Source organism: Cygnus atratus, chromosome 1 (genome assembly GCF_013377495.2).
Source record: "Cygnus atratus isolate AKBS03 ecotype Queensland, Australia chromosome 1, CAtr_DNAZoo_HiC_assembly, whole genome shotgun sequence".
NCBI classification, from domain to species: domain Eukaryota; kingdom Metazoa; phylum Chordata; class Aves; order Anseriformes; family Anatidae; genus Cygnus; species Cygnus atratus.
In genome coordinates, this window is record NC_066362.1 from 47013047 (window position 1) to 47299788 (window position 286742).

A 286742-nucleotide genomic window follows, 5' to 3' on the forward strand; every position below is an offset into this window, starting at 1 on the left:
ACTAGATGGTGCTACATCCCAAAGGGCTGATCTGCAAATTCACCGCTGATGCGAGATGTGCCCTTATAAAGCAGCAGTGCCTAGAAGCTTTAAAGGGTACTACTGGAGAGGCACTAAATGAGACTCTTGAGTAAAACTTTGTGTATCTCTAACATTTGGCTAGCAGATGGTGGACTGAATGTAATATTAGCCGTTTGAGTTAGTGTTTGCAGCCATAGAAACAATTTGAGTCAAAGAAAACAATAAGACAAATGGAGTATAGTCATTTCCCAAAGGGGAAGATTAGAGAGCTAAGTAAAGATAAAGTTTTAACCGCTGGGAAGTTAACCAGGGCGTAGCTGACCAGCCAGCTCGCAAAGAATGTTCAGTCTAAAATTCCTGCGTCAGAGCTCAGCAGGGTCCGAGTCTACACTCCCTTCTAGATGGAGGTTTAGTGCAGGGAAGACACTTCAGTCCCTCTCAGTACCAGGGGCAAAATCCCCTGCAGAGCCATAGCAAGGTACCACACTGCAGCAAACATCATAACATGTATGTTATTTCAACTTCGGATGCTTGCAATATTGATTCCTATTTTATTGTGTTGGAGAAGACTCAAATTTACACTTAAAATAGTCAGCATCTAACATTTAATCTCTATAATGTTCAGTGGGTCCAAAAGTCAAAAGGGCTTATAGTTAAATGAATAGAGCTTTTTAACTTCAGAAAGCTTATCAGTTCTTCAGAAGCCTTCAGTGTACATAATCTGATGTTTACAGAGAAAAGCTTGGTGTATGCAAAACAATAAGAAAGTAATGGCTATTGAAATTGAAACCATGATAGAAGAATTTCCTCAAATAAATGGAATATACATATCAGTACCTGTATGACTTCAAGAGTTTGTAGCAGGTTTTTGAATTATATATGTCCCTACGCCCTAAAAAAAAAAAAAAAAAAAAAGTTACTTATTAATTGAAAGACTAATGATTTTGTTGTCATTGATAGGTGAACATTTAGATTGTAATCTGAATTAAGGTAAAACCAGAGAGAAACTAGACAAGACTATGGCCTTGTATGGAGTATTGGCACAGACAGCATCCCAAGAAGTGGAATTTAGGTAAATCCATTGCCTCAAGCAGAAATGTCATAGCAACCTATGATTTAATATTACAAGGCCAGATATGAGGAGTCTGCCGTAGAAGGACCCAGAAAGAGTTAACTTAGTAAAAGTCTGTGTCAGAAATGTCTGCTGGCATGGCTGTAGGACCAAGAGCATGCCTGAGTCTGAAAGGGGAAAGACTTTGTTGCTAGCTCATCAGGCTCCCGGCTTACTTCTCTTGTGTCACTTCCACAGTGAAGTTATCAAGAGCAAACAAAAGGGGGAAAGCACTGTGTGACCACAATAAAGTCAGACAGGAAGAGTGTCCAGTGGTTTCAGGGTGCAGGGGCTGAGGTAACGTCTGTGGAGCCCTATTTACTACAATAATCAAAGTTTGTTCCCTATCAGTAATTCTGAGTTCTGAGGTGCACGTTCAGATCCGTTCCTAGGATGCTTGTGAATGTACCCCTTGAATTAGGGCACCTAGCAATTCTTCTGTTTGATATGCAGAGACAGAAGCAATGGTGAATGCTGTATTACCAGACTTCAGCAGGGTAAATTGACAGTCTCCAGAGATCAAAGATCTAAATTTATATATCTTTCTTATGCTTCCAGGGGAAAAAAAAAGTCTGAGCTGAGGTGATTCTGGGTCATTGCTTTAGCATCTTCAGGCTGATAGGGTAATGAAGGCATGGGACTTTAAAATAACGCTGAACATATATTGTGAAGTGTATCAGTGCTGTTCGTGTCACTGGGTAGTATACAAAATTTGTTAAACAGTGATATGGTCTCTGTACTCTAGAACATACACTAGCAAAGTGGCTGAAGCTTGTGAATCTTGACAAACAAACAATTGATGGTCTTTTCAGACACTCTGAGAGCAGATCTGAGACAATTTTAATGCAAGCGAACACTCAGAGAAGCAAAACACTCAGTTTTTACTTGAAAAGGGGCCCTGGCGTCCTTTCTGAGCTGGCACGTCAATGTAAGAGGAATGATCAGCAGAAGGAAGGATGGCAGCTACTGAGAACTGTGCAATTGCCAGGATCTTGTAAGGCTGCATTCGTGTTTGTGGTGAGAGTTCTCACTATGTTTCAGTTGTATCACATGAAAGGTTTCAGTGCCGAATTCTGAAGATTAAGTTTATCAAGGTCATGATACAGAAGTCTTCTTTTTTTTTAATTTCTTTTTAGTGTGAGTGTGAATGCTAGCAAAACCTTCTTTTCAGTTTCTTTGTATCTTTAGGGAAATATTCTTAGGCATATAGATGAATTTCAGTTGATTTCCAGAAAATGTGTTATATGGGAGAAGCGATCTTGTTCCACTGATTTATTCTTTTCAAAAGAAAATGTAGGAATGCGTAATATTTGTGTGAACAATCTATGAGATTTAACTCAACCCACTCAGGCTGTATTGTTATGCACTGAGTGGGTTAACCGGTCTTTGGGGAGGCAGATGCAGCGGGGTTGTTGTACAGCTGCCTGAGTTTGTAAGAGGTTTAAGTTGAAACACAACAGATTCTCAGATCTGCTTTACGGATTTAAGTACCTAAGACAGCAGTTGGACACAAAAATGTCTGTTAGGGACTTTCCGAAAAATGCAGCTATTGCTTCGATGAGAGTTTGTCTAAAATTTAAGATGTTTTCTATATTTGACTAAGATATGTTTTATGCCAGTTTACAAGTACATTCTATTGAGGCAAATATCAATTGAGAGAGCTTATTTTGGAAAGATTTTGAGGGGTCTGCAAATATTTGTTTTGGGGATGTACTAATTTTGGCTCCCTGGACAGACCATGGAGGTAAACTCTCACTCAAAGGTCGTCTCAAGTCTCGGGAAGCTGTAGGGGTCCCTCTAAGAAACCAAACTTAGCAGTGGTTTAAAGTGATAGTAAGGAAGCCTTGTACAAAAGCCCTGTACGTACTTTGCCAGCAGGAAAAGTTGAACGTATGAACAAGATCTTCAGTGATGTGCATGAAAGCACACTAAAATGTAGAACACTTAGCTGTATGCATAAAAACCTAGAGAGAGGCCCACAGTAAAGATGACATCTAATTTAGTGAGCAGAGAGATAAAGATGTTTATACTTTTCTATGGTTTGTGAGTAAAGAAAGAGAAGAGGTAGAACAGGGAAATTGATTCTTTTTTAGCTGCATTCAGCTTAAGCTGATTGCTAGGCATCTAATAGTTAAGATTTGAATTTGGGAAAAAGGCAGTGACATGTTTTGTTTAAACCATCATGCCTTTTCTTCACTTTATGAAGATTTTCAAGACAAACTTTAAATGAGAGGAAGTATAGTTTGCTCCAATAAACAAATCAGTCCTGAAGCCTTTCCCAAATGTCTCTTGAAGCCAAATGTGACAGTGCATTTTTGTTCATGTTCTCCTGATGCATGTTTGTTGTTATAATTCTGAGCTGCTACACATGCTGTACACAGAAATCATCTCGGGAAAATAACGTTGTTTGTGTATATAACTCCTGAATAGCCAAATACATCCTTATCATAACACTTCCTCTGTTGTGTGTTTGGTCAGGGAGTACGCACAAGATCAAAATAGACTCTTCTAGGAATTAACCATTGGCAACAAACAAAGAGAGAGCTAAAATAACCTGGTGATGACCTCCCATATTTTTAGATCAATGCATTTCAAGTTTGTCCATTTCTTATTGCATTATAGTATGAATTTTGACACTTTTTGGCATAATTACTTCTATTTTCCACTCATATTAGTTTCTTACTCACACACCAGAATATTTCACTCCAAGGTCAAAGTATCTGCTGATTGAGGTTTGTTCAAGCAGCTGACAGAAGTTGTTTTGGGTGATAGCCTGACCTTGGACTAGGAGATTTAGCAGCTTGAAAGTCAGCAGTAGAAAATTATGCAATGTGGAAGAGTAGGTTTTTTGTTTTGTTTTGTTTTGTTTTGTTTTGTTGTTTTTTTTGTTTTTTTTTTTTCTTAACAAGCCTTGCTTATTCAAGGAAGTAGAAAAAATATCCGTATCTTCCCATAATTGTTTGGACATTTCATATTTTTCAATAATACTTATTTATTATTCTACATAATTTTATTTTCTAGGTCATTATTTCTAATAATATATATCATTCTGAGCTTTTGGTATATGTTATTGTATTATCTTGGTATATATTACTCTTAATAAAATATACCATTATGACCAATGATACACATAATATATGTGATTGTAAGCCTTTATCTGATTACTTTAGAATTTTAGAAAATTAATGTTTAAGAAAAAGTAATTGTTTTTTGTTCTACATATGTGTGGGAAGGATATTTGGCTAGTTTCTAGAACAGTGGAGCTGGCGCATGTTGGCTTTATTTCAGTGTAAGTACAATTTACAATAATTTCTTTTTAGAGCAATTGGTGCTGTTGCCTGATTACATTCTATGAAATAAAAACTGTCCAGGAAGAGGATTATATGTTTATCATTATCTCTATAGAAGATACTGGATCTATAGCAGACACTCTATCATTAAATCCATAGTAGGATTTAATCTCTAGGAAAAGCTATAATATCCAAAAGTATGATGGCAATAAAGAAGACTAAATAGTTGATACAAGGAAGTTTAAAATCCCAGGCTTGCAATCTGCTGCTAACAGGAGCGGGTAGAAGTACAGGTGTTTCCTGCAGGAATTCTGACTTCTTTTGGTGATTAACCATTGATTGCCACTGATAGATAAGCCTGCAGAAATTGGCTGGACAGCAGAAGTAGACCTGTTATAGCTCATATGGTTAAACTTCCTTTAGCCTTTATCCTTAACACTTTAAAAAGCAGACCATTATTTTCAGTGTTGCTTTCAAAAGGAATAGTAGTATGCAAATGCTTAATGGGAATGGAGTGCCTTAATTAAATTAAAAATACCCTCTTCTTAGTGTTTGGTCCTGCACTTCATAGTCTGTGTGGCAAGCAGTTTCTACTTTCAACTGCAATAGTTTTGAAATAACAGATACTTTTATATATTAACCATTGGCAACAAACAAAGAGAGAGCTAAAATAACTTGCTGACGACCTCCCATATTTTTAGATCAATGCATTTCAGTTTTGGCCATTTCTTATCACATTACATTATGAATTTATATCTGTTTCTGAGCCACTTTATTTTTATTTATTTATTTATTTGCTATGCATTTTTATTTCTATTTTTATTTAACACCTAGAATTATATTTTTTGTATGTTTTGATTTTTTTCATATTATCTTTTATTCATATTGTCTTTTTAGTAGAAGTTTTATCTGGAGAAAAAAAATATTTTATAATTGTACAGTACTTGAAAACGCTGCTTTTTTAAACAGAATGAGATAATTTAATCCTTCTTCCTCAGACAGAAGGACCCTCCACACTATTGTAAACATACCTCTCTTAATAGGCAGACTAGGTGAAGTTTATTAGCCAGACATTTGAACTTTTCTCTAATACAGAGAGAACTAGGATGGAGTAGTATGTCAGGGTTGAGTGGGACTCCTCTGAAACTTTAAGCTGTGAACTTTCTTTTGAGATGAACAAAAGGGAATGCAAAGAAAGGGAAGCAGTAAAAGGTAACATACCTGTATAAAGTACCAAAACCAACAAAGGAATAAAAGTCTTGCTTATTTATAATACAATAAAGATTCAGTTGTGTGCCTCACATACACTTCCGTCTAGTGTTAAACTGTAACTAAGTAAAAAATGAAGAAAATAGTATCAGCAAACAATCTGTAATATATATAGTCTGTTAGGAATCACTAGTTAAGAAAAAAAATGTGATTTTTGGAAAGTTATGTGAGTGAAGAATCCTTTAGTCATCTCTGAATCAGATTCAGAGATCTCAGACATCTCACTGAGATCTTTATACGTGACATTTTGTTTCTGATATCCCTATTATAGGTTTATAGAGAAAAGGTAATAGATCCTAATTTTATCATTCTGTTAGCCCTAAGCTGCCAAGCCAACAACTCTTATTACAATACCTATTTTTTAATGAACAAGAGACCTTCCCATTGTCCAAAGATTACTCTGAATCCATGCAACAAATTTCTTATAAATATATCGACAGAACCATTCCTCTGGTATAACTTGTATTGAGATTTTATAGATATGATTATATACATTATACAACTACATACATGTCTGGTCAGCATACTGTCAATCTGTTCTTTACATTTTTTATTTTTATCCAAAATGTACTCTAAATAAAATTGTAATCTTTACCTTTTCACCATTTTCTCCCTCAGAATTTCAGTTTTAAAGATCAAACTATTGCCTTCTGTTTACATCATGGCACTCTGGGAAAAATAGAAATTCCTATCAGCACTTTGACTGTTTAATTGATGGAATAGTAAAAATCATGTAGACCTTGGCCACAAATATGTAGATGAAATGTTGGTAACAAATTTTGAAGATTTTGCTGAAATGCTTTCAAGTGGACATAGGGCTCTTCATCTATTAGGGGTGGATATATTCAAATGGCTATTTTTTACTCAGTGGATCTACTGTGTATACTCTCTTATGTCTATTAAATATAGAGACACCATAGTTTTTACCTTTGTAGAACCAAAATAAGTCTATTAGATTTTATTCTTTTTTCTGTGACGTTAGCAATAGAACTGCTTAACAAATTATCTTTACAGGAGCAAATTTTGTTCTGCTGTACCTGTGTAACCCCATTAGAAAAGACTGTCAGAATGATTGCTTAGAGTACGTAAGCACAACTTCATTGAAATCAAGCATTATACACCCATCTGAGTTTGCACAAATATAATTAAAATTTAGTAATCAGAAACATAATCACTATTATTATCAGACATGAATAATAATCCAAGCTAATTTGTAGATCTGAGATTATGAGTGCATCTACATTAGCAATTTAGTTCATTTTATGAGTGCACTTTTGAAGCATCCTCAGCTCCTGCATATGTTTCGTGTGATGGAGTGATCTTGAATGCATGGATTGAATTCCTTTAAATTGAGCTATGTTGAAATGTGTACTCCAAGAGCACACCTAACATCCTCCAACCAGTACTGGAGATTCAGTCTATAGGAGCAGACTAGAACTAGTTCAAAGTAAAACCCCCAAAACATGCATTATGTGAACATATGGTCCCTGGGAGTAACTGTTTCACTGTACAGATCTGCTCTGATTGCACTACTTTCTTTGTCAGTATAGCCATGGCCTACTTTGCTAGTTAGTAAACACGTTTTGAAGTAATCTGAAAAACAATTATGCCATTTCTGGAGAAATGCTTTTTTTAATATCAGCACTTGAAGAAAAAAAAAACTTTTAAGACATCAAGGCTACCTACATTTGTTTATTTATTTTGCAGAGAGGAGCAAAAGAAATTGCTTACAAACTTTTTGCAACAAGTTAGACACGATTTCTTAGTTGTGATAGAACTGCACCTTCTGTTTGTCTCAAGGAACTAAGTAGAAGATTTTGTGTGTTTCCTCAGTGCCAACAACACTGATGACAAAACTGCTGTAAGAAGGTAAGAAAACATGCCAGCCCATTCCCTGTGGTATTGCATCTGTTTTGAAGTTTACAAGCAGCCTATGCCCCGGGTTTGCAGTTTGTGTCATGATTTAGTTAAGAAAAAAAAAAAAGGTTCATATCATTAAATTCCACTACAAAAAGTGTTCTACTCTAGGACTACAAAATCCTTTTTTTAATTTAGATCTTTGGTTTATTTTCTTCAGATAACAAACTTAGTGCATCACATGCTTTCCTAGCAGCCTCCATTTTTTCCAGACTACTCTCCATGGGCCATCTACGTGTAAATGCTGTCCCCACCTCAGAGACCACTTGTCCATGCAGCTCGGTAGGCAGCAGGTCAGTCACAGGCTGGACTAGGGCTGTACGCCCATGGGAAGATTCAGCACAATGGCTCTGCTCACACTGGTTTACTACAATCACTTTCAAGGGCTGCGAGAATAGATGGCCTGCCCTTTTCTGTGCTGCAGATATGTGTGGTCCTTCCAGAGAACCCATAACAACGTCCTTAAAACACAAATGAAAGAGTGTGTCTGAGCATAATGCCTGTCCCAGTGTAACACTTCTACTGTTGTTTCAGACACCCCAGCAACACCCACCTGGCCCTCTTTCAGCAACATGCACACTCAGAAGAATGGGGTTCTCTTCTGTGACCCCGCAGCACCTGTATGATCTATGGTGTGCTGCAACCTGGCAGCTCAGGGAGAGCAAAAATTGGGGTGTTTCTAGGGAAGTGTAAGAAGAAGAGGAAATGAATTAACCAGTTCCATAATGCCAAATCCCAACTTCAGTCAGGGGTCAGATGACTCTGTTTCGAGTCCTGATCTGACGTCAGGTGCGGCATCTGAGCCAGCTCTGAACAGGCTTAGCCACTTGGCATGGTGCTGTACTGTGTGGAAATACCAAAACAATGTAATTACAGCAGAAGGATGTACCAGAACAAGCTGTCTCTGAAGTTAATATATCTGGGATCACGCTGTGTATTTCTGATAGGGTGCTACTTTGCATAGTGTGGGTGCATATTTAATGACCAGTGTTCGTAGTAGCACAGGTGCACAAAGCAAAGAAACTGGGGGCACAGAAATATGGAGATGACAAGACGGGAGAGCCTGTTGCTACCGGGATGCAGTGAGAGATTGCAATTTGCCTTTGAAAGTTCAAGGGCTGTAAGATGTGGTGTCTGGAATGAAGGGAGGAGAAACTAGTAGATATATAACCGTTGTAGTTAAACAGGATGGAAAAGGGCATACAAGTGGCATTTGATTTGGGGGAAGAAGATGAGGGAACAGAGAGGAAGAGAGTATTTCCACAGAAGACATTGGGGGAAGTGGTAAAGAGAGAACAAAGGGATAAAGGAGAGGACAAGGAAGAGCCAGAGGGTAACAAAGAAAAATGGACTGCAGTATCTTCAGTGCAGAGAGTTAAGAGTCAGGTCTCTATTTAAGAGTCAGGTCTCAAGAGAAGAGTCTTCTCTTAAGGGAAAAGTAATCCTGCCTTGAACGCTGATGGAAGGAGGTCTCTCCAGTTCAGCCCCAGAGGCTGCTCAGAGCAGACAGTCTGGACAGAAGAGGGAAACAAGTGAGAAAGCAAAAATAACTCCTTCTTCAGAATTCTTCTGAAAAGAGATACTTTCACTTTAGCGTGTATGTTTGTTGTGGTTTGGGTTTCAGGGCAAGGAACAAGATGCAGCTGTGGCAGACCCTAGGCCTTGATTTCTCAGATCTAAAATTAGGTAAACTTCCCTTTAATAACAGCAACCCTGACTAGTATCTAGCTCCAGCTCTCTGCGTGTCATTGATGCTGGCTGCCTTCACACATTAAAAGGGTGGTTCCAGGCTCATTTTCTAGGGAAAAAAAAAAGCCTTCATTTGTATTACAAAGAATATGGTATCACGACCATCCCGACCTGTTTCTTTTTTTGTCTTTGGAAACACTTCTGCACCATTTAGAAATAAAAACGAAGACTCTCAGCAGAGGTGGGGTGGGGGAGAATGTTACTGCTCCTACAATTTCCATTATCTGAAATGTTTTTAGGAAAATCAGTTGGAGTGGAAAAGAGGGGGAGTGCTGCATGGGAAGGTGAGGGGGTCGGGCTGATTCTCCAGGGGACGGCTGGGGCTCCCTCAAGCCTCTGACTTATGTTTTCTGAGTCACAGAATTCAGGGTTGATGGTGGCAATTATATATGCTGGGTCTGAGATAATGGTCTTCCTTAGGAGAAGAGAAAGGCACTAGCTGAGAGCAATAGAAGAAGAGAGCAAGAAGAAAGGAAAAACATGAAGTGGGCGTAGGTCAAGGCAAATGTTTTAGCGATGGTGCTGGAATTTCAGGTCTTCAAACCTCTTCAGCAGGTGATGCTTCCTCTCCAGGGCTCTGCAGCTATTAATATGAACGAGAGACATTAAAATGTAGAGAGACAGTCTGGCGCTTAGTCCCTGCGAAATTTGCAGATGGGAACGTGTGGGAAACTTCCTCAAGGAAAGTGTTTTACCCTGAGGGTGGAAATGGTGGAGCATTACTTCAGTGTTGTTCCTAAGCAAAGCGAGCTAGGGAGGATCAGGCCAAGATGATCTTCTCCTCATTAGTCAGCTACAAGAGGTCCCAGTGAGTTTTGGAAGCCTGGAAGAGATTGATGTTCACAAATAGCATGGGATGACTTTTCAGGTTCATCCTGTTGTATGAATGATTTGATAATGCCGTGTCTACAGTACTCTTCTGCTGCAGTCTAGGGATGTTGCTGTTCTTTATTTTTTTGTAATAAATTTGTAATTTGTAGCCCCACTTTAGTCTGGTAACTTCATTTAGTGTCCTTTTCTATTTCATTTATCTTACTTTTTTTTTTTTTAATTTTGTCATGTAATGTAAGGTGATTACTGCATTTTAGTAGCTGAAATTACCTCAGGGTTTTGGAATTAAACAATTGATCAATACCTAGGCTGAATCCAGTTCCCTCTAAAAGGCCAGTTATCCAATGACAGGTTGCACATGGGGTTAGAGTATCGACAGTAGCCTGAAACTATGCCACACTGAACTAGTCAATCTGTAGATAAATTTGTTAGATTTCAATACTAACAGCTTTTATTGAGCATCATTAATTATATATATTTTTTGTTTCTGTTTTATGCATTTTTGTAGCATTTCTGTTACCATAAATTAGTACATCTCCATAATTTCCTTCAACTATTTTTTTTCAATACAGAATACCTGAAAAGTGGACACAATTAAGGTACTCAATAATACAAACAACAAAAGAGATTTAAAGAGAAGGAAAAGAAAATATAAAGTCATGGATAGTTCACCCCTCATTAAATACAAAATGTAACATTTATTACAAGGTTTCTGAACTGCTCAAGAACCCTGTATTGCATATGGCCTTTGCTTCAACCCTAGAGCTGTGCAACCCCTCTGTTTAAAGCGTATAGTAACTGTTCAGAGTAAGGGAGATTTTTGCATTTGCAGGTATATGTGTATTCAGTAAAATTGAGTTTCCAGCTACTTGCTGAATAAAATTCCAATTCTCTGGATCACTCTTATCTCAGGGGGGACCTGCAAAGCTTAGAAACACATGGATTTCTCAATCCCTTCTAAAACTCACTCTCATGTCGGAGACAATTTTTTTTTATCTCAGCTCTATTTACCCTGGTCAGCACCTCAGCCCTCTATTTCTGCTTGTTATTTGACATCCACCGTTAGTGTATGCTGTCAGGATGTTCTAGTTCCTATTAGTCCAAAGCTCTAAATTCATTACTGTGGATGCTTGTATCACTCCAGAACACACTGTGATTTTAAAGACTGGACATATTACAAAATTTACATGTTGCTCCCTCATATGCAGAAAGAGAGTTTTATTAGTATGTGCAGAATCAAGCTGTGCAATCAAGCCATCTGCTGATATGTATCTCTTCGTAGTGCATATGACATGAGTATGTTTTAACAGGATAAATTAAAGCAAATAATATTCCCCTTCCACAAATCTCTTAATACTACTTCTCTGTTTTTAAGAGAAGCAGGAAATACAGAAGGAAATTAATACATCCAGCACTCTTGGACAATAATTACCATAGAAGTGTTAAGAACAGTCACACAGAGAAGAATATATGCAGAGTCAGAGACCACAGTGACCTCCCACACTGCATGGTTCTTTAGAATTACTGAAATCATAAACAAAGTAAAAGCTCTTCTTTCCCAAACAGCCGCCTCGATGTCACTTGTTTCCACATTCCGGCTTATGTCGCTGCATCCCACACTCTCTCTGTTGCTAAGTGCTTTAGGCTTCTGCAATATGTTCCAGCAGCTCCCTGTTTCTCTCAGATCTCCAAATGTGCTATCATCTGAGAGCAGAATGTCTAGGTTTATCTGCCCTGGTAAGAAAAAAGATTAAACTGTACAAATTACAGCTTCCTAAAGAACACTCGAATTTTCCATACCAAAAAATGTCTTTGTAATCTTACATGCCCTTTCATAACACTTTGTTAGAACATGCTTTCAGTTCACAGTAGGATATGTGAGGGATGGGGGCAGAGTATAGCTCCTGGGAGCAGCTACAACTAAACCTTGACTGTAAGTGACAATAGCAACACAGAGCACAGAGTGCTTGCAGAAGCTTAAATCAGTGCTCTCACTGTGCTATGCAAATAAAGGAGCTCACAAATGAATAGAAATCATAGGAAAAGTGAAAAAAGGAAAACAATACATCAGTTAAGAATGTATATCATTTTGTAATTGCATTGGTAAATATTGACTGTTACATCTATTCATCATTCTGGCTTAAACATTGTTTGATTTCTTCTACCCTTGTAGCAAGCATGTAGTAGCTTCTGTTCAGGAAAGAACGATATTATCACAGTTGTTCACCCAGCTATGCCTCTGTCTTTTTTCTTTTTTTTTTTTTTTTTTCCTGGGTGAGTAGGCATCTTACTGAGTGCACTTCTCGGGCTGTGTGCCTTTACCCACCTTGGGGTACAATTCCGTAGCAATCCCTGTATCTTTGGCTACGGTGCCAGCATACCTGCTACTGCAACTGATTTTTACCTGCAGGTTTTACCTTATCTCTTCCACTCAAGTTAAGATAAGCAACATTAGTAGCGATTAAAGAGCTTAAAGCTAACAGATAAATTTTATACACATGAAACATTCTAGGTACATATTCATCTTGGATTTACCATATCCCAAAGCCAACTCAAGGTGCAGCCAAAGTAGGCTGTTTACATGAGAAAGTAATTCAGCACATTAGGAATAGATCATCTACATCAGTAGATTGAAACAGTTGATAGTGAGGCACCTCATTTTTCCACTGTATGTGTTGGGGGGGGTGGGTATTCTGGATTATATTTAGCCTGGCCCCTGGAGCCAAACACATCTGCTACACACGTGGTACAAAGCCTTCTGAAGACAGAAAGTGTTAGGTATGTGCTAGAGGACCTCGCGATGATGCAGCTCACACACTATTTTGGAACCTACTGTCCCCATTAGCACCAGGGTGCATTTGGAGCACATTGGAAGCAGAGCTTCTGTTTTCAATTCCTCCTTAAAGAATTTACTTTGTATGCACCAAAACCCCTCTGAGAACTGAAACAACACATGGTAAATGGAGACAATGGCTGTATTTTCCTCCTAACTGCACCATTGCTTTGAAACAAATTGCTAATGTAGACACAGCCTTTTGACAGCTGCTGAGGGCAACAATCTGCCAGCTCTGCTAGGGCCTAGGAGAGGAGATCAGCTTTGGACTGAAACTCTTCCCTCTGAACAGACCACTTCTCTGTATCACTGCAGACCTTCCTGCCCTCCTGTCCGTGCTCTGTCTTCTTCCTTTTCCCACATCCATTCTCACCACCAGGTAAAGGTCCCTGATCTGCCCCATTCCCATCCATCTGGAAGATAAAGGAAGTGAACCGGGGCCTCTGAAAGGTGGCACATCCTGCAGGGTGAGGAGTGACATGCCTGAGGCCTGAGCATGGAGATGGCATAGCCAGAGAGACCTGAAGGAAGAGGAAGGGGTGGACATGGGTTGTGAGAGGAGTGGAAAAGCCCCCATGGCTTCTAAAACTCTGCTGCTTCTTCTGTCACCTCAGCTTCCTCTTCCACCGTCCTCACACAAACTTCTGAAGCATCCCTGACAGTTCATAGCACCCTAACATTCCCCTGGAACAAAAAAAGATCCTTCCCAGCAACCCTGTTTCTTATTCTGAAATAGCTTGCCTGCTATTGCTGCAAAATATGATTAACTGCACAAACATAGAATTTTTAAAACCATGTTTCAGCAGATGCTTTCTCTCCACCTCATTTTCCCCACACACAGGGAAAGAGAGTTTCTTTTCTGCCTGGTTTCTCCTGGTTCCTAGGCCTCTTCTTTGCCTCCAGACATGTTCTTTTAATAACTGTGTGCTGAGACAAGACATATCTTGTCTTCATTCCCTCAGTCTGGGCCTGCAACCAAGGCTGATAACCACTCTTCCCCTTAATCAAAATCTGGGATAGGATGTTCCATTGCCTGCCACCCTAAAAGCCTCTGTGGAGGGCCAGAGATAGAGCACAGTCTGCCCTACAATGGTTTTGAATGGCCTGGGTTATTCTGAAGCTGGGGAGGATACCAGCCAAGGCAGACATTAGTCTCAGCCAGGATGCAGCAATGAAAGGGGTTAAGCATCAGCCGGAAAGTGTGCCTCATCTCCTTCTAAGCAGACAAAATAATAGCATGGCTCCTGCCCAAATCAGGGGCCAAGCACACAAGGTGCACACAGCCCCCGAACCACTCCGTACTGCCGGCTTCTTTTCCCCGGCAGCACCAGTTAAACTAAGGAGGTTTTACAGTGTATGCATATGCTTAACTTACTAACGATCAGCTCAGTGTAAATATCGACACAGAGCTGCAGAGGAGCTCAAATGTCATCATAACCGTGCCCTTGGACCGCTTCGGAGAGAGCATGGCACACGTAAGGAGGAGAGGCAGGTACAGGTACAGGCGCTGTACCGCAGCCCGGGGAGAGCAAAAGGTGCAGAGGGAAGACCACGAGAGAGCCAGCAAATCCAGGGGCAGCGGGAGCCGTCTGGCCTGGCCGTGACACGGTGGGAAAGCAGTGCCCAGCAGAGCGGCTGGAACGAGGTGACACCGGTGATAACGTTTTCAAGATCTTTCCATGTAGAAAGACCGGAAAAAAAATATCAGGGGCAGTATCCAAAACAGTCCTGAATTCAATCGGCAGGGGCCAAGAGTCACCGCCAGCTGACAGCCCTATCTGTGACCTGTACGAAACAGGCAAAAAGTGCTCCTGGAGTTCATTGGCTCGTGTCCTATTTCAACAAAACCAAGCGCTGATACGCCCCTGCGAAGGCCAAGGAATAACGCAGGTAGAAGTGACCTGTGTCTCACACGTAAGGAGCCCAAGCTCGGAGGCACTGAGCTGTGTTGCAGCGCCGTGCCAGCTTGCTCTTACGGAAGGAGACCTCCCATATTCTCCCTAGCAGGGCGCCATACACCGATGCAGCGTATACACAGATCCAGCAGCTCTATTCTCGGTATGTTACTAAGAGACAACTGTTTCTATGGAGAGCTCATTGGTGGGCAAAATAAAATGTTTTGATGAATTATAAAAAAGGTAAATTAATTTTTAAAACAAAATATAGCGTGAGAATGCTAATGATATGAAATCCCGCCAATACAGAATTTCAAGAACGTACTTTCTTCCTCTTTTTTATTATTATTTTTTTAATTCCTAGCGGACATTTATCCTAAATTCTGTATTGTCTACAAACTGATATAAATGGACGTCTGTCCTGCAAAATACTTAACCAACGTGACAGCCACCTATGTAGTGGCTACAAAAGCTTCAATTGAACATTTGTTTGTTTTTAAAAGCTAAGTATGATTGTACAGCAGTTTATTGTGGATTATAAGTACCTACATGATCATGAATATGCCATGTTGTGAAGTGAACAAAAGAGCTTTGAAATAAGAATTGTAAAGGCAAAGAAGGAGAGAACAAATAAGTACATTAAATAAAGCCCAGCATTTAATTTTAACATGCTTCTGTGGTAACAGCTAGACTCTCCAGATGACAAGTAATAGATATGTGGGGGTTTGTGGCATTCCTGCTTCGTTCTTGTTTATAGCTCTAATTATTTTACACTGTGCTGAAACAGACCTTGAAAAATGCTGTGCTTGACTTGGAGAACAGCTTAGTTGATCAGTCAACAATTTGGCAAAGTAAATAACAAGAAGCTACACAAAAAGGAGTCAGTGAAGAATTCTGCAATTAAACCAATTGGAATTTATGTGAGTGACCTTTTCTTTCTTGGTCCCTATAAATGTAGAAATTATTCATCTCATTTGAAGATGTTCTGTGATGTTTTCTGTGTCAGGCTCAGAGATATTCCGTATGTTACATACAGTTTAATCAATTGTCTTTGCCACCTACAACACATCAAATTACTTCACTTTTTCCCCAGCTGGCTTTTAGCAAGGCTTCAGTCATGCTAACATTGAAAGGGAAGGAATACACGGCTAAGGCTGGATCTTGTGTAACTGAAAGGAGACACAAGGAAGGTAACCCAACAAAAGCATTAGCAGGACTTCTAAAAATCACAGTTAGGTTAAAACTCATGAGATTTCTTTTTAATTTACCTTCTGATTTTTGAGTCCTCATAATAAAACCAGTCTAGGATCAAAATTCAACTTTAAACACACATGCAAAAATGTAATGCTTCTCACTGGCACTGAAGAGGAAGCCTTTTTTTTTTTTTTTTTTTTTTCCCATGAGCAGACAGGAGCTGCCATCTATACCCTTCTTTTTTTATGCCACCTTTTTTCTCTTGTGCTTGCTTGCAGTCTTTCGAGTCCAGCACCAACATATGAATACGAATATACACACGGCTACCTAAGGCAGGAGGATTCACAGGACAGCAAAGGACAGGACAGCAGGAGGATTCACAGGATGAGTTAACAGGAGGCTGATCTGGCTGTGCTGATTTAAGAAATTACTGACTACACCTCTTTGTCCCTCCCATCTGCCAGAGGGTACTGTCCTTGGATGAGGAGTGGCAGAAGAAAATGCAGGCATCTGACTCACCTACCCCGCTGTCCTCACTAGTGGTTAGAGCTAATTGCCACGCTACCCACGGAAACAGGCAGGGCTCTCGTCTCCAATCCCTCAGGCTGTGACAACTTCCAGGAGAAGGGTAGAGCAACTAGCCGGAGCAGTGATGTATTAAACAGTAACGTCTTAATTCTACCTATCTACCCTGCATAGTTAGTTTTGCAAAGATTATAAGACAGTAAAATACATCAGCCTAGACTGCCAGACAAAGCCCTACATCTACTTAGCTCGTCATTTCCTGCATTCTTGTTCCTCTTACTTTCTCTTCCATCCATCCCCAGCTCTCTCCATCTACCCCTTGTCTTACCTTAGTGCCTGTTCTGAATGGACTATCTGCCACTCACGTCTCAAAAGCTACCATTATAAGTCTGAAAACAGTCCTGACAGCCAGCTGCCAGTGGATATATTTATATTCCACTATATCAGGAATTCTCTGCACATCAACAGTACATCTTATACATTTGACTTGCTGTGCACAGAACAGTGTGTGCATTACTCAGTCCTCCCAACAGGAGCCTACATTTCCATCAGCTCGGTTCATTCTGTCCCTAGATTTCCTTTACTTCATTTCATCTCCAACATTCACGGCATATTCTGGCTCCATTTTCATGTGCCCTTTCTCATACTTTTCGTACTCTTTACATTGGATATTAGCTCCAGTCCCACTTCTTTTATTCCCATGTCTCTTCACACCTCCCTGTCCATCCTTATAAATATAAATTTGAAAAATATCTGGTTTAATCTTCATGGGAACTGATACCATCTTTCCTAGAACAAACTTCATTTTTATATAACAGGATTACAAGAAAGTAACCAGCTTGTCATGGCTGAAAGCAATTCCACTTAAGTCGTAAAACTCTCTGGAGATAGCAACCATTAAAATAAGAAAGAAATCAGAAGTTTGACACCTATAATCTTGTAACTGCAGGAGTCTCCGTGTATTTTGTGCTTTATTTTCAAATCCGCTAAGTACTTTGAATTGGCAATGGCACAAATGTTCAGAGACTCACTGATGGCATTTCTAATCAATTCAGTGAGTAATGACTGCAAATTTCTATGAAGCAATTGACTTGCAAAGAAGAAGGGGAAAAAATGCTTGCTATTCTGTCTCAGATACTGAACCTGCATGAAAGAAACGGGAGAAGAATAGGAGCCCCTTCCCCTGCCATTTCACTTTCTGTTTCATAAAGGAGAGAAGTGTATCTCTGAATGTATACTTGAAAAGGAGAAGCAGCAGAGGTGCATATACCCAGGTGACCTGCTTTCATTACCTGCAGATCTTGACTGATTCACTCAAATTCTTTCCGCCAGTTTTAGTCTCCAACACAAAATTTACACAAAATATCAAAAAGATCTTTCTTTCAACAACCTTAGGCTTGAGTTTCATAGCAACCTATCTTCTACTGCAGAAACCTATCATTTTTAGACAATTTACAGAAAATACCTCACCATTTCCTACCTGAGTAGGATAATTGTGTGGGGTTAGGGTAGGCCTAATGTCTTTGGTTTTGAAAAGCAGGATGTCCTGCATTTCAGAGCAGGAGCAGAGAAATAAAGGAGTGTCTAGCCATTTGTTTGCTAATCAGGGCAGAAATGTGAAGAAAGAGTCTCTCCTTGCTGTTAACTTCCTTGTCAAACTACTAACCTCTTGTTGAGGTCAATGGAAAGGCTTCACTGATATTAGCTGGAGTTGGCTTATACAGGAAAAAACAAGGAATGAAACTAGATTTTGCTCCCTCCGCTACAACTGTGGCCTACATCCCAAAAATATCCATAACCATTACCCACCCTTTATGTCCAAGTCCCAGAAATGCTTGATATAAATAAAAACATCAACTCAGATGTTGTAAAGACATAACTGATTATCAACATGAATGATAAATAATCTTCAAAATTTGATACAAGTTATAAGGAAATTAGAAATAATATTTAAGTAGGATTTTGATAGGATGTTGAAAAATTACATATGGAAACTAAAAGGTTAAGGCAACATAAAGGAATAGGAAGAAGAAAAGAATGGACAATGGTATGCCACACACACATATATATGTCATATATTATATTTATACGCTGTGAAATGTCAAAATAATATAGAAGAGATATGGGTCAAGCACAGAAGACAGACTTTTCAATAATGGAAATTTCTCCAGCCGTCGATCAATTTCTAAACACCACTACAGCTACAAGAATGCAAATCTCAAGTGTAAATAACAAACACACCAATATTTGCACTTTGGGAACTCTCTCCTGCTTGCTGAACAAGTAAGGTTTACAAGAGCAAATAGTAGCTTTCCCTGTTACTGTCCGGAATATACAGTGCAGCTGTGTCAGTGTCCACTCATCAGTTATTCAAATCAAGGTAGAAATGGCTATATTTCTTGTTGACAGAAAGAGTATATAGCTTTTTGTTTCTTGAAAGGGTGACCTTCTTCTTGCTGCTATTTCCTGCTTCCATTCAGTCCAAGAGGAAGGGGTTTGGTCTGCCAGTGACGCTAACGATTTTTTTATTTTTTTTCAGCCTAGAGGTCTGCAAGTAGTACTTTGTACTAAATCCAAGTAACCTGGAAAATACTTTATGTGAATACCAGCTTGGTATAAGAAAGCAAGAAACGATCTTAATTTAATATTTTAAATGGATTGAAGTTTTGTGTAGGTGGAAGAAGATCATTACAGAAAGGAGTGCTACACAGACTAATATATAAATAGCTCTTGCTGAGAGCAGAACAATAGCTCTGTTTCTTCTCTCAGAGCACAGATACAATTAGTTAGAGGATATTGCATTCTTTAGAAATTTTTGGCATCCAATAGAAAAAAACAATTGCATTTCAAAACAAAATATTGTATTTGAAAATCATTTCCCCTTTTAATTACCTGCCAAGACTTTCAGTCTTTCCCCTGCAAATGAACACATCCCTTGTACTTGAGCACAATGCTTTCCCACACTGCTGGGTGGCTGTGAGGTCACCAATTCCTGCTGCTGCAACTCACGATCCTGAACTGGGGTCTTGGCAGGAAAGTAGCTGCTTTCCACATACATTGTTTTAAAAATACATATGGTTCTGTAATGTTTCCATCTACCAGTATGTGCACTTCACTGATCTAACTCCTATACTTTTACTGTCACAGAATAACTACATCCTTCTGCTCTATAAATGCTGAGACAAAGCCAGCATATTCATGTTCAAGGCAGGAAATCTCAGTCCCCTGACGGCACTGTATACCTATTGCTGTCTCTATAATCTAACGGCTGATGCAGATTTCATCAGGTCATCCAGTGGCGATAATTCATGCCGGGGAACTTGGGCGTACTCCATTCTCACTGTCTTTGAGAACAGACCTATCACACTTGCCAGCCAATCCATTTCAAAACTAGTTTAAAATATTAATAATCATGGTTAGCTAGAAGGAAATATGATTGATTGCTACTTATTCCACTAAAGAGTAATAATAAAAAATAATCAATAGCTATAGTTATAAAAACCAGACTTGTGGGATAAATTAATCAAAATCAGTTCCTACACTTCAGACTTATGTCTGTCACTGTCTTGGTTTTGTACTGTCTTTTGCACAGACATGAAAATCTTTCTCTGAGGGCACCAGATAGTGGTAGCATACAAAGACCAGATCATAGAATGACAGAATGACTTGGGTTGGAAGGGACCTCAAAGATCATCTAGTTCCAGATGGAGATCGGATATTAATTATATTGTTACAGACTCTTCCCCGTGCACAACTCATTATTCTCCCCAATACAAGTGGAAAACCTTAAGATATTCCTATTGCATTACAACTACTGTTCATGCCTCATTCTTTGGATGGTTCATCCTAACCACTCACTTCTTAGTTTCATGTCATAATTATTGTTTGTCATAACTGAAGTACCAATGGCAGACATTAATGTGTATAAGGTAATATAAGCACAGCAGAAGTACTGCTATCTTTCTAATATTTTTAGTACTTTAAAACAAAGCACAACTTCATAAAGTTCCAGCCCACCTTGTCCCCGGTACCTAATTTATGGAACATAATTTACTTGGGTGTGCTGCAATGAGTGCACTTGCTGCTATGCTGTCTCAAGAACTTGTTTTACTGTTCATGTATATACTAACAAACTTGCATACAATCATTTATAATGATATTACTTACCCAAAATAGCCTTCAAATTGAATAAGATAAAACAAACACAGATCATCTCGTTAGCATTCAAAGATGAGAAGAACTGGTAGGTCTAGCAAGAACTGGTAGGTCCTGAGCTTTAAAGGAGATCTGTAAGGGATATCTTTGCATTGCCAGGAAGTTCAAAGCTTGAATGTCTGCCTTCTCCATGCTATTAAAAATCCCACAAGTTTTGCAAAGGTAAGGCTGCTATCCTATGTCTTGAACAGAAAGAGCTCAGTAATCATGTTTTGTCTCTGTAAACTTCAAGTGTGTTTCTGAGTCATATTTACTGTTTTTTATCCTCAACTGATTCCACCAAAAGTGTACGTCACCATGAGCAAAGTGAGTTTGTATGCACGTAAGGAGTGGATTGATGCTTGCATTCCTTTTTAGGCCAGCTCGAGTTACTTCTGTTTACTGGGAAACATGTTCGTCAGTGTTCTGGTTCGTTTGTGCTGCTGGAAGGTTGCAACCGAGCTGGAAGCAGAGGAATTTCTAGCTGGCGCCGCTCCGGCAAGCACAGTTCCCACTTGGCCCTGCCGTGGAGAAGGACTGGCTAGAATAAGCTGCACATGTAGCTCCTCAAGATCAGCAGCTTGCTGCTGCAAATTAAGATACACTCCGGTCTCCACCTCGACACAGACCTGCCTGCAAAGCAAAAGAGCTGTAAGCCTCCCTCGGTGTGCACAAGGACATAGAAGTCCTGTCAGGTCTCCTTAAGGAGACCACAAGTTGGCCTTGCGATTTCAGTCAGTAGCTGAGGTCTGTGAGAGGACTGGCAGTCTGTTTGGACAGAAGGCCCCATGGTTGTGTCAATGAACTTTGGCCAACAAAATAAGAGAATAACCAAGCAGGCAGCAAGAATCAGAATACGACCAACAGGAAAAAAGAAACAAAAAAACACAGTCGGACAAATTGTGCCCTACGTGTACCCATGACCTGGTACTTGAAGTTCAAACACGCATCACTAAAATCACTGAAGATTTGGACATGCTGTTATGTTTTGTTCTTCGTGTGGTGGAAACATGGCAACAATAGATAGCTTGGAATAAACGCTTCATAGGGCTAGTTTTTCTCTCTTAGGTCTTGTTGGGTAGCACAGAAAGCTTAAGAAATTTAGGGACAGCAAGGGCTGAGAAGTGAGGAAATGCAAGGTGGATCATTTGAAGGGAAAAGGGTTGTAAATGGAAGAGCAAGAGGGAAGCGTGGTTGTCTGGAAGAGTGAGCACAGAGGTTCGTGGTGGTATGGGGACTGCGGATGCAGTAGACAAAGAAAAGAAAATGCCACGGGATAAACACTGAAAGGATGTTTTTGTAGCTCCTGAGTGAGAAATCAATCCGCAAAAGCTACATGGCTTCCCTTAACTTCAGTTATTGACTTGTCGGCCGGGGGGGAGCTGCTACCTCAGAGATGGGCTCAGTCGCCCCGCAAACCCAAGCCGAAACACTGCCAGCAGCCACAACACCTGAGGCGACCAAACGCCTCTCCCGCCCCGACGCCGCTCCGGAGACCCCTCGAGGCAGCCGGGGGAGCCCGTCCGGCGGGGGCGCCGCAGACCCGCTGCCTCCGCAGGCGGCGGCAGACCGGGAAAGCGGGAGCCCCTCTCGGCCGCCCGGGGCCGTTTCCCGTGCGAGGGGCCCCCGGCCGGCTCCCCGCGCGGCCCGAGCCGCTAGGTGTCGCCGGCGGCCGGGCCTCCCCCCCGGCCCCTCCTGCGCTCCGGCTGCCGGCGGGGCTGGCTCAGCGCGGGCGGGCGGAGGCGGCGGCAGCCCGCAGCGGAGAGGCGCAGCCCGGCTCAGCTCGGCTCGGCTCGGCGCCGCGCAGCTCTGTGTCCGGCCCGGCTCGGCTCGGCCGAGGCCGCCCGCTCCGCTCTCGGCACCGCTCGGCGGCCGGCTCCGGAGCACGGCCCGCGGCCGCTCGGCGGCGGGGAGCCGCGGCGAGGCGACGGCGGCGGGGGAAGCAGCCATGTTGGAGCGGGGAATTCAGTGACTGGCCTCGGGGAGGTGGCGCGGCCGGCGGCGAACGGGGGGGAGGCGGGAGGGGGGCTCGGCTCCCGGCAGCGGCGGCGGCGCCCGGACACCGCTCCAGGGCGGAGGAGGGGAAGGAGAAAGGGGCAGAGGAACCGGCCCCGGCCCCGCGGAGCCCCGGCGCTGCTGGTGAGTTGGGGCCGCGCATTGTCTGCCGTGCCCGGGCTGCCGGAGCGGGGCCTCGGCCTGCGTGTGCGCGGCGGGGACGGGGGGACAGCGGGGAACGGGGACGGGAGCGAGCGGCGGGAGGGGACGGAGCCCCCGGCAGGGCCGAGCGGGTGCTCGGGGAGCCCCCGGGGCCGGGGAGGGCTGCGGGGGATTTCCGCTGCCCGCCGGGGGCTGCGCCGCTCTCCGGGGCCGTCCCGGAAAGCGAGGCCCGGGGGGGCGGTGAGCGTCCCCGGATTTGATTGTATTGTATTTTATTTTATTTTTCTGTGGTCCTGAGCGTGCTCGTAACCTCCCTTTCCCCGCCGCCCCCTCCGCTCCAGGCGAGGCTGCTTTCTCCTGACAGCTCCCCGCCTCGCAGCCTCCGCACGGATGACACACTCGCGGCTTGCAGGGCTCCCCCCCCCCCCCCACAGACCCCAAATAACGCAGGTTTCTGCGCGGGGCGTTTTGTGCTCCGAGCTTGGAGTTCTTCAGTGACAGGATCCGTGAACATTTGCTGACCCTGAACTTCGGTGAACTCCTTTTCTCCCTCCCCTTCCTCTCTGAGAAATGTAATGGCATGAGGCCAGGAGGAGCAAAATGGTGCTTCCCTGGCAAGGGAGGTGGAAAGGGGTTGCCATTAGGTGTGTTGGACGTGTCAAGGAAACTTGCGCCGCTCGCTGCTTCTCCTTAGGTCTTCGCAGAAGTGGGTTATCCTTAAGAGAGGGCTGACCCCGATCCCCTTTGTCTCGTTTCTGCGTCAGTTTCGGGAATTGACCAGAGTTGTTTTAAACTCCGGACCTTCTGGGGTACTATTTTTAATGGTGGTTGCCAGTATTGTGGGTACTGTGAGGGAGACAGGGCTGAGGTGTATCATGGCCCCAAACAACTGAATTTCAGAGGCCTCTGTTTCCCTTATTTTATTTCATTTCAGTAAGGAACTTATGCGTCTGCTTTTTTTCCTTTTGTAATTTAGGAGATCGATAGCAACTTTCTTGTATCTATCGTGGCATAGATAGGAGCAGAGGAAGCCTACTTTGACATTATTCCATTCCCTCCCTTCCTTTTTAAATTATATTAATTGAACTGGAAACTAGGTATCCAAAGGTTAAATCCTTGGAAGATGTGGGACAGAAGAAAAGTTCTATGAAATTAGAATTAGTATGAAATTCAGGTTTGTTTTCATGTTATAATTGTGTAAAAGTAATGTAGGTGATCTGGTATTGTTTTTGCTTAAAGAAATTGCCATATTGCGGTGTTGTAGGAATTCTGTACGTTCACTACACTGCTCTTATTACTTACATCTGCAATTCAGTAAGCAACATGAGAAAGACCCGTTTTGAGTAATTAGCGCAGAAGTAACAGATACGAAAACATGAAGTCATGTTTGAAATGCATAGTGAAAAATTTCCTTAAAATTGTTTATACTTGAAAGACCGAACTGAATTTACTCCTCCAACACAGAGAAATCATTATAATGTTAACTTGGCGTTAAGAAGGCCGCTTAAATTTGAAAGATGAAAGCATCCTTTTTTGATGGCGTTATTTGAATGCTGCTTTGACAATAAAGAGCCTGGCTTACAGAACCTTTACTAAGGAGAGCGCAGTGAAGTTCATCCCTTGGTTTTGCATGCTGTTTGGTGCAGCCTTGTGTTTACCCAGGTTGGAATTCTGCACAAATCAGTAGGTGGGGTCTGCCTGCAGCCCTGCTGAAGAGCTTGCAAATTGGAGCCTGTGTTGTCTGAGCAAATTACAGTTTGAGAGCACAGGGTCGTTTGTTTTAAGCTCGACCAAGGATGTAGTGCATTAATTGATCTTCTTAATATATAAAACACCCCTAATGCGTAGCAAAATACTTAATATGTTGTTCCAAATACAATTAGGTTTAGAATAACTGAAAAACAGAACAGGGCTGTGTTTTTTCCCTGAATGGCTCTGGCTTCAATTTCTGCGTAACACTGCAGTGTAAAAAAATACGAGATTGCTTATGATATGGATGTTAAGATATCCTGTATGCCTGTGTTATTGTTACAATGCAGGGCTGTTGATACTGTGCAGTATTTTTCAGCTGGATTGTTAATGTATACGTTCTTCTAATTTCTTAGATAACTACCTGCTGCTGGAAGAATAGAAAATGTTTCACTAGTCTTAATAAGTTCTGGTTCAGTATGGTATATTTGAGTAAGCCAACCCTAAAAGTGCAATCAGGAAAGGCTTCGTTGGAGACTGAACGCTGTCTGCATTAAAACCTTTCCTGAAAGTTGCTCCTTCCACATTCAGTGGAAGCAGTGGATAATTTGCTCACTGATCAGCCTTTATTTATTAGCCAAGAAAACTAATCAGCTGTTTCTTTAAAAGGCGTATACTAGTTTTGTCATTACTGAGTCTGGTAGCCTGGTGTAATCTGGTGTGATGTGAAAATGGACATCATGACTAAAAGTCAAGCTCAGTAATAATAAAGCTTCTCTAGTGTAAATTCAGTGTTTGTAAACTTATTCGATGTTGCTTGTAATCCTTAAGTTACAGGTATCTTAAGTTCTTAGCTCTATGCTTTTTAACGCTCGCTTTGTTTTTTACAGCAAGCTCTTTGTATGTATCTAATGACTCAGCTGGACACTACTGTGATCAGTAACACTTCAGAATTTAATATAAATCACTACTCCACAACTTTAGCATTTTAAATTTTTTTTAAATGCCAAATGTTTGCTCAACAATTCTATGGTCTTCGTTCTGTTTGTGCTGTCAAATGCTGTACTTCACATCTAAAGAACCAGCTGAAACACTGTGTTGCTAGTGATCGTTGCCTTTTTTTGCAGTGCACCTAATTGTAGCAGACATCTTCATTCTGAGTGTAAGAACTGGAATTTTTTTGGTGCCAGTTCACATGCTGATAGAGAGAGTATTTTGCTGGGATGTTAGGGTTAAAAACATTTTATATTTAAATATTTTGATCACTGAGCAATAACTATTTTTTTATTAAAAAAACTTGAAGAAATTTAAGACTATGTTTTTATTTTATTTTTAATCTACTTACGAAGAGCTTTATATCCTGCTGTATGTAACTTTTGGGGCCTAGACACGTTTTTCTCCATTAAGTGAGGAAGAACAGATACTACTTTTTCCAGAAATACTGTGGAATGCTTGTTTAGTCAAATGGCTAGCTATAATTCTGTATCAAATACAACTCCATCCATGTGCGCTCTTAACTGACGTGGTGGATTGGTAATTCTCACGGGGTTATTGGTTTCCTGGCCTCGTTTTCATGGACATACCAACTCCAGAGTTCAGCTGAGCTTGCTAACTTGAATATCGACCAACAGCGGTTTAAACCTCAAGCCTTTAACCACTGATGCTGATAATCACGAGGAAGAAACAAAACTGAAACCTACTCTGTTTTTGCCAACTTGGAGCATAGAAACATGAAAAGAAAAAATTCTACTTCAGTTCTGTGATCCAGTTACGTGGAAACTGGTAACTTTAAAGAGTGCCTCCAATAGGTTGCACCTGGCTAGCTTTTGATTCATCGTTTAATTAATTATTATTTTTCCCACAATATAATATCCTCTCTATATTCAAAAAAGTGCTGGGTTTCAGTGGAAGAACCAGTGAATGTTATTTTTGTAATTAAAAATGACAGTTTAGAATAGCACTGAAGTGTAGGCTTAGGCTGTGGTTATGACCAGAGTGAAGAAAGAATGTAGTCTTGAGAAGGTGATTTCTTGTGTACAAGTTTTACAGTATTTTTGCATTTATATGTTTTTGGAAAGCATTAGGTGTTACTGAAGCAAGTCTGAAGTCACGCAGGAATACAGATTTATGTTTAGATCTTGGCTGCTTTGTGGGATCGTGCAATTTGTGCTGCTACGTGAAATTAGAAAGAGAGGTAGAAAGAGAGGTTAATTGGGTCATTTAATTGTTTCCATGGCAATGAAGAATTCTGATTTTATATTTTGCTGTTTTCTGATCCATTGTGAAGTTCTCAGACAATAAAGCTTTTGCCACTTCTGTGGAGATCATTACATGCCAGGAATGACTGTATTATCAAATCCTTTAGACACACCAATACCAGAAATCATCATAACTCTCTGTTTCACTAGCATATTTGGGCTTTTGAGGTCTAGTGCCTGTTTTTAAAAGATTAGAAATTTCTTTCATTAGGGAACATCAGGTTCTCAGAGGGTGCTATATACAAGCACAAGTGATAAAAAGAAAGAAAATAATGTGAGTAGCATGGTCAAAAAGAAAAAAAAAAGAAACTGTCAAATCACACTTTAATTTTTCATGTGGTGGGGCAGAATTAGACATAATGATTTTAAGAAGAAGGAATATGCCAACTTTATGAATATTTAAATAAATAAATGCTATGAGGCTTCTGAATTTAAGGACAAATTTCTGGTTGCTAATTTCTCTAATGCCTTGAAAATACAGTGAGTTGAAAAACACAGTTTTATCCAAGGTTTTGACTGTGACACCACCACCACCCCTTTTCGTTTTAATTTATCTTCTCTGGAACAATTATTTGTGCATATATTATGATGAACAAGGCTGTGTTTTTCTACCACAACAAAGAAAAACGTCTTTTCATTTATACTCCTAGCCACGGTTCTTGCCTGTCTTTGTATTTTAGGTTGGACTTGCTAAGTATCTTGTATAAGCGAATGTTACTATGTGCTCTCTAATCATATTTCATTTAATTATAGTCTATTCCTTATAATTGTACTCCTTTCTCTGCTGCTGTTTTCAAGGCATACTAGAGTTGCATGATGGTCTCTGATTCTTAACAGCTGTATTTTGTCGGCTTCACTAAGAATACTTGCATGCTTTCAGTTTGTGTTAAAGCTGGCAAGATCATGGCTTTTCCTTTGCTCTGTGGATAAGGGCGTTTTGCAGGCCTGTGTCTCTTCTGATATTGTAGTGAACCTTTGTAACGCACATAGCCTTCTTCCAGAAATGTCTCTTTCCAGGTGTTTTTGGCTTCCTACTCTCACAGTACTGATATTGGTATAACCTGCTTTGTTTGCATTTTGTTCAGGTATCTGCAACGTGTTTTTATACAGCAATCATTAAATATCATAGTTAGCGAGGTCTACAGTAACGGTACTAATTGTTACTCCCTAAAATTAAGATCTTTGAGAAATATGAATTACCAAGAAAACCCATTGTCCTATTTGGGTTAAAAAGTTAGTCATCTGCAGAAGTAAAGAAGCCAGCTGACTAAAACGTAAAGAAGTTGTAAGTGGATGTGATCGATAAGGAAAGCCAAAGACCGTGATGAGGAAAAACCACGCTGTCTCAGACTGTGAGAAAAAGGCAGGATGTGTTTTAGGAAGAAAATAAATTTTAGCAAGTCTGTTAGCCCATTAAAATGCTGAAGAAAATGGTAGCATTTGATGATACTCGGAAGAAGTCGATGATGATCATTAAGTACTGCTATATTCAGAAGTAAAACCAGATGATAGTCATGTATAATGCTTTGCAACACTTCCTTAAAATAGCTTGGGGGTGTTAAACAACAGCCCCTGAAATTGTGTAGTAAGAATTGTAAAATGTCGATGGGGCGCTTTCTGAAGTATTACTGCTGTTGATGTTTTTCAGCGTGTCTCAGAACGCTGGGAAATTCTGTAATTAGCCCAAATGAAGATTTCTTTCAGTGTTTTTTAAAAGGTAGTAATAAGCATAGTACTGGGTACTGACAGAGAGGGAGTTTAAGTAGAGGAAAAGAATATTGTCGTTGAGCACAGATTTATGGAAGGCTGCTCTTGTGAGAATAACTTTTGAGTCTCCTGATAAGATTACAAACTGCGTGTGGTATAATATTGTTGGTACCGCAGACAGGCTTCTGTAAAGCCTTTTAGTTGGTTGTTTCGTGACATTTTGACTGAGGGACTACAATGACAGGTCAGACGTCTGCGTATGAAACGGTGTGAAACCTGGCTGATAATGGGAATCAAGTGGTTCGCTATAAATAGGTGCCGTTGCGTAACTGCGTGCGATGAGGGCTCGGCAGTGTCCAAGTAGGCTTCGGAGGGAGCTCGGTGCGCGCCGTCAGGCGTTTCCATTAATGAAGTAAAAGAAAGTGAAAATTGCTGATGGTTTTTGGAGATTGCAGAGAATGGGGAAAACAATCGGTACTGCAGAACGGGTCATTAGCGCAGGGGGGATGCTTGCAAAAATGGCAGTTTCCTGGTTGTTTGCTTGATGTGACATTTATTTCAGGCTCTAAAAGATTGAATACAGTATGCTAATTATTAAAATAAATGAATGATATTTTATAATTATAACAATTCAAATGTAAGCAGTTATTAATATTAGCCTTTGGTTTGGGGATTAATTTTGTAAAGCTTCAGAGTAGTTTCTCATGCATAATACAGGGCAGATAATAAGTTCTGATCTGCATTCAGTATGTGGGCTTTAGGGAAAGCTTGTATTTATTTTTTTAAGAGACAGTGTTCATAAATAATGTACGAGAGGACAGAAATCAATTTTAAAATAATAAAATACATTTTATTAGACTTCCACCGATTTTCTGTACATCCTAAAGCTGAATTTCTGAATGTAAAATTCATAAATATTCTGTATAGGCCAAAGAAGTTGTGGCCTTATATGTTTAACTGCAGAAAACTAAAAGCCTTTTTCTAGGCCGTCCTTAGCTTATTGCAAGAACCACGTTCTCTGTTCTTTCTCTGTTCACAAAGATCTAGTTGTCATAAACATAAGCAGAGTGTTTAAATATGCAGGAGGGCAGTTGCTTTCTTAAGTACTACTCATTCTTAAAACTTTGCCATAAATATCTTACTAAATTGTTTAAGTGTCTCTTTGCAAACGTATTTCATAATTCACCTTATTTATATTTGCTCCGAAATCTAGGTATAAAGCTTAGGTCTCCCAGTATGATCGTGGGAGACTATGCTTGGCCTTGTGCTGCCTGCAAATACCTTCTGTTCTCCACTGAGGGCTTAAACCAGCGTCCATTTGGCACACTTACTTCCAGCCATGGTTGTTCTCCCCTTGGCTGGCTGGCAGCTCTTATCCCCAGCATCCTTTTACCAACAGGTATTTTTGCGACGGTCTGAGGGATATGCCGGGGAGCCAGTGGAAGTTAAAACAGGCATTTGGGTTCAACTTCAGTTTTGTTTTTACCTAAGTAATAGTCACTTTCTGCAGAATCAATGGGAGAACAACAGTCTGTGATTATTTAATTTTATAAATATCCTGAGCAGATGGGAGAGGAAACTTCCTATTGTACAGGGAGGAAAGGAGGTCCTCAACTGCTAAATATATCGAGCATATATTCTGTATAAAAGTCTTTTTAAAATGATGTGTAAAACAGCAGCTCAGAAGCTTATTTTGGTACTGAATAAGAAGGGACAGTGGTAAATAGTTACTGGTAATACATATATATTATTAATTTTAATTATGGGTCCATCTTTGAGATGGGAGTTAGGAAGGGAAATAGGATTTTTTTTGTTTGAAGTCGTTCGTGTTGCAGGAGAGAAATCTAAGGAAGCTGAAGATAATATTTTTTCGTGAAAGTAATATTTAAAAACTGAACTACGTGAGCTGAAATATGAGATATGATCCTTGTTGCAGATGTCTGCATAGACAACAACAACAACAAAGTTAATAACTGCAGTGGTCATCTTTTAAAGCGGCCCAGTAGGGCATTTGTGCAGGGTCCATCTCCTTTCTGAAGAACAGATCACCTCAGGAGACACAGGAAGAGGTCTCTGGCTTCACTGAAGCTGCAGTTTGGATTTAAACCACTGAATTTTACAGAGTGTTCGTGAAAATAATTTCCTGTATTTCTCATCTGTACAATACTCAGCTAAAGCATTTTTAGAGGCAATTGGAAAAGTTTAAGGTACTCCATGGTGTTTCATTACCTGTGTCAAGATGATTCAGTAGGTTATGGCAAAGAAGCAAAATATTCTAAAGCTTATGCTATTTACCTTCAGGATTAAACAAGATAAACAGCTTACAGTGTTCCCGTTTGCACAAGTCACAGTATTTTTAAACCTGCTGCCTGTAATACTGGGTTGTTTATCAGGAAATGCAGTTAACCTAAATGTTTTATTGTGCCTTGTTTCTGCTTCATCTGGATATAATTCTCAAAAGCAAAATGTTTGGTCTGTAAGCCAAAAAATAGCTTCTAAAATGTATTAAGGGAGAGGAAGGCCATTTAATATTACGTATACTCCTTTTTTCTGGACAGCGCAGGAAAGACAACGTAATAGTATATAGTAATTTGCTCAGTAGTTATATGCTTTTCTTTTTGAGTTTTGCAATTTTAAAACATTAGGAACAATACCAAGTAGATTGTGAGTTCTGAAGTTACAGACTTGATATGCTTTTCTTAGTAAGCTTAGTTTCTGCACTTTAAAATGTGTTTGGTTTTAGTTTGTGTATAAAATGTAAAGTGATGTTAACAAAGTATTCAGAACCCACATCCTTTAAAATGGGATTTTGTTTTGGTATTCTTACCTAATAGGCGTTTTGGTTTCCTGCTATTTGTGAATATTTCTGTTAGTGGAAGGGGTGGACGTTAGTTAATGGATTTAAGTCATAAGTTGTTTGTCATTGTTATGTTATTTTGGGGGTGAATAGGTAGCCAGTGATGATTTGCATCTGTGGCTGTATCTCAGCAAAACACCTATATTACTTCTAATTATCTATTTCTAGGAGTGAGAAGAGAAATCTTGGAAACTATTTTAGCAAATAGTTTTATTTTAACAAATAGTTTCTTCTCATCTAAAATATGAACTGTGCCAGATTGGCTGATTTGGGTGTTTTGTTGTTGTTGTTTGTAAACTTCTATCTGTAAAATACTGGGGGGAAGAGGGAAGAATTACATGACTGATGGCGAAGAAGAGGAGAAGGTGGCTGGGGAGCCAAGAATTTTCTTACGGACAGTGGGAAACTGTTAGTTGACCCTGGAATTGATACAAAACTGTCTAGTAAGTGCCTCAGGTGCCTAAAGATAAATAATGTACACCCCCTGCCGCCCTTGCTGTTTATGAAGTTGGATCTTTAATACGTAAGCAAGAAAACTCACAGTTTCTTTTTTTTTATTCTTCACATCTACTTGCAGGTACCTAGCACAAATTAATATTTCATCAGTGTGATTAGTAGTGAAAGTGTATTTTAATATCGAAATAGATACCTGAATGATCTGTTTTCATTTTATGTCTCATGGCAGTTACAGGAACCAAGGTTGCAGGGACAAGTAAAAATGATCTTTTTCTGTATTACGAGAGACTGGTTCTTAAAATACATGCACTTCAAGGTAAAGTAAGCTTACTGAAGACTTGAGCATATTACTAAGCTTGTATCTGATGCTCATTACTGACTTCTAATGACATTACAATGCAGTAAGTCAGTTGTAAAATTGTCTCTTTCCATGATGAGATTGACACAGTTGCTCCTGGTAACTGAAATTGTAGCTTATTTCAGAGCTTCTTTGTTGGTATTGCTTGGAAGATACGACATCATAGCTCTGTCTTACTTGTATATTGAGAATAATTTCCTTGAGTTTCATTATTTGTAAAGTTTTTTTTTTCTGTTGTTAATCTTTTTTGTCTATTTTAGGTAACCTGTTGAAGATGTTATTTTAGTATACAACTGCAGCAGGTTTTGCGTAGTAATGTTGGTCAGTTTTCATGGGAATTGGTGCCATCAGTAGCTAAAGTATGTAGGGACAGATTATGTTGAATTTTGTGTGCTTGAGGCTCCTTTAAGATACTAATCCTCAAGGTGTGAGCGTGGGGACGTTTGGAAAATCAGCCTTAACAGTGTCTGCTGCAGACAGCTGTTAACAGAAGTAATGTCCCTGCAGGCTTGGAAAATCTTGTCATGTGTGGTAGACGTAGGTAAAGACATAGACTTCTCTAAGAAACTAGTGGAAGAGAAGGAGAGGTGGTGCATCTACAAAATACTGGCAAGCCAGCGTTATGGTGACACGATGGGATATTTCTCCTTGTCTGGGGCTAGTTGGTGTCTTGCTGCCAGATTTTTTATACCTAGGTAAGTGGATCTGTCCTAGACTGATTAACCCACATTGGTGCTTTACGTCGCAGCCGAAGTGTCCGCACGGGTGAACACCATCCAGGGCTAATACAGCATTAACTTACTGCTCCATGCGGCTCTGCAGCATGGGCTGCTGGCTGCCTGCTGTAGGAAATACCCTCTCTTCGCCACGTTGGGTAACTGCAGACTGCAAAACACGTCTTTGTCACTTAGGGAGGTTTAAAAAAAAAAAAGAAAGCTCTGATAAAGCACAGGAAGCAAAATTGTTGACGGAGAAAATTCCTTTTCGGTATAGTCACTCTTATGAGAAGAGCCACGCCTCAAAGGTGATATATTTAACTGTTAGTGAATCCCAGTGACAGAATTGTTTGCCCTTGTATTCAGATGTTTAAAAGGGATGAAGAAAATTAGATGGCTTAATATTCTTCCAAAATTATGTATGATACTTGCTATATTATTTGTGTTACGTTCAAATGTATAAATATGTCTTTTTTATGAGTGTAAGAGACTTGAGAAGAATGTGTCCCCTTTTGTTCAAAAACTGGAGATGTTTCTGATGGTCTTTTTTTCCTTTTTAAGTCCTGACAAAGCTCTTCCCACAGCCTGCACGAGTCTTGCTTTTTCTGCTTGAGTCTCGCTTTTTCTGCTAGACAGCAAGTGTATTCCTGTTGGCCGTAGTTACCGCGACTCGTAAAGCTTAGCGAGCGTTCTCGTTAAACAGAAGTAAAGGGAAGCTGCACCCTGTTGTGGAGCGCAGAGGTGAACTTGTGTTCCCTGCCCACCTGTGGCTGGGCTGCACCGCCGGGCTCCTGAGCCCGGCCCCAGGGGCAGCAGCGGAGGCCGGGGATGCGAGCGTGTCGCTGAGGCGTCTGGGCGTGCCGCTTCGCACCGGGGTTTAGCCAAGTGTGCTCTTGTGAAACGCTGGAGGTCTGGTGGGTCTGTTTTTGTTTCAGTTTGAGCCAGGGGAAGGTCTAGAGGTTGTGTCAGGGCTTTGCTTTCTGGGCCGTCAGCAGCGTTTGGATGTAAAGAGTCAGACGCTCGTGTTCGTCCGCTGAAACACGGTGTTCGTGAATCAGACCTTGGACCTCCGTACTGGAGGGCTGCTCTGCGAGATGCTGCCTGCAGTCTTGTTCATCATACAAGCTGGTTATATGTGCTAGGCATAATTAAATGTTTCGAACTTCGTTATGCCATAGGGATGTATTCATTTTCATTAAATTCCCGTCGTGAAACGCTGTAGATTGATCTACAATGTCATAGAAAAGCTGGAGGTGATTACTGGACGGTGCTGTAGGGTCACCAGTATTAGGATAAAGGAGATTGAACTGAAGCTCAGAAGTGTTCCGTTGTGTCGGAGCCATGCTGGTTTGTTCCATGCCTGGCTCTGAAACAACAACTCTTCGGCCAGCACCCAACACATCTCGGTTCACTTCTGCACCTTCCTGCTCATGAATGGATCGCTGCCTTCAGAATCGTGCCGTGAGCGCCTCTTACTAATTCGTTACTTTTACTGCTTCTCTTTTCTTTCCTTTTGAATACCTTCAGTCCTTAAGTATGTGAGACGATTGCAGGGAACACCTTCAGTAAGGTTTAAACTTCCAAAAGGCAAAAAAGCAGCTCTTATCCTTCACTTCCAATATAGGTTTGGTTTAGTTTTGTCCATCAGTGTTTTGGGAAGTGCTGTATTTCCTTTTTTTTAGAAAAATATATATGTAGGGAACATCATGAGGTATGCGATGTTGTTCTTGGGCATGTTTGTATGCGTAAATCTTTGGAGGTTGTTTTTTTTTTTTTTTGCTTGTATTTAAGTAATTTGGACACTGCTAGAAATTATTTATATTTGACTTTAGGCTTTTTAATAAACTGAATTTTAGATTTTTTAAGAATTTAAAATAGAATACTGTTCATAGAATAATTTTAATTTGCCTTGCTCTTCACATGGCAAAGTTACTTCAAAGTTATTTCAAGCATCCAAGTCACTAAGTGACAAAGTCAGTGTTATTTCCAGCCTAGGGTTTCTTACTTACATGTGTGGTGAAGAAATTTATTTAATCAAATAATTCCATTAATCGTTATTTAGGAAGACTTAGGAAAATGATGGGGGTTTCACAGAGAAATGGAGAATAGCTCTAAGATTTTGTATTACTCTAATAGAGATTGAGACTTGTAGCTTCTGATCCGTAATTTTGCTTTTTGTTTTGTTTTGTTTATATTAATTTTAGATGGATACTGACATTTCAGTATGCAATAATACAATATTTAGGGTTATTCATTTTTCTATAGTATAACATGTTTAATACAGGTTTTTAGTTTTCATAGATAATATTTGCAACTGCTGTCGTATATACTTTTATAAGTACTGATGAAGTCTGGAGTCTTCATCTGAAAATTATATATTTTAAACTCAGTTTAAAATTGAATATGTGTATTCCTCTCACCTTACATAAATTCCTGGAATGGCAAAGTAATGTTTGAAAACAATAGAAAGTTGTCGTATAGATTGATGTAAATCAGTTTAAGTTTGTGACGCTACTTGAAGACAGCTTATCTATTATATTTTTTGTTTGTTTTTTCTGAATTGTATTTTAAAGGTGATCTGCAATCTAACACTAAATTCAGACTTAAAAATAGAAAGTGCAATCTATTTTAAATGATAGTTAAATTCATAGAAAATAGAAAGGCTGATGGATAGAAGGACATTATGACCTGGTAGAAAACAGTAGCTATTTAGGATTATAATAATCATTGGTGGGTTTTCTGTACTATAGGCCTTCATGTTTTGTTTGAGGTCTTGAAGTAACTTCCGTATTTGTGACCTATTTTTCGATTTAGTTTGTCATTTGAATTATTGAAAATCCTACATATGGTGTATTTGGAATCTTTCTTACTTCAAAGAAAAGTTTCAAGAGTTTCTTAAGATGCACATTCACATACATTGAGAGAAGGAGATTATAATTGCAATTCTGTGGCTGGGTGAAATTCGTATGTAGCAAGTGAGATGTAAAGAAATGTGACCCCATTTGCCTCCCACATGCAAGACCATGTTCTGTAAGCAATATCTGCAGTTCCTTTTGTGTGCACTACATGATTAGTTGATGTACATTGGGCATGTTTTAAATGCATGTCTGGCATATCAGAATATGATACTGTGTAAATCATAAATACTTTATTCAGTATTTTCACTGCTCATTACACAGAATTTTCTTGCAGCACTTGAGAGGGTAAATGAATTCTCTGAAGACCTCAGTGCTGTCATCAGCAATACCTACTTGTTTATATTCTTGACTGTATGGGCTGTACACAGACCGCTTTTTGAAATAATAGTCCACTGTGTGAATAAAGAATATCCACGCCTTTGTCAAGCTAAAGTGTAATGTAAATACTAAATCAAGTAAAAATACTGTTCATTTTTTTGATAGTGAAACAGCCTCTGAAATTTAAACGTTGTGTCTCAGATCAGCAGCATTAATAATTTAGTAGGGATAAAAGAGAGTGCTGCTTCTAAACAGTTTGTAATTACTCAAAGTTAATTGTTTAATTCAGTTAAAAGGGGGAAATGAACATTTTCTTGGTATGCTAAATGGCGTGCTAAAATGAACCTGACCAGCCGTGTAGCTGGTGATGTGCTTGCTGTTTGTCAAAACACTGCACTGCAATGGACTGATAAGCTTGGGACAGTTTAGGACAGTTTAATGAGATAGTTGTGCCTTCAAGGTGTTTTTATTTATACAGTTAGATGAACAGCAAGGGTTTGAGTTAAAAACAAAGGTAGAGGCTGTGTTACAGGAGGTGGCCACATGTCCAGCGGGCGCCTGTGGGATCAGGCCCTTCCCGTTGTGGCTGTACCAAGGCGAGCCGGGCCGCCACCATCACTCCCGTTGTGGTGTCTCTAGTGGATGCTTTCTGCAGCAACAACAAAACTAGCTCACAACCTCAAAGCTCAGAAAAGCATCTTAAATTGCTGCATTAATCCTCTTCTTTGTAAGAGCAGTATTTGGTAAATGCCTGTGTTCCCATTCCTGTCTCTACTCTTACTACATTGATCATTTGGTTGGCGGACTTGTGTATAAAACCTTAATGTTGGTACCAAGATATCCATCTGTACGGAAGAATTAGGCTGAGTGTATTGTGAGCTACAGGGGAATGAATACTATTCATTTGTGGGGTGAATATTTTACCTAATTGTGCCATATCTCTTTTAAGGATAAAAAAATAAGTTGCAGTTTAAGAGTAAAAAAGCTTTGAGATGAATACCTATTTACGGTCTCCTCCAAAAGCCATGCTTACATGAACATAACTGGTAGCGGGCCTTTTATTTTTATCTACTTAAAAGAATAATGTACAGTTATTTCAAGAGAAGAGGAATTATTTTTTATCATAAAGACTTCAGAGTATAGTTCGGAATGTTCTACACGAGATCTATTGTTATTTTATTCTTTTGAATTAGCTGATGAGTTAGCTTGACAATACTGTTGTCGAATGTTAAGAGACTGACGTGAAACTTCTGAAAAGCGTTTGGCAAGATGATAAAATAATGGATAGACAACAAAAATTACAGGAATATTTAGCATTACCAGTTTGGTGGCTATGCCCAAGAAGAGCATTACAGAGTAGATGGTACACAAAAAAGTAAGAATTTCATTATTAATGCTACATATGTAAGGAACACTAAGCCACAACAAACCTTGTAACTGTTGTATGCTTAAGATGCTGTCTAACATTGTTTGTAAACTGCTAGAAAGTCACACTAATCCTAGTCTTTCTGCAGTGTTCTTTAAAGACCAGGCTGATTTTATGCTCCATGAAAAAAAAAGGAAGAGAAATTTCCAACATAGATTATACAGCAATAAGAATGATATCCTTCTGTGGTAAGACATTTCCTTAACTAAATCTAAATGTTCGTATAAAAGCTAGTACAGTTTTGTGTTCTTGAGATGTTTGTTTTTTTTGCATAAAGTTTTGATGTGAAACACAAACAAAAGCTTTCCTTTGCTACATTATAGAAAGGGTTCTTGAACTGGAGATGTGTGCATGGCATTATCCCCTGCCTTTCTGCAGAAAACTCGATTGTAACCAGCTCTGGTGGCACATGTCAATGTCTTCATATAAAGTCAGGGTAGATTTGTGTGTGTTCAGGACCAGACTGTTCTGAAGCCGAACAAACTTGAGTAATTTTTTTTCCTATTGCATTATACGTGAGTTTGAATAGAAAGGTGGTAGTTTTTTAAAAAAGTAAACTGGAAATGACTGTGCATAGCAGTGACACCACTTCCTTTAGCCTTGTCCCCGTGCTGTTTTCCACGTGGTCATGAGGCTGGAGTAGAAAGATGGCCTCTTCCACAGCCCAGCTTCACTGAAGGAGCTGTCCTGTGGGAGGGCTGTGGACAGGATGGTGAATGCGTGGGGCTTTTCTCTCTGAGTGATAAATTTTTTTAGAGAAGTTCATGATCATTTATCTCCTTCTCTTACCTCAGCTGTTCGCTGTGAAGATATCTGCTGTATGTGCTCATGGACCTAAACATTAACGTGTTGTTCACCAAAAACGTATGTTCCAAAAAATTGTGTGTTTGCAATTTGGCCTCCCAGTTAACCTGCAAAGTGTGCGTAGTGTTTACGTGATGACAAGGAGATGGTTAGGTCTTTCAGTTGGCTTGGTGACTGAATTAGGTAATTCACAGAGGATACTCAACTGAAAGTAACAACGTTGGTGATAAGTCATTGGAACTCACTCATTAAAAGCCTAATTAATAGGAAGCCTTTATTACACGCTTACACATCATATCTTCATTGTGTTTTACTAAATGTCAGTTAGGACAATACGTGATTGAAACGTTTTGAACAATTTCTCAAGTATCGTAGCAAGTTGTGAAACACATGATGTCATTCCTGTACGTTACAACAAAGCCAGTCGCTTTGTGAACTTGTTGGGCGGTCTTAAGCAAATACTTTCAATAAGAGGTTTTGCTGATGAACTGCAGTGGAAATGAATTTCCAGAAATAGTTTGTGGAGTAGTGGATAGAATAATTATTGCCTTCTGTTTGTTTTGATAGTACTGGAGAGACTTTGATCCTTACTCTTGTTTTCACGTTGTTGTGAAGACTGAACATCCTGGTATGAGGAGTTCAGCATGGTGATTATAACTGGATGTGTTTTTGCTGTGCCTGAGAATGGGAAGTTAAGACTTTGCGCTAGTATGAAAGCCACTGCAGGTTATTTCCTTCCTCTTGTGTTTTTTTTGTTTTTTTTTTATTTAAATGTTCACATTGCTCTGTGTTACGGTGAGTAAAATATAACTATGTATATTTTGAAAAGATGATAAAAAAAATGTAGAGTATATTTCAAGTGTTCTGAAATCATCAGATTTGGCTTTGAAAGTGCACTTGGCTTCTGCATGTATCACCAGCATTGGGATCCCGTGTTCATGTAGCTTTTTAAAAAAAAAAAAAAAATCCAGTCTGGTTTTTCTTCAAAAAAGCTTTGTTCTTTTTAACAAGAGCAACAAAAAATCTGCTAAATTTTTATACTTTATATCATATTGCTGTGTTATACGTGTGCCTTTTAAAAGGTTAATTTTCTTTACATTCAAACCTTTAATCAACTGAAAGTCTCTTCTGCTTGGCTTTCTTACTCATCTCATGTTCTCATGCTTGAATGGTAAGCAAGAGCAAACCTCATCTGGAAAGAAACAGGATATGTCGTTTATGTAACTCTGTTATAATAGATTTGTGGAACATGCAGAAAGTATGTGTAGCAAGAATAGGCTTTAGAAGTGTTAGTCCCAGCATTTTTTCCTTTTGTAAATCATTTTAATGTTGAAAAATTTAGTAATGGCATATATCTGAACAAGTCAATGTTAATTTTATTAACGCTATAAATAGTAAATTCCGTAATGGGATGATAATATTTTTACTGTGGATGCACGTGGATTGTTGAAGAGTTTTGGAAGATGCATGTGGGAAGGACAGCTCCCATCAGTCTGTCAGGATGCCTTGGGTCTGAAACTGTAGGCGTGTCGGACATTCAGCACGTGATCTCTGCGTTTTTCTTCCTCTGATGTCTAATTCAGGACAAGTAGTAAATTTCATGCTAATCTTCAAATCTTCCAAATTGAAAAATTAGAGCTTTTCTAGCAGGTTGTCAGGAAGCTGCATGTTTAATTACTTCAGCTGAGAAGTCAAGTTTGCAAATACAGAAATTCGTTCAGAGCCCCGTTGAAGGGAGATGCTCTTCAGGCATCACTTTATATACCAGGTGTGGTGTAAATGTGTCGATGCACAGCAATACATGTTCTCTACATGAAACCAGCTTACGATTAGTATGTAGGGAGGCAAGCAATCTACCTGTAGTTATGTTCACATGTTCAGTATAATTTTTTTTGTTTAGTGTCTAACACGTAGAGCTCTCTTAAGCTTATTCCACGTATAGACTGATTCTTGGGAAGGCACTAGATCTATTTGTACAGAATTTATGTTGTATATGGGAGATATACAAGAGATTCTTGTTGAAGAGTTGATTAGAGTTCATGGAAACATCTTATGGGGAAATTGGGTACTGGGAAAAGAGGTGTCTCCATGCTTGATTTATTTCAGATTTGCCTTGGTAATGTTTGAATGCATTTGCTTTTTTTGCTGTCAAAATGTCATTATTTGGATCTTTCCCAATGTTTTTATTCGACTGATAGGAAACAGAAGGGAAGGGACTAATTGGTATGAGTCTGGAAAACATGCTCTGAATACATGTACAAGCATTTGTGCATTCCCATCCAGATTTCCAGGGTGTGAGATATGTGACGATAGGAGCATCATTCTGGGAATGTAGTTAGAGCTCTTGAGGGGCCAAAATGTGTTGTCTTCCTTGTTGCTACCAAAGGAAAGTGCTGGTACTTCTCTCCTTGTTATAGATTCTCTTAAATTGTTCCTTTATAATGAAAAGCTTGTCTTGCTGGTTCATTAGTAATTGCTACCTCCTACTATCTCCTGTCAGCAGGGGGATAGAATTGCCTCCTACACCCAGGAAGAAAAAAGAAAGATAGTGATAAAAGCTAAATTTAAAAGAAATTTGAGAAGAAATAGACCAGGTTAATCTTTAGTTCTGCAGGACAGCAATTCTTTCTGTAGATTTTAAGTGGAAATAAAATCATTATTTTCATGATGGTGGTATCTTTGGGGGTGCAGGCAGCACCGATGTTATTAGGCAGAAAATATTTCCACAGAGGTTGGACTTGCTAACATGCACTGACACTGCATATTTGATGAAGACCTTTCTAAGTGGAAAGGTATCTGCAATTCAGAAACAGTTGCACCTGATACTCTGGTTGCCTCCCAGCAAGAGGGGAAGGCACTTCTAAAACTTAGTAAGAACATAAGCTGCAAAAGCTTGTGGATCTGTTTGTGCTTGGCATATTGCTGGGACAGAATAGGTAGCGACACTTCAAACAAAAACATGAGAGGAAAAATTTTCAAAACTCTAATGTGATGACTTTTTCATCATCTCAGATTCTGTCTGTGCTGCAGTCACAGCAGTAAAGATACTTCACCAAGCTATAAAATACAGGTTTGCATACTGCTACCCACAGCAGCAGTTCCTTGGAATTAGTTGTGAAAAATGTTACAAAACTTTCTGTGAAGTCTTCCAGTCTCCTCCTTTCATGACTTGAAGCTTTTTATTCCCTTCAGATTGCAGGAATTTCCTTTTCACTTTTTCACATTCCATTTAACTTCAATGTTCAGTGGCTATGGTAAATATTTTTTCAACAATGAATCTGTTCCTCAGTCTGTGATTGCAAGTGGACAGCGAAGGTTTATTCCACACACACCCCCCAAAAAACACACCAATTTACTGCTTTAACTATAAAATACAATCTACGTATACAGGGGGAAAAAATAGTACATGTAATGCTGAAGCTGGGGTGTTTGACTGGCACGGTGCTTGTTGAGGCTTTGTGAGGCAATGGCTTATTTTGAAACCATGTGTTTTGTTGGATTGTAGTCACCTGTTGCAGGTTTTCAGGACTAATATGAATGTATTCTACTGTCATATTGAAATAAAGAATAACAAAATGTATTATGGGAAATGATATTTGATGATCGTCATAATACTTCTCTTCCATTGTTGTTGTGTGTAGTTTTTTTTTCTTGTGGGGGTAGACAGCTTTTAACTTCCGTGTGTATTCAGGTAAGTATATGAGCTTAAGTGATCACGATGTGTTTGAATCATCAGTGAGACTTATGTTATAAAACAGGTTACGTGGCATTACTGACACTTTATTCCATTGAACTAGAAAATTGCTTGCAACCTCTTGACTTAAGACCAAGCCTTCTTTTTTTCAGCCCCTGGAAAGTCAAGTAGTTAGTTTTCAATGATTCACTTTTGCCTTGTTTTCTTTTCTTTAATAACTTGGTTATTTTGCCTATTCCCTAGATATCAGGTGTTCACAAGCATGTGGACAGTTAGCATTAATTCACTTCCATATTGTCAGCCTGATGGCAATATTGAGATAAAAGTTTTTATGGAAAAAACAAATACGAAAAAGAGAGAGAAGAAAAAACTAGCACATTGTTATGTATGCAGAGTAGGAATATGATTTGTTTAGATTCCTAAGATTTTTAAGGTTAAGATTTAACTCTAATACGTGTGTGTTATTTCTCTAGTCTATACAATAGGTACTTATTGAGTCATGGGGATAGAGTAACTATTTCGGTGGTTGATAAACAAATTGATTCACTATTTCAGATTTGCCATTGATGTGCAAACTACAAAGTTTAGTTGGAACAGCCAAAGTATAGGTGATCTTTATTTTTCAAAGGACTTGGTTGTGTACATCTCTGATTTGATCCCTGTTCATTTCGTCCGCTTTTCATCAAGATAACTTACTTAATTCATGTTTGGGAACTTCAGAAGTATGATACAGGTTTTTATATATTTTATGTGTATCCTGAAAAGAATAGGGTTTCCTACATAATTCACTCAGCTTCTCTCAACATTAAAAATAGAATAGGGTTTTGTTTTGACAATTTCTCATTGTAAACATGCAAAGCTGGACATTTTCATTTCCAAGAAAAAAATGTAGCTGATGTTTGAACTAACTTTAGCCTATCTTAAAATTGGACATTTTAAAAATGATTGCTAGATGAGGAAAAAGGTCAGTTCTAAAAGTATTTGTCAAGATGTCTGCCATTTATTCTGTAGGTTATTTCTGATGCTTTCAGTAGAAGCCTCACTCGCTAAGTGCCATTTAGTTCTTTAGATATCAAAATTCTTCTTAGTGTTGCTTACTTGGCTGTATGTACATCTTTCTTTACATGCAGAAAGATGACCTTGGGCAGAGCTGGGGAACTGATATTTCACATATCTAGTACAATTACGAAGCACCGTGACACACGAGGAAAAATAAACTGAAGAGCAAAAATGCATATGGAAGTACACTTATGTAAGGAGAACGTTGTAAAGCTATGCTGACATAGTGGTGTGGATTTTAAAGGCACTCATAGGGTCTTATAAACACATGCAGTTAAGAAAACATTGTGGTCTTACCTGGAACACGAGACTTCTGATACTGTGGAGATCATGAACAGCTGAGAGATTAAATCCATTGTCAGTGCTCTTTCTTATTTTGCTTGAAAGGTTTAGGTTTTTTTGTTTGTTTTAACTGCAGAGAGTCAGGTTCAACTTGCATGTGCTTCGCAAGAGCTTAATGGGGTTCTTTTTCGAATGCTGCATTAGGGTTAAAAAAAAAAAAAAAAAGAGATGAGCACACACACCAAGTCCCCTACCTTTAAGGCATAATCAAGATTCTGAAAGCTTTTCTGAGCAGTGTCCTTCGTAATGGAATCTGTGTCTGAGCAGAAGAAACTGCAAAATGTATTTACATTCTTCCATAGTTAGAATAGCAAGATGTTAACTTCTGAATGGGGTTTTAATATTTAATTATATGGTTATACAAGATAAAATAATTATGGACGAGGTAGTGGGGAAGAAGATGGAAAAAACAGATTGTAAACCCAAGTTCATGTGTAATGGTTTGATGTCAGGATTTTAGTTGAACTTAAAAATTTGAACTTGAAATTGAAAATTTTGAAGTTGAACTTTTCTCCTGAAAATTGTCAGGAAAAAAATAGTATGTTTCCGTATTATTGACTTACCATGTTATACAACTCCTTGTTGAATTTTGATGTTTAACTTTTCTGAACATATTTCATGTTTCAACTCATTGTAAACTTCTTATCTGAGCTTTTAATCCAAAGTCGTCTACTGCATTACTTAAAATGATCCCAAGAGAGAGTTGAAGATAGCTATGTACCTTTGTCCAGAGTAGTCTTCCTTAAAGATGAGTATATAGGTATATTGATTACATTATTTTCTTTCCAGAAGTGCTGTTTCTGGATTATGTACTTTTTAACAGTAGTCATGGAAATACAATGAAGATAATTGCATGCTTTTTCCATATTCATGTTAATATTTATTATGCTTCTTAATAAATGGATCCATTTGGGGCACAGTGGTGGGACTAGCCACTTTCAGGGGTGAAAGCATCAGGTAGCTGGTTAACGTCAGTGTCTGTATTGCTATATTTTTTTTCTATTTGATTAGGTATCTGTTGTTTAGCCATACCTCCTCTTACATACAGTCAAACTGTGCAAATATTTTAAATATCTGTACCCTCAGTAATAATACATTCATTCCTAAGTAGTATCTAAGCAGTCTTTTCTCTTTTGCTGTTCACTCAAGTTAAAATAGTTTAAAAAGAAAACCGTCTTGAGAAAAAGAACAGAAAAATCAGCACTGATCACCATACGGCTTTTAACTGTAGCTTATAGAATTTTCACAGTAAAGAAGAATCTCTTTTGCTCCCAAGAAATCAGTTCTGTCATTAATATTTAGGCTTAAGAATTGCGTTATTGTATGGCTGTTAGTGTATTTCCCTCATTTTAAGGATTTAAAACGCTTTGTTGCAGGTTAGTAATTTATAGTATTTGAAATTTTAACTGTAATTACCACAGCCACATATGAATATGCATTGTGCCAACTCGGAATTATGTAAAATATCAAACCTTCCTGTCAAATTGGCTGAGTCATGTATTTTTCTCAACTTTTTCTTATTTAGTCGAAGCTATTTGAAATTGAAGAAACTCCTATGCAGAGTACAAGATAATTAGAAATAATAGCACACTTCAGTATTTTTACTTGAATAGTTTCATCTGCCTGAATTTTAAATTGGCCGTCTAGTTTAAGGGGCTGAACACAGATGGCAGAGTAATGGGTGGCTAGCAATCTACTTCATATTTGAAAGGACTACCTTAATTTCATGTGCAAGGTAATAGAATTTTAAAAACACAGACTAGAGTAATTCATATTTTTTTCTACTGGGGGCTGTTTAAAAACAGTAGAAGATTTATATTTTAAAAAGTTTTGGTCAATGGAACTGAATTCATAGCTTAAAGTGGTTTGCTTTTGCTTTAGAATATATCTGATTTAATAAACAAAACAATATAGTAAATTTTTTTGCAACACATTGAAAATGTTAGCTAGGCTATGCAAGAAAGAAGTTTGTGTACTGCTTTGTCTCTCATTCTGTGTAAGAGTTGTCATTTGTTTTTATGCTAGCATTCTCGCATAAATCATGGCATGTCTTTTGCTGTTTCAGTAAAGAAGTTGTTATTGATTTACCTACGGGGGATGAATGAAAATGAATTCAGTTAAAAAAAAAAAAAAAAACTTTGAATATTACCTTATTTCTGAATAAAACAAGATTTCTATTTGGATTTGGATGAATTGGAACAGAATTACAGATGCAAAGTGTTTTGAACAATTTGTACAGGGAAGCCAGAGAGCTCTGCTGCTTTGCATTGCATGAATGTGTGGAGTTTTGATCTAGTAATTAGATAGCCCAATACAGTCTTATGATGGAGACCAAGTCCCTGTTACCATTTTCCCTTTTTATTGGTGAGAGAGCTTGTTGCATGTAGCTTACTCTAGTACTTTCTTCCTTTACTTTTCTTTTAAATACCTTGTGACTTTCTTCTCTTCTTCTTTCTCCCCTCTTGTCATTTCATAGTTTGCATATGGCTGCCGTTCATTCCTAGTTGCAGTTCAGTGCTGAAACATCCCTCTTCAGTGGCTGTAGTTGCTTTATCATGGAAACATCAATTTACTTTTAGCCTTGAAAATTCTTTTGTTGTAACCTTTTTCAACTGTATATTCCAAAGTGACTTCCCTAGCAAAAGGAAGCTTTTGTGTACTGCTCCTGACAAGTAATTTGCGAAGTCTTTTTTTTTTTTTTTTTTTTTTTTTTTTTTAAGTAGAGGCAGTGTTGGTAGTATATTAGAAATGAAAATAGCTGATACTTTTATGCTTTTTTTTTTTTCCCCCTAGGGCTGCATGATGATAGAACTGCATTTCTCTTCAGTGGCTCATATGCTTTAGTGTAATTGAATACTGATAAGCTGAACAGACAGTTGAAGTAGCTTTTACATAAATTATAATGTGGACAGCAAAGTACAAGTTAGAGCTGTTAAACACGAGTCTTTGAAAAGGGGTTAGAGTTGTGGTCTTCATAACCTGTACAGTTTTCGCATGTTCACTTGGCTGCTTGCCCCTTCCATAGATTTCTGTATCAGATTTCTCCATTATCAGTTTTCTTTTATCTTTGTTTGGTTTCAGTAACAGTAACCAAGATAATATATATTTTGACTTGTTCGTTCTCTGGAAATTGAACTAAATTATTAAAATTTTAATAAATTGTTAAACAAGAATATATACTTATTTATAAATTATGAAATAATCATTTAACAACATCTCTTTATTGCAGCAAATTTAGCCTTGAATTCTTGGAAACTACGTTTGCTTTCATTAAATTGAGTATGTTTTATTATTATTTTTTGTGTAAAGCAATAGCGTATGTGCTTCTGAAATCTTAGTCAGACAGAAGGCACTTCATATGTACCACGTTGGCTGCCATCAACAACGTTCTCATACAACTCTTTTTCTCAATAATGTTAATGAATTCAGAAGGGAAATCTTTCATAATCGGATAAAAATTTGTCTCTGTTGTCTGCCTGCATGTTCAATAACTACATTTTTGACCCTGCGTCCAATAGCAGAGGTAGCAAAGTTGTGAAGAACACAGCTCTCCTAATTTAGGGAATAATTCTCTAAACATTGATCGTCTTGCTATATTATGACATCTTTATAGTTCTCTGGTGGATTTTATTGCCCCATTTTAGGTTCTCATAATTTAGTATCCTGAGCTCTTCATCTGCATTATGTTGGAGCCTCTCCTCTTAAATAGGAATGCATTCATAAAGGTGGAAAGTATAGTTGTTGGGACAGCCTCAAGAATTAACAGAACTGACTATAGAAGTATCCATAGTACCTCCTTAGAGCTGTTGAAATTGTTTCACTTCGTGTTTTGAGGGCAGCAGAGAAAATAAGGTAAGGTGGTTCTGAAGTTCCAATAAGGAGTTCTCGAATGTAGTAAAAAGAAAATTTTGAAAGCCCATTGGTGAGTTCATTTATCTCACAGAAGGCAAGTTTATGCATGCCTGACCAAGTAAAGGAAGGAGGAGAGTGTCAGCCCACAGTCCTTCCTTCACAAGGAATCTTAGTCTGTGGTCACCATAGGTTCACAGTGAAAGAGCCGCTGAGGCAGCGGGGATCATACAGAAGAGCTAGGAAATCCTCAGATTATGTCAGAAATTATGTAAATACAATCTTTGTGATACCCTAGTAAAAATCCCTCCAAAAAGTGTTTCTTGTGATCGCTGACAAACCTTGATCAGAGATAGACACTGGAGGGATGGCGTCATAACTTGACTACTTTGTGCTTTTATAAATTACTAATGAGGAAGAGATGACTATTCCTTTTGAAGGCCTTCTCTTGGGTTCCCTTTTATTAAACAGAAACGTAGACTGATTTTAATGAAAGTGAAACTGCAGAAGTACAGGCACTGCAAGTGAAAACTGCATTGCTCCATAGCAACTTCTCAGAGTATTTAATTTCAGGCTTAGGGATCCTAGTTATAAAAACAAAATGAACTGCAGTGTAAGGGATTCTTCTTGTTACTCTTCAACAGTAGCATGCTTGGGTGGTAAAATAAATTTTCTGGTACATGCATCTAGCAGCCCAGAGACTCCAGACAGCAAATGGCGTTATGGAAACCAAGTTACTGCAAGAATGTCATGGGGAAGGAGGAAGGACTTACAGGAGCTTGGACTGCTTTCTTGGTGTAGAGAAATATTGGTCCTACATGTCCTTGAGCAACTCTGCGGGACTGTTTTGAGTTTTAAGTCATCTGGTGACATTATAATAATGGTTAGCGCTCATTTTTTTTCTCCCCTGGAGTTTTAGAGCAAAACTGCTTCAGCACTTCTCTGAAAAAATTGCTTTCAGGATAGATCTATATTAGACTGTGACATAAAATGTTACTGAAGTTATATTCTCTAGGGAATGTTGAGTATGTCCCTGTATAGGCAGTAATTCAGGTTTACCTATTCATAAAACATTTTCTTTGTGAGACAAATCCTGCCGTTTGGCAGCATTATCCAGGTCACTGACAGCAGTAGCAACATCAGCCTCTGCAATGCGATTGAGATTGAGAATGCGAATTAGTTTGCTGCGGAAGGTATCATCCATGGCAGGATGAGACTGCCTACGTGATAGATTCTAACAGCAGAAGAGTGATCACGACAGTAATTCAGAAGAAATAATTTTGAAGACAAACAAAATTCCACTTCCTCCTTCTGGCAGGAAAACAAAATAGAGCAAATGGGCCTGCCCAGCACGTTGATGTGCTCATTAACAGTGCTATGTACGGGCTGTGTGATCCTTTTACTGCTTTCTTCTCGTAATGAAGTACCCAGTTATCTTTACTCTGGCTTAAAGGATCCTAGAGAAATTCTGATTTCCGGTGTGTGCACCTGCTTTTGTTGACAGATCAGTGTTGCTTACCTGGTATTAGTCACAATTATTTTACCTGTATCAGTTCTGTTTAAAAAAAAAATCTGGAGTGTGATTGTCTTTATGTTTTTGTTTGCTAATTTTTCATGTATGATTTAATATTATTGATTGACGTTAATCGTTGCTACTCTCCCAGTTTCCCCATATATTAATGCTGTCTCACTGACCTGTCACTTACTTATAGATTAGCCCATTGCCATTTTACTGCTTGCCATTTGTCTCCTGGTTCCTGAGTCTAGCTGACCTCATTACTGCCAAGGGAGATGTGTTCATTAATCTGGGTCTTTGCTGAAGGCCCGGAAGACTTGCTGCCTTCAGGTAGAGAATTGCCCCTACTGAGAGAAGGTAATATAAAGTCTGAGTAGTGTCCTTCATGTGCTATGCTATTTGCCCAGCCTGGAATGGAAGAGGCCTCGCAGCTGCTTAGCCAGACTTGCCCAAATTGCGTATTTGTAATTGAGTTATTTTGCTTCGTTCCGGAATTTGGGAATTCTTGTCTGGACAGTCTCAGTCACTTGGAGGCAGAGTAATATTTAAGACTGTGTGTAGAAGCCACAGAAAGAAGAATTACCTGCGCAGAGAGGGAAAAGTAACACCCAGTGGTACAGAAAAATCCTCATTCTCCAAATCTCTTAATCTCAGTGTAGGGTTCTTGTCTGTACACCAACAGTGAAGTTGTGACAGCTTGATGTATGGCAGTTGCCTTATTTTGTATGTTTAGGTGAAGAGGTACTGTTTTTTTTATCTGCTCCTTGAAAGTACCCTGGAAAGTACCTGTTGTGAGGTTTGGTAGGGTGACTTTATTTGGGAGCGGGACGTCACTGCAGCAGAAGCATGAAGAAGAACCGGCGCATGGTCATTACGTGGTGGGAACAGCCTGAGCTATTCGAGGATGAAGGCGCTTGCGCTGAATGCTTGTTCTTCGCTTCATATCCATTTGTTCTTGTTTTCCCATGTCAGCTTTCCTTAACCACGTTTGCAGAGTTGTCCTTTATATTATTCATAGGTTACATTTATGCTATCTCCCAGTTTTTGATCAGCAAGGCTAAATAGGCTAAAGGCAAAGCTCTGCAGTTTTTTTGGGCTACCTTTCTAGTACACAGCAGCAATACCGCATTGCTGGACAGTCTGATGTTGCGTTTGATGTACACTAGTGGTCAGTGCTCTACTTCGAGGAAGGTATTAAATTGACTTAAGCAGTCTCATGCTTTTTCTCCTCTGCCTTGTACAATATGTTGCCACCACCTTGCTGTTGTCAACACAACTATTTATGAATCCAAACATAGATCAAAACTCTTCTTTCTTTCCCAGGTTCTCAGCTAGATCATGATTTGCATTAGGCATAGCATCTTATGTGTTCAGTATCTTTGGCAATGGGTACTGAAATGAGAGCAGGAGCACTCCGAGTCCATGTGCGTGTCCAGTTGACCATTAAATGGCAGCAGGAACATTTCAGACAGATGTAGCAGCATTTGTCTGAATGTTGCAACAGAACAAATTGGTCCCATGCTGGGACATCTTGACTGCTATGTAAAAATTAATACAGCAGAAAAATTTGCAATTGACTTGTCGTTCAGAGCTTGTCTGTTAGCAAGGTATTTCTGGAGTTGTATCAATTATAGGATTGGAGAAGGAAAGAAAATATACGAATTTGTGAGTTTTTTATATTACTGAATCACAGCAATTTATACATTTATTTAGGTAAAATACATTTATTAATTCTAATGCATTCTTGAACCACAGTTCAGAGATTGTTCATTGCTAGAGTGAATTTATTTACTCCCTATTTAGAACTGTCTTTATAATCTCTCTGTGGAGGTTTTACACATACTGAGCCTGACCATGAAAAACTTGTTTAGGCTATTGTTTCTGTCAGCAGTGACTTTCTTAGTTTTAGCCAAGGTATTCCATCTCTGTATTGTTTCAGAAATACTAATTGTACCACTGTTCATTGTTATCAGAAATCTCTAGAAAAACAGAATATATTGAGCATACATCTAATGCATTAAATAAATCTCCAAAGAGCCTGTTCTATCACACCAATTTTATCTTAATATCTTGTTTTATGTGCTAATGTAATGCCTTCAGTGCATCAGCTATTAAATGTGGCCGGTCATTCTTAATAGGGAAAATATCGTGTATGTTGTAGAACATACCGTAGAACACACTGTTTATGTTGTCTCTTTTTAACTAACTGAAAATTCTCCGTGTTGTTATACAGTGCTTTATTCCCCCCCCAAAAAAAAATTAAAAAATCAATTGCTTTATTTCCTTTGCAGGTTTTTTTTGATGAGTTGCCTTTTGCACACCTATAGAAGTATGAGAGGAATGCATCCAAAGATGTCTTTTTAAACCATTCCTGACATCTTTGATATTACTCATATGCACAGAAATGTATACATACAGTAATTGTGGAAGAGCTTGGTTTTACTTTTTTTTTTTGGTTATGGATTTTAATGTAAGGCCTTTTCTGCCAATTGTAATTCATTTCCGTTTTAAGAGAAAAAGACCAAAACTTTTTAAAATTTTGCTTAGAAATTTTTGTGACTATTATTTGTTTAGCCAAATCAGTGATGTCTTTAGTTTTTATCTTACTTTACAGTGCTACAGTGGTTTTGTTGTATTTTGTGGCGCTTGGTTCATGAATATTGAGATAAGTTGAAGATTTCATTGGCCTAAGTCTTAGGCTGTAAATGTAATTTTTTGTTTGTGCGCACAACAAAAAGCAAGTATTGAAGACGAATCATGAAAGTTGCTTCCAGGACAGGTGTTGCTAGACTGAGAACTACTGGAAGTTAGGCAAAGGTGCTCCTGTGTGAGATTCTTCCCTTTTATGCCCGAATCCTGGCAATAAAAGAAACCCTTTTGAAAGTCCAGACCTTTTATTGATAAAATAGTTCAGGCCCTCAAAAGAGTGCAGTTCATTTTCAGTTTTAGAGTTAGTATTCTTGAGCCTTGAAGAAGTTTTCTGCTAAGTTTTCTTCCGAAGACCGGCTCGTTTGCAAGGCTAAAGAAAGGTGGTCCCAGAAGTGATGACTGCAACACTGTAAATTGGTTACTAAAGCAATCTCCGTGTTAGGGGGCAGCAAGCTTTCCGTGCACAGTTTTTAGAGATATATTTTTCAGAAGCTGTGTTAAGGCACTTTATGTGTATTAATCCAACCCAGTCACATTACAGACATTTTGGTTTCCAGTACTCGTTATATATTTAGAGATGGAAAGTTCCATGGCTCATTGGTAATATATACGTTATATTCATGTAGTCTTCTGGTTTTTGCCTTCCCCTCCAAGAGGGAAAAAAGACTTTCGGTTTACGGGTCTAGCAGCAAATGCAAGAAGCTTTGCCAGTCAGCTCATTGATTTTGTTGGCTTAAATGTCAGCCAATTTAACCAGACATGTACTGTGTTTTTTCACTTGGCTGGTGAGAGAACAGAACCTTTGATAATTAACATGAAGCGTTAGTACAACCTATCTAATCTAGGGAGATATAAAATACAATGCCTTTATTGATATTTTTTGTTATTTGATATTGCTAATGTGTACAGGAGAGAATATGTGTGTACGTTTTAAAAATATGTAATCTTGCTGTGATTGCCTAAGTAAAACTTTCTGAGTCCAAGAGAAAAAAGGTAAGTATATGACAGGAAAAAGGACTACCAGATTTGACCCTTCGCCAGGCCAGGGGGAGGTTGTTCCTTTCAATTCCTGTACCAGTGGTATAGTTAAATACACCCAGAGTAATAATTCTCATGTTTGCTTTTGTTTGTTTGTTTTTAAACATAAAGGTTTTGTGGTTTGGTTTTGATTTATTTTGATTTCTGTACTTCATTACTATTTAAAGGCAAAAGGAGGGAGAAAAGGAAATGCATTCCTAATCTAACTTAAATTAGGACAGGCCAATTTCCATATATTTCCTCTGTATGCAAAGGTTCTTCCAGTTGATGATCTAGATCAGGAGCTGAATATAGATGTCCTTATTCACGTTGGGAGGAGCCTCTTTGCCTACATTAGGTAGGAAAACCAGCCTGTGATAAGAAGTTAAGCTTTGTGAATACATTTGTGCTTCCAGTTTTCAGTAATTAATTGGCTGCGATCTATAAATACATAAAAAGGGGCCTCACCATAGAAGATTAATTCCATATTGAATATTGTCTTATTCATGAAGAAGAGGCTGTGAGGGTCCTTTTGCCTTTTTTTTTCTGTTGCTGGGAGGTCAAACTAGGCGCTGATATTTGACTTCATGCTTTTTTTTTTTTTTAAATCGATAACAAGGGTCTTGTTTGTTAGATGTTGCTTCTATCTGCGCGATGTCAGTTCTTTGACCAAATGCAGCATAAAAGATAATTTTTGAAGTGGTTCTGTTCCTAACAAGAAGGCAGTCTAGTTGGCCAGTCACATTGTTTCTAAAGGCTGAGCATGGAAAAACTCAGTAGAAATACTTTTTTGGCCTGATGTGAACAAATGCAAGTTGGAACAGATGCAGTGAGTAAGATGCCACATGTATAATCTATTCTTTTAGAGTGGATTTGTGATCGTAAGGAAGTGTCTCTTTATTAGATGTGAATTTTACAAGTACTCAAACTGTTGGTTTATGATCCTAGATGAATTAGCCGTATATTTCACAGTGTAATTAATTTTGTTCGGTATTTGATGTGCAAGATGTTTGTGTCATCGGTAGCTTTTTTCTTTTCCTTTTCCAAACTCAGGTAGATTGAGAACAGTTTAATAAAAGCAAACTACAGAAAGCTGTTTTTCTTCTTTAGATTAAGGGGACAATATCCTTGACAGGTGTTTCCTGTTTCTGTTTTTAATTAATGTTGTTTTCATTACTCTGAGTTTTTCAGACTTCTTTCTGACACAAGCTTGGATTATCACCTTCAGAAATACTTATTCCTGAATGATATGCATCTAAAGTTATTAATGCAGCCAAACAAATGAATGACACATAGTTTATTATGTGCTTGAAAATAACAGACATGCAACTGGTGTAATTAAAACGCTGGTGGAAGGTTGAATGATCAACTGCTCAGCTTTGAAAGACACAGTGAATGATGCCAGGGATTTTGAGAATCACGGAGAACTGCAATACCAAGGACCACGTGAGAGAGAGTGTCACGGTTCTTGCTGTTCTTGTTTCTGGTAGTGCGGACAGTTTTTGTTCTTCAGTCAGTAATAGCATACTTGATTTTTCCATCTTAGATTCTAAAAAATTAAGTCTCAATGGAATCTTCAGATCTCTACCAAACTGCCATACTTGTACCTTTTTTCACTTCTTAAAAAACGTCTTCACCCAATTTGGCCCACTGCAGTGGAAATGTACCACTTTGTACATTTCACAGAATCGGGCTGGTGCCCCTTGTATGTGTTTGCCTCCTTCCATCCTAGGACCTGATGTTGGGCTACCGGGTGAGCATCCAGCCCTTCAGACTGGCCATACTGCGGTCTGCTTTCTTTTATGTCCCCGGCCGGTGGCTTTAGTCCCTTAGCACTTCTTTAAGACTGTGGTGGCCAGACCCAGTACAAAGACCCGTCCCATGTCCACACTGTTGCTACAGGCTGCTGGTACTGAAGGTTTCTGGACTTGTCCTTTCCTCCCACTTCAGCTGTTGTCTTCAGATAATGAGTTTTTCTAACTGCCTTTAGATGTTTGGGAAGCACCTCACCCTCTTGTAAAGCAGCTTGTAAAAACAATCAAGTAGCAGCTTCATTGTGTGCCTAAGTGGAAAAGTAAATTTTAAAATGCTTAATCTCTGTGTAGATGCATCTTAATGCAATTTAACATCTGGAAACAGAGGAGTCAGCACTTAGTCTGATCCAAAGCTTATTGAAGTTCAAGGACGGGTTCCCACTGACTTCAAAGGGCTTTGAATCAGCCAGATCTTGGTGAGCCACCAGTATCTTTGACCCTCCTGAAATAAACCAGCTAAAATGTAAGCTGTTAAATATTTTCATTGCTTCTGAAAATTTCAGCTGAATTTGTTTAAGCTTACAAGGATTAAGCACATAGCATACGCTAACTGCATATGAAGACCTGCATTCCTTTTTTTCACTTCACCGTATCGGGGGCTGGGAGTTGGAGGGGGACAGGATTTTAGCTATCAGCATTATAAGGCCTCTGATTTTTGATGAGTGTGGAATCCAGATATTAATATAGAATGTAAATGCTTTAATATGTTTCTGCTATATATCCAGGACATCTGGTTTGGCCAAGTGGAAAGTGCTGTAGTACAGGCGTTGTGGGAAGGATGGGCCTGATACAGAGAAAGGGAGCCAGAACCCACATGTTTAAATCTGATTTTACCTTGATGATTTTAAAACTGGGGAGTTTGTTTTTAGAAATTTATACTTTTAAATGACATTGAGAGGGAAGTGGGAGTTTGAAGCAAACTGAGCTAATGACAGTGAGCATTGGAAACATTTTGTCGCGGGTTCTGAGGAGAAAAATGTATGAAAGGTAAATTTTAGTATAGTTTGGAAGGATTTAATAGTGGTGCTTCTTACAATGAAAACGAACTGTTCAGGGTTAGACTGGAAGTCATTTGTAAGAAGGAGCAGTGCCTTTAATACATTATTTCTTCCTTCATATCAGTTTAAGGATTGAACAAATATGTCTCTGCTAGCTTTTCTGGGTTGTAACAGATAGTACCGTGTCAGATTGCCTGTCCTCATTCTGTCTGCAGAAGACTAGAATTTCCATTAGCTGCATTCAAGTGTATGCATCTATCTGCTATGACATCTCAAATAGTTGTTTTGGATACAAATTTGAAATTCAGAGTAGGTAAATCCACAAAACAGAACAGTCAAGTCATAGAATCAGTGGTTTGGGTTGGAAGGGACCTTAAGGACCACCACATTCTAACCCCTTGCCATGGGCAGGGACACCTCCCAGCAGACCAGGCTGCCCAAGGCCCCATCCAGCCTGGCCTTGAGCACCTCCAGGGATGGGACATCCGCAGCTTCTCTGGGCAACCTGTGCCCATGCCTCACCACCCTCATAGTAATGAATTTCCTCCCAGTGTCTAATCTAAACCTCTTCTAGTTTAAAGCCATTACTCCTTGTCCCATCACTACACTCCCTGACACAGAGTCCCTCCCCAGCTTTCCTGTAAGCCCCCTTTAGGCACTGGCAGGCCGCTGTAAGGTCTGCTCAGAGCTTTCTCTTCTCCAGGCTGAATAACCCCAACTCCCTCAGCCTGTCTTCACAGGAGAGGTGCTCCAGCCCTCTGATCATCCTCGTGGCCCTCCTCTGGACTCATAGTAAAGGAGAGGCCTGCACTTATCATCATCTGTTTTCTGCTGGTGGCTCTGTTCTGGGTTCTGTTCTAAAGCTCCAAAACAAAAATAACAGCACGCATTCATCTCACAATTACTAAGAACTTAGGGGAAAATCATCAGTCTTACTACATCTAATCATAACCACTGGATATATATTACTAATTAAGTAACTCCATTTTAGATTTGTCAGGTTTCCTGTTAAACAGTGAAAATAAGCATGCATCTATTACAAACTGGTGAAAATGAATGTCAGATTACTTCCCTCTAATTTTGTTTAAGTGAATTAAAATCACCCTTTCTCTGAAGTTGCTGTCATTTTAGAGAACCAGTGCTACCTTTGGGTTGTGTAGATTGTATTTTGGAAGATCCGTTCTCTGAGACCTTGTCTCCAAATACAAGATTTATCAGGTTCTACAACTTTGGCCACAAGTGAGGATGAAGAAATCAAAAAGTCAGGACATTCTCAAGTGCTAAATGCTGGTCACTCCTTCTAAATTGCTTTCCGTTTTTTTGTTTGTTTGTTTGTTTGTTTTTTTAATATATATCCTCTACATGTCTGAATTAGCAAGAATACTGATGCTTTAAGGCAGGAACAGGAAAATTAAGTTTCATATCAGTGAGCAACTTTTTTTCCATTTTAAAAAAACATTAATTACATTTCAGTAGAAGGAAGCACTTACTCGCATGTGGATTCCCATTCCCGATTCCTTTTTACTGTTAAATTCTTTCAAAGTCAAGTCCTGAACTTGCTCAGAATCTGGGTAAAATTAGTGCTTCAGCACTCCACGAACCCTTCTGTAACAGGAGGAATTTTGTAAGTGTAGTTAACAAAATATGTACTTTTATATTATCTTGAGATTTAGAATCTCTTGGATTTTCTAATCTGTCTCTGTTCATTTGTATGTAATATTGTTCAGCAGTAGATCATCTTTTTGATTAGAAAATTGTGTAGGCTTAAATATTTGCAAGATTAAAAGCCAGGAACAGCCTGTTTCCATATAAAGGCATCTGTTTTTTCAGTTACTGCCCAAGTGGAAAATTGGAAAGAAATTGTTGTGCTTTCAGTTAGCTTTAGGGCATTACATAGCTAAAAATTCCATGTATCCTTTTTGAGAGTAATACATGTAGGGAGATGCAGGCTTCAAAAACACTGTAGGAGAACTGAGTAAAACCACAAATAAAGAATGTGCCCTGATATATTTTTTTAAAGACTAAATTTTTAAGAAGAAACATAGGCCAGCATTTTGGAAAAGTTAAAATAAACACAGAAACACAACAGTCTCAAATAACTTCTTTAGAGCAGGTCCTGAACAGGAAAAGTAAATGTTCTCTTGGAACATGCTCTGAGTTCAGTTTCTTAACAATAAGAATATCCTGCTTTTGAGTGAGAGGAGATAGAAATTATTCATGCTAAGGTGTGGCTTTATTGCACGTACAGAAATGCATTAAAAGAAGAGTACAGTTTGGAAACTGATGGCCTAACTGCATCTCCAGAAGGTTATTTTTTTTTTTCTACGTGTCTGTACACAATGCCTCTTTCTGCCTACTGCTGTAGTAGCTGTGGCTGTCTAAGGCGTTAACCTTGTTTTGTAATCTACCTCTCTCCCCTTGGACACCATTCCTTCTTTGTCAGTGTTTGTATTGTTCATCTCAGGCTGTTGGGCTCAAATCCCAAAGGTCATCTTTTATCCATCCCTATGGGTTACTTACCGTAGCAAGCAGCATAGTCTTGTGATGTTTTAGGGTGCATAGGCGTTCTCCTACCATCAACAGCGACTTTCAGCTTCTTCCACCAGTTTGTTCTCCTTTTTATTATCTAATGTCTAGATAAAGAGTAATCTACGCAGTTGGGAAGTGTATGCTTAGAGGGATGTTGTCAATATAAAAGTAATCATATTCAGAATTTGTTGTTCAGTGTAGATATTTAAAGTACTACTTTTTGCATTTCTCTGGAGGAGGACATCAGGGAAAACTTGATTTTCTAATTTTGTATGCAAATTATGCATTTTGGAGTGTGAAGAGGCTGATAGAAGCAGGAGAAAAGATAAGAGCAGCTCAGAAATACAAGTATGCTGTGCCTGTGTTTGACACTGCCTGTATATGTGTATTTGAGGCTATGAGCAGATGAACAAGTTCCTGTGAAATAACATTTAGGGTGAATTATCCATAGGGGGAAATGAAAGACACAAGTGTGCTTACTGCAGTGCGCCATGTGTTTGCCCTTACATGACAAAGTTCACTTACCAGCTTAGACCTGTGGCAACATGCTTATCTACCTATACCTTTGTTATTATTGCTTCTTTGTTTGCCTACCATTTTCCACAGAGAAGGTGCCTCTGGTTTGTTCCCAGTTTAGTCTTATTGCCTGACTGGAGAGAAGCATCCATCCTAGCTGTCATTGTCAGGTCCTGGCTGTCATCTCCCTAGGTAGGATTGGGTTTGAGAATTGCATTTGTGTTTAAGGCTTTTAGTGTTGTCCACTTCCTCCTTTTGTGAAAAGGGCAAGATACAGAGCAGGTCAGTAACCTGTCATCCTTAAGCAGATGGGCTGAAAGGGAGTGAAGGTTCAGCATCATCATCCTCAGCAGGTTTGGTGACAGGGACTGTAGGGGGAGTGCAGTGACATAGGCAGGGGAAGTGCGGTAAAGGAGGCAGTAGTGTGCGCTTGTCAAGTCTTCCAATGACTGCTAATTTTTATTATTGGATTGTAAAATTAAATAGCGATCAAATTAGCGGTTATGTTTTTTTCTTAAGCAAAGATTTTTGCTTTCTCTAACAGTTACCAAAATTGCAAAAGTGTATGGGCACGTCTCCAGACATTCTTCTTCAGTCCAGTAGAGTTACTTTTGTCTAAGGATATTAATGTTTTATGGATAACTTGCATATTGACTTAAACTTCTTTAAGTCTTCCTTCATTTTTATGTGAGTTAATTGGTTTACTGATTAACTAATTTTTTTTCACTTCTTGTTTTTTAATCTCTCTTTTCAGGCTTCCTTAAGCCAGACTTAATATTGATAGAATGAAAAAGTTTAAGAGGAGACTTTCCTTAACCTTGCGTGGAAGCCAGACCATTGATGAATCATTGTCTGAGCTAGCAGAGCAAATGACAATTGAAGAGAACAGCAGCAAAGATAATGGTAAGCATATCTTTTCATTCAAATACGAATTTGATCAGGTCCTGCTTGAGTGAATGGTGTTGGGTTTTTTCATGTTTCATAGCTGCATGGAATTCCTTATCAAGCTTTTAATTTAACTCACATTTGACTAGCCTAGTTCTTTTAACAGTCTGATATGTTGTCGTTTATTGGTTTACTTTAATATCAAACTGTTACACAGCTCTTTATCCAAAGCTTCCTAATTTGCTATTTTAATGTAGTGAGCAGCAAGGATCGTAATGCTCTTTCAATAAACACCTTATTGTATGACTTTAAAGGGTCTTACATCAACTTCATATGGCTTCAAATTCAGTTTATTTCCCAAAATCGTTATTCAGTAATATATTGATAATAATTGCTTAAGTATTTTGAATAAAACTGTTTACATTATCTTTGGTGATGTAGTGCACTAGTCTGAGAACTCTGTCGCCTCTTCATGTCTTTGAATAGAACTTCTCTTCAACAATATGAAGGCATTTAGAAGCATCCGGGACACCTATCTTGTTTGTGTATTCTTATTCAGTTCTTTCGCTGATTCCATAAGCGTACTGGCTGCTGTAATATCCACGGTAATGATAATACTGCATCTGAATCCAAGTTGCAGTAATAGCAACTAGAAGAGACTGTGTTTCTTTGTTCTGTTTCCTTGGCTGCAGCATTGAAGTCATATTTCATCTTCTGTGCTGATTAGTATTATTTCTTGTTCTGCTGACATCTAAGATTTTCTCAAGTATCAAGTGATCTGAATTTTTTTCACCTCACACCAATAAGTGTTTCTGAATATTCAGTGGGAATATTCAGGCAGGACTGGGAAATTTAAACAGAAGTAGAGGCAATGGAATTTGCCCTGCAGACTTTTAAACCCCATCCAAGATCTGTTGCATACCGAGCTGACTTTACCTTGGACAAAACAAAACTATTCGTGTTTTTCATTTTTATCTTTAATCCCTGGCTTGTTCATCGCTATTGTCTTCATCATGGGCTGTGCCTGATAGCTTGGAAAATGATGTCTGTTAGAGCTTTATGCATATATACAACAGATCTACACCAAAACAATAATTGTAGTATTTTTGCACTAGTATGTATAAAATACTTTCTGAGACATTCTGAGCAGTTGTCCAACATGGTTTTGCTTGTATTAGCCTTTGTTACTGACTCATATTTTCTTCAGACCTCTATATACTTCTGATAGATTGATTCCATTATGCAAATAAGTGCTAAGAATATTACTTCTATGCTGGGAAATAAGCATCAAAAATTGTCACCAGCATCAGCGAATGTAGTGAACTGGGTTACTGAAATGATTCAGTTGAAAACTGCATCCAGGAAGAATAAAAAGACTTTGATTTAAACTGGATCACGTTCTGTGTTATAGCTCAAGGTGGAAAGAACACAATAATTTGTTTCTGACATGTGAGCTCATGCTATCCTAAACCTTGTATAACTCTATTTGTGGTTTATAATATATGAGAATTATCTCAAGCAGCAATATTTAGATGTCTTCTGCATATTTCTCAACCAGCTTTGACAGACTTAACTTCTCTGTAGATACTTAAAATGTTTCTAGTTACAAATTATTTATTTATCTTCCAATACTCATTTTACTTTGCTTTCCACATTATCTCATTGGCCAAAAGGAAGCTTATATGCCAATATATGCCAATATTTTGTGGTATAATACATACTATGTTTAGAACTGCAAGATATTGTCAATGCCATAATAGAATACCTTTGGATACATTAAAGTGTTGTAGATCTTTTTCAAAGAGGAAGGATAGTAAACACAGATTGTACTGTTGCTACATGTAATCTTTAATTCACTTCTGTCATTTAAAAAAGTTTTACTGCCATTTGCTTCCCTTTTCTGATACTTTTACAGTGCTTGCATTAGTATCAGTTTTAACTTTGATCTTACAGAGATGAATAAGATAGTAGCTTGTTTTTTTTTTTTCCTTCAAAAACTCTTAGTAAGGTTGGAAAAATGCTTGCTACACCATATAGTCCTGCTTTTCTAAAGGAAGCTCTTAACTTTCCCACTATTTAAGATATTTTGGAAGGAGTAGTTCTCAGATGGATCATAGGAGAAAAGATTTGGGCAACAATTGCTGAAAAAAAAACACAGGAAATGAGTTCTCTCTTCTGGTGAAAGATAAGTTAGGCTTAGGTAGTGAACACGGCCTGGAAAATGGTCCTTCAGTGGACATAAAAATTACTTACAGAGAAATGCTTAAATGAGAAAGGCTTGCCTCAGTGTCTTTATAGGTGTAATTGGAGTGCGAAGAAGCCTGTACTAGCTGTAAATATCAAATTGGGACACATGAGAAGATGTAGTCTCTTAAAGAACAGCTTATGAGTTGATAGAATCATTAGGGTTGGAAAAGATAGATACATTAAGGTCTCAGAAGTGCATTTCTTTACTGCGGTAATGCTGATCTGAGAAGACAGGAGCAACCTTCTCCCGTAGTTTTGCTTTAAAGAGGAGGAAATGGCTTGTCCACCCTGTGGAACAGAGAAACACAAATGTGACCATTTTGCAGACTTTGGGTCTGTTCTTGAACTTAGAAAACACAGTGTAGTAAGTAAAAGCAAGCCAATATCTTCATCTACAGAGAATCAAAGTCCAGGGTACAGACAGTCTTCAAAAAGTGGTTCTTCATATGTAGTTTAGCCAATTCTCTTTCCCATGCCAAAGGCAAGGGTAGAATGTAAATACCAGAGGCATTTACAACAGAATTTTCTTCTGCTGTTGTGAGTTTTGTTTTTATTTTTTTCTTCCTAGAGATTAACCTGTCTTGTCTTCTGTCATTCCATCCTGATGGCCATGTTCACTGAAAGATGTTTTTTATACAAGCCAGCTTTTTTTCTTCCTGAAAAGTGTGTTCAGCTGCACCTTAGAGACTACATTCATAGAAATCCACTTCTGTGCTGACCTAGGATCCATACTCATCTCTGATTTTTCATGTGTGTCCTGTAAAATCTATATTTGAAAGTTACGGTTCAGCACTGTGATTCCAGATGTAGATCACATGCACGTAATACCAGGGGCCTTTTGTCACAGTTGACCTTCTGGAGTAGCCTGTCTTGTTCAGCACCCTCTCAAACTTTTCCTCTCCCAGAACAATTGCCTCTGATTCCAAGTAGCTGCTGCTCTCATCCATAGACCTATCTTGTCATTAGCTCTAACATTTGAGTGGGTTGTTTGAAGATTGGTTTTAGAGAACATTACTCCTAATGTAGAACAAATTGTCCCATTTGTAGTTCACAGATGTAAAAATAGATGCATAACTTGATTTTTTTCGCAATGCATTGATACCACTGAATCAGCTGACCTTTTGTATGCAGTCTCATTTCACACACAGCCTCCTTCATCATGTTATGTCAGTACAGTCTCAGCATGCAGCACTTACCCATCAGCAGCAAAATGGGATTAGCAGGGATCAACCCATATTGTTCGGTGCAATAGCAATGCTGTAGCACAGAGCTATTGCACTGAATGTGGAATAATCAACAGTATTCTTTCTGGAACACCATCAAATTACTTTGTGACCAGAAACCTATGTATGATTAAATCTGCCTTACAAATTACATTCATCATAATTGGCTTTTGGGTGTGAAAGCATCACATAATCAGATGCATAAACTGTAAAAGTAGAGGGACTGATGAAATGCCTAATACACATCTGAAGCCTTATGAACTGTGGGCTGTACAAAGGATACTTTGGGGTATTTTTTCATCTGAAAACAGCAGCTTTGTCATGGTCTTTGATGTTTTAACATACAAAACTAATTAGTTGGATTTGTTGTTTGTTTTTAATTGTCTTGATTCGAGCACAATAACATTTTGCTGGCTTGTTCCTTTAATTTTAGGTTCTACATTAATATATGTATTCAGATTGATATTAAAAATACTAAATGGTAATTTGTAGCACTTGACAACTAAATTTGCTCCTGAAATTTTTCGTTGCCAATGACATACTAATGAAATTTGGCTAGAAGGAACATCCAGATCATGCATATTTAAAGCCCAATTAACTGTAAAATTTATGCAGATGCTTTAAACACATATGAACATGCTTTCTAATGAAAGTGAAATACCGGGCTGTATTGTCTAATATTATTAAATACATTATCATAAGCTCCAAGCATGCTTTTAAGATTAATTACAAGATATGTTCCTAAATACATACACAGCTCTTGTGTTAATATACAAGTAACAATTTGGTTGGAAAGCCATTATATAATGCCTTTTTTTTTCTTTATATATATTTATATATGGATACATACTTGATAAAACAAGTGAGGTTCTGATAGAATTGACTTCATGAACTTCACAGAATCATAGAATAATATTTATCTCCATTTAGTCTGTCGTAGCTCAGTCATATGATCATGGGATCTACTCTCACAAACACTTGCATAATTTTTTTGTAATTTTACAGGTGTGAGTAATAATGGAAGGATCAGCTACAATAAAGTGCGTAAGTGTTTTTTAGGTTTAAGGCCTTAATGACTAGTTACTACTCTGGTAAGAAGAATAAACGTTTGTAAAATTGACACGTTGCTGTGCTGTCTCAGAACAGCCAAATCTTTATGTAGTTGTAGTCATTTCATATCATCTTCAGTACAGCTGAGAAAGTCCCATCTGCTGTGTGTGATTCCTTGAGTATGTAAGGAAAACGGTGAATTGCAACATATTTTCAAGACAATGTTCTTGGATTGAAAATATGAGCACAGAAATACTTACAAGTAATAAATCAGTACAATGTCTTTCTTGATACTGGAGGAAAGTATCGATATAAAAATGCTGGGGAGGAAAAAAAAAAAAGAAATCCCCAGAAGTGATAGAGCTCATTCTAGAACTATAGATTACCACAAATAACTGGCAGTTGTCACAGCTAAATACTGAACCTCGTACTCTTCCTTACACCCTACTGACAATGGTTTTATTATAGTCTGTACGTACCTTCTGTGCTGTGGCATACATCAATTTTTGTTATTACTGTTCAGTACGTTTTTTCCATCCCACGTATCCTGCACAACATAGTGTTCTTTCTTCCCTTCTGTTTTAATTTGCTCCTTCCCACAAAACCTTGAGGCTCTGTTTGTGTGTGGAAGTGCTTATAAAGTGAAATGAGCATGAAAATTCAGGGCCTGAAAGCATGCTTCAGAGACCTGTAGTCTTGAGGAGTTTTTGTCCACTCCTAAGTCCGTTCCTTCAGAAGCAGAGCACAGGTTTGGCAGGAGAACGTGGCGTGTAGCTGCAGAGGTGGACTCTGTATATACAACAAATTTCTACTAGCGTAGGCTCACTGATGAAGATTTAGAAATTTGTTCTCAAGTGCCATTCAGATATACTTGTGAAGTACAGAAAAGTAAAATAAATGTTGGCTGTTTTATTGTTGGTTTTTTTTGTTGTTGTTTATTTTTTCTGAAAGTAGGGCAGAAAGGAACTAGGTCCTCTCTTTCCTGATTTGATTGGCAATGTAGCCTCACAGATATTTGTGTTGGGAGCTACAGGGTAGTTGTGTGTGGGAAGGCAAGGGATACTTGGCTGTAATGCTGACGTGTTGATTTAAATTGTACCTGTAACAGTGTTCTGAAGGATTTTGTGTAGTGTAATGTCTTCTGGAAGTGGGCGTTTTAGAGGGAAGATTAGTACTGGTGGTATGTCATGCATGATAGAAGATGTAGAACTATCAAACTTGTGTTCAAGTAAGTGTTCTGATGGCCAGAACTACAGTCTTGAGAATTGTCAACAGTATGAAATATATAAATCTCAGAGGCAGACTTTCAGCTTTGACTATTTTTCATTTGTTTGTGATCTTCTTCGTCTTGATACCTAGACAGAAGCCAAAAACTCATCATACATGAATTCAACTTTGAAAGGCTTTTTGTAGTGTATTTTGGATGTCCTGGTCTCATTTTTACCTTGTGTGTTATCTCTTATTTTATAGCTTATACAGAATCCATGGAAAAGCTTATCATCCACCCCACCCAAAAAAAAAAAAAAAATTACAGGATCATTACAGTGCCATTGTAGTCACTGAGGTACTTCACTTTCATTTCTGGGAGAAACTTGAAGGCTGTGTTTCTTTAGTTTTCTTTCAGCATTTTTCTTCCACTGTTTTACCAATATTTTCTGCCACATCTTCCAAGTGAAGAAGACATGCTCTAGGTATCACTGCTCTGCTCAAATGGATTAATTTTGAGCAATGGGAGGAATCCTTCAAAGGTTCTGCTTAGTTTGTAATGTTATAATAGTCAAGTTTGAAGCTTTCATCATATTTAATGAATATATACAGTGGTTTTCAATGGCTGCTCTATTTTTAGAGCTGTTTAATGTTTTCCTGGGTATCACATAATAATGTTTTGTTTTCCTGGGTATATTCCTGTTTAATGTTTTCCTGGGTATCTCATAACGGAGTCCAAGGAAACAATCTCATAAAATAACGTATAAATATACAGTAATTTATGCAGTGCTCTTTATGCAGCTCCATGAGAGTACAGGTAACAGCAAATCTATAGCTGCTTTGGGTTATTCAAATATTTCTTCTATGGGAGCCATCATCTGCAATCAACTAATTTTACTGATTGGGTCTGACAGGCTTCCAGCAGTGTAATTAAATATTGTATAGTGCAGGATATCAGCTCTACAGTGTCAGAAATTCACAGACTTACATTCTAGGACTTCTGAAGAAAGAAGGGGCTTCTTGACAACAACTTCTTCAGGAAAGCAGTTTATTCAAAATATTTTGTATTGCAAGTCCAAAAAAAGTCAGTCTGTTGCCAACAGACATACAATAACTGAGTAGTCATTAATACAGCATATATTCAGGTTAGTTAAATGAATATGTTCTAGATATTGTTAAAATATGATTAAGCTATACAACAGTAGCACTTAAAACTTTGAAGCAGCTGATATAAATATTTTTAAAGGGTTATGATGAATTGCAAGCTTCATGCAAAGCTGTCTGGAGTATGAAAATTTAGTTTCATTTGCATAGACTTAACATTTCCCTGTTCTCTATCAAAATGGAGAAAGGAAAAAAAAAATCACACTGAAAGTTTTCTGAAGTAAGGGTGAGGTCAAGGTAGATGGAGAAGAAACTGCATAGAGTTCTGTCCTACAAAAAAACAGTAGCTGATTCTCAGGGCATTTAGTGAGATGTCACCATAGTTGAGCCAATCCAAAGTCAAGCTGCAGCTAAAAGTGATGAGTGAAGTTCTGCCTCCTCCCTCGTGTCTGCACTTAGCACTCTGCGCGTCCTGTGATGGCCTAGTTCAGAAACCTAAATCAAAATTACCCTTCTTTTTGCCAGGGAAGGACCTAGGACAATCTTTCTGGTAGCAGCTGTGAATTGTCAGGCTTGCTGTTACACATTTACTTAAAATATAGAGCACGCCTGGGTTCATTCCTATTTCAGAGGTCATAGGTGCTTTGGTCTGGGTCTCCAACATCTGTCTTATTTTGATTAGACAAAACTCCTGTTGTGTACATTATTTATATGAAAGTCAAAAATATATTTATGTATTAGTATGTTTTCCATCTCCAGAATGGAGGTTACTGAATAAATGCATTTTTGTGCAGACTTACTCAGCTCTATCAGCAATGCCTGATTTAAGGGGAAAATGTCATCATGTATGACAGGTGATTTTGATTCTTTATTAAAGCTAGCTGAAGCAAATATCATTCCACAATTTAGACAGTGAAATCTGAAAGCCAGCTTGGTCTTTCTGTCACATAATAGAGATACTCATGGGACCTGAAAAAAATAAAAAGACGTAGTTGAATAACTGGTTTTAGATATTCATAAAATGTGTTTTAAAATGCATTTACATTCCTAATAAAAACACTTTCTTTCCTTAATCCACTGACTGACATGTGACAGTATGTCAGTAGCTGAGGCCTTGCATAGAAATGCCAAGCAATTTGCAGTCTCTCTGGATCTCAGATTAAGTAAATCCAGTTAAGTAAATTCAGCACAGGAACAAAAGAAGTGGTGTGGCCCTTTAAGACAGATGGGTAACAAGAAGAAACATTGGGGATATATTGAAAAATGCTGAACTTGGGAATAATTTCAGGCCAGAGTTTGTGGTTACTTTAAATTACAGTTAAAGGAAGAAAATAAGGCATCTTTATAACCTCGTAAAATAGTTGCTTTTAATTAATCCAGTGGACAAGCTTCTTGGTTATATTGACTATTGTTCTACTCTATACTGGCAGTGCTCCTATTTATGACATAAAAAATTGGTTTCACTTATGCTTAAGCATAAATTTCTGTCACTTTGTAATTGAAAGATTTCAGCGTTTTACTTGAGTTTTCTGTTTCTTACATGTTTGTTAGCAGTGGTGTTGGCATTATTTCAAACACAGCAAGACAGTACCTTACTGGGCACTGTATTTTCTTAAAATACAAGTGTGTTTTCTAAAACAGATCAGCAATGTGGTTTAGGAACTCTTAAAACATCAGTAAGCCAGGCTGCCTGTATTTTGAAGAGTATTTTCTTTCAATGGTGCTGTTGTAGTTATTTTGTATTGTGCCAATAATAACAGAAGTTTGAGTGATAGGATGCAAGCAATACAAGAAAATGATCCAAATAACATAAAACAGCTCAGCATACACCAAACTTGAAAATCAAGTAGTGCAGTAGTGTACAGTCACTATGTGTTGCCCAATTTTAAACTCAGAGATTTGCCAAGATGTACACATAGCAAGGTAGCATGCATCTTGCGTCATAAAAAAGGTGCACGTGTGTGTATGTGTAAATAATTACAACAAAAGGGTACGTTCATGTTTCAAAAAGGGTTTGGGACACTGAGAAGAAAAATGTGTTTTCTGTACACTAGCATAATGTGTCTAAATATTTTCATTTGGAAAATACTAACCTTTTTTACATTTAAAGGAAAGATTTGCGTGATTAGTCTTAATGTACTAGTAATTAGTACATCTTAAGAAATTTAGGAGTTGAACTGAATTTAGTAGTTAATCCTTGAACGATGAGACCAAGATGAAGTGATTTTGTAACCAGAATATGAAGCAAATACTGTATTAACTGACCTGATATGATTCAAAAAGAACCACCACCTCTCTTCCAGCTTGCTTTTCATTTTATAAGCTTTATCAGTTTGGAATTAAAGCTTGTAGAGTGGACTGAGGAAAGAGAGCTGGAGAAAAACAGTTATTGAGGTCTTTGCAGGAATGAATGGTTGTGACAGTGGGAACAAAGCACTTGCAGCTGCACCCCTGCAGCAGGAGTCTTGCAGTGTAAGGACAGCCGGAGTTCTGGAGAGCTGTCCTCCTGTCTCTGGTGGTGACAATTAAGGGAACGTCTAAGATTAGAGCTCAAAATGTAACAGCATTTCCCATGGGTACTCTAACAGTTTCTAGTTCGGAGACTTCCTGAACGTGTTCCTGTGCATTTAGTAACCCTGAGCAGGTCACTTGTTCAGTCTCCCCTTGCATCTTGTAAGCTCTGGGTGCTCGTCACATCCTGTGGTGAGGAGTTTCCACAGACTGCGCATTGTGAAGAACCACTTCCGTCTGTTGTACTTACCCTGCCCCTGCGAACTTTCGTAGTGACCCTGCCTCTTGGGCTGGAGGAGGTGATCAAGCTGTCTGTCCCCTTACAAGCCTGTGGATTGTGTCATGTCTTCTGCAGTTGCTGCTTTTCGAAGTGGAACAGTCTTAGGCTGTGTAGGCATTCTTTCTGCAGCAGCCCTTTTGTCTTCGGTCACCCTGGTAGTACTTTTGAGAGCCCTTTATGGTTTTCATCTGTTTGAGAGAGGAAGACAAGATCTTGATGCTCAAAATGCAATAGACACATACATTTGCATGGTGATTACTCCCCTATAATTTCTGATCATTGTTTGTTGTTTTAGCTGCAGCTGAACGTTAAACCAATAGCCCCATGAAAATATCTACTGTAGTACCAGAAAAACCTCCTTCTCACCAAGAAATTCGTGTCAGCTAAGCCTTTGGGTGGTTACTGAGTTATATTTACCAAGTACAGTGATGCTAACTTAAGGAATGTTAGTGAGTTTTATATAGTGAAACATTTTTTTTTTTGAAGACAAACCAAACCTATAATCACAGAGATAAAATTATAAGAGGCAGTTTATAGATGTATGTAATAAAGGCATATAACTTTTATAGATAGCTTTGACTCATCTTATTCAAGAAAAATCAGTTGCACTACAATCTCACCATAAAACCTGCCACACTATCCTTCAAATGTAGTGATTCAAAGTATTACTAATATTGCAAAAAATGAATTCTCAAAGTGGCTGAATTGAAATTGTGACTTAGGGGTCTTGGAGATTGTTGGACAGCGTTAAATACTGTTTTTGAAAGTGCGGCTTTTAAGTGTTTCTATGTTTAAAATGCACAAAAATAATAATAAACAGTCTTGTAAATTCACTTTCAGCAGAGTTTGCTTGATCATTTTCAATATTTGTTCCAATTCTTACATGTTACTGTCACTTGCAGGGAGGAGGCAGCACACAAATGATGAATTCATGTGACCATTACTTTAAATGTTTATAGCATACCACAATGCAAATTTAACTGTATAGGCTATAACAAAAAGACTTTTTCAGATCACAAGTCTTTGTTATACCATCATAAAAAGAGAATGCCATATGATCCTTCCTTTAAAAAAAAAAATTAGTATGTACTAGGATTAAAAAAAAAAAACACCTTGTAATCAAGTACCATTAATAGTTCTCTTAGTGAAAAGCACAGTAATAATTTGAGAGCTCGTGTAACTTCATTTCATTGTTTGCAGGTAGTTATGCCTGGCCTACTACATGACCTAAATTATTTTTGCTAACTTTTGTAATGGGTTCCATAATTTAGAACAGTACGTATGACTGTGCAGAAAGGTAATAGTTGCCTCTGATTACAGAAGTTATTTTTGTATAATTAGATCTTATTATATTAAACATTAGTATTTCATTTTATATAAATTAGCCATTTGCCATTAATTTTACCTGTGTTTATCCTTACTGACCAGACTTTTTTTTATATGTTAAGATATTTAGTCGTTTTGTTTTAAACTGTAAAATATATGCAAATCTACCAGTGCCACAAGGAAAATAAATTTTTGAAATAATCATCTCTGTTCATCACACTTTTATGTTCATTACTAGCATAAAACCTAATCTTTACTTAAATCATTTGGTGTATTCATAAATTCTGACCTTTTTAATGTGCTACGCAGTTCATAGAGATGAACTTTTGATCAGGAAGACAAAAACCATAACATACAACAGAAACTGTCAGCTTCGTACATATGTGAATGCAAATGTAGTCCACATGTGTGGGTACGCTCCACTGTGGTTAATTATACAAGACTCATCAGAAAATGCAAATATCTAGATGTAGGGTACGATTTGAGAAGACCAAGATGTTATACTGTCTCACTTGTAAACAGCTTTGCTTCCAGCCATATGGCCCTGCCTTTTCCTTGTCATGCCTTTGGTACTTTCTGACCCTTCTTGAGGTGTATGCTGGCATCTTACTTTTCTCATTGTAATGAGAAACTGAATATTTTTCATGCAGAATTTTCATTTTTGTGAGAGGCACTAAATCTTGTCACATGAGAGGTATTTTCAGTTACACGTCAGTCTGTCTCAGCACTTTGCTCAAGGTTTAAGTTACCCTCCAATGTGTAAAGATAGTGACAGTAGTGTCCGAGCTGAAAAACATTTGAATGTTTTTTAGCAGTAGACTTCCATACTAAAGAAATTTTCTGAGAATTTTGTTACAAGGTTTACTGTTAGAGTTTGGGGGAATTTGAGGGGCTCTTGCTGTTCTTGGTGTATCAGGGCTTGGTCAAAGGGAGGAGAGTTTTGCTTCCTGTATTTTCCCAGAAAAAAATATCTTTGAGTTGGTTTTCTTTTCTCTTGAAAATCTGTTTTAGAAACAATTGAAATTAAGTGAAATTACATATTTTATATATATTACTTATTACATATATAGGTAATAAAAATGAAGTAATAATTTCAAAATTAGGCAAGCTAGCAACTGGAACCCACCAAGTGCTGTAGTCACACCCAGTGATGACTGTCTCCACAAAACAAACTGTGCACTGAACAGTGGTTTACATTTTAAGAGTTAGCATTCTTTTGTTCAGCATTGTGTACAAATTCATGGTGAGGTTTTTGGTCTAAAAGCTGGGTGAAATTCAACCAAAGATTAGTAAGAAAGTTGGAAAGCAGAAGGCTTAGTAGAAAATGAATGCAGAAGTTGTGCTATATCCGAACCAATGTGTTTTCTGTCATGGTATTAGTAGCTAGGTTTTGTTCAAAAATTGGCAAGGAAGAAATGTACTGCCTGCTGCCCTAGGATCGATGTAGTATTGAATGCACAGAACAAGGAGGCTGATGGCTCAAATAAAAAGAGATGATTAGAAATAAATACTTAGGCCAGAGAAGCACAGAGTTTTGGAGGTGAAGGCACCAATCACACTTCACGTACGTATACACAGATGCCTGGTGTATTCTTCCTCTTACTCACCCCTCTCTGAAGCTGTGTTTGTGAAGGATGCTAATGGAAAGCTGCAGGCAGAATCACAGCAGTGCTGACATGTCCTTTCAAATTCTACCTTCTGCCTGAAGCCTTTTTTTGGCTTTTTATTTTGTTTCCTGCAGCAGCTGGGTTAAAATGATTTTTGTCTTAATATATTATTCATATTATATGCAAAAAATCCTTGCATAATTACTTTTTAAAGTCATTGGCCTATCCTTGGGTATTTCTGTCTGTGTACTTCTGCCTCTTGTTTTAGACTGTCAGGTCCTAATATATCCAGGGTTTTTGTACATGTGTGGGAGTTCTGGGGGAGAGAAGGGGCTCCCTTCAAGACCCTGTTTTGCTTAGGTTACAAGGTGTTTGTTGTTTTCCTTTCTCGCTGCAATTCTGCTTTCTGTGAAATTAGGTCTCCTTGCTGTATTCTTCTTATTTTGGAAGGAAAAGCAAGGTTTTGGGCTCCCTGCATGTGCGAATATGAGTCAGGGTGATGAAACAGCATCCCAGATTGCTCCCTGTCACAGCACAGAGGGAAGCTGTGAGCAGATCCCAGCTGTGCCATGCCCTCAGAGCAGCAGCTCCAAAAGCGCCTGGCAGGGCTCCGCTCAGCTGCACTCACCCTGCAGTTGCTCGGTGTAGGGGTGCTGGCTTTTCTGTCCTCCAAGCAACACCAAACCAGCTGTATCTGTAAGGGTAATGAGAATCAGATGATGGAAAAATAAACTGAACTGTCGTTTTGGCACATTTAGTCTGCAGTACTTGGGTTCTGGGCGTTTCCCTAGCGTATGGGGGTAGCGCTTGTATGTAGCTTCCTTTCCCCCGTGCACGTTTTCTGTAGTGACAGTATTTCTTTTTTAAGCTCTTGTATGAGTGACTTCATCAGTGGCTCTGATCAGTCCCGCTTTGTGACAAGCAATGCAAGCTGTCTTCTGTTCTGCTTCTCGTTGTGGTTAAAAAGCCTCCCTGCTTTTGGAGAGCCTGCTTCCAGAAGCACAGCTAGTGCACGTGTGCAGTCAGGCTGGCTGGGGGGACACGAACGCTTCATTGATGTATGCAGCTGTGTAGCGGGTTTTAACATTTCTAATGTTGCTCCTCTTTTAGAAAGCGTTTATCAATAATTATAATAATAAAAACAAATCTTACAATCCTGCTGTTGGGTCTAAGTCCTGTGTGAGACATAATCCGATGGAAAGCCAAAATAACTGTTTTAAATACTTAAAGGTTATCAGAATAATAAATCACCTTAATTACGGCATGACCGCTGCAGTGTGTATGGACAGGTACGTTTCCTTCTAAGGACTTCCAGTAGCAGGACCTCACTGCTAGTGACCCTCAAGAATTGTGAGAGCATGAGTATTTCTAAAGGCATGCTGTTGAATTTGCTCATTGTGTGAGTTGATCTAACAGCTGGTTTATTTAAATTATAATAAAGATAAAAGCATTGAGCAATCAGACAAAGCATTAATTCAGAAGAAAAAACTAATATTAAAAGCTACTTTCTGTTCTAATTTGCATTTTTAGACTGTATATTCAGACTGTTTTTCTGATCAGTAGTAGAGTGACAGAATTTAATAAAATGAAATTTGGGAAATATTTAATGCTGTGCTTTGTATTAACTTGCTAATGGAGAAATGGCTGTGGTATTGTGGTCTACTGTTACTATAAAAGAGAATCTTACCAGAATGGTGATTTCCTGTATAGTAACTGTTTTTTTTCTTTTTTCTTTTTTCTTTTTTTTTTTTTTTTCTTCTGGCATGTTCCTGACACTCCTACTTGCTTATGGGAATGAATATTTTGATCCTTGTGAATTGTAGAACCAATTGTGAAGAATGGCAGGCCTCCAACGTCTCACAGCATGCACTCATTTCTCCACCAATACACAGGATCTTTCAAGAAGCCCCCTTTACGGAGACCACATAGCGTCATAGGGGGCAGCCTCGGCTCTTTCATGGCAATGCCCAGAAATGGGAGCAGATTAGGTAATATACTATATTGTTTGTTTAAATTCATTTTCCTATGAAGAATAATGTCTGTATTGGTTCTTAGCAAGAGATATAGTTACTCTAATGCTTTAATAAATCTCTGGAAATGCTTTTTTTTTTTTCTGGGGTTGTTGGAGGAATTTCTTTTTAAGGTACTGAATGTCTCTGAAAGATTTTCAGGAACAGCAATTACAAGAACTCACAGAAGTCATCCATTAATTTTTGACAAGTTACAAAATAACTCTCATAATACCTTATAAGGAACCTGTGTGTCCAGCTCAGTTAAGTATTGGTGAGAACTACAACAACTGAGTATGAGAAAAATAAAAGGTTAATCATCCTATGTGTGGAATTGAAAAATAAATGGTGTATTATTTAGACTTGTCAGTAATATAGGGGGAAAAATTGCTTTTTTCAGTGATAAAATAAGACCACTCAACTATAATTATCTTGTTGTGGTGTTGAGCTATACTTGCAGTTCTGTTGGGCAAATGACTTAGAAATATGTTTTGTCTTCTGCTTCAAGTAATATGTCATGTTGCTGCCTACAGTCACCGGTAATGTTTTACCCTGCTTTTATGTTATTTTAAATTATGTTTTATTAATTGATACTAGAAAATGAGAGCAAGCCAGTTTAATTAGAATTTTATGAATTTTTTTAGTCTTTTGCCCTCCTTTCGAAGTGTGATATTTAAACTGATCTTGCTCAAGATTAAGCTACAAGTGAAGATACTCATCAAACCAATTACATCCTCCTCTGCTGTAATATCACTTATCACATTAAAAACATTGCCTCTTTACTGTTTACGTTACCATTCAGTCCAGGAAAAAAGAAAAAAAAAACATTCCGTCCTCTTGAATGAAGTTTAGCAGCTGTTATCACACACACAACAAAACAGGTTTTCATGTGCATGTAGATTTGACTACAGTATGAATTCCTGATTTCACTCAGGTCTTATATATTACTCTCCTCCCACCCTCCCCCGTTTTTTTTCCTAGACAAGCTTTGCTTGAGTAAAAATTGTCAATAATCGAACAGGAAGACAAAGGGTTTTTTTGTTTAGTTTTGTTTTTTAAGTGTACATAAAGATATCTCTGCTTAGGACTATTTAGTCTTTTATGGGTTATTTGCCAAATCAGCTGTATATAAAATACGTACTGGAACAGCAGAGATGTATACTTTTGTATTCCTGTGTGTTGCATTTAAAAACATGCTAAGCATTTTTAAATGCAAGTTTGCCAATAACTCATCAAGCTTCCACTGTAAACTTCAAATGAGCTTTGCTTAAATTTTTTTTTTTTTTTTGCTTTTTAATGATTTTCTGATTTTCTCAGTGGTATTTTACACCTGAAAAAAACTAATGCATAAGCAATACAAAATAATGTAATTTGTTTTTCAGGTGATCAAATTTTGTGTGTTTAACTGACACAATTTGAATGTCTTAGTCTGTAGGAAGTGTTACAATACCATATATTAAATAGCTACAGATTCCTGTAGAATTTGTAATTTCATTGAAGTAGTGTTCAATAGTGTACACTAAAACACCTCTGCTTCTTTTGGATGCAGCGATACTTATTCTGCAATGCTATGGTGCATTCTTTATTAGGGTTCTCTGAGTCTGAGTTTTTTACATCTTATTCATCATCTGTTTTCCCTCTTTTTCTCTGTAAGGAGTAGTCTTTGGAAGCTCTTTATTTTGTTTATTATCCCCTCCTCATCTGATGAAAATTTAAGCTACTTGTATATGTTATATAGTAGCATTTGTCTGCACAAGCAAAATTACTAATGTTCTCTCCACTGCTTCTTTGCATCTTTCCTCCCTTTGTTTCTACCATATGGGAATGGTTATTACTCAGCAGGATGCTGAAGTTTTTTTCCATTGGGATAATGACATCAGAAATGAAATGGTCAAATATCCCACACTACATGAAGCTTTTTTTTTTTTTCCCTTTGGTACCTTCATCCTATTTTCTTTCCATTTTTTTCTTCTAGTCAAGTGGTGGGAACTTGCTATTAGAGACCCTTGAAATAGCATGAAATGGTGGCAGTAAGAGGATGGTTAATTGGTTAAAGCAAACAAACAAGACCTGCCACAGGTGCATCTCAGGCTGATTTGCTTTTGAATTAAATAGAAATGTAAGAATTGGTTGTGATACCTGGGAGAGGTTTTTGTTTGTTTTCGTTTGTTTTCTGAGCACTGAATATGAGTTCCCGATGTTGTGGTAATGTGTAAAATGATAAAACATTCTTTTTATAATTTTCTGCCTGAAAAAAAAAAAACGTTTCTGTTAGCTTTAAGTATTGTAAAATGTTCTGTAAAGACAAAAAATTTTGGCTTATCTCTAAGAAGTCTGTCTTGAACATGTTGTAATCCTTTTTTTTATCTAGTTTCCAGGTGTTGAGTTGTTTAGCTCATGTATATCTGTGTAGCTTCTAAATTTCTGCACTTCCAGAGGCATTTAACTGCTGCAATCTATTACGGTGCCAGAATTAATAAACTGTTTTTGGACTTGATCTGGCTGAATGCAGGGCCAACTTAGCTGTACTTGTTCCATATTTATGTTACTGGGAACATTGAAGAGGTGCTTGGAATACCCAAAGCCAGCTCTGGCTGGCATGGATCTGAAGCTAACCATCCTGGTGATCTTCAGTAGGAGCAGCAGCTTATCTATGGTTTTGCTAGCTGTGTTGATACAGTTATGGAGATGTTTTGTTTCTTTGTCATAACTATTAGAATTGAAAGGAATGATGTTTCCATACTGCTTTCTATTTTGCTCATGTTAATGGCAAAGGCAGTTTCTCAGTGTTGCCTTCCTCAATTTGAATTGTTGTTAGTAAAACTGGTAATAAAATTTAGCCACTTCATAGCAAAGTAAGCTTTAGGAAAGTATTCCTTGAAGGAATCCAATATGCAATTCTTGTGATTTTTATTTATTTATTTATTTTGTAATAATTTGAAATAAGATAGAAAGATCATGCAGTCTGACTCACTACTGACTAATTAGTGGGTATTATTTTAGCTCACTTGGAGGAGTTTTCATCTGTTGCACTGAAGGTTCCCTTCACTAACTTCTATTGTGGTACACTCCTCTCAACTGAAATGAGAACAACCTTTTCTTTTAAATGTACTTCCATAATTTTGTTGCTATATTGCAGTCATCTAGACCTTTTTATTACACAGCCATACTGGGTATTTAATTAGGTATGTAGAGTACATTAAAATAAACATCTGCATAAGAGAATGGCTGTGGTATTCAGTGAAGCAATTCAATAAATTATTGAACCATTAAAACCTCTGAAGACTATGCAGGCTGGCTTTGGTGCAGGTGAACTTGCCTTTAGAAAAACTTGGTGAAATTAAAGAACTATTTGCATGATTTTCATCATTGCTTAATTAAATATTATCATCGTGCACCTGTATAAAATGATCAACATGCCTCATTCCAGTTCTTATGCTATTAAAATAATGAACATAAGGCTCTACTAGTACCTTTTTAATTTAATAAAATAAAAGGACACATTTTAAAAAAGCTTAAAGTATCCCTATTTAGAATATAATTAAAACATTTGCAAACTCCTATAGATAGGAGCTGTTGCGTAATCAGCCTATCAGAAATTCAGGCATGTGTTTAATGATAGATTTATTTGGATGGTACAGACAATATCTTGCTTAAAATCTTTAGGTCCGTTATGAGTATGTAGCTTATCAATACATACCAAAACTAATCATATCACTGTAGTATTCGAAATAGACTGACTGTCATCTCATTTAAGTTTGAAATACTACATTTTCGACTTGAATGGGACAGACCCACTTTGTCTTCTCATTCCTGATTTGTAAAGAGCAGAGTCTTCTTACAGCTAAAATATCTGTTCCAAATGTATGATTCTGTGTTACTGGTTCTTGAAATATTCCTTAGTTTTGTATTATTGCATAGGTGCTCTTTTTAGTAGAAGAATTATCTTTGTCAACTAGGGTACTCTTTTGTAGTTGTGGATGTTGCATTTTGAAGTGTATTTTTTTACAGCAATTTCATAATACATAGGCTTTTGTGAATTGAACAGTGTGTGTTCCAAGATAACAAGTATGACAGTAACAGTTACGATTACTTTCATGAAAGTGTCAGTCTCTCTCTCTCTCTCTCTCCCTCTCTCTCTCTCTTTTAATGATGTAATTGCTTCATGGCTTAGAATACAATACTTCTTCAGTTTCATGAATCCTACTTTGTGAGTTTGCCTAGATAACTGTCTCTTGTCTAGCTTCTCTAAAGAAAGCAGGCTTTGGGGCCGCACTTAGACTAATACAAGGATAGATAGATTGGGTAGCAACAGTTAGGAGCTCTTACACTTAATTTTACAAGGAAAATCTTGAGAATTATAATTGCTAAAACAGATAACATCTCTCAGAAAAGTCTTTTAAAAAGAATTGTTATTAAATAACTCATAGATTCATAGAATATCCTGAGTGGGATGGGACCCACAAGGATCACTGAATCCAACTCCTGGCTCCACACAGGACTGGCTAAATATTAAACCATTTGTGTGAGAGCTTTATCCAAATGCTTCTTAAGCTCAAGCAGGCTTTGGGGCCATGGCCACTTCGTTGGGGAGCCTGTTCCAGATTGTCCACCAGCTTCATGTAACCCCATTTAATGTACTCTTTTGAGCTCCACCCATCAGCCATAGTATTATGTGCTTGTCTAGCTGCATGATATACATTTTGTCCAAAAGGATGCTGTGAGAGTATCAAAAGCTTTGCTGAAATCCAAAAAGATCACATCAGCTGGCTTCCCTTGGTTAACTAGATGGGTAACCTTGTCATAAAAGGAAATTAAGTTCAGTAAACAGGATTTTCCCCTCATGAATCCATGTTGGCTATGACCAATAACTGCAATGTCTTTCAAGTGTTTTTCAATAACTCCCGGTATAATCTCCATTATTTTACCAGGCACTGAAGTGAGACTGACATGCCTGTAATTACCAGGGTCATCTTTCTTGCCCTTCTTGAAAATTAGGACATCATTTGCTAGCTTCCAGTCAAATGGGGCCTCTCCAGATTCCCAAGAATGCTCAAAAATAATTGAGAGGTCTCACGGTGACATCAAGCAGCTCTTTGAGTGCCCTGGGATGAATCCCATCAGGCCCTATGGACGTATGTGCATCGCTGATGTGGTGAATGTGCTGCGTACCAGATACAATGATGCTGAGATAATAGGTTTGCTGCAAATAATGTTTTCAATAATGGTTTTATATTACTAAAACCAATTTTGTACAGCCTGCTACAGATCTTTAAAAACACAGCTATTGAGTTTCTGTAGAGACTGGGAGAGATCTTGCAGAGATTTGGCAAAAAGAGTAACATTTTGTCTGCTTAGCTTGAGGTTAAAGCTGATCTTTTGGAATCACTTTCTGAAAATCTTTTTCTTCTTGTTCACTAACATTTCTCTAGAAGCACTGATGAATATTTACCTTGTTTGAAACCTGAAGATTGCTCCTTATTACACAAGGAATGTAGTTTATTTTTTCCCTTTCATTCCAAATCTGAGCATGACTTGCTGGCAAAATTCTGATGCATTGTGGTCTTTTAATCAAAATTCCGTTTAGATCCACATTGCTGCTGAAAATTGTGCTTTGTGTATGGGATATGCACTTAATTCGTGTATTTAATTACAGTACTTTTGAATTAAAATGCTGCCAGTACCTTACGAGTTAATCTTTTTATATCCATTCTGTTTTCTCTAAAAGGAAATTCTTTGTACTAAGGAAGAATTTGGTCCTTTGAAGTCTACATGGTTCAATGTGAGCTAAACTAGACAAACATTTTAGAAGATGTGTTGATAACCAAATTTTGGCCTGAAGGGTTTTTTTCTTGAAAATCCAGCTTGCTTTCTTGCTGATAGTGATGAAACCTACACATTCTCCTTTTGTTTTTTATTGCTGTAATTCTGTGCAAATGTTAAATATTCTCAGGTATTCTGGTGGTAAGATTGAATTGAGCTCTGCGTGTTTTGTTCATGTTAGTGTTTTTTCAGGGTAGAGTTCTGGAATTTTTTAGTTTTTCCTCATGTTCTCTTTTACCTTGTACAAGGTCATGCCTAATACCTAGGAACAGAAAAGGTCAGGGAATTTGTCTTTTGAAGCACCTCCTTTGTAGGTATAATTATCACAGAATCATAGAATATGCTGAGTTGGAAGGGACCCACAAGGATCATCAAGTCCAACTCCTGGCTTCACACAGGACCACCTAAGTATTAAACTGTATGTCTGAGAGCTTTGTTCAGACACCTCCATGAGCTTGAACTCCATGAGGCTTGATGCTGTGAGTACTTGCCTGGGGAGCCTATTCAAGTGCCCGACCACCCTCTTGGTGAAGAACCTTTTCCTAACACCCAGCCTGAACCTCTCCAGACACAGCTTCATGCTGTTCCTTTGGGTCCTGTCGCTGTCCCCAGAGAGCAGAACTCAGCGTCTGCCCCTCCGCTCCCCTCATGAGGAAGCTGCAGGCCACCATGAGGCCTCCCCTTAGTCTCCTCTTCTTTAGGCTGAACAAACCAAGTGACTTCAGCTGCTCCACATATATCTTGTTCTCTTGACCCTTCACCATCTTTGTAGCCCTCCTTTGGATGCTTTCAAATAGTTTTATGTCTTTTTTTATACTGTGGTGCCCAAAACTGCACACAGTATTCAAGGTGAGGAGACTACACCAGCGCAGAGCAGGACAGTCACTTCCCTTGACCAGCTGGCCATGCCATGCCTGATGAGTGCCAGGGTTCAGTTGGCCCTTCTCGCTGCCAGGGCACACTGCTGGCTGATGTTCAACTTGACATCAACTAAAACCCCAAATCCGTTTTTGTGTAGTTACTATCCAGCATCTCGTCCCTCAGTCTGTACATATGTCCAGGGTTGCCCCTTTCCAGATGCAGAATCTGGCACTTACTCTTGTTAAACTTTGTATTGTTGGTGATTACCCAGCTCTCTAATTTGTCAGGATCTCTCTGCAAGGCCTCTCTACCCTTGAGGGAGTCAATAGTTCCTCCCGATTTAGTGTAATCCGCAAACTTACTTAGTATACCTTCAAGTTCTGCATCCAAGTCATTTATGAAAACATTAAAAGTGCCCCAAAAATGGAGTCCTGCAGAACCCCACTAGTGACTGTGGAGTTAAATACTAGCAGTATTTAATCCCTATAGTAATTTGGAGCTCAGGTATTCCACAGGCGAGGATGGAACATTTTTTAGAGTGAATTGCTTATATGACCAATTTCCCATCGTGTATGCTTTTGCACGTCACTTGCATCTTTATGCTATAAATGACACCACCATGATCTTCTCTTCATTCTTTACAGTACTTGTCTTCCAAAGTCTGGAATATTCTGTGGCGCTAAAAAGTAACGTATATGTACATACATAACATAAGTAAACCGTTTTATGTGGATGAATCTACAGGATTGTGTTAAAAGTTCTAATTTAAATTTTTGTAAAGATCCTGCAGTATCATGTAACTCAAGCTGTCTGTTACCAATATTTCCCCATAAAATAATAAATTTCACTAAATTCTTTCTGAATCCCAGGTCCTCTGCTGAATTGACTTGTGCATTGTAGGCCTCTGTTCAAGCAGTCAGAATATGTCCCGTTCTTCCATGCATACACGCCAGTGGTTTTTACCCCTACAATTTCTGTATTTGGCATTTCTAAAAATAATGCCTATACCTTTCAGTGTTTTTTTTTCTTTTTTAAATTTTCTGAAGATACATTTACGTGTCTAGCATCAGGTAGTCTGAAAGTCTTAAATATTCTCATTAATGTTTTATATATTTTCCAGTGAATCTCAGGTTTCCTTTGCAAACACAAGTTTCTTAATCCAAGAGCAGCAAAACAAGAAGAGTTAATGAGGGAATTCAGGAACTGAAATCCTGAGGGGAAGGTGGCTTGTAGGAATTAAAATTAGGATTTGACTGTCTGTCTTCTGTTTTGGAAAATTCAGTTCTGCTGCAAACCAAGTAAGAAAAATAATAGCGAAGTTTGCATATGAATTTTATGAAGTAATGCTTTTCATTTTGCAATTTGTGAGGCATAAAAAGTGTATCAGGACTACCATTGCTGGGATGAGCTTTTGATATAAAAACCACTGCATGGTATAGATACAATTGTTTTCTGTCTGTACAAGAGAGTTGTTTAGTGGAATACTGATTGATTGTTTTCATTATTTCTTTTTGACTATTTTTAAGATATTGTTCATGAAAATCTGAAAATGGGGTCAGATGGTGAAAGTGACCAAGCTTCTGGAACATCATCTGATGAAGTTCAGTCTCCCACAGGTGTTTGTCTCAGAAACCGGATACACAGACGAATCTCAATGGAGGTAATTTACTTTTCACACAAGGATTGTTTAAATTGACAAGAAAGATGGAATTTGTTTTAGTTGTTCTTTATAATTGGTTGTCTTCTCAATCAACTTTAAATGTTCTGACATCCTTAGTGTAGAGAGCATTATTATAGTAGTGCTTAAATGTCTGTCTCCATTTGTCACAAATCAGACCACTATCTTTCATTGTTGATGATCTGCTTATTTTGAAAAGCTAAATATGTTTTGAAACTTTTTTTTATGAAGAATTTAATAAGTGTAGGTTTAGAATACCTTTCCTTCACATTTTGTGCAACTCATCAAGTACGTTGAAGAAAATGTGTTTATATATATATATATATATATATATATATTATTTTTTTACATAAAACTGGTTTCTAATCTTTCTAAAACTAATACTACAGAGAAGTGATGGTCCTGACTGCTTCAGCCTTTCTCTCTCTTCCTGTTTTTTAATGAACGGAACTTTACAGGATGGTAAACAAAAGGAGGAAAAGTACCTTATGAATAACTGTGCACATAATTTCCTTTATTTATGAGTCTCATTATGAATACTAGCCACCCTTGTGCTTGCTTTGTTGTCATTTCCCTTGGCAAAGAAAAACAGAACACTTCCCTGTTTCTTGAGTATGTAAAAGTTAACATTATAATGATGTCTTTGTTACATAAGCGTGTAAAATTTTGCAGTTGCTCCATTATAGCATATATACCATTATGCATAGTTTGCAAGATTTTAAATCTTCTTTCAAAGCATGATACAAAATACAGGATTGGAGAAGCAGATCTGAAAAAGTTATAGTAGGGTGCGCATGCCAAAAATTTTTGATTTGTGAGGCGCTCCATTATGCTTGGAATTCCAAGACTCCAAGCATGTAATCCTGGTCCAATTCCAAGAACTTATGAATTATTTGTATTAATTATTTATATCTTTTCCAGCACCTGTTTTTTCTTTGTCTGGGAATTCCTGAGTTCATCTATTAATCTCGAGTTTAATCTAAAGACTATTAAAATTGGACCTTTTACATGGGAGACCTAATTTAAGTCTATTAATTTATGCAGGATGCTTACGTTAAAAAAAAAAAGTCATCTTGAATCTTGCACATTACTCTCAGTGGCTTTCATATTTTATTTTTTTTATTTCAGTTTTGTTTATTCAGTGCTGATTTTCTCGTTTTTCTCTAAATTCCAAGTGCTTGTTTTTGATTCTTGAAATTAACATTATTTTTTTCATTGATTTGGCCCAGTCAATGAGATCAGCAGTTTTTGGCAGCTATTTGTGTATGTTCTATGAGAATTTTAACATTTCCCCCAAATCACTTCAGTGTTGATTTGGTGACTTTTAAAATAAGGTTTCAAGCATATGTCTGAAAACACTCTTACTTCTGAATGTGAATTATGCTGTCATTGATAGTATTTTTTAGTTGACATAAGTTTACTCCTTTGAAGTGGTTTGTAGGATAGTAGGTAGGTTTTTTACCTGTTTGTGCATGCCAGAGAAAAAGAACTGTAACAATCTCTGTAGCCTTTATTAAAATACCTTTCTACTCATAATCTTTTCAGTCTACTTTACCTAGTTTCTTAATCAAAAACACCTTAAGTGATTACGTTGTCTGTCTGTCTTTGCTTCATCCTATTTTTCCCGTGGGTCGTTTTCAGTCAGTTTTGACAGATGGATAGAAATCTCAGATGCTAATTTTCTACTAATTTCTGTGGAAAAAAAGCTCTGAATCAGGAGAGACTACTAATGCATCTGATGCATCTACTACTGGGAAAGATGCAGCCTTTATTAAATACCACAGGATCCACATAGGAGTTGAGCCGCAATAAGAACATCCATAGAAAACCAGGTTTTCCTGGCTTTGCTGTTCATCAGATGGGATCACTTGCTTCCTTGCTTGCCTGCCTTGGGTGATTTGTGTTATGTAGCTAGCTGGTTCAATAGTAGTAATGTGATTATAAAAAGAAAAAGAAACGGTCTTTGTTGAGAAGTTTCTGTTATTTCAGTTTTGTTTTGTTGGTGTGTAGGGATCTGTCATCTCTAGACATATTCCCTTTATATTCATTTAGGATGAGTTATAGCTGTATGTTGCCCATACAGGTTGGAGTAAATTAGAGTGTGTCATAGTCTTTATTTGCTGTAGTCTGTTGAAGTCATTAATCACATTTGAAATCCATTTAAAAATATATGGGATTAAAATATCCAAAGTTGGATAAACTCAACAAACCAATATTCCTTGTTCCTCTGCCTTGTACTAAATGTGTCACTGGGACTATATCCTTGTGTTTATTTTGGCTAATATTCAGTGAGTTAGTAATACTTTTGGATATCATTTCTTATATATGTTCGTTTCTCTCTACTGAATTGACAGAAGTACCGATTTTTATTTTTTAAGGAAACAAATCAGGTAAAGCTGAAACCTTGGAATAGTCATTTTTATTTGTAATAACTTTTTGTATATAATCACTTTTTTATGCTCAAATTCCTCTAAATTCTGCAAATTAGCAGCCCATGAAAAAAATAAAAATAAAATGCTTGCTAAAAACAAGCTATAGTCAAAGCTAAATAGTTGAAGTGCTAATTGCTGATACTGTGTATTAGTATTTTTGGGATGTTTTGTATATCAGAATACACATTTTGAATATCAGAATACACATTTTGACCATTAGTGTCCACCACACTACTACTTTCTCTGTAATGGTAAAATAATCCAGAACTAGAAATAAAATTAAAACATTGTGGGAAAGCAGAAAGAGTCTCTTGTCATAGAATCATAGAATGGTACGATTGACTCTTGTCAATAGTATTTAAAAGATTCTGCTGGGAAAAAGTTTGATCTTTCTGAAAAAAAAAATGCAGATATCCTGGAAGATAGAGAAGTGTCAACTGCACAATACAGATGTAACTAGAAAAATGTTTGTTCTAGTGGTATCTTCATAGCAATAGAAACCTGAAATTTCATAGCCATAAAATAACCGTGTTAGGTAGGAAATCATCGTGCTGCAATGTAAGCTAAGTTTGATGCGTTTTAGATATGAAGTGGTAATACTGCAAGTGAGAGAGAATCATGATCAGCAGCTGGGTTGAAAACTTCCTATCCACAGTAGCAGCCATGGAGATAGCAGCTTTCAATTCATCATCCCCCTAGCTGACATAAAATTTAGGCCAGTGTGATTTCTATAGACGGGGAGATGATTAAGCTTCTGAGTTTGACAACATTGCAGTTGTGGGACTAGGTAGATTTATCTTTAAAAAAAAATCCTTGTTAGCATATTCTTAGAAAAGTAAGAGAACATACTAGAATCTCATTGTATTGTCTAGACGAAATTTATTTTGTGTGTAACCCACAGACTACTAACGGTCCATAAAGCAAGCAGTTGCTTCCCCCTCCACCCCATTCAGGAACCGTATTGACACTAGCTGTAAACATGTATTGTGTGCAGAATTTGACTCACACCAGCTGTTGGTTTTTAATTTAAAAATTTACTAACACAGTGCTAATAGTAATGATTACTTAGTAAATCAGTAAAACTGTTTATCAGAGCAGATATATAGAATCCCTTTTTTTTTTTCTAAGTTCCAGAAGCAATGCGGCCTGAGAGTGAATGCCTGTGTGTATTTTAAGCGTGGGTGTTTTCGTCATATGAGAAACACCTCTCCAGATCATGGAGTTACAGCTTAAAGCATTTTCGCTTTGATTTGCTGGAAAAGGAGGCATAGATGGTAATGCATTAATATAAATACATGTTTCAAGCCGTGAGTGTTCATTGGAGGCCTTGTGCCCTGTGTGCTGGGTAGTGAATGCTTCATTAAGAACAGTAGTGGATAAAAAATAGGGAGACAGAGTCTGTGCAAATTGAAACATCTGTTTCCCTTTCCCAGAAGTCCAAGGTCTGTAAGCTGTCTTCCTATGTTAGCTGGCGGAGGGCCATAACCCACTGTTCACCAGCCTGTTTCCCAGATATTTTATCCTGAGAAACAGTTCTTATCCATCTGACTGTCACATTAGTGGCAGGAGCTTGTTCCAGATCAGACTGCTCCTGCCACATTGCTGTAGGGTATAATTTTATTTTCCCCTGGGAGGATTAGCTGCAGGTTTAGTGCTTTTAGCTCAGAAGAGAGAAATACAAAGGCCATGAAGTGAGGCTATAATTAGGTGTGAGTTGTACTGGTTACCTTCAGAAAGAAAAAATGAATATAGATGAAAAATAAGGGTTTTTGGTGAGCTCACCCTTTTACCAGGGTTATGGCTGACACAGGAGTCTTGACTGCTACAGCTTGAATAACTAAATCAGCTGTCGGTCCAGCTAGGCAAATGTACCTGATCCAGAGAAAAACCCACAAAATTAATTGAGATTTAAATGAATGTACTGCTAATATTTTCTGGTTTTAGGCTTTAAATGAGAACACTGCTCACAGATCATCATTCCCGTGTGTAAATAGGGCACTGTAGACTGGATAGCAGTACTGATTCAGGCTTTCAGTCAGAGGCCATACAGTATTTTCTCCCGTCATTAGTTTTAGCAGCAGGAAAACACTTTGCAGGAAGCAGTGCATCAAAGACAAGCCTGAGCATTCAGCCCTACATCTCTTGCCTACTTGACAGGGTGCCTTGGATCACTAGCAGGCATTACTACATAGTGCCTGTTGGGTCAGGCTTCACTAAGCAAAAATTGTTCCTTCCTCCTTACTACTGTGGCTGTCAGCTGTATAACTCTTTCTGCCTTATTTACTGGATTTTGTCTAATTTCCATCTGCAATTCCAGAGAATGTGTAGATCTGCTCACCTCTGCCATGAATCTATGGTCACCTACCACTAGATACAAAATAGAGAAAGAAAGTAAAGCTGAACACAATCAAGACCTTTTTAAATTTTATTTTATATCGTCTACATGTTCACTGTATTACCTGTTTTCAGTCATGCTTGGAAGCTGTGTCAACCTTTTGTAAGGTTACACAAGAAAATATGCTGTTCTTTTTGTAAATTCCTACTTTCAGATTCACGTGAAGCTTGATGCTTTGGAAATCCCACTTCTAAAAACACAAGTCCACGTTCTAAATTACTAGCATGATCTTGACAAAAGCAGTTGAACTCCTTTTAATCTATTTGATAGGCAGACTTTGATTTCTTTTTCTGCAGAAGAAAATTGTCACTGCCACAGGAAAAATAATTTCAGCTTGGATAACGGACAGACTTCTGGAACCCGCATTTATTAGATCTTCTGGGAATAGGGATCACTGTCTGATATTAGTGACGGATGCTTTTTTGCCCTCCTGTTAGGGACCTTTGCAATCCTAAAAGTTCTTGCATTCCCTTTGCAAATGCTATTTCCCTTAGTTACTGCATTTGGTGGTACCTGAGGATGGAGTATCTGCTTTTTTGCTTTTGTTGTTTCATAACTCAGTTCCCCTTTTAAGATCCTTGCTCTAAATCCCATTTACAAGTAATGTGCTATTATATTGGATAGCCATCTACATCTATAGTGTCCGGCCATCTACAAATCAGATCTCATTCGGGTGATTGGAATGCAGCAGATGAGAAGTTAGCATGTGGATGCAGCTTCATACCCTGCACTCCAGCCTCACTGTGCTGTCCAGTGGGTCAGATTTCCAGTTCCTGAATTCAAGAATTTGATTTGTTCTGAATCAGCCAATTTCCTCATGGGACTTCCCCCCAGTAGTTGCTGCTTTATGTTGATGTGAATGTTTCATTATTAGGAGTTAACGTTAGAGAGAGTTACTCTGTTAGACTGCTTGTGTTGTTGGCATTGTCTTGTTGGCATCGAAACCTTACTGCTTCTGCTGCAACTTCATTCGATTTGCTGGTTCTTCTTTTGTTATCTCTTGAGTCTCTTGCTGTCTAGCAACGAGAATTTTTCAGGAAGAGTATAGTGGAAAGAAAAGATTATCTTACTGCTCAGGATCCTGACTTGTGCCATCAGGGCTCTGAGCTCGCATTTTTTGCAGTGATCTGTTTCTCTTTGGATTTTTTCCAGTTCCATTTCCCATGTCTTGCAAGCTAACCAGCTTATGTTATCTCTTTCTTCTGGGCAGTTTCTCCTACTGCTCAGTTAGAGAAATTGATCAAAACATACAGAACTCTACGCTTAAAGATCAGGAAGTTATAGTAATAAAGGAGGCAGAGCTTTTATTAGCATCTGTTACTCCTCAGCACCTACCACTCAGTCAAACAGCCACCAGACCGTCCGTATCAGGAGGGCTTATGTTAAGAGGCTAAGGCCACAGAGTGATATCTTGTTAGGCGACAAAGCCAGACAAACAAAATCAGAATTTTTGTATTATTATTATTTATTCTTCAGTATACTTGAATAAGTTCACTTCCTTACAAGCTCTCCCAAGTAAAGTAGTAACACCAGCAACAAAAAAAGCTACAAGGAAAGAATTTTGAAGTATTTCTCTTCTGTCACAAATTAATTGTAACATATTTTTGGTGTATTGATACACTTGACAAAAAGAAAGTAATATCTCACATTTAAATTTTATTTATCCTTTCTCAGATTTTTCAAAACTGGTTTTATGTATCACACATATTTGTTTTGTTTTCATTAGTTATGAACAGAAGCTCCTGGAATGCAGTTTCTCTGAATACTGTATTTGTGCTAAACAGTTTCAGCTTTACACCGTAAAACTGCTGATGGAGATGTGAAATAAATGAAAAACTGCCTCTTTTTAAAAACAATAAAAAGAATGGTTTTTATTCAGCTAGTCAGTGGTCTAAACAACGTATCCATGGAATTAAGATTCTTGTTAAAAGTATTTTGATGAAGAAATGGTTCAGAATCCATACTTTTGACTCTTTATGTGAAAAAAATCCTGCCTATTGAACTATAATTCTCATTTCATCATTTCAAGCATACAGATTGTTACAAATACTAATGGAAAATATTTAAAAGATTTCTCTTTATAAGTTTGTCATTGCACTAAAGTAAATAAAAGCAAAGCTAGCTGCTTGTGTTTCTGTTTTCTGACTTTTTACAAATTATAACATATTTTTATTTTAGTGGCCATAACTACTGTAGAGGTTGGTGATAATTTTTTTGAACTGGCAGTAAAGTCCTTGCTTTGTTTATTGATGTAAATAGATGTGCTAGAAAACTGTGACTCCTAGTCCCAAAATAGAGGTTAAACCTTTGAATTCTTAGTAATATCTAATTGATTACATTTGTCTCTGCATCCCAGCATCAAAACTGACAAACTTTGTTATGCTGGGGGCAGGGAATAAGCAATATCTGTGGTCATTGGTATTCCAAGCATGAAGCAGCCTCTGGGCTCAGTCTTATGATAAAATTCCTGAGAATATTTTGCATACTTGATCTGAAAAAAAAACAAAACAAAAAAAACCCTCGTGATTTAATTGATTCATGAATTCCATGTCTTGGATCATTTCTGTCTCAAATATAAAAATGCTTGAAATTGATGCTTTCTTGAATCGTGCTGCATTTCAATAGAGTGACTAGGGAACAGCATGGATTTATGGAGTGAGAAATAGCAGCGATCTTTTGTAGATGTGTCTTAAGATTGTATTTTCGCTACTGCTTCTCACAGAAGAAAAGGTACTTTGACACTTTCTGCAGATTTAATGTAATAGAAATCAATTCATTGTGGTTTAATGTTTTCGGGGGGGGAAATAGTATCAGTAATACTATACAAGTACAAAGGACAATGTAGTAGTTGCATGTAAACCATGCTGTGGGAGGCATAAAAAATGCACATTCTGCATCACAATGAAATCGGTTACACCTGTTTGTAGAGTGTGTTTCTGCTCTGTGGTGATCATGGCAATATAATCCACGTTTTAGCACCGAGGATTTCCTGAGACTGAGAGTCAGATATATGTTGTCTAGCTACTTGTACATTTTTTGAGTGGTCCTTTTAAAGACTTTTTACAATCTGTTAGAAGAATTTTTGCTCACAGTGTGCCGTGGAACTACAACAGAAATGATAGCCTCTTTCTGAATGCTTTCAGAAAGTACAGACTGGTTATATCTTCTGTACACGTGCTCACTCTCTCTTAGCTCCATGATAAATGGTGGTATCTTGAGCCTATTATTTGTATTACAGGCATATTTAGGAGATTGCACTCTAATTCTCATAAGCACTAATGGTGTGCAAAGCCATTTTGTACGTGAGGGTATGAATAACTACACAAAGGGATTTTAGTAGACTGTTTGTCAACTCATGGTACATAAAATTTAAACATAAATAAATAAAGAGGTAATGATGGTTTTATATACCTAATAGGAAAATGGGTATAGATAACTCATCCCAGCTGTTAAAATAGTGGTTTTGGTTACAGTAATTGAGGCTTGTTTATAAAGACATAAAAATAGTGTGCTGCATGGATGGTATAGGTTTCTTTTGGTGGATGTGTATGCTGGTGTTTTGATTTGGGATCTTGACAGCGTCTAAATCTACAGTGCTGTAACCAAACAAGAAAAATCTGGACGCATATATTCTCTGAATCTGGGTTGTTTTTCTCTGTTTGTTTTTGCCTCTAGCAATCTTGTAGTATGTCATAATTCTGTAGAGGATAAAGTTGGCTTGAACTGTGTTAACTGTCATTTGACAAAAATGCACTGAAATTTGATAAAGCAGCCTTCAGAAAAAAAATCTACATGGTATTTGATACTGAAATGGTGCAGTAAGTACATGCATGTAAGGATGTATATTAGTGTGTTTAAATTCTTGTAGGCATAAGCAAATGTTTTTCAATTCATTTTCTTTGTGTTTCATGAAGTAGTGCATCATACACATTTCTATGTGAAATCTGCAAGAAAAATATACTACAAAAAGATTAAAAGGGGGATATTTTTTTTACTTTATTTTTTTGAGTAAGCATGAAACTGAACTGTGTTGCGTAGAGGGTTATATGATGTAGCATTTCAGATCTCATTAAGCATTCTCCAGTGAACAAAAGCACTATGACTTATTAGTGAACAGCTTGTGCTTGCAGCTGACATGTCTTGCTGGTGCTTGCTGAAACTAGTGAGAAGGCTGATTCAGACTGATGCTTACACAAGAGAGCAAATCGTTCTCATTTGATTTATAGTGGATTGTTTGGGCTGTCAGATTGCTGTCTGTAGACTTAGAAGAACAATTATTTTTTTTTTGTGAGGCTGTTAACAAAACTTCAGTGATGTTATTTAGCATTATCAACTCCAAAAAGATAAGCTAAAATCTTAGGGAGAGGTGGGGAGCTTGTTGACTGCTGGCATATAGTAAGTAGTGGTGGTCTGTGAATATAACTATCAAGAGTGAACTGAAGAACCAAAGCAGTAAGGATCGGCATAGAATGATACGGCTTGGCCACATCGTTAGGCTAGTCCAGTGACTAGCTGCTCCTAACAGAGACAGCTTCCTTCTTGTCTTGGCTCCTAAACTTGCATCAGCAGGTAATTACATTATTTCAAAGGGGTGGTTTTCTGCCAGTTTTGTTTCTTAAGCCACGTTGCTGAGTCGTTAGCTTAGAACCTCTTCTCCTCCAAGGAAGTGGTGGGAACGTGTGGCCATAGGCAACGGACTGTTGGTTCTGGAGGTACTCAGCTGTTAGGTTGGCTAAATGAAGCATTTAAGAAATGACATAATGAGGGTGATCAGACAATAAATCACGTTTTTTCCTTCTGGCTTTTCTGACCAATTGCTTGGTAATATAGGACTACCTATTTTTTCACTTCGTTCTACTTCACTGGCAGAAGCCCAAATCTTTTTCCTCTTACTGCAGTTGTGGGTGCAGTATCAGCCTGAAAGAAATCCAGGGAGTTGAAAGATTAGTAGCTTTTGTAGCCCAGTAGATTTGGGAAGGGTTTATTATTGCTGCTCCAGCAAGAAAGAAGCAGTTGGCGAACTGGCACATTGTGAATGGTAAAAATAAAAGTAGTCTCAGTTTTTCAGCTTTTCCAGTTGAGTTATATATACTACATTACAATTCTTGCTACACTGTATTGTAATGTTGTGAGAATTGGACTCGAGAACTCCTCAACAGGACCTTCACTAGGGCAACTCTTTTGGTTTTTTGTTTGGTTTAGATTGTTGGTATTCTATTTTGTGCAAAATATATGTTTATTGTCTAAATGTGCTAAGTCAAAGACATAATGACTCAAGTCATCTGAAGGCAGACAGTGTGAATGTTTCAAATTGCTTCTTTTTACAGCATTTTAACATGTACAGATCAAATATTCTGTATCTGTATTATTCTCTTTATTTCACTTCATTGAAATTTACCAAAATGTATAGTACATCTTGGCAAAAAGTAAATGATGAATTAAGGAAAAACAGAAGTTGATTTTCATGTCTGATTCAAAGTTCAAAAAGTTAAGTGTTGCTTTCACAAATAAGAATAGGTTCATTGTTATGGGGGAAAAAATGTACTTTTTTGACAGTTTTTGAGAGAGGAGTGAAAATTTAACTACTAACCAGGTATGAGACTTTCTGAAAAGTCTCACATTATGACACTGAAGGCTGTTTATATGGGCCAAAGCAAGCAACTAGAAAGAAGAATAGTTGGTAAGTTTGTTTAGGGAGAATAGGAGAACAGAATAGGATAGGCAGAAAAGGAATAGGGTTGTTTTAGAGAACCAGATGTGGAAAAAAAAAAAAAAAGTAGTAGCAGAATGCTAGTACTAAACTCTTGTGAATGGTTTACTGTAGATGGCAAGTGAAGAAGCTGACATTTGTAACAGTATTTTGAGACATCCAAAAGGTGACCAGAAGTAAAGAAATCAAAAACGTTGTGTGTATTTTTCAGTGGTAGTGGTTGGTTGGTTGTTTTTTGTGTTTGTTTTTTTTTTTGTGTGTGCACGCGTGATTTTTTTCTTACTTCCAAGTATGTGGAAAAAACAGAAGCTGTTTTGTTTTTTGGTTTGGAAGATGTTTATCTACTTAAAATGTTAAATTCCTCAGCTCAGAGAACCTGCAGGATTTAAGTTGAAACACCTACCTCATCTTCCTGTGCCCAAGAGTAAGTAATCTGTGGTAGAGAGAACATACACATCAAGTTATGGCAACGCATTTGGGTACTAGCCAGACAAAAGAAAAGGCTCAACAAAGTGCAGCTCTTCTCAGAGCATTTGCTGTAGCTAGTGTTGGAAATAGTAAAGATAAGCACAAGTTGGGGTAGTTTATCTCCGTAGACAGCACAGTGATATTAATGTCACAAGTGCTTACATGTTTATCTCCCATCAGGCACAGTAGAACAAATGTGGTTCTCATTTCAAGCAAGTTATAAAAATAGTATGCATTTCTCTGCCAGTAATAGAGGAAGACTGAGAAATAAGCATTGCACATGAAGATAGAAAATGTGTTTTTAAAATGTAGGAGGGGATGCCACCAGCATTCTGGTTACCCTAGCAAAGCAACTTATGCTTGAATATGTTCTCCAGAATATTTTCTGGAGATGGATCAAAAAATAGCTCATTAAGGAACATATAGCTAACTGTAGGCTTTTGAGCATTTAACAGTAGTTTATTTAATGAATATTGATTTGTTTTGTTGCAAGTTGACCTTAAAGATAACCATAAGAAAGTCAAACTAGAAGATGTTACAAATTAACAGGAGCTTTTTTTGTGAATTAGTCCTTATTTAGGAGAAGTGACATATAGGAAAAGGAAAATTCATATTCATCAGAAGTGACATATAGGAAAAGTATCATTTTAATTTTCTAGGAGATAATTTATTTTACACGAAGCACTTTGCTGTGCCTGAAAACAAAAGTTTTGCATTCTGGTAAAAACGTTACTTGCTGTAGTTACAAAGGAGTGCACCCAGATTCCCCTTGCATAGTTGAGGTTGATGTACATCACTCGTACACATCTTGCATTCAAATAAAAGGGTACATAAGATAATGTAGGGGAGTTATTTTAGTTTCCCACCTTAAAAATGAAACATTTAAAAGATTCATAGATGGCTACAGGATTAATTAGTGTGTCAAAAAGACATTCGTCTCTGTAGTGTTGACAATCTTAAGTAGCAAACATTAAAGAATGTTGGGAAAATAATCCTGCAATTAATTTTACATGCCTTTTACATTCCTTATTATTTCTTTAAACAGCATTATAGCAGGATCTTGTAATAGCCTGCATTTTTAACAGCCTGCTAATAACTTCAATTTTAAAAGGTTTCTTGGTTTTAGTCTTTTTTGTGGTTTAGGGTTGTGGGTTTTTTTTTCTTCTTCTTCCTTTTCGAGAACTCCTAACACGTCATTAGATTTGGTTGGCCATTGAAATTAGTCTGGACGAAGTCCTCTGTCCAGAGAGTGTCCTTTCCATTATTTCGCAGAATTCCACAAAGGTTTAAGAGAATTAGGAATTCCTAAATATCACCGTTTCATACTGTTGCTTGCCTTCCACTAGGGCAGCCTGGCGTCGTACCAAAACGACAGCAAGCAGCCCGGCCGGAGAGGGCGGGTTTTGCTGCTGCTAAATTAGCAGCCGGACTGTAATGGGCACGTCAGGGCACAGCTGCAGTAGGGGTGTGAAGGAGTGAAGATGGCCATCCCGGCTAATGCACAAGCTTCACATGCCAAGGCTTGTGCTTGGCCTGGCTGCCCCATCCCCACCTCCGGCAGGGCAATACCAGCGGTCAGCCCACGCCAGTACCTCTTTTACCTCTTTTACCGCTCTTGGGGTTTCTTTTCCCCACTCAGCCCCTCACAGCAAGCTGGCTGTGGGCAGGCGAGAGTCTGGGGGGGGACATGGCCAGGACAGCCAACCGAATGGATTTTCTATCCTGTATGCACTGTTCTTAGTGAAGAAAGCTGGGAGAGGAGGAGGACAGGGGATGTTTGTGGTTGTGGTGTTTGTCTTCCACTCTCAGGCAACCGTTGGGCGCGCTGAGGCCCAGCTCTCCAGGAAGGGCCTGGACATCTGCCTGCCGGTGGCAAGTAGTGAATGAATTCCTTTCACTTTGCGAGCACGCACAGCTTTTGCTTCCCCTATTAAACCGTCCTTGCCTTGCCCACAAGTCTCCTCACCTTCTTTCTGTTTTCTCTCCGTCCCGCGGGAGAGGGCAGCAAGCGTGTGGCGGGCGGGCGTCCGGCTGCGAGCAACAGAGGGCCTCTCGCTGCTGTCAGCCAGCGCAGGCAGCCCCGTCTGGGAGCATTTGAGGCTTCAGTTGGCTCCTGTGGCAGTGTCCTCCTAGATTTCTTCTTAGCATCTCTGTTAAATTAAACGGGTTTTTCAGCTGTAGCAAAGTGATGCAATTTTCATTTCCGGTTTTGCTGCCTTAGCCGCTAGGAAACATTGTGCTTATTTCTCTCATACGCACCTGATGAATCCCCTTTCATGTTGCTGTATAGCATTAATTTTGGTTGCATTTCTTTCCCATGAGATGATTGCTTCAATTATTACAAAAGCTGGCAGGAATTAAGGTGACACAGGCAAACAAAATGCCATAATTTCTGTCTTTCAGCTATTTGGGTTTGCAATCTAGATGACTTTCTTTAATTTTGCCTATATTAGGTAGTTAGGTAAATGATAATTATAATGCAAAGAAGACTTCCTATAAGTAACTTTCGATACGATCTTTCAAATATTGGTGTCATAGAAGGCTTCTGACTGTGGTAGGTAATGATTTTAATAAATGGTTTAAAAAAAAAATGTGGCTTGGTAGATATTTCAAAACAGCCAAATAAGCATGAGTGTTACAAGTAGAATAACAGTGGAGATCCTAGGGGGAAAGTATTTGTGAAGTACCTGCTGCAGTTTCCATGAAGTCCTTTTGTTTCCATGTGAAAAAGAGACTTTCTTCAGCTCTATGAAGTTAAGGAAAAATGATTTTTTTTTCTTTTTTTTTTTTATTTACAATATGACAAAATGGTAGGCTTCTAGCACTAAACATTAATTGGGGGGGATTTACTGTTGCGTATTGTACATTGTTACAGATGTAAATACTGAAATTATATTTAAAAACAGATATTACAATCCTGAAGAAATCTTTTCCCTACAGTTTTCATCAGGTTCTGTTAATGGTTTTTGGTTTTTGGTTTTTTAAAGAAACACATGGTGGGGGGCTGCTGTATGCTTAAAGTAGACTGTTGTTGATTAGGGTTTTTTTCCTAACTGAATTGGATTTTGGCCTTTACATCAGTAAGTACATCTATTCAAGCAGTGTTTGCATTATGCACTGCAGAGGACAACATGAAAGTTTGCAGCGTAAGCCCTGTTTAGAACTGAGGATGTCACATGGATCTCTGGAGTAAGTCATAGGGAGTTTTGCAATTGCCTATTGCAAAAGTGGCATTGGCGGAGCTTTTGCAAATGATGAAACGGGAATGCTGTAAGAGAATTATTAGCTCCCATTATAAGATCTTCTAGTACCTAAAATGTTCACTCCAGTTTTTACAGTGGCTTAAGTCGGAACCTTAGATTTGTTTCATTTCCCGTCCTCTCCACTTGGAAAGGTATTACATGTTTATTGACAGCAGGCCTCAACAACAGTAGTTTTTCAAGCATAGTTTTTGAGTTGCCATCAGAGCTTGAGGCTGCCTTTACTTTCTTCTTCCCACATACCCATCAAGTTTGTATGCTTGGAAATGCTTCTTCAAGACTGTGGATCTAGCTGTGAAGCACCATGTCTGTTGTCCCAAGGATGAGTGCTGTGGGAGAAGAGAAGATATAAATTGAGAGCTCCGGGGTACAACCAGTTCAGTATTCCATGAGTTGTGGGCCATGATTTGACTGTACCTGTAAACGGGTGCTATTAAAATACTTATTGTCAAATAAGCTCTACGGAACAGTAATAAGAGAGCACTACAGCAGATTTCTTTGCCATAGTGATAACAGCTAGGAGTAGGAGAGAGCTATTCTGCCGCAGGGAATGTAGGATAATGATGAGTTATCTGCTGTTTTCAGGAAGTTACATTGAAAAACTCGGCCCAGTGCTCTTTTCTTTTGCTGGCTTGGATTTTCTGCTTTAGTTTATGTTCCTGACCAATGGGGAAAAAAAGAAAATTAGGATATTGCCCCCACTCTTTGGTCTGGGATCATGATAGGAAGATGGAGTAGAGGCTGATACTGGCCCTCTTCCTGCCCCCCACCCCCCGTCTTGCTGCAGCAATTCCAGGGTTTCCCTCTGCAGTGAGATGATCCAGCTGCTTTCTGTAAGGCAACATGTAGCTCTTCCCTTTGTGCTCATCTCTTTTGAGACAAACACAAAAACTACAAAAATGAAATTAGCAGAGCTTGTAAAAAAGAAGGAAAATTCTTTAGTGGAAAATACCGTTTTACTGAAGGATTGCAGCTAGCTCTTACTATAATTAATTAGTTCCTCCACTCTCCCCAAAACCACATAGGCAGTTTTAATATTGGCAATGTTCTAAAAATTTTGAAATACCAAAGCTGAAAATTAGTAAAGAAAGGGGAAGCTGCCAGTAGTGAGGGATCCTTTTGTTTATTTTTAATTCATCTTCAAAATGCTGGTCAAAGCTGTGATTCTGTGAACAGTACTCCTTTTGTTTAAAGACTGTGATTCCAATTTAAAAATTCTTTACCAAGTATGAAATGCAGGCACTGAATTTTGAAGTTATGCAGAGAAGCTGATATTGGGCAACAAAGCAGAAGCTAACAGAGACTTTGTGCTCTTCACTGACGCAGGTATGAGGAGCGGAAGAAAAACAGGAGGGTTAATGCCAGAAGTTAAGCCTTTCTTAGCAGCTCTTCAGAAATTTGTCTGTATCCATTGGCTGTACTGAATAGCAGACACAGATCAACTATTTTGAGGGTGTGTGTTAGCACTTCTGGCCTACCTGAAATTCAGTTAATTACATTTGTGTTTTTTTAATATATTTTAAATTACATTTTTGTTGACCTCTTGTTCCAGGTACATATACAGATCATACATATACATGGTTCAAATACTTTATCAGCACTGAAAGCTCAGCAAGTTGTCCACCAAGATCTTGTCCTGAAAAGTCTGACGATCCAGTTCTTTGGCAGCCTAAGCCAATTTAGCTGCTGGCTTCCTGGGATTGCCCTGCTGCCTCTCTTGCCCTGTGTTCAGGCTCTGAGCTTCTCTGACCTTACACTGAACCTGTTCAGAGCACAAAGCTGGCAGGAAGCTATGCACTTCGTGTGAGATAGTTTCTCAATGATTTAGCATGCTGAAATAGCTCAAAGCTGCTGCAAAGACACGAGTAGAAACACATGGCCAGGGGGATGTTGCTGTAATTATAAACTGAAAGTTTATAACCTTTAGAAGTCAGTGTAATATAGTTTGAATTGTGGAGATCTCTTGTTATTAATTATTACTTGAAAAGAAATATATTAAGCCTCTGAATTCACAGTTTCCATCATTCTAGGTATTTGTATGAGTATTTATTCCAGTAAACTCAGCACATTTGTCCACAATGCAATTCTGTTTTAGTATTTCATTCCTCTTGTTTTGTTAATGTGTGTAAAGCACTGAATTTTTGAACATGCTAATTAAGCAATTTGAAGTATTATTAGAAGAGAATCTGTTTCTAAAAACAATTTGTGTGATTGCTTATTTTTCATTTATATGAATATTTCAGTTTTAAATAGTAGCACTGTAGTAACAGTAACCCTAACCAGTGTTAAATCAAGTATAATGCAGATGTTCCTAAAACATGAGAATTCTCTTTTTAACTTTACTTACTGCAGGATTTGAACAAGCGTTTGTCCCTGCCTGCTGATATCAGGATACCTGATGGCTATCTTGAAAAGCTGCAGATTAACAGCCCGCCATTCGATCAGCCCATGAGCCGACGTTCTCGTAGAGCTTCACTAGTAAGTGTAATGCATCTGCCTTGCTAAGTCAACCTCTTGGGTCTTAAGGTTCCATTTCATGCAGATGTCTCTGTATTGTAAGCATCATTCAACTTCATTTGTACCTTGGCTTTTATGCCCTGAAAGATGCGGGCACTTCAGCGTGTACTGAGCACGTGTCAAATTCCACTGAAAAAAATCACCCTTTCCTTCCTTTCTCTTCTGCAAACTTTGCCCCTCATTTCTCAGTGAGGGTCTTAACCCACTGAAATTAGTGGCTGAATTCTACTCCCAAAGTGCATACATAAATCCTTTTACTTGTTAGAGCAGTGATGATTTATGTGAGCAAAGAGCACCTCCAGTCTTAGATCCAGGCTGTGTGTCTCCTGTGATATAGTATGGGGGCCCTAGAGTAGCACGGCATGAAGGCAACTAGTCATCACCTTTCTTTTTGTATTTGTTAACAAATTTTTTTTCTCAAATTTCCTGTTGATATTATACCAAAAAAAAAAAGAACAATCTATGAATTCCCAAGAGTATTAATAACTAAATTCATATATACCTTTTTAGGTATATATTTTCATTGGGTTATTTTAAAAAATAAGCCTTTCCTTGTGAATGGGAGGATTCTTATGTTCTAATTATAGTATAAATTCCAGAAATCCCAGATACCGATACTAAATATGCACATCCCTGAAATAGTCCAAAACACAGCTTTTTCTTATTTTTACACAAATCATTCAATTTCAACCATAATTTGATATATTACATTTCTTAATATTAATTGATGCCTTAAAGGAATTGCTAGACCACTACTGAATTTCTGAGCAAATTCATTGGTGTAGAGAAAAACTGGATAGATTTTTGAAACCCATGTCGTTCTTTTTTATTGATTTAACTGTTTACTTGCTGGAAAATAAATATGAAAAAAATATATATTTATAAGTCACATAAAATATGGAATCATTCTTAACTGTGAAATATCTTTATTCTTTGCTTTGTTACATACATTATTAATTCACAATGTTTGAGATTTTTGATGTATTTTGCCCCTGAAAAAATACAATGTAGTGTGCCAGACCAAGGCTCTGTTCTGCATGTTTCCTTTTATAAGCACAGTATTCAAAGAAGGGAAGATTGGATCAAAGCACTGGAAGTAATAGTAATGTAGCAAGCTTAAATATTTGTGCCAGATTTTTGTAGCTCATTAACCACTTACTTACTGACATAGCATTGAGTTGGGGACTGTATTTCCCAGAACCTTCTCTTTTCAGATGCTGGCGTACTGAAGTACTTTTTCATAAGAGTCTTTTCAGTGTTGGAATATAGTATTTGAGGGCTGGGGGGAGTTTCCTGTGTATGTGATTTCTGTTGCTCATTTAATGTTGAGCCCTGAGTGCAGTTGGAGTTCTCTCTTCTTTACATTCTAGAAAGAAAGAAAAACAGTGCCCTCTAATGAATATGATGTGTGTATGGTATCAACTTCCTGTCACAAGGTTGTTTGCTTTTGCCTTTCAAAAATGCTTTTCAAGGCTGAAAAATCCAAAATGAAACCTGCCAGCAGCGCTGTGGTGTGCAGGCATGCATTTGCTGCGTTGTTCTTTCATTATTTCAAACTACCTTTAACAAAAAAAAAATGAGAATCATTATTCTGAGGTTGTCATTGAAAGCTTGCTAGCAGATTAGTAATTGAAGTATATGAATACTGTGTGCTGCTGTAAAGGTATGTCTCTCTTCAAGGCGTAGTAGGAATTTAAACAGCTGTAAAAAGTATTAGGTGAGAGCTTGTTATACTTCAGGTCTGGTGCATTTCTTTGAAATACAACAAAAAATTAGATTAAATGCATTGTGCGTATCCTGGTACAGTATTGCATGCACAGCAGCATAGGTGCATCTCTTAAGCACCAACCATTAGAAATAAGAGACCATAAATATCCATGTTCCTGTATAGGTGAAGATGGGTAGATGGATCTTGCCTGAAAAATTTGTTTAGAAATGATTTTGAGGGAAAAATTAAAATGAAATTGATCTTGGTTTGAGTAATCTAAAAAACAGTTTTTCTTCTGAGGTGGTGGTCAACTGAAATGTGGTTATAAATAAGACACACTGCAAGGCAGGTCTTGACGAATATCTGTCCTCTATATGTAGGAAATACTTCATTCTGTTGTCTAAAGATTTTATGTTTATTAATCTTGAACAGTACTGAGGATTCTAAGAAATCAGACTTTCAAGTTGTATTCCAGACTTCCTGGCAGTAACAAGGCTAAATAGGTACATGGTTGCATATAGTTTCTCCTTTCAATTCAGAAGCATATATTTTTATTTCTGATACCATCCATTTATTCACTTCAAGTTGTATCTTTTTAAGTAGATTAAAATGCACTTTGGAAACAATACTTGCTTTACTAACACTGTACTTATGTCAGTGGTATATTTAAAATCTCACTGGAGTTTTAAGGGTTGTCAAGTATCAACTTTTCCTGTATTTTGGGATAAGCAGCTTGGCTTCACCAAGCTCTGAAATATGCTTGATTCTAAAGCATGCGGTTCTAAAACATTTCAGTCCTAACACTAATTTAATAAAACAGAATTTCTCTTAGTACCATGTTAACAAAATGATGTGCCCATTTTTTCTCTTACATATGCCAAATATGCTTATAGACAAGATCTTACACTTCAGTTGTGTTTTCATGCATATGTTCTCAAAATTAACAGAAGCATGAATCCAACATTTCTTAGTATGCCTTCATGTTATATTGCTGTCAAATCTTAATGCAATCAACAGTATTTGTGTTACAAAGTAAAATATTATAAAGTTCTAACATCCATTGGGTTTTAGGAGTAAATCAATATTTTTTGACCTGAGGAAATAGGTGCTGAAGCCAGTCAGAGGTCAAAGTGTCTTTCCTTAGAAAGAAATGTTAAGTGGAAGGAGGAGGTGATGCTAGGAAGAAGACCTGGCCTTTTCATCTTACTGTATGTTGAGTTGTCAGTAACTCAAATCCTCGTGAAGCCAGTGGATTTTGGATTTTGACATGGTACAGGTTATATGCACTTTGTAAATCTTTTTAAAAATTGACTTGTTTGACATGTCAACTTTCAACATTCTTTACACTGTAAGAGCAATTTAAAGATTTAGTGTAATTGAGAATTGTCTTATACAGAAATAACTACAAGAGAGATCTACTGAATAGGAGAGTAGCAGTGGATTTGAATAGGGAAAAATAATGATCTTAAAAGCCGTCTTGCAAAAAAGGTGTTACATGGGCAGATAAAATCTGGCTTGCATTGCCAAGGTAAGTTGGTGACCAGAAAAAAAAAGGTGAATAGGGCCAAGTAAAATATGTAAAGACTTGAAATTATAGGCCATGAAATGTGAAGTGTTGAGGAAAAAGCTGGAGCTTGTGGAGGCATGATGTTTAAGGATTTTACTGGTGGAGTGTTGTACTGAAAAGCCTTTGAGAAGCCAGAATGGAGGAAGAGACCTGGAGCTGAGGTCTTGAATGTGTTCTATGTATTTACAGAGAGAAAATGAGTAATGGAAGTTATTTTGGAAGAAGCAGCTGCATATGGATATGCTAAGCAAGAGAAAGGATGGAATAGTTTGAGATGGCTTCTGTGCTTTAGACTATAATAACCTCATTAGTAATCAGATCAGAAGAATGGAGAAAAATTATGCAGGAGTTAGGATAAAGTGGGGTTTTGTATGAAATGTAACTAAGTACATAGTTCTTCTAGGATGTGCAGTGGACTGACTAATAGGCTGAGCATTCAGCTTGGATGCTGGGACACACAAATATAATATGCTAAATTGTTTTTAAAATAACAGAATTTAGTGGTGTTTGCTGTAATACTATCAGGTATTTTTCTGAAAGAAAGTTCAGTTTGCTGATTAAATGATGTATAAATTAAGGGTCAATATTATCAACTTTCTGTATTTTTTCATTGTAGTCCGAAATTGGATTTGGAAAAATGGAAACCTATATCAAGTTAGAAAAGCTTGGAGAGGTATGTATAGCTTTCTTTTGAAATTAAATGACTACTGCTTTGATTACATTTCTTTAATGTGCAGCTGACAGAGCACTGGCAGAGGTTGCCTGAAGAGGTTATGGAGTCTCCTTCCTTGGAGACTGTCAGAAGCTTCCTGGACATAGTCCTGGGCAACCTCCTCAAGGTGTCCCTGCTTGATAAGGGGAGTTGGACCAGATGACCTCCAGTGATCCCTTCCAACCTCAGCTGTTCTGTGATTCGATGGCAATGTTTTATGTAAAATCTTTCATAAAAGTTAACTGAAAATCTCTCTGTCCTTCAAAATATCCGTTGGATTTCTCTTTTCAGTAAACCAAGCAATTAACATGCATAACAACCACAAAAAGGTTCTATGCTTGTATAATAAAACAAAAAAAAAGCAGGAAGAACTTAAGTGAGCTGGGGAAGAGCAAGACTTCATTATTGAATGGTCTCTGACCTTATTATGAAGGCTAACATTGTATACAGATAGACAAAATTATTCTGTTGATAATGAAACTACTTAAGTCTGGTTAAGTACCCTACTGTCATGATTTAGGTATTAGGGAGCACTTGTATTGGGCAGGAAACCATCATTTGCAGTAAGTAGGCAAATAACTATCTGTATTCTGAATATAGACAAGCCAACACACTTGAGCTCAGTGGCCAGCTATGTGCTACCAGTTGAAATACGTAACACTGAATTCTGTTCCCCTTCCCTGCTGGGAGGGCAGTAATACAGCTTTCCTCTACTACATCCAGCCACTGATTTTCAGAGAACCTGTAGAGTTCAGGGGAGAGGTCAGGTTTCTGACCTGTTCAGTTTGGCTGAGGGTGACCAGTGGGGACAGAAGAAGGATGAGGAGCACCAGGATGGGACGCGCTGAACATTGCAGAAGTTAGCGGGGCTGATTGGTTTGTCTTCTGTGAATATTGCAGTTAGGCCTCCATTTGCAGTGTTTTCATTTCCAAATGCATTTTTTTCTCTCGAGTACTTGCTAGGTGGCTCGCTAGACATGGCATGATGTCGCACAACTTTGGAAAAATATTAATCAAGCAGCTATCAAGTAATAATTGTGGGTGTATTTTATCCCGCTTGCATTATAAAATGTAATGGACAATATAAGGTGTACCTACAGTAATGCAGGGCATTTTCTGTAACTTTTTTGCTTCCTCTTTGCAATTCCTGGAATTAGTTACACCAACTGACTGTTTTGTCAGGGTTTCTTGTCATTATGTAACATATATTAAGAGTTTTGAGTCTTTCATTGTCTAAGAAAACTAAAAGATAAGTTTCACTATATTCATGTTCATTCACCATGTCAACAAAAATGGAACTTCAATTTCCTCTCCTTGCAGACCATGCTCATGTAAAATATGTAACAAAGAAAAGAAACAAACAAAAGGAATTGTATGTTTTCCTAAAAATAGTAGTAGAATTTGTCTGCAGCCATTGGTAAAATAACTGCAGCAAAATATAGAGGTAACTGCGCTAGCTTTATTTAAATAGGGCCTTTCTAGACAGTAAATGATCCCAGCAGTGAACTTAGTGAACTTAACACTACCTGATCTAACCTCTTTGGTAGGTGTATGGTGTACAACTTCTTTTGTAATTTTCAGAGCTAGTAAGCATATGCATCCCTTGTGTCTTCTGTGTGTTCAGATCTGTTTACAGACTATTTTTCTAGTTTAACCTACATCAAAAGAAAAAAAAAATGTAATAACTAGTCATACTCAAAATGAAAGCTATTAAAACCTTCAATAGCAGTTCGTATTTTCTTTTTGAACTGATCTTTCAATGAAGGAGCAATTTTTAAGAGTTTTCTTCTTTTTCCATTTTGTAGGGTACTTATGCAACAGTTTATAAGGGGAGAAGTAAGTTGACAGAGAACCTGGTAGCTCTGAAAGAAATTCGCCTGGAACATGAAGAGGGAGCACCGTGTACAGCTATAAGAGAAGGTGATACTTTTTTTATTACTTTTTAGAATTTCAAATATTTCTGGCTTTCTTTTTGACCAAAGTACTTAGAAAATAATTCGGCTATATGGGACATGAGAAAAAAAATATTAGTTTTGATAAAGAAAATTTTAATCTTAGACGTCTTAAGGGTTAGTGTTTCAAATGTATTTATTTTATTGGGGGAAGGTTGTGTTTTCAAATGGTGTTATAAATTGATGATTTTGTACTGAATTAGACTAATACTAGGGAGTAACTTTCAGGGATTCAGAATACATTATATGAAATGACTGCTTCTGCGTGAACTGTACAATTTAGCAAATATTTACAGTTTGCTACCCAAATGTGTTTGGTCTTTTAATTAAATACATTTCCCATATTTAGTGTTCGTATGGCATTAAGTTAATCTATGTTCTTTAAAATAGCTTTTTAATTATAAATAAATAAATAAATAACATATATATGAACTTGCTAGAAATGTGTTTATTGCTTATGTTGCATTTATTTATTTTATATTTACCATTCTCCTTTGCAGTGTCATTATTAAAAGATCTGAAGCATGCGAATATCGTTACGTTACATGATATTGTTCACACAGACAAGTCTTTGACTCTTGTTTTTGAATATCTGGTAAGCATTTAAACCACTAGTGAGCTTTATATTCTGTTTATCTCCTTACAGAATACTGAGTAACACAGACATAACAAAATTCTGTACTGTGTTTTTTAAAATACTCTGTTATATTGTTGTCCTGCATCTAGAATTATTCGGCTGAAAATTATACATCTGTATTCAGTTCTCAAAGTGCAGTAAGTTAGTAAATACTGTTGTCATCATTGTAATGTTTCGTTAATAGCAGTTAGAGGTGATCTACCTGAGAAAACTCATCCTGCATTCAGTAACTGTAAAAAGGGATAATTATGCTATTATCCCAGTGATATTTTTCTGTTATGACACAATTTTGCAAGTGATCTTAGAAAAAAAAGTATATTCCATATTTTTGTAATTCTTTTCAAGCAAGTGCCCACAATTGCATCTCTTACTTGCTTGCCTCTTATATTATAGACTTTTCATTTTCTCACTGAAGCTTTAATTATATTTTTCTGGAATATATGAGCGTAATAAGAGGGTTGAAGAACAAAATCTTCACTTCCAGTGTAATTGGAGAATGTAGTAATTTCATTTAAAAAAAAAAATGTGGCGCACACAAGGTAGAAGATGAAGGCAATAACAAATAATGGTGTCTAAGATAATGCAACCTCATGGACAACATGGGTATTTCTGCCCTCTAGAAAGCCAATTTTCTCCATGTTCAGACTTCCGTGGTTTGTTTTGTTTGTTAGTTTTGGGGGAGGGAGAGGTGGTTGTTGTTGGTTTTTTTTTTTTTCAGAAAAAAAAAATACAACTTTTGCAGAAAACACAGTTTTCTGATGAGTAATTTCTTCACTAGTTCTAATAAAAAATAATAGTCACATAATCTGTTGTCCATAATTTTACTGAACAGTTATGATCTTTTGACAGGACAAGGATCTGAAGCAGTACATGGATGACTGTGGTAACATCATGAGTATGCACAATGTAAAGGTGAGTGTTTTCAGTGACATTTACTGTTTTCCAACTTTCTCTGTTCTGACTGAAAAATTTCAGAGAACTTACTGATCAGGAGCTGTATGGTTTAGGGCTTTAAAAAAAAATAAAACTTAAAAAAAAAGTTTTTGACCCTTTGTATGTGGCTCAACTATATTTGACATCAGACAGAGTCTTTCTTTTTGGTTTTGATAGCGTTCGAATGTTTAAAGCAAAAAAATCAAGAGGTTACGTAACTTTATTTAAGATTTCATTCTCTTTGAAGTTACACTTTTAAAACAAAAATTTCCAAAAAAGTAATAAATTTATAACTGTATTGACCTCTTTTTGTCCTTCCACTATTGTGTACTCATCTATTGAGGTCAGTCCTTAGATTAGTATATCCTCAAATAAAATGTGTGCACACCAAGGAAAGTGCGACCAGAGTCATGATTATGGGATTGGATTCCACTGCCAAGTAAGATATTTTTAATACATATTTAAGAATAAATGATGGCCATGTCTCCATTAGTGATAAAATGGAAATTATTTTCTTTGAGAGTTAGTTGTCTTTTGCTTTTAGCTATAGCTATGGACCAGTCTAGTGGCTCAGTTGCAAATCAGGCCTAGTGAGACTTGCTCAGTTTCAAGTCTCCCTCCTAACAAGCAGTTTTTCATTTGAAAAACTAGAATACCTGTTTGTATTTTGTTAATACTTACAGCTCTATAAACAAGATTCCGAAGAGAAGAGATTACTAACTTGGGATAAGTAGTCAAATGAGGCTGGATTGTAACAGTATCACCCTGCTGTATTGCAGCCTGTGCTGTACCTTCAAAACAGCTTCATTAAGCTGTATATAATTCATGTAAGGGTTGCTACTTTTACAGTAAGCATATTAGAAACTTTTCCATGCCTCTTGAAAAATATTAATTGTAAGCTCTGACCCTAAGAACAGAACCAGAGAGTCAGAGAGACAACAAAAAACATAATTAAGCTTGTGTTTTTAATTAAATACAAGTTAATACGCTGTAAGTGGGAAGCTGATTCCTGTAATAAGTGTGGTTAAGAGAACAGGGAGAATCTGCTTGTGATAATCAGAGCTAAGCAGAGAAAACCTGCTTTTTCCATGTCTGCCTGTGGTTTAAACAATGCCATAAGAGCAGATTGATATGGCCAGTACCTTTGGCACTGAGAAAACAGAACAGCTGCTTAACTGTGGTAGCTGTATATGCTTATAGTACAATAACTGTGGGGGTTTGAATCATTATTAACATTTGAGAGACCTCCCTGTCACCCCTTCTGTCATATTCTTCACCTAATTTTATGTTTTCAGTTGAAACAAAATAAAAATGTATCATATAAAGATGTGTGTGATCTCTGCAGACATTACCATTTCAAACAAAATTTTGAGTTAATATGTGTCCTGTGAATTTTTGGAAGGATCCATGACAACTATCATGAATATCCACAATTTCTGTAAAATAATCTGCATTGCTTTTTTGACCAATCCTTGCTGTCCCAGGGCACACTAGAGTTGTGCTGTTAACATCTCTTGGGAGTGACTACCCCTGCAACAGTGTAGGCCTGAGTTGACAGGAAAAAAAAAGACAGTTGTTTCTCATCCTGCTCTTCCAAAAAGGAAAGGAAGAAAGAAAAAAATGATCCAAATTCCTTTTTTCTTGAGTAGATAGATCCCATATAAGCAGACTGAGAACAGATGGATGTAAAGTACACCTGCTGTGTTGTTTGTCCAGTTTAGGAAAAAGAATTTGGTGGTGTCACCTGGTACAAAAATAAGCTGCTGTGTTAGGAAATGGTCATATAAAAATGTTCCAGTGTTTCTTCTCAAAAGCACTATTACATGGTGAATTTTTCATATTGGTAAACATCGTTGTTTGTAATGCTCTGTATTTTTTTCATTGTACATTTCATCATTGATACTGCCTGAGGGCTTCTGTGTAGGAATTGATACCATCAATGGCTACCCAGAAGGCCCATATTCAAGTTCATATGCTTTATACACACAGAAACTGCAATGTAGCATTTATTAATGCAGTGATAGAGTAAACTGGTTTGGCTGCCCACTGGTAAACCTTTCTTCATCCCTTATTACCTTTATGTCTATGAATATGCAGCATTAATATGTGTGAGTGGAGTTGCTTGGTTGGCTTGCTGTTCCAAAGGACTAAAATAAACCTGTGTGTATTGAGGTCAGGGGATGAATATAAAATGCCAGAGGACGTTGGGTTGTTTGTAATGTTCATTTCCCCACTTCTCCACATTTCATGAGCTTGTGAATCTAGTTGTATTTTTCCAAGAGCCTGCCAAAACATCTTTAAACAGTTTTTGCACAATTGGATGGAAAAGGTGCTGAGCTGTGGCAGAAAGGAACTTGAGTGTAGCCAGAGACAGTTACATTTAAAGACATTAGTGTGGGGAGGAACACTGGTAAATACTTAAAAATAAACAGCCCTGTGGCTCTCTTCAATTATGCAGAACAAATCTCTCTTAAAATCTTTATTGTAAAGTATTGTGTAAAAGCAGTGCATTAGCATAAAAGGATTTTAAATCTGTAAACAATAATGAAGATACTGTAAGTGTGCTTATAGGGAAAATTAATTTACTTTTTGAGAGGTACTTTTGTCTTGCTTACAGTATAGAGCTTTAACTCTGCAGTGCCCAAACAGGCTGTTATAAGTTAGTGTAATCTGAAGATTAACATTTTTGGCCTAATTTATTTAAATGTTCTCTTTTGTAGCTGTTTTTATACCAGATTCTTCGTGGTTTGGCTTACTGTCATAGAAGAAAGGTGTTGCATCGAGATCTGAAGCCACAAAATCTACTAATTAATGAGAAAGGAGAACTGAAGCTAGCAGACTTTGGTACGGACTGAAATTCCTCTACAACAAATACTTTCTTTACTCACTATTAAGAAAATACTGAAAACAAATTATACTGAACTTTGAAATCCTTTGGAACTGGGAATGTGCATTTGCAAACCACTGTGAACATCAGGAAAATGAACCAAAGATGTGTATTTTTAATTCATCTTTGTACATCCCTACCAATTCAGAAGGCTAGGATTTAGAACCTTGTCCTTGTTGCTGTTTGTCAATAACTGGAAAAGTAACATCCTCTAGTCAGTAGGCAAGCAATTTGCTGCCTGTGATGTAGCTATCCTGTCTTCCTTGCAATGGCTTCTGAACTGTAACTGCAGGATCAGCATTCAGTCTGTTGGCTATGGTCCCAGCCCAAGTCTGTGTCAGTTTCACAGTTTTCTGTAGAAGCTGGTACTTCTTAGTCAATCTATGACTTCAGTTGTGAACACTAAGGAATATTCCACAAAACGTCGTTTTGGTTTCTGTCTTTCCTTTAAACGAATTCGTGAAAGCAATCATCTGAAGGAGACAAAAGAGAAGTGGGTATGTGCAGTTGCATTTATAAAGGAAAGATAAGAACATCAGGTCTGTGGTAAATTTGTGCATTCTCAGATGGAAAATGAAAGTCATCCTTTTACAGGATATTAGAAAATAGGTGTGTAGGTCATACTATCACTTGACTTGAGGTTTGAAAGTAGTCTTACAGCTTCCTTTGAAATTGACACTTAGTCAAATCCTTAAGCTGGAGTTCAGGCTGTTTTTTTACTCACACTCCACAATCACTCCAAAGCAGAGTTACCAAGGTGAGCAAGAGGAAGGGTCTGTCCCTATACAGAATTGTCAGGTGTTACTGATGCACCAAGTTCCTTTGAGATTTCCAGTGAGCATTTGCAGACGAGTGCAGCATTCACAATTTCCTTTTATTTTCTATGTCAGGAAGGTCCTTCGAGAATTGTGCTAACACTGTTTTTTTCCCTGGTTTGTGAACAGAAGTTGCTCAGAAGATTGTATTTAACACAATAGACCTAAATTGTATTGAGGATGTTACTGACAAACTGACAGTATTATTGTGGAAAACCTCTTTCGAGCAGTCCAACGCTGTTGGTCCATTTCCACTGTTTCATGGTTCATTTGTTGCTTTCTTCCTCTTGCAGTGTAATTGTTAAGTGGTGAATGTGGGATTTCACAGATTGTGGGGAAGATGCTATATTGATATAATGCTTTGTTGTTTCGATGACATGTATAGGCTTACTGCAAGTTTTGATCTGCTTACCTGCCTTCTATGCTTCAAAACACTTACCATGAGATTTCTGTAAATACTAAGACAAATCACATTGTAGAAATATATTTGTTAGGACTCTTGAATAAATATAATTGGGAAGGTATTTAACAAGTTAGTATATTAAAGTTGACTTCTCCTGTAAAAGTTCTTTGTCAGTTCCATGGAAAATAAGATTTAAGAAAAGCAGCATTGCGTAGAAGCAGCACATTACCCTTTATTTCCCTTTTTATCAAGGATTGGCTAGAGCGAAGTCTGTTCCTACGAAGACTTATTCCAATGAAGTTGTCACGTTATGGTACAGACCACCTGATGTTCTCCTTGGATCTTCAGAATATTCAACTCAAATAGACATGTGGTTTGTATAGCTTTCTCTAGTTTTAATTTTTATTCTCGGTCAAGTTGAAAAAATGCCAATTCTTCATTGCTGTATAGTAGCATTCAAATACTAATCTTTTCAATTTTTGAATGCTATAACTGCTTTAGATTTTATAGAAAGGATCGACAGATGGGGAAGATGCTATTATTTGTCTCTGAAAATGCAGAGTACTTTTTTATTGCTTAAACATGCATCAGGCCCACATTTCTAGGGGAAAAAAATTCCATGTTCTCCTGATGACATAACATGGTATTTTACTATGAACTACAATACAATTGATTAACTTGACATCTGAAGGGAGAGGATATAATATAGCTATGACAAAGATTTTGTTTGGTCTTTGACAGTTCTTTTGTTGCTGTATATCTTCTTTCAAAACAATATTTTTAGTAGCAACATGTGGTTAACTAATATAATTGTTTTTATTTAAGAGAAATTACAGAAGTCTATAAGAGCAGAAAGCTTAAATTGCTGTTGTGGTTTTTTTTCTGATTTACCTTTTTCTCTTTTTTTCTATAAAAGGGGCGTTGGATGCATATTTTTTGAAATGGCATCAGGAAGGCCTCTCTTCCCTGGTTCAACTGTTGAAGATGAGCTGCACTTAATTTTCAGGCTTCTAGGTAAGCGTGACTTTTAGCAGCACTGTTACTGGTATATGTTTATTCTTCTAAACACTTTTTTTCTGGGAGAACTGTAGATCTTTATCTATTAAAAATTACATTTTATGTTCCATTGTCTTTATGGTGAATGAGTGTGCTCTTGATTAAAAGTGATCAACCTGAGTGCACAGATGAGTTTGTACAGCATTGCCTCTTTTTCTTTCCTGTTCAAATTACAGGATTAAGTACTTATGTCAGAGCTGTTTCTTTACAGGCCTGTGGGGGAGAGGGGTTATTTTGTTGTTGTTTTGTTGGTGGTGATTTTTTTTTAAGTTGAATTTGTTGCTTTTTTTTAAATACAGGAACCCCATGTCAAGAAACATGGCCAGGTATTTCTTCCAGTGATGAATTTAGAAACTACAACTTCCCTAAATATAAACCACAACCCCTAATCAACCATGCACCAAGGTATTTTGTGTTTTATTTGAAAGAACATATGTATTCCTATAGCTTTGACTATTTGTAAATGTGAACAAGGTTCCAAGTATGGTGTGCTAGTGAATGCTGGAAAACTGTACATCATTGTGGGCAGATATTAATGCAAAGCATAATTCCATTACTATGCAATTACTTTGTCTAATATCATTCAAGGCTCCATAATGACCTATAGAACTGTAAACTCCTTGTTAATAACGCCTGCATAGTGGCAGTATTCACACAGCACTTCCAAATTCTCTTGTTATATAATAGGCTTATTGTTAAAATGGCAAGATTTCCTTGAGCAGTCTCTTGAAATCATTCTAAAATCATTATGAGGAATTTGAAGGGTCTGCATCAGTATTGTTAACAGCACAGAGGTTGTAAATAAACTTTATAACAAAGCCTAACACATTTTTATTGACTCTGAAGAAAAAGATCTAATATTGTGTTCTCCTAGTGAATGACCTGGGTCAGCCTACTAAATCACAATACAAAGCTCAAGATTTGTATGTTCCCAGTATTTTCATGTTGTTCTGAGATAGTGCTACTTGTATGTATACACATTCACAAGCAGAAAAGTTGTTTGGGTGAACACATTCACTTTTTTAAATACAACTTTCATCAGTTACTTTGCAGATCGGCTTTTGGTAAATATAGTTCAATAACTTTTTTTTTTTTAATATTTTTATTTTTAGGCTAGACACGGAAGGAATTGAATTGATAGCGAAGTTCCTTCAAGTAAGATATGTTTTGTGGCTTTACTTTATTAAAAGTGCAAGTTTAGAGTTTTGGTGTAGTATGTAAAATTTTAATTACAAGCATAGTACCTGTTAGATCTAACTCAAAGTGGAATATACAGCTCAGTATGTAGTGGATGACAGATTTAGGAAGAATGATTGTTAGGCTAAATACTGTAGGAACATAAAAGCTGGTATTTTGGCTGTGTTTTTTTGTTGGAGTTGTGGTTTTGGGTAGGGTTTTTTGTTGTTTTTCTTTTTCTTTTGCAAGAAGCAATTTTTTCTCTCTGATTACTGTTTGTAAAAAAGTAATTGATTCTGTTAGCAATTCTCTGAAAAACTAAAATGCGTTTGAAATACAGTATTAAAACAGAACTTTTAAATACAAATACTACAGTTCTGTAAAGATGGATTTCGCTTACCACTAGAGAAGCATCTACTAATGTAAAGAATACTCTTTGATCTTTCAAACTGTTTGTATTCAAAAGGTAAAGTGTTTTGTGGGTTTAATCTTTTAATCTGCATTAAAAATGAGCCAAGGAACAAGAAGAGGGGAGGCAAGATGGAAGGCCAACTCTTAAGTCTTTGAACAGATGTAGACGCCCTGTAACTTCACTGTGTTAAGAACCCTTAGTATGTAAGGTGGAGTGCAGTAACACTGCTTTGCAGCCAGCGATTCAAATTCTATACCAAGTCTTCATCCATTTACACAGTGTGAGAACAGTAGTCCTTGCAGTCCTTGTTTAGACTTTGTTCTTCTTTGTGTACGCCTTTTTTAAATGTCTGCATCTTTGTCCAAATGTCCAAATATGCCAAACATGAGATGTGTTAAGCACAGATTGAAGACCATGTTGTCTGAAGTTCCCTTTTATGCAAAATACCGCAGCATAGTCCGTTCTAATTAGAAAGCTTTTGTGATCTCATGTAATTGTGATTTAATATTAGAACATAAAGTAGCCAGAAGTCTGACATCTGATCATTGTTACAACTACAAATAAAGATTAAGTATACTTTTATTTGCATCCATTTACAGCAGTTGAGTATTTTAGCAATCTCATATGTTGATAATTCTAACTTAGATAACATATGTTAGGTGTTTCATGTGTGAAATAAAAGTAATGAAATCAAAGATGTCCTAGTGAGTTGGTAGGAAAGATTTGAGCAAGTTGAACTCTTTCTTCCTTTGACGAAATCACTTAGTGCAAAGGATTTTTTAATGAAAACCAATGCACTTACATCCTTTTATTTTAATAGTATGAATCAAAGAAGAGAATTTCAGCAGAAGAGGCCATGAAACATGCATACTTCAGAAGTCTTGGAACAAGAATACATACTTTGCCTGAAAGTAAGAATAGTAGTAAAGCAGCAGAGTATTGTTAAGATAGTTCATGACTGTCCTGGGTCTGGCTGGGATGGATTTAATTTTCGTCATAACACCTTGTATGGTGCCATGTTTTATATTTGTCACCAAAACAGTGCTGATAACACACCAGTGTTCTAGCTATGGCTCAGCAGTGTTTGCACAGTGTCAAGGCCTTCTCTTTTCTCACTTTCCCCCACAGTGAATAGACTGGGGGGTGCGCAAGAGGCTGGGAGGGGGCACACCAGGCAGATAACAAAACTAACCAAAGAGATAACCCATGCCATATAATGTCATGCTCAGCAATCAAAAAGGAGAAAGGGGGGCACGGTGGGGGGTGAGGGGACTGTTGGGGAAGTTAGCCATATTTTGCTAAGGAACTGGCAGGGCATCAGTCTACACATGGAAGGTGGTGAGTTACTGCCTTTGTATCTCTTTTGTTTTCTTTCTCTTCTTCACCCTCTCCTTCACTTACTAAAGAGTTTTCATCTCAGCCCACAGGTTTTCTTGTTTTTACTTTTCCTTTCCTCTTCCCCACACACTAGGGCTGTGGGGAAGTTAGCAAGCAGCTGCATGATGCTTAGCTATCCATCAGGGTTAACTGACAACAATTGCTTAATGAAAAATTCTTTAGTCTGTTAAAGAAGTCCAATACATATTGACTTAAACATTTGGGAATAGGGAAAGGTTTTTTTTCCTTGTCAAATCTGCACAATTAAAAATAGAATTTTGCTCAATAAAGCATGGTTGTGCTCAGATAGATATGAATTAATTTCTCTGCTACATTACAGGTGTTTCTATATTCAGTCTAAAAGAGATTCAGCTGCAAAAAGACCCTGGCTTTCGAAATTCCACTTACCCAGAGACAGGTATGGAAAGATTAGTATTTTCTCATACTTACAAGTTGCATGCTAACACAATAACTGCAGGTTAAAAAAAATGTGATACTGGTTGAAGCCCAAAGAAAGGATATTTTCTTGGCATAGGAGAAATATAGATAATGATTGAATACTCTGTTGCACGAATGCTTAAGTTTCTTACCATGGTCCATGTTCTGTTGTAGGACATGGGAAGAACAGAAGGCAGAGCATGCTTTTTTAAAGTGGGCGGTGCAGAGTCAAGCCCAAGCCTATCCTATCAATCAAGGACTTGGATCTGAAGGCAGTGCTCTCTTTTGGTGGACTTGGAATCGCAGTTTGTCTACACTGTCCTCTTCACAGTGGAGTCTTTTTATTTCCAACCTGCAGATTATGTTTTTATATTTGTTGTCACAGTGTGACAATTTTTTGTACAGTTGGTTTTAAGGTCTCCTCTGCCACTAGAGCCAGTAGGTTACAGCTGTTGATGTAACTGTAGCTGCAATTTTTGTGCAGGACTGAGAAACACAGTGCATTATTTATTGCGGAATCATTGCTGCTAAATAACTACTGTCTGTATAGTTAACACAACAGTTCCATGCCTGAAGAAGTTGCAATGGCTTTATAATATGTGAATGCATCTGTTTCTCTTCATAAAACGTTCTATTGCTGCAGGTTTTTTTGTATTTCTTAAACTGCAGTGTTTCCTGGAATGTAAACATAGCTTTGCTTGGCTATAGGTGAACCATCTTTAATGCTCTAAGTTCATGGCACTTAATTCCTTATTTAACATTGGAAGTATGTGTTGAAATAGTTGAAAAATTATAATGCATATTATGTTTTTGAAAAGCACATGGTGTGAAAGTTGATTCAAACAAGTGAAAAGTAATTATTATTTGCTCTCAGATCCTATATTAGTTATTGATAAATTAGAGCATGGAGACTGGATAATAAATTTTGTCAGGCTCACTCCAGCATAAGATATTTGCACATTGTTGTGCATATGGGACCTGACAGAAGCAATGACTTTTTTTACCTTGTTTTTAACTTAGAAATACAAATAGTAAAAAAAAAAAAAAAAAAAAAAAAAAAAAGAAGAAAAAAAAAGATTCATATATGTTGGACCCTGGCTTAATTTTGAAATTTTGGATCTTTTCATTACAGAGAAACAGGACGACTAATTACAAGAACATGGGAATAATGTCACACTTTTCCCACCCTGTTGCTCTCCCATTTGTGCATTATTCACTTGAAATCAACTGGAAAGATGCAAGTTTGTACTTGATAAGAACTCACTATACTACAGAACTTTTAAAATGGGAACTTAGAGAGTTTCTCAGATCTTAGACGTTATCTGTTTACCAGAGATAGTAAACATGTTACTACTATGCTTATGCATCTCAGTGAGTATCATAAGTACACCCTTGGTGATGGTTACAGTATTTTTAAGCATTTGTGTTCACCTTTATGAACCTATTTGTTTAGTGCATCTTAAAGAGACTGTAAATCTTTATTGGTATATTTTGAAATGGTCATGTAAATCTTTGGCTGGTATATCATGGAAATAGTCATAGGTAACTTAATTTTTCCTGACATTCACTGTAAAACATTCAGGGGTCCTACCATTTCTGTTCAGGAAATCTTGTAGTTTATTGTTATTTAACAGTATTAAGTGAATTTTTGTATATTTCATTTTAACTTTATTTGTGAATAGTGATTGTGGCATGTTTGGGGGTGTTTTATTAATATTTCATTGATACTGGTAAATTTGAATTGGGATTTTTTTTTTATTATTTTCTGGAAGAGAGAAGTTAATGTGTAATGGTGACTATTGGACCACTACTGCTTTTCAGCATTTGTAAACCGGTTTTACGTTAAATCTTGTAGACCTAACAAACTGCTGTTATTTCTAACTGACCGACCTGTATTAATATTGTACTTTTGAAAGTATAAATATTATGTGGAATTCTTTGGTTTTGTTTTGAAATTTATAACGACAAAGGCCCTGTGCTGTTAAAAATACAGACTAAGTGAACTTGCAGTTCTTGGGGCATTGTTGAAAACTTAGCTAGATCTGTGTGTTGTGGGAGTCATCAGTTTTAACTCTAGCTGCTTATGAATTCATGCAACCCAGAAGTAGTGGCAGCAAAGGTGGTATCACTCATCTGCAACTGAGGCCGTTCAGGATCTTATCATAAACATGGTCCATAGTCTAATTGTTAGCGATGAAGTCCTGCATGTCACGTGGAATCAGGAGTTTTGCCTAGCTCTAGGAAGGTAAGGCGTGTCTCAGATGCATGGATTTGAAATCCCACTGATACCAGCGGGAGTGTCGTGTGTGTCAGAGGCAGATTTGGCACTGATTGAAAAACCTTTGTCCTGAAATAGTTGTTATATATATTTTTATAGTTGGATCTGATCTAGATTTTATACTGATTAACTTTGTAGGAAATACGTTGTAGATGTAATGGTGTTGAAGAAAGGAGTATCAAAAAAACATCTTTTTTTTTCTACAGAAGTAGTGAAGATATAGAGTAAATGTTCACTGTGGATAAATGTGGGATTTAGCGTTTCTAGAACAGTAATATTTTCTAGGTCATAAAAGAACAAGAAATAATGTGACACTAATGAGTAAAGGACTTAAAGGTTTAACTGGTAAAATGAAGTGCATTAACAAATTTAGAAGGGGATCAGCTGCAGCTAACAAAAGGAGATTTCCATTTTGGGTAGGAATTTGGTTTTGTTGTTACAGATGAAAAGATCTTCCATAAAATTGAAGCACTCTGAATATAAAGAGATTTTTCTAAGGATCTACAAATGAATTGGTTTGCTTCACTAGGAGGTAGCTTTAACGAATGTATTTTTTTGGCATCTGTGGTCAAGCCAGTTTTGTTGGGGTCTCTCTCTTTTTTTTTTTTTTTTTGGTCCATAATTGAAATTCCTGCATCAGCAGAGACAATTCTGTGGCAGATGCCTGTTTGGGGCAGTAGTCAGTGAGTATGAAGTCACTGGGCATTTCTCTGACATCCTTTTTGTGCGATTCAGTGTTCCCGTCCCCTGTCTGACAGCATCAGGCAGTATAGGCTTGGTTTCACTGTCACCGAGAATGTAGCGAGTGCTGACCGTTCTGGGAGGAGCCCTCAGCCATGGTGAACATCAAGCAGATGCTCACTAAATGTGGATGATTGACAAGATTTGGTTATGACAGCTTCTGCTTGAGGATGGGTGATCAGTTAATGAGAAATGGCCTGCAAGTAGTTGCTGATTTAAAATAGTTATTTGTAGAGGATATGCCCATTGTACCCCATCTACCCAGAGGTGGAAAGGCCAAGGTGTGTGTATAGGGGTGTGTAGGAAAAAAAGTGGATTCGAAGACAGGAAAGAAGCAGGTGGTCATGAGGTGGTGTGCACATGCAGATGAAGGCTGAAGAGGAGAAAGGGTGGGTGGAGGGTTGGGAATTTACAGGCCAGGAAAGAGTGGGAGATTGAAAGGGACAAACCAGCTGCTCAGCAATGCTCTAGTGAAACATGCATCTTAACACAGCTGTGTTATTTTTGTGCAGCTTTACCACAGCATTAAGTAGCCAGAGTGTATCCCTGAATTGGGCAATAAAGGTTAAAATAAACAATTATTAAAGAATGAACATACTTTGTATCTGCAAATCATTTGGAAAACTGCAAGGTAGCATTCTTTGGGCTGCTTGCTTGGTGTTTTCACATGAGTTTTTCAATTTAATAAAAGCACATTGTTTCTGTTTTGCAATGTTAAGATGGAATTAAGGTTAAGAGTACATTCATTTATTGAGGACAAAATATATGAAAGGTATGTTGTAAGTATCCACAAGCTAAGCATTATAAACCCAGGAAATACCCAGAATTAAGGTCAGACTTGAAAGAAATCCAAACAAATTAGGGTATGGAAATGCATGGCTGTAGCCTGTAGTGACACTGAGAAAAATTGGAACGTACCTTAGCTGAACACCGCGTTGCCACAGACGTGATCAGTTTGTCTGGTCACTAAAGAGCAGAGTTTAATCATTCTTGTACCTTGTTAGCACATTTCAATGCTTTTTTTTTCCCCCTTAGTAATGTTTGGCTTTGAAACAAATGCAGCGTATTTATGAAATTTTCTAACTTTTGGCAGGAACATTTACACTTCGTTTTTACAGTCCATGCCCCCCATTTCAGAGACGGGCCTGTTAAGAGATCGACTACTACTGTTTGGCCCACACATGGGTCAGTACTTGTATCTAACCAACATCCGTGTCAGGCCAATTTCAAAGACTGACAAGAAAACAAGCATAGGGTATGAAACACAATGGAAACACTGCACAAATGTTTAGTTAATTGGCACACTGTAAAGTAAGCTGACTGTACGGGTATGGTGATTTTGCAAAGTACAAAAGCCAGGCAGATTTTGGGGCTTGGTAATTTGTACCCTAAAGTCTTTTGTCCACGGAATTGAGTTGAACAAGAGTTTGATCTCTGCTAGGCCATGGTGGAAGTTGTTGTTGGCAGAACTGGGATTAGAATTTAGCCATTCTAGATTTTTAAAAAATCTTTTGTGTGTGTTTTTCACTAGACTGTACTGCCTTTCTCTCATTATCTGAGAGAAAAAGATTGATGTCAGTGGAAAAATGTGTACATTAAAATGTTCCATTATTTTTGCGTTCTCTGAAATCCCTTAACTCATTTAAGTCTTGTGATTTCTGAGCCAACTTAAGCTGTGAACACACATCTGCACATACTTACCGATGTAAATAACTGCTCGATTTATTGCCCTGGCTGCATCCTCCGAAATCACTTAAGAAACAGACCTGCCTGAGCAGATTGCTTTTATGGTCCTCTTAATGAAATACGAGTCATTTCAGCTCACATGCCATACCTTGAAAAAAATATATCCCTCCGAGAGCTATGAAGTTTCTTTGTTAGTTGCAGTGGGATCTTCTTGCTGACAGAAATGCCATCACTGTGGATTGCAGAGCTGGGAGAATGCTCTTCCCCATCCCCTTTCCAACATGCTCTTGCAGAACACCTCCCTCCAGGCCCTGCAGAGCAGTGCCAGTGCTGCTGGCTCCGCCTCTTCACACCATGAGCTCATTTTTTCAAAGACTTTTTGTTTTCACTTTTCCATGTCCTTTTCCTTAATTTGCAGAGGGAGAAAGCTGGCCTGGAGCTAGATTAGGAATAATTAAGGTTGCATTTATCCATATGCGCTTCTAGCAGAGCAAACATGAAATGAACTGATGGAAATCTTTTGGGGGGGTGAGAAAGCAAGAGTCCTTTCCAGTAAGAAGCTGTTTTACAAATACCCCACGAGGCAGGCCATGATACCTGTTGCTCCAGAGTCCTTGCCTGAGGTACATTCTCCTTTTTTTCATTTAAGTAAATTTGTGTTCCTCCTCACTATTGCTGTCAATCTCTTTGCCCTCGAGAAATAGGTTTGTGCTCCGTCTGTGCAGGCAGAGCACTCGTATTAATTGGTAAGAGCTGCTACAGTTAAACTAAAAGGGGCTGGTGGTCATGATGGCTTCTAAAGATGCTTCCTATAGGCACAAGATTACACAGCTTCTTAATGTAGAAACTCGTTCTGTTAAATCCTACAGTCTGTTTTAAAGGAGTGTCTCCCCTTTAATCACTCGTCTTGTTGACAGTTCATAATTTCCAGATTGGCAAGTGTCTGTCTGATGAAACTGGTTTTATTCAGACAAAGCAAGTTGTTCTTTGTTGACGTAATGGACACATTTCAAATCTTTCTTTTTTGTACTTTATCACACATCACTGTTTTCCCTGCCTTGGAAGCCTTCTTTAGAGCAGAAGGCACCTACCTGTGCCACAGAAGCGCAGGCTGAGTCAGGGCAGAAGCTGTGTGTCATCTCTTGGCAAAACTACAAACAAAACTACAGTAGCTGTAGCCCTGCTGGTGGATACTTGCTTCTCCGGAAAAAAAAAAAAATATATATATATATATATATATATATATATAAAAAGGTAAGCCAAAAATAGCCTGATCATGGGCCCAGCCTATAAACCACTGAAAACTTAACTTTGCATATTGCTGAAGTATGAATAAAGTGTGAACCTATCCAAAAAAATCATTCAAGTATGATCAAACTGCAATGATCACCAAGAATATTCAAGAGGGAATAACTCCAGTGTTGTTCCCCAAGACTGTTGTCTTGGAGCTCTCCACTGCCACAGAAATACTGACGCTTTCACAGTATTTATTTTACAAACATTTATTTGATTTTCTTTCTCTACAGTTAAAGGTATTTGTTAATAAAATTCAATGGAAAATTACTAATGGAATATTTTCTTTGAAACATAAAGCATAATGAGCCAGTGTTTTAGGTGTTAGACTTGAGAGGCTGGCCTTTATTTGTTTAAATATCATTTCATTTTGTCCCCAGTAGGAAGAATTTTTGTTCCACATAATTGACCAATTTGCAAGGCAGATTTCATTTTGACAACCTTTTTTTTTTTTCAATTGAAAAGTCAACCAGCAGAAGAAAACATGTTCTATTGCTAGTTTTTATTCTCTCAAAGATGAGAAGACAGCACTAATGTTCTTGTTTTTGACTGCCTTCCCTTAAGTTTTTATTGGGTTCTTTTGGATCCTTTACAGTAATTTCTTGAAACAGATTTTTGTCCTAGAATTGTTATTTTCTTTATTTTATTTTTAAAAGAAAAGTCATTCGGGGGTGGGGATGTGCATGTTGGAGTGAGGGGAGGTGGAAGAGGGGTGTTGAGCTTTCTGAAAAGAAAAATGCTGCCTTACTAACAATAAAACCTTGGAAGAAACAAAATTATGGAAATCTGGATGTTTTTTGTTTTAAGAATCTCTGCTCTGTTATGCACTTCTTCCTCTCATCTTAATCTGTTTGTTGGTTTGTGGTTTTTTTCAGTGTGGTATCCAATACCTTTTATTAATTCAAAGATTAAATTTTCATGAGTATTTGTCTTTTTAATTCACAGTGAGAAGCACTTCATCTTTATGCCTTGTTCTCCCATTAGCTATACTGGTTATATGCAAGGCGAGACTACTGGAGTAGGCATTTATGCTTTTTAAAAAATGAGAAGAGAGCTGGCTCTTGAGTGTGAATAATTGCTTCTGTGTAACTTAGTTACTGAAAAAATATTCCACGTAGCTGGGAGGATTCATCTGTTGAAAGGGAAATGTTTGACCTGCAAGCCCTCGTGATTTAACCTCCACCAGACTAGTCAATCTCATTAGTTATGTGCTGCCTTTTCTTCCAACCTATTCTGACTTTTCTTGGTGTAAAATTTCCCTTCACTCATAAATTTTCACTAAGTTCATCTTCTGGTTTTGACTCCATGGGATGGTACTTCTTGGAGCTCTTAAAATGCTGAATCAAGCGAATGACTTCCCGTTTGTTTCATTGTTTTTCCTTGTGTCCTGCATCTTAGTGCTCTGTTAATCAGTGCTGGTGTTTCGTGCAGATATGGCAGTTTTTTAGTCAGTTAATTAGTCCCAAGTGAAACTGAGGAGTCATTTTCGGTTGTGCAACCCAGGAGCCTGAGAAAAATTCCTGCTCCCTTTTGTCAGACGACCTCTGCCCAAAAAATGGCTTTTCAACATCAGAACTGCAGTAATAAAATGTTTATTTAGCACCTTTCAGGTAGAAGGATCCAAAAGCACTTTACAATTAACTACACACATCATCACTGAAATGCATCCAAGCAGAAAATCAGCAGACAACTCACTGCATAGGTTTCAAAACGAATGGACTTTTGACCAGCTGCTTGGCCAGAAAACAAAGTAGAGGCTCTAATGACCTGTAGCAAACAGGATCCTGATTTTGGTTTGGTTTTTGAAGGTCTCATCTGAAAGACCTACATGGTAAAACGGCGTTCGACCCAATTTAGCCACCTCAGAAAACGGACGATTTGCATCAGCCCTGCCAAGATTAGAATCTGTGGTGCCAGGGAGTCTAGCCTCATCCTAACCTGACATTTAGATGACTAAACCATCACCTCAAGGTAGAGGACATACCTTGTAGGTTCAAGTTGCAAGTATATGGTAACACAGTGCTGTTTTTTAATCCAGAATTCAGATGTTTATACATAAACATCCCACATGTACAGTATGCCTCTTTACAAGCACCAGACATTAATTTACAGTCCTGTAACTTTTCCAGCTTTCGGGGAAGGGGAATGTGACCTTCTCAGCTTTAGTAGCTAGAAGAATCTTTCCACGGAAATGGTAGAAGGCACTTGGCACAACTGAACAAAGCACCTGGAAATTCTCTATCGGGAACGATCCTCATTCCCTGGGAGGACAGAGATTACCTGCAGTCTTTCCAGCTGTAATGTCGACAGTTCGTAAGAAGTATATGCCAAATAAATTCCGAGCAACGATCTTCTTTTCTACAGAAGTATTTTCAAATGCTGGAAATGTTTCGTGAATACACAAAGCCCAGTTCCTCCCTGTTGCAACTCCACAGAAGAATTTGGGCGTAAATGTGGCTTTGTTACTCCTAAATACATCTCCTGACTGTAACATTTATTACGTTTTTCACTTCAGCAAAGAAAAATTATAAGGCTATTTTTATACAATTTGAAAGCACTTAATACAAAGTTACATGAATACACTGCATCATACAGCCTATCCGTGGAGAAAATACTGAAATACTACCATAGGGCTGTTCAATACTAGTTTTGTCTTTCAACTTTTTATCTTAATACTAGAAAATATATAAATCATTTACATGACATTATGCAAAAGAAGGCACAGCCGGTTATAGTTTACACAAGCACAATGCATAATATGCAGAAAAAGGTATTAAAAAGAAGCTTCACATCCTTATTAGATACATTGTTGCAATCCATTACAAAAAGTACTTCATCAACAACAGAAGTGTTCAACACTTGAGAGCTATGATATAAAAAAAAATTATAATTCATTTAATGCAAAACAGATTTATATATATTTTTATATATAAACACTGTTTAAAAATGCTAACATAATAAAAGTAGATTATCCATGTAATGAAAAGTGCAAACCAAAGTAATAGAGGGTTTCACAATGTCCTTCTCATGACACAGGAAAAACTAGCCCATAGGAATGAAGTGTTAAATCCACCAATAAGTCCTTAACGTGATGAGGCATCATCAGGATTTCTGAGCGTTTGGAGAAAGCAGTACTGGAGAAGAGGCTCCGTCCAGACTGGGGAGTGGCACTGGTATGTGACCATTTAGCAGAGTTGGAAACTGCAAGAGGCCAAAAGGTAAAATAAAAAAAAAAAATTAGTCTTTATCTCAAAGCGTTCAGCCCCAAAGCACGTGTATTTAGCATTAGCAACCGACTCCAGATGTTTTCAAGGCTTGTGGTTTCTGTACAATACGATAGATACCAAATGCCTGCATCAGACACCAGGAATGTGAAGCAGAGGATGGAACCTGGATAACTTTTCAGTGTGCAGGGATGTATGAGCCTATTATTGGCTATATTTCATATCAAAGTTGACATAACAATACAGCTGTAATCACGATGGGAAAGTTAATAATAGAGAGAAATGTTTGCCATCCATTCTGCTTCCAAAAACGTTTCTTAGTCTACAGAACATTAATTAAAATCCATGTTTTTCACCTGCCCTTCATAAAAGCTAAGCAGGAAAGCTCTTTGCAAAAGTGAAAGTCAAGATGTACCTTTAGGACAGAAAAAGCACAATTGTGAACACGAACCACGAGGAGAATTTCTCTCAAGCAGTTATAGTTTGTGTCTGTATTCACTAAGAAACTGTCCACTAGCTATGCCAGACCAGATGAGGAAGAATATACTACACATTAGTACTAATGTTCAACTTCTGACATGCTGTGCAGAGAACATTTGCTCACTAACTAACCCATGCAGTCCTAGTGCCTGCAGCTGCCTGCACCAGCGTGTGCTGACGAGCTCTCAGCATCTGGGCTGGGGAAGGGCAAGGCAGGAAGATGCAGCAGGCTTGCTGCAGAGCGAGGCGGGGATTGTGCTGCCAGCAGGCACTTGTCTGCCTCGGGGCCGACTCCATGAGGCCTCTCTCCCGGTCACTACGGTCCTTAGAGGAGAAGGGCCGAGGAGCAGCGCTCCTGACTTCAGGGACAGCCATCACCCAGCGCTGGGCAGCAGCCGTCGGAGCAGCAGCTGGGACTGGCTTTGGCCCAACAAGGCCTGGGGACACCTTGCTATCGCTTCCACTGAGGTCCATCACAGCACAGAACCTGATTATGAGCTCTTGCTTTCCTAGTCTATCTTTCTCCAGTGAGGCACATAAATTACACTGTGCTTGATGTGCCTCATAAAGCTAGCAAAAAGAGGGTTGTGTGATCTCAGGTGTCTGTCGAGGCCAGGGGCTGGCTGGCACCGCTGAGATGCCAGCCATGGTGATGTTTCGGTCACATCCTTCCCCTGCTCTCCACCCCGGCCCAGCTGCCCTCCTCTTCTTCCTGCTGCTTCCGTCCCAGGGGCCTGGGACATGGCTGACCCCTCACTACAGTAGAAACAAATAAAACAGCTTCTTGCGGCAGTGCTTAATTCAGGCTCACTTGCTAGTTCTTAAGTTCAGCTGCATTTTCTTGAATTAATCAACTCTGCGCAGGTCTCTCACTGTTCCAGTTATGTAGTAATTTCCAGCTCATGATGAAACATCCGATTACATTTCATTACACAACAGTATGGCTTCAAAGGGGAGGCTCTCCAGGCAGGTCAGGGCTTCAAGGTGAGTTGTGTGGAGGAGGCTGCAGCATTCAGGGACGTTCCACAGGCGCTGGAAGGGGGCACGGGTGGTCGCGTTTGGGAGTTGCTTTCACCTTGTAAGCACTGAAGGAGAATTTTTAGCAGTTACTAAGCATCCACGGGCTCGGTGAGGGAGCATTCATGTAGTTGTGCCCAGCAGTGACAAAACAGCTCCTCCTGGCCCGTTAAGGCAGGGACCACACTCCCATAGGTAGGCCCCGGGCTTAGTCAGACTGTCGACGTGGATGGATCCCATCCTGGTCCTCAGACTACAAAAATACCAACGCCGAGGAGCTGCAGCCAGTGCCAGGCACGGTGCTGCTGTGAAAAGCAGCAGGCACCTGAAAGAAGATGGCGTACCGGAGCCTGCCCTCACCCCCGTGTCAGTCAGCAGGCCCGGGTGCGAAGGCGGGCAGGCAGCTGCAGAGCTGCGCCGGCCTCCAGCTGCTTGCAGGATTTTGGCTCCTCTAACGCCGAACAAATGCTCTTTCGGCTCAGCTGAAAACAAAAGCAGCTGCAGGGCTCCCGCTGGAGGCAGAAGGATGTTTCACCCCACCTGAGCAGTGCTCTTGAGCTCAAGCCCAGCCCCAGAGGCTCCAGCAAGGTTCAGAGGCGAAAAGCAGGTCTCGGCTCCGCAGCAGCCCCCTCCTGTGTTGGTGCTGGCCAGCCACAGCATTCGGGGACTTCATTCCAAGGGTTTCCTTGTGTTCTGCAGCCACATGGCCTGCCACCAGCTTCTTGTGCTTCCTGCCAATTAGCTGATCAGCATAACTTCTCCTGTGACTGAATTGTGGCAGCTGGAGCTGCTAACACCATCCCCATGGTCCCCTTCCTCAGCCTCGAACAAATCCTGCCCCTGAGCTCTGCAGCCATCACTGTTTATTTAATACCTTTGCTATTTATTGCATCTCTAGAAAACTCAGATTTTTACACTCCCAGTATCCACAAGAGAGGACAACCCCGCTTTTCTCCTGTTACATATAGAAAAGTTACTTCAGAGAGCTGAAGTAACCAGTCTGCGGACACCTGGATACTTTGCAGAACTGGAAACGGAGCCTTCAGGTTCAGAGTGCCCTTCCTTTAAATACAACGATGTTTCGTCTTCCTAAGAGAGAAGTATCTCTTCCTGAGAGAGAAGACAGAAGGCTGAACCTATGCACACCTCGCTGTGTGAGGCCCAAACTGATCTTGTTTTTTCCAGAGTCCTCACTCCACTGCTCTCCTGGCCAGTCCCTGCCCAAACTGTGCTCTCTCCCTGAAGCCCTGGGGGCTCAGTTACACACTCATCCTAAGGTCCTGCATTTATTTCTGTTTCCTTCATCCAAAAAGTATGTTTCTGCTGCACTACCGACACTGCCCAGGAGGGTCTGGCTGTGCTGCCAAGAGAGTGCAAGCAAACGGGCCTCTCTTAAATATGCCCACTAACTCCTGTATTTTCTCAAACCATTTGAAAAGCTCCAGACCAATGTGAGATGTGAGATGTTCCCCTGACGTCTCTTCCACGTGTACTTTCACACACGAACCCCGTGCATTAGAAAGACCTACCTGGAACAGAGTGTTTGGTCCCTGCAGCCTGGCAGGACTCAGAGGAGCAACGGGACTGAGGCTGCTCCAGAAATGAATGCTAGACAGCAGCGGACTTGGGGTCAGCAATAATCCATTTGGGGTCTGCAAGACAAAAAAAAAACCACCCCGTGACGCATGCCTGCAGCATTCACAAGAGCTGACAACAACTAAGAACCCAACAACTACGAACCCAAGGGTTTTCCCAACTCTGAGATGGTGCTTTCCAATGTCATGGTGCACACGGAGAGCTGTGGGTACTCTCAGCACTTCCAAAGCACAACTGGAGGGGAGCTGGAGTTAAAGGACATGCAAATCTCTGTTCAAAGTCACATGAATTATTCCGTACCCAGAGTAACTTTTATCTTTACAAAGAAGAACATGAAAGCGATGTGACAGTTTTGAACAAAGTATTTGGCATAATGAATTAATCTCTCCAGTAATCTCAATGCCAATTACCAAACTCGGTCCCATTCAGCAAGGCGTTTAATGGAATTCGAGCTCACACTTCGCAAGTAGGTGCGTGTACTGGGGCAGCCTTTAAAATAGGTAGAGAGAAGACAGTAGACAAGGAGTGGCCAGCAGGTCGTGCACTCTGGTGCCTGCCAGCTGCCTGCCTCGCCAGAAATGCCAGCTCTGCCTCCCACCTGTGGCCAATGCAGCTGGGGTCTCACTTAACCACCCAGGCCACCGGCTGCTGCTGCTGGGGCCCTGCGGAGAGCAGCAGCAGAGCGGCAGGCAGCACAGGTCAGCTCTGCTCCAGACCACAACGGGCGTTTTACTTGCAAAGCAGCATCCCAGGGATCCGCTGTGCTGTTTGAGGCTCTGTGCAAAGGCCCAGCAATACATGGTCCTGCTCCGACGTGCTCGCAGCGGGGTTCAGAACAGGGTCAGACAATTAGTGTAACAGCGCCAGGGGAGAAGAAAGGGAGAGGCAAGGAACAGCAAGCCCCAAGGGCCTCCCAGTGCTTCTGTCCCGAGGTATCTGAGAGCCTGGCTGCTCTGTAAGTGGCCGATTTCTCTGAGGCGTCACGAAAGAAGCAGAGGGAGAGATGCGAAGGGGAAGGGCGCTGCCATCTCCCTCGTGCTGAAGCAGGTGGAACGTGAATACAGCACCACGTGGCAGAAACCACAGCTGTGGCCAAAGCAGCAATAAAAACGTGGTACTGCTGGTAAAGCACAGGTCTGCTTGTGCTGGGAAACTTCTGATTGTCAGAGCACTCGTATTTGCAAGTTGTGCCAGAGCCAAGAGCCAGCCAAAGCGAGCCTCTGAATCTGTTAATATTTCATGCGAAAAGAGCACAGTGCCTTCCAGGGGTGTTCTCAGTATCACCATCAGGCAAGCATCACAGCCACCCAAGGAAACAAGTGTAAACCACACCACAGCACCGGCTGGCCTCGAGTTACATGTAGAAATTGGTGTCTCCCTCCTTTTCTGCCCTCATGTAGCTATACCTCTGGTGCTGGAAGTGAAAACCAGTGGGATGTTCCTGCTCAAACCCTCTTTATAAGCTAGCTTAGGAACAGTTTGAATGGAGGTAACTCAGCGCAGAGAGAGGGCCAAGCTCAGCAGCGATGCTCCCAGCTCCGGACTTCTCTGCAAGAGCCCGCACGTGAGCACAGCCCTCCTTGTCCCTCCCAGCTGCCAGATAAAGACAGCTAGGAGAAACTAGCTGAAATTAGAAATTCAGGAGAAATTTCTTTACTGAAAGAGTTGTGCGGCGTTGGAACAGGCTGCCCAGGGGAGCGGTTGAGTCACCACCCCTGGAGGTCTTCAAGAAAGGTGTAGCTGTAGAGCTTAGTAGCATGGTTTAGCGGTGGACTTCAGTGCTAGGTTAAAGGTGGGACTGGATGATCTTAGAGGTCTTTTCCAGCCTGAATGATTCTGTGATTCTCTGAACTGCTGTCACTTGCACATTGCTTCCTAGCTCTCCGGGTACGGGCAGGGGGCCGGTCAGTATCTGTGGAAGCTACACAGACCACGCGCCTGCTGGCTGCAGGCACGCTGCTTTGTCTGTGCATGTTGCAAATGCTAAAGGAGAGGCCTACAGAAAAGAGCTGGTCAAAACCATGCATCCACGTCAGCCAAGGGAGAGCCAATGAAAACAACAAGTGTAAGTGATTTTTTAAAAAAGCAAGTATGGGACAAAATCTAAATGGCTCTCATCGAAAGCTAACCAACAGAAAAGCTGACATTTCGCACTAAAGCATTGTGCTGAGTGTCCTGAGATCTCGTTTCTCTATTCTGAATTGGTTTTGCAAATCAGGTGCTCTTTCATGGAGCTCCCTGCACCTGAGGGCTTTGCTCCTGACCAGCAAAATGAGATAAATGAGAAACTCTCTGAAGCCCTTTGAAGGAGGGCAACGGCAGCATAATTCCTTATGACTTTCAGGGGTAGTAAGTACTCTGGTTTAGAGATGAATGAGAAAATGAAGTGTTCAAAGAAATAATCACAAAATGAGGACAGAAATCACTCATCGTACTGAGTTCTGGGGTAGCAACAAATTAAAGCAAGCTTGTAATAACATGCTGTCATTGTGTCTAGTCGGCATCTGATAGGATTTGCGAAATTTGCTCCCCGCAAGCAAACTACTTACTGTGGTTACGCCACAGATCGAGGCCATACGAGCCTGTCAATGCCCCTCTGTTTTGGTTTGCCACACTCCTGTTCTTCCTGCTGTGCACAGTAGCACTGGGAGGCTTGGCGGTGCACAGAAATGACAGGCAGCGGCCCACAGATCCCTTTTCCTTCGCAGCACAGCCCCTATCTCGGTGGCCTGCGGGTGTGCCTGAGCTGCCCCACGACCAGCTCGGGTTGGAGGAGCTGTGCTGACCGAGCGCGCTGGTCGCTGCTCTGCCTCCTGCGGGGAGGGCATCGCGCAGTGCGGGCACACCGGGTGCCCCGGGCAGCTCCCAGGACACGGCCATGAGGCCACACGACACCACTCAGAACAGCGAAGAGGTGAACACGCCAGATCACTCTCTGTTATGTGATTTTCCTCTTGCCTTCTAAATTAGTAGATTTCTTCCACAGACTTAGCTTGCAAATGAGATCTCATTGACATTACCACAAATAAATGAGCAATGGACAGCTATTTTATAAGAACAGAATAACCTACCAGGTATTCAGTAGGTCTGTACTGAACGGCAGCTCTGGCAAGTACTCTGTGGACCTGTAAAACTTTGGAAATCAAAACTGGCTTAAGAGCCTGTCTTAGAAACCAATTAATTTACTCCCTATTTGAAACCTAATGAAAATGCCACACTTTTTGAATGGATACAACATCCAGTAGAGAAATCTAACCAGGCACCCCACAGCACGCACACTCAGTTTCTGAGCTACAAAACCCCTGTGTTCTGTTTTTCTTCCTGGCTTTTTTTCTGCTTGTTTTGCAGACCTGGAGGCTGATTTCCCTTGGTAAGTGATTTGCTCGTGTTAGCAGCTGCCCGTCTCAGTATCCCCCAGGCACCCTGTGGTGCTGCGCTCCATGCTGATGCTCACCCTGGGAGCGCAGTGCTGTGAGGAACCCGCTCTCCATACTTAATTCAGACCTGAGCTGTGTCTTCCTCTTCCCCACGTGCTGCCAGATGACAACAAGCTCCTACCGCTACAGGCCTTGGCCAAACTGAGGGAGAGCTGGCTAAGGCAAGAGCTCCCGAGGCTGGAAGGTCTTACCTGTGCAGTGAAGAAAGCTGGAGTCAGGGATCCCGAAGGAAGCGCGGGGCTGTTGAGGGCAATGGAACCGATATCGGTGCTGGATAGGACCATAGGTGGGGCTGAGATTTCCAAGCCTTTGGGTTTCTTAGCCTTTGGGGGAAGAGATGGCGATTTTGCCTTGGAGCCTGAGGAGAGGTTCAGCGGCTCAAGGGAATCTGAGTCGTGGCAAGCGGACTCAAGGAAGAGGTTCCTGTGCTCCGCAGGGAGGGGCGAGGTGGGAGACAGAGACGGCGACCTGGAGGAAGATGACGACGGAGATGAAATGCTGGCACTGTTTGGTAGCATTAAGGAAGAGATTTTGGCTGATACGGGCGAGTTGAGAAAAGCAGAGGCAGCTGCTGTTTCGGAGGTGGAAGGCAACGACACCATGGGCCTCATAACTTGTTTGTCTGTTTTGTTTGTCACAAATCTTATGACAGTCCGAACTTCTTCGACCGGTGTGTTTCCTTCTGACTTCTCCTCCAGTTTTTCTGTTTTGATTGGCTTGTAAGTGTCTGGCTGGTTCTGCAGAGAGTTGATGGTGAACGAGGAGTAGAGGCCAGAGTGGATGTACTCGTTGCGGCTTGTGCTTTTCAGTGCCGACAAGCTGTGCTTGTGCACGTCCCTGCTCTCGGCGGCCATCTTACAGTCGCTGTCCTGCAGCAAAAGGCTCTCCCTGCTGATTTCCACAGCGTGTGGATCCATCTTTAAAATCTCAGGGAACGAGACAAACTTGTACACGAACTTTTGTCCGATCACCTTCTTGATGATGTTCTGCAAGTACAAAAGCAGACGCTAGAAAGATCAGTATCTTGGGGGCAGCAAACATGAAGGATCTCACAAGGGTAGGGGAGCACTGCAGCCGCCTCAGGCTGATCAGGGCCCCTCAGCGCGCCCTCCACCGCTTCTCGCCCTCAGCCTGTCCCCATGCCTCTGCTCAGCCGGGGAGGCCACAAACAAGGCACCACCGCCAGGTGACAAAGAGCTGCTGGGGCCTGGCTTCCTCCCGCTTCCTCTGGGAACCTTGGGAACAATTTATTTACAGTAAGAACAGTTTTGCCACCTTGCTGGCTGAGGCCACTCCGCCATTTGATTTCACAACGGAGGCAAACGCCTTCATTTGTGCTTCCCAAAACCCAGACCCATTGCTCTGGAGTATGAAACTCTCTCCTGAAACGTCTGCAAAGGACAAAACAGGCGCAGCCTGCCTGCTCTGGTCACTGACCCTCCCTTCCTGCCCGCGCGCAGAAGGACTGACGTGCACCAATGGTGACTGCATTTCTTTCAGCAGTCCTGATCTACGTCCGTGACAAATGCAATCGCTTGTGTCCTGACGTATCCCCTGTACTAGCTCCAGGTCTCCATCAGTCTAGACTGACTATTGAAACTACAGAAAAACAAGGAGTGCTATTTCCTGAGATTTCAGGAGCAACTGTGATTCTCTATTCTTGAAGCTCCTGCTGGAGAGCTTCTCCAGGAGCGTCCTCTTAAAAACCCATTCCAAGAAGTGACCCTGTCGTGGGGCACGTGCCTGCTGCACCTCCACCTAGTACTCTGCAAACAGACACCTGCATTCCTGTACGTAAGGGAATGTAAATATTTACATAATTCCTAATAATCTAATGTTTTTACTTTCAGCCACAGATTCTGAGACCAGTAGAGAAAATATGTATTGATTGAAAAAGGAGAAAATGGAAAAGGGAAAGGGAGCAGCAAAAGGGAAACCCAAACGGGAAGGGGAAGGGGAAGGGGGAGGGAAAGGGAAAGGGAAAGGGAAAGGGAAAGAGAAAGAGAAAGGGAAAGGGAAAGGGAAAACGGAAAAGGAAAAGGAATACATCCTCCCTATTTATATATGGACAAGTTCTAGTGCTGGGTGCTCACAGAGCCTGAGGTACATCTTTTTTTTTTTTTCTTTTTTTTTTGTCACAAAATCAAGGCTGATTATGGGGAAGAGGAGTCTGTACGTCTGTATCAGATCGTCTTCTGTCTTTCAACTGAGCTACTCCACCCCGTAATTTTTCTGTCTGAGCATGCTGGCACTTCATTCAGGCAACTTCTTGAATACAAAATGAATCCCCCAGCGAGCCCTGGGATGTAGCTTTGCTCCACAGGCCAGGAGCTGCAGCACAGCGAAAGCTGTTCCCCAAGCTTACAAGTGGAATCCGCAGCAGGGAGGAGAAGTGAATTTGGCGAGCTCAGGATAAAGACACAGAACTGTCCTCTTCCAAGCCAAGCTGTACTCACATCTGCCCACCCAGGTGATCCCCCCATGCCTGTTTTTGCACTCCAAAATTTCAGGACATGTATTTAGCCCACAGAATCTAATTTTGCACAAGCTTTAATTCCCATGGCTTTGGTCTTGGCCTAGATTTTTTTTTTTTTTTGGGGGGGGTGCTAATTAGGTGAAACATTAGATGGACACACTTTTTCTGTGCAGTTTCATTTATGAACTCAATTTTATATTTTTCTTTATAAACACAAAACCTTCAAACTATTCACATCTGAGAAGAAACATCCTAACCAGATTTTTTCTTCTTTTAATATATACACTTTAACTTAAAATAATCCCATCCTTTGGAGTTATTGTTCCATCCAGCACTGGCTACTGAGATTCTACTTGGAAAATGTTGACTCCCAGAAGGACAGGATTAAATGTATCGAAGGGTGCAACTTGAAATAAGGGAACTGGTGCAGGCTTCAAACAAGGGAGCATTGCTATAAAAAGCAATGGAATGGGCTGGTGAGTTTATACTTCCTCTATTGTTATTAAATATAGTTATATTTTCAGAAGGTCTCTTGGTGCGGCTCCTCTGTCTCCATACACCTGCAGCGATCCCACTTAATGATGGCTGCAGATGAAAGGGATTCAAGTGCAAACCCCTCGAGCACTTCGCAGGCTTCTCTTAAATGTGGAGCCTGAGGAAATCTCCAACAGCATGTAAGAGAAAATAAGGATGCAAATTAATTAGCTGCCTCTGAAACGCTGCTGTCATTTTGAATTTTTTTTGACAAATAACTGAAGGTAAAAAGCAGCTTATTTTTACCATCACCTTTGTGATCTGTCAGAATCACTCTGAGCTGCAGAAGATGGTTCAAACCAGGGAGGACAGTGACGGGCATCATGACAATGGGATTTTTCCACCCTTGGGTTAAAAAGGCAATGGAGGTTTCCTTACATTAAGGACTGCTTTTGCAGGGAGACTAGACCACTTTGTAGCAGGACAATAGGCGTATGTGCTCCTTTAGCCCTTTTTTGCTGTTGTCTGGATTTTCTAGGGACATCACCCACGAGCAGGCTGGCAGCGAGTGCCAGGGCTGCTGGCCAGGGCTGTGGGATGCTCCAGGACTGCTGCTGGGGACGGCGACTGCCAGGCCAGTGCAGCTGCTGGGGAGGAGAACTGGTGGCTTAAAAACCTCTTAATAGCACCCTCTGACTCTGGAAGAGGGCAGGGGCTGGGAATGCCCCTCTCCTGTGGGCTTCTTGACAGGTTTAATCCCTTGCTCCCTTTATGCTTCCCCTCCTCTGTCCCAGCCTGTGAAATGGTGAATACAGCAAAGGTGGCCGTCCTCCATCGCGCCGCGCTCTGAAGGCTGACAATGCCGGCTGGGCACACCGCTGCCCGGCTCCAGCCCACCAGCATGCCAGGGAGCTGAGGCACGTTCACACCACAGCACTTGGGGCGCTCTGCTTACGAAGGCCTCAAAAACCAGCTCAGGGCAGGTGGCTCTGACACCAGCTGGGGGGACAGGGACCTCCCGCCACCCTCCTCCTGAGCAGGATGCCGAAGGCTCAGTGACTAGGCTCCCCCTGCATCTCCAACCAGGCTATGATGTGGCCGAGGGGGTTTGTGATGACTATGTGCATGCACTACCTTTGGAAGTCCTGCCAATATACACGTGAGCTGTTTGTCCATCTCAACAGAACGTGACCTCTGGATTTCCTTTTTTTTGTTTTTCTTTTTCCCCATTTTTCTGTGTATCAGTGCAATCCAGGCTCCAGTTCCTCTATCATATTATTGTGTTTTTATTTTCATCAGCTCTCCTACTCCTTGTTCCAGTCACTTAGAGTTAAGGCGTAACTATACTACCAGTGCAATGCAAGGATTTTAGTGGCTTCACTCAAACCTGTTAGCTCACAAGTTTGCTGGCTGCAGGAGCTACTTGGAGCATGAGCTGTAACAGGGACCCAGTTCCCAGTTGAACTTCAGACTGACGAGGGGTCCCAGGGCAGGAAGACAGATTGGGACACTTTCTCCTCCTCCCAGGAACTGACCTATAATCAGGGTGCCTGCGATCTCAAAATCTATGTCAGAACGGGATGAACTTGTCCCTAGGTGCTAAAAGGACTCTGCTTGGGAAAGAAGAAAGGCCAGAGCTGCTGCACCTAACTCCCATTTGGATGTGTCGCAAGTTCCCTGGCTCTGAGAGTACCCAGGGATGCAACATCATGGGGATACTTAGGCTGTGAAGTCTTCCCTCTGTCTTCCACGTGATTAAGATTCTACCAGAACTCGTGGGTCGAATAATTGCCTCCTCTTTCTGAATGGTAAAATTACCATGAACAGCACAAAAACAAGGCAGGAAGCTAGGAAATATTCACACTCCCATGCCTGAAGTATGTAAGCTGGCAGGAGGTAGCTGTGGCTGCAACACTCCAAAAAATGGGGCATATGTCCATGTCAGCGTGTGCAGGCAGGCAGGCTCTTACCATACTTTGTGCCCTTACACTTATTATACTGTGTGTGCATAAGCCAGATACTGTTTTTTGTGATTTTTGACAGAGGCACAGGTGATACCTGACCGTGCACCTGCACTGACCTTTGGGAGTGCAGGGCTCTCACAAGCTGGGTGTCAGTCTGTCCTCACCCCACCTGGAAGGCAAAGACCACTCTCCTGGCTCGAAGCTTTGGGCGGGCTCTCTGCTCTCTCCGCAGTTCACTAGGCTTCCCTTTCCCCTCACATCAAACACGAACTAGTTGTCATTCCTTTTGGGGGGTTTCTTTGGTTTCTTCCTCTACCCGTCACCTCCTACTCCGTATCAAACTCTTTACTCCCTTCCTTCCCTGAGGACAGCACCCACGAACCACTTTGATGTCACTTCACACAAGCACTTTCTTGACTTCCACCCATCGCTCTCGAAAGAAGCTCCTTTCAGATCTCCATAAAGCTATTTTCTAAAGTTCCTTCAAAGTATTCCCTTAGAATACCTCTTACCTGTACCACTGCAAAACATATAGCTGGCACGCTAGCGCCATCATACTGCTTGTATCACTGCAACCTTCTGTTTTTCCCTGAGCTAACTCAAGAGAAGACCTTCACAGAAGTAAAATAATAATTTCTGCTACCTCTTTATATCCTGAAGTTTTGCAAGCAGGCCAAGCAAGAGACCCTCTTCCTGAGACAATTCTTCTACACTGCCACCCACACTTGGGCATTAATAATTGGAATTAGTAAGCCGGCTATGGGGTCTGACCTCTTGTGACAGGGAGGGAGGGAAGGCCACGGGCACCACAGAAGCCTGTGAGCACCTGAGAAGCTCTGTCCCTTCTGCTGCACCGAGCACAAACAAGAAGCCTTATTATTTATGTACTATACATCATGCTGCCAGCCCATCTAAGTAAGAGGGTAGCCATTAACCGAAGTTAAAATGATTTATTCTGTCTTTAGGAGACAGATTGAATAGCAGTCATTGAATAAAGCCTAGGGCCACAGCCTGTTCAGAGAGGATGCAAAAATATTGAATTGTTGTGCTTGTCAAAGCGATATATGATTGTGTAATTAAAGACGCAGCATAGCTCATGCAGACGTTGAAGTTATGCAGGGAACCATGACTTTGTTATTTCTTAACTTTCCTAATTTTTGAAGACTTGACTTCCCTCAAAAAGCAAAAACAAAGGAAAACCAAAAACCACACACCTCACGTGGAGAACTCACTAGCTTCTCTCTTGTGATGTCATCTTGAAATATTCATGGGGACCTTTACCTGTCCTGAAACCTCTAGAGACTTCAAAAGGTATCTGCCATTTGGTTATCAGAAAAACAGAGCACCTGGGCAACTTTACCCATAAGAAAGGTACTAATACAACTTTAAAAGGTATTTTGGTTTCACACACCAAGAAAAAGAGCTCTGCATGGGCATATATGTGAAGGGTTTCCTCGCCTGAAAGCGTTACAAGAGAATTGTGCCTGGCCCAAGTGTGTGATATGATGGACATGCTGCTCAAGCTGTAGGTAGAGATGGCGCAGGAAGCCTTCCTTTCCTTAGTGCTATTTGTCATCTGTGCCACCGCTCTGTTAAGGCGACAGAGGAAATACATTAAATAAAAAGGGAGGAGGGGAACTTGGGTAACAAATGAAGAGGGAAATGGAAAGTCTCCAGATGATCTACAAACCTCGAGTGACCAGAAACGCAGCAGCAAATTGCAATTGAGACATGCCACACTATACCTTTCCTGGGGTGCTTTATACGTGAATTTAACATAAATCCAGCCATCAGCCTCAACAGCACATCATGCTTGCTTTCAAAGCCAAGCTGAGGAACTTGTCCTAATTGTGTTATTTTTCTCCAGCACTGGAATTAATTTGCTTTTAACTCGAGATGAATCAGATGATGAATTTTAACAAGCCAGTGTTCCCCCCAAGCAAAATGGCAGAGCTTATAAACCTCCATTTATCCACTGATCAGTTTTTATTTCTCCACAGTGAATAATTTCAAAGAAAAACCATGAAGCCGTAGCTTAGTGTCAGCTGCATGCAGCAGCAGGGGGCAGCCCAAAAAAGAAAGGCCCATCCCACAGGCCACCATCACCACTAAAAAATCACTGCTTTTGCCTCAAACTCACGTGCTGCCAGATCATCTGAGTTATAGCTAGGAAAGTCCCTGTAGACACAAGGCCACAACCCAAACGTGGTGCTGTCCAACAGTTCTGCCACTTTCCTTCCCTGCAGCCACTCCCGACTGCACCACAACATCCATCCCATTTGCCCCAGCACATCTGGCTGCCAACACATCCATCGCTGCCAGCAGCGTGGGAGGTGACAAGGATCTCTGAAGGCTCCTTAAGGCTACCTCAGAGTCTAGACTGCTCTTGGGTTGTCCCACAGATCAGTGAACAGCCCGGCGGAGTGCAAAAGTTCAAGACAGGCTCTTTCACTTCACCATCCCTTCCCCTTTTGTTTTGCAGAAAGGAAAGAAAAATGACAAAGAGACTTTCTTCCCTTCCTCAACTTCCTCCCTCTCTGTGCTATGCAGCATAAACTGAATCAAATGCAGAGGATTTGATTCAGCAAGACTGAATCCGCTGCTGAGCACTCCCTGACAGCCTAACAGGATCCATAACTTGCTGTCTTATGCCACTATTTCTCACACTTGGAAACCTGCAGCAGGCTCCCCTGTCCTTCTGCACTCTCCTAACAATCCTCCTTTCCGAACTGCCTGTGAACCAGTGGGACACAACATGCCATACCCATGCAGAAAGTAAGAGGCTCCCACTGTTTTCTGATAAAGGAGTTGCTCCTTCCTCTTAAATAGCACCAGCCACGTTTTTGGGTTGGGGTTCGAGCCCAGATCACAATATATGGGAAAGGAAGAGCTTATCCTCCTTTCCACCCAGGAGCCCTGGCATCCATTGGGCTGCAGAACTCCTGGAAAAATCGCCAAAATCCTTTGCCACACCTAAGTAAAATCATCAGATGGAGGAGAGCGCAGCTGTAAGAACAGTGAGCAATCACCACACCCAGGTGAAGAGACTGTACAGCCACTCCTCCAGGAGGTGCTGCACGAGTGGAGACAAAGAAGATGACACAGGTGTGTGTCTGTGATGCAGGTGGTGGTGGGCAAGGAGCTGAAATCAGTACAAGGCTAAAAAAAAAAATAGGTTAAGGGACAAGCGAAGAAAGGGAGGCTCAAGTAAAGAGCCAGCCTGTTCCTTTGATTTGAAGAGATCAGAGAGATCTCAGAGGACAAGCGCTACAATATATTGTCCCTTATTTTCAAGCAATGTCTGATCAGTCACTAACCATGTATTTGGATTTTGTCTGGGTGTGCTGTTCATTCACCAGCAGGCTCTCTGTCCCCACTGATCCCAATCAACTTTATAATCAGAGGGGTTGGAGTCATATAAAGAAGTGGATTTTCCCATGCTGAGCAGGAGCTTTTTAGCACTTTGTGAAGAGGAATTCATCATCCCAACTGCCTGGAACAGCCGCTGCAGTGTCCTCTCTGAATCCCTTTGTGCCTTCTCAGTTAGGCCACCTTTGAAAAATGTTAAGTAGAAAAAACTGACTTCTAGAGGACAAACATTTTATTGCAAAACCTAGAGCTCTAAATCTGCAACTAAAATTCTTACAGTTTCATACAGAGTCTTTCCAAATTCCACTGTGAGGAACAAAAAGGTTGCTCAGAAAATTGTGCGAAGTCAATTTGCAATCAACGTGGCTTTTGGTTGCTGTATTGGACTTGCTGCACAGCACTTAGTCCAACTGCGCACTTTGAGAATTAGTGCACTAAAATAATACACGACAACAATACTTTGAGCTCAGTTCTGAGCCTGAAACTGAAAAAGGTGAATATGCAGACATTTTAGCAGCTCAAAAGTTGTGTTCTGCAATTTTTTCCTTCTAGTATCTTGTCACATCTGAGAGATTTCCTTCAATCATCTTTCTGTTGTAGCAGTCTGAAGTAAATTCTGCTTACTTCCTATTCTCATATTTGTATTCTTTATTACACTGTTGCCACTTTACTTCATGCCAAGACTAAACGTCAAAGTGAATGATGGTTTCATGAGAGTGATCCTATGAACTGCCACAGTACTGCAGAAATCTGATTTTCAGAGGTGCCAGCCACCAGTACCGCCTACTGCCTTCTCCTAGATTATGGGCATGGGCATGTTCTCTGGAAATCAGAAGCAAATTGATTGATCTAAATACTTCCAGACTATTATGTTCAAGATATTTCAGATTTTGGTTTTAAAAAGAGGTTGAAAACAGAGCTCTAACAGCCAACACTGCGCTAAGTGTATGCCTGTGCTACCCATCTGTAACCAACTTCTGAGAGGAGCAAATGACCACAGCTTGCCAGCTACAAGGTTGTTGCCTAAATTGTGCGCACTCCTTGGGTCAAATTAGTTCTATCAAACCTCAACAGATGTATCCATGGCCACTTTTGTCAACATGAATGAGGGGCAAAATTCAATATGGTTTTGCAAGGGCAGATAAATCAGACAAAGAAACCCAGCGTAAAGCACACGCTCCATTATTTTGTCTTGACATACCCTGAGGATAAATTCAGAAGTGGGAGTAAACTTAACATTCTACTGCAAATATAGCCTTCACCCAAAATGAGCTCAGCATGAAACTGCTACCTTGACAAATACACCCAATCATACCCCACTGACCCCCATCACCTGACCAGTTGCTTGTCTTTCTGTTTGCTACTCTCATTCTGCACTTTCATCCAGTAAAACATCAGATTAGTGCTCACTCACATATACTGCTGCTAATTAAGTGATAGCAGCATATAAGCTAGGCTACTGTTGAAGCTAACACATATTTTGTCCTAAAATGATATGGTGGAAAATTTCCCAACTCTAGAAACACTGAGCATTAAGAAATGAAGAGTTACAGTGAGATTCTTGTGAGGTAATGCTGCACTGTCGGAATAACTCTAGAAGTGTTTCAATGTTGTATTTCCAGCTAAAAAATATTAAGATCCAATACAACTGTAAAAAAGGGTCTACTGGAAAGCTCTGGGAAGACCAGCTAAAACATGGGGCAACAGGATCTATGTTCCAAAAGATGTGTCCCATGAAAACTTTGAAAACTCATCCCCACCCTCTATACTGCTGGGTTGTTTGTGTCCTTTCCCTGCTCTAACATAGGTGGTACCCGATGCTAAAGCTGCCACTGCCTGCTGCACCACAGCATTACTGCTTTCTGCCACCTCCCTGCATTCCTGAAGATCCTGTGCAGGCTGTAATAATCAAACAGTTCTCCGTTATTAACAGTTATTTTATTGTTGTCAAAAGCTACAGAAAATGTTGGGTAGCCAAACACAGAAACACATGAAAGCGTCAATAAGTGTCGATCTAGGTCAAAATCTTCCCCCCCCACCCCAGGAAATGGATGTGCAGTGTTTTCCTGTGCATCTTTCAGCTGCCCTCTTACCTCCACCACGATTGCCTTCAGTAGTACCGTCTGTTGTAAAAACTGCTTAAGGGAACTTTTAAAAGTGTCCACATAGAGGTGAAATATTAAATGGTAGTGTTTCTATTTTCTTAGTCTGCATGAGAATAACAAAATTTACCTTGTCATAATAGTATCTGAGCGCTCGGCTCAGCTTGTCATAATTCATATTAGTTTTGTTTTTTCTGAGTCCCCACAGCTTAGCCACTTCTTCTGCCTTGAGTAGCTTGAATTCGCCATCATTAGACGTCCAGCAAATCAGGTGCTCATGTTTCTGGTCTAGCAGCAACTGCAAAAGGAACTGCCACAGCGTGATTGCACTCTCCATACCTACAAGGGACAAAGGAGAGCAATGGTGTGAAAAACATCTGGGAGGTGGTAGCGGGAACAACATTCATTTCAGTAATAAGCTCTGTGTAAGAGTCATCCTGCATAATTTGGCAAATGAAACCACATCATTCACAACCATGCTCGTCCATGAGACCTGCAAGTCCTGCACTCCTGTTTCAGTATTTTTTTTCCACTGCTATTTTCTGATGGGACACATAAAATACAGCAAGTATTTAGGAAAGCACTGCCCACTTAGTTCACATGGTGCAACAGAAGAATAAATGTAAGAATGACTATATTCTAGTTCAGCACAGGCGCATACACAACTTAACTTGAGTGTGCTACCGCTGAAGACAATTTTTATTGTAATAAAGATATAGCTGTAACTGGCCTTTTGAACCACACAACTACAAGATGATATTCACACACACAAACACTTTCAACAACACTGCCAGCCTTAGCATGTTTAACACTGTATCAAATCATTTTTTCTTGGCCTCTTTTGATACAAATATCTGGCCATGTCAAGGGAGGGGATTCTCCCCCTTTAACTCCACTCTCGTGAGACCCCACCTGGAGCCCTGTGTTCAGCTCTGGGGCCCCCAGCACAAGAAGGACCTCGAGCTGTTAGAACGAGTCCAGAGGAGTGCCACGAGGCTGATCAGAGGGCTGGAGCACCTCTCCTACAAAGACAGGCTGAGGGAGTTGGGGTTGTTCAGCCTGGAGAAGAGAAGGCCCCGGGGAGACCTCACAGTGGCCTGCCAGTGCCTAACGGGGGCCTACAGGAGAGCTGGGGAGATGTCAGGGAGTGCAGTGATAGGACAAGGCTTTAAACTAAAAGAGGGTAGGTTTAGATCAGATATAAGGAAGAAATTCTTCACTCAGAGGGTGGTGAGGCCCTGGCACAGGTTGCCCAGAGAAGCTGTGGATGCCCCATCCCTGGAGGTGCTCAAGGCCAGGCTGGATGGGGCTTTGGGCAGCCTGGTCTGGTGGGAGGTGTCCCTGGGGTTGGAACTGGGTGGACTTTAAGGTCCTTTCCAACCCAAACCACCCTGAGATTCCAGGTTATATCTAACTAATGCAGATTTAAAGATGCCAGCACTACTGGATTAATTCACTGTGGTGTGAATGGGGTTAATTATTACTTGACTTACCTTTCAATATGTAACAATGTATGTTTTTGTCTTTCTCTAAACAAACTCTCGATTTTTAATTTCCCTGCTCATTTTGTTTCCTAATACATTACTCTTGCACGTCGGGTTTCCTGCTTCACCTTTCCTTTGGTGTGTTGACCACCAGAGGGCAGAAGACTTCTAACTATTCCCTGTAGGCAGCAGTACAGCAGGAGACTGAGCCTCTTCAGTACGTCCCCAGAGAGCAGAAATCGTTTGTCTTACTAAATTCACCAGATGCTGCTGTATGCTTGCCTTCACCACACAGTAGTTGAAGAAGAAGAATTGCGTAAGCTTCACTCGTGTAAAAACCAGGTAAAGATACAAGAGAATATTGTAAATAGTTTTACACAAAAATACAGAGTTTGGAGCATTGCTTTGGTCAACATAATTTCCAAGCACGCAGGCCAAACAAGGTTTTGCAGAATTAATTATGGTTTTACTATCCCTGCAAAAGCTTTGCTTCTCTAATTAACTGAGGATCAGTTAACTGAGGACAGAAACATACACCCTTGACACCCAGCTGTGTAACACAACCACGCAACACCTTCAAGAGATGGCAAAGGCTCACAGGACCACAATGCATTGAAACAGAACTGCCTATAGGGATGCTTTGGCACTTTCAAAGGTCTTGCATTTGCTCCATTGCATTTTTTATCACTCTATATCCAGCGTAGGGCAAGAAAAAAATATACAGCTACAATTCAAAATAGCTGAATGCTATATACTTGCTTTACTGTCTTAGAGGTTCCTTTAAATTACACCATCAGTGCAAGTATTAACATCCTTAGTGGATTAATCATCTGTAATGTCATTGCTATTACAGTATCCCTATTCATTGGCATCACAGATACATACCTTTTCATTAATATTTAAAGTTTTGCAACTTACACTACTACACATAGTAGGTATATGCAGCCATATTGCTCTAAAGTAATCATAGTTTCTATACATTATATATTACACAGAGGTACTCGCGTAATTCCAGCTCAAATCACACAGTTCTCTTGAACAAGAAAGCACACAACTTTTTTTTTCCTCTGGAAAATTAGACGTAATTTTCTTCAAAATTGTATAAAAATGCATACAGGTGTCCCAGGTTACAAAACCTGTCTACGTAATGTCAGCTGAGGAAATTAACAGATGGAATAGTTATACAATCACCAATACAAACTCCACCCCCATGCTGTTACCCAAAACAGTGTAATACCTTAGAGATGCAATTCTCTCCTTGCAGACCTTAAATTACATCTTCCCTCAGATGATCAGCAATCACGTCCCCTCAAAGAATTTAGGTGGAACTGAGCTCCCAGCACAGTGTACTTTGTTGCAGGCTCCTCCATCCCCATCCACCTCTGGCTAAGAACACTCACCACGTAACCTACGGCTAACGCTGCACTACACTTCCCATTATGAACGTGTTTTCCCTTGGTTATCATCTTACCAAATGTAAACAGTTTGGGATTCCATTTCCTTTACCAAACGTGGGCCTCATGGCAGCTCAGCCATAGCATAACGCTGTGGAACAGCGCAGGCCTGCGCTGGCCTACGCACCCTACACGGGTGCGTACCCACCCAGCGCTACCCTCGGGTTACATTATAAAAGGTTATCACCACCACTTACAGCCATACAAGCTTAGAGCAACCGTACGCATGTGGTTGCTGCACGAGGCAGATCAAGCAAACTACACTGTCAGCTGATCATTAATTGTATGTCCCCTGTCTTTGTCCCCTCAAGCACCCAACTTGAGGCCATCGGGTCTGATGTGCTGAGGGCTGAATGTTCACAGCCAGAACCACCTTTAATGGAAATGCTATGCAGAGCATATATGGCGATGCAAGATCTTTAAGTATTATGAAAAAGGAGGCTTCAGGCATTTCAAATGGAGTACCATATATTTGGTAAATTGGTGTTAATGTTTGTGCCTCATTTTCATTCTCTAAAATGTGATTTGCAGGGGAGTACTAAAAATCCAACCTGCAGTGACAGCATTGTTTTTTAAACGGTTCAAAATACTTTATTTCCAATCAGGTCAACTGAAGTATTAACCTGCCTTTGTTTATGGGCACCATTTTGGCATTCCACAAATTATTAACTATCCTCTTGGGTGGACAACGTGGCCTCACACTGTACTTGCACCTGATTTGACTGGTGGAGCAAAAGAATCACCCAACAGATGTATCCCAGGCCATGTAATTTAACCAAAAACACATTACTACACTAAAAAAATATTTTAAATTATGACTGGGAGGAGTTGGAAATCTTCAAAATACTCTGTATTTCATTTATGTATTTTCTAATTCTTTTGAACTTTTACTGACTCAAAAGGAATCCAATGTTTCTCCTTAATTTGACAGAAATGGGTGCCAGGATGTGATCACTTCCTACAGGGAATATATTTCACATTTCATTCAACTATTTACTAATATTAAATTGTAATAATAAATATTCCTGTTACTTCTGTGCTCTGTACAGGATTTGAATGCTGGGCAGAAGATAATACATGTAACCACATACTGAATGATGGTGATTAAAAGAAAAATGGTTTTAAAAAAATCCCTTATTTAGACAGTGACATTCGTCTATGGTACAGAATGACAACCTATGGAAGAAAAATATTCTGTGCTACGGAAAGTCTAATCTGAATTCATACAGACAGAAGAATCAGAATTTATTTTTTCATGCTCTAACTTGAACATGTGGTTACCATTTTTCGAATATTTATACAAGGCATTTTACACTCAGATATTTTCTAAGCCACGAAACAAAGTTTGCTAGGTTGACCTCACCTAAATAGTCTGGTAATTTTACTTTGTGTTCAGTTCCACTACCACTGATGCAAAAAAATCAGTGGCAGAGCTGATTACACCCTAAGAATTATACTTGGAAGTGCAGCATCAAATGGCAAAAGGATGTTTCAGAGCCGAGTTTCCTGAAAGTCTATTTCTTGGGCAACAGTGACAGCCAACCACACTAATACCCATCTGTGTGCAATGTGCATTCTTCAAATGCATCCCTCTGTAAAAAGGCCACCAACAGCATGGCAGTGTAATCTGATGCGATCTCCACACATCACATTTTACATTCAGGACTGATGTGGGAAGGAGGAAACCCGGAATACCTGCGCTGGTAATATCACCCCTGTTTGTTTCAACCAAACTAAGGGCCTAACTTAAATGCCTGGACTTGGAGCAGCAGTGAAGTCAGCACTGAAAGCTCTCCCTGAAAGCGAAATACATCCGCGTGGGTGAGCATCCCACCCAAGATCTGATTTTCCTGTAAACAGGGGGGAAAATACCAAAGACTGGCTCTCCACTTGGTGTGTTGAGATTGACTTCTACCAGCACGAGCAAATGTTATGAAAACATTGTGCAAGTTACACTAGAAATGGTTAACACATATGAATATGTGTGCTGATGACCACTTTTTTGACCAAGACAGTGCATATAAAATTCTATAGGACAAAATGTCAGTAAAGCGGCATTAAGGCTATAAAAATAAGTCATTAACCTACCAGGAAAAGTAAAAGAAACAACCAAGCCATCTTAATCCAGGCAGCAGAAAACCAGAAGGCTCAGAAACAAAGCTAGCTAAATAAAAAGTTCATTATCAGAAAGATTTATGACATGAACTGTGAGATACATAGGATACTCTTTGAAGCATTAAGTTTTGTAGGATGCTTGCAAAGGAAAAGCTAGGGGAAAAAAAAAAAGGAAGGAAGCTGGAAAGCAGCTCTGTAGCATTCAGAACGTCTGCACAGGTTCTTAGCTTCCATCTGACTGCGTTAAAGCTGCATACTCATCCCTCATTCTCCCAGATATGCCAGGGAGATTTCCTGAATCCTTTCTCCCCACTCTACGTTAGCTCCTCCATTGGCCTTTCTGAAATAGAGAGACATACTGCTGCTCCTGGGCAATCAACGTGCACAAGCTCTGAAGTCTAGACCCAGAGATTCCGCCAGGCATTAGGGTCAAAACCAGTCCCTTGTCACTTCACAGGGTCTGCAGAGGGACATCTGGGGCTCTGAGCCACACAGCAGGTCATGGGATGTGGGGATGAGGAGGAGGAGATGAGTGGGACAGACTGCCTGGGGAGCCCAGGGACTGGGGAAAAAAAATGGGGATCGATTAAATCAGGAAGACATAAAAGTGTCAGCCAGCATTATGCACTGTAAGTAGTCACACAGAGCTGGTGATCAGACAGGTATGTGAAAAGGATTAAGACACAGAGTCAGGGCAGGGAAATTAATTTCACTCCGTGTATGAAAAAAACGGCTGATTCCTTCTGCAGCCAAAGCAGCTGTAAAGGATCCAGCTCCTTTTCTTACACCCCACCGCAGCAGGCACACACCTCCATTTACACGGCTCCTACAGGGAAGCGTGTGCTTTTGCAAGCACGCAGCATTTCTCTGCAACAGATGCCTTATTTTTCCTTTTCGACTAGTCTGGGAAATGCGTGTCTATTTTTTTGTGCATCCATTTACTGCTTTTGAATCCTAATTCTGGCGAGCAGCATGTTTTTTGGAGCAGCGTGACGTGGGGCATTGTTAGGTTCTCATTCACGTTCACATTCGGCTTCCTTTATTTCTGCAGGTTGCAGCCAGGAAACTGGAAAATGGGCCACAGGAAACCTGGCCTCCTACATCTGTCCCAGTTTGTAATAGCAGCTCTGGTTTTATTTTTCTAAGTGTCTCAGGTTCATTTTAACCCTTGAGAGGACTACTGCAACAACATGTGAAAGAACATGTCTCCTTTGCCTTTTGTTTTTAAACACGATTTCTCAATATTGGAAACAGAGAGGATGGTAAACGACACTCTCTTTTAAAACGCAATAATACTTACATGCAGTTATGTGAGTTTAAAAAAAACACTTTTGTTGGAAAGGACCAAAATAATTCAATTCCACAAGGGCAAGGATCAAAGACGAAATAATATATTTTGAGAAAAATATAGAATAAGGCAGACTCTAGCTGTTCCAGCCCTATTTATTTTTGACATAGTTCTGACATGAATGTTTGCATGGAAAGTTAACACCTTACAAATGCTCTACGCTGATCTTACTCTTTTGCATTTTAGTTTCTAAAAAAAAAAAAATTATTTGTTTTGTATTTCATAACAGAAGCAAAAGAGAGCTGATTGAGAAAAGGTATTTTTGTAGAATAACCACAAAAATCAGTCCCACCTAACATTTTCCACTGAAACTTAGCCTGCATAACGAGTATATCACAAGAGATTAAAGAGAACTGCCAAATCTGTCCAAGTGTTTGCTATGAAACATTTGAAAGACCAAGGCAAAAGTCTGAGTCAGTCCTCACACTTTGTTTCTCAACAGAGATGCTTCAAGGGTGATAAATAGGATGTGGTTGGTGAAAAGTCAGTGATTCTGCCAGAAAGGAGGAAAAACAAATATCAATGTGTTTATGTAGCAAGTTTTCAACTACCCATCATCAAAGGAGATCTTGCTGCTAATTTAATTGGCCTGGAAAAAATAAGCTCACAAATGAGTGTGTAAATATACCTAGTTTAACCTGATGCAGAACTTTCTCTGTTAAAGGTTAATAAATCAAACTGATGGTGCTATCCACATCCACTGCACTTTGGGGGACTGGCGGTGCGTATGATACAGAGTGCTGGTAATTTTTCCACATCCAGCAACGAGGACATTTCCTGCCAGAGCATCCTCCAAGTTCTTCTATTGTGTTGAAACTGCAAAAACTTTCTAAATCAGGACTTCCTCCTATTATATTTCAGAGGCGTCTTTCTGGGAAATGCAGATTCAAGTGAAAAAAAAATAGGAATTCCTGCAGCACCACCCAGTGGAAACATTAGAAAAAGTTGCAGAGTGCCCCGGCACAGAAGTTCCGATCCAATTCAGCAGTACAGTAATGTTGCCACACAAATCCAAATCGGTGTAGGGATGTGCCAAAAAAGCACAGAGGGTTTTCCTGGCTGGTGTCCTTAGCAGAATCACATGAGGTATGCCTACTCTGCGTCTCCTGCATAATAGCCGTCTCTTTATATTATAATTTAAAAGATTATTTACAGTAAAGTGTAATAATTTGCAGGGTTTCCTTCTCAAGCAAGAATACCCACTGTTCTGGCCTCAGCACGTTTAAAAAAAATAAACAGACTCCTGCAGTTAACAGCAACATGAAAGACAGCAACAAGACCTAGCAAAATATTACATGCTAACACGGTTACTCTGCAGAAAAGAAAGCATTCGTACACATGTCCAGCAACAGTTCCAGCAGGTATATTTGGAAATACAATGTTTTCAGTGTGTTTTATTATTATTATTATTATTATTTATTATTATTTTTAATAAGTCAAAGAAAGGCTGAGGTGGATGTCCAAAGGAAAAAAGTTCTACAACCTGCACATTAATACAACAAAGGTCTGATTGCCTGCCAACAAGAGGTGTGGTGACACCACCTCTAAAACATGGGTGTTTTGGAGATTCTCCGTAAGGATGTAGTTCTTAAATTCCTTGTATAAGGATCCTTACTTCCATCCATGAGGATGCAAGAAACCATTTTAATCAGACTGTGTGGAAGCCCTCAGCAGGAGGAAACACGGCTAGGCTAGTTGCCTCCCTGTGAAGGGCTTAAAAAACAACCTGCTCAACTATTTCTAACGCTAGCTGTAAACAGAACTACATAAACCTGTAATGGCTCCAACCATTCACCTTGGGAAAGACATAAAATGAATGCAGGCTCCTCACACTGCTTTCTGTCTCCTCATGTGGTGCACATCTGTGGCATGCTGGCAGTACGCTACGCTGCAATCTGAGGGACTTCTGGTTTCAAAGCCAGCTCTATATGTTTATTTTCCCCATACGACTTTCTCTTACATTTTTGCCAGCATCAGTAGGACACAGTTCACGATTATTTGACTGTCCTATGTAAACCCTCTGACAGCCTCTGGTAACTTCAGAGAAAATATGCATGGAAACAAAAAAATAGCTAAAGACACAAGAGGCCAGATGATAGTCTTCAGCAACAGTGGCTATCCTCAAAGTTTCCTTGGCATACTGATGATTGCTCCCAAATTTAAATGCTTTTTCCTTCGCAGTACACCTTTCTTAAACTGAAGTACCAACACCTCCACTGCTGTGACAGCAGACTGAATGCTCGGTAACTTATGCTAGGGGCTGTAAGTTATTAAATGGTGTATTAATACTATCAGCTGCATCAAATGGTGCTTTTCAAAGATTTTATATTCAAATTCTTAAACTAATCTTCCCCTGTTGATTTTTCCTAGACTAGAAACTCCGACAGACAAGCAGGCCTTGTCTAGGCCTGCGGGCAGACAGGAAGCTGGTCAAAACGAAAGGAAATGCAATTCTGGCAGTTCTGCTCAGGCAAACTGAGGCAGCTGGCAATTTCTGTGAGACCTGAAGCACGGCAAGGTGATGGTGGCTCACACTGCCAGCTGGAGCTCGCCTTCCTATGCACACCGAATTGTCAGAGCGTGCTGGATTAGCACGATGAGTCACTGAACTATTCAGTGACATCAACAGCTTACCTGTATATTCTCACGTTGCAAGAGGACTCAGTCACAGCATTATACCGAAAATGGTGTAACACAATTCAGCAGATGGCAACCTACGTGCATATAGGAAGATTTTATCCGGACTCTTCCTTCCCATACAATTAGCACTGCTGTAACAGTTCATAGAGCACAAGCCATGGTGCAAGTTGCTTAATCATAAATAATGAGCAACCAATCACAACACTAGTTAAAGTCTGTTTTTCACTTTAAATGGTATTAATTCTGTGTGCAATGGTCTCATAGTAAAAACATAAATTAAGAATCTCCTTTTACGTGTCCAGATCTCAAAAATCTGGTATTCTCCTCCCTTCTCAGTGCTAATCAACGTTCTGTTATGCATGTTTACCATGAGCTAAGCTAAACTGAAACCCAATTGAAAGTCTATTTTAGCTTCTAACATTACTCACTTGTCTAGTACACCAACAAGAACTTGAATGTCACACCTACACTCTTCCCCTAGCATCAGTAATTAGCCAGTGGAATACCCGACAGAATGTACCTTAAAATGTGTGAGATTGCAGCCAACAGAAGAGCTGGTTGTTGGCCTCCTGTACTGTCCATGTCCTGTCTATTCGAACTAATTGCCATGGCTGCTGCAAGCTACGAAGGAGAGAGAAATGGGAGAGTATTTCAATGATTATAGCAAACTTCAGCCCGTGAGAGCTGCCTAGATTGCCTGTGCTTAGAAATGACATTAATACACCAGCCAGGCTGTTAGTGTCTCTGCTGCTCAGGATGCACAACAGCCATCATTTGGACCTGCACACTGACTCCTCGACGAGATTCCACGTTCAAATAAAGTTTAAAGACTACATCCCCTCTCCTCAACTTGGACCAGACTGCGCAGCCAGTTTTATTGCACCCCGTTCCCAGGAAAGACCAGGAATCAGCCCAGCCTTGATACCGCTCTGTTTTGGAAGCGTTTCTATCGGAGACCTTCAGCACTGCAGCAGCGGCAGCAGGACGGAGGGCTGCAGCCGTGCTTGCTGTACCAGCCCAACTCCACGCTAGCAGCTTGCTGGCCTAACCACACATGCTGGCTGCTCTGAGTCTGCTCTGAGTCACCAGGCTCCACAGGGGCCCGTATCTGGACTCCAAACCCAATTCCCATCTCAGCCATATTAGTGTAACACGGAAGAAATTCTCTGAAGGTAGGCAACTTTCTCCAGATTTTGCTAACATAGCACCAACAGGAATTTGCTCTTACTTTCTAAGTGCTTTTTAAAGATTGTTTCTTCTCATGAATTACTGTAAATTGCTGGGAAGAGGTAATAGTGCTACTTGAGTCTATAAACTTTTTGTTTGTGTTGTACTGTGACTTGATACAACAGAGGCCACTCAACGTTACCACAAGATAAACATTTAAAACAATAACACTCATTAGCATCCTTCCCCAAAAGCTTACACTAAAATATATCTGATCAATTTTCTACATATCAAAAAAAAAAAAGATGAAGAGAGATGCAGAGCTGCAGTGAAGAGGTGCTGTCACCACAACAGAGGCAAATGGATGTGTAATAGAAACCTGTTTTCCAGACAAACTGCCAGCTGTTTTGCAAAACAAGGATGGGAAACTTACAGGAGGTCATTCAATTAAAGGCTTTATGACTCTTTAGATGAATTATATAAGCCAAGTCTATTCTTATTTGTACAACTGTAAAAAACGTTATTTTATATAAACGTCTTTTTTGCTGGTTCACTAACATTTTCAGAGAAAGACCCACCTAGTCAAATTACACTACCAGAATTTTATACTTAGGTTAGTGCTTAGAGAGCTTTTACCAATTTTGCATGACTAGTAAGCATCACAAAAATTACAACCAATTGATTCATTGCATAATTTAATGTCAGCTAAAGCAATGAGATAATGTGTAAGATGTGGCTTTTCCTCTCCTAGTACCTCACGTGATCTCTCACTTAGGATCCACAAGATTTTAAAAAAATTGCATAAAGTTGAAGAAACTAAGAGTGTGTTGTTTGCACAGCAGCCCAAACCCATCAGCAGGTAGCAATGGGTATTTGTAAAGACCATCCGAGCTGTATCCTGAATCTGCAAATATGGAATAGCCAATTGGCCAGCAGAGACCCAGTTTGTGGCATCCTACAGAAATCCTTCTTCTGAATGGCCTGAGCTGCACCTAACTCCTCCGCTGCGGAAAGAGCATGTGGTATAGTCTGCAGAAAACTTTCTTTCCGTAGCTAACAGCTATTTATCTGCGAAGTTCCCAGGTGTCGCCACCCAGGTGAGCGGTTTTCACCGCGTGGCCCACGCGTGCAGGGCTCAGCGGATCCCTCCCACAGGCCAGGCAGCGCAGCACTGCGACAGCCACGCTGACACGCCAGCTCCGCGCAACCGCTCGAAGTAATTACGGATCCCAAAACCACTGCTATAGATAGCCACAGCAGTGCTACCAGAGCAAGAAGGGCAAAAGCAGACACGGTACTGGTAACTGTGATGCCACAGGAGTGATAGGAAGTGTAACTTTCAGCTGAGCTGTATCTGCTAACGGCACAGCGAAATTTGGCCTCTGGCGTTCTCAACTATAATATGACTTAAAATAATTTCCTAAATAGTTAGTTATTCAGCACACTGTGAGATCCTGACCACGAATGACACTGGCTAGACAGACTGAGAATTCCAGAGTACTTTGGGTACCCCACAAAGCGTCCATATAAAATTAGACATGCAGAATGTCTGCGCAGTAATTAATCGGTGTTGAAGTAGCTGGCATACGATGTTTTTGTATCAATGCTAGCGGCAGGTATTTTGTTTAATTTTTGCTTTTAAAAAAGCAGCAAGTCTCCTTCAAAGAGCTTTTGAGTTTAAATCCACTCTTAAAAGTAAACCCTTAAGAATCTGAGTTTGGATACAACTCCTGGTACATAAACGGGTTGGGGTTTTAAGACAGTTTTAAGGACAAAGGTGCGCTTTCTGCTCGTGAAGCGCACAGGTAAGGTGTGCTTGGTGCTTCATCTGCTTTGTTTCCAGACACGTGGCCTTGTGTTTTGCAGAGCAGTGAGCTGGACTTCCTGCTCCTACACCTTGACGTTCTCCTGAAAAACCATGACTAATTCTTTCATCGCTCCATTCTTTAACCACTCGATCACACTCCAACATGAGAACAGATACGTTCAGTCTTTCAAGAGCTCCCAACAGCCTCCAGAACATTAGATGATCCTTTCAAAAAGCCACACGCCAAGTAAACACCTGCCTAAGGATTCAGGGCTGCAAGATTCCCTGCCGTGGGGAACACGGAGGGGAAGGCCACGGCGAATGACTCCCACCATGGGCAGCACGAGGTGGTTTGCAAAGGCCCCACAGCGAAAGCCTGCTGCAGGAGCCACTGGGTGTGGTTACCAACCACGCACAGCAGCTCAAAACCAGCCGCACTCCGAAACCAGCTCGGGCTAGCCATGCCCTGTAATAGGTGTCAAAGAAGAAAAAGAAAACCAGCCTTCAGACATGCTGCAGACTGGGGCCACCGACACCAGCAGGCTGCGGGCCGATAAATCGTGTGCTGCACGCAGGGGTGCAACCTGCCGCACCTCTGTGGCACTCCTCGACTCGCCAGTCCTTTTCTATCTCGGGTTATTTAGCACTGTGACACGCAGCCGCTCACCAAACACAGATAACTGTAACTACCTGACCATACCAAATGGATGCCATGCCACCGAGGTACCCGAGCTCAAATAAGGGTTTATATACACGCGCATCACTAATAACCATGCTGGGTCTCCCAGTCTTATCCCACTTTCCCCGATCTTTAGTGACCAAATCTTTTTATTCCAGCGTTACTTCTTTTCTTTGATTTTCTGAAGCCACAAAGTGCCATGTAATTGCATTCCCAAAGCTAACATTCGCATTTTCTATACAACTGAGGGGCCCAAGCGCCCCTACGTATTGCATGTACCTGTCTTCCCACACGTAAAGCAAGCTCCATGCACCACGGTGAACCTGCCAAAAGACTTTCATCCTGTGGCAAGTCCTCCAGAACAGGACGTTAAGTGAAGGCAGATTTCAGCTATACTGCCACTTGACCAGCAATACCGTCCCGATACGAATACCGCGATCATAGCACGCCCTGAAGTTGGCCTCCATCCCAAGAACGGCAATACAACGAGAAAGCAAAGTGCACATCATCAGACCTAGCACGCAGCAAAGGAGAATAATTCAGTCTTTGGAGCGAGACACTTGAATTATTTTCGTGATTTAAGTTTAATGAAATATTAAGTAATAGGAGCAAAGAAGCACCGTGCATCAGTAAGCAGTGAGAAGTGCTAATGGGTAAAACAAAATAGATTTTTGTTTGCTAATGGGTAAAACAAAATAGATTTTTGTTTCTACACATAAAAGCATCCATGCGTGTTGTGTTTTGTAAACACAGTTACAAGGAAGGCTGTAGCTGAGCTTCTCCCCCGTGCTTGTGCTGCTCGTTTCAGCTGTTGCATAGAGGAGGAGTTGGCAATACTGAGAAGGATAAAAGTCCTTTTTTTTTTCTTCTTAGGAACAACTCATGGAGGTGATCAGAAAACTGAGATATAAGCAGTTATGATAACATCTCATCCCTTAGCCAATAGCGTATTTTCTTCTCACACACTCTGTATTTCATAAATTAAAATAGGGAAAGAATAAAATCATAGTGAAACACCTCTAAGACCTTTTTATTACATAAGTGGAAAACCATCATGCATCGTTGGGTATTTGGATTTTTCTCTCTTCCAAACCGAACTGCTGTAACTTTAATACAATCTACGGACTGCTTCTCATTCACTGTTTCAAATATACAGAACACACAACTGTACATTACTACTACATCTATTTTTCCATGCGGACATCAAGATGTTTTTAATTAAGCTGAGTGAATGCGCTATATGAAATTTAGATGTGTATAGTATATCTACACTGCATATCTGTACGTACGAATGTGCGTGCTTCACCTACGCTGATTCAGCAGATGGCACACTGAAATTCCAGCAATGTTTAACGCAGTAAGTGGGCAATTAAATGTGCATATCTCAAGCAGAGATAATAAGAGCAAGGAAAAGCCTCATCGATAAGAGTTTGAGTGTTGTATGTCAAGCCGACTGTTCCCTAACGTATTCAACACATTTTTTAATGTTATGCATAGTGATGCACCTCTCCCTAAAGATCTAGAATTTTACAAAACAAATAAAACTCCAAAACCAGAAAATAACTCTCACTACCTGATGACTGCATTCAGTTGGAACAGAGGTCAGGCGTTTTCTGGTTTACATATTATTTTTAAATTTTTTTCTCTGCCCAACCATGAAATCAAGGGGCATCTGTGTCTGGAGGCCGTGTCAGTAATCCACTAATAAAACTCCTCCATAAAGTGACGTTAATGAGGAATTTTTCTGTGCAGCCTGGACACAGAAAGTACAGGAAACACCGAAGATCCTCAAAGGTAAACACATGGTGTATTGCAATTAGTCCTCCATCCAGTTACTATTTTGTTGCACACTATTTACTAGTTTAATGGTATCACACAGTAATTCAAGTTAAGTAGCTAAGTGTTATTTCCTCTAACTTGCAATTTTGTTCACATTTTGGACATTTCTTTAAGGATAAGAACACTTGCAAGCAACTCTCCATTTTCTTTGTTTTCTCCAGACTCTCCCCCCCCCAAAAAAAAAAAAAAGTTATCTTCTAACTGAAATTATAGATCACTGGGTCACGGCAAAAATCTTTCTAATTTTGAACATGGACATTTTTCATGACTGCTATGAAGACCAATCATCACAAAATAATTACACAAACCAATAAGTTAAAAGTGACATATACAAAATAAACATCACTTGAAAACCAAATACGTAAAGAAAGTACCAATACAGCAAGGTTACGTGAGAGAATATACAGCTGAAACACGCTCATCGCCCCAGCACCGTGTCACAAGAGTGTCTTTTTATCATTCAATCACATGCAATCGTCATGGATGCAGAGCTCATGTTTATCTTAACACAGCCTTCCGCATTCCCCATTTCTGCACTTCACCTTATGCAAATATTTAATAAATTGCTTTCAATCTGAAATAATCAAGAAGCCTGTATGAGCAAAATATGAGACGAACCACAACTTTCTGCTTGAAATCAAATGCAGCCATCAACTCCTGTAGTCCTCACGACCAAAAAGATGCTGCATTGTACAAACTTGTCTTAGCACTGCACCCCTAAGTAAATAAAGATGTAACTTGTCTCCCTTTCAACTGCAATGCTAGAAAGGCTGACAGGGCTTCACAAAACCCTCCTGTGTTAGGGAACGGAAACTCCTAATGAGATTAGTTGGTGTGTGTGCAGACATTACTTAGCCATGACTAAATGGGCTCTCTTCCTGCAGCCAGTGGAAAATTCAGGGAACTTTTTCCCCCTGCAGCATCAGAGTCCCTCTAACCTTCAGCAAAGCCAGATCCAAAAACAACTCTCCACTTTCTCTCCCTTTCTCTCTCTCTCTCTCTCTCTCTCTCTCTTTTTCCTTACAAACATTTTCAGGGCTTTTTTCAGCTGGTCGTGGAAACTATCAGCGTCGGCCAAGGGGTCTTGGGGCAGGGGGTGGCTCAGCAAAGTGGGGAGGGGGAGGGCCGGGCAGAACGCAGAGGACTACAAAGGAAACTGTAAAAAGAGCAAATATATAAACCTGAGAGGGAGAAAACCACAGAGTTTCTTTGTGAGCTGCAGTGACTCATTTTCAAGATGTTGTCTGCTGCCAGTTTCAAACCGGAAGCGCATGGCAATTAGTCTTGCTGTTTCCAGACAAGCCAGAAACTCTCCCGACACTTTTTTTTTTTTTTTAAAGCCCCTTTTGCAGTTTCTGCGGCGGCCTCCCCCCTTCACCCCCGCACCCCCACAGGCGGCTCCGGGGTCCCCTCCGGCGCCCCCTCGGCGGTGTCACCCCCCCAGGCTCCCTTATCGCGATGCTGCCCGGGGGAGGACCGGGGCAGGACGCGGCTGGGGGGCTCTGCAGGGGGTTTGGGGGGACCCCATCCCCTCTCCTACAGCCCCGTCCCCCTCGCAGACCCCTGGGGCGGCGGTGTCCGTGTCCCCACCCCCCCCCCGGTCCCCTCACAGCGCCCAGCCGCCACCCCGCACCCCGACCCGCGGGGGCTCCCCTCTCCGAGGCGGGGGGGAAAGTAGGGGGTTTTGCGCCCTCCCCGCAGCCCCCCGAAACTTTTGGGGAGTTGTCCCGGCGCGGCAGCACCCGTACCTACCCAGAGCCTGCGGGGCTTTCCCGGTGCCTCCCGGTGCTTTAGAGGGAGCTGGGTAAAACCCCCCGGCTGCCCATGCTGACAGTCCTCTGCGAGCGCTCTGTTGCTCTTGTAACGAGATCCCGATCCCCCCCCTCTCTCTTTTTTCTTTTTTTTTTTTTTTTTTTTTTTTTTTTTGTCGGTGTGTGTGTGTGTCTGTGCGAGAGAGAGCGAGCAGGAAGTCAGGGCAGTCAGACAGAGAGCCGGCTCACTTCCTTTCCTGCATTATTCCCCAGGCGGTTTGCAGTCTGTGTAAACAGCCCTTTCCTCCCCTCGCCCCTCTCTCCGGCCGCCACCGCGCAGCATGGCCGTAGCGCCGGGCGCTCGCATGGCGCAGCCCTCACGGCACCTCCGAGCCCTCACCGGGAGCCCCGGCGTCTCCCCGACCTCCACCTCTTCCTGCGCTACACCCCCGGGGAGGAGCCTCCCGCCGCCGGGACCGCGGCTCTCCGGCACGGCCCCGCAGGTGACGCTCCGGGGCCGCCTCGGCCTCCTGGCGGGGCGACGGCCCTCAGGGGACGGCCCCGGGGGGGGCCCGGGCAGCGCCGCTGTCCCCAGCGGCTCCTCCGGGGGACCCGGAGACGCTGAGGGGAGCGGTGCGACCCGGCACGGAGCCGTGAGACGAGGGAAAGGAGGGCTCGGAGTCGAGGGGTGCTCGGGGTGCCGAGCCTGAGAGGGACCGTCCCGCTCCGGATCGCGTCTCTGAGGCACCGGAGGAGGCGTGCTGGGATGGGCTTAGGTTCTGAGCCTCGCTTCTCAGCTGTGTGTTTGGACTTACTGAAAGGGGATTTATTAAAGGATTTATTAAAAGTACTTCCCATGCTTGGTGTTACATCGTTGTATCTCATATATCTTCATTACATCTTCACTATATCCTCACTATATCCTCACTACTGATTTTATTTGGAAACTCCCAGAGCGAGGGACGTGTCTTCTCTCTGCCCAGCATAAAGTGCATCAGCGATGTAAAATACATAATACTTTACAATCAATACTGTGGTGCTATTTCTTTTAACAGATTTACTCTTTTTAACAGATTTACCGTTTCTTTTAACAGTCACAAGAGTTACCGTTCAAGCAATGCAGCTCCAAATGTTGTCAACGTGAAGTGACGTAGAAGCCGTGATTATTCTTTACCTCCCTAATGGCTTGTTCCTTGCAATGTCACTGGGAACAAAACTATGCGCCGATGAGATTAAAAAGCTCGTCGCAGTTTGCCACCAAGCATGAGCCAATAGCTTCCAAACAGCTGGCAGTAAGCAGACTGGTGGGAGTCTATGGAAATTGGTTGTGTTTCCCCATTCTCTTCCTCGTAACACGGTACTGGCACACCAAATTGCATAACTTTGTCATTTTCTTTAATTCCCTTTCAAGAAGTCATTCTGAATCAGAATACAGATGTGAGGTCTGCTCACTTGGTGTTTCCCAAATAAAGAATCATTAAAATATTTAGCTCCAGAAAGCACATTTCCTAGATTAAAACATGCAGCGGACAAAGTCCTTGCATTAAGTATCTAAGTCATCAGGGTGCAGGAATCAAGATTCACTTGGGAAGTACGACTGAAGACCTGATTTTCAAAAGCTGGGCAGCCAGAGGGGCTTTTATGGTCCCAATAATGCAATGTTGGACCAACAGCTGGGGGCACCCACCTTCATCTTCTGCATTTATCTTCCGTTAATTTTGTGAAGATGAGAAGAAGCAGAGACATTCCAAAGTTGCCTTGACCAGTACCAGTGGTGTGGGGATCTGAGAGAACAAACTCTCAAAGTCAATATTACTTTTCCAAACCAAAATTTCTTTTCTTTTACACAAAGTAAATAATGCTATGTCCTTAAAAAAGGTTAGAAAATGAACATGTTTATTTATCATGAGCACTCGAAAACCTTTTACAGCACTAGTTCTTCTTTGTCAAGGTAGTGAAGTAGAAAACTAAACAAAGCTGCCATGCTGGAGGCTGGGCAGGCACTGGGGGAGGGCTCTTCGTATCACCCTATGGATGGTGGAGAAGAAAATGAGAAATGTGTTCAATTGAAAAAAAAAAATCAAGATATGTTGGAAACTCAAATTCAGAAAATTCTGCTGGAAGTGGAAGAAAATGTGAGCTTTTGGCCAGGGCTAGTGATTCTAATAATATGGAAGTCATCTAGAAAATATTTTTTGAGACTACATCTATGTGCTTGGTAAAAACACTGTGCTTCCCAGAGTTGTTATTAAAATTCTCTCATCCATGATATCTACCTAGCTAAATTAGTTTAGACTTAACACTATCCTTAAGGACTAGCTGATACAAAAATACAAGATGGTGAACAAGGAAAATTGCAGGTTTGTATTGTGGAGGAGCCCTTTTCCTCTGCAAAAGCAATTCCACTCAGAAAACCTGTTTGTTAATGTAGTCATAAAAATGCTGGTTATGTTTTTAGCAGGGTCACTAGTCAACTTCCATGTCTCTATTCATGCCTATTCATCAGCGCATGCTACCATTACAACTGTTAATTATAAAGCCCAAGTCCTGTCCTTAAGCTGTTGAGATTTGGGGGTTTAGCTTTGGAAGCTGTTGTTCATTGCTCAGAGCTGGTCCAGACAACAGCTGTCACACTTGGAAAGAACCGGGAGTAACTAGAGGCAGCTCCCCTTCCACCAGAAAGGCACATTACCGCTACTGAAAGCCCTAATCTGATGGGTTCAGGCGAACTCTGCACAAACATATGCACCCAAGATGTCTCTGTGTGGCCTGTTTATCTAGGGATTGTAGAGTTTGTAAAAGAGCCCGTATTTATAAACCTGGCTTTCTGTTGAAAAAAATTGCCCCAAAGCATTCCTAAGTATAGTGACTATAATTCTGCCTCATTTTCATTAGATTACGTCTATTAAGAAACCAGGCTTTGTCTGTCCTTTCAGATCGTTTCTACTGTATTTTTAAAATGTTCATAAATCTCATGTGCTTCTATAATTAACCTATCTAAAGCAAAGAAACAACAACAACAACAACAACAAAAAAGGCAGATTTGCTGCTCTCCAGAGCTCTGTCTAAGCTCATCAGGCTGAGGGTCATGTCTGTTGGTCTATGTTTTACTGTAATTTCACTCAGAGTCTTCAGTCCCACTGTAATTATAGTATTAAATTAAATAATTGTAATGCCACTTTGCAGTACACATTTTTCCTTAAATGTACATAGATGTTTATAATCATGTATAATTATCGAGAACAAAGTTGAAAGCTGTTGGAAATAATTGTCATTTCATTTACTAATTTAATTGCAAGTATATTTAATGAAAGTATGCATTATATCGCCCTCTCTGAACATTTTGTATTTCTTTCCAGATTACAAGCTCTGTAGTGAAGAGGTTTCGCATTTGTATTGGCCTTTCTGACATCTGCCATCGTAAGTTGTTTGGCAAAATCGGAAGTAACCATTCTTCGCTCTTATTTTCTAGTAGTTCTGGCTTGAATAACCACCTGCCAGGTTGCAGGAGGATTTCCGGGGGATTTTGGAAGGTGGTTATACAGAACCTGATCACCTGAGTTGGAACAACAGCCTAATTCATGCAGGATTTTGGGTTGCCCTCCACAACATTACTATTTCAAGGCCTTGCAAATGTCGCATCAAAATTGATGAATGTTCCTCCAGCAGGTTTGGCTTTTCTCTTTCACACTTCCCTGTAGCTGGACAAACACGAGTTTCAGAGCCAACAACTTCATTATTGCAAAAAGTCCCGGGGGATCCGTTCTGCTCACAAAGTGGCCTGGTCTTCAGCTTTATCTCATCTCGCAGGCAGCTTCATTGGCAAGCAGAGCCAGCCTGCAATACTGTACAGTGCTAGCTCCAGGGTGTAGCACTGGCTCTAAACCCACGGAAACTCAGAAGAAGGCACTGCACATTGCTCCACTTCAAGCATTATTCCTTCCTGGGCATTTTGCTGAGCTGTCCTGAGTAAAATTGTGAGCTTTAAAAAAGGGTTTAGATGGCAGACAATGACAAAACTGTGTGTGTTGTTCAATGCTGGATCCAAACAGTGGGAAAAACAATTGCATGTCAGCATCGAAAGGTTAAAAACCTCATGCCACATTTTCTGGAACAAAGAAATCCTGCAAGTTTCAACCTAAAAAGTTTGCTGTCAGAGGCAGGAGGAGGGCTAAGTGCTTCTTCACACCACAAAGCAAGTATCCTGTGCAGATGGCAGGACCTCAGCAAAGAAGCGGGAGCCTCTTCCCTCCTCCCACGGACTTTTGTTTCCTTGGGGAGCGCATTCCAGTCCCTCCTGGCAGAGGCTGTGAATGAGCATTACTGCTGCGTTGCGATTAGAAATCTGCATGCAGTCTTGAGGGGATGATGTTTTGGAGTCCCTGAGGTGTCCGTCCTGTCCCCTACCCAGCCCGAGAAGGCTGCGGTGCTGGATCAGGAAGGAGTGTTTGGGGAAATGACTGCTTTTACGCTCCTCTTCCTCTGGCACGTTTTGCTTTCCTGAATGTTTTGCTTTCCCTGTGTGTTGTTGTGGAAGAAAGCACATGACCCAACATGTTTAGATTAAAAGCATCACTTAACGTCTGCTATTTCATTAGGTTTGCCTTCTTAGTGAAAGATTTATAAGGAATTACCTCCTGCGTGCAGTGCAATTGCCTACGATTTTTTGTCATTTCAGGAATGTCATGCTGCTGAAGGAGCCTATAGCACCTAAATGAACAATCCATGAAAACAGGGAAAGAGGATTCCGGGAATCTTTGAATAACCCCGTGGTCTAATCTAGCCACAAAGATTAACTATTTGAGAGGTCACTGAGCTTCTCTTAAATCTTTCAATCTGTTCTACTGCATTTTTTTTCCCCAGGCTAATTAATTAAAGGTCTGAGGTAAAAGTTTAGTTGCATTTCATCTATCTTTTTTTTTTCCTGCCTCCCATCTGTCTATTTTACTCTAACCTAATCTCTAAATACAACTTAACCAAGGTATTTCTGCTGCCAAGTATCACCATAGCATCTGAATATAATTAAACTGGTTTTACTGTTCTCAAATGCTTTTGGTCAAATGGAGCGCGACTCACTGCCACTTCTGTTCAACCCGCACTAATTTTAAGATTTTTAGATGACAAATGAAGTTGTGCAGATTTTGTCTTCAACATGTGACCTTGTAAGCTTTTATGTTTCCCTGTACGACACACACTTGGGGAGACACTTCTTAATTTTCAGTTAGGTGCATATGACAATGGTTTTTTTTCTTTTAATTACAGTGTATTTGATTATAAGGTTCCAATGTTTGTGTTATCATGTTTGTAGTTACAAAGTTAATTGTCCATGGTCTTGGTGATGTGCATTTTCTAACAATCAATGTTTTCTTAAAGCCTTCCCTGTTCTCATATGCAATAGCCACAATTATAAAACTCATATAAAAGACACATTGGAAAAGAAAATAAATCTTCGAAATGTCTTTGGGCTTTTAAAGCCAAAACTAACCCCTAACCAGCCATTGGTACAGACCATAAAGCACATGCACTGTGTGTTTCTTATGGGAAATGACTGCCATTAGCATAACTGTAGCTACCTTTTGCTTGCTAGAAAATCCTTTTTCGAAGTCACATAACACAAAACAGTTAAAAAATGAATGTATCTTCTTAATACTTTATGTGTGCATGTACACTCATTTTTCTTGATGTACGGTGAAGGAGAGAAACTTCAGAAAACAATTAAAAGAATGTAGTTAGGACCCTGCCACCAATGACCCATAGGTGCTCATGTCTCTCTGCTCTCTATGCAGAGATCCTGGGGAACTTTCCCAGCTAATGTAGCTGCCCAAATAGGTGCTTCAAGGTAGGAGACACAGATACATAGATAAGAGACACACATTCGTATTCTGCCTTTAGCACAGCTAAAATGTGAATTTCCTCTTCTGCTGTCTATGATGGGATGTTATTCTTTTTTCTTTTTTTTCCCCATACATTTAAAATACAAGTATAGAAACCTTTCAGTGTAGCCATACCCAGATCTGAATCATTTAAACGTGACAGCATTTTGATCCTTCTAAAAACTCAAGTAATGCAGGCTTGCAATGCAAACTTGATTTGTTCCTCCAGAAATTCCCTGTTTGTGCATTTTTCTCATGCTGGTTTGCTATGTATTAGCTCAGGACAGCTCTCCTGTCTGTACCTTAAATATACACATTGAAAATCTGATATCCATTTGCCTACCTGATACGCTTTTACCAAGTACTAATGATAGTTGCAGTTCTAAGAAAATTGCTAATATACAGCCAGAGCTATGGTTATATGAATATTGTCTCGTATTTTGTTGTGTGCTGTTGACCAGTTGTTATCAAGAGATGCCACATTTAAATGGAAAGCTTTTTTGATACAAACCGTATTCTCCTTATACCCAGACTTAGCCAAAGACTGTAAACACAAGCCAAAATCCACCCTCTTTAAAGAAGCCCTGAAGAGTTAACCATGTGCTTTCATGTTGTACTGAAGATAAAAAAAAAAAAAATCAAGCAACCACAAATTTAGGAGAATGGTTAAGTTGGCTGTTGCCCACCACTAGCACCATCTGGTGAAGCACAAGTCTTCCAGGTGAGAAGAGAGGGAAGGCATCAGCTATAACCCTTTTATCCACATTTCAGCTGCATGCAATAACAGATTTAAGCACATTCTTAAAGCTTGGCTGAAGCAAGACCTCCCATCCTTGTGCAAAAGGTGTTGAAGTTTTAGCAACTTTCCTTTGACTTCAGTGGCCTTCAATTATTGTGGAAGTGGTCTTCAGGAGGATCTTTTTTAACACCAAGTTCTTTCAAAATCCTACAGAGGATGTAAGATAAACTTATTAGTCCAACACTCACTTACTCTGCTAAAAGGAGAATGCTATACCACATAGATTATTGCTTACATTAGCACACAGAATATAGTTTGCATAATTCACGTTAAAAATTGCTTTAAGATGCTATTGGGAGAGAAATTGCAAAAATGGATATACGTAGAAATGTATAGTAAACTATAATGTAAGTGTCTTCAAGTATTTGAAGAGAAAAAGGAAATGTTCTAAACTGTTGGTAAATTTTTTTGGATGCTGTTTATGTTTGAACTTTTCTCCGTTTTCCTGTAGAAACTTCCGTATCCTCTTCCTGTGTCCCTACAAAGTTTTGCACAATGCAGAACAAGAAATGCTACAGGGATTGTGCTCCACCTTTCTCCTTCCTGCTGGGATATCCTTTCTGTAAAGAAATGTAAAGTATGTCATATTCAAGTAAAAATGTTATATTATTCTTTATCTCAGTCATTTTCTGTTATCTACAGCATATCAAGCTGAGCCTACATTGGTTGCAGAAGTACACCACTATTTTCACATTTTTATGACATATGAGTTACTCAGCCAAAGGTAGCTCAAATCTATTACAAACTTTCTTGTTTTCCAGAGTCTTATCAAGGGTTCATGTCTAAGCCAAACAAGACAAGGGCGGGTTGGGTTTTTCTCTTCATTGTTTCGATTGAATTAACAGGAAGGGGGGAGTGCTTTACCTGTCTGACACTAGAGCAATATTCATTAGCTCCCACTTCTCACTTGCCTGTCTGTGCAGACTCTGTCTGCATCCTTGTGGGAATTGTACAGGACTGATTTCTTGACTCCCAGTAATAAATAAGGAAATTAGTAAGGGCCTTGGATCTGAGCTGCAGTGTCTTAATTCACTCTAAAAAGTCAATACTCACAATTAAAAAATAAATAAATAAAAAAGCCCAGGACATGAAAAACTTAGTTAATGTTAATGGAACATGTTCCTGAGCAGTCAGGAGGGTAGGCTTTTACTGTTGCGCTGTTTTTCTGTATGTCACAAGCATGTTTTATAACCCTATGCATATATAAATGCAGATGTATGCATATATATTTCTCATTTAGATCATTGAGCAGTCTTTCCCCTGCAATAGCAGTAAGGCATGATGGTGATCAAGACTGAAGAGAATTATTTTGTAGTCTTGTACACTATGACTAATGAAGGTCAGGTGTGTAAAATAATAGATGATCCACTGGGGTATCAAATTAAAATAATGTGAAAAGACAGAGACTTAAAAATATGCAGATGTTTCAGACAGTTTATTGAAATAGCAAGCAGGAAGTAGATGTTTTAAAAATTATCTTTAAAATAACACAAAACAAAATTCATCCCTCTGCGTGGATGAGATTTGCTGAGTAAAACGTTTCTTATAGTTACCAGCTTTTTAATTTCCTCTTCACCTTTTCTGATGAGGTATACATTTCATTGGTTTTTTTGTCTTTCTTTTTGTGATAAATAGAACAGGCAAACAGAATAAAGGGAAATGTTTAGACTTACAGGAAGTTAGTATGAAGAGCAAAATAATGTAGTCAACAAAATTAATTGTTTTAAAATTGTGCCTTCACTGATTACCAAACTGATTAAGAAGTTTTATTAGTTAACCTTTATTTTATTTAAATGTTATTTATTTCACTTGTTTATATTATAAGGTTCTTCCCTTTTATTTCTATAAATACTATTTCTTTGATAATAAATAATTTAGCACAAGGCTAACAAGCAGCAATGAATGGTCCCTAAAATAACCCCATGTTTAAAACTAGCACATTGACACTGTAAATTGATGAGGGTGATAGTTTTCCCAAAAAAATCTCAAGATTGCAGTTAGCAGTAGGAACTATACTTCTGCATGTGGCAATCATTTATGATTGTGTTAGAGCATTCTGCTTTTGTGGTTAATGGACTTGACTCCAGTTCCTGTTCTGCTCAGGCTCCCTCATGTCTAAACTAACAGACCTGTACTGAAGTCATTGGTGTCACCCAGAATTTCACTGGGCTAATTATGAACAATTTTGAACCCCTATGGGTGTTACAGAAAGAAATATTGGCTTCCCAATCCCAAAAAGAGAGAAACAACTTTAGTCTATTCTCTTAAATACATTAGGCTTTTGTGGTTACACACCATGAGTATGTGAGTGCAGGTGAGTAAACGTATGCCTGTTGATTCCAAATGTCAATGTGTTTGCATGGATATACCTACCGTTTCTCCCTAATAATCCAACTTTCTCGTTAACAGAAATGATCTCAAAGGTCCAACGTTAAGTTCCATGAATACTCCACAAATATTAGCTCTTGGAAAGAAGACGATTTTAGTGCTATCTCAGGAGGAAGCGTAACTGAACTCAGCAGGCCGTGGACAAATGTGAGTCCATGTGGTGAGATACTATAAATGCCTTAACCATGGGATTAGAGTCAATTGTAGTTTGCACTTAGAAGGCACCGGAAAAAAGAAACAGTCAAAATATTTAAGGCCATGTGAAGACAGACTTCATGGGCTCTTCTTTTCTGCAAGAGACATAAATTCATCTCTTGTTCAACATGCATAAGAGGCTACAAGACTGGACTGTCTTGGGAGCCAGTGGTATGCCAGTAAAACACAGACTATTTAACGGCCTTGGACCTGCTCCTCCTTCTCTATATCTTTCTTCTTTGGTGTTCCTGGCTCTCTAGATAATCTTGGTTTGTTTATCAGAGCCTCATGAAACCACATTTCAGAAGGCATACATAACTCCGTTCTGCTCTCTGGATTAACCTCAAAAGCAGTGCAAATTGTTCAATACCTTCCCCCAGAGGTTGCAAGAGTCTTCCTTTCTTGAAGACATCTGTGTAAAATTACACACTTGCTAGTGATCTCAACAAGAACAACATTTGTTAAAAACAAGGTGAAAATTCATTGAAAACAAAAGAAATGTGTATTTTGCCCTAATTTATCAGTTATACTTCTGATTGACTATATTAGATAAGACACTCTCAACTAAGTTTCACAGAGGAAAAAAGAAATTAGAAATAAGTAGATTAGCGAACAGCTTGCTTCAGTCTCCAGAGGGTTCTCTTGTTGCACAGCCAGACTGACAGTGTTGAGGCCACTGGCTCTCTGAACTAGTTTCCCCAGCCACTTATGTGCATAAGTTTGTAAACTCATCGCTTCCTCTAGGACAAGTAGAACCCTTCACACTCCCAAACCAGCATTAGTAAAAGCGGAGTTATGAGATGTATAGGCACTTGGTTTCATTTGATGCTTGTGCTAACACGTTATCACTGAGTCACTGCTTGGCAGGGTCACAGTGGGAACCTGGGCTCTGTGGAAGTGGACGGGGGATGCTCCAGTGAAAGACTCTTTAATTATGGAAAAAAACAGCCTCTTGAAAGTATAACAATGATTTCGGAGTCTCCATTCTCAGGTTTGTTTCTTTGTTTGAACCTTGTTACAAACACCTCCAAACAATTATTTCTTCATCCCCAAAATAAAAACTGTTTTGTAATTTGAATATTTAAAAACAAAACAAAACAAACAAAAAAAAAGCACATATATATTTCTATGAGGATATTACTGAGGTAAAGCCATAAAAAAGATGAGTGCTCTGTAAAATTCTGAAATCTGCAAAGATAGAATCATTTCTTGTGTCTCCTGTGGGGGAGGTAACCAAGCTGGGCACTTACCGTGATGCTGAAAGGGTTTCCTTCCTCTTCCTCACACTTCCCCAATTACCATGGTCTGGTAGAGTCCATGCACTCAAGGGTCAAATCACTAAATCATGGCCATATGTCATACTTAGAGCAGGACTGCATCTACCCCTGCAGGTCCCACTGATTCCACTTCCATTTCTCTTCTGCATGCAAAAACCTTTCTTTGGTGTCTGACAGTTCCCTCGGTCGAGCAGAACAGCCGTCAAGGGAGTTTGTTTGTGAAGAAACAAAAATGAGTCACAGGCTAAAGATTAATTTAATAATCTAGAAACAGATGCCCTTGAGGATGTGTGGTCTAGTAGAGGAAACAGCAACTTCTATGATGCCTGTCTTTCTCCCAGCAAAAATCACCTCTGTCTTGCTTCCGTGTGGCTTTGCCAGCTTGTCTTAAGGTAGGTACAGGTTTTGCCAGTTTAGAGACCTCTGAGCACAAAGAAAATCTGTAATTGTAGCATTTCAGTCCTTTGAATGATTTTTTCTGTTTACAAAACTGCTTCATTTCCATGGAGCTCTACCAAAACAGAGTCTGTGCCTCTTTTCCAAGATGGATGTTGTTTCATCACCTCTCTTTGATGTTCTGTGTAAGTATTGAGTGAGGTGAAAGAAGGAACTGAGATGTTGTGGGTCTCATGGGAATGGTGCCAGGAAGTGCCGAGCAGTTATTGACAATGGTCCTCTGCTTCAGGAATGGAGAACTTACTTAGCTGCTTCAAGTCTTTTCTGAACTGTGAGAATATTTCATATCTTTAAGGGGATCTGCTATCTTGCAGTGATTTGGAAATCACCATATTGTCACCCTCCTCGGTCTATGGAAAAAAAGGAGGTCATCTGTCTGAAAGATACGTATTTGTACTTACATGAGGAGGAGAAGAATCTCAGGAATCAAAGTTAGGGCTTCTGGCATTATATGCTAGCCTTTTCGATTACATTGCTTAAAAGAATGGGGGGGGGGGGGCAGTCTCTGCTGGCAAGATATCACCCTGTCACTCCACAAGTTACACGCTAGTTGAATGACTTCATGCAAGATTTCATGCAAGATTTACACTTAAGAAGTCATCTGTCTGTGAGATGAGGACAGGATTCTTCCAGGGTATAGAAGAGAAAATATCAAAGATGGAAAGGGCATGGAAACCTTTTAATCTAATATCTCTGATTTCCTTGTATGTAGCATGAATAAGGTCTGCTCAGAAGAGCTATCAAGCAAACAGCATGTGAAGAGAGAAGAGAAGAGAAGAGAAGAGAAGAGAAGAGAAGAGAAGAGAAGAGAAGAGAAGAATTATCAAAGTACTTAAAATGTGTTCAGCTATGTCTGATACCTAATAACCTATATATTGATATCCCAAATTAAGAGCTATACCTTCAAATGTAGCTCTTTGTGAGCTTATGCAGACAATAGAAATTCTGTTTGTTCACTAACCTTGATGCTTATGTACAGCATTGCTCTGCACTGATATGAGATTACAGTACACTACTGGTGCCAACATTTGGGGTTGAAGAAATTTATTGATCTGTAAGATGTGAACTGAAAATAGTTCAGATTTGGCTGCTTTGGACTGTCATTGTTGCATAAGTAGTTTCAGGAAGACCTTGCAGTGATGTCCTAACCAAAGGTCTCAGACTTTTTTGTCAAGAACACCAGTAAAATCCCTGCCAATAAATAAATAAACAAGCAAACAAACTGTTGTCACATTTTCATTCCAATATTTTGGCAGTTGTCATTTTGCATGTTGTAAGCCAAAAGCATTGAAGAATTAGAATCTCTTCCTGTTTAACATCTTACATGTCTTTAAATCACAAAAAAGAAAAAAGAAGAAAAACAAAACAGATAACAACCAAACCCCTATTTTTAGTCAGATACATATTTGGGATTTTTTTGAACAAGACTGCATTTTGAACATCAAAGTTTACTGAGAATTAGGATTAATTTGCTAGTGGAAAAAGAGTTGTAGCTGTTTATACTAAGCATTCAACAGGTAAAGATCAAGCCTCTGACCACACATTTTTTCTGTGTGGTTTTTCAGGTGTGGTTTTTATTATGTTCTTCCTCAAAATTGCGAGAACAGAACAGTTTCTGTTATGCATGTTAAACTGATTAACTTATAGATCTCATTAGGAGAAATATTATGCTCAGCAGATCAGTTGCACATTTTTCTAAAGCTTTCAGCCTGGAAACAACCTACACACTGTGGTGGAGTGTATGTGGTGTTAATATCTGGAAACTTCAAAGTAGCCTTAGTCTCTCATTTATAGAAAAACAAATATCCTTCTAAGTAACATGATGATCAGCTGAAGAAATGTTATACTATGGCCTCATTAGCATCAGAATTTAGCATATAAATTCTTAGGAAAGATAATAGAGCATCTTTTAAACTGTCATTTCTTCCTTTTTTTTTTTTTTAGCTATGATGCAGAGATTTTCTTCTGCTAGCTAAGATTATTTTATTTGTTCTTTTCAAACCATGTCAGCATTTATTTGGCCTCTGCAGATCCTCATTCAATTTTGTTCTTTTTATTGATCCTTTCAGGCCTAAGGCGCTGTATTTTCCCTTATTTTTTTCCTTTTTCAAATATGTGTTTTCTATGCTTTGAGGATATATCAATAAGTTTGGCTTTCTTTGCCAAAAAAAAAAATGTTTTACAGGTCTGGGTTTTATTTTATATTCACATTTAGATTTTTTTTTTTTTGCAAGTATTCTGAGGGAATCATTTTGCTTACATATTTTTTTCTTTATAAAAGCACTCAAATTCTGTGCCTATTTATTTTAAATGTTGTCATATTCAGCTATCTGCAAAATAAAATTCATATTCAGCTCATTCCTGTTTCAGAATAAAAGAGACTAAGGATTTAGGAGGCAGACAGGAAGTTGTGCCCTTTTGACCCAAAGGACTAAGAGGAAGGTTGGGAGGCAGATGATAAAGAAAAGGCAAAGGAGGAGGTGACTTGTATGCATTGGTCATAGATCTTAAAATTTTTAAGTTATCATATTAAGAGATAGAGCAATCCCAGGCAGAATGTGAATGTATGTTGTTGTCCACCACACCATGTTGACTTTTTCTCCTTGCCCCTTGGAATCATAATTTGGATGTAGCTATTCCAGCACGTTTCATAAAAAGGCTTTCTCAAGACTGGCTTTTATGATCCTCTCAAGAGGTCCTGTGTGAAATGACTGTTTCTGACCACAAAATGCTCTTGCACAGTTGTGCCAGTCTAGGAAGTGCACATTGCTATGGCAGTAGAGGAGGCTAAAGCTACTCAAATACTTGGGATTGTGATTTCTTTTCTGCACATTCCTCTTCTTCACTCTTTAAAATTTTGCCATTTTCTTCTTGGTAGTTATATACTTCTCTATCTTGCAGGTTTTTTTTTATCTTTTCCCTTAATATTTATCATTTTTACATCTTCCCAGCCCTCTTGGTAATCCTCCAGTGCTTGTTGGAAAGGAAAACGGGGCAAACCTTATCTTTTCCCTCTATGCAGAGGAAAATTGAGAGGATGCAGGCAGAGAGATGCAGAGAGATGGAGAGAGATGGAAGGAAGGCATGCTGCTGCTATGGGAGCCTTCTCTGCTTTTCCCCTTCTGCAAGAGATTATCTTTGCAGAGCCCTGCAGGATCCTGTGGACTAGTGACAGGAAGGGGCTCCGAAACTCTTTCCCGAAATAGAAAACAGGTAACATAATACTTCTTTTATCCCACAGGAACTTGAGGATGAATGGGTGTGCCCAGCAAGTGTGACAGTGAGGCAAGAAATTAGAAGCAGAGCCCTGTGGAGTTCCCACACAACAAGCTTCACCAGGAGACTAAAAGAGGAAAACGGGCAGAGATGTTGGGACTGCACTTTATACATCTACTTGGCAAGAGGAAGGACAGGGAAAGGAAAGAAATGGTGCTGGTCCCCTCTTGCATTGCCCAGAAGGTGCAGCTGGGACAGTAAGATAAATCACTCCCACCACTGTCATTTCCCCAAGCGGATGAGGACCTGGGGAGGAAGTCTTGCTGCCAGGGTGTCCTCATGCTCCTCCTGGCCTGGGACAGCTGAGAGCAGTCCTCCTGAGACCTTAAAGCAGACAGAAGGGCCCGTCCAGTAATGCAAAGCAACAGATAATGTAGGTGCTTTTCTCATAGCAAGGTTTTCAAAGTGACAATTTATGACTTGTCATAGATTTTTCTCAGTGAGTCAAACACCTTGTCTTAAATTAAAACTTCCTCCAAACAGCTCAGACATTTGATTTTGTGACTCATATTTATTAAACCAAATTTTCATCCATCTGTTGGATTGCAATGTTATCAGAGCTTGCATTTTCAGGCACTTACACCAGACGAATTTAAGCTTAGTAAGCAACCCAAGACTGCAATAAAATTGCGGTAGGGATGCAGTTGGCACAGACTCTTCAGATTCATGAAATATATAGGTATAACAACACAACTTTGTACTTACATGGGTAAATGCATATGTTTCTCATAAACTCAGTGAGTTCATTGGTGTTGATCACGTTTGACAACTTTTACATATACTTGTCCACTTAACATCTTCCCAATACATTTGACTCTTGGCAATGAATAAAATATAAAGCTGCTGATAAGCTGAATTGCATGTTTCCACTTAAATCTGCATTCCTTGTTGGGTTCCTTTGTTGGTCTTCTTTAGAAATGTCCCAGTATTTTGCCTACTGTGTTTGCAGTATACCTGTACTTAATGCTTTTTCATTTCCTTTGTCTAGCACAAGATGCTGTTCTTCCACAAATTTCCAGGGAGAGTGAGAGAGAGAGAGAGAGAGAGAGAAATGTTAATTTAGGAAGTAAATCTGCTCAGTGTTTTATCCCAACATCCTGTCCTCCTGCTGCTTTTTATATGACCTTTTGCACTGCACAGAATTCATTACTATTGTAAAAAAAACATGTTTATCTTTCTTACAAAATTGCAAGGAGCCCATGCCCTGCTTTAAAGTGGACAGTATTCACAAATGGCAAAAATATGCCTTCTTCCAAATCCTTTTCATTCAGCAGCAGCTCCACAAGTTTGCTAATTAGACCCACTAAACAAAAACACCCCAGCAATAACACTATGCAGAAGGAAAGGAGAAAGCATCATTATTGCAATTTTATTTACCATTTCACTGCAGGACAGCCCAGGAACCCTAACCAGGTCAAGACTTCATTGTGTCAGGTGCTGTACACAAAAAATAGCAGTTCCTGCTCCAGGAAACGTGAAATTTGTGCACATATTTATAGCCAAGTTTGTGGCCCCATGGTAACTCATTTAGTGATTACCTCCACAAATGCTAGTGTAGGCACCCAGAAACATTTGTTGCAGGATACAAACATCTGTGGTTTCCCCCGGGGCTGAAGCCCAGTGTACTTTCCCTGCCACAGAAGGGTAATAGGGCCTTAGAGTAAATGGAGTGGAATAAGACCCAAAACACTTTGCGTTCCTTAAATGAAAGGCACTTTATGCACACGTATGTTTACTGAAAGGCCTTTCAAAGAGGCGTAATTATGCAGGCATCTTTGTATAATTCGCCTGGGTCAATGCTAATGTCGGAAAGTACTTATTCTGCGGGTCAGACATATTGCTGCACTGTTCAGCTGCTGGCCTGTGTGTACGTAATAAATCACTCTGCAGAAGAACTCGACTAACCTGTATCTGTCCTAGCTTTTTTTCATTGCAGACCACAAACACTGATAGAACATAAAATGTTTGCTCAGTCTAGACTGAGTGGGGAAATGGAGGCTCACACTGCATGTGCTCTTCGGGGAGTACCTTCTACTCCTTCCAGGGAGGCAAAGTCTATGTATGACACCAGAAATACCAGACTGTGTAGAAAAGCAACAAACACTAATAGTCCCAAATGCTTCTTTAAAAATCGTTTAGGTTAATACAAAGTACTCAGGTCTGCGTGAGTGCGTTTAGGCCCACAGGGAGTTTGGAAGTGCATATAGTGTCTCTGAAAAGCGCTGGGTTGACTGCCAGCCCTCAGGGTTGGAGCAGCAGGTGAGATAGCACTGCAGCCTCCCCAGTCAATTCCTAAAGGGGACATAGTCCTGCGCTCGCTCAAGTAGTCAGCAGAGCTGCAGAGGCTGCCATCAGAGACGTGTCAAGTGGTGCCCGATGGCGTGCTGGCCCTGGCGTCCCTTCCTGTGCCAGATCAGGTGTGCAGGAAGGGCCGCCCGACCAGCCAGCTGGCGGGGGTGAATCTGCGATGTGAACCCATCGTTGAGGATCACGTCACTGCCACAAGGTCTTTTCCTGCAGACAGGCAGCTGCGGGGAGGGAGAGAGGGAAATCAGCCTGCTCCTCCAGAGGAGGTGAGACACTCGGGCCTGGGGCCAGCAGGGCTGCTGTGGCTGCTGCCTTCCCACTGATGGCCACTCCTTGCCCCCACCCTGGCACTGGCCATCTCCCCGCCACCAGTGCAGCGAGACCCTTTGTTTTTGCGGTGTTTGCCATCTGAAAGCCCCACGGTGCCTGAAAACCCTCAGCTTTGGGTGGTGGGAAGAGGCACACCACACCATCTGTCAGCCTCGCTCTGTTCAGTGAGCCCAAGGCTGCCGTTTGAGGGGTATGGTCGCCATCTTGAGCTACAGTGTGGGCCCACAGGCCATAGGCAGCATGGCTCGCTGGGGTGGTTTTACTGCCTGCCCATAGCTCATGTGTTGTCACAACACATTGGCTCTTTGTCATGGAAATCACGCCTTCCTCTGAAAATAAAGTCACTTCCTTGCTCTGATGAGCGCTGCAGAAAGCTTGAAAATATGACTGGTGCAACAACAACAACAAAAAAAAAACAGGATCCAGAAGGCAAATAAAAACAACTCCAAATGCCATTGCTTTTTCTTTGTTTGTAAGAACTCTCCATCCCAGGGAAGCCTGATTCATGATTTCTACAATGGTGGGGTGGGCCATGCTCTTGGCCATGCTTGGGGTGCAGTGGCCTTCGCCTTCCCTGAGGTGAAAGACAGCTGCCAGCTCCCTGTGCTGAGGCAGCAAGCTGGCAGAAGGAGCCACACATGGTGTAAGACTTGCTGCCCTTTCAGGACTGATGGATGCTCTGAGAAAAGGTAACGCTCAAGGCTTTGCCTGGCATCCAGCTTGGAAAAGTGTTGTGGAAATGGAGACACTCCTTTAGCTGACTGTCCCTTTTTCCTGTGAGCCATAATGGGCTCCCCAAAGACCTTCCTAAGAGTCCCCAAAGCAATTGTTTAAGGGTAGTGCCAGCAACAGTGGAAAATCCTCCAGATGGCAGAGCTCCACCCAAAACAGGACCCTTCAAATGGCATCCTTGCAGCCCTGATGCTCCCATCGGCACTGGTGCTGTCAGCCACCACAGGGCCCCTCACGCCGCAGCAGAGCTGGAAGCCAAAGTCAGGAATTCCTGACTTGGCTGACCTGAATCCAAATATCAGAGATTAAGCATGAAAAAAAATAAATAAATAAAAAAGCAGTTAACTCTTTTCAACTGAGTTAATAATTAATGTGTTTTCCAGGCTTGTATCTGTCTGTCTGGCTGCAGGAAGCAATGCTCCAGAATACCCTTTGAGACACTGTTTTCATGTGTTGTCTTGGCCCACAAGGGTCACAGAAACAGCACACCACCTGGGATGCTGGGGTTGCTCAGCCGGCATCAACGCAAGGACTGAACACCCGTGCTCCCCTGATTGGGGCCCAGGATTGATGGGCATCAATCTGGAAAAGGCTTTAAAGGGTTACCGGGCTGTGAGAGGGAAGGGTGGGGAGCGGAAGGCGAGGGGGAACCGCGGTACTATTACAATCGTCAGATCAAGTCACAGGGTGGAGGAGGATTTTCCAGATCCTCTGACCTTAAGGTTGGGGAGTGAAAGGAAGAGGAAGCACATTTGAACAGATCCTCTGTCAGAGCTTCCTCAGGGAGGGGCTCGGGCCTTCTGGCTCTTTGCTACATGCAGGGCAATACACACACATAGGCACAGCTAAATAAACATAGGAATGAAGTTCAAAGTAGACCCCCAGGAGAAAACCTAATCTGTGGGAACCTTTTATTAACACTTGTGTTCACCAACCCCTCATATCTTAAACATTAAGTGTTTAACCAGCCATGAAAGAAAACATTTGCTGGGTACCAGGAATACCTTGCAGTTCTGCAGCACTTTCTAAGGTTTTCCAATCACCTTATGAGCCATTAAGCTTGATTATGCCTTTGGGTAGGCACTTTAGAAGACTCAGAAAAGTAGAGAAACTGAGGCATAAAAGGTGGATTAGTTTGTGGGGGTCACTTGGGAACCCTGTGGTAGAGCTGGGCAGAGACCAAAGACCCCGTAGTTACCCATCACTTACTTTGCACCTGATCCAAAGCCCATTGAAAACACCAGGATTTTTTTTATTGACTTTGGCTTAACCTCTTCTGCCACAAAGACATCATCATTTGTGTTTTATAGTACATCTCTCCTGCAGAAACAAATGCCTGAATCCTCAGCATAGGTTTCTGAGACAGTAAGACATATTAGAAATAAGCATGACAGAATATATCTCCTCTCACTGTTTTACTTTTTTTTTCTCAAAAAGTGATCATCAAAAGTAGCAATTCAAAGGTTCATTAACAATACAACAAATGTCTCCCGTGTTTTTCTCCTTCTCCCTTGTTTCTCCTCTTGGCCTTTTTTTTTTTTGCCCTCATTTTGTTTTCAAGCTACAGGAAATGTTACTGTGGGCCATTTTAGATTAGACAGAGCATTCAGTCGGTGAGACCCTCCCTAACAGCAGATTTCGAAGAACAATTAGGACATTATAACAGTGAAGAGGCACTCAGGCCTGCAAAACTGCTCAGTAGTTTGTTTCCTACTCCTGAATAATTCAGCTCCTGCAAAACATTGAAAATAATCACCTAACATGCAAGGATTTCATCTCCTTATGGTACAAGAACTGCCCCGCCAAAGTGTCAAATTCAGTTAAGTGCTCTTTCGCACATTTTTTCTGTTGACATACAGTAACGATACAGCTCTTCAAGTGACCACATATTTTAATCTTTTGACACAAGGTAGTGTTTACACAGTGTTCTGTTTATCACAGTGCAGAAGAAACAGACCCTTTAAACAATGATGTGCAAACCCTTCAATCTGAAATTTTTCTATCAGGGCACCACTGAGCCAACGCAGCTGAACATTACCATGCTCTGTCTTTTTAATGCTCCTTTGCTCCCAGTCATCAGCGTTGGTTTGGTCTATGTATTTCTTCCTCTTACTTCTGGGTACTTTACTCCCATGAAAGAGATAGTGATAATATTTATTGCCTATTACCTTCTGGAGGCTTAAATTTTATTCTAACAAGGTAACAAGGACAGCAGTAGGCCATTTCTGATTAGATTTTATCTCTACCCATTGGAAAAAAAAAATAAAATTGCACAGATAAAAAGACCTAGACATGATGAGAGCATTAAATGCTGCTGCTGTTTCCATAAAGCCCTCTACTTCAGGGACAACTAAAATCTGTTGCCCTTCTGTTTTACAATTGCTCATGAAAGCTCTTTGCCATCAAGAGGTCTGTCAGTAGCAAAACCAAGCCTCCAGCACATCCTGCTAGCTGCTGGCGTTCTATGAGCCCGGTCTTGGTGCAGAGGCAGCACTTGTAATGCTGATGAGCAACCTCTTCCAGGTCAGCTCCAGCTCCAGCTCTGTCCTGCTGAAGGTCTCCAGGGTGCTGGGTGTAAGTCTCCCTTGAGAGGCCGTGGGGTGATGAGGAAGGGCAGGAAATGGCCTTTCCCTTAGACTGAACTCAAGCGAGAATGGCAATCGCTTGCTCTTTCTGGAATATGCAGCACAAAGATTCAGCCTTATCTCCCAGTGCTTGATAATGTCTGCCCACACCAATGCCGTCTTGATAAATACTGTACATATGAACTAAATATTCATTAAGTTTTGCTCTATTTAGACTCCAAAATGCTTCTGAATAACCCAAATATTCATGATCGCTAAAACTCTGTCTTCACTTTGTAACTGCTGAGAAAATTGCAAACCTGCAATAACCTGCAGGCTGGACTTCCAGACTCAATGTCAGAGCATCTTTAGCATCAGCAATTCATCCAGTAGCTGCAGCTTGTTGTAGGTGCACTTGTACCCCTACACTGCCCAACAGCTCCCTTCAATACAGATTTTGCTTGCTCAGTTCTCTGCTTGCTGACCAAGGCAGCACAGCCACATCACTCTGATGCTCATCTCAGCACCAGTCACCAATAAATGCGAAGTCCAGCCCCAGGTCTCCAGACAGGAAAGTCCTTCCTGGACACGTCACTCCTTTCTCTCTGTGACGGTACCTGCATTTAACATTTGCATCCCCTTGGAGCAACGATGTTATTACCAACAGGAGGAAATCCACAGGAATGGGACTTAAACCATACCCCTTACTCACATAAGAGACAGGAACAACTGCAGGCTTCGTGGGTAGAAACCAAAGGCAAATTTCATTTCTTTGACTCAGCATTCCTTAAATAGCTCTTTGGGAACGTGCAGGGAGTCCCAAGCAATAATATCCCATTGCCTATTCCAAAGTTTAGTCACAGGAGTGAGGGGAGGAGGGAGACAGACAGACTTTCTTTTTGAGACTGCGATTCCTCCTGCCTGATGCTGGGAAAGGAGCCATGGACACAGCGCCACAGGCTCTCCAGCAGCAGCCCCGGCAGTGCTGCTGGTGGCTGCTTCCTCTCCTAGCTCTGTAGCCCCCTGGAGCGGGTCAGGGCTGGACGGGGTTCCTGCTGGAGCAACTTGTGCTGTGGACAACCTACTGAGAAAACTGAAAACCAGTGCAAAGCTAAAAGAAGCATGGAGTTTCCTCCCTGAGGTCAGGAAGAACAGCTTCCAAATTTTCAGTCGTGTGTTTTTGCTCAGCCTTGTGTGGACAGGGTAGTCATATTTGTCTTGTTCCAAGGCTCCCAAGAGAGGCCACAACTAAGCTACAACAGATTTTTACATTTCAGCAACGATATATTGTGGTCTTTTAAGGAAAAGAAAAAAAAAAACAGTATTGCTGTTCACAGCTTGAGCAGCCACTGGAGCAACATAGTAATGTCTGTTTCATGAAGCGGCCTGTCTTTGCTTGATAACAGGACCCGCGCTCTCACATAAGATCCGACAGTTTGCACCTTGTGCTTTGTGAAGCTCACACAACTGTCCAGTTTTGCAGCCTGCAACAAGCACTCCTTCACCAGCTTTAGTTATGGTTTCTGTGTGTGGGGTCCACTATTTTCTGCCATTTTATGAGTCTTTTAATGCTATGCAAGCAGAAATTTGAGGAAAAATCCCGGATCAAGCTTTGTTTGCAGCTCCAGAGTCTGCTGCCTACTGTTAGCTGAGCTTTTTGCGTCGCAAACCATAGTGAACATTGCTTGCAGGGCTTATGCTCTGTAACAACTTGCAAATATAATTACGGTGTCGAATTAATTGATTTTTGCAATGTTTTCTGTTTTCCACCTGATTCCCATGTGACCACCCTTACAAGAGTTAAGAGACAATGTTTGTGAAGCACTGATCTCATTTGTGAAGCACTGATCTCATGCAAGTGTGTGCAGTAAAGAACAATATAGTGAATTATCCTGCTCTCTGAATCCCCTGAAGTGGCTTTTCCCTGGTAGTGACATCGATGGGACAGAGTCAAAGAGGACCGCAAAGAAACAGGTCTAATTCCCACCGGCTGACGGTGGGACTCCACCTTGCTACAGGAAGGTCAAATCTTCCCGTAGTGGGGGCCAACTGCCAGCACTGGGATGGTGGTGCATGAGCTATTACAGCTATCAAAGATCTGGAAATAGGAGATAAGCATAAAAAAGCCTCAAAAATTGTTTGGACAAAATTTCTGAGCAGAAAAAAGAATTCACTGGGGAAATCCAGCTGTGTGAATCCTCATTCCTCCTAACTTTTCTGCTCTTCTAATAAATAAATATTGTGCGCCAGACTGCTACGGTTTTCATTTCCATAGTTTTGGTCCCAAAGCAAAGCACCTCGGGAGCTCCTGACTTCTCAGGAGGGGGCTAAAGGCATTTAAACATAGCCCAGCCCAGCTGCTCAGGCACACAGCAGAGTGGGCTTGCACCCAGGCAGGAGTCTGCAGCAGTAGCCCTGCACTGCTGGAGGGATGCATGTGGTAGAACCAACTGTCCTGACCATTAAAACATCTGGAGCAATAATTGTGGGGCAAAGGGGAGCCTGAGCTCCAAGTGCAGGGATGCTCGGGTGGGATGGATTTATTTAGCCTGTCACAGTAATGAAGTGTACTGATCTCTGCAACTGTTAGGATTTTAGCTTGTGATTTCCTTTAGAAAGACTCTCTGTGTCTTTGTTTGGGGTTTGTTTGTCTTTTTTTTTTTTTTTCCAAACAGATAAGAACACTCTGGTACTGACACTGAAAATGAGTGAATTATTCTGTAGCAGGAGCCAATAATGAATGAATCAATCGATGTTTCTTTCAGAGAGGAGGGAACAGGGGGTAGGGAGATGAGGGAAGAAGTGCTAAATGTCCAATTAACTAAATGAACTAGCAGGGTAAACTTTGGGGAATGCTTTATATGATATATTGCCATGCAATTAAATGGCAGTATGATATTATGGTGTTACATTAAATTCCATTTAATTTCCTGTAAGCTCTCGTGATGAAAGTGCAGGCGAAAGCTGATCCTATTGATCTCTTTTGCTCTGACTTACTGAACAGCTCTTCAGCAGGCAAGTGACTGCTTTCCTCAGGTTAGTTACGTGAGCTTCATCTGGACTTGCACTCTGTGAGGTAACGATTTGCTCCTGTAAATGGCATCGCTGAGGCAACTTCACGTTTGCCTACCACCCTCCTGGGGCATATTTGGGATGTCATCTTAGAAAAGGTAGAGTGTGGATAGCTCGCACTGTGATGCTAAATTTTTTTTTTGTTCTTTTCTTTCAGTGTTGCTAAAATCCATGATGATGACTAATATTTTTCCCAGTGCAGAAGTGAGTCACTTTTTAAAGTGGTTAAAAAACAAAGAGTGATGTGGTGTGTGCATGTGTGAAATTAGTACTGCAGGCTGAAACAGCATCGTTTTGCTGCTGCATACCAGTCTTCTGTCACTAATGCTGTCTTTATCTAAGGACCAGATCTTACAGTCACATTCAGGAGTAACTGTTGCCTTAAACAATAAATGAAGGCAATCAATGGGTATGTGCAAATGAGGGAGGTTAAACTAACATGAATTGCAAACAAGGGCTGTAGCTGAGTATCTTCTTAAATGCTTGGGGATTTTATGAAAATCTTAACTGTTGGCCAGTTACTATAGTATACACTTTACACTGAAGTATTCTTATGTCATATTCCGGTCATTATAGGGAACTTGACTGGGTTTCATGCTAGTCTCAAACTCCATAAAGTTTGTCATCCTACTTCAGTTCTCTCAGTTTCTGTAGTTTCTATGGTGCACTGTCAGCATCAGTCTTTGAAGAAGCACAGCCTGGGGAAAGGAAGGAGGTGGCAGGTCAGGACTGAGCTGAACAGAAGAACAATGGCAAAGATTACCTGAGATACGCTGAGACCATGTCAGCTCCTACTTGCTGATGTTAATTTGTAATTTTCATGAGCACCATGATCAAATAAATTTACAAAAACACAATCCAGATTGCTGGGGCAGAGAAACACTGAACACAGGGCTGCTAACATCCTGTTATTGGCCCAGAGCCACTGCCAGCTGCAACATTTTTATGCTGGAAAGATGAAATTACTGCTCCTGAATGCACACAAATATTTAAACAACAGACACAATATAAAGCTAAGGATATAAGGACATCAGAAATAAAACAGCCCTTTGGCAATAAATCTTGCTGAAAGAGCAACAGCTTAATAAATCCTATCTGACTTTTAGCAGAGCCTTAGACTTAATGCTGACCTCTGCCAATGCATTTGTGTGTGGATTTGGTAGCAGTCCCGACAGTTTGGGGGCTTGGTTTTCCTTTCACCCATCTGTTACTGACACAGCACACGTCTGACATGACTGTTCCGCTTCATCCGAGACCTGCCAAATAGAAATCCTCTTTTATTTACACAAGTAATAGCTACTAATAAATTGCATTTACAGCACATTGTACTTTCCCTCGAAAACTAAAAGCACTTCATAAATACGAGGAACAGAGCCTTTTAGTACTTCTGAGAGGTGGTGTATCGTTCTACCTATTCAGAACTACAGAAGCTATAGCACAGAAAGTGTCACATTCGATGCTATGGCTGAAAGAGAAAGGCAGAGCCTTGAGGAGTCTGCCAGCCCCTGGAGAGCTTTTGTCACAAAAACACCCAGCAGTAAATGAGAAAACTGCATGCACCATAAAAAGGGTAGTCACACTGCATGAAGGCAGTAGCATTACCTATGAAATACTAAGCCATTTCAGATTCAAAGGATTTTTATGAAACCTGTTCATTTGAAGTGTTCCTAGGGGGTGTTTTCAGTCAGATTCAACCTGCTACAGAGAGGGGAAGAGTGCTAACTTGCATTAAGGGAAAGGTCAAAGCTACCCTATGATTACCAAATGTGGCAAATAACCAGGCCATCTACAGTTCAACCCGAGGGATGCTGGTAACCAGAGACTTCAGACCTCCCACCCCGTGTGCCCCAGCAGACCCCCACTGACTTGATGCTCCTCAAGGCGGCAAGGAGCTTCTCGCACAAAGGCACTTGATGGCTTCCTCTTCTGCGCTGCCAGGTCGGAGGGAGCGCGGCTGATACGAGCTGGGTCTGCACCATCTCAGCACCTTGTGACGGGAACTACAGCAATATGTTGCCTAGTAATGATCTTTCTAGGGACTTAAAAAGCTTTATACATTTTTAATGCTCCAAATTCATTTTCTGTTAGCCTTCATGCAGGTTTATGATTTCAGTCTGTGAAGTGATAGCTGGTGTATATTCCCAGTAATTCAGGTCCTGATACATTTTTTGTGTAATTTTCAGTACTGTCTCTGTTTTGTCCAAGATCACGTTTTTAACAAGAAATGTAGCAACAGTTTTACCAGGCTCAGCTCAGTGCTCTGGGCTGGGGACGGGGGGGGTAATCCAGGGCTCATGCAAGTCAGTTTTAGAGCGGGTTTAACCCCCTGAGCTCTGTGAACCTGCTCCTCCTTTACACCAGGTCAAGCACAGGTTAAGGATCAGGCTATTGGGATTCATAGCTTCTCTTCCCAAGGGTTCATGCAGCAGAGCCTGCCTCTGCAATACAGGCAGTGAATATATCCATTCTGCTTGACTTCCAGGCATTCATTTCCTGTAACATCATTTTTAAGGAGTCTCTGGCTGTTCAGTGGAAAGAGACTTGCTACCTCTGATCCTCACACCGGCATCCAGCACAATTCAGGGCCACCCTTATGGACCTTTCTGGCTGGTGAAGGACCCGGTGCATCTCCTCTCCCATGTCCAAGAGGTGGTGCTGCCAGGGATGTCCACCCTGGTCACTGGGCTCAGCATTCTCCTGTCCTGTATGGGTGGAAGCACAGGGGCATCAAATGAGTGAGGTTATACACTGTGCCAGAACCCAGGGCAAGAGGAGACAGAGGGGAAAAATGGTCTCAATTTCACACCAGCCAGCTGTGACTGGTAACGCAGGCAAGGACACCAGGAGAGCACACACTTGGTGTGCATGTCCACAGCAGGGTGGGTTTGCCCCTGCCTCCCACAAAAATCATGTGTGTGCCCTCCTGCCTTCACCAACCAACGGCCTCTGATCATCAGGGGTGTAACACTGTTCGTTCCTCAATGAGGCACAGAGTGAATACCCTGACACGGGTGGTGAGGTGCTTGTGGAGGTGTTAGCTGCGTGGTGGGTTCTGCTGGCTGAAAGGAGCTGCTGGGCAGTGAGAGCACATACAGGGGTTCCCTGTCTGCAGCATTCTTCCCATGCTTTTTGCCTCCTCCTTTCTCCTTAAGAAAACTTCACAGAAGGAAATTTCTGTATGTTTCAGGCAATAGTCCACTTCTACCAGTGCTTCCTGAAGAGCTCATGATTCACAGTTGTTTACCTGATGTGTGTAAATGAGAATGTGTCACTTGGGTTGTGTTCAGATGGAGAGAACAAAATAAGTAAGGTACGATGTGTTAGGCAGCTCTTCCTCTTGAAAGTATAATTAGGCTGTTTACTGCTGGATCGTTGTTTTCCGTGAACTCTGTTGTAAAATCTCCTACTGCCACCATCAGGACATCAAAATATAAAATACTTTTTAATACAGAGGACAGCATCCAAGCCAAATAAGTCAGTACATCCAATAAAAACATGACTAGTGTATATATCCTTTGGATGTACACAACAATATGTGATGAATTCAAAATTGTAATAGTTTGTCTCTCCAGAGAGACATTCATAGGGAAAAGTGTGGAATTTTTTTTTCTATAACTTGAGCAATAGTAATGTAGTATATAAATAGTCCAAACAAAATGACTTGCATTGCACATATTCACAAATGTGAATTAAAGGGACATCTAATAATAATACTGTAAAGATATTGGGAATATTTTTAAACATACTTCAGTACAAGATATATGGCTGATTGAAGACTACCTTCTTTCCTTATAGACGCCAACTGTCTTTCTGAATTCTCAGTCAGCTTTTGTGTGTAACCTGGAAAATTAAATTCTTAAAACACTCTTTCTGCCACTGTAGTTTGCAGATGCAGTCACAATTTTCTCAAATACTCAACTACCTAATACCAAGTATAGCCAGAAAGTACCATGCCTATTATATCACTTGGCTGCCATCAGGAAGACTTGGCTGAGGCCAGACAGGGCAGTGTGTTGGTGCATGGAAATGATCTCCTTCTAATGTGATTAGCATAGATTTGCTCTTCTCTGTATAGCTTTATAGCAGCATTGTGTAGTTGTGGTTGTTTCACAGCGCTGGGCAGCTGAGCTCTACCACAACTGCCCTCTCACTCCCCCTCTTTGAGGGAAAAGGGGGAGAAAATACGATGGAAAGGGCTCAAGAGTTGAGATAAGAACAGAGATCACTCAACAATTACCGTCATGGGCAAAACAGACTCAGCATAGGAAGATTAATGTAATTTATTGCCTATCTGCAGACTAGAGCAGAAAGAAACTAAAAGCAAACTAAAAACACTTTCCCCCCTCTCCACTTTCTTCTACGTCCTCCCCCCGAGCAGTGCAGGGCAATGGGGGAATGGGGGCTGCGGTCAGTCGCTAACACTTCATCTCTGCTGCTCCTTCACGGTCCCTCTCTGCCCCTGCTCCGCGTGGGGTCCCTCCCACGGGATGCCGTCCTTCCCAAACTGAGCCTGCGGGGGCTGCCCACAGGCAGCAGCTCTTCAAGAACTGCTCCCACATGGCTCCGTACTACGGGGTCCATCCCCCAGGAGCAAACTGCTCCAGCACGGGTCCCCCACGGGCAGCAGCTCGCCCCAGACCCCCTGCTCCTGCGTGGGCTCCTCTCCATGGGCTGCAGCTCCGGCCCGGGGCCTGCTCCACCGGGGGCTCCTCCACGGGCTGCAGCGTGGAGATCTGCTCCATGTGGGACCCCTGGGCTGCAGGGGGACAGCCTGCTCCACCAGGGGCCTCTCCACAGGCCGCAGGGGAACTGCTGCTGCGTGCCTGGAGCCTCCTGCCCTCCTGCTGCACTGATCTTGGTGGCGGCAGGGCTGGTTCTCTCACATGTTCTCTCTCCTCTCTCCCAGATGCTGTTGTGCAGCAGTTTTTTTCCTTTCTTAAATACACTATCAAAGATGCAATCAGCATCACCCACTGGCTCAGCTTTGGCCATTAGCAGGTCCCTTTTTGGACATGGGGCAGCTTCTGGGCTCTTCTCACAGAGGCTACTCCTGCAGTCCCCCTGCTACCAAAACCTTGCCACCTAAACCCAGTACAGTAGTCCAAATAAAGAATTACCAGTACAACAGTAAATAATAGACATTTCTGAGTACATTGGCATACAATGTACCAGATTGTTTTTACAACCAAACATGTCAGAAAAGCATGTGTTCTACTTCCTCAGCTGCATAAAGTTATTGTTTACTTTTATTCACTAATAAATAATGTCTCATTCCAGGTGAATATGGTTTGCATGGTTTAGATTAAAGTTACATCAGTCTTAAATCAAACTGTCTTCCTTGAAGAAGGTAAGCTACCCTCCTTCAGTGTTAGTAGTGCTCTATCTGCTATTGCAGTTGCTCAGACCCAGTGCTCAGCTGTCATTGCCATGGCTAAGGAGCCCAGAGTCCTCATATTGGTGTGCAGGCAAAGCGAATAAACACACATTTTTAATGTACATTAATGGTAAGTCAATATTACTGTCACCTACTGTGTGCATACCTGGGTCCTCATTGCCCCATGACATTATATACGATGTAAGGAAAGCACTTGTGACTTTTCTCTTTTAACCCCAAAATCTGTGTAACCAAGCGCTGAATTTGTAAAAAAAAAAAAACAGTCACCCTGAATCAAGAGGGCCCAATCTTTGATAGCAAGTTGTTTTGAGACATATTTGTCCTTTGCCAGTTATGTTAAAGATCTTTCCATATTCCCAGTGAACAGTCATTCTTTATGGTAATTTATGGCAACAGCTTTTGGAATGGGTGGGGATTTCTCTACAGCTCATTAAAGGGAAGCATTTGGCCTTGATGGAGCTACAGTAAAGACCACAGGGAAATCTATGGAGGAAGAGGCTATGGGAAAAGAGAAGAGGTCTGGAGTGAGGGCAAGCAGCCTGTGGTTCTGTGCCTCAAAGTGGACAATGTGTTGTAGGAAAGATAGGGATTTCTTCTGGATGAAATCTCTTGAAATGCTGGTGTAATACCCTGGATCAGCAAGGAGGCTGGAAGAGGAAGAGAGTATAGAGCAGAGGAGGACTGGCAAGTTGGGGTTTGGGTCTGAGGTTGGCGGAGATCTTTCATCCTTGGGAATGAGGCAGGAAGGTTCCCAACAGGGGAAATCCCTGTGATTGAATTTTAACTGCACAACAGCAGCTTCCCAGCCTGTGTAGGGCAGCCGATTCAGATGAAGAATCAAGGCATGATATCAGCTAGGTAAACGTTACCACAGACCAGTATGGGCCAGCCCATTGCTAGAAGGAGGGTGCTGCACAGCTGAGGACCTTCTGCTGAAAATGACTCATGTCCTGGACACACATTTATAGACTTTCAGGAAAAATGCCTCCAATTGTCTGAGTTTCCACGGAGGTCTGTGGGGGAGATGTGGTCCTTCAGGACCAGCCTCTAAAGCATTTACCATACAGTTTTACATAGAGCTAACAGCTCAGATTACATCCAGATGGGAAAACGGCGTGGCTGTGTAATTCCTTCAGCTGACTCTCCCCACCGTGGAAACAGCCTGCCCGTGCTCTGCTGGCTGGAACAGACAACTGGCTTAATTGCATTGCCGTATTGCCACTTGCACTTTAAATAGCTACAGCCTGTTAAGTAAGCAGAAGCAGGAGGAGTAGGTTTGTGTGAGGTGGAACAAGGAAGGCCTGGTAGTGCCTCGTGTTTGAATTACCTGGAATCTAAGGAGGTGTGAACTCTAGCAGATGATTTTCCTCTGGTAAAGTAGAAATGGTTCATAATGGCTCTCCTCCATGACACCTAAGGAGTCTGAAATCTCACAGCCTTCCCTTCAGTACAGGCACTAGTAGTTACTTATTTTGATTTACCGAGCGTCATTTCTTCAGCGCACAATAGCAGGGTCAAGTGTAGCTTGTTGTTATCCCCCTATTTGTGACTAGTCTCAGGCACACTGAGAGTGATTCAGTTTTGTAGATGCCTGCTGCCCAGCCAGCCAGACCTGCATGCCCACACCAGCATACTGATCACCTGTTAGCCTTCCAGCAAAGAGCTAGAAGAAGCCAAATTTGGAAGAAGGCTGTATTCCTCACATAGCAGAGCCATAAGTAGGCATTTGTGACTCTCTAGAAATGCTCTTTTCAGGAAAGGTACCCCAGTAATCAAAGCGGCGCAGTCTCAGCTCTGGGGTCATACTGAGCATTGCAGAAAACCTCATCATGGCTATTCTTTGCACGAAGAGCAATACAGGGCAATCTGAAAAAAAATATGAATGGGAACAACCACTTTTTCTCTGTGCTTTCCAGAACCAGAGGCAAAAAATGCCTCCTTCATGAATTAATGTACTGGATATGTTGATGGTTCCCTTTGCTCTCTTTCTGCAGTTCAGCTATGTTTGTATACTGTATTACAATTACATATGAATGGGTTTTATAGGGACAGATTCCAGCCCTGAATATTTAAATAGTCCGACTGGGTTGCTGTATCATGTACAGATATGAGGTTCTCATTGTTTCCATACAAAGGCATTGAAAGGGAGTGGGGGAAGGCAAAGGGGAATGTGGGAAAGGTGTGGAACGATGAGGAAAAAGCCACCTGGAAAGGGCAAAGGGAAATGGAGAGCACTCCACACACAAGCCTACTTTGGCTCATGAATTTAACATGTGTGTAATGTTTCTTACGAGAAGTCATGTGAGCAATTTAAACTAGCCCCTAGGCAAGCCTAATCCGAACAAGCTGCTCTGAGACAAGCTACAAATTGCGGGGTTTAATAAAAAGGATAGGCCAGAATGAACAGAGCAGAGGATAATACAGGAGGGGGAGAGGACCAGTATAATACCAGAACACGAAACAAAGCCTACATAAGCAGCTCTTAATAATATATTATGTCGAGGTGGCAGAGACTGAAAATGAGACACTGGATGAAAATCCTGCAGTTTGGTGTATAAGTTGTGTAAGATGTCCCAATATTCGTTTCATATCCATGAAGAGTGGCAGAGTTCTTTTTGCTTGTTTGTACCGCTGCTGTATCCCTGTCTTGCACTGTGTCCCTGCCATTAGGTGTCACCAGTCCACAGCAGTAGATTTCTGAGGAGATAAGTCTAGAAAGTCTGGTCTAATATTGCAAAGGTGCTATTTCTTTCTGAAGGGTTCCCTGGCTACTCGTACAAAAGCATCTCCCTGAGTAGCAAGCTAAGCTACCGCACCAGACCGCAATAGTACTGGTCTCAATAGTACAGTCTCAATAGTGAGACTGGGCATATCCCAAAAGTCTCTGCTGTTTTTGGAACAGTTTGGTTTGGGGCTCTTAATATTGAGGTTCAACTACGAGGTACATTCAGCCTCAACACAGCCAGCAAGGTCCTGGCCTGGCCTTTGAGGCACCTCACTGTCCCCGCTCCTGACTGGGACTGAGCCTTTGTCACTGTCCCCAGGCAGGCGACCAGCTGGCACATGGTGCAGTTTGGCTTCACATCACCCATGATTGTCCAACAGGTCACAGGTAGTCCAGCTGCAGGTTCAGGGGGCCCAAAGCGAAGGTGAGGTAGCAGGGGTAGCACTGTGTTGTGATTTAATCCGGCTGGCAGCTCAGCACCTCACAGCCATTTCCTCGCCCTCCCCGCAATCAGTGGAATGAGGGAGAGAATCGAAAAAAAGTGAAATGTGCACAAAACGAGTGATGCACAATGCAATTGCTCACCACCTGCTGACTGATGCCCAACCTATCCCTGAGCAGCGGTCCCCCCTACCCTGGCCAGCTACTCTATATTAATTGCTCAGCATGACGTCAGATGGTATGGAATAACCCTTTGGCCAGTTTGGGTCAGCTGTCCTGGCTCTGTCCCCTCCCAGCTCCTGCTGCACCCCCAGCCTGCCCGCTGGCAGAACAGCGCGAGGAGCTGAAAAGTCCTTGGCTTAGTGTAAGCACTGCTCTGCAACAATTAAACCATCAGGGTGTTATCAACATTATTCTCATCCTGAATCCCAAACACAGCACCCTACCAGCTACTAGGAGGAAAACTAACTCTATCCTAGCCGAAACCAGGACACACTGCTAGCTTCGTGTCATGGGGAAAACACAGCTTGAGGTTCTGCTCTCTCTTCTCTGTCTGATGTACAGCAGTGCTCTGCAGCTTCTCCAAGAGGGAAGACTGTGCTACAGGGAATAATTAAGCACTGCTGGTACAAAAACACTTTTGGGACAAGCAAAACAGATTTTGGAAACTACAGCAATATTTGTTAACTGGTGTCCATCCTGGGGCTGGCCAGTAATCCCCACTGCAGCTTCCAAGGAATTAAACAACTCTTAATGCAGAAGCTTTCACCAGAAACATGAAACAATGGCTGAAACATCCATGCCACCCAGGTCAGGCCAGCTCAGCCCCAGTTTCTAACAAAGCTGGCAGCAAGCCCTGCATGCCGCTGGCTGGCAGTGCCGCCGCCTGGCCCTGCTCCCTGGGGCCCGGCACAGTGGGGTGAAGGGGAACGAGCCACCGGCTGCCCAGCACGTTCAAAACATGAGGGTTTGCTGGAAATCCGCAGCCGAATTTTCCTCGTAGCCAGTATTTGCTTGGCAACACAAAGATGCAGCTGCAGGGCAGAATGCGAGTCATGATGTGGAGTTAAAAATATTTATCCTCTTTGCTGATGGAGCACTCTCTGTCACGCTAACTTCTGCCACTGGGGCTCACGGTGGCCTGAGGCCGTGCCGACAGCTTCCTCTTCCTGCTGCGGGGAGAGCTGCGCTGGCCAGGCAGTGTGAGAGCCTCAGGTCGGCAGCCTTCTCATCCCACAGCCCACCACCTCCCACCAGCAGAGGAAGCTGGGGCGACCACTGTCCTCTCAGTGCCCTCGCGCTTCTTCAATTAATTGTGTCGGAACAGGCTGCAGAGGCCCCACGATGCGAGGCCCTGCGTGCAGTCCATGCGCTCTCCCCAAAAGGCTTTGTATTCAAAATTGGCAAGGTAGACAAAGGAAAAGGAATCTGCCACCAGCTCGCGAAAATCTGGAAATGAGGCACAAAAGACGCTCTCTGCAGGCCCTCCAGGGAGCCCCTGGAAGAGCATGGGCATGAGCGCCATTTTCCAAAATGCCGCCAGCACCCATGACGAGCCCCGCTCTGAGCACCGCCACTCCCTTCCAGCCACTTGTGAGCCCCAGCCAGCGCCCCGGGGTGTGCAGCTGGCCAGGGGAAAAAACAAGACATCCAATTCAGGACTTGGCTGATGAGGGACTGCCAGAAGCAGTCCAAACCCAGGGCCCACCTCACTCAGCATCTTCTCCCTGTGCGAGGAGAAGACCATAAGAAAGATGAAGTGTGGAGTGATTTTTCCCCTAGTGCGATCTCCCAGGTTATAGAAAACTGCAGTTTATAAATTTCAGGATTTGGGAGTTGCATCCTCTCAAAAAACTTTTAAAGGCACTGTTAGAGCTAGGCTTCATGACTGTCTAACTCTTTTGAACCTATTTATATTCCCAGTGCCCACAGCATCCAGTGACAATGAGTTTTGTAGTGCACTTGGCTGCATTTAATTCATACATGTTTAATTGCATGAAAAAGTGCTTTCTTTTGCTTGCCTGCTTGCCAAAATTTTCATTGGGTGCCTCCTAGTTCTCGTTTTATGAGGAACAATAAATAACCATTCCCAGTTCATCTTCTCCAGACCACTTGTGATTTTATAGACATCTATATTAAAAAATGTTTAAAACTACATTCCCCAAGCTTTTATCAATGTCTTCACATAAACATACAACCTGTTTCATATTACTTGGGTTGAAGCCTGCCATGGCTGTCCTCCAGATACATATTTTAGCAACCAAAGTAAATATGTCCAGCCAAGCCTTGTGCATTGTTTTGTGTACTTGCCTGGTGATACAGCTTCCTCCTTTTCACTGTTTCGTAGGAAGTATTTATTTAAAATAAAAACTGGATGAACACTTCCCTCGCTGTGATCTCTCAGGTACTCAGGGTACCCATGCATGGGAATTCAGAGCAGGGAACTGCTGGCTCCAAGGTTTGCTGACAGATAGGAATAGACATGTTGCCAGCTAGGAATAGGCATGGGGCAAAATTATACATTAAATGGCAAGCTGAAGTTAATACTTGGTGTAGCAGCTCACTTCTACTGAGTTTCGGGAGCAAGGCTGTGCAGTGTGAAAGGGCATATGCAGGATTTCCTTTTGATAAGACGTACGGCTTTGGCGCCTGAGGAAATAGGGTCTGCTCAGCACATCAGTGCCTGCTTGTTTGTCTGTTTCTAGGAGTGTTTGGTGGACTTCTAGCTTCCCTCTGGCAGCCCACACGTTAGTGTAAAACTTATTCTGCTGGCTAGCCGGGAGCAGGAGGTGAAAGGTGCCAGTTTGGAGGACTGGGGTGCATGCTGCATTACCACCAAATCCAAAATCCTCCATTGCCGATTGTTTGCTCTCCTGGCTGACAACAGGTGTGGGTGAGGGAAGGTCTCTCTGCTAGCCCTGACACATCCCGAGTCCCTTGGCCCTCTCAAAGCTATGGAGAGGACACAGGACCCTTGGCAACCTTGCAGGGCCTGAAACCAGATCCCTGTTACACGGATGGGCTGCCCGGGACTTCAGCCAGAGACCTGCAGAAGGCAGGCACTTACTCGCAAAACAAACGTACCTAAGTGCGTCTTCTGGAGGTCTCTCAAATTTATTATTTCCCATTGGAGAGACCATCTGAGCCAAACGACAGGAGCTCCTGCCAAAGGGAGCCGTCTATGCTTTCTCTTCAGTCCAGGCTGTGCGGTGTCTGCCCAGGCATCCCGGTGAGGGACCAGGATGAGAGGATACCACTCTTTGCAAGAGTCCCACCAATTACAAGCAGTATTTGTTAATATGCCTGAGGGCTTGCCTGTACCTCTGTGCTATTCTTCTTCAGCCAAACTTTTCAGTTCTTGGGCTTTCTTGAACCTTTTTCTCCATTGAAGATGGTCCCAGACGATCAGCAAAGACCTTCCTTCAGGTTGTGTGTTGAGGACAGTGAAAAATCATCTTAGTTATCCCTCAGTCAGCTGAACTGAACCAGCCTGAGGCAGTAAGGTTGCAGCCCCAAGACTTTCTTTTGGGCTGGGGATGTGTCCCACCTATTTTTGCAGAGAAGCCAATGGGGAGAGGTGAAAGACCCTCAGTTTATGGCCCTGAGCAGCTCTGCACAATCACTCTCAGGAGCCCTTTTCTCTGGATGCGTGGCCCTTCTCCAGGAGGTCCTGCTTCACACGTTTGGAACTATCCCTGTATTATAGGCATCCTAGTGGAGCAACATCACTTTGCTGAGGCGGTGCATGGTGGGCCAAGAGAAGAAGCTCAACCCCTCTGCTGAGGGCACCATGGGCATGGAAACCTGGCTGGATGATGTGCTTCACGGGCTTTTAGTGAAGAGAGTTACACTTGAATAGCAGTCTTAATCATGTTGCATGTCATGCAGTAAGCCAGGGGACGGACAGGAAGGCACTTCTACCTTATTAAGGTAGCCATGCCAAAAGAACTGTGAGAAAAATATGAAAGTTGCTGTTGATGTTGTGAAAAGGTGACTATGTGGTAATCATCTCCAGATGTTTTTAGGCCTGGGGCATCCCCATTTCAGACAAAGAGGGAAGTCTGCTGGTACATCTATTTTGGGAGTCTTCCCTTCATGGCAAGAATGCTGTGCAGGCTCTGGTGGTATTCCTGACATGGAGCTGAGAGCCCAGAGGAGAAGGAACAGCAGAAATGCCTAATGAAGAGCATTGAGTTGAGCAGCTTGTCACAGCAGAGTAAACTGTGGGACTTGTTAACCAACAGCCAACATGAGGATAGGTGAGGGCACACCTGGGTTTGAGAAATTCTGAGAACAACAAACTGAATAAGTGGTTGCTGAAAGAAGAAACATCCTTGCAGTTCTTCGCTGAGAAGTGATCACAGAATCACAGAATCACAGAATTGTAGGGGTTGGAAGGGACCTCGAGAGCTCATCGGGTCCAACCCCCCTGCCAAAGCAGGTTTCCTAGAGCAGGTTGCCCAGGTAGGCGTCCAGACGGGCCTTGAATATCTCCAGAGAAGGAGACTCCACAGCCTCCCTTGGCAGCCTGCTCCAGTGCTTCGTCAAATGATAAGACTCACATTTCAGTGATTTTGGAGAAAGCATTTCTCTTCGGGTCTTTTGACTAATCCTTTGCTTTCTCTCTCTTTTTTTTGTTGTTTTATTTTGTTTTGTTTTGTTCCTCTATTATAAAGTATCTCATGATTAATCTTCTTTCATTGCTTATTTTGGAAGTACTGACATGGAATAACTTCATTTTCCCAGCCTAACCTCTGGAAGTTGAAGCCAATTTTACTGCCAGGCAAAGCCTAACACGAGTCACAGGGACAAAGTCCAATTAAAAAAACAAACAAACAAACATGCAATGCTTCTGTGCCAGATACAGTCTTTGAAATTTGGAGGAACTGGCACCACCACATAAGCCTGTATAATAATATATACACTGCTCTAACAACAAGCCTTCAGATCACACTCAAAGTCTACACATAAGAGGGGACAGAAGTGTAAAATCAAACGGTTTGCAAAAATTTGCATTGTTTTGTGCTGCGGAAAATGTGAATGCAGTAAACCAGGCAGAAGAAGTAAGCAAGCCCTCTACAACCTCATAAATTGTACAGAGAGATACAGTCACGCTGACCGAAAAGAGGAAAGCACTACGTATTCCTTCCAAAACTGTAACGGAAGAGTTTGCTGTTTAGTAAATATTTCTTCTCTGCTCCCACTCTTGAGTAAAGACAGCTGGGGAAGAGATGTACAAGGCTTCCGCTTTTTGCTGAAGCCTTTGGGTAATATGGTACTTTCTTGCACAATTATTTAGTTTCTACTTATGTTCATGTTCTGGTTTGCATTCCTGCTCTGAAATTGGACACGAGGGACAAATGTATAGATAATTACATGCAAAGGTTCTGCAGCATCTTGTTGAGGAATCAAAAAGGCTCAAAAAAGTAAATTCAGTGTAGCTAAGGGAGATTCAACCTACTGATCTACAGATGTAGGCTGTTGGTCTGACAATGAGCTCAAGAGCTTAATTACTGGACGTTACACTGACCACAGGCCATTGCCCCATCTGGAAGTAGAAGGAGATGGATGTATTTGTGTGTATCTGTTGGTGAGAGCCAGCACCAGATGTAGGCACAAAAAAACAGTACTCTTACCCCTAAAACAACACCCCGAGCTTATCCAGAGGTCAGTCTGTATTGATGTACAGGGAAGAGGTCACTTGAAACTGAAATGAGAAAACATGAAAACAGACATGAAACTTACTCCTGGAAACCTTCAGATACTAAACAACAGAAACAAAACTCCCTTTTGTGATCACGGAATTTATTCTGCCAGAAGATGAGCATCTGGGTCCTATTCAAGCAAAGTGCTTATGAACATGCTTCATGTTAAACATATATACCATCCCTTTTCTTCCAGCTGGGATGCTTGTATATTTAAGATTTAGTATGAGCTTGTTTGCTTGGTACCTCATGGAACAGAAAGGACCCAATCACCCAGAAGTAGATGTTTTTAAAATTGACAATTGAGAAGATTATGAAGCTAATAATAGCTACAGATTCTTAGAAAACACAGATGATTTCTTCACATGCTACAATTCTGTCTGTATATTAACTTAAGCTGTGTGTGCATTACGGTTCTCAGATGGAGAAGGTTGCTGCAACCTACTGTTGGTAAGTGTGAATAATGCGACCAGAAAGAGGAATTGTTGCCGTCCAGGGGAAAAGCTTTCAAAAACAGAAAGCTTTCAAAAGCTTTAGCAAAGAAAATATTTGAAAAAATAAAAGACAATCAACAGAATGATGAGTGGGCTAAATGGTGTAGTAGACATTTAGATCAAATTAACAGAGAAGTTAACTGTGCATCACATGGATTTTTGTTTTTGAGGTGGGAACTATCCTTACCTGAGCCTGGCATGATGATGCCGTGAGGCTGCCAGACATCTGCACACAGGTAAATAACATCCTCTGGAGAAGACAACACCCTGCACACCTGGAGGAGGTGGTGCAAGTGAATCGTGTAGAAATGCAAATACAGACAGTTCAAGTGGCTATTTTAAAGGTAGTTGCTCAATAGTATATCCCCAAATTCTGGGTTAACATCTTCAAATGTGCATTGGGATTTTTGGATTCTTTAGTTTTGAAATAATATGAGTGACTCTGAACATTAGGTCTCTGTGGTATCTTAAACACAGCACCCAAAAGCCACAGCTCCTCATGCTGATGTTGCCAGCTGTGTATGTGTCTAGCAACATGGGAAGTAAAAAAAGAAAAGACTGCCTGTGCAAAAGTATTTTAAAAATCAGAAAAAAAGGAGGAACTGAAAAAATTATAAAACAGGTTCCTTCCATACGAAAGGAAGGACGAGGGGACTTATATTTAACAGCCCATCTGACATATAGAAATACATCCGTATGAAATGGTTATAGGCTTCTGCAGTGAAGACAGGACTGAGAAACCGCCTTCCTCAGAAAAAATAAATAAATAAAACAAAACACGGAAATAAAGCAGGCCTTCTATAGCTGCTTAAAAGTAAATGAAGGGTATACTATTAATAAAACATTGCTTTCAAATATTTTCCACCCTATCTGTCCCAGAGATCTGAATTCATTACTGTCCATTCACGTACAAAACTGAACAGTTCTCGAACCATTGTGCTCAAGCATTAAGTACTCAATACTTTCAGCACTACTGCAGAAAAAGCGGACATCTAATTTACCCTGTATTATAAGCTAACATGGAAAGAGGCCAGGCTAGTCTGGCAGAGTCATAAAACTGCAGTATGCATTGGGACTGAATGCCTGATGCTGGCCTGGGTGGCTTTTAATTGGCGGGTAGGTCGACACTCCACCTGGCTTCAATTAGCGTTGCTGGGCTGACCTGCGTGGGGCTGCAGCAACGCGCACCACCTGAAGGCCCAGACCTGTGTAAAGAGACTGGAAAGTTTCAATGAAAGGACTGAATCGCCCGCTCCTCGGTGGCATGCGGTGCTCACGGACCCCACATCATGTCCTGCGGCAGTCAGCGTGCCAGGGATCTGTGGGAGCCGGCTGCTCCTGGTGGCTGGGGGATTGGTGATCCCGGGCCAGCTGTTGTCCTCATGCAGGTCTTCTCCTAGGAGCTGATCCAGGGCTGGCACCACCACAGTGCATACTAATGGTGACAAGCTAAAACTTCTCGAGTGAAGATGAAATTCTTCCAGGTTGCTTTTTCAATGTGTATGATCAACTGGTTCACCATGTGTAAAGATAGGAAGTCCAGAGCAGCTACTGGTGAAAATTGTGCCAGTACCTTCTGAGAGGGAACCATGTTCCCCTCTCTTGTTCCCCTCTCTTCTGGTAAGGTTTAGCACCAGAATTTAGCAGCAAAATCCAGCTGGAGTAGGGGGCTTGTATCCTCCTAAACTGTCAGATCATCATGCTTATGTTGGATTTCCTGACCTGCAAGGAAGCTTGGAACAATTTGCTATTACAAGGATTGCTGCTGCAGGATTTCCACTAGACCACTGCTTTTGCTGTGGTCTTCCAAGCTAGTTTTACGGAGCTAATGAGCAATGTGAACAATGTTGTTAAAATAGACTTTGAAAATACTGAATTTTACAGCCTCAGAGGAACCCTTTCCAGCACATGTCTTGTTCTAATTCTCAGGATAGGATGGTGCACCCTTCAAATATGCCTATTGCTCTGTATTCATTACAGAAAAAACTCAGAAAACCAATTTAGGTTAAATACGCTCTTTTGGACATGTAAAGATGGGTGGAAAACTCACATGTATACACTTAAATTCTGCCTTTCATCCTTTCATGGCATTTGCTTCACCCCTTCCATCCTTGTGTCTGCAAACCATCTTTGGAATTAAAAGAAAGAAAAGCCAAGTAATTTTATCAAGAACAGCAGCCGTTATTTCATGAGTTACTTGTTTCTTGCTTTAAAGTTATTGACACATATGAAGAAATAAAAAGCAAGCCCAACCCCTGACCATTGCAAAATTCAGATGGTTTGAAAACAACACACAGACCTTTCCAAACTGATGATGAAACTTTTCCAAACCCCTACAACATGACGAAACATCACCCAACGTGGTGGAGGTCTTCCTGGGTCTGTTCCTCCTGTTAGCCCTTACTGAACATTTATAGAGACATTTTTGACTCTGCTCTTCTTGGTCTCCCTATTTATTGATTAGTTTCTTTCTAAGTGAGACCACAACTAGCATACTTTCAGTAGCGGACTATATTTATGTGTCTGCTAGAACAATTGCTGGAATTTATTTTCAACTAGGCTTAAAATATGGATTTATTGCCATAGTTTTCAAGTTCAAAGAGGGGCTTTTCTCTTCTTTTCCTTGCCCTTTGAGTAACCAAGAGCATGAAACTTCTCAGTGCTCATAAGCTTGTGTTTCCTCATTACAAATGACATAAAGCAGTTTCCAACATTTTCAAGCAATTTTTTGCTTTCCAAAAATCTTCTTGACAACGGATAATTGTAAAGTTTGGCAGTTAAGCATATATAAAACTCACAACGTTAAACACGCATACGGATATAGCACACAGAGGACAGAACCTGCAGAGTTACAAAGTGCTCAGGGCCTTAGCGTGCCTCAGCAAGATGCTCTGAGGAGATGCAGTTTCAATGTTCAGGATGAGACTCCAGCCCAGACCTCCCCTGAGGGCTGCTGTGCCATCACACTGCACCATCAGCAAGGCTGCGAGCAGCAGTTTGCTTTCCAGCACTCTTGTCTCTAGCTGGTTTGGCTGAGCTGTCTCCCGCAGCTGTGAGACCAATACTGGCTCTTCTCCCTGCACACTTGGTAGTGAAATAAGATGTGATGAAACAACCAGGAACATCAAAAGGGATGTGGAGGAGAGCTGCACGTACATAAGTAACTCATGAAATAACGGCTGCTGTTCTTGATAAAATTACTTGGTTTTTCTTTCTTTTAATTCCAAAGATGGTTTGTAGACACAGGGGTGAAAGGAGTGAAGCAAATGCCATGAAAGGCAGAATTTAAGTGTATACATGGGATTTTTCCTAGATTCAACTGAATTTGGAAGAAGAAATCAGGGCAAGGCTTCTGCGAGTTCCTCACGCTTTCATTAGTGCTGGGCCTAGTCCAAGCTTTCCCCCTGCAAACACCATGCGAGGCTCGCTGCTGGGGCTCCCTCTCCTTGTGCCTCCTGCGGACTTTGCCCTGGGGAAGCCGGCCTAGACCGCACTGAATTCGTCCCCGTGGTGCAAGGTGGTCCTTTCTGGGCTTGCTGGAATCGCTGGCGGCATTTCGGCAGGGCCCGGCAGCTCCGGCAGGGGGAAAGGAGGCCACCATGTCAGGCTGGTTGAGCTGATCGGGGGGAGTTCAGGTGGGAACAAAGTGCTTCTCAGGGGGAAACGGGCTGACCTCGTAAAACCCCGCTCAGCGCCCTGAGCTCCTTGTTCCTTCTACCTTTGCCCACGCACAGAGGAGAAGGGCTCTCTGGGATTGTAGAAGCTGCACTTCCACAGCCAAACCTTGTCTCTTGTGCAGCTTGCCTGTGCCCTGTGGCAGCCCAGTCTCAAAACCTGAACTCTGGCTAAGCAGGTATGGAAGTGCTTGCAAGACTTTTTTTTATACCTGCAGAGCTTCGTCAGCATATTTCTGTTTGGAAGGGAATTGCTTTTCTAATCCATTATTGCTTTATGACAGCTGAAATTTCCTGACTTGATGCCAACACATATGTACTACTAAATGGTTCTTATATCATATTTTATGGTCCATCCTCGGTTTTGAAATAAGCAGCCTACTAAGCAAAATAATTTTTTTTCTGTTTGCAAAGACATAAGTGTGGACTTTGAGAAAGGGAAGTGGTCATGGAAGGAAATTCAGAAATTGCAAAATGGACTTTAGTTTTTGTTCCTTCTGTAATACAGGCGGCAAGAGACCTGCCGAGACTGCCTTCCTCTCCGGTCTGGGTTTACCTGGCTGTGTCGGCACAGGCCTCAGCTCTGGCTGGTTAACACAGAGCTCCCGGGTGTCTCCACGGATGATCCTCCACCTCACGTCCCCTCTTTCCTGAGCCTTTCTCATGCTCCCCTCTCTGGGTGGCAGCCAGGCGGGGTGGCTGGGGGCTGTGGGGGGCTCCAGGAGCCCCGTGGCCTCTGACAGGGGCCTGTGAGCACCCCTTTGTCCAGCACCGCCTGTGTGCCCACCATTCCTGCCTCAGGGCTGGGCGTTTTTCCAGCTCGGTGGGAGAAAGAAAAGGTGAATGGTTTGGGAAGGGTTGGCTAGACCCCCTGTTCAGATGCTTGAGCTGTTTAAATGTGAAAACGCTTTCCCCATGTGTTCTTTCAGTTACGCCGCTGAGCTTGTAAATTCCTGCAGCTGCACCGCCAGCTGCCTGGACCGCCCCGGTCCTGCAGGTTTCTTCTTTGTTTCCCTTTTTTTAAGAAAAAAAAAAAAAAAAAAAAAAAAGCTGCGGTACAATTTCAACGTTTTTCTTGCAACAGCTTCGATTTCAGAAATTGGAGGCGAGGGTAAGAAAAATATTTAGTACCTCCCCGTCGGGGAATCGAACCCCGGTCTCCCGCGTGACAGGCGGGGATACTTACCACTATACTAACGAGGAATTGTACGTTAATGGTTTTGCGCGCAGCCGGTACATCGCTCTCCACACGCAGAGCGCAGCGCCGCGCCCCGCCCCCGCCGCGCTGCACCCCGGGAGGCGCAGTCCCCCGCGCGCTGCCCTCGCAGATTCCCTCTCCGCGCAGAACTACATTTCCCAGCGGCCCCCGCGCGGCGCCGTCCCCTGCTCCCCCTTCCCCTCGGTGGAGGCGGAGCGCGGCGGGCGGTCAGCGTGCAGAGCGCGAGCGATGGCGGCGGCGGCGGACCCCAGCTCGTTCGCGTCCCCCGCGTGCTGCCTCACGCGCCACCTCCACCTGCGCTGCCGCGTGGACTTCGGCGCGCGGGCGCTGCGGGGCGCGGCCGCCTTCACCGTGCGCGCCGAGCGCGAGGCGCTGCGTTGCCTGGTAACGGCGGGCGGGGGGGGGGAGCGAGGAGCGACGGAGCCCCCTCGCTGAGGGGACGGGGACGGGGACGGGGCCGCCGCCTGCCCTCAGGCTCCCCTCGGGCTCCCTCAGGCTCCCCTGAGGCTCCCCTCAGCCGTTCCCCCGGCCGCTGCCGCCCCCTGAAGCCGCGGTCTTCGGCGGGGCGTTTTGGGCGGTGGGGGTTTAGGGGGGAGCCGGGCACCGTGCCCCTGACACGGCGAGAAGCCTGCTGCCGGCAGGACGGGAGTAAAGCTTTGGGGCGCTGCGCTTAGGGCTTCTCGTCTTCTGACTCCTCACTGCGTCGGCTGGTCTCTGATATCGCAAATATAAGCCTTGCTCTGTGTGCAGCGAGGCTTTCCTCATATTCTTTTATGGTGGGGTTGCTTTGCTTCGGTTGCTTTTTCCCCATGCTACCCCCATAAAACCCTTTCGGGGTTGGCACTGGTATTTTAGGAAAGTCCACTCTGTTAATAACGAAGACCAAAACTTTATTCACGTTGCATACGTGAATGCTGCTGCCTTGTTCATCGCTTGCATGAAGGGCTTGACTCATGGTGGCCAATTTCAGACTGGAAACCTTGGCAGGCATTCTTGTATCCTCCTTATTCCATGGCAGCCATGTGAGCTCCTTTACCTTTGTAGTTTGCCTAGTAAACGCCTGTTTCCCCTTTTCCGCGTTCGTAGTCAGAAATCATCTTTCACCCTCCTCTCCCTCCAGTTTGTAAAGTTCTGTGCTGCCGTCTTAAAATTCTGATCCCCAGTACTCAAGGTGGTTATTTAATTATTCTGGTTTTACTTAGAAGTATTTACATTTTTTTTTTGCTTCAGATTTATCTTTATGATTTAAGGAGCGCTGTGTTAATTGTTATGCTGTTTAACAAGTAGGTAATATTTGCTTCGTTACAGGTCTTGGATACAAAAGACCTCCAGGTATTTAAAGTGACCGTGAATGGACAGGATGCAAAATTTGCTTTTGGAGAAAAACATAAGTTCAAGGGGACCCCGTTGGAAATCACGCTTCCTTTTGAGCTAAGAAGGTATATACACACTTGCCTGTTCTTTCAGATGCTTTCCAAGCTGTGCTGTAAAAGCTGCTTTCCTGCTTGCAAGGTCTTTGTGTAAAGCTTTCAAAGGGACTTGTACATTAAGGTGTTGAACGTATCTGATGTATGATGTAGACAAAATTAATATTTGGCCTTCATTAGACAGGCAAAGCTTTGGGAGTCTGTACCTGTGTCCAGGTCTCTATATTATAAACGTACAGAGTGGCTTGCTAAAGTAAGCAGCGAAATGATGTGGGCTGTTTCACAGTTGTTCCAGCGCTTCTTATCGTTAATGTTCTTCACCTACCGGAGTTGTGTCTTGTTTGGAATTGCTCCAGTGTGGAGCATGTGGAGTTACAGACCCTGTTCTCCTTTCCTTTATACAAGGACTGATCCTGCGTTACCATAGAAGTGCAGATTGCCACTACAATTAGCTGGGAATATGTTTTCAAGTAATAGAAGTTTTATTGTATTGTCTAACTCGAGTACCCTAAAAAGAGGAACTTGAGTTTTGGCAGCATGATGGAGAATGATAATCTACCTCTTTGAAGTTGCACGAAATAAAAAGTTGTTGCCAAAGTGTGATACGTTTTTTGGCAGTTTGCATTGTATGCTACAACTCTGTATCATCTCATGCTAAAGCTGAAAGTACTGATTTTATGAGGAGGTTCACTTGAATAAAATTGTAAGTTGTCTCGTATTGTTTCATTTTCAAAACTGTTTACTATCCCTACAAATTCATCTTTGGTTCTAAATTTTTTCTTCACTCTCTGAATTAGTGCAGTTTAGAAACATATGAAGTAGAAGAAGAAAGGCTGTCATAAAATATCTGTCCCTTCTGGGAGAGCACTGGTGGTTTGATGTGAAATTGAATGAATAAAAGCCTTGGACAAACAGGCAGCAGCAGAGACATAAGGAATTGTTTCTTTTGTTTGACTTTCAGATTTTTTTTTATCACCAGAATTTCTGCTAAGAAAAACCACCTACAAATAGTTTCAAGTCTTGGTTGTAAAAATTTGTGATCTTATGTTATAGTCTGCCATGTAAATCGAAATAGAACAGTGATAGGAAAGGTTAAGAGCTACAACTGAAAGTCTGACAGTTTAATAAGCATATGTGCCTTATGGTAATACAAATTGTTTTTTCTTTTCCTGTCAAATATGTACTTTGGAATACCAGTTATAAACGAGATATGTATACCTGGTCGGCTTATCTAGTGTCCAACTGCTGTGATTGCTGGAGTTTGTTCTGATTTATGATTGGATTGTTAATTCGAGAGAAATGCATGTATACATGGAGCTTTCAGATAATAGAAGCAAGTACTTCTGCCTGCTTTTGCTGTTGGGCATGGTTTTGTTCCGCTTTAAAAAAAAAAAAAAAAAAGGATGAACTTATCATTTTTTTTGTTTTCTCTTGCTAGCAAGCTGGTGCTGATCCAGCACAGAGCTCTTAGATTTGACTTAATACCAGTTCTTAAGCCTTAAATTAAATTTAAGCTTTTTTTTTCTTGTTAACCTTACTGCTCGTAGGGTTTCCTAGTAATTATTATTTATAGTATTTTTTTTCTTCTTGAGGATCACTTTTACAGAATCTAATATCACAATTATTTTGATTTACACAATGTGCAAATCCTGTGTTGTTATGGCATGTAATATATGCTTTTTTGTTTGCTTATTGTGCTGAATTTCTTATGTGTACAGCATTAGATAGTTGTGGGAAAACTATAAACTTAAGTGTTCAAATAGTTTACAGAGTCCATATTCTCCTTGAACTGTAGAAGAGGAGAAAATTCTGGTTACTAAAAACAATAATGGAAGTGTCCTTGTGACATTAAAATTGAAATAAAACAGCTGATTCCTATAACTGGAAAGGAGAAGTTATAGTAGCGTGCTGCTTGTTTGTATTATCAGTGCTCCTGAGACAGCGCAGCAGACCCATTTTCCAGCAAGCTTTGTAGGGGAATGCCGGGAGTGATCACAAGTCCTGTCAAAACTGTCTGACTGTATTCTTTATTGTACAGGGGACAGGAAGCAATTATCGAAATTTCTTTTGAAAGCTCTCCAAAGTCTTCAGCTCTCCAATGGTTTACACCAGAGCAAACTTCTGGAAAGAAACACCCGTTTCTCTTCAGCCAGTGCCAGGTTGAGTTGACTAATTTTTCTAAGTTGTTGTTTACGTATCACAGTTGTTGTTTACATATCAATTCCTGCAGTTTCTAAACAGGAGAGGAAGACTAGTAGGGGAAAGTACAGTAACCTATAACTTCGAATTGTGTGTTTCAAAGGCCCTAAACAGAAACACTGAAATCAGCACATTGCTGAGATTTTATTACATGTTTGCAGCTTAATAGGTCCAGAACTGCTTTACCTTTTCCAGTATTCTTGCTGAAGAATATCTAGTCCTTTGCAATCAGCATATGGGATTAATGATGTCTTACCTACTGTTTTTGTGTTTTGTTTGTTTGTTGGTTTTTTTTTTTTTTAGAAAATCTTTCATTATAAAAACTAGTGTAAGCTATAAATGACAGGAAGTATTGGTTTGCAGATAATGAATTTACTGCGGGAGATGTATAGGTTTCCAATATAATACTGGTTTATTTGTAATCCTTTGTGTAAGAAAGAATGCTACATTTTATGTTTTTTCTTCAAGGCTACCCATTGCAGAGCCATCCTTCCCTGCCAAGACACACCAGCTGTGAAGCTGACATACTATGCAGAGGTAGATGAATCTAACTCATGTGCCTAAATAAATGCAACCACTACAATGAGTGATTTGGGGTTTTTTGTAGCTGCTAGCATATGGCCTCAAATAAAAACAGAGAATATTGACTTTTAGCTTACTGCAAGAGCCAAAAATGCTTATGTCTTCCCCGTAGCACTTCCCTAGGCATCATCTCTTTTTTTCATTCACGTGTATTTTTATTTCTAAAAGAAAAAAAGTTCTGGAGTAGGAAAAAAAAATATAGTCTTAAATCAGGAAAATCTGTCAGTCAAACAACAAAGTGTTGCAAAGTAAAAAATACTTGAAGTGACTTTCATATATACCTTAAGTATACTTCCTGGTACGTAGCTGGGGCATCTTTGCAGTGTTGTCATAACCAGTCTGATTGTTTTAAAGAAGCACAAAGAGAGATGTGCATTGTGATGATCAGTAGCCTAAAGAAAGTGAAACTTTGAATATTTGTCAGAGGTAGTCCTTTTGGTTGATTAAATATTGCCCTAAGGCAATATTTTCTGTAAGCTTTATATTCTACTTGAGGGGGAAAATTTTCGGATAGAAATTTTTTTTACTGTTCTTTTTGCTCTAGCTGTTTCTAGTATATTATATACTCCCGTATGCCGACTGAGTCCCTCACGGTTGCACAACCTTCTTTCAGGTGTCTGTTCCTAAAGAGCTGGTGGCTCTTATGAGTGCCAATCGCGATGGAGAAATGCCTGACCCAGAGGACAGCAGTCGGAAGATATACCGTTTCAGACAGAATGTGAGTGCTACAGGCTAGTAGAGGGATTCCTAATGTCTTTTTTCCTAACTCTTGCAGCTTACAGCCACTTCAGGTATGTTTTTGATATCACCAGTAAATAAGTGACTGACAATAGGTTCGACCCAGTAGGTGTTGGTGATGTTTCCTGGACATCTGGAATTCCCAGAAAAGCCTGATAATTTTTTTGGACGTGCTTAATATGCTGAAAGCTAGTACTATGGAAACACCTCTGCCTGCATTGGTTCTTGGGAACTAATGGGTGGGATTTAATAACATAGGAGTGAATTTTGAAAAACAGATCCTGCGAATTTTAAGCTTACCAAGATTTTTGCAGTGAAGCAGAGCATTGGAATCAAATTAAACTTGAAGTTGGGCACATTCTGACAACAGAGACTATTAAAAAGGTGAAAACTTTGGCTTTTATGGAAAGTGTCTCTAGCTAATTAAAAAATGACTGTTGTTAGGATGAAGTTTCATTAAGTGGTGCAGCTAGTTTAATGATTCCAGTGTTCCTACAGTGGCGGTGTCAATTTACTCTCCTGGCTTTTTCGTTCTCACAGCTTTTGGGGTTACAGCTCTGGTGTGTATGGGATCTGTTAGGGAGCTTAGTTCATTTTGCTGAATAGGCAGCAAAAAATGAAAGACTTCAGTAAGTTGATGTGGTCCACTGGAGGGTCTGAATAAGTGCGTAGAAGGATGGATGGATGAACTTGAGTGGCTGGGGAGAGGAGTGGAACCTCAACTCCAGCAGCTGTTGGATTGATTTGGCTGCTGTGTGAAACTTGAGAGAGGAGAGGGGAAAGAAAAAAAAAAAGTGGTCACCTTATCTGTGAGCTCTTCAATACAGTACCTGCTCTGTAGAGCCAAAAACCTTTGCAACTCTTGGTCTAGTTTGTAAGGTGTTCGTTGTATGTTACCTGTTTCCTTAAAATTTAGTAACGCTGGAATTAGTTTAGAAAACTAACTTTCTTTTGAACAGTAACCAAACCAGTGGCACTGTGCTATCCTACAGCTACAGGATTTTTCTTTTCAAGCAGAAATGGTACTTAAAATTTTGTGGCCTTTACCTGAAAGATCAATGAAACAAGTACTTTTATCTAAAGGAATATCATTTGGGGAAAAAAAAAAAACCTTTATCATAATGTAAGACAGAAAGATGTGGTGGAAATGTACGTACTTCTTTGTTTACATAACTGTTTTTCTTTGAATCAATGATATTGGTAGCTCACTTTACAATAAGGTTTTTTTTCGTGTTCTCATTTAGGTTCCCATACCTTGCTACTTGATTGCTTTAGTGGTCGGAGCTTTAGAAAGCAGGTGAGTGTATCTGTATAAAGTAAATATTAATAATTGTTTAAAAAAATCTTCAGAGTATTTCATTTGTTCTACAGTACTGCACCTTGCTGAATTTATTACTGTTTTGTGAAATCTTTGAATCACACCGTGTGCATCTTGATTCACTCTTGCAGATTGAGATCTCCTAAGGGCATTTTTAGCTCAAGGAATAGTAGTATCTTTTTTTCCTGTGGTAACAGATAAACCTGATTATGTACAAAAGGCAGAAAATGAAATTTTCAGCCTCATTGCTTGTCTGCACAAGAATGTGTTAAGCTAGCCCAGAATAATGCTGGTGTATTAGGGTTTACAGCATTTTAAAATCTGTAAGTGTGTTGCCCATTTATTTGTCCTGAGCAGTGGATATTTACGGCTTGTTTATTTTCTAAAGCTTCTTCTAGTGTCACTTTAGCAGTGGAGAGGAAGACTCTTAACGAGTTTCTTCAGTGTCATGGGTTTCTCATGAGCACATTAAATGTATGCTTTCCGTGTTAACTTCCCATGGAATGATTTCCCGTTTGTGGTGTCTTACTGGCATTTTCACTTTCAACAGGCAGATTGGTCCAAGGACACTGGTGTGGGCTGAAAAGGAGTTAGTGGATAAATCAGCCTATGAATTTGCTGAGGTAGGTAATTAACAGAAATGTTTTGTCAACTAATTGTTTTACATGGTAGTGGAAAAGGAACCGGCTGTAGCTTCGGGTTTTGTCCAGATTTGTTCATCCATAGTCCTCCTTTCTCTGCTTCCCACCACAAAAAATGCTGCTCTTCTAGCACAACACAAAACTTCTACTGAACAAAAACACTGATGTGCAGTGTTGTGCTCATTTTACATGTGGGACTTCCCGAGGTCAAAGAGAATGAAGTGTGGGGACAGTAGCTTATAACTTGTTTAGTGTTTGTAGTCAGACTAACGTGAATTCTTGTTTCAGACTGAAGCTATGCTGCAAACAGCAGAAGATTTAGCAGGACCCTATGTATGGGGACAGTATGACTTGTTAGTCTTACCACCTTCTTTTCCTTATGGTGGCATGGAGAATCCTTGTCTTACTTTTGTGACTCCAACGCTATTGGTAAGTGTAATGCTGACAAAAATTCAGCTTTTCCTTAGAGCTTGCTCATCCGTCAAGTGATGGATGTTAATTTACAGACTGCTAATCTTCCCCCCCAGAGAGAACTCTAAATTTTTCTGCCCCCTTTGGAGTTCAGGGATCATGCATGGAACTGTAGTAAGTGGTGTATATTGAGTTTTACTTGAATTGACAACTACCTTGTCTTACCTTGTCTTTTTTTTTTTTTTTTTTTTAGGCAGGTGATCGATCTCTATCAAATGTAAGTGCTCAATAAGTTCATGTCTTCAAGCACAGCATAGGTTGAATTTGCATCTTAGCTTTGTAACGGATGTCTGAAAACTTAGTCTCTTGTTCATTGGGGGAATTAAAAGTTAATGCAGTGATTCAAGAAGTCTTACAAAATGAGTTTTAGTTCTGAGTAAACTCTAGAGAAACTGGAGATGTACCCATTTTTATACATTTGCTTATAAAATGAACAGATGAAAATAACGTGGCTGTCTGTATACATAAGGGACTGACTGAAGTCTGCTGCTCAGTTACAGTCTTCTTGTCCTGTATGCTTAAAATCACAACTAAATTGATTTCATCTGAATTGTTTGTAGGGAATTTCTTCCTCTATGTGTCTATCTACGTACTAGAACTCACATTGGGTACAGTTTTTCTTTTGAAGTGGAAATCGTGAGAATGATGTGAATAAATTCTTGTTTTGTCTGGGAAGTTGAGTACTCTGGATGCTGTTTTATCTCTTTAAGTCCCTCTTACCAGACTGATACACTGCTTAAAAAGTGAATATGATTCCTTACATGAGTTTTCTGCCAAGAAAACTGAAATATTAGACACGGGTACATTTTGCATCATTATCATGCTTCCTGTTTGCTGTTTTAGAACATCCCAGCCCAGCATTGTTTGCTTATGTGGGAAAGTAATAATAGTTCATGGCTTGCTGTGTATCCAGTGTTCTGTAATACAACTTCATAAACGAGTGCCTGCATAGTACTATCAGAGGAATTATTTTTGTTGATCAATGTGGCTCTATGACTTGCAAGCTACAAATTCAGAATTCTTTCTGGAGAAGGTCCATTCAAAGACATTGTTAGTCCTTTAAATAATATTTTATATGGATAAGTTTACAGACCCGATATATACAATATCGGTTGGCTTTGTGAACACAGTGCAGTAATCCTGCTAGGATTTTTCCTTTCTATAGGGATTTGATCATTCAATCATTTCCAGGAGGAGTCTGAATAGTAAGACTGTCATTGTTCTTCTGCGTTTTAGGTTATTGCTCATGAAATTTCTCATAGTTGGACAGGAAACTTGGTAACAAACAAAACGTGGGAGCATTTTTGGTAGGTATGATATTCAATGCAATGTAATGCAAACCATGTATTAAAAATGATATGTAAAGAGACCAATGAAATGAATTTTGCTATCCTACCAATGCTGACGTTATCAATGTATTTCCAGGCTGAATGAGGGACATACTGTATACCTGGAACGCAGGATTGGTGGTCGGTTGTTTGGTGAGCAGTTCAGGCACTTTCAAGCCCTTGGTGGTTGGAGGGAACTGCAAAATACAGTGAGTATCTTAAAAGTTTTGACAACTTTGTTTTAGGTATATACCTAAATAAAATAAAGTTGATTTCACATTTCCCACAAGTAAGGCTTATCTAGTCAGCTTTCCTAACACCTTCTTACTAGAGGTGCACAACTTTGATTACAAGGTATATGTTGTCTTCCCAATGTTTAATACTCTTAGAGAATAGATTAAGCATTTTGAAATGTTTCAAGCTGTTCTGGAAGGGTGGGCAGCTTTCCAGGCTCTCTTGGTTGTTACTGATGTGGCTAATCCGTAGTATTATTATCTGTTAGCATACTAATTGGCAGCTGAAAGCTTGTCAGAATTGTAGAATCATGGAATCATTTAAGTTGGAAAAGACCTTCAAGGTCATCCAATCCAACCATCAACCCAACCTGCCAAGTCCCATCGCTTAACTATGTCCCTTAGTGCCACAAGCTTATCTGCAAGCAAAACCATCAGAATTGCCAGTGCCAAATGCAAATAATGGATTTATTTTTTCGTGCATGCCGAGTTATAACTGAGAGTATTCCAAATCTGTTGCTGTCGAGGAGGGTTGTTTAGTTTCATGGTTAGATATCGTAGTTAAACTTCAATTTTCAGATTTCTTGTCTGTGATAACATAGCTCCTTCTCACTCTGTTTGGGGATGCAGTTTGCCTATTTTGTTGTTCCTTACTGTTTGTTTTTTTTAATACCACATATTTAGAGTGAGTAATTTGTTGAGTAGTTTGTTAACAAAGGGATAATTATTTCACCAGGTGCTCCTGACTACAACAAATGTGACAGTAATTAACTGCTTTGGGATGACAGGGACATGGTGTGATTGATCCTAACATCTTTCTGTTTGTTGTGGGGTTGGTCACTGATGCAACAAAATGAGGGGAAAAGAAGGTTCAGTAAACTGTGTTATGTACGGATTCAGAACTTGAGAAAACGAAAGATGGAGTGATTTCAGATGAGGCTATCTCTATCTTGGATTGATGATACCTGTAGAAATAGGATTAGTGGTGACTTGCAAAAATGTTAGTCTTTCTAGATTCATGTATTTTCTTTTATCTTTGTCACAGATAAAAACTCTTGGAGATACAAATCCCATAACTAACCTCGTCCCTGATCTGAATGAAATAGATCTTGATGCTGCCTATTCATCTGTTCCTTATGAGAAAGGCTTTGCTTTGCTTTTTCACCTTGAACAACTTCTTGGAGGACCAGGTAAGTGTTGGTCAGACTTCATATATATTTTTGCCATTTTCTTTTCAAATATTGAAACAATTGTTTGTTCTTTTTAACTGTTAGATGTCTTCATGGGCTTCTTGAAGGCTTACATTCAGCAGTTTGCTTACAAGAGCGTAGGAACTGATGAGTGGAAGAAGTTCTTGTACTCATACTTCAAGGATAAGGTTTGATTGTATTTAAAACCTCTCAATTATATAAAACTATGACTTAAAGAAGGTAATTCCTGAGTTAAGGACCAGTTCTTCTTTCTCTTCTATCTTGATCTTAATGCGATGCAGTCTGAAATCTTACAAAGATGGGTTTGCATTACGATGCTTTTTTTCCTAGATGTATTTTATTTCTGTTATGTTTTGTTTTGAAGTACTGTGTGTAAGATTCTCCAAGTTAATTGGAGGGATGTTGGGGGGAGGGGGGAGAGTCAGATTGAAACTAGTCTTCATAGGGTATGCTTTTGTCTAAAAATAACGCTTAAAATCCAGTCAGAATTTGTGTTGCTTGTAGGTAGATATTCTTGATAAAGTTGATTGGAACTCTTGGATGCACGCTCCAGGAATGCCACCAGTGAAGCCTACGTAAGCATTTTTTTTATAGTATATTTTCCTTGTCCAGAGTGCACGTGATTTTTCAAACAGGCCTGAAGCAGTTTGTAAACAGGGTAGAAGGCTTCCCATAAGCCTTTTATTAGAAAACATCCTTGCACTATGTAAAAATAGATAAATGTTTATATAGAAGGAAGTGTTGCTGTTAATATTTCATTTTTTTATTCTGGTGAAAATTCATTTTATTTTGAAATTTGCCAGGCAAGGTATCTTTTTTTTTTTTCCCTGATAGTTTGCTACAATAATACTCTCTTTTCACTTAGATGGTGTAATATATGTTCAATGTACTTGGAAATACCAGCCATTTTAGAGGTGTATGAGATCAGCGCATAGTGTCACCTACGCACAAGATGCTTGTAACTAAAACAAAAATACATTTCACAATAACTGAACTTTAGTAAATTATGTTTCAATATTGAGTTGAAGCCTACAATGAACAGAAGTGGAGCCATTTGAAAATAATTTCTAAGCATTCTTGTAAAAACATTACAGGAGCTTTTTGTGTTTCCAAAGTGTGATCCTTTGTTTTTAATCTCTGACAGCTATGATATGACACTAGCAAATGCCTGCGTCGCCTTGAGCCAAAGATGGATCAAAGTGAGTGGTTCAAGAATTCTGCTAACGTCTCTGTATCTTGAAAAGCTAATTTTCTATACACAAAGTGAGCCATTCTCTTCTGGAATATATCATTTGCTGAGGGAGAAAGCATTTATTATGGTGATAGTATTGCTGCCAGGGATTTTGCATTCTGTATACTAGCCTTTCATCACGGAGTCTGTGGATTTGCTATGACCTCTGTACGTGAAGTGCAGTACTTTTTTTTTTTCCCAAGGTACACAGCCAGCTTTGTGTTACGTGTATGTAACAACCAAACTGAGAACGTTCTTTTTGAAACCCTGCTATTATGGCTTGATCAGAAACATCAAGAGAGGTATCTCTATGTTACTGATTATATAGCAGTAATACCTCTGTGTTACACTAGGGCTAGGATGTATTTCTTGTCAAAACTTAAAATGCATAAATTTTAATAAATACCTATTAACCATACAGTTATCTCATAATTTTAACCATTAAACTCATACAACCAACAAAGGATTCAATGTACCTTCCTTTTGTTGGCCCTGTGGCTTTTCACTCTACTTGTATATTATCTTTAACTTTTTCTCAGTGTAAAGTTTTATAGAAAAAGTATTTGATTTTCATGTGACTTTAATAGAAAGGTAGGGGAGACAGAAAGATCAGTGGAGAGGAAACAAGTAGAAGTGAAAGTGAAGAAATACCAAACATCAGACAATGGCTTACCTCCTCCCTTCTCCACCATTAGAATCTTGTAGCGTCTACTGTGCAAATACAAATCGATGTGTTTTTATGGGAAATGGAGCAAAAGTAAATGCAGATGTTGAAACAAAATTACACCTGTTTGTGCTTTAGAATACCAATTAGAAACTTAAGTAAACCATTCTCTTCTAGGCAAAAGAGAATGATTTGGGCTCATTCAGCTCGGCAGACCTGAAGGGAATGTCATCTCATCAATTGATCGAGTTCCTGGGACAGTTGCTGCTGGAGGTAAAAGCATGCCTGGGGTAACCTGATTCTTGTATCACAAAAGCAGGCACAGAAGACCAAATGTTCTTTGGAATTAAATTCTCTTCTTTTAAGTCTTGCTAAAATAACCTGCTCTAACCATACGTAGTCTCTAAAACCATCAGCCCTACTTATGTTTGGTTCTTCAGCTGATGAACAACATATGAACTACTTTGGATTGAAAGAATAAAACAAAACTAGTGCTTGAATTTGTCTGTATGTGGTGTTTGCGACCTGCAAATGAGCTATAAATGCTGTAAATGAAACAGAATTAAATTAGTTCAAGATTTGTATGTTTTGGTAGTACTGGATGTGGGAATTTGCTAACCATTACACTTATTCCTTGCCCTTTCCCTAATGTTCTGAAGAGGTGAAAGGAACCAGTTCAAATATTTATCATGATAAGCTTTTAAATCCTTTGTAGCATCAATCTTCTTAAATGAACCTGTTTATTTTTGGAGTATGTGGAATGAAGCGCTCCTCTGGATTATTTCTGACTATGCAATATCCTTTTTTTAGGCTCCTCTTCCAGTGTCACATGTCAAACGAATGCAGCAAGTATATGACTTCAATGCTATAACTAATTCTGAAATACGATTCAGGTTTGTTCTAGTATGGACATTTTTTCTCACTTTAAATGCTTCCATAAAACGAATTGTGCTGCCTCAGAAATGGTCTGAGCTACACTGTTTTACAGCTCTGATGCAGTCATTACTATTTATGTGCATGTGTAAACCTGCTTACCAGAGTGGTATTGTTACTTATGAATATGAATTATTGTTACTTATGAATTATTATTATTATGAATACTATGAATTATATTTACATATAGTCTAGTTGAACAACAGGAAGGGAGCAGTGGATTAGCTGTGCTTTATTCACATCTGTCATGCTTGCAAAGGAACCTGATGACCTGATAATTTATTTTGGGGGCGGTATTGGATAATACACAAATGAGCCTCTCTTTGACTCAAAGATACTTGAAAAATCTTTCCATTGGTCAGTCAGGACTAGATCTTCTGGGTTGGCCTAATGAGTTCTGTTGATGTGCTGGTGTGCGTGTTTGTTTTTGTTTGCTTGTTTTGTGTTTCTTTTCCAACACAACTCAGAAAACTTTTTTGTCACATCTTAATGCCTGCTATTACAAAGCTTTTCTCTCTTCAAAATAAGTAGTTATCAAGAGAAGTCTCTAAACAAGTAGGAAGAGCCTTTTGCTAAATGGCTTGATTCTTATGCCATCCTAACTTCTTCTACTTTGTATATGCATTGTTAAAACAGGTCACGTGTTTAAAAAAATATATATATTTTTTAAATTAAAAAGTTTTTTGTTCGGGAACAAAAGTAATCTTCACAAATATTTAGAAGAATTACATACTTAGCTATTTTTACATACTTGAGTACATTTGCAGTAGTGATAATTATTCTGCCTTATTGCTAAATTAGAGTTCTTCATTCCTTATCATTAACAAAACTAAATGTTTTTAAGCATACAGTATAGTTCTTGTAAATGTAGTTCTTGTTTCTTGAAAGATTATTTTCTTATATTTTTAAAACAAAACCCGGTGAGGTTTTGTTTGTGTTTTTCTTGAAGTTTTTTGGTAACTTGGTCAATGTGGAAAGTACTTTATAATTCAGCTCTGAGTGATGCAACTGGATGCTGCTCTAACATAAAAAATACGTAGCCACAGAAAAAAGACAATTTTGGAGAAACTTTGAAACTTTTTTTGTGTTTTATGGAAAAGTCCACTTTGTAACGTGCCGTTCAGACACTAAATATTTTATATTGCACTTACGTTAGTACTTTATGTATGCTGAAATTCTAGTCCATGAGCACACAGCACTTTCTAGGGCACTTATGGAAGCAGAATCATAAGACAACTGCAAATGAAAAATATCTTTTTTCCTTTTTTTTTTTTTTTTTTTTCAGATGGCTACGCCTGTGTATCCAGTCCAAGTGGGAAGAAGCTATTCCTCTGGCTCTAAAAATGGCAACAGATCAAGGGAGGATGAAGTTTACTCGGCCCTTGTTCAGGTAAAAGTAATCTCCAAATTGTAGGAGCTCACAGGGTTGGCGTTTTCAGTACAATGGAATATATGTATTGACATTGTGTATGTATTTATATTTTATAGTGATAAAACAGAATTCTCTATATACCGCCAACAAGCTTATCTTCAGAGTCACTTTCCACTTGCTGACTTTTTTAATAGAGGAAATACTAGTTTCTCAGTATGTCCCTTAATGTGTGGCTGTCAAGAGAAAAGTAAAACTTTGAGAAAATCTGCATTATACTGTTTTTTCACAGATTTTTTTGTAACACTGTGCTTTTTTTTGTTGTTGTTTTTTTTTACAGGGATCTTTACAATTTTGACAAGTCTCGAGATCTGACTGTCAAGACATTCCTAGAGCACAGAGCCTGTATGCACCCAGTCACATCAATGCTTGTGGGCAAAGACTTGAAACAGGATCAGTGACAAATTTATTGATTGCTTTGAAATTTTCTAGTTGCTGAAAAAAGACTGATTCTGCAAACCATTCATATGTGTGCTTGATTATGCCATAAAATGATGTGCTGCTTTGGTACTAATTTAGCTTAAAATGAACTTTCTGGATCAAATTTGGTACTTTCTATTTTGTACCTCCCAAGTATTACTGCAAAATCACTAAATCTCTGGAACTGGGAGGAAGGTTTTCTTACAAGCAATTCATGGAACATGCAAAGAAGCTGTATAACATGTAGTGAATCATGGAATTTAAAAACATGGAAAATTAATTGGCGGATGGCATAACTCTTTGTGCATAGCTTTCTTTTTTCATAGTAACATGCAATTGGAACTTCAAGTATCTGACAACTGAAAAATAAATCTTTTTATTGCTCAGTCTACTTGTCTGTGCATTGATCTGTACAAAAAGTGTCAGAATAATAGAATTATAGAATCGTTAAGGTTGGAAAAGACCTGCCTCCATGATCGTGTGGTCCAATTGTCCACTACCATCAATACTGCCCACTAAACCATGTCCCTAAGCGTCACATCTACCCTTTCCTTAAATGCCCCCAGGGACGGTAACTCCACCACCTCCCTGGGCAACCCGTTTCAATGCCTGACTGCTCTTTCTGAGAAGAAATGTCTCCTCGTTTCCAACCTAAACCTCCCCTGGCGCAACTTGAGGCCATCCCCTCTAGTCCTGTCACTGGTTACCTGTGAGAAGAGGCTGACCCCCAGCTCCCCACACCTTCCTTTCAGGTAGTTGTAGAGAGCAATAAGGTCTCCCCTGAGCCTCCTCTTCTCCAGCCTAAACAACCCCAGTTCCCTCAGCTGCTCCTCATAGGACTTGTGTTCCAGGCCCTTCACCAGCTTCGTGGCCCTTCTCTGGACATGTTCCAGGGCCTCGATGTCCTTCTTGTAGTGAGGGGCCCAAAGCTGAACACGGTACTGGAAGTGTGGCTTCACCAGAGCAGAGTACAGGGCGACGATCACCTCCCTGGTCCTGCTGGCTGCACTGTTCCTGGTACAAGCCAGGATGCCACTGGCCTTCTTGGCCACCTGGGCACACTGCCAGCTCACGTTGAGGCGAGCATCAATCAGCACCCCCAGATCCTTTTCCTCTGCACAGCTTTCCAGCCACTCTGCCCCAAGTCTGTAGTGCTGCATGGGGTTGTGACCGAAGTGTAGTACCCGGCACTTGGTTTTGTTGAACTTCATCCCATTGGCCTCAGCCCATCAATCCAATTACCTTATTTACTCTCCTGTGTTGTAGGAGAATATTTTCCACTGGTGTGAATTACTATGGGTCTAATAGGACTTTGAAGACCTAAATGGATTACAGCATTCTACTGAAAGCTGAGAAAAAATTCTATCTAGCCACATTTATCATGGCTTTGTTACATTAGTCAGTTCTTTACATCAATCACAATACAGTGGTTTTACTTTTTCATTGCTATTGGATCCTTTGTTGTGTACTATTATTATGAGTTATCTGAAATATTTTTGTTCTCTTTAGCAAACCTGGGATTTTTACCATATTTCATATTTAATATCTTGCTATGCTTTTAGTGACTTAAATTATTTCAACCCACTATATATTTTTAAAACTTCTAATTACTGCAGGGGACTGAAGCCCAAGTCTTTCCTTCACAGATCTGTTTTTTTTTTTTTTTTTTTTTTAATATTTCCATTTTATAATCCGTTCCAGCCACCACTACTCTACACTGATGTAGTAAGTTAGAAATAAGGTTAAAAGCACTAGGAGGGCTGTGTTTCTTGCATATTTCAGTCCAAGTTGATAGTTTAGGTGAAATTGTTGTGAATACTGCCATCTATAGGTTGTTTTTTGAAATGAATCTGGGAAGAACAGCTTTTCCTGAAAATGATAATTAACATAAATTAAATCTGTTGACATAGAACCCCATGTCAAGGAGTAACAAATAGAAAAAACAAAAAACAAAAAAGCTATTTTGGAGGAGGAAAAATACTATATACAAGTAATGGCAAAAAGTCTGGATTTAATTGTATTTAGAGTAGGAGTAGACAGTCATTCAATATATTTCTTTTGCGTTTTGATTAGTATAAACTTTCAAGTAGATGTATTTTACCAGGAGATTAATCTTTTCCTGTTAGCAGCTCTAATATAAATTAAGGCATGAACATGTCTTGTTGGGATTTATTTATTCAAGGTATGCTGGGTTCTTCTATTCAGCTCTAACCTACATATGTCTAAGTAGTTTAATTAAAAGTGATGGAAAATTTAACTCTTGTGTGACTGAGGCTCAAAAATCAGTTTACATATTTATGAACGCTGTGTCAGTCATCTTTCAATAAACTCACTAAAATACTGGCTTTTTTGGAACCAGAATAGCTTAAAATAAAGCAGCAGAAAACCTACCTAAATTGTTATGGCTCCTTTGTGTTAAGGACTTAGTGAACCATTCAGTTTTCTTGCTATCCCTCTGGGTGATAACTTCTAGTGGAAAAAATCACTGAAAATAATTTTTCTCTATTTTAGATTATGAACTTACACCATTCCGTTCATTCACTCCCAAAATCTAATCAGGCTTCTGCTACAGCAGTGTCCGAATAAACAGAGATTCTCTCAGGCAAGGTTTTGATCGGAAGAGGGGGGATATCTGGTCCTTTCCAGGAAAAGGGTGTGCTCCCTCGGTTTGGTTTCATTGGCTGAATTCAGCTGAATACATCGATCTCGCTTATTTACAAAGGTGGGGATCTTTGGGGGTGGATTTTTGCCTTGATCTGATTGGGACACCGGGATCCAGCTGGATACTGCTCTCGGGCTGTGGCGTGGTAAATGTAAGGCTGCTTCACACTGCAGCCCTTCAGGCAAGGAACAATTCTGGAGAGAAAGCATGCCAAGATACACAGTGCATGTCCGAGGGGAATGGCTGGCAGTGCCGTGCCTGAACGGTGCTAACACAATCGGATGGCTGGGAAGGGAAGCTGTGAGACGGTACATGAAAAACAAACCCGATAACGGAGGATTTACGTCGGTGGAAGAAGTAAAATTTTATGTTCGAAGGTGCAAGGGTCTTGGCTTGCTGGATCTTGATGACACAGTGGAGGATGCCCTGGAGGACAATGAATTTGTTGAAGTTGGTAAGCAAAACCTTAGGCAATGTATGACGAAATGACTGAGTTGGCACCTGAGTTAGCAAGCTGTGTTTTAGTTGATCTAAAATTGCATCAGAGACGGTGTCTAAGATTTTTATGGAAAAATACCAAAATGTAAATTCTAACAGAACTATTTAGGGTTTAGAAACTACAGGATGCTGTATATATCATCTCTATGTGATGTCTTATATTCTCTATGATTGTTCAGGAGATGGAGCATATGTCCAAGGATTGGGTTCTCCTGTTTCTGTCTTTAGATTACCCTAAATAAACTCCATAAACACTAATTATTTTCCTAGAGGTATATAAATTTGTTTGGTGCTGATGATTGCAAATTAGAATACTTACTGTTGTATATTGTAATGAATAACAAATGAATCTATACTTAGAATACAGTTTAATCCCATTCATGTTTACTTTGGATATTTCTTCTAGTTATAGAAGGAGACATAATGTCTCCAGATTTCATACCATCTCAGCCAGAAGGAGTTCATTTGTATCCTTTTTTGAGCATTCCGTAAACTTTATATAATTCCAGATTTATAATTTTCTGGATTTCCATGTTCTTTCGGTGTTCCTTCATTTTTAAAAGACATTGCCAGTTTTAATCGAATGGACACACTACTTGTGACGTCATGTTTGCCATTTCTTTTCCTTTACGTAACTTTCAGATATAGCAAATACCGAGAACCAGAACAGGTAGGAATCACCAACGATTTTACAACTCAGTAATGATCCTCATTTTCTTCAGAGCTTGTGGAGAGTTAGCCACTGCAAAATTCATGAGATCAGTGGCTGTTAGGTCTTCTGGGCCTGGGAATCTAAATTGTGATTTGCTTATTGCAATTTTGTTACGGTGTTCCTATCTTATGAATGAGAGCATGCATGACCTTCCTGTCATTGCTGAGCTTTGGTTGGTTTTTTGTTATTGTTGTTGTTGTTTTAATGCTGTGATCATTAAGCAAGTCTATGTGCGTGTATCCCAAACTAAAAGGTGGTTCTTTGGTGTAGTATATTGCTTTAGATGGCAACAGCTTAACAACGGAGGACCTGGTCAGTTTGGGAAAGGGGCTCTACAAGATAAAGGTAAAGATTCTGAACAAACATGGCAAAAAATCATGTTTATCTGTCTACGATTATATGATGTAATAGATACGATAAATGATGTAATAGATAAACTAATATTCAAAATACTCATTTTCTAGCTCACACCTGAAGCTGAAGCTAAAGTCAAACGATCACGAGAAGTAATTGAAAGGATTGTAAAGGAACAGACAGGTAAATATTTTTATCACTAACTATAAATTGTTTTTGTTAGCCACTTTGAAAACTATCTCAGGCTCTCTCCTTAACCAGAAATGTGTGTTTCTTGCAGTTGTTTATGGAATCACCACAGGGTTTGGGAAGTTTGCCAGAACTGTCATTCCAAACAGTAAACTTATGTAAGTTATGTATGCAGCTCTCTTCTTCCTTTCTTTTGAGGGAAGAAAGAAGATGGAGCAGCTCTACACTGCATGCTTATGATTAGATGAGAGGGGGCTGCTTTAGTACTTCTGTTTTGTGAAAAAAAAAAAAAAGTATTTCAAAAACTTACTTTTTACGTAACTATTTTTTTTGTCTTCATAGGGAGCTTCAAGTGAACTTGGTTCGTTCACATTCTGCAGGTAACAAGAAATCGCTTGGTGTTTTCTCTTTCCTGCGCTGTTGATAGCAGCTGGGTAACTGAGCCCATTACTGTTCCAGGTGTGGGGAAACCGTTGACCCCCGAGAGGTCTCGCATGCTGTTGGCGCTGAGGATCAATGTCCTAGCAAAAGGGTACAGTGGAATTTCCCTAGAAACCCTCCAGCAAGTTATCGAAGCATTTAATGGTAAAAAAAGATGCTGAAAGGCGGCTTCCCTCTCTTTCGTTGTTATTGTTGGTGGTGTTGTTTGTTTGGTTTGGTATTTAACTTTATCTTTAAAGGATATAGCTCAATGAGTCAAGCTATGGATGTTGTTTATTTGCCTTCATAGTTGTGAGAGATCAGGACTTGTTCCTATGCAGGCTCATGGTTAGAGACCATTCCTTTAGTGAAGAACTCGGGTGTGAGCAGAAGCAGCAGGAGAGGCTGAGAGGTAACAGGCAGAAGTTTGGTAAATGAGCCTCTGAGGGCTCAGGTGATTAGCTCAAGGCTAAGCAGGAAGCTTCTGGTAGAAACAGGAGCCAAACCTGGATGATTTAGATCGTGGTTCACCCCCCAGTCTTAAGTGCAAACCTGATCATATTTCTCAGGTTTTCTGCAATGAAAGCTGTGGGCACACAATAAAAGGAAGTGTTCCCTGCTCACAAACAGGCCAAGGCCAGCAGTGAGTGAGAGCTGTTTCCATACTGACTGCTCATGGGAAGGGTGGCCTATGGGAAATGTTGAAATGTTAAATGTTAAATACCCTTTTTTTTTTTTTAACCACTGACCTGTTGTTCTACTCCCCGGTGTCAAACCAACTGCCTTGGGTCCCTGAATCCCTGGTGAGCCATAGGCCTTCCCCTGCAGAGCAGGGTGACACTTAAAATGTCATTTAAAGTGTTTAAGTGTGAGTGTCTTTTGAAAGTCATTTACTTGTCTTTTAAACACTGACATTAGCCAGTCTAAATGGTGATGCCTCGCTGCTGCCATCAGTAGTTGATCTGTGAAGAACATGATGCTGACTCCAGGCAAGCTCTCTTGCAAAGGCCGCTAATCTTTTGTCTGGTTGGGTGCATGCTGACGTGCATGCCAGTACCTTTTGGGACACCAAGACTTTTGGGTGTGGCCATCACCATGCAGAGCATTGGTGTTTGCCGAGCAGATGCACCTGTTTTCGTGAGTAGATCCCTGAGAGGTGCACAAGTTTTCACGAGCAGGACTGCCAGGCAGACCCGCGGAAGAGCGTAGTCAGCAGTTCGCGTTGCCACCACAGCTGTCACAGCAGTTGAAGCAGAGTGTCCCTGCTGGACACAACAGCAGGGAGACCAAAGGGGTGGCTCTGCTCTTTGTTGGTGGCTCTTCGTTGATGGTCCCTCTGGCGAGGTGTGCTAGAGTGGCAGCAGTGACCAAAGAGCGCCTCTGCTCCCTGTTCAGGACTTGTTTTGAGGATAAACAGAGGTTCCCCGGGCTCTATTTCTTCATTTCCATGCATTCAGTGCCCAGAGGGATGGGACAAGGGAAAAGGGTTTGGAGATGGTTTCTAGGAGTTACTCAGTGTTTAGTGAAGTGGGAAATGGACAGATAGCTTTGGCTGGTGGTCAGCCTGTGATGGGGAGTTAAGAGTGGCATTTTAGCTGCCTGGCCATGTGCTTATAGACTCCTAGCTGTGGTCCCCCCTCCTTACAAAACTGAATTCAAAAGGGAATCGATTTCTTTATAAATTGCAGCTAGTCTTGGAGCATGGACAAACCCCTGTCTGCAAGAAGGGTAGTCATGTTGGTGCCATTGACCACGGATGACCATTACAGGATGTTACTGTGACCACCTTCATGTGCTGGCTTCTCTGTTTTCCAAGGAGCATATCAAGGGGAAGCTCTAACAGAAGTTGTATTTGTTTTCTTTCTAGCATCCTGCCTGCCTTACATCCCTGAGAAAGGGACAGTTGGGGCCAGCGGAGACTTGGCTCCCCTCTCTCATCTCGCTCTGGGATTAATTGGAGAAGGGAAGATGTGGTCTCCAAAGAGTGGCTGGGCTGATGCTAAATACGTAAGATTTAAAAGTCTTTAGATTTAGTGTACAGTTTGAATTGGGACTAGGTTGTGTTTAAAATCTCATCCTCTACCTTGAGGAAGGTGGCTACATGAGAATAGAACAAGTGACCCACATGTCATGGGAGCAGAAATGAATGCCCAGCATGTTATTAAGTCCTAAAGAAATATCATGCCATAGTATCATAATGTAAGGTACTGCAGTGACATCAGTTAGGGATGAACAGGATGTGATACCAGCTACAAAAGATACATTACTACATCATCAACTCCATTAAACATCAACACTGTTACAACAAACCCAAGATCAATTCAAAAATGCTGAGATTAACTGGAGATTTATGGAAGGCAGGATTTTATCAGTAACGTTTATACTGCTTTTTATAATGGCTTTAAGCGGATACACATATTTGGACGTTTAATTTTTGGTAGATTAACAAGGGCCACAGGGAATCTTTATAGCATCCTCCTCTACAGCAAGATGCTTTATAATAGAATTAATTTTTAATTAATTAATTGTTACCCTGTCACTAATACATCAGCAGATTGATCTAACATTGAACATCTCCAAGTCTGGCCTCTCTGAATTTTTTCAGAGTAGTTTGTTCCGTCAGTCCTATCATTCCTATCTATTAATAGTTATTCATAATAGTTACCCACCGGATTTATTAAAGGATTGATAATTGTACCATAAAGGTAGGCTGTAGAAGTGCTGAAAATTACAGGGAGAGGATTTAGGGAGGAAGGAGGCCAGCATGTGCCAGACCTTCTGTTTTCAGATGTTGGAGGGACCTTGGCTCATTACACTATGAACCTATGTAATATATTTGGAGCATCACTATCTCAGCTTTTGCCCATCTCCCTGGGAATGCAGGAAACAATTGATGGGAGGGGAAATAGGGCAGCAGACAAATGAAGAACTTTGTTCTTCAGGCCGTTGGCTCCTGAAAGAGTTCTGTAGCAGAAATGGAATTGAAGACAGAAAGACAGACTCCCCAGGATGTATTTTCAACATGAAATCATCCAGCCTTCCCACCTTCTCTCTCTTGACCTCCCTGCTTCTGCCATTGCCCAAATAGTTCCTTGTATCATTTCCAGAGGCAAGAGGATCTGTTTTGGTTTGGGACCAGAAGTTACAATTGCACACCTCTGAAATTTGTTAACCCTTCAGTCGGAAGGGCTGAGAGGACTCTTATCAGAACCAAGGTTACACCGTTCCTCCATTTCCCACAGGAGCAATTTTATGGAACAGACATACGTAGAATGAACTGAGTAGGACTCTTTTCCCCTAGAGATTTTTTTGTAGGAAGAGTTAGGGAATCATTTATAAGGGAATAGTTTACACCAAAGCAAATCTGCGATGTGGTAGGAGGTAGGCAGAACTACCTCCCCAAGGTGTTTCCAGCCTTCTCTCATATTACTCTTTCCCATGAGATAATACATGATACCTATTAAGGGGCTGTGACAGTATCTCACGTTAGTGCTCCTACTGCCTTCCTTTATGGAACTGGGAAATGAGGTGCTAGTTTAGAAGCTCCAAAATGCTGTCCTTTATTTTGCCCAGCAGAAAAATTAATCTAAAATGTTCATAATATAAAACTCGTTTTCTTGCTTCTTTTGGGAGTTGTTTTTTTTTCAATTTTCATTTATGAAAACAGTTATGATTTTATAGTTTTGGTAGTTGAATTACTGGGGAAAAAAATCATTAATTATCTTTTCATTAAACTGTTTCACAGGTCCTGGAAGCCCATGGTCTGAGACCGATTACCTTGAAACCAAAAGAGGTAATAAAGTGTAATGATGACAGCTGATGAAAAACAAGCTTAGGCAATCACTAGTTGCTTTAAACTTGCTATTTAAGCCTGAAATGAATTAACAGCCATTTTAAATTAAGCTCCAGAAGGGTATTTGAAGTCAGCTGTGGGGAGGGATGCCAGGGACCCCGTTCTCTAGCAGGGCTTATGGCAGCGTTCCCGTTGCAACTCCCATCTATGTGGCAACTGCAGCTATCAGAGAAGCTGTGACTGCAGGGCTTCAGGACAGCAGAAAAATAAATCACATCTTGCCCCCCGCCCCCATTTTAATACCACTGACAGAATTCAGTCCTTTTGCCAGTGGTAACTGGTACAGCTCTGTATTTCCAACCACTCCTGACCTTTCATTGGTAGACGTCATCACAGTTGCCACCCCGTGTGTCTCCAGGTCAGTGGAACCTGGTGTAGTATTGCACTGATGAGGACAGGCTTCTTTTTGCTCATAGCCACAGCAATGCAAGCAGTACTAGTAGATCCATGCCTCGCAGCACCGGTGCAGATCTATCTGCCAATCAGCAGTTCACTTTGCTAGATGCTTGGTATTTGAACCTGTCCTCATCTGAGCCCTCTGAAGGTACTTCTCGGCCCTTTGACCTTAGCAAGAGCTCAGATGACTGACTTGAACCAGGTGTCTGACTTCTAGATGGTTAAAACTGGGTGAGATGAATCTCACTTAATAATTAAAGTTTACGTGGCAATGCAGCAGATGGGAGGGCTGGTAAGGGGGCTCAGAAGCTGTAAAACAACAGCAGGGACAAGAAGCCAAACCCAGTGTCTCCTAAAGGCAAACGGCAAGCTCCCATTGCTCTAGGTGACCCTGCTTGGCAAGGGGGTTGGACTAGAAGATCTTCAGAGGTCCCTCCAAACCTCAACCATTCTGTGATTCTGAAATGGGTCTCATGTTTGTTTAGAACAAATCTGGAGCTAGTTCTAGCTGAACTTAACAAATCTTTGAAAGCAGTTAAAACTTTTAGTTCTGCTTTTAATTCTGTTTTAACTCTCCATTTCTTTATTATGATTGGTTATTTGCACAATCCATGCTCTTAACTTCTTTGGTTTAATGACTTAAGAAATAATAATAATAATAAAATTAAAATCAATAATAATAGTAATAAACACTCCACTTCCAAAGCACTTAGAAAAGACTTTTAAAATTTGAAATAACGCGAACTAAATAAACCTCTTTCTTGGAACCACTGGAGTTCCAAAGGTGTTTATAATAACTTAGTAGGGTCATGAACATTGACAATTTATGTAGCAAAGATACCCAGTCAAGCTGTGCTTTTTATGATTTTCTTCAGGACAACCCAGGGAGCTTAGCAAAGGTCTTTACATGCCTTATACAAGAAAGAGAATTATCCCTGAGATGGGTAATTATCACAGCATGTGGAATAGCTGCAATGATCTCGCTGAACATCTGCTCTCTCTTTGAAGGGTCTGGCTCTCATCAACGGGACACAAATGATCACCTCGCTGGGATGTGAAGCAGTTGAAAGAGCCAGTGCTATTGCTAGGCAAGCAGACATAGTCGCTGCCCTTACACTTGAAGTCCTGAAGGGTACAACTAAGGCCTTTGATACCGGTGGGTACTGGACTTTTCCTGACTGTTTGCTTGCAGCCATTGGAGAGAGGCAAAACTTATCAGTCTAATTTGTCTTGCTAGACATCCATGCTGTGCGCCCACACAAAGGGCAGGCTGAAGTGGCATTTCGATTCAGGTCCCTCCTGGATTCTGACCATCATCCATCAGAAATAGCAGGTGAGTAATCTCAACCTTCACCCTGCCAGGTTGCACAGGACAGGCTGGGTCTTCCAACCGTAGCACCTATGCCTTTATGTGAGGAATATCTGCTTTTCATCCCATTGTTCCTCCTAGAGAGCCATCGATTTTGTGACCGAGTTCAGGATGCGTACACAATGCGTTGCTGTCCTCAGGTAAAAACTGACTTTATTTCCTTTCATAACAAGAGAAAAAAGATGGTAAAATGCCCGCCTCAAAAATACTGTCATCTATACATTGTCTGACTCCATTAGAGAAAGAGATTTTATTTTGCTTCTCCCTCACTTCAAAGTTAATATTAGCAGGGATGTGTAATTTGCTGATCCCATGCACACATCCCTCAGGCAGTATGTGGCAATGCAGTGTTTAGATCTGAAAAAGATCAGATACTGGTAGCAGGGGGAAGGCACTGGTTTCCCCATTTGCAGGTTTTAGAGGGTGTTTCTTCTGCAATGAAGTTAAGATCATGAACTGGGAAAAGGTGTTTCCAGAAGCAGCCAGAGAGATAAATTGTTCAGATACCTCTCAAACATACTAGATGAACTCAATGCCATGAGTTTTAACATGAGCAAAACTATTAAATCAGTGGAATTAATGAAAGTCCTCCTGGTTTTAAGAGCAAATCCAAGACTGTCTTTGCTTGTAGATGTAGAGACTGGGACAATGAGAAAGAGAGCACCTGCAAGTGGGTCAGCACCCCGCGGATGAACTAAGAGTATATGCTAAGCTCAGGTGCTGTCTTTTGTTCTAGGTCCATGGAGTTGTAAACGATACAATCGCTTTCGTGAAGGACATCATGATGACTGAAATCAATAGTGCCACAGACAACCCTGTATCTTTTTACAACTTTATTTCTTTGTAACATTTTACTTGTCCTTTTTTATCTTTTTTTTTTCCTTCCAAGTAATTATTTGTATATGAGGCAAAAAAGTCCTAGTTGGTTTCAGTCAATAACTACCAGTGGTTGCAACATCAGCCTCTCTTCCCTTCCCCATATCTGCATCAGCGCGTGCAAGTGTGTGCTGGGGCAAGGGAACCACTCATGCATTCAATCTAGTGCATGTTAAAGGTTTCCTAGATAATATCCTACATGCTTCTGTTTCCTAGATAATCTTCTACATTATTCTGCTTCTGTAGATAGGTGGGACTTGGTAGCCAAATGGACTTAGATGAATGGTGACTTGTCGTATGAAACATCTGGTGGTGCAGCACAAGTGAGACCTGCGTTCCAGAGCAAGGTTTGCATTCCGTCAGGGAAGGCAGACAAAACATACGTGACTGGTAAGCCTCCTCGTGGTTCAGCCTGGTAAACTATGGGCGCACTTCTTGCACTGGCACTGAGCGAGGCTGGATTCTCCTCAGCATTATGAAGATGCTATGTGCAACATCCCATTGATAGCTGACATGCATCACTGCTTGTTACCTGTCTAAAATTGTATGTGCCTTGGAGAGAATCTACCAAGTAACTGAGAAATTGTGCTGTGATCCAAACACGTGTGTTTCTTTGCACCCCTAATAATCCCACCCCCTAATCAAACGCCTCTTTTCATGCAGTCCATTTGAAAAAGAATACATGTCAAAACTGTGTCTGCAAGTTTGGAGAACTGAAATTGGGCCTTCATTTTCTGAAAAGTACATAGTTGTGATACAATGTATTTGCAAATAAAAGCCTACTAGTGCAAACATACCTTCTGATAAGATATTCTGATTGCTCACAGATATCTTTCACATAAGCTGTATTTGATTCATACTTGTGCCTTAACCTCTCCTTAAAGATGGTGTTTGCTGAAAGAGCAGAGACCATTTCTGGAGGAAATTTTCATGGTGAATATCCTGCAAAGGTAATTAAGCATATAGAGAAAAAAAGACATTATAGTTTCTGATTTTTTTCCTGTCACCTAATTTAATGAGGACGTCTTTTATAGGCTTTGGACTACTTGGCAATTGGTGTGCATGAACTCGCTGCAATTAGTGAAAGAAGAATTGAGAGGCTCTGCAACCCCTCACTCAGTGAACTGCCTGCATTTTTAGTCACTGAAGGAGGCCTGAACTCTGGCTTCATGATTGCACACTGCACAGCAGCTGCCCTGGGTGAGTGCTTAAGCAGTATCAATAGGGCAAGTGAGAAAGACCAATTTACACTGAGGCAGTTGTAATTTGATAGTTGTTGTCACGGGATCTCACTCCTGTTTTCCTTCTCTTCTCCACATGCTTTGAGCTGGCTGGGTGCGATGTCTGAGCATTCAGTGCAGCTGCAATTATTTCAGCTCGGGATTCTTTGTTCTACACTGACCCATGAGCAAATTTAGTGCTCTGAGCATGCAAACCCATAGGTGGACTTCAGGAATGCTTGCATCCTGATGGGCTTGGCAGAGAGTCCTCTGTGTACAGAGTTGCCAACACACAAGCTCCAGCTGAAATCAGTGAGAGCTCTGTACCCAGCAGCCTGCAAATCAGCTCAGATAAGGCTGTAAACTTCACAGTAAGCTCTGCAGGCAACACACTGTATCTGTCTGAGCCACTCTGCCAAACCTAGATCCTCTGTTTGAATACGTATGGTCTCTAAGTGGAGGCACCTTTATTCCTCAGTTCTCAACGGGACACCACTTGTGTCAAAGCTGGGCTGATACCCTTGGCACTCGGTGTCTTCATCTGATGGCCAGGTACTTACACCAGTAGCAAACTCCACAGGAGTTCCCAGGGCTGCATATCAGAGGAGCATACCCAAAAAAAAGCTCTAGTATATTTTTCCTCTAGTACTCATGACTAAACCAACAACAAGCATGCTGGCCTCTGGGATATTACAGTTCAGGGACGCACGAGCCTACGTGAAGATAAACATGCTGCAAGCAAAGGGTAAAATGTAAGTAAGAGACGCAGTCAGGAACAGAGGACGTCGGATAATAAGTAGATAAATACCCTGCAGAAAAACAGTCGATGAGCTAAATCGATGTAATAAAATGGCTCTGCCCAGAGGCTGTTTTGGGAAGTGGGACTGGACTATGAGCTGAAGGGCTCATCGCTGTGTTTGAAGGCTGGCAACTTTTCCTTTTGTCTGGACAGAGTTTGTGATGGCTGCAGAACTCAGCTGCTGCTGGGCTCCAGGTGCCAGGGGCATCTGCTCTGCTCACAGGCCTCGCACTCACAGCTCGTGTCTGCCACCCGAGAGACCCCAGGGCATTCCCCGGCCACCGACACGGCAGTGAGGACAGCCCTGCCTCCCAGCCCATCACGGTGCTGAGGCCAGGGGCTCGTGGTGGGGAGTGGGCAGACTTTCTCTCTTTGGTTAATATTTGCATCTCAAGACCAGTACTGGTGACTGTTTTTAGATGTGATGGTAGTTTTCAAGGTGTTTATTGCAAACTACTCAGCTAAAACATTGATGTGTTCTGCAAAGAGGGGCAGAAGTTGTGTTCTCCACTGCAGCCTGTGGTGGTGGATGAGCTGTTTGATCCAGGCTGGCTATTGTTTTTGGTATCATTGCCTGTTCTGCCCTACATGCACTGCATTGGGTTTTTGCAGTTTCGGAGAACAAAGCCTTGTGCCATCCCTCCTCTGTGGATTCTCTGTCCACCAGTGCTGCTACGGAGGACCACGTGTCCATGGGAGGATGGTCTGCAAGAAAAGCATTGAGAGTCATTGAGCACGTGGAACAAGGTAACATTAAAATGATGATTCCCAGACAAACCTTATGTATGTAACTGGATTAAGATATTAATGCCATTCTTTTTAGATGTTTAGATGATTAGAAAAAAGGCTTAATGCGTCTGAAAGAACTATTTTAAAATATTTTATTAAGTATATACTTTTACAAGCAGTTGGAATAAAGATGAGGTAAATCCAGGGCTAAGTGTTTCTTGTGAAACAAAACTACTTACTACAGGATGCTCAGCAAAACTGTTGTCTCTTGCTTTGAAGTACAGATTGCTCTTTTTTTTTTTCCTTTTATTTATTTGTTTGGCAGATGATGTGCTTAGATACAGATGTCAGCTGTTAGTGGAAGAACAGAGTAATACATAGGACACAAACATTAAACTCATTTTCCCACTTGAGTTTATACATGTGAGTGCTCTAAAGACTTAGTTTTATGGAACTGCATTCTTCACGTGCAGACTAGTGGGTCTGAGAAACAACACATTTCAACATTGTGTTGAGAAACAACATATTCTAGATCCAGCTGATTTAGCCAGCTCCTTTGGTGAGTTGGCTTGTGAGACTGAGGAACTAATGCCAATAATCATCAGGTCTGAGGTGGGCAGATAAGGTGCAAACTTCTCCAGAAAGAATAATCTCCTTCAAAGTTTCATAAGCAGAACCCTTCTACAGCTCAGGCCTCTTTGTTCATCTCAGCCCTAAAAAGTTTTCTAATTTATGATGCCCATTACCTTGGGTATTCAAGACACCCTGGAAGAGATTATGGTATAAGACTGTGGTAACTAGGAGTTCCTGCCATACTGAAAAGTCTGCATGGCAGACCACCCCAAAACTGCTTTCTAAAATGCTGGATGACCCATAAAATGATCTGCTTCTGGGCTGCATCTCAGTGGTCCGTGGATCCACTGTTCTTTTTGTATTACCTGAAGCAATGTCATACCAGCTAGACCGAATGCCAAGGCTAGTTTCATCAAGGAAGCCTTGCCCTGAGCTGCACCTGCTGAATATCTCCTCTGCTGTTGTGATTCCCTAGTTCTGGCTATCGAGCTGCTTGCTGCCTGCCAGGGCATCGAATTCCTACGCCCTCTGAGGACGACAACGCCATTGGAGAAGGTCTACGACCTCGTGCGCTCAGTTGTGAGGTAAGATCAGATAAATGCGACAGGCAGAGGTCACCTGCTGCTTTGGAGACCCGCTGCCGCTGGTGGTTAATGTTTGGCCAGTGTTCTCACTGGGTCTCGTTGCAGGCCTTGGATGAAGGACCGCTTCATGGCCCCGGACATCGAAGCGGCTCACAGGCTGCTCGTGGAGCAGAAGGCGAGTGTTGGCGTCTGGCGGGGGCTGTGTGCTCTGTCCTTAGGGGCACGCCGCAGCTCCGCTCCGGGGATGCCCCTCGCTATGGTCACTTGGCTGGAGTCAGTAACAGCGCTCCTTTGCCTGGTCCTGTGTAATAAATAGTTTACATTACTAAAACTGGCAGGGAGCTGCCTGAGGGCAGGGTCCCACACCCCCACCCATCTCCAGTGGATCCCATCTCCAATGGGATCCCTCTCCGGATGGCGATCCTTGTTCCCCAGGTAGCACACTCCCCAGCCATGAGGCCCTTGGGCCCGGCAGGCCGCTAGAAGTGGTAAGGGGAGGTGCACAAGGGAACAGCAGCGGCCTTAGCAGTGCTAACCCAGGCCAAATGTTTGTACAGCTATGGGACTGCACAAACATATCTCACTTGTTTGTAAAATGTAAATAACAAACAATCAGTGAGAGTAAGCAAATGGAAGATCCCAGTCCCTCCTCTGTGAGGCTGTTTGCCTTGCAGCCATCTGTCTTACAGCCTTGAAAGAAGAGACACAGGAGACTGTAGAATATTTTCGTCTCCTTGTCTGCCTTAAATACCAGACACTATCCCTTCCATTTTTCTTTGGCCATATCAGCTGTCATTTTGTTTCCCTGGCCCCTTCATGACCCAGGGATTTGGTAACTAGTGACAGTGATCCTCTCCCAACTATTGCACACCAAGCATTCACCTGCTAACAAGACAAGATGCAACGTTTTCATCTTGAATCCTTTCATCTTATCCCCCCAGAGCTGTATCTTTTCCTGTCCCCTCTCAACTCCATCCACATGCTCTTCCCTAAACCTCACTCTGCTTTGCTATTTCTGTTGATCACCTGCAGCTTATTTATGCAGGCCTCTAATTCTCAGCTACATCCCAGTAAATTTCCAACAGGGTTTCCTGAACTTGAATAGTGATGTCTAACTGAGTATGAAGAGTAATTCTTCAGTTTTCCTTCCAACTCCCCTGTTTTACTTTCTGATTTCACAGGTGTGGGAAGTAGCTAAACCTTACATTGAAAAGTACAGGAGAGAACACATCCCTGAATCAAGACCTGGTTCACCAACGGCCTTCTCCCTGGGATCACTGGGAAAGAAAACACACATTGGCCATGACCACTCACATCAGAATGAACTTTAATAGTTGCTCTCCTCGGGTACAGAGCAGATCCTTTCCAGGACCTTCCCTGTGTATGGCTGTTTCACCAAAAATCAGAGTGGTTTCTTTGGATGACCCAAAAGAACTGTTTGTCCCACTCAGGAGCACATAGCAACGGAAGAAAAATGGCTCACCAGTTTCTTCACATGTGAAAGACAGCTCTGTCGTAATAGTGTGGATTTGACTGATCTTCCTGAGCTTTTGAACACAAAATATTCAGACTCCTGCTGAAACCAGAGGATGTTTTATTCAGTGCCTCTCGCATTTGTTTTGTCAGCTCTTTGCTTATCTTCTCTTTATCTGTGCCAAGGATACTGAACAGCTGAGATTTGTTATTCTCACCTCTTTTTCCTTTGGGTAACTGCTGCAATACCCTTCATTCTGCCACAGGCAAAATTATCTCTGACACTTAATTCTCTCTCTTGCTCCTCCAGCACTGTGCAGATCTTCTGTGAGGTATACAGAGTCTTGTGTAACAAGAGCATTTTTAGAACCGGTGCTTCACAAATCAAAAAAGCTGTGTGCAAAAGAACATGCTATGGGTATCATTGCTCCAGAACAAATACATTGTGTTCTGATGATGGACTACGTTTAATGCAGCTTTCCAAGACCTATGGGCTCACACCTGCAATAAAAGTAGAGAGGCTTCACATACAGCTGCAGCACTGTGTTTTCCTGTCATGATGAAAAAGTGAAACAAAGCCTTAGCCTAGAAATAAGCAGGACAGGCGGCAAAGGGGCCTGGAAAGGGTACAGACTCTTTCTGGGGAGGAAGAGGTGGTGTGGATGTAAACCAGCGCTGGAGACCTGCACTTCCATGGCTTACTGGGCATCCGCCTGGCAGCGGAGGGCCTTGTCCCCATGGAGAAACTTGTGTCGTAACGTGCTCTGTGTTACAACACCGACCTCTGGCACAGGCTATGTATTTTGCAAGGGAGGACTCAGGACTTAGCTTCACATCACAGCACCGTGACAACATGTAAAGACCAGTTAAAAACCAGCAGCCTTGGCAGTACAGGCCTGATAACCACAGCCACGTGTGGGTTCAGCATGGACTAGAAACCCTCAGCTATGCTGTACAGGGCAGCTGAATTACTAGTGTGGGGCCACCCATGTGTGTCTCTGGGTGGGACCTGCAATGATAAACGTGCCCCAAGGACAGGATTCACACCCACTGGAAAGCTGGCAGGGAGACACCGAACCTGGACAGGAGAAAACATGACTTACAGGGTGTCCTGCCCTGCACAGAGCCAGGTGACTTTCGACTCGTCACGCCAAGGTATAAACACAAGTGTGGTGCTGGGCCCTCAGCCCAGCACTAAGTAGAGCTGGGAGCGAGGGTACGCACCCATGTGTGTGAGATCCCAGTTCGGCCCCCTCTGTCTCTGGCCTCTGTCTCTCCCTCCTGTGCCAAGTCTGTCTCCACCCTTTCAGCTCTGGGCTCTCTGCAGCAAGCCTATCTCAACCTCCTGCTGAAGCTGTTCCATTTTGTATAAAATTGGCTATTAATTAAAATCAGCTGTAAGAGTGACCCTAGGAGATACGTGCCCGGTTGTTCATCCATTTGACCTCAGCCTCAGGGCATGGCTAAATAATAGCTTCTCCAACAGCAAAACCAGCAGGCACGGTTCCTACCTGCTCCACTCCTACCTACATCCCGCTCCCACGTGCTGCAGCGGCCAACGCAGTGAGTGTCATTGCCGAAGTGAGCCAAATTAACAGCAAGCAAAAAGAAATGTTTTGCGTTTCAGTGGGCTGTGCTTTCCCTGGCAGCTGCATGGACGCTGTGGTAGCAGCACAGCAAACCGCGCAATGGCAGGGCCATGTAGCCAGCCATCAGGAACCACTTAAGCCAGTTATGCCGCTGAAGTATAACCGCATCCTCTCACTGCAAACCTCCCGCTAATTACAGCCCTGGGGCATGCTCCAAAATGGCTACTGGATTTGGCCAAGTTGATCAGGCAAGCACGTGGTTTGAAATTCCCGTCAGAGCTTGTGCATGACAGCACATTCCCCTCGGGTCAGTAGTTTCAGGCCACAAATGACTACTTCTGTCCAGCAAGAGAATATTTGAGGTTTTCCTTATGCTAGCTTGGTCCCCCAGATGTTGTAGGCACTTTGGAGAAGACGTACTGCCTCGCTGCATGGCAGAGGATACGCGCTGGGCTCTGCCATTGCACATGGCAATTACAGCCTTGGGCTCCTATTAGGGCTGCCACCATCACTACTCAGTTTGCCCTGCCCCACTGCCATAACCTCCCACGTGGGAAACAGAACCAAAACAGTGGGAATGCAAGCAAAATTTTTAACTTCTATTTCTCTTTGCCATGAGGAGTGATGTCGCAGGGCCACACGTGTTACTTCCCACTCACCTCTTTACAGCTGCCTGTGGCTCGTGCAGCCTTCAGCCCTTCCCCTCCCTCCATCCTGCCCCGGTGCACAGTACCTCAGGCACCCAGACTTGCTGGGCACCCTGCAAGGAGCTCTGCCCCACTGCACTGCACACCTCGGGCTGCCAGGGACCAAGGCATGGCCAGGACATGCTGTAGCACTGCAGCCTCAGCTTTGCGCTGTACCTACACTAAGCTCAGGGACACTGCTCTGACCGTGCCTTTTCAGAAATGCCTGTGACAGCACTCTGACAGCTTTCCCCAACTGCCTGCATTAATGTTATTTATGAACGCTGTCTCAGGCAGAATGGACAGTGCAATAGCATACTTCAGATGTTATTCCAAATTCTATAAGAGCTAAGGTCCACACCCACATCTGGTACAACATCTGCTTGTAGGAAAATGTATCTAGTGACAGGAACACCATTAAATTATATTTTAAAATGATCTGGTTGGCTAGCCGGGATGAAATCAAACATGAAGAAAGACACCCTGTGGGGTGGCTTACATGTTTTAGACGTTAACAGATGACCCCAACACTCAGGAAGATCAGAATATAAAGCTGCTACATGATTACGATGGCTTTCAAACTAGAATGAGACTGCTGTCCCTCATCAGGAATCCAGTTTACTAACAAGCACCATTCCAAATGTGCATACCTAAGACCCTGGCCCTCTCTTACAGGTTTCTTAACATTACTCTTCCCAGTTAATCTTACCTGGATTCAAACTTCTTTCTTAGAATCATAGAATCATTAAGGTTGGAAAAGACCTCCAAGAGCATCTGGTCCAACCATCCCCCTCCCACCAATGTCACCAGTAAACCATGTCCCTAAGCACCATGTCCAACCTTTCCTCAAACACCCCCAGGGATGGTGACTCCACCACCTCCCTGGGCAACCCCTCCCAATGCCTGACCGCTCTTTCTGAGAAATGTCTCCTCATTTCCAACCTGAACCTCCCCTGGTGCAACTTGAGGCCATCCCCTCTAGTCCTATCACTAATTACCTGTGAGAAGAGGCCGACACCCAGCTCCCCACAACTTCCTTTCTTCATCCATAGATTGTTTGTTTTGTGTGTTGTTTTTTTTTTTCCTCAAATATAAAAAATTTATAGACTAAAAATATACAGAAAACTGTCTTATTTCTAACAGGTATGATTAAAATTATTTTTATGCACCAGACAAGAAGGAGAGAAGGACAACTGATATGAAGATGGACCAGGCGGCTGATGTAACAGATGGGTAGTGCATGATAAAGTTTATTTGAATAAAAGGGCTGGTAAGATGAACAGGCAATCAATTTACCAGTAAATACAAATCTGATTTGTCTGTTGCTTTGAAATATTCCATGCCAATTTGATTATAGTGGCTTCCTAAATTACTGTCTTCCTTCAGTAACTGCTCATTATCCCACACCTCTCGTTTTTATAGACAACTTTTCCTTTAACTATAACATAGTCAATCAATGTTTGATGTCCCCCGAACTGGTAAATCAAATGCTCCCACCTAAAAAGACAACAAGATGTTTAAGAATATCTGTATTTGCATAAAAGCAGGTCACATACCTAGTATACCTGGCAATTACAAAATATTTGCTTAAAGCACAGGAAAGCACTATTCCCTGTTGATGTTGATTCAAAATTCCATGTTTACATGTTGATCTCTTGTTGCATGAATACGATGAACTAAAGTACAAATCATTAGAGAATTTCTTCCACAAAATAAACAGGTATTATCTTTAAATAATTTATCAATAAACACGGGTTATTTGTAATATTAGCCCTAAAACTATTATGCTTTATCTTCCGCCGGAGTGATTAAGGAGAATCAAAGTGGGTCTAAAATGCTAGCAGTGTCCCTTTTTACAGGTGAAAATAACTTCTAAAGCACAAGAAATTCATTAACCCCTCCACTATCCACACGATGAAAAAATAAGTCCCTTATGTTAAATCACATTACAAATGATAATAGAAGAACATACCTTGATGAATTTATAATAACAAGGTCCCCCTGCTTGCCGATCTCTATGGAGCCATGAGTGTCTGATTTTCCCAGAGCATACGCTGCATTAATGGTGGCAGCTGCTAGCGCTTCATTCATTGACATCTTCATGTTTACACAGGCCAGATGCATCACCATAGGCTAGTAGGAAAATTAAGCAGAAAATGGGAGTTACCAATAACACAAATAAAGTTGTTTATGCCTCAAATCTCAAAGCACTCTCCTCCCACCTTATGCAACAAAAGGAGTTGTCCCACATGATGTAAATCTTGCCAATTCCAAAATGAGAAATGTGGAATCAGGAACTGTGCAAGCTTTTTTTTCAAAGCCTCTCAGTGCATTTGAAAAATCAAACCCCTTTAAGTTTCAAGAATTTCTGGCAAAAAGTACCAACCCACATAAATAAGCAGGAGCAATTGTCTAAGCTGTGCATACAGTTCTCTGTGGATACGAAGAATGTTTTATGTATATACGATCTATACACAAGTTGTACTAGCAGGAGATATTGTTATTTTGTGTTGTTGTAAGTATTAGAGATAGCTTACCATTGAAAAACAGTATGCATTAGGATTAAAATCACTGCCAAGAGCAACTATAACTCCTTCATTTAACATTTTTCTAGCTTGAGGTTGCTTCAGTCTAGTGGGAAAAAGACGCTTGTCAGTACCATTCACTTAGTTATTACATGATGAATTACAAGAGCAAAAGTCATCACTCTGTTTGGCTATGTTCATGCATTCAGTTACACCAATTCCTTTGGAGATGAAAGGCCAAATCCTCCTCTTGGCTACCTATCACCCTATGGACAGTATAAATGGAAACTGTGATCCACTGTTTTTGCAGTAATAACATGTGACAGCAACCACTATCAAGCATCAGGCTGCAGGCCACTGAAATGTTGGTATTTATCCAGGCCTCAGCCACTTAAGGATTTACAAGGTGAAAATCTTCATTTCTCAAAAAAGTAATTTTCTAGTCTTTATAGCTTCAAAGACAGACTTGCAAACACAAGCAGTGGCATAACCAATGCAGTAGTCTCTTCCCAGGTCTGTTGGCAATTCAAAATAACTTGACACTGTGAATTTCGTTTGTATACATTACAGGATTTCTCTCACTTAGCAATGTTAATGCAAACAATAGCTAGCTTCACTAGCTAAAGCTAGCTGCTTCATAAAAGCCTCATGCTCCCACTGAATTCTATATAAACAACCCACCGGGGTGCTGTAACTTCAGGGTTATACGGGAATCCAGCTTCATAGAGCTGACCTTCTACCACCGATAAAATCCACTAACGTTATGAGCATGATGTCCCTGGTTTACATTACTTGGCAGTTAGGAAGTACCTCTGTAGTAACCACCAACTGAGCTCTGATCTTATGAACAGTTGCATTTACAATCAACTTCAGTATCTGGAATAACCATTTCAAAGCTGTTCAGCCACTTGGTAAATCTGGGTAGGTGTTTGCAAGGACGGTCAGCAGCCTTAGGAAAGACACTCACTAAGGAGTTTTAGCCCAAGCTGCTCTAACACCAGCAGCACCAACCATCATTTCCAGAAATAAACTAGTGTAACAATGAAAATGAAAACACAGAGCATAAGCTGCTCAAAAAGTAGTTTTAAAAGCACTGCAGTTAACAGAAAAGAACAAAAAACAAGATCTCAGAAGAGCTTTTATTTGGTATAACACAATTCTCTTGCTATAGAAGTCTCCTAGCAGATTTATGAGAAAATACCATGTTCTGTACACAACAGGACCCTCTGAGAGTTAACTGTGTTTAAAAAGATTTGTCTGAAAAGCTGTTCCCTGTCCTCACATGTCCTCTGTGCTCTACTGCCAGATTCCTACTAAGGAATACTGCAAACAACTGTTAGCAAAGGCCAAAATGAGAGCATGTTTACCATCAAGCAACCCTTCAGCTGCATTCTCTGGCCCAGTTCTGGTCATCATATGAAGCCCTGGCTGCTACAGCTTTTCTTAAAACCGGGGACTACTGCAAGGGCAGGATCTTGTGAGGTCTTAAGTCTCACAATTAGTAGTGGAGCTGAGGGAGGCCAGCATGTCAAAGGATCTACCACATCAACTCACAGCAACTTTTGCTCACATTAGTGTCACGCAGCTTTAGGCCCTCTAATACTCTTAATAGTTATCTGTTGTACCTCAAACACAGCTTCTTCTTTTTAGAGTGTATTAGAACGAGAGGTCTGTGTTCAATAAATAGTGCTCTGGACACCAGAACAAATGAGGCCTCGTTACCATTACTCACAGCTGATCATTATCTCAGTCTGAGACTTATCCTGAGGTTATAAACCTTTTGCTGCATGGATTCTCTGGAACAACGTGAGTTACAGCTCCTGCCTTTTCCACAGGTAGGTATGGTTCTGCTGTCTCTCCTTTACCTCCCTGCCCAGGGTCAACCTGCAGGACCAGAAGTTATCTCCAAGATCTGCATTCTGGCAGTGCATTTAGCTGCAATCAGCCAGTGGGTTCAGAAGCAGTGGGGCAGGATACGGACAGCTAACCACAAATATGAGCACAAGCACAGACACAGAAGTGAACATGATCAGAATGACACAGATAACAACTGCACAAGCCCTTCCAACTCCTCAGAAAGCAGGCCACTGAAAAAAAAAAACAGTTTGAGGATTTTTCTCATTACAGAATAGAAGGCATTATTGGGTTGTGGTCCTCATTACCTAGAGGGAAGCAAGTGATCCATTCATGCTTATCTGAAATCTCTGCACATGGAAAATTGTGCATTTAAGCTAATTTTGCTCAGCATTGCCTGGGTAAAATCAGATCAAATTTTTACAACGTTACCCAGAGTCTTTCACCTCTTAAGACAACCAAAGGATTCATTTCCCAGCAAAAACTTCTGCAAGAGAGCAAATACAAACATTGTAGATAAAAATTGCCTGAAAAGAAGCCAATTCAGTTTTCAAAGTCTAAATGTGTTGATGAAAACCAGTCATTCTCTTCTTAAATGAATGCCTTATTATTGTCAGCCTATCATGAGGTCTAAATTCTAGTGTTGACTAAACCACTCACAATCTACCGTGAGAATTCTCAGAAATAGGGTACTGCCTCATTTTTGGGAATGTCTACCAGAAATAAGACATGAGTAGACTCATTCAGCTCTTTGTGATTTGTCTTCACTGATCCTGCCTGCTCATTAGCAGACAAATACAAGCTTACACTTTTGCATATGAAGACACTAAATCACAAATATGTTTTTGTTATTACAAAAGTTTTTCCTCCGATCTAGTGGCCTTACCTTAGCATGTAGGCAGTAGTTGGCAAAAGGACAGCTGCACACTTAGCTCTTGCTATTGCTGCAATGCCTTCATCACTAACTTCTTCTAGGTGGCTGATAGCCTGGGCTCCTAGTTCAGCTCCAAGCTGAGAGAATTATCAAGAAAATTAAGCAATTAAGGTGAGTAATTTAACAGTTAACAGTTAATTCAGTAAAACAATGTTGTTATCAAATGACTGGAGCAGACAATTCATTATTAATGTCAAATTTATTAAAAGAAAAATCATAAGGAATGCCTGAAAGAACAAATGAAATACAGAGACAGAATATTTTCTACTTTACTGCACAAAAAGTTAATCAGAGAAGGATATTAAACTGAGCGAAAGGGAACCTTCAGTGGTGTTTTTGACAGATGAACATGCACACTACTGGCCAGCTATGGATAAAACCATTATGAACTCCTGTTCAGAAATTAAGCAGCAGAAAAGGGCTGACAAAACTGACACTGGTTGCAGAACAAGTAGTGTGACTGCTGCTTTCTGTGGTGAAGCACCACGAAGGCTTTTATGATCAATTAAGATTTGCTTGAAAATATAGCAGAGAATAATCTGAGCAGAACCCATATAAAAGAAGAAATATTTAAATGATGGTAAAACATTGAAAGGGAAAGACTTTCTTTAACAAAATAGTTTTGAGCCTATTCTTGGCTAAACCAACCCTCTGGGTGTGCTTTACTGCACATCTTGTTACTGCTAACAGTACATTTGAGGAAAAAGTATTTTCCCAGTTGCATATAAACTATACTTTTGTCATCCCTGGGTTCATGGATAGCCACCTCCCCCATCCGTATCACATGTGGAAGATAAGCATAGTCGATGTTTGATTAGGCAGTGCATGTCAGTCACACAGGTCAGGGTTTCCTTCCATGTCCAGAACTGCACAATGGCTGCACTTTCCTATTGTCTATGAATGATCTACTTCATAAAGTCTTTGAAAAGAAAACGTTGGATGTGAGAACAACGTGAGAACAATGTGAGAAGCAATTCTTTCAAAGACTGAGGTCTAACAAAAGCAAAGCAAAACCAAAAGTGGCTTAACTGAACATTACGAGAGAAGTACCTCAGCAGATTTCATCGGATGGAGTTCATCACCATGGAAGTTAATCTGTAACCCTATATCTTTTCCAGCTTGAAGAATTCTCCTAGTAGAATCCAGATCAAAGACTCCCTTCTCACAGAACACATCTATATTGTTAACATGTATTTCACCACTTAGTTTGAGTTCTTTCAGTTTAGGGAGATGGTTATTGATAATGTCATCTGCGGCTTCAGTAGCAGTTTTCCCTCTAATGAAAAGAAAATGTTACAGAGCCGTAAGAACAACAATTTTGAAGCTTGGCAAATATTCAAATCATACATGCAATTACCAGATCATTTAGAAAATGATGCAAATACAAGTCACTCAACCTTCAGATTGAAAAATAAAAGATACTGTAATTTATGTACACTCAAACCATGGGTTACTTTCCATTCAAAAATATTAGACTATATTACTATTTATTTTATAAGGTTGGTTTCTTTGGATGCTAACCAAGACATGGGACATGTAAAAACCAATACTTCTGCTTTCCTATTCATATATTCTGACCCACTTGTACTGTACCCTAAAGCACAACCATGTAAAATATGTAAATGATTATTTTAATGTCTTAATTGATATTCATGCAATATTTTTATGCAAGTATCAAAGCTCAAAGGATATGTGCAGCACAAACCATGATTTTAAATTTACCTCTCCTCCTTTTATGATATCATTCAGAGCAATAGCTAGATAACCATCTCTAAATCAGAGAGGCCTCCTGAGATTAGATCTGCCAGTGTCAGAACCATTTATGAACCTCCTATTACACAAATGATAACCCAGGAGAGATAGGTAAATGGCTCTGAAAGAATGAACAATCCCAAAATATGTAATAGAGTTAGTATTTTGCAATTTTAAGATCTGAAGATAAGTGACATACTACAGCTAAATGTCTGTGACAGCTCAATCCTCACTTCAGGCACTGTAAAGCATGCGCAGACCAGAACTGAGCAAGTGCCATATGTGGGTGAGTTCAGGGTTTTACAGTGGCAGTAAATTCAAGAAGCCACAGTCTGCTCTGATTTACAAATGAGGTTATGCAGTCATAAAGCAGCGTAAAACCTGGCACACTGCCCTTCTTTTGTTCACCTTTCACAGAAACAGTTCTTGGGCTTGCTCAGGCTCTTACCACGTCAAGCCTTCTCCCTTTTCTACTTTAGGCTCAGTAGTCTTTGGAGGAATTTGGACTTAAAAATTAGGACCATAACCAAGACAAAACAGTCTTGATCTCACGTTTTGGGGGACATAATGCCCAAGAACTGAAAACTGACATTGTTCTAATGCAAGAAGCTTTTGCTCAGGAAATCACTTTGAAAATTCCTTCCTAAAGATGAAAAAGAGCCCAGTGAAGCCTTGCCAACAAATAAATAAATACATAAATAAACAAATGAATAAAATTAGCATCAGATAGCCCCAAAATCATGAACTTCATTCAAAATGATGACTAGAGGAATGGTAAATCAGATACTTTTTTGCCCCCCTGCTTTGAGCCTGCTTTTTAGGCTCAATTCTTAAACAACCAGAAATACTCATAGTCCAGAAGTTCTAACGCTGGAAACATTTCTGCAAGGGCAGATGGACACGAACAAGCGTTAAGTACCTACAGCAAAAGAAAGCATTACTTTTTAAGACCTACATAAAACTGAAAGATTTAAGTAAAAACAGTCAAATCGATCTTAACCTTTTGTTTACACGATTTATGCGTAACTACAGGACAGTTTTATGGAATATAATGATGAAAGAAAACTGGCATGAGCTTATGTGACTTGGAAGATGTCTGTTTAACAAATCCTAGAATCCACAAGCTCATCACTTATTTGTATCTGAATCCTTCAGAAGAGCAATTTCCAGCCCTAAACCTGTGGGCAATGTGTTCCCCTTGAGATCTTCCACTGTTACTGAAGCTGCAGGAAATAAAGAATTGAAAACTTGAGCTCAACAAATCATGATGCCACCTTCACCATGTGACTTGCCCCAGATGTTCATGAGCCAGTCAAAGGCAGAGGACCACCACTCTGAACATTCAGGCCTTAGATCAGGGAAAACTGCAAATTCTTCCTGGCCAGAATAAAAACCTGAGGCAGAATCTAAGTTTGATGGGTCACAGAAAATGCAAGCAAAATATTCTGGACATGAGTGTATGAAGAAAATAGAAGAGAATTTAAGAAGACCCAGACTGGGAAACATAGATATATTGTTTCAAAAATACTTCGTTATATTTTAGGAGAGATGGGCTGAAGAAAATTTTCTGAAAGCAACAACCAAATTTCAACGCGAAGTAGTTAACACTGAAAAAGAGCAAGAAAAATTAAGTCATATTACTTTGGCACGGAATGAGCTCCACAGTACGTTGATGAAATGCCAATATCCATGGATTGCTTGGCACGTTCAATCACTCTAAGCATTTTAAGTTCTGTTTCTAAATTTAAGCCGTATCCACTCTTGCACTCAACCAAAGTAGATCCTGCTCTGTGCATGCGTTCAAGTCGGTGTTTGAAAGTATTGAACAGCTCTTCTTCTGTGGCTTTCCGAGTGTGTTCCACAGTAAAATGTATGCCTCCTCCAGCCTGGTGGATTTCCATATAGGAAGCACCTGCCAGCTTGGGAGAAAAAAAAAGAAAACAAAAACAAAACCACACACATACAATTAGCCATTAAGTGTGCATTTTCTCTCCAAGCAATTCTGTGAAGCCTCTGCAGTGAGAGAGGAAAAAGAGAAAAAATATCTCCTTTAATCCTTCCTCCCTCCTTCTACCCTTCTCTCTCCCCTCCACCTAAGCAAAGAAATGATGTAAAAAGCTACGTAAGAAGAATTATTCTGAAAATGTACCTCCCCCTGAGCCCAAGGGGAAAATCTATCTCTAGCTTACAAATTCATTTATGTGGAAAAACAAGAAAGAAAGAAAAAACACTTCAAGATTAAGATGGGAACAAAAGGTGACACTCCTGGATTGCCTCAATTAATGCCGAAGTACACCAAGACTGGCTGCAAAAGCTGCAGTTCCACTCCCCTTGCAGCCTATCAGCCCTCAAAAATCAGCCCTCCTCCCTCATTTATATTTCATGACATTATATTATTTTCTCCATATGAAAGACAGATGTCACTACAAAGTAGAAAGAATTATGCATTAAAAAAAAATAAAAATAGAGAGAAAGAGAAATCCAGCTCTGTAATTTCATGCTGTTACCTTCATTGCAAACTCATGAACCCTATCACCAGCCCACACTGGATGCGTATGTGCATCTACCAGGCCTAAAGAAAACAAAGTAAGTGTACACTCAAGTTATTTCACTGTGTAAGAGAAAAGCATGAATATGCAAGCAAATTAAATGGACAACAGAAGCTCCCCTACAAAGCCTCTGTTGTTTACAGAGAAAGAAAAATCCAAAATGTCTCTAGGAAATTTGCTCAGTTTCTCATGTTGTTTTGATGATGTTTTATTTGTTGAAGTGATAAATTACAAACTTTGAAATTGTTTACTAGAGTTTGTTTGTGTTCTTTGAAGAAAGCAAAGTGTTTATGCTGGGCTTAGCACTCTAGCACTTACTCTACCAATTGCCCACTTGCTCCAGTGGGAGCTTTTTCGAAGAGCTGTGAAACCAACACTACTGAATGCCGAAGTCCATTTCAAAAAAAAAAGAGGTCTAACAGCTCATGTGGTAATACCACCAGCAAAGTTTAAAATGCAATGTACTTGCTCAGAACCAGGTAAAGTTTCAGAGTACGTGACAAACTCCTGTACTGCCCTTTGGCCTCCAACTATCTATGAACAGCACCGAGAGATGAAGCTCCACAGCTGAACAGCTGATGGAAAGGGTACAGAAAGAGATGTGAGACTTAAAAGTCACTCAGAGAACCCGCTACATTACAGCTGTGATCTACAATACAGATGAACAGATGTATGGCAAAACAATAGGAGACAGCTCCACCACAAAGCCAAAAGAAATATCCTGAGTGCTGCAACCCTACCCTTCCAACTGTCCTGATGAGGAAGGTGCCATACTCTATCCCCCACCACAAGATATTATCAAACTAGTACTGAACACAGCGGAAAAAGGACCAAGGAACACTTAACATGTGCATTTTGCCTCTAAACACTTGCAGCCTTTCTGCATTACATCAATATGACAAAATAAACCTACCCGGCAATATGCATTTCCCAGTGCAGTCAATTTTTCGTTCAAATGTTGCTCCTGAAAACTGATTGCGAATAACATCTGCCTGGCCCACAGCTTTTATATAACCATCTCTGTAAACAGACGATCAACACAGGAATCTTGAATCTTTTTAAAAGTCAAGCTCCAAAAGTGGTCATTGAAAGAGCCCCTGAAGCAACAATTCTCTAGCAGCAGAGCAGGAACGTTGAGAATTGTTAGCAGGACTAAAGATGCACAGAGGAGGTGGCTTGCTAATCTTACGGAGGCACAGAAAATGATGGGTTATGCTACACATTTCTAGTTCTCTGCTGTAACACTTGCCTTGTCCTCTCCTTAGACTCCTTTAGGATGATACCTTGGTACTCTGTTCTAACTTCTGCTAGACAACGTTATTATTCTCTTGTGGATCAGCAGATGTAACGCATTCCTCCTGCAAGTATCTGCAGGGCATTCTTCTCCTCAAGGAAGCCAGTGATGCTGCTATCCCTTGCCTCCCTGGGAAGCATGGGGATAAATCTGCTCGGGGCTGATCTTCAGTTCAGCAGGCACTTTCTCAAGGTGGATCTGGAGGATTGTACTGGGGATAGAGGACTGTGCTTGGCACAGGGCATGCCCCACATGCACAGGGCTCCACCTCGCCACACAAGTGGAGCTGCTGAGCTCTGTTCTTTAAGCCTTGCCTTTCTCCAGCTCTTTTCAGGCCATGGGGATAACAGCCGGGAGTCATCACGGGCAGCGCGCTGAGGGCACCTCTACGCTAGGCAGCAGGGTTGCCAAGAGGCAGGCATGGTCACAGCCAGAGTGCTTAGGAACAGGAGAGAAGAGATGGAGTCGCATGCATTCGTTAACTGCAATTCTGTTAATTACACGAAGTGTTTATGTGATTGTTGCTAGTTCACGTCAGTTCGCCTAGAAATAAAGCGGAGACAGAACAGGGTGACAGTCACGATCAGCAGCATGCTAGAAGTTATCATTAAGAGGCTAAAGATGTGCATATAGCATTAAAAAGTAAGTTAGCAGGATACTGATTGAAATCATCGGAATTACGAGAGCACGCTTCAAGGCATCGCTTCTTTTCTATCCCGTTGCACACACCGGAGCCCAAGCCTCACCCCAACCAGACCCCCCGCCCCGCACTGCCCACCGGGGGCGAGGGGACCGAGCCGCCCTGCAGCCCCCCGGCCCGGCCACTCACTGTCCCACCACCAGGCTGGCGTTTTGGAGCACGGCCAGGCTCGCCATGCCCGCCTGCAGCAGGTACTTCTCGCCCCGGCCGCACACCAGCACCAGCTGCCGGGCGTTCTCCAGCAGCAGCCGGTACTCGCCCGCCATGGCAGCGGCAAATGGCGGCCGGGGGGCGGCCGCCGCTCGGCTCAAAGTCCCCCGGGGCGGTGCGCGAAATGGCGCCTCCTGCACCGAGGGGGGCTCCCTGGGGCGGCCCCCTTGGCAGGCAGGGCCGGGAGCCGGTGCCCTGCTTCCGAAGGGGCTGCGGCCGCCCTGGGGATGGGCGGCACGGCGCCCTCCCGGCCGGGCTAGCGGGTGCTGCGAGTGAAGCATCCCCGCCGTCACTTGGTGCCCTCTCGGCCCCTGACAGAAATTTGGGCTGGAAGCGTTTCGTGTTTTCTCAGGGTGCTGCTGGCAGGGTCGCTGGGCTGCCGTCCCCATCACCGCGAGGCCCTGACCCCCGCAGGGGAATGGGGAGCTTCTGAGCTGGGTGCGTTTGCTGGCCTCGCCAGCCTGCCAGCTGCAGCCCCCGAGGGAGCGAAATGCCTCTCATCGCCCTGGATATTCAGGCAGACACTCATTTGTCTGGGTAGATGGTAATTTATCCGAGTCCACGATCAAAGGTTTGTTAGATTCTGCTGCCCCCTACAGAATTCTGGTTGGGAGAGTTGGGGAACAAACGCTCTCAATGTGGATTTCCAGTTTTCTTCTGTCTTCAGATATTCATAGCAGGAGTAGGGCTCCAGTAATTCCCAGCTGGCAAACGGAGTGTATTTCTGAGTAGGTGGTCCCCCAAACACTTTTGTGATGGTGGTGATCTTCAGACACTATTATCTTTTAGAAAGGGGTTTGATGTATAATGCTTAAAACACACCTATGAGAGTATACATACTCCTGTATAGCAGAAACAGATGGATTTGTTGGCTCAAATACTGCACCACAGCATAGTCTGTGTCTTCCTTCTGAGCATTCTCTCTCACTTGGCATACAAAAGGTGAACATGAGAGGTGGTAAGTGGTGCTGTGCTGCTTCCAGGAGATCCGGCTGCTTGTTTTGGCTTTCCCAGGCAGTATCACAGTATATATGAAAACAGAAATTAAAGAGGAACCTCTCAAGAGAGTCCTAGCAAGGTCAGGACACTGCATGGAGCGATGTTTCAGCAGTAGCGGTGATGTGAGAGCTGGGGTGTCAGGAATGCATTGCAGCATGCTGTGGTGGAGTCTGGCACTTGCCAGTTCAGTCCTGCCCATAAAAGCAGCAGAGAAGGGATGCTGCTGCTCCAGCTGAAGCAAACCCTATCACGTAGTTCACCTCTTGTGTGGTGGGATGGCAGGCAAATAAAGAGGTCTAGAACGAGGACTGAACAGCTTCCTTGTTGCACTGTCTTACGGCAATTTTTACATACCTTCCTTGTATTCACAAGTATTTTCATTCTCAGCCTTGTGTTCTGCTTGAAGAAAAATCCCAGCTATGCATGTATGTTTGTATACACACGTTGTATATAGTATGTGCTTTCTGTTGGGATTTCTTCTCTTTAGCAGGCAAGAAAATGAAGAACAAGGTCAATCTACTGCAAAGCCCGTGGTTTATGACATGCAGTGTCTGATATATTTTTTAAAGTACTACCCAGAGAGACAAAGTGGTTTCTAGGTTGCATCCTCAAGAAATTCTTGAATTTCATACAAAAGAAGAGATTCTAAAAGTTGGGCTGTATTATAAAGACATTAATGTCACAATTCACTGGAGGTAAAAACAGGAAGACAGACTGCCAGAGGAATCTACCAGGGGAACTGAGTTTGTTAAATGTAGTGCCTTTAAATCACTGCCTTAATATTCCAGTGAAAGTGCTTTTTGAAAAGATTTTAAAAATATAGTATCTAAAATACTGTCTGATTTTTTTTTTCTGCAAAATTGCATAGATATTGATAAAAGCAATCAAAAGAATATAACTCCTTTCACAGTAACATATGGAAAGACAGTTTCTTGGGTCTTGGCCTACTGAAAAGGTGAGTGTTCTTAACTCAGCTTGAAGGATAATATCCTGTGCTCATAATACTTTTATTATCTTTGGGCATTTTAAGTTTCTGGAGTTTGCAAGTTTTTGTTAGAAAATAACTCATTTCACTAAAAATTAAGCAAAGTAAGGTAGTAGAAAGAATACAGGTAGGAAAAAAAAAAGTAAAGATACATGAAAAAGTAAATGGGATATCAGGTTATTAAGAGATTTCCTCTCTTCTTGATGGTGGTCATGCAGAAGCGTCTCAGTATTTTGATTCATTTCTCAGCAGCCCTTGCAAAAGCAAACAGAAAAGATGTGGCCACTTTCCAGCTGATGGGTACAGGATGTCTGTTCTGGAATATCAACAGCCCATTTTTAAGTTAGGGAGTGTCTGCCGCAGTCAGAACAGCATGCGTAAAATGCTCTCCCATTTATTTTGCTGCCAGAGATTTACTTAAAAAAACAAAACAACAACAGCAACAAAAAAAACTTTTCTACTCATTTTAAACTGCTGCAGGACCTTCCTTGTATGAAGATTTTTTCAGAGATATTTCTCAAGCATCAACAAGCATCGCTGTGCTATGTTGAAGAACTCCCTCCCTTTAGGAGGGCAATCAGAGGAAGAATGCTTGCTATGAATCACAGGAAGGCTTTAGCTCTCTCTGTAAGGCAAAAACGTATTCTTTACCCTCAGGACGGTGACTTTAGCCTGCTGGCCATACACCACAACTTGAGACATTTTTCCCATTCAGCTGAGGAACTACTCACGTTGAGTCACATATGCAGAATTTGTTCAGCATACACTAGTGCTTCCCAAAGTTATTCTGAAAAGCTGCAAGACTGCTGTGATGATGGCGCCACCTGAATTCAGTGCTCACTTTACCCACCTCACCTCCAGCCCCACTTCCTCCAGAGGAGCAGCTTTCAGTCAGTGCCAGGCCACTCCAGGCAAGGAAGCAGCTGGATGCTAAGATGACAGTCCCAAGCTTCTTCCCCTCTAATACTGATACTGCTGTAATTATCAGTGAGAACATGGAAAAGGCACTACTTTGCATTACGTGTATGTTAAACTGGGCGTGCTGTATCATAAACCAGACATGGGTTTGCCCCTCCTTACTGCTACTTAAAATGTTCTAGAACACACCGAACACATTTGCTCTACTTGTTTGGAGGTTTCCTAAGTCCATCACTGATTTAAAAGTACTGATTTATTCACGTACTAGTGCTTGTTTTAGCTTAAATGGCTCATTTCCCTTTCCCAATGGGATCCTAAGATACTTCTTCAGAAGAATTGTGAAAGTAAGCCTTCAGGCTGCCAAAAAGGAGCTGATTTGAATAATGAAAGCCCTTCACGAGTACATCCAATGTGACTGTTCACTCCTTCTGGCAACCTGCAGCTGTAAATATTAGAGGAGCATGTGCATAGCCACAGGGATGACTTCCATCACAAGAAACAGGGCAATTTTTCTCTGCAGTAGCTGTCCCAAAAGCTTTTTTTTTTCTTCCCCCAATATACATAATCAGTATTATATTCAAATCCAGCCCAAAGCATCTGCCACTCTTTCACACAGTCACTGATCAAAGGACATATACAATCCTCACTTAAGTGCAGGGAGGCCCGCACTCAGTTTGTGCCCACCACAGTTACCATGTTACATGGAGCTTTTTCATGTACTCCAAGACGCTCTGAGAAGGGAGACGGCATCATTTCTGCTTCTCAGTAGAAAATAAGGTGCAGCTGCTTGGTCACAATTCAGTAAGCCACACTGATACCAGGGTCTGGTTCTATGTTCTGTGCCAGTGAGATCTACTTCCACAGCTGGGCAGCTCATTTTGCTCTATTTTCCCCATCTGTAAAATGGGGAGAATCCATCTGGATTTGATAACAGGCTTAGAAGTGATTGCCGATGAGAGCAGGGCCAAAGTAACACACAATTTAAAATCCATGAACGCTACCTCTAGCTGTTTGGGTTCTGGTTTGCAGAACGCCCCGCCAGCCACCTGTAGGTAGATTCTGAGCTCCATCAGACGCCGTCACACAGCGCAGTTCTGGCTGGCAGCACTGGCAAAGCAGCGGCCTCCTTTCACCAGGAAGCGCAGACAGGTAAGGAACAGGTTCAGTTAACCCGTGTTTGCTTTCAACATTTTGAAACTGGTTATTGTGTTCTTGCCAAAACTTTAGTATCCTGGATGCCTGATAACAGAGGGCTTTTTAATTTTTTTGGAGATACAAGAGACTGAGAATACATTCCCATTTTGCACTGCGTTGTTTTAACTCTATTAATGCCATTTAAGTTCACGGACCTTTGTAGCTGCTGAGTCTTTTGTTTGTGTGGTTACTAGCTACAGAGTTTATAGAAATTTGCCCTGCCTTAAAAACGGTTCTACAACCACGCTTCAAGCTTCATGGCTCAAAGAAGCGCAATATTACTGCGGGACACTGTGGTGTAATATCGACTTCCCACCTGTATTGAAGTCTTTCAACTATTTCCAAATAGTTTAGAAACCAATATAAAGATTAAGCGCATTTAGATAGTAACTACATACACACTGTAAAGCACATGCACATCTGTGTTTTCCCATGTTCCAGATGGGAAGACAACTGGTGGTTTGTTCACAGCCTTCAGCCGTTAAGCAGAGAAAACAACGAAGAATGAGGGTCCTGCAAACAGTGAAGATGACTTAGTTTTTCATGTAGAGGTGAATGCTTAGTTTCTGCTTAAACAAGGCTACGCAGCTTTGTATCTACATCCTCCTCATCCAGCTATTTAGAACAATCAGTCTGTGGCAAGTGCAACAGCACATTTTAGATTTTCTGTTGCTAATTCTTCAGCCCATATTATTATCATTAGAGAGAAAAAGCTATTGCTGCAGCCCCTTCAGTTTACTCAGAATCTTCTGCCATTCTAAGCTGCAAGTCACATACACAAAGTTCTTTACCTTCCATTATAGCATGGTCTGCACCACAGCCTGACAGTAGAGTGCTGGCACTGACACTAAACTGAGCTGACACAAGAATTAATCATCTATTTTCTAATGGATTAGATAGTTGTGTACATCTAAAAAGTAGACAACTTTGCATATTTAATCCATTCTGGGAACCATTTAAATTCAAGTATTTCACTTGAAAGAAGAAGCGTTTGTTGACACTAGTAATAAAAACTTTTGGTCGTGGTTTGTTTTTTTTTGTGTGTGTTTTTTTTTGTTTGGTTGTTTTTTTAAATATGTTTCATTCTACAATTTTCAGTTTTAAGTTGAAATAATTGCCTGTTCCACCAGCATTAGTTTTTTGGACATCAACAGAAGATTAGAGACTTTTTAAAGGGTTAACTTCCCCCATGTTAGAATACAACAACAACAACACGTAAACACCTTATTACAAAGTTGTGGAAAATTAAAAAAAAAAAAAAAAGTTTATTTCCAGATATACAAAACACCTATTCTCTCATTTCTCCATCTTCTTCCTCTTCTTCCACACCTCTGATGTACAAAACATTATTGCACCTGTAAATAGAACCAAGAGTTACCTTAGCTGAAAGCATTTTAGTTTCCCCCACGTATACGCTGCTTTAAGCGTTTTCCTACTTGACTGCGACCTGGCGACAGCCAAATCCTGCCTAACAAACTGCTGCTGTTGACTTTGTGCAGTTTTTCCAATAAGTTCATTTTAAATAGGAAAGAAGTTTATAGAAGTAGTAAATAACGACGTACAAGAAATGTTTGCATTTGGGTCAACAGTTATGGGCAATACCTGTAATTTCCAAGCATGCAAAATGTCTGCAGCAACAACAGTAAAACAGATATCCTAATATATACTCTACCACTGACAAGAGATTAATAGATCTGCAGTAACCTTGAGAGGTATTTAATTACTTGAATAAGGGATCGTATGTACTTCTTTACAAATGCTTTTGCCTTCCTCCCTCACATGGGGTCTCAGCTTAAAAATTATGATCTTTGTGAGTTTCAGTAGCGCTCTGCACTTCAGAATAGACGAGACACGCAGCACCTAGTACTACAAGTTTTAACGCACGTAGCAAGAAAAGGTTTGGCAAGACCCTGCCTCTGCCACATGTACCCCAATTACCTTATCAAAACTTCGCCCAGGTGTCCCGACAGCGCCCCGTCTATGTACTCCTCTGTGTTGGCGAGCTTGGGAAGAAAAGCACCACCAAAATTACCCCGAAGGAGACGTGCCCCAGCACACCACCGTTTTACCCCGCGGCCCTCGGTGACCGGGGGAGGCCGCCCCCGGCCCCCCAAACCGCCCCCGGCCCCCCAAAACCGCCCCTTACCTGCATGTTCATGTAGCCGTCGACGGAGACGAGGTAGCCCTTGTACTCCATCCCCCACTTGAGCTTCACCATCACCGGCTTCCCCGTCAGCCCGTTCAGGAACGGCTTGGGGTTGAGGGGCAGGCTCTGAGGGGACATCGCCGGTCAGCACCGCCCGCGGCCCCCCCCCCCCCGGGACCGTTAACGGCCGCCGCCCGCCCGCCCGCGCGCTCCCCCCCCCCCGGCGCCGCCCTCACCATGGCAACGGGCGCGCGGCGAGGCCCGAGCAGCGCGGGGCGCACGCGGGAACGGCGGGAGAATGGGAGGCGGCGCCGCGGCCGCTTCCACTTCCGCCGGGCGCCGCGCCGACCTCTAACCCCTCACCCCGCCCCGCAGCGCCGACCGTAGGGAAAAGCACGGCCTCCCATTGGCTCGGCCGGGCCGCGCGCTCCACCCCATTGGTCGAGCCGGTCGCCCCCCGCCCCTCCCCAGCCAATAGCGGGTGCCGCGTGCCGCTCCGCTGTCGCAGTTAGCGCCGTGGGCGCTACGGGAGCCGCCATTTCGCGCAGGCGGCGGGGCCGGCCGCTTGTCCCCGCGCCCCGTCCTCGGCGCTGCTCCGGGGCCGCCCCCGGGCCCTGTGAGGCCGGCGGAGGCCTCGCGCCCCGGCCGCCGGGTGTCGCCCCCCACCTGGTGGCGCCGCTGCCCGCTCCGCCACCGTGCGGCTGCGGCGCCGCCAGGTGTCTCCCGTTCGTGTACAGGACTTGTACTTTTGTGCGCACCTGCGCGTCTCCGTGCTGCGCCTTCAGGGGCAGAAGGCGTGAGGGTCTGGGGGACGGGTGGGCACTGTCCCTGCGAGCGCTCTGCTCAGCCTCGTTTGACGCTGAGGAGGAGAAGTTGCCAGAACTCTCCTTGGCTTTGGAGAGCATCATCCCCTTCACGCTCCTGAAACCTCGGCCCTGCTGCTGTAGCGTTTGTGACTGCTAACCTTGGGCAGGCAAATAAATGAGACAAACTTTGTGCTGTCTGTTAGTTTGTCATGTCTATACTGATGTCTGTGTTAAGCTATGCCTAACGTCCTCATAAGCCACAATATATATTTATGCTTGTGCATACAGAACGTGCAGGACCATAAATAAAATATCCTTAGTATATTCAATGCTGAACATGAAAAGCACGTACATTCAGTAAATAACCTTCCTGTAACAGATCTGTTCAATTTTTTGTGCACGTTACCTTCCAAAGGACGGACTAGTGCCCAAGTGTTGAAAGCAAAGCCATCATCACCTGCATTAATCTGAGTGTTTAGTGCTGTTGATTCAGACAGTCTTTCTTTTCCAGATCCAGACTGTCTCCAGGTCTACATACAGTGGTTAGGATACTTTTATGGATGGGTAGGAGTAAGAGTGGGAATTATGATTCTTATGAGCCATCAAGCGTCAAAAGTGCACTCAGGTACTTGTTTCTTTGGTCATTTAAAACGAGTGATTTTCTTCATGTATTGGCTGGGCGACAGACAGAACATCAAAATTAAGCCAATAGTCTTTCTGACAGCAAGACACAGTGGGCCAGCTGAAGGAGTAATTACTTGTAAGTTTTCTGCAAGGAAGCTTGAGTTGAGACTATATAGGAAAAGTTTAAACACTGTGGGAAATGACATATATAGCAATTTTTTTCATGTCTTTTGGAGTAAAGAATAGTGGATTTCAAGTGATAACATGCAGGGTGGCAGAGTGCAATGAGTCCAGTGTGAGTCTCAGTTAAAATCGTGCTGTGGGAGTAATTTTTGCACTTTCCTGTCAATCGTTAAAGATAAACATGTATATTTGTGAATGACAGTAGCAGTTTAGGTACTTTATCTGTAAACAACACTTCTTATTTTCAGGTATTGAAGCAATTTTGATCACAAATGTCTCCTACTTGTGTTGGAAAAACTGTCTGTGTACCAAGAAATACAGGGCCGATTACTTTCAGTTTTTCATACACTCAGTTCCTCTGATAGATGAGTAAATATTCCAGCCCTGTTGTTATTAAAATCACCAACAAATAGAAGAATTTCCCAGGGTCACAGATATCAGTATTGAAGTCAAAGTAGAGAGTGGGAGTGCTTGACTTCTAGTTTCATAATCAGTGCATGAATTCATGTGTCGGTAATCTCTTCAGCTGTTGCCTGGGTGTTGCGTGGTGGTAGGGTAGAAAGAAGTACCGAAGCACAGAACGCATGACTACATCTGGTATAGGTGACTGGGTAACTTGGTTAATCAGGAAACAAGATAGCTTTTCCTCCCCCTCCATGAGGAATTTGCTGTTTACTTTCTTGACTGAATCATTCTGAGTCAGAGATGGTTTGCTTACGTGGGTCTTCTCCTGACCTTCAGCACAGGAGTGAATTTCACCTTTTGTCCTCGTTGTGTTTCCCCATGTAATAGGGGAAGTAATAGTTTGCATTCTTTTCTGACTTTGGGTCAGGGTATTTAGGATGTTGCTCAACAGGAAATGAACAGGAAAGAGTTTTTGTTGTAGATTAATACAAACCTTAGATCTTGGGTGGATGGATAGGATTCCTTGTGCAGCTCAGGAGTGGGCATTTAGCACGACTGCCTACACTTTGTTCCTAAGGAAATGCGTTAAGCAGCGGGTCGTCCAGCGGCAGCAGCATCTCTGGTGGAGGGACACATTAGACAGCGTTATCTGTGTAAGTGCAAATCTTCACTGACATCATTAAAACACCATGTCACCCAAATACTGGGCAGAGGGGACTGGCTCCTGTGCTCTCACATTGCTGAGAGAAAGCTGAGCTGTCCAGAAATATTTCCTGATTGAGCTGAGTTTACTGAGACAGGAACTCCCTGCAATAACCCCATGCTGCCTGTCGTAAACACATTTCATAAGGAAACTTCCAGAGCTGCCTTGCGTTCCAAATTCTGGACTGTGCATGGCGTGACCATCCCGCATCTTTTCTAAGGCAATGACAGTGTAAATAAGGTTTTGCTCTGCTGCACTGTTCTCCCACATTGAGCAAGTCGCTTTTGATATCACACAGTTCATCTTCACTGGAGTAGTAGCAGTGCCAACTTTGACATCACACCGAAGACACCTTGAGATAACAGAAGGTTTGCTGTTCATACTGAAATGGGAAATCAGCTCTTTCCCATAGATTTTCTGTAGAAAGTGTCAGATGAAGATAAGAAGACTAAAATTTTGTATAAAAAACTTTTCAACTAAGAAAACCAATTTTTTCATATACGGGAAGATCTGAGTCAACTCTTGGTGACTTGGGGAACTGCTGTGGTAGTATGCATAGGTTGTCCACAACCCTTATGCGAGGTATAACCATCACCTTCTGGGGCTTTGCCGTGATAGTTTCTCTTCAAGCTGTTGACTTTCACAGAGATTTCTACCAGTAAAACATCTTTTTCCTGACAACTTGTCTTTTTTAATGGCACTGTCTGTTACCAAATCTCCGTGAATGTGGCAATAACCACCCATCGCAGGCCTTCATCAGGGATGCGGACTGGGCTCCAGTGGGTGGTGACATCCAGAACAGGGCCTGCAAGTGGTCTGAGATCCCCACCACTTAAAATCAAGCTAAGCTGTGAGGCAGGCATACAGAATCTAAGGCATCACTCTGCCTTTTTCCTGCATACTGGGGTTGGTATGAAAGGAGGCTGGGGGGTGGTAGGTGTGTGCTAACAAGAGCCCAGGTCTCGGTGGAGTCATAAAAATTTGTTGCTCCCCACAAGGAGGGTTTCTGGAGCAGCTCTGCAATGAACTTTCCAACAGGCTAAACTGTGCTGAGGAGCAGGGGGAGCGCTCGGATGCTATGTAATGGGTATTGTACAGGATTATGAGAACATTAAAGCCTCCTTTTATGCATATTGAAAACCTTTATTTGTTCGTGCAAATAGTAGTCATGCGAATTACGCCGCTACACTAAAGGGAGGCCCTTTAAGAATGTGTGTCTGAAAACACGGACTCCTTTGCCAAGAAATAATGGGACTTCCTTAATTATCAGCTGTTATCTTCTGGTTTTGGCAAACTTTTGTTGCTTTATGTGCTGTTGTTTCTTTTATGTTTTGACGTTAATGAATTGGAATTGAAGTTATGTACCGAGGAAAACAAAGTGATCTGTATAAATAATAAACTGGAATTCTTCTGCGTGTCAAAAAAGGAGGGGGAACCAAGCATTGTGCAGAAGGAATTTGGAAACTGCTTTCACACAAACTTCTTAATAGAAACTAATAGCTGGCTTCAGATCAGTGAAGTGGTTCAAGAGCTGGTGTTTTGAGAAATCTGAGCAGAGCTCAGAAAACCTGTCTAATGTTGGAGACTCTGTGTTTGGTGGCAAACTATATTAACAGAGGAGCTTGTCTGCTTCTTCTGTTGTCTTTTTACCTCCAGCCATGGCTGAAATTCCAGTGATGGGGATATAAACCTAACAATAGTTTCTAAACCTTAATTACCCTTTATTCGTGCTGAAGCCCTCTCAGACAAACAGTCCCACTGACAAACAGAGGAAACCCATTTTTAACAGTGAATCTTGGGGAGGGGGAGGAGAGGAAGCCCTGGTTAAGCAATGGTGGTCAGTTGGGTGCATGGGTCACCAGGGGCCACTGGTGAAGGGACACTAGATGTTGTACAAGAGGTTCCCTCAGCATTTTAGAGACAGCAGGAGGAAACTAGCTGTAGAGGAGAAAGTTAGAGAGAGAAACACTGCTGGGTTAGAAAACTGAGATAAATCCAGGATCCTTGAACTTCTTAGGAAACTCTCAGAGCCCGAGCGATATTCCATAGCGATGAGGTGGATAAATCGGGGCACAGTTCCCAAAGAAACCATTGAGTCATCAAGGCTGACTGGCAGCTGCAGGGACAAACATGTCCTGAACTCCATCCATAGCACTGCAAGGCTCTGAATTAATTATTGATTTGGCCAGATATGTCTATTCTTGTGGTAGTCGAAGGGAAGAGGGACTTGGGGTGGGAGCCTCTGCAGAGCCTGCCTGGCTGTTTGCTGCCTGTGCCTCTCTCAGTGGAGCCAGTGCTGGTGCTGGGGCAGCCGGGCCAGAAAGCTTCCTTTCCAGGAAGGGGCTGCAGACAAAAAAAAAAAAATCCCCGAGCCCACGTTCTCTGAAAACGTTCCAGAGGCTATGTCTGCGTTTCGTGTTTGGCTTGAACCTGAGCCCAGGGCCCATGTCTCAGCTGGGAGGCAGCAAGCCCTGCCACGCATCTGAGATCGGTGCTGTCCGCCCCTCTGCCAAACCAGCGGTGCTTTGGTGAGGGCCCCTCCGGGGCTAGGGCGAGGCAAGGGCCTGCTGTAACGCCAGGCGTGTTTGTGTTAATGGCCCCACGGAGCTGGGAGCTGGAAGAGCTTCCACACAGCCTGTTTCCAGCAGCTGGCTAGCCGAGCCTCTGGGAGTCTCATAGCTGCCCTGCAGCAGGCAGGAGTCCAAGCTTACACAGTGGGCAAGCTTCTCCCAGACCTACAAACCCCACAGGCTTCGCCTGCCCAAGATAGGAAGGGTTGTGGGTACAAGGAGTTGGCTGTGGGGATGGCCAGTGGATGAGGGCCGAGCACTCGAGGCAGGTGGCACAAAGGACTGTGGCGTGCTCAGTGTGTAAGTAACTCAAGTCCCGCGGTTCAGCATGTGCCATCTGATGCAGAGCCAGGAGACAGAGCATGGCCATAGCTGTTTACGCTGGGCTTGTGCCAACCCTCCCCAAATTACTAGTGCCCTGACTTGCATGCTGCTTGGGGCAGCGCCTGGCTGTATGTGCTGGGTACGGGGTGCTACCACAGAAATGCCTTTTTTTAAAACACTAAGATGCTTTGAGGGTTCAGTAACTTGAAGTTTTGGCCTGCAAAATTACCCCTTGTTGCATTAATAGCAATGATTTGCACTGAAACCAGCTCTGCACGATACATTTCTAGCCATGAGACTGTGTGCTGGTTTGCCTTTGCTACAAGTACTTTCTATAATGCTTCCGATTGTTATTTCTTATGCTATTTTCTGCCTTCATTTCGGTAAGTACTCTCTTAGCTCATTTATACAACTACTGTTTTTTTTCTGATAAGCACAGAGGATGGGAGCTGGCCTCTCTCTGCCCAGCAGGTGTTTCTGAGGAGGCCTCTGGTGTGCCATGGGCTTCCCTGCTAGGGCACGAAGATCTTGGAGAGCTGTGACAGCAGCTGCAGCACTGCCAATGAGGCACTGACACCTCCTGGTGCTCCTGGCACACTCTGTGTGACCTGGCCCTGCTGCCATACCGCTCTTTCCAGGCCCTTTTCTGTCCTTTATGGTCTTTATAGCAGCTGCTGTCACCTACCTGCCCTGCAGCACCAATGGCCTCAGCAGCATTGCAAGGTCTCAGAGACACTCGCCTCCGTTTGGTGCCTCTCTTCCCCGGAGCTATGCTTTGGGTAGGCATCCTCATGTGGCCTCTTGTTTCTGCCTCTGAGAATGAGCCATTTCCTGACCATTTTCACCTTCTTTCCAGTCACTGCCTTGCTGCTGATTCCCCCTACCGCAGCTGACACCTTGGGTAACGGGAAGGGCCAAGGGGGTAAGCAGGGCTCGCAGGTGGTCAGTTGGTAGGTGACCCACGCTGCTGCGCAGAAGCGCGGTGGCAGATGCACTTGTGAGGGTAGGCACTGGCCAGAGGAGTGAAGAGGAGATTAGGCTCTGACTGCACTGTTTACTGCAGTGCAGGATATAGGTACTTAAGCCAGTTTGGGTAACAAAAACAATTGGAATAAGCCTGCTTCTTTGCCAACAAACAGACTGCGCTATCTGAGCCAGCTTGCTCCCACCAGCACGTGCAGACTGATTATTTGGAGAGTTAGAGTACGTTCAGGGGTTAGCATGTGGCCGTGTTTCAGCAGATTTTCACAAGCACAGCCAAAGGTACACCCTTAGCAAAGAACATTTATTGTGACATCCAAGTCTTTGCTCCAAAGCTCACTGTAATCTTTCCAGAAGAAACGTGCGATACTTTTTTAAATAAATGAGAAGTAATTTTTTTTTTATTCTTCCCCAAGCACCATTCTTGGAAATGACCTTTTGGCTGAAATTTTCTTGAAAAATATCAGCTCAGCACAGATATTTCCCTCTTTCCAGGAAAGCTTTTCTAGAGATCTACCTCTTGTAAATGTTTATACAGACGGCTGAAGTCTGCCAAAGTTATAAGCGGCTAAAAAAGAGGAGCTTAGAATGGAAAACAGTGAAACCTTAATAATAATATTACCAACCTCACTTAATAAACAGATGCATTTAATATGGATTATATATAATAAACACTGGCTTAGATATGAAACTATTGTACCATTTTTTTTTGCTATACAGTAAGCAAAGGTTTAGAATATCCCTGCTTAGTTTTGAATGTTTTCTGGCAAATGTTGTGTTTCTAAAATTATCTTTAAGGTTGTTTGATCAGTTGTAGGTTGCAATGGACTGATACTGTGTTCCTTTTATATGATGCATAAGGCAAGCAACTACTTGTTTTGACAGATTGTTAAAGATCTGTAATTAGAAGGGGAAAGGGGCTAGTTCATACCTGCGACACTTTATGGATTTACGTGCTTCTGTGAATTGGACATAAAACACTTCGGTTCACCTGTGGTTTTGTAGGTTCTCGCTTGAAATGCTCCAAGAAGACTCTCTTATCATTTTTTATCTCTGAGAAAGGAGATTTAGAGGATTAAATGATACAGTTAAAATGTATTTAGCAATAGATATCAAATCCACAGGTGCATAATCTTGCTTCAGCTTAATTTGCAGCACTGTTCAGTTGGGACCCCAAGAACGTTAATGGAAGTATGACTTTGTGCTGAGTAGCTTATAAGATGATTCGGGCTGGAGCCAAGCGGATGGCCGGTCCTGTGCCACACCACGCTGCCCACGGAAAAGTGTGGTGGTGGCACTGGGTCACACCACCTCCACCAGAAGACCCCAGCAGATGCATTGCCCACCCAGAAGAGAAGAGTGGCTGGAAACCTGACTGCTGTGGTGCTCGTTCACCACTGAGCAACTAGCTGGATGCTAGTTGCTCTGCAACTGCGGAGGGATTTTTCCACAGTCCATACTGAAAATGACCTCTATAATATTATAGATGCACTCCCTGTGGTGTTTAGGAGTACCTCTATAAAACTTACCAGACTAAAGAACCTGAATTTTGTGAGGTATCTCTAGAGGTTATGTATAAGTAATCTCCATTTCTCTGATACGCTATTCATACATTAGGTTTTCTTTATGGGTCCATTACTTGCAGTCCTAAATTTGTCAGAATTTCAGTGATTTTATTCTGAAAATATGATGTTCATTTGCATCAAAGTAGATTTTTTTCCCTTAGTAGTCAACATTAGTAAATTAAGTATAGATGAAAAATACTGCAGACTAGTGTTTCTGATGCTGAGCGAATATGTGGGTATACAATAGCTCGTACAAATGAAAAATGCACCATTTGTAATGTTGCCAGGTTGACTTCAACCTTGGATAATGGGCTAAAAGGTGCAGGCTAAGCACATTGATCAGAGCTGTAATGTCTTTAGCAAATGAGGGAAATTGAACAACCTTTGCCTACATAACCTTTGCCTTCACTGTTTTTGCTTTATTCACATTTGGAAGTACACATCATCTCAAGTGCATTTAAATAGCAGCAGGATGGGAGTAATCACTGTGCTTTCAAGGGCAGAATGCCCCTGAGTTCCATGGGAACTGGATGTTGACTTATACTAAAAATCCATAGAGCACAGATGACTCAGACTTACATTTTACATCTGAAATGTTGTTGTAATCAAAATTATCACGTAATTGTTTTTGTATTTATGGAAAAGTTAGATCCATTTTATATCATTTTAAAATATGTTTCACTTTCCATGTTTTCTCTGATTTAATATTCAGATGTATATTATATATATCTATGATACCACAAAACAGCGCATCCATACTGATATATATTTATGTACTACATATAATGTGTATGTATAGTCTATTATTATTTACTAACAACCATTTTATTTCAGACAGCAGAAAAATGTGGGATTCTACTGTGTCTGAGACCACTGATTACGTTCACAATGGTGAACAGATTAACCATTTAGTTGCAGGTATCAAGGTTGTCACTCAAACTGGCAGCACCTCAGAATAGCTAAAGCTTATCAAAAATTGTCTGGATTGGAAATGACAGCCATACATGCATGAATGCGTCTGTATGGCTGGAAGACTGTTGAAGTGTGAAGTGAAGAAGTTCACTTCAGTTTATTTTTTATCATAATTACTGTATTTCATGAGGGAACATTGACTTGCTGCATGATAAATACAAGGGGGAACAGAAAGAAACTTATTCTCTTATCATCTTTGTCTCCAAAGGTCACCACATTTGAACAAAGCGTATTTATTTTATTCCTTATGCATTTATGTAGCCATTTACTGTACTCTGTATAAGTGAAGCAGAATAATTTTTTGCGAGACTAATTAGAAGTTGCATGGTAGAAAATGTTTTTGTGATCACACTACCGTAACGAAATTGAGCTGTCTTTACTGACGTGTGTTCCATTTACTGGATTTTTTAAAACATATTTCCCACACTTTCAGCAGGTCATTGCTTTTTAAGAGCAAAAACATTGTAAATTCTTTCATCCTAAGCAAAGCAATATCCTTAATGAATATATTTTGAAAAAGTTGTGGCAGTATACCTCATCTTTCTTCTATTTGTTGAGTGGCTTTATACAGCTCCCATCTCTACAGCATCTTAGAAAACCTCCATGTCAAATCAAGAACAGCTAAATTGCTTCTGTCTTGATAGGGTCAATGCGTAAAGTTCATTTGTCTCCATCCCAGTGGCGTTTCCATTATCCTTCAGTCCCAGCATAAAGCATTAACCAGATAATTTTACCATTTCTGATCGTATGTGGAATAAATTCTCAGGGAACAGAAGAAGCCATTAATTTAATTATATTATTTCATAATACACTGTTGACTGAGTTGAGGGCTGCACTGAGAAAGCCTGGAGGTTTCAGCAAGACAAATGGACAAAACCAATCTTTTGTATATAAAAAAAAAAGTGAAAAATAAAAATCCCCCAAGTTGGCTCAAACCACTGCTAAATCTTCAGAAAGAATGCCATACGTGGAGAGAGGACTTAGTTCTGTGGCTGGTGTTTTTGAGGACAAAATGGTCTACTGAAGACCATTCATGCTATGCCCCAAAAGACCACAGCACGTGGCAGTTTGACACACCCTGCCATTGTAGGTGTGGGGTCAAGGGCTGGTCTCTGCCCTGCCGCTGGTCTAGCAAGTGGCCTTCAGCAAGCAGTGAGATTTCTGTGTTGTCATTTGTAAAGCAGGAACATTTTTGATCATTATTATGACCGTCATTGCATTATATTGTTACAGCGATGATAGCACCTAGAAGACGTGCAAGACTGAGGATTTCAGTCTGCCCCTGTGTGGAACACCTGACAAACACGAAGGGTGTGCCAGGCTGTCCCCTGCAGAGATATCAAATGATGGGTGGGGAAAACGAAGGGTTTATTTACCTGCGATTTTGGAAGTGAAAGAGGCATTGCCAGGCGATACTGGTTTTTGTTGCAAAGCTCTGTGGCTGTCTAAAGCACAAAAGGATACCCGTATTTTTCCCTCCTCCGTGGCTGACCACATGTGGAAAGATGAAATGCTCCCTCCATTTCCAGAGGCGTGTAAATGGCTCAGAGATATGGACAGATATGCGATTGTCAACTCCAATTAGTTGGTGAAATGACCTACTGTACTTCTGTTCTATAGGTATCACAAAGGCTGTTCCGCCCATGAATTAGGCGTCGGTGAGAAGCTGAATTTAAGCCCACTATTGTATGGGAATGTCCACTCCGCTTTGCCACACTAAAGACATTCAGGCAGGCAGAACACCCTCCGCTGGCTCATTAGGACATACATTAGAGGCAAGCTCACTGAGCTCGCCATGAACCCACTTGAATGGTCGTCCTTGGTGGACGCTTGCAGGGCAGGCCAGTTCCCACAGCACCCCGCTGATCCCCTGTGAACAGATTCGCAGCTCCCCGCTGACTGCAGAACGGACGGCTTGCCCCATCCTCACCCGCCACTGACAGCCCTCATAATAATAACCTGCCCAGGAGGCGAGGGACGGAGCCGAATTTCTGACAACTCATTAGCCTGAGATACAGTCGGTTTCTGCCGGGGATCGCCACCACCGCTGCAATGGGAGCGAAACAATACTGGGCAGCACCGGTCGGTGCGGGGCCCTCCGCTGCTGCAAGAGTGACGTTTTTCCTCACAAAGGAGGGTGGCTCTGTGAAGAATACTGAGGGGAAAAACAGAAAAATTGGCAGCATAAGAAGTGCTCAGGAGAAAAATGAGGCCAGCAGGGGGTCGTATGATACTATAATGAAACCACAGCTGCTGAGGAGGATGCAGGCTACCATCAGCAGAGGCACACATGCTCACATTGTCCACCCTTATGGTAGCAATCCAGTTTTGAGGTTCTGGGTCTAATTTTCATAGTGCTTTCTTGCTTTCTCTTTTGGCTTGACCAGGACATCATTATCAGCATATCAGTTTGGGAAAAGAAATTAAGAAAAGAACTGGGAAGACTCTACTAAATATGGCTTTGGATAGGCACCTCACTGATCTCTGTAATTTGTCTTTTAAAATCAGATGCATTGAACTATACTGTGATTTTCTGGCCCAGTCAAGAACTACAGATGAGATCTTGCCCATTCCCCTGTGTCACTGGATGGTGGGGCATTTCTGAGGTCCAAGCACAGACTCTGCTCCTCACCTTGCTCTTGGGGCACACCTGGCCTACAAAAACCACCAACCAGAACTTCCCCAATCTGGATCAGCAGGAGGGGATGTGGAGTGCTCTTCATGAAGAGCCATTTTTCTGGCTGTCGTTGGGTGTTGCTACCATACTCCCAGCTTGGAGAGTGGTGCATACAAAGGTGAAGTCTTCATCCAAAACATTCAACAAGGGCAATACGGAGTAGATTTGTCACTACAGGCAAGAGATACTCTTGGGATGGGAGCAAAACATGGGAAATCTTTGAAAAAAATCATATATTTTGCCTTTGCTACGTGTATCTTGTGATGTGAGAGGCAATTTTCTATGTAAACTGGAAGCCCGGAGTGCATTTCCTCTGACATTTTCAAGTATAATCATTAGGATCAGAAAGAGAAAAGCAGTTGATTTATAAGGTCTTTGTCTGGCTTATACTGGTAGACAATGAACATTTAATGAGTTTTCTACAAATTTCAGTGCAGAAACAAGAAACAGCTTCACTAAGGGAAGTAATTTTTGGCACTACTAGTGAGAAATACCATCTGCCAGGAATGGAGTCACTGTAAAGAAAATGCCATAAAGACCTAATTTGACAGGGGAAAAAAAGTAAAAAACAAACAAACAAATAAACAAACAAAACTGTTCAGGCCAGAAATAAGTAAATAAATAAGAAGAATCATTACAGTGTGAGCTGTTTCCTTTGCTCAGCTCCTTTGGAAAAAAAAATGAAGACTTTCAGAGCCATACCTCTCAAAGTACGTGAGCATTGTGGCCAGGGAAGACTCGTGGACATTGCTAAAATTTTGAGGGGATGTACAATTGAAAAGAAACAACTTCTGAAAGAAGGGAGGAAAATGAGAAGGGAGCTTGCAGCTGACTAAACTGTTTTATTATATTGTTTCAGTCTTGTAAGCAGTCTATCTTGTGGGCAGGACCTTAAACTATGGAGATACAGAGATATTCCAGGCACACTGGAGACGTTCCAGACCCACTAACAGTCCCCCTTAGTCATGGAAGCAGCAACACATAGTAAATCACGTTGAAGGCCAATGCAAGGTTTTTAACAACTTTATTAATGAAATGGAAAGTGAGAAGCATGTCAATGACATTAGTAGGAAATGTTTAATGTGGGTGTGTTGCAGGCAGAAAAAATGCTCAAAGACAAATGTGGAGATTAAAATGATCAGGCAGAATTAATATGAACTCATTCAGTTTTAGGAACTATAACTGTTGAAAAGAGAACCAAATAGTTTGCTCCTCACAATACATGCAGTCTGTCCAGAAAGCCGGGGGAACTGACCTCCTGTAAAAAGAGGCCCAGCAGACAAACATCAAGGTGAGATTGCCCGTTAGCAAGGGATGGCTGGTACTGTGCCAATGACCTGAAACACAACTATTAATGGAAAAAGGTGCAAAGAGAGAGAGAAAAAAAAATCCAAATGAAAAGACTGGCTGACATGGTCTAAGGCTGTGGTCAGATGCAGCTAAGGAAACAAGGTACGTGTTGTTCCCCAGTTTTGTCCAGCTTGGGAAAGACATGAAAAAGCCCCCAGATGTAGTCTTTCATGGAAGACTCAAATCTGAGAGCAAAGAAATGGCTGTAAACGTGGATGTGTGTTTTGTCAAAGGCAGAGGAAGTCCGTCTGCTGCTGGGATAAACCACCAGAGTGCCTTGTCTTTCCCACCAAGAAGGGCTAGTTGCTAGAAGGAGAAATTCTGACTTCGTGAAGGAGGAATTAAGATCAGCGATGCAGTCAGGAGTGCAGCTGGGGTTTTGTACACAGTAAAACAGTCTTGGAAGGGAGGCAGTCACGTACAGCTGAGACGCTTTCCCCCAGAGACCTTCCTTCAGGAGGTTCACCAATAACTCCAGTGTCCGGTTTTTTGGAGCAGGTTCATATTCATGGATTGCCTTTAAGTACTCAGTACAGAGCAGAGAACAAGCTTTTATTTCTAGCTTGGCAAACTAACGTCAAGGGAGCTTAACTTCAAGTATTAAAACCTGCTCATTTAGTTAAAAAAAATAATAATACTAACAATAATAATAATGCATGACTGAATACACACAATCTGTTGTATTTATTTTTCTTTAAGTACTTTCTAAATAACAATCTCCTTGGGTGTGAAAATTTCTTCTAGAGTGGAAAATATTGATCTTCCTGAAGATGACTGCACATTTTTGAATTGCCTTCAGTTTTGAAAGTTGTTGCACTGCTGCTAAAGGTTGTTTTTTGAAGTGGTTGCTGCATTTGCACATGGATGGACTCTAGCTGATGTTGCCACATCTTCCAGTGGTACAGCCATAACTAGAAAAAAAGATACTTTGTTTCCAAGTTCATTTTCAGCACTGAATTTGGAATGGATTCAAAAAGACTACAGAAAAAGAACTACAAAACTTGGCTGATCCAAAAACAACGCAGGGACATAGCCCAAACAAGCAAAGATTTCAGCGTTGCATCTCTGAGCTGCTAATAGAACTGCATTGGTTGCAACCCCCATGATACATGCATCTTAAAACCTCAAATATCTGCATCAATACTCTCCACGCTGTGACTGAGACCACAAATTTGCAAGTAAGGCAGACTCCCAATGCTTGAAGATGAAAGTATCTGGTAAAATGCAGCAGTCTGGAGGGAAACAAGTCAGCAGGAACCCACAGAGGAGAAGAATCCCTTAGAGGAGACTAATGCTAAGGGCCACCACCTTTGTGAACTCAACAACCAGCAACTCATCTGATATTCACTGGGACGAAGGGAGGAGCTGATATTACCTTTCCTAGTGTGTGAACAGCTCCACTTTCTGGATGTGTGCTCATATGGAAGTATATAAGACCAGGAAAAAAAAACATTTCAGGAGGACAGTCTTCTCACTTTATGATATGGAGGCTCTATGTAAAAGATCTTTTAATAATTTTTGGAAAGCCTTCACAGCAAGCCATTTCAACGTGTTCCTCTAAAACTACTTTTCAATGGAAAAGTAAACATGTAAAGAGAAAAGGGGATGTTATTCAAACTGTCCATGAATTCTTTCTGGCATTTTTACACATCTTTCCAAGGCCATTAAAAACTCTTTCCCAAAGCTAAAGCACTTCTTTCACTGTAGCAGACTGAATGGGTCCGTGAGTCCTAAAAAGCCATAAGTTCTCAGTGCCATTTCTATAATATTTTAGATACCTCGGATATTTCTCTGTCAAGCTCTCTGATGGCAAGAACTGTAAAATCACATCTGCAAAGTATGGAGAATTCTTTACATGTGTAAAATTCCTTCTCATTATATAGAGAAATAGTTTACAGACTGCTCTAAGTACAAGACAAATAACTCACTGGAAAAATGGGAATAGTATATACAAGCCTCGTAGCCTCAATGATCTTCTTTGGCACCAACTCTCTGGATGGCTTGAGTGGATTACTTGAAAGTAACTGCACTAAATATTGTGCTTTGTTCATCAGCTGGGAGATTTCTTCCAAGCAGTCTACTCCAGTCCTGAAACATCAGATAAATGAGGAGAAGAAAAGAAGACAAAATAGCAAGTAAAGTGGATTTAGCTCTCTCCTAAGTAGTAGAAATGCAAATGAACGGATTCGGGCTAGCTTGGAACATCCCTTCTCAGGGAGATCGATGCTGGAGACGAGACAGGAACAATACGAACATGTATTTCTGAGAGCATATATGTCACCCAGAGCTGCGAAACTAGGGGGCATCCATGATTCTATTCAGAAGACAAGACAAAATATCATTTAGTGCCAAGAGATCAGATCAGAACCTGAATTCCCAGGTGCTAGACTGAATTTACACCTATGAAGATGATCTCCTTACAAAGTCACTCTCTAGCTGCACCTTCTCAGGCTGCTCTGTTGCACGAGATGCCAGACCTTCCCATGGCACTGGAGCAGGGCGGCCTTGTGGCTCACCGGCAGGGAGGCTGGAGCTTTGGGAAGCCTTGCAGCCACTGCACCTGTGAACGCCATACCACAGGCACTGACTTCTGAAGGGGACGGTCACGCCGGTACTCAGCAGGGTCACAGGCAGGCTGCCTTTGTGCTGCAGCTGGGTGCCACTGCCCTCCCACACACCTCCTGCCGGCGCGTGCTGACGCCCATCACGGGACCCCAGGCGTGCCGTGTCCTTACATGCTCAGAGATAGATGTTGAAAGGTGTGTTTTCTGAGTTGCTAGCCATTTTTTTGCATGAAGCATCTGCTACACCGTGTGTTTTCTCGCTGTCTCTTATTCCCTCAGACAAAGAAGAAGCCAAGGTTTTGCAAGCCAAGTCTAATCCCATTTATATGCTGCTTTTAACTCCTGTATTACTAGTTCAAAGTGTGTCCAAATTTAGAAACAAGACTAATACAACCCCAGGCTTCGCACTCATCAGATCTCACTAATTAAGCATGTTCAAGCCTGGTCATTACTTGGATGGAAAGTTGTCAAAAATTATCTGTCTTAGCTAGGAGTGGTCTCAGAGGCTGCAGGTGATGCAGTTCTCTCAGTGCTCAGCACTTCTGAACATCTGGAGCAGTGTTCAGTTTAACTGTGTCCGTAGCTCTTTGTGCTTATTTTCCATGCAAAGGGGGAAGCCCAACTTGTTTTTGAAGACTAGCACAGGTCTACATGGCATTTAAATCTTCGAATTCCCTATTTGTAGTACAGAGAGGGACTTTGATGCTATGAGCATGTGTGCTGGCCATCTGCACCACACTTACTCCTAGTGCCATCCCCTGAATACCTAATGAAAATGACGAGTGTTCAGGCTGGGATGCTACAGATGCACTTCAAGTCAGGTGAGAAATAGAAATTCTGTTCAGTTAGCATCATTAAAATACTGAAATATGTTTTGCTAGAGAAAAGGTGTTGATTAAAATGCCAAGCTCCAAAATGTGAGAGCAATACTTTTCTTCCCTGTATCTTTGTCCTGGTTATCCTCCTGATCCCTGCACTCATCTGGCCATGCTGCTGTTACACTTTTCTCGCATGTGCCTGACAGTCAGCCTCTGTAAATAGCTGGCACGAGACCCATGAACTACCTGAACAAGACTTCAGTAGGAAGCAGATTTGTCACTGCATACCTGATAGCTGAGTTCAGCCCTAAATAAGGCTTTGCGGACAGCTTAGGTCATTACAATACAAGGGACTGTAATAAACCACTTTACATAGAAAACAATATTTTACCAATTACAAATGCTCTAAAATTTGATAACGGTTAGTAGATACACATGCAAATCTTAGCAGCATGTTTTCTGGTATAAGGCTTTAACAACTCCATAACTCCCTAGCCATGTTACAAACACAAAGCTCAACCTATCTGGTGACAGAAATGTCCACAAGGTTCATCAGGAAAGGATGTCTGGTCCAAGGCAAGCCAGGGTCAATGTCTTGAAATCATGGCTACCTCCTTATTTCAGCTGAATTTCACCCAAGCTCGTGACAAAGTCAAAAAGAGAGATAGAAGATGAAGGGGCAATTTACAGATCTAAACCAAAGTCAAACCCTGCCTCTGACAGAGTACTGTCTTTTAGCTCTTTGTAAAGAAACACTCACATTCATCACACCTATTGAGAGCATTGACCAATTTGTCTTTTCAATAGCCAGTAAACAGCAAAAGCCATTAAAAAAAAAAAAAAGCAAAGTGAAAATTAAGTTTTCTGCATACAATTTCTAGTTCTGTTTGATGTTGGATTTAGAAATATCAGTATTCAGCTAGTTGCTAATACCAGATAGGCAGAAATTATCAATATGTTTTCCTTTGAACGTAAAAAAGCTCTCACTTGTTAGCAATGTACATAATTAGCACATTTTTGCTGATGTTTTCCATTGGTCACTGTGGCTTCTAGGATATCTGACTGAACAAGACAGTGCTAGCATTATAATGGTAAATTGTAATGACAGAGATCTGCCTGCTAGATAGCATTTTAATATTTATCTATTATTTCCATTTCGACTTCTCCCCAGTAGTAAACTACTAATCCTAAACCTGAGTGCCTTTGACAACTGTCAATGACTAATTAACAATTAACACTTTAAATGTCCAAACTTTCTCAGTGATCATAGCTCTGAGAGCAAAGGGACATTTCAGAGTCTAAGGCGAGTAATTCTATATGCTTGGGAAAGGAAGGAAAGGAAGAACAAGGACTCAGCGACATTAGGAGTCTGTCACAGCAGTCACAGACTAGCTTTGCTATTCCCCTGGAATACCAGGATTTCAGCAATAACCCCATGCAAAGCACACATGGGAAAGTCTGGCTGCTGCAGGGGGAAGAAGCCTCGGCTGGGGCAGGCACCAAAATAAACAGAGGCATCATCCCGTTTCTCATAAGGTATCGAAGCTCCAGCCTTGAGGGCTTCTGCACCATCCCCTGGCCCTCAGGTGGGCTCCCCAGCCTCCATCTCCCTTTGTGGAGCTGTCAGTCAGGATCACGTCCTCAGCCAGGCACGCTGCGGCCACTTGTCAGCTGGGAACAATGCCTGTGCCACAGCACGCCATTGTGCTCCCAGCGGATTACACAGGCAGGGCTGTCTGCCTGGCATGATATTATTATGTCAGTAGGACTTTTCTTTCTCCCGGAAGACGTAAGCGCTGTCATCTTTTAACAAAGAAACCCAGTGCCAACCTGCTGCTAGCCGGCGCTTTTAGCAGAACACTGCTGCTTTTCTTGGAAAGTGCTAATGGGCTCCTTCGTCACAAGAGCACCAGGGGCTCTGGGGAGGAGCGTGGGGAGGCCCCCATCATGGTGAGCCCACAGGAAAAGGGCTCTCGGCTGCTCTCCTGCCCCTGGCCCAGAGCCCCTACATGCAGGTGGGACGCCCTGGCTAAGGGCCACCTGCCTGGGAGAAGACCCATGGACCACGGGGTTCACATGGGGCACCGCTCACAACTCTGGGCTCTCGCCCGTGGCAGGAGGTTGTAGCAGCAGAAAAATGGCACTCGCCAAGCTATAGATTTTGCTATGTGGGGCCTGTGCTCCCCTCCAGCTCCACATTGGCCTGCAAGGAGGGGTTGGCGCTGGGCGAGGAGCAGGGCCACGCACACCGCCGGTCGCTGCCGGCAGCAGGCCAGGCCTGTGTGTCCCACCATGGCCACCCTGGGAGCAGCGGCTGACACACCTGAACTTTTATCACAACAGCCTGGGCTTTCCCCCTCTGAGCTTTGTTTCTGTGTGGATTTCCTGAAATCTCTTCTTTTTTCCCTGCTTTCATCACAGATGCCTCACACTGCTCTGTTAGTGTGTGGGAAGACCCCCCTCACTGGTTACGCTGCACGTGCAAGCACATGTGCAGCCATGCTCAGAGACCTCCTCATTGCTCCTGAGTCCTGCAGAGACCTTCACTGCTGGTTGGCAGGGGCCCGCAGCCCCCACAAGCCTCCCCTATTTCATCTTTTCCCTCCCAGCCCTTGGGTTGGTCACACTCAATAACTTCTGGGAGCATTTTTCCCCTCTGCAACAGTGTTACACCACCATTGCCTTGTACTTGCTGCTATCATTGGGTCTTTTGGGGTTATTTATTTCTCATGACATAATTTCAATCAAGTTTCAGAGTGCTTGGTTCCTGTAAAGCAGCATTTAAAGGCTGTCGCTGCTGTGCCTGCTGATGGCGGATTAGAACAAACATGACTCCATCTGGCTACATCAATCTTTCATGTTCGCCCATCTGTGGTTTGTCCTGCCAGCTAAAATCTTTTATCATTAGAATAGATCCCTTCTGGAAATGGAAAAGGGAAAATGAGGCCGTTTGATGGGCTGAGTTTAGGGGAGTTTGAGATGGCTGCATGAATCAACTCCCAAAAAATTATGAGCTGCATTCCTGGCCCATCCTGGGAAACATGCCTGTCTTCACAGATATTAAATGTATATGCTTCCACAGGAGGCCAGGAAGACATGCCAAATATGTACCCATCTATTGCAGGAAGACTGTCTGAGGGATGTCCTGGTCATATTTGTCTTTGTGCACATCAAGAGAAACCCCACAGAAATCAGGGCATGGAGATGATTCTAGCACATGCCTCAGCAGGAGGCAGTGTGTTCAGAAATGCTTAAGTGACCCGAGGTCCTGTTTTCCAAGGTACCTAGTAGAAGAGGCCAAGATTTATTAATGCCTGTCAGCAATTGCATATGTACATTTGCAATATAGAAGCTATGCTCTTTAACATAGATTTTTCCCTCCCTTCTCTGTTGTTTATCTAGGGCTTGTATTTCCAGAGAATAATCCTCTTCTGAGCAGCTAGGAAGGGGCGTGAAGCCCTTACACATCCCCAAATCCCAAGAGCCTTCAGATGGAGCATGCTCACGATGCAGTAGAGCACCAGTCTTTCTGGGGGTCCTTGTCTTACAGTGGTGTTTGTAGCACTCCCAGGCACCCACTATCATCCAGACACGAAGAGGTGACCCAGAACGGGGCCAGAGATGCTGGATATACACTGGAATAAACTGCTGAGCCTCCAAGCACAAACAAGCCAGTCAGCTGTACTTCATTACCACCTTAGTCATTACTTTGCAAATACTTGGTTTTCTGCCAGAATTCATCAACATATTTCTGGATTCCAGGAGTGTCAAGAATTCATACCAGCTGTTCATTAGTCACTGCTCACCAGTCAACTTGCTCATGCTAGGAAACGTCAGTGTTTGCTTAGAACAGAAATCGCACGGGCTCACCTGCCAGGCACCCCACTCCCCAGGATCTATCAGTGGAACATGGCAGCTAACATTTTGAAGGACATCTGTACCTGGAAAATTATTTGCCCAGACAGTCAGGTAATGTTTAAACAAAGAGCAACAGCAAAAAAACTGCTGCAGACTTGTTTCCCAAAATAACACACTCTGTACTGCATGACTGTCTTGAGTGGCTCTGACCAGGGGGTCTGTAAAGGGCTGGCACTAGGCTCTTAATTGCTGCTCAAGGCCTTTTTGAGTGGCAACATGGCATTTCAGGGGTACTTCAGGCCCTAAACACCACATTCAACAAGGCTCTGGAGCAGAGCCCTGGCATCAGCTCCTGCTTCATTGCATTGCTTCATGTGTCTCTGTGTCATGTGGTGATACGACAGTGTCACTTGGGCTTGCTTGTCCCTCTTGAAAGGTGAGGCTCATACATTGAGGTGGCTCTGAGCAGGAGCCAACTGCTCATCGAGGACTCCCATTTGATCATCCGAACAGCCTCAAAGCTTGCTGTTACCCAGTGACAGGGCCAGCAACTCTTTGAAGGGGAAGGAAGAAAAGGTGAAGCGATTTGAGCAAACCAGAGGGTTCGGTCTGCTGCAGAAGTACATCAAAGCCCCCAGTATAGGACTCAACACGCAAGCATTGCACAGTCATATTCTGCAAAGACTTGCACACTCTGGCAAGACTTTTCTTCAAACTGAAGAGGCTGCAGCAGCTGTTCCTTTCATGATTTGATCCAAAACAAGTAAATGGCCATATCCCAATGACTCTGCTGCATGCAGCTTAGCCAAAGTTGCTGCCTGCCTTGACTCACCACAGAGTGGTAACGTCAGCTTGACACAGCCTCTCCCATCAGCTGGTCCTGGGTGGGTTCCTCCTCAAAGACAGCTGTCCACTGGCTTTAGTTAATGCCAGCATCTCCTTTTTTTTTTTTATTTTTCTGTTTCACATAGTCTTTCAGTGTTAGGGGCTGAACTGCGCAGCTCTAGCTTATTGCTGAGCACTCCCAGGCACTCACTGCCCAGGGGAAATGAAATACTGCAAATGAGCACGTGGTCCAGTTCAGCTTCTTCATCTTTGCTCTATCCATCCTTGTGCCAGCGGGATGACACCCGCTGCCCTGGGCCTTCCAAGGATGTATGAGAAAGAGGGCGACTTCTAGGAAATCTCTTTATGTTAGGAGACTCTGCCCCAACACACAACATTACCCAGTTCTCGTATTTTGTTTTGGATGAATGTGATGTTGGTCATTCACAAGAGCTGGGTTTGGCTTTGGCCTGAATGTCCCCAGGGTCTATCAGTCTTTTCCATAAGCTTACTCATGCCCATCTTTGCTAAAAGAACTCAAGTGGGAAATTACTGAGAAGCTAAAGGGTAAGCGTGGAGTCCAGTGTATTAAATGTTCATTCAGATGAAAGGAAACTGCCTCTGTTACAGGGAGATAAAGAAGATACAAACAGATTTTAACTAAATGGTTGGTATTCTCCAGTCATTCAAAAGGAAGGCTTTAATTTCTCTAGAAAGGACAAATGAAAGAAAAAAGCACAGCCCAAGGGAAGGGAGGAGAGAAAGACATTAAAAACATAAGACAGTATTTCCCATTATGAAAGGGGTTTGGGGGAGACATAATGCTCAGAACTACATTATTACAAGATTTCTTGTGATTTATGATAAATCTTAGAGCTGACAGAAAATGCTTGACATAATTCAGTTAATATTACAAAAGCTCTTTGGAACAAGCTAGCACAAGCTTTATACCTTTAACTTAAGATTAATTAAAATTCTTACACCAAGAGCCCATGATATTGTAGAGACACTGCATATCCCTGCAACATCATGAATGTTGTGGTTGTAAAATGGACATATGCAAGACTGATGATGATGAGTTTTGGGGATAGTTCTTTCTGGCATTAGTGTTGGGTTTTGTTTTTTTTTTTTTGGTGGTAGTGGTGGTGGTTTGGTTTTGTTTTTGTTTGGTTTTTGAATAATCTTGAAAGCTAGCTAGAAAAAAAGAAACCCAAATTGTGTTTGCTATACATTCTTACTTTCAAAAATACAAGCATTCATTGCTGCTCACTGAACATTGAAATCTGCTGTCAGACAGTTCAGCATCATTCCCAATGGACATCACTTTTCACAAAATGCAGAGCTGCTGTGCGTAGGAGGCTTCAGTCAAGCCTACATAATGCCAAGAATTATTCACTGGAAAAAAAAAAAGAAAAATTTAAATAAACATTGTGAAAAGAAAATGTAAATCACCACACTGAAGATGAAGACTAGGACCAACCCTTCACAAAGGCAATCTGACGAGCTGCTGTTAGCTTTCCTCCTGCCTCTGTTTTGAACCTGCACACTTCGTTCTGCCTCTTGTTTCTTGCATAGGCTGCAATAATTTGATTACTTTCTTTGTCTCTGCATTCCTGTTCACAAAACATATAAATAATGTGTTCCACATCTCCTAGCCTTTCAAAGAACAGTGAAGCTTGCTCAGATTTAGTGACATATGGCTGCAGCAACTGAGAACATGCTATATGTTTATTAAAACAGTAGGTCAAAATGATTATTATTTTCTGTTGAAACACTTCAGAAAAACTTTTTAGTGAAATGGCTCAAAGTGGAAAATATGGTTTTGGACAACTATAAAACTTTTTATTTATTTATTTATTTATTTTTTTAATTTCAGCCCTTACAGAAAAAAATTGACTTTAATTTTGCTTCTTCCTTTTCTCTGACCTTTCTACACTAGGAGGAAGGAATAAAGCCTACGTGGTAATGGAGATACCTTAGGTTAGATCACCAAATGTGAAGGCAGTATTGCTCTATAAATTGGAGGGTGGAAGGAGAAAGAAAAATGACCTCTTCTAGTCCCTTAAAACTCTGTCAAACCCCCAAACTTGTTCTGCTTCCACCCAGCCTAGAGAGGCAATTCATGGCTTGAAATGTGTTGAGACATATTTTCATTAGGAATTATTTTCTTATTAAAATCAGAATAACTTTCAAACACATCAACATGTTTGTATCAACCAAAAAAATCACGTTACGTCTGACCTCATTAGAGAGTAGTGCTGATGTGGCAGTCCTCTACTAGATACATGCACTGAGCTGATGGCTTCATGCTTTTTTTCCATTCTCCCTTTCATCTCCTTCTTCTCCTCTTTGTTCTTTGGCGGGTTTCTGAACGGCAGCATGTTTTTCTTGGCTGATTCTCAGAAGTGTCAATTGACATTGTTGGATCACTGGATCTCATCTGCTTTGATTTCAAACCTATTTTAAACCCATTAAAAATCCAAACCACTTGTCCTGTTCTGTTCCCACTCCTGCCTGGTTTCCAGAAGCTCAGACATATTTAGTCAAGGGCAATAAGGAGCCAAAACACCTCCCAGTTTGTGTCCGAGGCTTGTCCTGGCTGTCTCCTGGCTGTGCAGGGCTGCGAGTGCTGTGGTTACATAGGGCTGCTGGAGCCCATGGCTGGGGCCCAGCACAAAAAGGGGACCTGGGAACACCCTGTGTCCCTGACAGGATTGTTAGAAACCCCAAAGCAATGGGTTTTGGGGAGGAATATGAGGAGTCAGGTTTCAGAGCTGTTGTTGCAGTCCATGGACTCCTGTGTCTGGTACCCTCAGCTCATGTTTTCAAACACTGAACTGGGAGAAACAGAGAAATAGGGCTTATTAACTCTGCTCCATGTTAGGATACCACTGGCCTACAGCAGCTAGTTCCCACCACCCAGATCTGCAGTGACACAGGGAGAGCCTTGTTACCTCCTTGCACCACCTCGTGTTTGGGAAAACCTCCCCGTACGGGCGGCCCAGTGGGGCTCTCACGGTAAAGCCCTGCTCTCCCATCTGGCTGCAAGAGCCTTTCCGTGCTGAGCTTCTGACAGCTTATATCCATGGCTCTGTCCAAGTCTCACAGTCACTCCAGCTGTTAGAAATTTCTAAATTTGTCTTTTATGAAATGTGAATAAGTGGTGTCTTATCAGCTCATATCTCTGCAGATGTTTGGGGATCTCATCTCTCAGGAATGTATTTAGAATTTTGCCCTGTGCCAGAATTATAAAGCTATAAAAAGTATTCCCAGCCTTACTAACTCCGGATCGTTCTGAATTTTCCTCTTAAGCATTGCTTATCTCTTTTCATACTTTTCCGGTGCTTTCTGTTTTTAAACCGAGGAAGAACATTATCTCAGTCCTAATTCAGTCGTTCAGTGTCCCATCTCTGAGAATGGCTGAGACCTGGGGAAGAGCCAAGCGAGCCTGGAATGGAAAACGATGAAATTATTTGACCATAGTTAGAGATATTCCCCAGAGTTTAGTGTCTGGTCTGTGTCTTTAAAAAGTTTTTTACCCTGTCTACAGCTATGAACTGTTCATTCATATGCAACTATGTATGTGTTTATTTGCTTCTCAAAAATATTAGCTTTGTAGGTCGGTACATTCTGTCTTATGGTCTGCAAAGACAGAAACTGGAAATGGAAAAAGTCATCTCTCTCTTACTGTTTTGATATCCCTACACTATCCTTTAAAATACTTTAATGGAGTTAGAAATCACCTAAACTTCCTTGTTTTTGCTTTCATTTCTTTTATTTCTTCTTACATTTATTTATTTATACATTTATTGGCATTCAGTCCTGATTTTCTTTTGCTCAGCTGCATTTTGCACTACGCTGTCTCGAACAATCATACCATGAATGTATGTACCATCGGTTATGTGGAGGGTTTCTCTTCAGTTGCTCTTTATCCAGGTCAGGTTTAGTTCTCTGTCCATCTTGCAGAGGTCTGTCTTCCCCCTTTCATTCTTCCCGCTGCTGCATGGATTCTCTTCATCATTCCCTTTCCAACAACAGGTTCCCAAGGCTATGAACAGCCCTCTAGGAACTGTCTAAGGAGTTTTTCTTTTATAGAAAAGATCTAGTGCATAAGGGACATGAATTCATTGCCTGTGTTGTCAGTGGGCAATAAGCCCAATCCCCTTGGCATCATAAAACTCAAACTGAAGGACCAGGGTTGGAAGGTTTAGTTGGTGCTTCAGTGAGCAAGAATGTAATTTCCACTGGGACTGGGGCCACAAATAGACAGAAGTGTTGCAAATCGGAGTGTCCTGACATCTGCTTTTCAGGCATCATGCCGTCTTCTGGTCCATGTTGACCTGAGTTGTCCTTGCTCCTTGCGACAGGGTTGGAGATCACTAGGTGTCTGGAAATGGGACCACAGAGGGCAGGACATTAGAGGGTCAGGACATGAGCAGGTAATTCATCATGCTAGGCTGATCAGTAGACCAGAGCAGCATCTACCTTAAACATGTCCAAGGGTTTTCCTTTGTACTCTGACATCCCTATCATGCACACGGCTGAAAGCTGCCCAAATGACCGGTCGCTCGTACGAACCTGTGTGTGCCTCTGGGTGCTGGAGTGCTGCTCGCCTGGAACAGAGCCTTGGGCTTAGTGGTTTTCAAGGGGAGTCCAGTTCTCGTGTACCAGAACTGCTCTGCGAATCAAATCAGTTAGCAGTAAGTGGAAGTTATCACTGAACTTGTTTACAAACTGCCCTACCACTCCTGCAGTGCCAGGACTGCTCCCAAGTTTGTCTTTCAGAGATTTTATGGGCATAATTGTGGAAACTTGCCACTGTTCTGCTGTACTTCATTATTTTTAGATGCTAAGCACAAATCTGGACAGAGAGACAGTGATCTCTGCAACACTCCTTCATGTGTAAAGTGTTAGGCACGAGGCTTCATCAGCTTCTGTGGGACAACACTGTTGATCAAGTAAGGATGTGGGTACAGACTTGAAAAGCTAGGACCTAGCTTGGGCGTTTGGAAAATTATGCTGTCACTGAAATAATATTCTTGTCCTGTGAAGGTAAGGTTTCAAGGCTCTCAATAGGATGTTTTCCAAGAAGCCTAGACTCATTTTATAAAGACAAAAAGCACAAAGACTGATTGTCTCACAGTTTTGAGTTCCACAAATCATTTGGCTTCTGGACTCATGCTTCATAGCACAGAGTAAAGAATGTTACAATAACCCAGAAAAGTATAGTCTGTCATGCTTTATCATTTCCTTTAGTATTTATTTGTCTGATATTCTTCAGGGGTAGTTTCTTGCACAAAATATTATATCAACTTGGTATAAAAAATACCAGCAGAAAGGTAATGAGGGAAGAGGAAGAGAGAGAGATGCATAGGATGGATATGAATTCAAGGTCAGGGGCTGAGAACACAGTTAGAAATCAGGTGTAAGCTACAGGAGTAGGAACAGTTTTGTGAACAGGAGAGAATTAAAGACCAAGAAGCGAAGGCAAAGAGTGAATTTAGGCCACTACATGGAAAAGCAGAGAAAGTTTGAGACTCAAGAACTGATAGTGAAAAAGAAAACATGAGGAGGAAATCAAGAAAAGACACAATAGAAATGAAAGCCCAAACAGACAAAATGTGTTCTCCTTAATGTTGGCTATATTTGCTTCAGCTAATCAGGTCAGGGCAGGGGAATAAAATCCTTGTCAAAGCTTTCATTCACTGAAAGATGCAGTTTGGAGTAGCTGAATGCATTTGTAGACTAAGCACATAGATTTGACTGCGACAAGAAATAATGATTTGGAAATGCTGAAATAAATCTCATAATATCCACAGTAGCTTTTACGACTCATTTGTGATAAAGGCAGAAGACTAAATGGAAGCAGTAACAGTATCGGCACTGACTGCTACTGGTGCCATCCCAGTGGAAACAGCAGCACATCCGGGATGTGGAAGACCTCAGTTCAAGCCCTTTCTCTGCCTGCAGGCATTTGTACCCATATCTCCTACCACACTGCTGTGGGATTTGGTGAGTGTTTTGGGGTGTACCACTTTTGCTTGTTTCTGCTGACACGGTGCCACTTGGCGTGTACATTTACTTTGCATTTGTACAGACATTATTGTAGAGATGGGACGTTCTACCTAGTTCTTCCCAAGGCACCAGGTGATATTACTATTTTCTTATGTGCAATCTCTCTGCTACAGCCGGCAATGAAATTTGCTAAATAAATCTGAAAGAGCAAGGGAAGAACACAGAGAACTATTCAGCTTACAGTAGCTGGTTGGTTAGGATCCTTTTCTAAGAATGAAGTTTAATTCTACTTAAGACTCAAAACAATACCTTGCTGTTACAGGAGAGGGCATCTTTCACACCCTTCAGTTCCTTTGTGAATTTGGCATTTCAGTATACTGAAAATGGCAAACAGCAAAACCCTCAGGGACCCTAGTCAGTGACAACATCTAACGATATGCAGAAAGGTGCTCCAAAAATAATAGTAATAACTAAAAGAGCTGGTCAGACTTTCATTTCAAGAATAAGAAGCTGGTACAATTAGTGTTGTCCCTGCTGTTTAATGTGAAATTGTCCAAGAAGAAAACGAACACATTTCTGATCATATGATGAACAGAAGGAAAAGGGGAAAAAAAGAAAAAGAAAAAAAAAAAACAGCTACTGACTCAGTCTTAGGTATGTAGTTTTGACTTTCTTGAAAATGATGGTCCCACGGCCAGGAAGTGCCACAGAAGCACCCTGACCCTTAGCGATTTCAGGGACCCACTGTTGGGACTGCATGGAAATCCATGAGGAGCAACTATGTAATGTCTTCCACGGACCTTCAGCTGTCTCAGTAGATGAACAAGCTGAATCTTTCCAACATAAACATAAAAAGCAATCAAACCTTAAAGAACCCCAAGCATAGACCCTACCTAAGGCTAAACAGAAAACCTGGCAGGCAACCAGGTCAAAAACAAAGGCAAAAAAATACTAATCCCCCCCACAACCACCATTCTTGGCTTCTCCCAGGCTAAGCATACAGCAACTTGAACTCCTTCGAAAATATTGTAAAAACATCCCAGTTACCTGCTGAATTCACATACCCTTATGAGCAAGAGTTGCAGGGCTGTTTATAAAATGGTCTCCTTCTTCAAACAAATTAGCATCTGGCTGGTATCTGTCCCTTTTTGTGTGCTCTTTCATCCCCTTCCAAGCACAGTCACATCAAGTAAGGAGGTGCCCAGAAGCTGGGTCAAACTATTTTTCTCCTCTGAGAGCTTCTAGGAACCAAATCCTAAACCCTCTTGGGTAAAGGCCAGTGGGACCTCTGGCAACAATCTGTCATTTTACTGGTATCTGCTGCAAATTGTCTCCAGATCCCTACGTTCCTGCTGGATGTTGTGAATCAGAGGCAAACACACTAGGGCCTGAAAGTCAGAGTTGCTTTGAGAAGGATAGAGATCCCCCCTGGAGGACTCCCTCAAAGGAGTTCATGCTTTTTGCTGCCTGTGCTGGTATTTCATGTCTTCACTGCTGCCTGCAGCATGGTTTTGTGATACCAAAACTAGCTGTAAGTAGGAGCTTAGTACAGGCTAATTTAGCTTAATTCCTCAATTTTCAACCAGAGCAGAAATCACGAGGCCCTTGGCATCTTTAATATCTGTAAGAATAAGGCAGCTGGGAATAAGATGGTTCCCTGGCTGTCTTCCCAGTCCATACGTGTCCTACATCCATGGACACACTGAAGAACTAGGGTTGTCATATTAAACCACCTAGAAAAAAAAAAAAAAAAAGATATTTAAAAGCTCCCTAGTGATCCAAGCTTGAAAGCAGCCAAATGGTGACTTGACTAAATGCAGACTCATAGGCACAAGCCACTTGAATCCATAGCTCTGCTACATTACGCTGCCACAACAGTACAGACAGCACATTCCACATTTATGAAGCCCTTCTAGTTTAAAGAGCTAAGTGGTCTCCCATTTCCACTTACAAGAAGGTAATTCGTTTGACAATGTGACATGCTGTAGATAATTTGCTAGATGCATGTTAGACACGCAGAAGAAGAAATTCCCCTTTTAAAGTGTATTTTCTGCTACAAATTAGGCCTGCTCTCAGTGATAGTCACACTCGGTAGGTAACCTGTACCATGAAGCCTGACTGTAATTAGTGCACTTAGTCCAGCACGAGCTCTTTCTGGCACTGAGTCCTTATACTGCATCACAATGTGATGACTCTTACTGTACACGTTCTCCTGTACCTCAGCCTCATATGGGTCAAGGAATCTTAAATATGAACTGGCTTGGTCCTCTGCTTAGCAAAAGAGAGGAGATTATTGTCAGAGACCAGAAATAGCCATGATGTCACCCTGCGTGTACATCCAGCAGAAAGCAAAACCATGCCTAAATCAGAGTGGAAGGGCTGACAAGACCCCAAAGTAAAAGCAGCATCTGAGCTGAGATTTTGATAGTGTGGAGAGGGGTGTGGAGATGGACAGATCTCTCTAGTATGCTGGAGCTCAGTATTTTAAACACAGCCCATGCTCCACAGGTCCATGTATCTGCCAGGCGCATCCCCAGAGCATACCGTCATGAAACAGCCACTGCAAAGACGGTGGGCAGGACGTGAAGTCCACGGTGCTTATGGCTACTTAGAAGCCAGATTTTTGTGCCAGCATAGGCACAATCATTGCAATAGATGGCCTGGGAGTGAGAGGGCTGGTATCTTCAGGGCTTGGGGGCTCTGCCCCCCTTTGGAGGCTGCACCGTGAGCCTGGGAGCGAGTCTGCTTTATCCACCACTGCCAAAGCTCAGCTGCACCCAGGGCTTGAGCCAGGCACCAGGGCTGAAATAAGAGCCCGAGCCTGAGCCTGCTCACCCCGGCTGCTGGCAGCTTTCTGCCCGGGAGATGCCGAGGCTGGCAGCGCACGGGAAGCGGCCAGCAGGTTAATCCCTGTCATCGTCTGTAGTGCGTGGGACGGAGCAGAGAGATGACGCAGAAAGCATCGGTGCTGTGGGTTTCTATGGCACTTAAATTTAATTGTTGTCTTGCTATCTGCATTTCAATTACCAAGAAAAGTAGGGAACAAGGAGGGGCAGAGGTTACATGGGAGCTAAGAAAACAGCGGTGGCAATAATCCAGCAAGTGCAGGTTCCGTTGCAGAAATTACGCTGACTGCCTACCAACAGTTTTCTTTCTTCAGCCAGTCCTTCCCACCTCTTTCTCTCTTGTGCTTTGCTTTTTTTATTTTTTTTTCTCCTGAATCCCCTGTAAAAGGAACATGTGCAGATTAGCTGGTTTCCCTTCATTCCTGCTTGTTCAAAATGTATGGTAAGAGGAGAGGGAGAGAGAGGGGAGAAAAAAACTCAAAATGCCTGGAGCCATAGCTTGTGGATAAAAAACAGCTGCACGTGAGAAATAATTGATGTGGTTTTCAAACGGCTGCAGTTTGGAGAATAAAATGCCCACTCAACCCTTGCTTCCAGAAGGATGACAGAGCCTAAAAGGCACCTTCCTAGAGCCCTGTCGGAGGCATTTTGGTGCTGTTAGTCAGAGAGATGTAGCAGCTACTGGACCTTCACGACACCAGAACAAGCCCTGGCCCTCTCTTCGCTCCCATGAACCTGAAGAGAGCACAGCGAGGGGGATGCCTGATTTTGCGACCAGGTGAGGAACCCTTGCTGGAGCACGGGATCCCTTTGACTTGCATAGGGGGACCTTTCTCCTCACTAAGGATTGATGCTATAATCAGAGGGAAAAGGGTTCAAATCTTCAGCAGACCACACAGTAAGTGGATTTGTGTGTGCTCAATAAAGGGAGTTACTGTTACAAGCAACATGCAGAAGTCTACCCAAGTGGCGGTGGTTGTCTCAGCTTTGCTCCCACATAGACTGGGCTGCAGTGAGTGCCTCCAGGACTTCTTCTTCCTCCCTTTTCCAGGTTCCCTTCTGATCCTTTGAATTCTTCCCTGTGGGGGGCAGAAATGGGGTGCTTTCCATCCTTATTACAGGCTTCTGAAGAATGGTGCTACCACTGCCATGATGCTTCTGTGACTTGACTTCCAATTACACTAAATCCCGTGCAAGTGCTCTCATTCCTGCATGCACGCTGGTCCAGCATGCAAAACACTTGGCTCAGAGAAGTTGATCCTTGGGCACAGTGAAACAGCACTTTGGTTCCCTCACCTTCTTCATTCTCCTGTAGAGTGCTGCCCTATAGCAGAACTCAGCTTTAACAGTAACTTAAGCAAGAGAATATGAAGCTTTAATCAGTAATTGTAACTCCAGATTATCCTTTGCTTTATTTTCATGCAGAAAACTTAGGAATCAAGCTGCTTCAAAATATGATGGGTCAGTGAAATGTTTTCATTACTCATTTGGATTTAAAAAAAAAAAGGAAATGTGCAAGACTTATTAGCAGGTTTTAACAGAACGGATTAATGACATGGTACAAAAACAGATGAGAGGAAGGTGGCTTCAGCCCCCATCCAAAATCCCCTAATCAGATGTCAACTTCCATTGACTTCAGTGGACTTTGAATGAAGACCACATTTTTTCTTTAAACAAATCAATTTTGATTCCTTTCAACAAAGCTCTTTTGACATGTTTAAATCATGTATGTGGTACAGGAACACCTCTTCTGGAAGGGAGGAGCGGATCATGTCCTGAAAACAAGAGCCACCAGATCTGGATGAGCCACATTTTCTCTGAAGCCAAAAGGACCCTTTTTGCTGATCCAGTGGCCACTCATCGAGACAGACCATCACCATCTCACACGTGGTAGAGCAAAGGGCCAGAAACATACCACCTCCACCACCCTGATACCTAACATTGGACACCAGGAACACTGGTAAAAGACAGAACAGATCAGCAAAAAGGATACAGAGCAAGCTGTAGCTGCCATGGGGAAGGACCCTGTACAGGTCTGTGGTGGCTGTCTGTGCACAGCACAGCACAACACACTTCACACCGGTGATCCAGAGCTCTTTGGCCCCATCTCTCGGACCTGGTCCCTCATCTTCCTCACCACGGGGTGATGCTCCGCGGGGTAACCCCTCTGCTCCTGGCACACAGTGAAGGGGCCATGCCCGGCCCTCGGGGGAGCTGTGCGTGCACGGGCGGACACAAGTTGGCACATGTGACACCACTTAAAATAGCCAGACATACCCGAAGGGCTGCATCTGCCCCGAGGGCCTCCTGTTAAACTGTAACAGGAGTCCTGCATACTTACACAGGTGCCAGTATACAAAATGGTGATCTTTGAACAAGCCTCTAGTTAAAAGTAAATCTGATCTTTTGAATTTTTGACGTTTTTATGACAAAAGCATAGGCCAGCCTGGTCTGGCCAGGCAGGGGGTGAGGTATTCCATCCATGTTTTGCTTCTAAAATTAGCTTTGCATGTTGAATTTAAAATGCCAGTCCCAGATCATCCCTACCCTGGGCAGGAGACTTGGGGGAAGAAATGTGTGGAGGCTCCTCTCACGCCACCTGATTCAGGGCCCAGGATTTTGCCCTGATGGAAAAGGCTGAAGGGCTTCCTTTAGAGGTGGGACCCCGAAGGACCTCTGAGGGAACTCCTGCAAGCTCTGAGCCATCACCCCTTCTTCCTGGGACATGTACATTCAGGGAAAATCATCGCTCTTTAAACAGTTGGTTAGTGCAGTCAGGAGACACAAACACCAAAGAGAGCTGATCTTCATATTTCTGTTTGTTTGGTTCTGTTTTTTTTTCATCTGCCTGCCTACCTGCAACCACCTTGCAGATGAATGACAGCTGGAAAAATCACGTTTTTACTGAACCAGCAGAACAGGATGAAAAACCCATAAGCCTCCAATCCTGAAGGAGTTTTGGAGGGAGGCAAATACTCTGGTCCTCATGATTTTGTGATTTCCTCTTCTAGCACCTCAAGAGACAATGCTGATGGACAGAGAAAACAAAACCATGCTGAAACATCCGTGTGGGCTTCCTACCCTCTGCTGAGCCTCCACCAGCTCTGCGAAGCCGCAGCTGCCCACGCCTGCCCTGGGGAGGTGCCCGCAGCTCGAGGCCTCGCACAGCTCCATGGCAGGCATTTACTGAGCCACCACCAGGGCTGTGTTTGTCCAGCTGCCATGGGACCTGCCCTGCTCCTGCAGCTAAAGGGCCAGGAGGATCAGTGCTGCCAAGGGGAAGCACAAACTCAGCCAGAAGCACAAGCAGGCCTTACCAGGCTGCAGAGCTGCTGGGCAGGAAAGAAGGTGCAACCCTGTTGTTTGGCTTTTTTGAGCACCAAGGCCTGTGAGCCAGTGACATCTGGAAGGAGCAAGGTGAGGGCAGCTGACCTTGCACGCTAAGGCCGATTTTTGGATGTCCTGCCTGCGGTCATCTGGAATTTTTCCTTTATTCGCTCCCACTGTCCAAGCAACTGGTCCAATCCAGCAACACAAAATCCCCCTCCTCTGCCTCTGCTGTAAGCGTGTTCTGACCTCTTCCTCCTGTCCCAGCGATTCCTTGCCCAGCACATAGCCTCTCTCCCCCCATTTTCCCATCACTGGCTGCTGCTCTTCCCACTCATTTCTAAATCAAGACTGGGTACAATCGCACTCTCCCTCTCCATCCACTGACACCACTGCCTGTCTCCTCTCTCAGGACTCTGTCGGGCATTTGTCCAGTGCAATCTCTTGTCCTCCTGCCCGGGGCCTTCTCCAGAGCTTGCCCTGCCCCTGCCAGCCTTTTCTTCTCCTCCCCAGCATCTCCCACTCCTCCTGCCCAGACAACTGCTCCCCCGTGCTCGCAGACCCCAGCTGCTGCTGGTGCCGAACGTGTTGGCTCAGCAGCGATCGCTCGGGGACAAGGCCCCGCCAGCGGCCGCGGGGTCCCGGCATGTGCCGGGGGCTGGAAGGCGCTGCCTAGACGCGCACAGGGCTTGTGCTCGCCCGCGGAGCAGAGCAAATGACCGCAGCAATGCCAGCGAAACGCCTCTGCGGTACGCAAGCTCGCCCTGAAAAATCAGAAAGCTGACCGAGATCGGCCAACCTGCACCTTTGAGGGTACAGACACAGAGATAGCGCAGCCCCGCGGGTCAGACGGCCGGCTGCTACCAGCAGCTTACAGCCTCAGCACCTCCCGGGGAGCGTTTCGGCGGCGGTGCGGCCCCGAGCAGCCAAGTTCGCGCTCAGGACCTCTCCGCCCTCCCTCCCCTGAAGACCCCGAAC

The 286742-nt window shown here is 41.2% G+C and overlaps 6 protein-coding genes and 1 non-coding gene across 15 annotated transcripts; 3 read left to right on the plus strand and 4 right to left on the minus strand.

Moving 5' to 3' along the window:
* Positions 1–22804: 22804 nt before the first annotated feature.
* CDK17 (cyclin dependent kinase 17) lies at positions 22805–117075 on the plus strand. 2 transcript variants are annotated; one of them, XM_035551570.2, is made up of 18 exons: positions 22805–22968; positions 59231–59379; positions 63837–63875; positions 73739–73903; positions 82135–82268; positions 98904–99029; positions 102960–103016; positions 104861–104975; positions 105508–105602; positions 106494–106556; positions 109298–109421; positions 110935–111055; positions 111599–111696; positions 112038–112143; positions 112851–112893; positions 114147–114237; positions 115044–115121; positions 115316–117075. In XM_035551570.2, the coding sequence occupies exons 2-18, from the start codon at positions 59262–59264 to the stop codon at positions 115351–115353; spliced, it is 1611 nt and encodes a 536-aa protein (XP_035407463.1). In that variant the 5' UTR covers positions 22805–22968; positions 59231–59261; the 3' UTR covers positions 115354–117075. The 2 variants fall into 2 exon arrangements, with proteins under 2 accessions (XP_035407463.1, XP_035407464.1); XM_035551571.2 differs by lacking the exon at positions 63837–63875.
* A 5642-nt stretch (positions 117076–122717) lies between these two features.
* Positions 122718–158391, minus strand: ELK3 (ETS transcription factor ELK3). Of its 4 annotated transcripts, XM_035551574.2 has the most exons (6): positions 157564–158390; positions 150840–150940; positions 141409–141617; positions 131085–131879; positions 127390–127512; positions 122718–124340 (listed from the first exon to the last, which is right to left on the minus strand). In XM_035551574.2, exons 3-6 carry the CDS (start codon positions 141613–141615, stop codon positions 124242–124244), a joined length of 1224 nt encoding a protein of 407 aa, XP_035407467.1. In that variant the 5' UTR covers positions 141616–141617; positions 150840–150940; positions 157564–158390; the 3' UTR covers positions 122718–124241. The 4 variants fall into 4 exon arrangements, with proteins under 4 accessions (XP_035407467.1, XP_050566331.1, XP_035407466.1 ...); XM_050710374.1 differs by lacking the exon at positions 150840–150940 and having other exon boundaries at positions 157963–158391; XM_035551573.2 differs by lacking the exon at positions 150840–150940 and having other exon boundaries at positions 157564–158389.
* Positions 158392–200396: 42005 nt separating this feature from the next.
* Positions 200397–200468, minus strand: TRNAD-GUC (transfer RNA aspartic acid (anticodon GUC)). Its single transcript has one exon. It is a non-coding gene; the product is annotated as a tRNA-Asp (tRNA).
* A 181-nt stretch (positions 200469–200649) lies between these two features.
* On the plus strand, positions 200650–215700 carry LTA4H (leukotriene A4 hydrolase). Its single transcript, XM_035551642.2, has 19 exons — positions 200650–200868; positions 201793–201923; positions 203950–204070; positions 204579–204647; positions 205306–205410; positions 206675–206727; positions 207299–207371; positions 207678–207818; positions 208054–208077; positions 209097–209167; positions 209286–209397; positions 210467–210611; positions 210696–210799; positions 211137–211207; positions 211777–211831; positions 212705–212800; positions 213338–213420; positions 214746–214850; positions 215170–215700. Exons 1-19 carry the CDS (start codon positions 200713–200715, stop codon positions 215288–215290), a joined length of 1836 nt encoding a protein of 611 aa, XP_035407535.1. The 5' UTR covers positions 200650–200712; the 3' UTR covers positions 215291–215700.
* A 2478-nt stretch (positions 215701–218178) lies between these two features.
* Positions 218179–231874, plus strand: HAL (histidine ammonia-lyase). The gene is made up of 20 exons (XM_035551747.1): positions 218179–218425; positions 218876–218936; positions 219112–219139; positions 219452–219526; positions 219646–219718; positions 219816–219882; positions 220067–220104; positions 220184–220309; positions 222012–222151; positions 223890–223937; positions 225402–225549; positions 225631–225726; positions 225844–225902; positions 226499–226579; positions 227523–227588; positions 227673–227838; positions 229270–229404; positions 230435–230543; positions 230649–230718; positions 231725–231874. The coding sequence occupies exons 1-20, from the start codon at positions 218179–218181 to the stop codon at positions 231872–231874; spliced, it is 1983 nt and encodes a 660-aa protein (XP_035407640.1).
* AMDHD1 (amidohydrolase domain containing 1) lies at positions 229708–246171 on the minus strand. 5 transcript variants are annotated; one of them, XM_050713736.1, is made up of 9 exons: positions 246029–246171; positions 244819–244925; positions 243864–243928; positions 242998–243275; positions 240655–240880; positions 239557–239681; positions 236829–236922; positions 236264–236424; positions 229708–230844 (listed from the first exon to the last, which is right to left on the minus strand). In XM_050713736.1, the coding sequence occupies exons 1-9, from the start codon at positions 246163–246165 to the stop codon at positions 230694–230696; spliced, it is 1344 nt and encodes a 447-aa protein (XP_050569693.1). In that variant the 5' UTR covers positions 246166–246171; the 3' UTR covers positions 229708–230693. The 5 variants fall into 5 exon arrangements, with proteins under 5 accessions (XP_050569693.1, XP_035407642.1, XP_050569708.1 ...); XM_050713746.1 differs by lacking the exon at positions 229708–230844 and adding an exon at positions 232396–232517; XM_035551748.2 differs by lacking the exon at positions 229708–230844 and adding an exon at positions 235512–235788.
* Positions 246172–251429: 5258 nt separating this feature from the next.
* SNRPF (small nuclear ribonucleoprotein polypeptide F) lies at positions 251430–252730 on the minus strand. The gene is made up of 4 exons (XM_035551840.2): positions 252588–252730; positions 252352–252477; positions 252144–252208; positions 251430–251560 (listed from the first exon to the last, which is right to left on the minus strand). Exons 1-4 carry the CDS (start codon positions 252588–252590, stop codon positions 251494–251496), a joined length of 261 nt encoding a protein of 86 aa, XP_035407733.1. The 5' UTR covers positions 252591–252730; the 3' UTR covers positions 251430–251493.
* Between the last annotated feature and the right edge of the window lie 34012 nt (positions 252731–286742).

Bases quoted from the DNA above. Each gene is read 5' to 3' on its own strand.
- LTA4H (XM_035551642.2), top strand. From the start codon at position 200,713: ATGGCGGCGGCGGCGGACCCCAGCTCGTTCGCGTCCCCCGCGTGCTGC. The intron at 207,819-208,053 runs GTAAGTGTAATG...TTTTTTTTTTAG, and splicing joins TTGTGACTCCAACGCTATTG to GCAGGTGATCGATCTCTATC. The intron at 214,851-215,169 runs GTAAAAGTAATC...TTTTTTTTACAG, and splicing joins TTTACTCGGCCCTTGTTCAG to GGATCTTTACAATTTTGACA.
- AMDHD1 (XM_050713736.1), bottom strand. From the start codon at position 246,165: ATGGCGGGCGAGTACCGGCTGCTGCTGGAGAACGCCCGGCAGCTGGTG. The intron at 243,929-244,818 runs GTAGGTTTATTT...TGTTTTCTTTAG, and splicing joins TGGGAAATGCATATTGCCGG to GCCTGGTAGATGCACATACG. The intron at 230,845-236,263 runs GTATGTTCTTCT...TTTATTACACAG, and splicing joins GTTATTATAAATTCATCAAG to GACCAGGCAAAGGAGCGCTG.
- ELK3 (XM_050710374.1), bottom strand. From the start codon at position 141,615: ATGGAGAGTGCAATCACGCTGTGGCAGTTCCTTTTGCAGTTGCTGCTA. The intron at 131,880-141,408 runs GTAAATTTTGTT...TTGTACTTGCAG, and splicing joins TCAGATACTATTATGACAAG to AACATCATCAAGAAGGTGAT. The intron at 127,513-131,084 runs GTAAGACCTTCC...TTTGTCTTGCAG, and splicing joins CAGCTTTCTTCACTGCACAG to ACCCCAAATGGATTATTGCT.
- HAL (XM_035551747.1), top strand. From the start codon at position 218,179: ATGCCAAGATACACAGTGCATGTCCGAGGGGAATGGCTGGCAGTGCCG. The intron at 218,426-218,875 runs GTAAGCAAAACC...TATTTCTTCTAG, and splicing joins CAATGAATTTGTTGAAGTTG to TTATAGAAGGAGACATAATG. The intron at 225,727-225,843 runs GTGAGTAATCTC...TGTTCCTCCTAG, and splicing joins TCATCCATCAGAAATAGCAG to AGAGCCATCGATTTTGTGAC.
- SNRPF (XM_035551840.2), bottom strand. The intron at 252,209-252,351 runs GTAAGGGGCGGT...TTTCTTCCCAAG, and splicing joins ACGGCTACATGAACATGCAG to CTCGCCAACACAGAGGAGTA. The intron at 251,561-252,143 runs GTAATTGGGGTA...TTCTATTTACAG, and splicing joins CTGGGCGAAGTTTTGATAAG to GTGCAATAATGTTTTGTACA.
- CDK17 (XM_035551570.2), top strand. From the start codon at position 59,262: ATGAAAAAGTTTAAGAGGAGACTTTCCTTAACCTTGCGTGGAAGCCAG. The intron at 103,017-104,860 runs GTATGTATAGCT...TCCATTTTGTAG, and splicing joins AGTTAGAAAAGCTTGGAGAG to GGTACTTATGCAACAGTTTA. The intron at 111,056-111,598 runs GTTTGTATAGCT...TTTCTATAAAAG, and splicing joins TCAACTCAAATAGACATGTG to GGGCGTTGGATGCATATTTT.